Source organism: Staurois parvus, unplaced genomic scaffold, assembly GCF_062004578.1.
Source record: "Staurois parvus isolate SC_StPar_1 unplaced genomic scaffold, SC_StPar_1.0 ptg000363l, whole genome shotgun sequence".
NCBI lineage: Eukaryota > Metazoa > Chordata > Amphibia > Anura > Ranidae > Staurois > Staurois parvus.
In genome coordinates, this window is record NW_028318159.1 from 216,167 (window position 1) to 454,912 (window position 238,746).

Consider the following 238,746-nt stretch of genomic DNA (forward strand, 5'->3'; position numbering starts at 1 on the left):
TATTATTTATTATGTTTACAGTTTTTCTTTAGATGAATCAAGAAAGCAAAAAAAAAAAAAATTATTGAATTAAAGGTTAAAGCTGTTAAAATCCCTCCTTTTATGTAGGTAAATATAGATGGCGCCAATAAACTCACAATATCCTAAAAAATCTAGGTAAATTACCCCAGCTGCAACATCCGCCCTATAATAATAAGGTGCATAAATATTACAAACAAACAGATTGCACAAGTAAAAAATTATATATACAGTAATATCCCGGTTTAAGAATTTAATTCGATCTGCGGGGCTTTTCTTATAGCGAAAAAAATTCTTAAACCGCTGTTTCCCATAGGAATGCATTGAAAACCAATTAATCCGTTGCGGAGATCAGAAAAAAGTAAACACTAATAAATACCGCGTGAGTTATTTTATCAAGTCATGCGGCATTTTAGTAGTGACAACCATGTGTTAATATTTCAGCTGTCAGCGGGGTTCCTCACTGACAGCTGAATGTAAAAGAATCGCCGGCAATTAAAAAAATAATTTAAAAAACTGCGTGGGGTCCCCCCCTTCCCATCCATACCAAGCCCTTTGTGTCTGGTATGGATTTTGAGGGGAACTCCCATTTTTTGGGACTTTATATGATTTAGATATATATTACGGATAACATCATTTTTTGGGACTTTATATGTTATATGATTTAGATTGTTTGTAATAAAATCTCTCCTTTAAATTAATCAAGAAAGCAAAAAAAAAAAAAAGAAAGAAAATTAAAGATTATCCCTCCTTGGCTTCTTTCTGGTCCACCTTAACCACTTCCCGTCCGGCGGTTGTATATAAACGGCTGAACGGTGGCAGTGCAGGGTCGGGTGGGTGTTTATAAACGGCCTCCCTGCACCCTGCTTGTGCGCGCTCCCTGGGACCGTGATCCGGTGCCTTCTGTGTCCTCCGGACACAGTGAAACACCGATCGTCGGACGGACCTCTGTGCGAGGTCCCGATCATGTGATCACTGATTGGCCAATCAGTGATCACATGCAAAGTAGTAAGCAAGATGTCACTTGTGACATCATTGCTTACTACCAGGGACGGACTGACAACTCATGGGGCCCCCGGGCAATAAGGGATCATGGGGCCCCTGTGCCCTTGCCCAAACTCAAAAAAGCCTATGAAAAAGGTACCAGGGGCATCTCATGGGGCCCCCTACCGACCCCGGGCCCTCGGGCAGTGCCCGAGTTTCCAAATGGTCAGTCCGCCCCTGCTTACTACGTGTGAAATCTCTGAATGATCACAGAGGTCACATGGTACAGGGCTATTCACAACAGCCTTGTACCATGTGACAAGCTGTGACCAATCACAGCTCACTCAGTACTTCTCAATGGCTGCAAGAATGCAGCCAGAGAGAAGGAGAAATGATTGCTTTTACATCCTATATGGGTGTAAAAGCAATCAGTGTAAAAAAAAAAGAAATCTTCATCACCCCCCACAAGTACTACAGTGTCACCATGGTGACACTGTACTGCTAGGGTGACAGTATGTAAAAAAAAAAAAAATAAAATAAAAAATAATAATATAAAAAAAAAAAATGTAAAAAAAAATGTTTAAAAATTATAATTTTTGGGTATAAACTAATTTGGATTTTTTTTTTTTTTACTAAAAAGATAACGGAATAAATTTTGGCCAAGATTTATGATGCAATATTATTTATTTGCAAAATTTTATAAAAAAAAAATTTTTTTCAAAAATGTTTTACTTTTTCATTTACATAGCAAAAAAAATTCCAGCGGTGAATAAATACCACCAAAATAAAGCTTTATCTGTCTCAAAAAAATGGTAAAAAATTTATTTGGGTACAGTGTTGCATGATTTATTATTGAGGCAATTTGGAGTTTTTGAGTCCTTTTGATATGTAGAGGTAATTTGTAATTAAACTTAAAAAAAAATAAGATAAATAAATTACAAATAATATCGATTTATTATTGAGGCAATTTGGAGTTTTTGAGTCCTTTTGATATTTAGAGGTAATTTGTAATTAAACTTAAAAAAAAAAGATAAATAAATTACAAATAATATCGATTTATTATTGAGGCAATTTGGAGTTTTTGAGACCTTTTGATATTTAGAGGTAATTTGTAATTAAACTTAAAAAAAAAAGTTAAATAAATTACAAATAATAATATCGATTTATTATTGAGGCAATTTGGAGTTTTTTAGCCCTTTTGATATTCAGAGGTAATTTGTAATTAAACTTAAAAAAAAAAGTTAAATAAATTACAAATAATAATATCGATTTATTATTGAGGCAATTTGGAGTTTTTGAGTCCTTTTGATATTTAGAGGTAATTTGTAATTAAACTTAAAAAAAATAAATAAATAAATTACAAATAATATCGATTTATTATTGAGGCAATTTGGAGTTTTTTAGTCCTTTTGATATTTAGAGATAATTTGTAATTTTTTGGCTTTATGCCCAGCTTGACCTCATGGTGTCTTCTTCAGGTTTCTTGAGTCACTTGGAAATGTGAAATGTAGAGATAAAACCAGACCAATTCTTTTTTGAAGAGGTTAGCAATAGTTAATCACATTCAGATTCTTTTTTTCTCTGTAATATTGAAGATGTTTTATGATTCATCCACGTGGCCTCCTTGGTTCTACTGAGGGTCAGAAGGCTCCACCATAGTTACATAGAAAAATGACGAAAGTCCATCCAGTCCACCATTTATAGCTGTGTGGGTAACTCTTTCCATGGAATGGAGACAGCCACGAGTCCAAGGTTTTTAACAAACAGATTTTGGTGGTCCAAGAACAGGCGTGAATGACCATGAGACCTCCCTGCTCTAGTTATTTGATCTATTTCACTCTATTGCTCGTTCATAGAGAGGACTGTTTTATCTCCGTGATAACGTGACACCCACTGTTCTGTTTTTCAGATGCTGCTGTAGAACGCTCAGGTGAGTCACGTTCCTTAGCTCTTGAAGAACCCCCAAAAATGAGTTTCAGAACTTCTCTCCATTGTATATACACTATTTGGCCAAACGTTTGTAGACCATCACACCTAGATGAGCTTGTTGGACATCCCATTCCAAACCCATGGCCATTCATATGGAATTGGCCTTAGTTCGTAGCTGTGGTATCCACCACTCTTCAGGGAAGGCTTTCCACATTTTTGGAAATGCTTTTGTGGGGATTTGCGCCTCCTGAGCCATAAGAACATTGGTGAGTCACGTTCCTTAGCTCTTGAAGAGACCCCAAAAATGAGTTTCAGAACTTCTTTCCGTTGCATATACTGTCCACTATTTGGCCAAACTTTTGTAGACCTTCACACCTAGATGAGCTTGTTGGACATCCCATTCCAAACCCATGGCCATTCATATGGAATTGGCCTCAGTTCGCAGCTATGGTATCCACCACTCTTCAGGGAAGGCTTTCCACATGTTTGGAAATGCTTTTGAGGAAATGTGTGCCTACTGAGCCATAAGAACGTTGGTGAGCCACGTTCCTTAGCTCTTGAAGAGACCCCAAAAATGAGTTTCAGAACTCCTCTCCATTGTATATACACTATTTGGCCAAATGTTTGTAGACCATCACACCTAGATGAGCTTGTTGGACATCCCATTCCAAACCCATGGCCATTCATATGGAATTGGCCTCAGTTCGCAGCTGTGGTATCCACCACTCTTCTGGGAAGGCTTTCCACATTTTTGGAATGCTTTTGCGGGGATTTGTGCCTACTGAGCCATAAGAACATTGGTGAGTCACGTTCCTTAGCTCTTGAAGAGCCCCCAAAAATGAGTTTCAGAACGTCTTTCCGTTGTATATACACTATTTGGCCAAACGTTTGTAGACCATCACACCTAGATGAGCTTGTTAGACATCCTCAGTACGCAGCTGTGGTATCCACCACTCTTCTAGGAAGGCTTTCCACATTTTTGGAAATGCTTTTGTGGGGATTTGTGACTACTGAGCCATAAGAACGTTGGTGAGGTCAGGTACTGATGCTGGATGACTAGACCTAGCTTGGAACTGGCATTTCACCTCAAAGGTGTTCAGTAGGGTTGAGGTCAGGGCTCTGTGCAGACCCTTTGAGTTCTTCCACCCCAAACTGGTCAAAACGTGTCTTTTTGTTCCTTTAATCTGGAAATAGTATATTCAAGACAAGGGCTCACCAAATTTTCTACACAAAGGGCCAACTTATTGCCCTTCAAACTTTAGGGTGCCAGACTGTGGCCAGTGGGAGTAGATAATGCCCTGGTGTCAGTGGGAGTAAACAGTGTCCGCTCTTTGGTATTAAAAGAAGGAATAGTGCCCCATCATTGGTGTCAGTGGGAGGAATAGTGGTCCATCAATGGTATTGGGGGGAGGAAGGGCACCCATTGTTGGTGCCAGTGGGGGGAATAATGTCCTATTATTAGTGTCAGTGGGAGGAATAGTGGCCCATCATTGGTGTCAGTGGGAGGAATAGTGGTCAATCAGTGGTATTAGGGGGAGGAATAGTGCCCTTATCATTGGTGTCAGTGGGAGGAATAGTGCCCCGTCATTGGTGTCAGTGGAAGGAATAGTGCCCCATCATTGGTGTCAGTGGGAGGAATAGTGCCCCATCATTGGTGTCAGTGGGAGGAATAGTGCCCCATCATTGGTTTCAGTGGGAGGAATAGTGCCCCATCATTGGTATCAGTGGGAGGAATAGTGCCCCATCATTGGTGTCAGTGGGAGGAAGAGTGCCCCATCATTGGTATCAGTGGGAGGAATAGTGCCCCATCATTGGTGTCAGTGGGAGGAATAGTGCCCCATCATTGGTGTCAGTGGGAGAAATTGTGGCCCATCAGTGGTATTAGGGGGAGGAATAGTGACCCATTGTTGGTGTCAGTGGAAGGAATAGTGCCCTATCATTGGTGTCAGTGGGAGGAATAGTGTCCCATCAGTGGTGTCAGTGGGAGGAATAGTGGTCCATCAGTGGTATTAGGGGGAGGAATAGTGGCCCATTGTTGGTGTCAGTGGGGGGAATATTGTCCTATTACTAGTGTCAGTGGGGGGAATAGTGCCCCATTATTGGTGTCAGTGGGAGGAATAGTGGTCCATCTGTGGTATTAGGGGGAGGAATAGTGGCCCATTGTTGGTGTCAGTGGGGGGGAATATTGTCCTTTTACTAGTGTCAGTGGGGGGAATAGTGCCCCATCATTGGTGTCAGTGGGGGGAATAGTGCCTCATCATTGGTGTCATTGGCAAGAATAGTGGCCCATTGTTGCTGACAGTAGGGGGAATAATGCCCCAAGATCCAGATAAAAGTAAGCAAGAAAGCACCTGGACCCCGGCCACAGTTTGGAGACCACTGTTCTAGACTGTTCTGTGTGGCCCAGTTACAGTGTGCTGATTGGCCAAGGGTCCTGACTGGCCCCAAGAGTCAGTGTCAATCACTACTTCTGTGGTCAAACCATGTATGGGGCCAGCTTTGTGCATGGGGGCACAGTAAAGGGCCTTCATCGAAGTGTCACCTCAAGGTTGGAAGTGCTCAGTTGCCTAAAAGGGAGGTCCCTATACTTTTCACCAGGGGTGGACTAACAACTCATGGGGCCCCCGAGCAATAAGGGATCATGGGGCCCCTGTGCCCTCGCCCACACTCAAACCACACCCAAAAAAAGCCTATAAAAGGTACCAGGGGCATCTCATGGGGCCCCCTACTGACCCTGGGCCCCCGGGCAGCGCCCAAGTGCTCGAATGGTCAGTCCGCCCCTGCTTTTCACCATACAGGTAGGTGTGATGGTCAGGAGTCCACGTAATATTAACTACACCGTGTATCTCTTTTTTGTTGTCCAAGTTGCCGTCAAAGCTATGGTGACCTTTACACCCAACTGGGGGAATATCTTCATCTATGAATCGGTCAATATAACATGTAACGTAGGATCCCCAACACGGGAGAACCTCAGATATTACTGGTACAAAGACACCAAACCGATCAAGGAACATCGGCCTAGTCTCACAATCCGGTCTGCTGACGAGAACGACATCGGAGAATATCAATGTCGCACCAATACGAGTCAGAAGAGCGATCCGGCCAGGCTCGGTGTCATTAACTGTGAGTTTATTTGTCCTCCATATCTCTACACAACACTTGTCTGATGTCTATATAAAAAAAAAAATGTCTGTAATCTCCTGGACCATCCTTGATCATCATAGACCTTCTCATCTTCTGGGAGTGTCTGAATACTCTCTGTGCTGGCCCAGCTCCTCTGCTCCTCCCCTAAACTCCTTACATAACCTTTTATGTAGCTGCTAATGGAGGAGTTGAGGAGAATACTTGAGTCAGCTGAGGTTGCTGACATCACATCCAAGATCAATCAGCAGTAGTCCCACAGATTTTGAAGGTCTACGCATGGGAGGCTTTTACAGGTAGATATCCCTATGAATTGAAATGAATGGTCTAGTCCAGGGTATCTCATCCAGGGTTCCTCAAGAGGTTGCTAGGGGTTCCTTGAGCAATTTCTGTCTCTCAGACAAGTTTCCTCCATCCAAGATGGCAGCAATCAGCAGTAGTCCTACAGATTTTGAAGGTCTATGCATGGGAGGCTTTTCAAGGTAGATATCCCTATGAAATGAAATTAATGGTCTAGTCCAGGGTATCTCATCCAGGGTTCCTCAAGAGGTTGCTAGGGGTTCCTTGAGCAATTTCTGCCTCTCAGACAAGTTCCCTCCAACCAAGATGGCAGCAATCAGCAGTAGTCCTACAGATTTTGAAGGTCTACCCATGGGAGGCTTTGACCGGTAGATATTCGTATGGGATGATTTTCAATTAAATTAATGGTCTAGTCCAGGGTTCCTCAAGAGGTTGTTATGGGTTCCTTGAGCAATTTCTGCCTCTCAGACAAGTTCCCTCTGACACCAAGGATCTCTTTAGCTATCTGTAAGTGGGTAATACTTCACAATGTCCACAAGTGTGAGGAGCACCATCACAGCCCTCCCATCTTCTGGGAGTGTCTAAATACTCTCTGTGCTGGCCCAGCACTTCTGCTCCTCCCCTAAACTCCTTACATAACCTTTTATGTAGTTGCTAATGGAGGAGTTAAGGAGAATACTTGAATCAGCTGAGGTTGCTGACCTCACATCCAAGATCAATCAGCAGAAGTCCCACAGATTTTGAAGGTCTACGCATGGGAGGCTTTTACAGGTAGATATCCCTATGAAATGAAATGAATGAATTAGTCCAGGGTTTCTCATCCAGGGTTCCTCAAGAGGTTGCTAGGGGTTCCTTGAGCAATTTCTGTCTCTCAGACAAGTTCCCTCCATCCAAGATGGCAGCAATCAGCAGTAGTCCTACAGACTTTCAAGGTCTACGCATGGGAGGCTTTGAGCTGTAGATGTTCTTATGAGATGGTTTTCAATGAAATGAATGGTCTAGTCTAGGGTTCCTTAAGAGGTTGCTAGGGGTTCCTTGAGCAATTTCTGCATCTCAGACAAGTTCCCTCTGACACCAAGGATCTTTATAGTTATCTGTAAGTAGGTAATACTTCACATTGACCACAAGTGTGAGGAGCAATCTTCCCACCGACCATCACCCTAATGTATCATGAGTTGTAGATGGAGTCCTTTTTAGCAGAGGTCCCCTGAGACCCAGAAAGTTATTATTAAGGGTTGAAAAGGGTTGGTGATAGGGTCTCTTTAACCTCTAAGTCCTGCCTCGCAGAGGCCCTTTAAGTGGCCTTTTTTTGGCCAGGAGATGGAATGGCTTCTGTATCATGTGACCACTGGAATTGGCTGACTCTCAATCAAAAGCACTGACTGAGAGCTGTGGGCGTATATATGCTGGGCAAAAAAGCCCACATTTCCTCAGGCCAGCAGGGGGTACCACCAGTCTTCCTGGTATATATACTGCATGTTGAAATGCGTTATTTATATATTACAAAATATATAAAAAAAAATTTTTTAAATATATAAAAATGTTAAAAATATATATTTTTTTAATATATTCTTCAGATTTTTTTTAACATATGAAAGTCATTTTAACATATATTTTGTAATATATAAATAACTCATTTCAACATACAGTATATATATATAAAATACAAATCTACATTTTTGGAATGCATTTACAAATATATGTAAAAATATGTTAAAATGACTTTTTTCTATGTTAATATATTCTTCAGATTTTTTTTAACATAGAAAAAAGTCATTTTAGCATATATTTTTACATATATTTGTAAATGCATTCCAAAAATGTAGATTTGTATTTTATATATATATACTGTATGTTGAAATGCGTTTTTATTAAAAAATATATGAAAAATATTTTGAAAAATAAGTTTCAAATATACTGTAGGTCTTTAAAAATACAAATCTACATTTTTGTAATGCATTTACAAATATGTGTGATTATATGACTTTTTTCCATGTTAAAAAAAATCTGAAGAATATAATATATATATATATATATATATATATATATATATATATATTTATTTATTTATTTATTTATTTAATGTATATATATATATATATATATATATATATATATATATATATATATATTTAATGTATATATATATATATTTATTTATTTAATGTATATATATATATATATATATAAATATATATGTGTGTATTGAAACATATTTTGAAATATATTGAATACGCCCAAATTGTATTTTGTATTTCAAATATATGTCAATATATTTGGGAAGAATATTTTTAAAAATATATTTAAATATATTTTTCTTCCATGTGGGAATATAAATATATCCAAATGTTTTTTTTTTCCAATTTCAGCCCAGCTCATCCTGCAGAGACCTCTGGTCATATACAAGGGCGACCCTTTAACTCTTCGTTGTCACAGCCGTCCCGGTATTCCTGTCACCAACACGACTTTTTACAAAAACGGAACCTTATTACAGTTCTCAGTCACCAACGACCATCTACATTTTACAAAAGTGGATCATAACGTGGCCGGGACGTATCATTGTACCAAGCAAATATATTACAACCAGAAACTCTATGCCGAAACCTACATTTCTGTTGAAGGTAAAATCACGCGGCTAGGAGAGTTTTAATATTTTTTTCTGTAGCTTTTATTTTTTTTTTTTATTTAAATCTTTTATTAAACTTTTTTTTTTCCTTACGAACTCACAGCAGCAAAAATATCATTTACATCCGAAATATAAACATTTCCTTACATTTTGCAATCCCGCCCACGTGGAAGAAAAATATATTTGAAATATATTTTAAAAATATTCTTCCCAATCACATTGACATATATTTGAAATAATTGCAATTTTGGTCTCATTCAATATATTTCAAAAAATATTTCAATAATTAAATATATATATATTCTGTTGAAGGTAAAATCACGCGGCTTGGAGAGTTTGTTTCCTGCTATCATAAATCATATTTGCTTGTTAAATTATTTGGTTTCACGATGACTAATAACACACGGTGATTAAAAAAAAAGGGTTGTTTTGACCCTTTCATGTCACATCTGGAGAGGTGCGCGCATAAATGGGTCTTCTGTATCTTATTTAAAGAAGTGACAAAAAATCGCTTTTAATATTTTTTTTCTGTAGCTTTTATTTATTTATTTTTTTATTTAAATCTTTTATTAAACTTTTTTTTTTCTTATAAAATCACAGCAAAAATATAAATTACATCCGAAATACAAACATTCCCCTACATTTTGCAATCCCACCCATGTGTAAGAAAAATATATTTGAAATACTACAATTTTGGCCATATTCAATGTATTTATTTTTATTACTTAAATCTTTTATTAAACTTTTTTTTTTCTTACAAAATCACAGCAAAAATATAAATTACATCTGAAATACAAACATTCCCCTACATTTTGCAATCCCACCCATGTGGAAGAAAAATATATTTGAAATACTACAATTTTGGCCATATTCAATATATTTATTTTTATTACTTAAATCTTTTATTAAACTTTTTTTTTTTCCTTACAAAATCACAGCAAAAATATCATTTACATTCAAAATATAAACATTCCCCTACATTTTGCAATCCCACCAACGTGGAAGAAAAATATATTTGAAATATATTTTTAACATATTCTTCCCAATTATATTGACATATATTTGAAATACTACAATTTTGGCCGTATTCAATAAATTTCAAAATATATTTCAATAAATAAATAAATAAATATATATATATTCTGTTGAAGGTAAAATCACGCGGCTTGGAGAGTTTATTTCCTGGTATCATAAATCATACAGTATTTGGTTTCACGATGACTAATAACACACATTGATTAAAAAAAAAAAAAAAGGGTTGTTTTGACCCTTTCATGTCACATCTGGAGAAGTACACGCATAAATGGGTCTTCAGTATCTTATTTAAAGAAGTGGCAAAAAAAAATTGCTTTAAATATTTTTTTCTGTAGCTTTTATTTATTTTTTTTTATTTTATTAAACTTTTTTTTTTTCTTACAAAATCACAGCAAAAATATTTACATATTTTTAATATATTCTTCCCAATTATATTGACATATATTTGAAATACTACAATTTTGGCCGTATTCAATATATTTCAAAATATATTTCAATAAATAAATAAATATATATATATTCTGTTGAAGGTAAAATCACGCGGCTTGGAGAGTTTCTTTCCTGGTATCGTAAATTATATTTGCTTATTAAATTATTTGGTTTCACGGTGACTAATAACACACTGTGATTAAAAAAAAAAATGGTTGTTTTGACCCTTTCATGTCACATCTGGAGAAGTGCGCGCATAAATGGGTATTCAGTATCCTATTTAAAGAACTGATAAAAAAAATCGCTTTTAATATTTTTTTTCTGTAGCTTTTATTTATTTTTTTTAATTTAAATCTTTTATTAAACTTTTTTTTTTCTTACAAAATTACAGCAAAAATATCATTTACATCCGAAATACAAGCATTCCCCTACATTTTGCAATCCCGCCCACTTGGAAGAAATATATATTTGAAATATATTTTTAAAATATTCTTCCCAATTATATTGACATATATTTGAAATACTACAATTTTGGCCGTATTCAATGTATTTATTTTTATTACTTAAATCTTTTTGTTAAACTTTTTTTTTTCTTACACAATCACAGCAAAAATATAAATTACATCCGAAATACAAACATTCCCCTACATTTTGCAATCCCGCCCACGTGGAAGAAAAATATATTTGAAATATATTTTAAAAATATTCTTCCCAATCACATTGACATATATTTGAAATAATTGCAATTTTGGTCTCATTCAATATATTTCAAAAAATATTTCAATAATTAAATATATATATATTCTGTTGAAGGTAAAATCACGCGGCTTGGAGAGTTTGTTTCCTGGTATCATAAATCATATTTGCTTGTTAAATTATTTGGTTTCACGATGACTAATAACACACGGTGATTAAAAAAAAAAAGGTTGTTTTGACCCTTTCATGTCACATCTGGAGAGGTGCGCGCATAAATGCGTCTTCGGTATCTTATTTACATAAGTGACAAAAAATCGCTTTTAATATTTTTTTTCTGTAGCTTTTATTTATTTATTTATTTAAAATCTTTTATTAAACTTTTTTTTTTTTCTTATAAAATCACAGCAAAAATATAAATTACATCCGAAATACAAACATTCCCCTACATTTTGCAATCCCGCCCACGTGGAAGAAAAATATATTTGAAATAAATTTTAAAAATATTCTTCCCAATTATATTGACATATATTTGAAATACTACAATTTTGGCCGTATTGAATATATTTCAAAATATATTTAAATAAATAAATATATATATATTCTGTTGAAGGTAAAATCACGCGGCTTGGAGAGTTTATTTCCTGCTATCATAAATCATACAGTATTTGGTTTCACGATGACTAATAACACACATTGATTTAAAAAAAAAAAAAAAGGGTTGTTTTGACCCTTTCATGTCACATCTGGAGAGGTGCGCGCATAAATGGGTCTTCAGTATCTTATTTAAAGAAGTGACAAAAAAAAATCGCTTTTAATAATTTTTTCTGTAGCTTTTATTTATTTTTTTTTTATTTAAATCTTTTATTAAACTTTTTTTTTTCTTACAAATCACAGCAAAAATATTTACATATTTTTAATATATTCTTCCCAATTATATTGACATATATTTGAAATGCTACAATTTTGGCCGTATTCAATATATTTCAAAATATATTTAAATAAATAAATAAATATATATATATTCTGTTGAAGGTAAAATCACGCGGCTTGGAGAGTTTGTTTCCTGGTATCATAAATCATATTTGCTTGTTAAATTATTTGGTTTTCACGGTGACTAATAACACACGGTGATTAAAAAAAAAACTTTTTTTGACCCTTTCATGTCACATCTGGGGAGGTGCGCGCATAAATGGGTCTTCTGTATCTTATTTAATGAAGTGACAAAAAAAATCGCTTTTAATTTTTTTTTCTGTAGCTTTTATTTATTTATTTTTTTATTTAAAACTTTTATTAAACTTTTTTTTTTTTCTTACAAAATCACAGCAGCAAAAATATCATTTACATCCAAAATATAAACATTCCCCTACATTTTGCAATCCCACCCATGTGGAAGAAAAATATATTTGAAATATATTTTAAAAATATTCTTCCCAATCACATTGACATATATTTGAAATAATTATAATTTTGGCCACATTCAATATATTTCAAAATATATTTAAATAAATAAATATATATATATTCTGTTGAAGGTAAAATCACGCGGCTTGGAGAGTTTGTTTCCTGCTATCATAAATCATATTTGCTTGTTAAATTATTTGGTTTCACGGTAACTAATAACACACGGTGATTAAAAAAAAAACTTTTTTTTGACCCTTTCATGTCACATCTGGAGAGGTGCATGCATAAATGGGTCTTGAGTATCTTTTTAAAGAAGTGATAAAAAAAATTGCTTTTAATATTTTTTCTCTGTAGCTTTTATTTATTTATTTTTTTAAATTTAAATCTTTTATTAAACTTTTTTTTCCTTACAAAATCACAGCAAAAATATAATTTACATCCAAAATATAAACATTCCCCTACATTTTGCAATCCCGCCCACGTGGAAGAAAAATATATTTTAAATATATTTTAAAAATATTCTTCCCAATTATATTGACATATATTTGAAATACTACAATTTTGGCCGTATTCAATATATTTATTTTTATTTCTTAAATCTTTTATTAAACTTTTTTTTTTTCCTTACAAAATCACAGCAGCAAAAATATCATTTACATCCGAAATATAAACATTCCTCTACATTTTGCAATCCCACCCACGTGGAAGAAAAATATATTTGAAATATATTTTAAAAATATTCTTCCCAATCACATTGACATATATTTGAAATAATTATAATTTTGGCCACATTCAATATATTTCAAAATATATTTAAATAAATAAATATATATATATTCTGTTGAAGGTAAAATCACGCGGCTTGGAGACTTTGTTTCCTGCTATCATAAATCATATTTGCTTGTTAAATTATTTGGTTTCACGATGACTAATAACACTCAGTGATTAAAAAAAAGGTTGTTTTGACCCTTTCATGTCACATCTGGAGAGGTGCGCGCATAAATGCGTCTTCAGTATCTTATTTAAAGAAGTGACAAAAAACATTGCTTTTAATATTTTTTTCTGTAGCTTTTATTTATTTATTTTTTTATTTAAATCTTTTATTAAACTTTTTTTTTTCTTTTTTTTCTTTACAAAATCACAGCAAAAATATAATTTACATCCAAAATATAAACATTCCCCTACATTTGCAATCCCACCCACATGGAAGAAAATTATATTTGAAATACTACAATTTTGGCCGTATTCAATGTATTTATTTTTATTACTTAAATCTTTAATTGAACTTTTTTTTTTTTCCTTACAAAATCACAGCAGCAAAAATATCATTTACATCCGAAATATAAACATTCCCCTACATTTTGCAATCCCGCCCACGTGGAAGAAAAATATATTTGAAATATATTTTTAATATATTCTTCCCAATTGTATTGACATATATTTGAAATGCTACAATTTTGGCCGTATTCAATATATTTCAAAATATATTTCAATAAATAAATTAATATACATAAATATATATATATTCTGTTGAAGGTAAAATCACGCGGCTTGGAGAGTTTGTTTCCTGGTATCATAAATCATATTTGCTTGTTAAATTATTTGGTTTCACGGTGACTAATAACACACGGTAATTAAAAAAATAAAAAAGGGTTGTTTTGACCCTTTCATGTCCCATCTGGAGAAGTACACGCATAAATGGGTCTTCGGTATCTTATTTAAAGAAGTGACAAAAAAAATCGCTTTTAATATTTTTTTCTGTAGCTTTTATTTATTTTTTTAAATTTAAATCTTTTATTAAACTTTTTTTTTTCTTACAAAATCGCAGCAAATATATAAATTACATCCGAAAATATAAACATTCCCTTACATTTTGCAATCCCGCCCACGTGGAAGAAAAATATATTTGAAATATATTTTTAATATATTCTTCCCAATTGTATTGACATATATTTGAAACAATTACAATTTTATATATTTTCAATATATTTCAATATATATATATATGTGTATATTTATTTATTTATTGTAATATATTTTGATATATATTGAAAATATATAAAATTTTTATTATTTCAAATATATGTCAATACAATTGGGAAGAATATTTTTAAAATATATTTTTCGAAAATTAAAAAAAAAAAATTAAATTGCATTTATTACAATTGTCATGGAACATTAGCAGTGAGTTCCTCCTGTAGATGAGACATTTTTTAAAAATAACCAGAGAACATGCAAAGTGCTCAGCCAACCTGAAAGGGGGAAACAACGCAGGAAACCTGGTATTTGCATGATGATCTTCCTGCAGATGGTCGGTGAGGGTCAAAGTCAGACGAAGTGGTTGGGTGTTCCGTGCACAGAAGGTGATGACACCTTACAAGGTGCCGAGAAAGTGGCCATCAACCAAAAATATGTAAATAAAGTGCGATGTTTTAATAATCTGAATTTTAGATGGTGCTCAACGTCATAGAGGTTCCCGAATTAGTGAGAGAACTCCATCGTACTTGTGAAACCTCAGCAGGATGAGACATCTTTCCCACTGACACCAATGATGGGGCACTATTCCTCCCACTGACACCAATGATGGGGCACTATTCCTCCCACTGACACCAATGATGGGGCACTATTCCTCCCACTGACACCAATGATGGGGCACTATTCCTCCCACTGACACCAATGATGGGGCACTATTCCTCCCACTGACACCAATGATGGGGCACTATTCCTCCCACTGACACCAATGATGGGGCACTATTCCTCCCACTGACACCAATGATGGGGCACTATTCCTCCCACTGACACCAATGATGGGGCACTATTCCTCCCACTGACACCAATGATGGGGCACTATTCCTCCCACTGACACCAATGATGGGGCACTATTCCTCCCACTGACACCAATGATGGGGCACTATTCCTCCCACTGACACCAGTGATGGGGCACTATTCCTCCCACTGACACCAATGATGGGGCACTATTCCTCCCACTGATACCAGTGATGGGACACTATTCCTCCCACTGATATTAATGATGGGACACTATTCCTCCCACTGACACCAATGATGGGACACTATTCCTCCCACTGATACCAATGATGGGGCACTATTCCTCCCACTGACACCAATGATGGGGCACTATTCCTCCCACTGACACCAATGATGGGGCACTATTCCTTCCACTGACACCAATGATGGGGCACTATTCCTTCCACTGACACCAATGATGGGGCACTATTCCTCCCACTGATACCAATGATGGGGCACTATTCCTCCCACTGATACCAATGATGGGACACTATTCCTCCCACTGACACCAACAACGTTGCACTATTCCTCCCACTGACACCAATGATGGGGCACCATTCCTCCCACTGACACCAATGATGGGGCAATATTCCTCCCACTGACACCAATGATGGGGCACCATTCCTCCCTCTGACACCAATAATAAGGCACTATTCCTCCCACTGATACCAACAACGGGGCACTATTCCTCTCACTGACACCAATGATGGGGCACTATTCCTCCCACTGACACCAATGATGGGGCACTCTTCCTCCCACTGACACCAATAATGGGGCACTATTCCTCCCACTGATACCAACAACGGGGCACTATTCCTCCCACTGACACCAATGATGGGGCACTATTCCTCCCACTGACACCAACAACGGGGCACTATTCCTCCCACTGACACCAACGATGGGGCACCATTCCTCCCACTGACACCAATGATGGGGCACCATTCTTCCCACTGACACCAATGATGGAGCACCATTCCTCCCTCTGATACCAATGATGGGGCACCATTCCTCCCACTGATACCAATGATGGAGAACTATTCCTCCCACTGACACCAATGATGGAGAACTATTCCTCCCACTGACACCAATGATGGGACACTTTTCCTCCCACTGACACCAATGATGGGACACTATTCCTCCCACTGACACCAATGATGGGGCACTATTCCTCCCACTGATACCAATGATGGGGCACTATTCCTCCCACTGACACCAATGATGGAGAACTATTCCTCCCACTGACACCAATGATGGAGAACTATTCCTCCCACTGACACCAATGATGGGGCGCTATTCCTCTCACTGACACCAATGATGGGGCACTATTCCTCCCACTGACACCAATGATGGGGCACTATTCCTCCCACTGACACCAATGATGGGGCACTATTCCTCCCACTGACACCAATGATGGGGCACTATTCCTCCCACCGACACCAATAGTGGGGTACTATTCCTCCCTCTGATACCAATGATAGGGCACTATTCCTCCTATTGACACCAATGATGGGGCACTATTCCTCCCACTGACACCAATGATGGAGAACTATTCCTCCCACTGACACCAATGATGGAGAACTATTCCTCCCACTGACACCAATGATGGGGCACTATTCTTCCCACTGACACCAATGATGGGGCACTATTCCTCCCACTGATACCAATGATGGGGCACTATTCCTCCCACTGACACCAATGATGGGGCACTATTCCTCCCACTGACACCAATGATGGGGCACTATTCCTCCCACTGTCACCAATGATAGGACACTATTCCTCCCACTGATACCAATGATGGGACACTATTCCTCCCACTGATACCAATGATGGGGCACTATTCCTCCCACTGACACCAATGATGGGGCACTATTCCTCCCACTGATACCAATGATGGGGCACTATTCCTCCCACTGACACCAATGATGGGGCACTATTCCTCTCACAGACACCAATAGTGGGGTACTATTCCTCCCTCTGATACCAATGATGGGGCACTATTCCTCCCACTGACACCAATGGAGATCTTCCCAAAGGGATCACACCAGAGCATCCAGTCAATTGCCCTGACGTTCCTTATTGGCTCAGATGGGACACAGGGGGAGACGTCCAATGGTATCATCCGTTTATAAGTTGAAATATTACGAATGGTTTATCGAATTGTATTAATTTTCACTTTTGTATTTTTCTAGAAAATGTTCTCCTAGATAAGAGCCAAGCAGCCCACAGCTTCCTTTGGATTCCAGTTTCGGTGGCTCTTTTCCTAACATTCGTCATCAGTCTCCTGCTCTTCCTATTTAGACACCAGCTACCTCCATTGACCAGAGGTGGTCCTCAGAACTATTCGGTCTCAGGTACTGTTCACAAAGAAGGAAAACATAAAACTACTCGAAGTATTCAAACTCTTGGGGTGGATAGGATTGTGGTGGATAGGATTGGGGTGGATACGATTGGGGTGGATAGGATTGGGGTGGATAGGATTGGGGTGGATACGATTGGGGTGGATACGATGGGGGTGGATACGATGGGGGTGGATACGATGGGGGTGGATTTGATGGGGTGGATACGATCGGGGTGAATACGATCGGTGTGGATACAATGAGGGTGGATACGATCGGTGTGGATACAATGAGGGTGGATACGATCGGGGTGGATATGATGGGGGTGGATACGATGGGGGTGGATACGATGGGGGTGGATACGATTGGGGTGGCTATGATGGGGGTGGATACGATTGGGGTGGATACGATTGGGGTGGATATGATGGGGTTGGATACGATTGGGGTGGATACGATTGGGGTGGATACGATTGGGGTGGATACGATTGGGGTGGATACGATTGGGGTGGATACGACTGGGGTGGATACGATTGGGGTGGATACGATTGGGGTGGATACGATTGGGGTGGATACGATGGGGGTGGATACCATTTGTTTGGATACGATTGTGGTGGATGCGATGGGGGTGGATATGATGGGAGTGGATACGATGGGGGTGGATACGATGGGGGTGGATATGATTGTGGTGGATACGATTGTGGTAGATACAATTGGGGTGGATACGATTGGGGTGGATACGATTGTGGTGGATGTGATGGGGGTGGATACGATGGGAGTGGATATGATGGGGGTGGATACGATTGTGGTGGATACGATGGGGGTGGATACGATGGGGGTGGATACGATTGTGGTGGATACGATGGGGGTGGATACGATGGGGGTGGATACGGTTGTGGTAGATACGATTGGGGTGGATACGATGGGGGTGGATACGTTGGGGGTGGATACGATGGGGGTGGATACGATTGGGGTGGATACGATTGTGTAGATACAATTGGGGTGGATACGATGGGAGTGATTCCTGGCAGGGATGGTCAATGATAGAGGTGAGTTCCCTCACATCAAACTGGTCACCCCATGTCTTTATGGAGCTGGCTTTGGACACAAGGGCCACAGTCATACTGATACAGAGAAGGGTCCTCCTCAAGCTTTTGCCACATAATGTATGGGTGGATTGGAGGGGTGGATTGGAGGGGTAGATTGGAGGGGTGGATTGGAAAGGTAGATTGGAGGGGTGGATTGGAGGGGTGGATTGTATGGGTGGAGTGGAGGGCTGGATCGGAGGGCTGGATCGGAGGGCTGGATCAGGGGTGTGGATTGGAGGGGAGGATTGGAGGGGAGGATTGGAGGGGAGGATTGGAGGGGAGGATTGGAGGGGTGGATCGGAGGGGTGGATCGGAGGGGTGGATCGGAGGGGTGGATCGGAGGGGTGGATCGGAGGGGTGGATCGTATGGGTGGATCGTATGGGTGGATCGGAGGGGAGGATCGGAGGGGAGGATCGGAGGGGTGGATCGTATGGGTGGATCGGAGGGGTGGATCGGAGGGGTGGATCGGAGGGGAGGATCGGAGGGGAGGATCGGAGGGGTGGATCGGAGGGGTGGATCGGAGGGGTGGATCGGAGGGGCGGATCGGAGGGGCGGATCGGAGGGGTGGATCGGGGGTGTGGATTGCCTGTTACGTAGTAGATATGTTGAAAGCTAGAATACATCAACTTCTAGGACTGTTGGAGGTCTTCTCCGTTTTCTAGGACCTTTTCCAATGTGTATACTGTACTTTGATATTCAACACCAAGATGGAAAGCAGGCCCATGCGAGATTTTTCAAGGTCTTCCTTTACATTGGTCACGGTCAGGGTTCAAGCTTGGAGTCCATTGGCTATAGCTGTAGAGAGGTTCCCACCGACCAGCTGGATACGTACCCAAACAGGTCACCCTGTGACACCGGCGCACCAGAGGTGTGGTATCTAAGCACTAACCGGTATTCCCCAGAGCTCCTGATGGTGGAGATGGATTTCGCAGGATGTTAGCACCAGGTTTAGGTCCTCAGGATCGCCCCACCAAGAGGTGAGCAAGCCTAGCATAGTCAGTAAACAAGCCAAGCTGGTAACAAGTGGTTGGGACCAAGCAGAAGCGTAGTCGAGGAACCGGCCAAAGGTAGGTAATGAGTGGTTGCAGGTTGGGAACAAGCGGGGGCGTAGTCGAGGAACCGGCCAAAGGTAGGTAATGAGCGGTTGCAGGTCACCTACGTATTACGATAAATGTAAAAATATCGATGAAGATTCGTTTCTTTTACTTCTCAGAACCTGGAGGAGAAGACAAAGCTGAAGAAGACATTCACTACTCGTCCATTAACATCGATGACATGCAGGAGGGTGAGTTGGGTCGTCTTCCTAGAACCAGAGAACTACGTTGAAGTAAACTGGAGCTTTGTTCATGCGGAGATCGATTTAAAATATATCTACGGGCATTTTTCTAATTTATTTTTTCGGGAGGGAGTGGACAAAACCCTGGTCGTTTTTTTTTTTTTGCTGTCTGTACCCCTCCGGGGATATTTCTTTCACATTCTTTCCTGAAGAGGCAACTGGAAGCGATAAGAAATCTCTCTTGAAGAGGAGCTCCACCCAAAAGGGGAGGTTCTACTTTAAGCCCTTGTCCCCCGATCCCCGTGAAGGATTGGCACCTTTGGAGAGCGGGGTGCGCCTAAGGTGATCGGAAGCGGAAGTTGTCCTCCCCCCTTCTTCCCTGCCCCATTTTTGGTGCTAATGAGAGGAACTGTGCCCCATTGTTGGTGGGTGTCATTGGGAGGAATTGCGCCCCATCATTGGTGTTATTGGGCCCAATTGTTGGTGTCATTGGGTGGAATTGTGCCCCATCCTTGGTGATACTGGGAGGAATTGTGCCCCATCCTTGGTGACACTGGGAGGAATTGTGCCCCATCCTTGGTGACACTGGGAGGAATTGTGCCCCATCCTTGGTGACACTGGGAGGAATTGTGCCCCATCCTTGGTGACACTGGGAGGAATTGTGCCCCATCCTTGGTGACACTGGGAGGAATTGTGCCCCATCCTTGGTGACACTGGGAGGAATTGTGCCCCATCCTTGGTAACACTGGGAGGAATTTTGCCCCATCCTTGGTAACACTGGAAGGAATTGTGCCCCATCCTTGGTGACACTGGGAGGAATTGTGCCCCATCCTTGGTGACACTGGGAGGAATTGCGCCCCATCATTGGTGTTATTGGGCCCAATTGTTGGTGTCATTGGGTGGAATTGTGCCCCATCCTTGATGACACTGGGAGGAATTGTGCCCCATCCTTGGTGACACTGGGAGAAATTGTGCCCCATCCTTGGTGACACTGGGAGGAATTGTGCCCCATTCTTGGTGACACTGGGAGGAATTGTGCCCCATCCTTGGTGACACTGGGAGGAATTGTGCCCCATCCATGGTGATACTGGGAGGAATTGTGCCCCATCCTTGGTGACACTGGAAGGAATTGTGCCCCATCCTTGGTGACACTGGGAGGAATTGTGCCCCATCCTTGGTGACACTGGGAGAAATTGTGCCCCATCCTTGGTGACACTGGGAGGAATTGTGCCCCATTCTTGGTGACACTGGGAGGAATTGTGCCCCATCCTTGAAGACACTGGGAGAAATTGTGCCCCATCCTTGGTGACACTGGGAGGAATTGTGCCCCATTCTTGGTGACACTGGGAGGAATTGTGCCCCATCCTTGGTGACACTGGGAGGAATTGTGCCCCATTCTTGGTGACACTGGGAGGAATTGTGCCCCATCCTTGGTGACACTGGGAGGAATTGTGCCCCATCATTGGTGTCATTGGGATAAATTGCGCCCCATCATTGGTGTTATTGGGCCCAATTGTTGGTGTCATTGGGTGGAATTGTGCCCCATCCTTGGTGACACTGGGAGGAATTGTGCCCCATCATTGGTGTCATTGGGATAAATTGCGCCCCATCATTGGTGTTATTGGGCCCAATTGTTGGCAACACTGGGAGGAATTGTGCCCCATCCTTGGTGACACTGGGAGGAATTGTGCCCCATCCTTGGTGACACTGGGAGAAATTGTGCCCCATCCTTGGTGACACTGGGAGAAATTGTGCCCCATCCTTGGTGACACTGGGAGGAATTGTGCCCCATCCTTGGTGACACTGGGAGAAATTGTGCCCCATCCTTGGTGACACTGGGAGGAATTGTGCCCCATCCTTGGTGACACTGGGAGGAATTGTGCCCCATCCTTGGTGACACTGGGAGGAATTGTGCCCTATCCTTGGTGACACTGGGAGGAATTGTGCCCCATCCTTGGTGACACTGGGAGGAATTGTGCCCCATCCTTGGTGACACTGGGAGAAATTGTGCCCCATCCTTGGTGACACTGGGAGAAATTGTGCCCCATCCTTGGCGACACTGGGAGGAATTGTGCCCCATCCTTGGTGACACTGGGAGAAATTGTGCCCCATCCTTGGTGACACTGGGAGGAATTGTGCCCCATCCTTGGTGACACTGGGAGGAATTGTGCCCCATCCTTGGTGACACTGGGAGGAATTGTGCCCCATTATTGGTGACACTGGGAGGAATTGTGCCCCATCCTTGGTGACACTGGGAGGAATTGTGCCCCATTATTGGTGACACTGGGAGGAATTGTGCCCCATTCTTGGTGACACTGGGAGGAATTGTGCCCCATCATTGGTATCAGTGGGAGGAATTGTGCCCCATCCTTGGTGACACTGGGAGGAATTGTGCCCCATTATTGGTGACACTGGGAGGAATTGTGCCCCATTCTTGGTGACACTAGGAGGAATTGTGCCCCATCATTGGTGTCATTGGGAGGAATTGCACCCCATCATTGGTGTCATTGGGAGGAATTGCACCCCATCATTGGTGTTATTGGGCCCAATTGTTGGTGACACTGGAAGTAATTGTGCCTCATCATTGGTGACACTGGGAGGAATTGTGCCCCATTATTGGTGTTATTGGGCCCAATTGTTGGTGTCATTGGGTGGAATTGTGCCCCACCCTTGGTGACACTGGGAGGAAAAAAACACATTTTGGCCACTAGGTGGAGCTGCCAATCATAGGAGATAAATATTTTACACATAATATGGTGGTCGTTCGTTGTATCTGCACTGTAAAAAACATTTTCTAACATAGACCTCCAATGTGCTTTACATAAAAGCCACCAAATTCATATTCTCTTTTCATGGCTTCATATATACTCACCTCCCTTTTCTTTCTCTGTGCAGCCCGTCCTGCTCCAAAACATCGAAATGTAAGTGATCGTCTATTGTCTGATCTCCTTCAACTACTTGCATGTTGAAAGATAGTTCCTTTACCCCAGGTTCACACCCAGGGGCGGACTGACAACTCATGGGGCCCCCGGGCAATAGGGGATCATGGGGCCCCTGTGTCCTTGCCCAAACTCAAAAAAGCCTATGAAAAAGGTACCAGGGGTATCTCATGGGGCCCCCTACTGACCCCTGGCCCTCGGGCAGTGCCCGAGTTTCCAAATGGTCAGTCCGCCCCTGTTCACACCTATGCATTTTACTGCAGCGTTTTGCAGAAAAGCAGCCCATATGGAAGAGAAATATATTTCCAATATATATAGAAAAAAATTATAGATGTGACATATATTTCCAATATATTGGCCTACAGGAATATATTTTAACATGTCTTTTAAAAAATGACCACGCTTGGAGTCACTGAGCTCCTGAGAGCGACCCATTCTTTCACCAATGTCTGTAGAAGCCGTCTACATGCCTAGGGGCTTGATTGTATACACCTGTGTCCATGGAGGGGATTGGAACACCTGAATCACATGATATGGAGGGGATTGGAACACCTGAATCACATGATCAGGAGGGGATTGGAACACCTGAATCACATGATATGGGGGGGATTGGAACACCTGAATCACATGATTGGGAGGGGATTGGAACACCTGAATCACATGATTGGGAGGGGATTGGAACACCTGAATCACATGATTGGGAGGGGATTGGAACACGTGAATCACATGATTGGGAAGGGATTGGGACACCTGAATCACATGATTGGGAGGGGATTGGAACACCTGAATCACATGATATGGAGGGGATTGGAACACATAAATCACATGATTGGGAGGGGATTGGAACACCTGAATCACATGATTGGGAGGGGATTGGAACACGTGAATTGCATGATTGGGAAGGGATTGGAACACCTGAATCACATGATTGGGAGGGGATTGGAACACCTGAATCACATGATTTGGAGGGGATTGGAACACCTGAATCACATGATATGGAGGGGATTGGAACACCTGAATCACATGATTGGGAGGGGATTGGAGCACCTGAATCACATGATTGGGAGGGGATTGGAACACCTGAATCACATGATTGGGAGGGGATTGGAGCACCTGAATCACATGATTGGGAGGGGATTGGAGCACCTGAATCACATGACTGGTGGGCGGGGCCAATACTCCTGGCAATATATTATATATATACATTTTATATCTCTCAGTTTCTTCCTCCCTTCGCAGTGCTGACACATGAAGAATCGATCGATGTGCGGACGTCTGACTGTCTGTTTTATCTCCCTCCTCCAGGACGATCACGCGGTCACATACTCACTTGTGACGCACGCAGGCTCCTCCAACACGCCGGCAGGAACTTCGACCAGAACCGTCTATGGTGTCGCTCGATTTTAATACAACAGAACACAAATGCGGGTTCCGGTGAGCGCGGGACGCAACCCATCCCTGCACATCCTGCCGGACAAACATGAATTCTCTGATCCACTCCCTGAATAGAGGACGCCGCAGACTTTGGGGTTCATTTATTAAAACATTGTATAGCCTTCCGTCCAATGGAATTGCACGGATATTGGTTTGTGAATCAGCCGAAAAGAAAACGGTTCCATATTTGTGTTCATTCCCTCCGACGTTCTCTAGATTTGTGACATTGTATCTCTTGTGACAAAGATGGATGTATTTCCTCGGCTCCTCAGCGCCATCTAGTGGCCATTTTAAACCCCCTCAATCTTCCACACCGATCTGCCAGTTGAAGGACTGGGACTGGGGGGTGATTAGTGCTGATTCCTCGGCATGGGAATCTGTATTCTTAAAAAAAATAGGAGGTTAGCTCAATGGGGCCCCTTTGAGAGACAACTGGGTGTCACTGGGACTTCCAAGGGTTGAGGCTTCGTGGGGCAGGGTGTCACTGGGACTTCCTGGGATGGTAGAGGGTGTCACTGCAGCTTTCTGGGACTGAATCTTCACAGGGCAGGGTGTCACTTGAGCTTTCTGGGATTGGGGATTCAAGATACAGGGTGTCACTGGGGCTTCCTGGGGCTGAAGCTTCACAGAACAGGGTGTCACTGGAGCTTTCTGGGACTGAATCTTCACAGGACAGGGTGTCACTGGAGCTTTCTGGAATATGGGATTCATGGGACAGGGTGTAACTGGGACTTCTTGGGACTGAAGCTTTGTAAGACAGGGTGTCACTGAGACTTCCTGGGACTGATGCTTCATGGGAGAAAGGGTCACTGGAGCTTTCTGGGACTGAAGCATCACAGAACAAGGTGTCACTGTGACCTCTTAGGACTGAAGCTTCATAGGACTGGGTGTCACTTGAGCTTTCTGGGATTGGGGATTCAAGGTACAGGGTGTCACTGGGACTTCCTGGGACTGAAGCTTCATGGGAGAGGGTGTCACTGTGACTTCTTAGGACTGAAGATTCACTGGACAGGTTGTCAATGGAGCTTCCTGGAATTGGGGATTCATGGGACAGGGTGTCACTGGGACTTCCTGGGATGGTAGAGGGTGTCACTGCAGCTTTCTGGGACTGAATCTTCACAGGACTGGGTGTCACTTGAGCTTTCTGGGATTGGGGATTCAAGATACAGGGTGTCACTGGGACTTCCTGGGGCTGAAACTTCACAGAACAGGGTGTCACTGGAGCTTTCTGGGACTGAATCTTCACAGCACAGGGTGTCACTGGAGCTTTCTGGAATATGGGATTCATGGGACAGGGTGTAACTGGGACTTCTTGGGGCTGAAGCTTTGTAAGACAGGGTGTCACTGGGACTTCCTGGGACTGATGCTTCATGGGAGAAAGGGTCACTGGAGCTTTCTGGGACTGAAGCATCACAGAACAGGGTGTCACTGTGACCTCTTAGGACTGAAGCTTCATAGGACTGGGTGTCACTTGAGCTTTCTGGGATTGGGGATTCAAGGTACAGGGTGTCACTGGGACTTCCTGGGACTGAAGCTTCATGGGAGAGGGTGTCACTGTGACTTCTTAGGACTGAAGATTCACTGGACAGGTTGTCACTGGAGCTTCCTGGAATTGGGGATTCATGGGACAGGGTGTCACTTGGATTTATTGGGACTGAAGCTTCATAGGACAGGGTCTCACTGGGATTTATTGGGACTGAAGCTTCATAGGACAGGGTCTCACTGGGACATCCGGGGACTGAGGCTTCATGGGAGAGGGTGTCACTGGAGCTTTCTGGGACTGAAGCTTCACAGGACAGGGTGTCACTGTGACCTCTTAGGACTGAAGCTTCATAGGACAAGGTGTCTCTGGGACGTCATGGGACTCAGTTTTCATGGGACAGTGGGTCACTGTGACTTCTTGGGACTTCTTGGGGCTGAGGCTTCATAGGACAGGGTGTCACTGGGACTTCCTGGAACAGGCTTCATGGGAGAGGGTGTCACTGGAGATTTCTGAGACTGAAGCTTCACAGAACAGGGTGTCATTGTGATTTCTTGGTACTGAAGCTTCATAGGACTGGGTGAAACCAGTAATTCCAGGGACTGAAGCTTCATAGAACAGGGTGTCACTGTGACTTCTTGGGGTTGAAGCTTCATAGGACATGGTGTCACTGGACCTTCCAGGGACTGGGGCTTCATGAGACAAAGTGTCATTGGTACTTCTTGGGAGTGAAGCTCCATAGGACAGGGTGTCACTGGAGCTTTCTGGGACTGGGGATTCATGAAAAGGAGTCACTGACTTCTTGGGGCTGAAGATTCATAGGACAGGGTGTCACTAGAACTTCCTGGGACTGAGGTTTCATGGGACAGGGTACCACCTGGAGCTTCCAGGGACTGGGGCTTCAAGGGACTGGGTGTCACTGGGACTTCTTAGGACTGAAGCTTCATAGGGCAGGGTGTCACTGGAGGTTCCTAGGACTGGGGCTTACTAAGACAAGGCGAAACATAAGGTGTCACATTCAGCAAGGTTTTGTTAGGACAACCTGAGACTGGCGTTTGGGCTGTTTGGAAAATGGTGTCACTGGGACATCTTGGGACCTTCCTGGGACAAGGTGTCACGTAGAGCTCAGCCCGGGTCGGCTCCTCTATCCAGGAATGATGCTGAGAATACCATTTCGATGTCAATGAACGACTTCTTACCATTTTGTTCGTTTCATTCATTAAAGATGTCGATTTCCGGAAACTCTCGCGTCTGTTATTTTTTCATCTCTTGTGTTCCCCGTGGAACCCCCCACCCCCAACCCCACCCCCGCAGTTCCGGCACCCCCCCCCCCCCCGCAGTTCCGGCACCTCCAGCACTGAATGCATGTAATGGCAAGGGGTGCTGGAGGATTTATTGATGTTGACTACTTGGGGATCTATTGTTGCTGGAGGGGACCTATTTTTGCATGGTGGTCTATTGTTGCTGGGGAGTTCTATTGTTGCTTGGGGGTGTTATGTTGCTGGGGGTCTTGTGTTGCTGAATAGGATCTATTGTTCAGAGGGGCGTCTTTTGTTGCTGGCTGCTGTGGGATCTATTGTTGCTGGCGGGCATCTATTTTTGTGTGACAATCTATTCTAGCTGGGGAGGTTTATTGTCGCTGGTGAGGGCACCTATTGTTGCTTGGGGGGCTTATATTATTGGGGGGGTCAATTGTTGCTGAAAGGGATTGACTGTTGAGGGAGGGGTCTATTGATGCTGGCTGCTGGGAATTCTGTTGTTGCTGCTGGGGGTCTATTGTTGCTGGGGTGAGATATTTTGCATGGTGGTCTACTGTTGCTGGGGAGCTCTATTGTTGTTTGGCAGGGGGGGTGTTATGTTGCTGGGGGTCAAGTGTTGCTAAATGGGAAGGGTCTTTTGTCGCTGGCTGCTGTGAGATCTATTATTGCTGGAGGGCATCTAATTTTGCGTGATAATTGTTGCTGGGGAGGTTTATTGTTTCTGGTGGAGGGGTCTATTGTTGATGGGGGCTTATATCGTTGGGGGGGGGGTCAATTGTTGCTGAAAGGGATTGACTGTTGAGGGAGGGATCTATTGTTGGGGGGGGGAATTTTTTTGCATAGTGGTCTACTATTGCTGGGGCGGCCTTTTGTTGCTTGGTGGGGGGGGTGTTATGTTGCTGGTGGTCAATTGTTGCTAAATGGGATCTACTGATGAGAGAGGGGTCTTTTGTCGCTGGCTGCTGTGAGATCTATTGTTGCTGGAGGGCATTATATTTTTGCTTGACAATCTATTGTTGCTGGTAAGGGGGTCTATTGTTACTGGGGGGGGCTTATATTGTTGGGGGGGGGTCAATTGTTGCTGAAAGGGATCTACTGTTGAGGGAGGGGTCTATTGTTTCTGGCTGCTAAAAATTTATTGATGCTGACTGCTGGTAAATCTGTTTTTGCTGCTGGGGGTCTATTGTTGCTGGAGGGGTGGTATTATTGTTGGGGGGGGGTCAATTGTTGCTGAAAGGGATCTACTGTTGAGGGAGGGGTCTATTGTTTCTGGCTGCTGGAAAATCTATTGATGCTGACTGCTGGTAATCTGTTTTTGCTGCTGGGGGTCTATTGTTGCTGGAGGGGTGGTATTTTGCATGGTGGTCTATTGTTGCTTGGCGGGGGGGTGTTATGTTGCTGGGGGTCAGTTGTTGCTGAATGTGATCTACTGTTGAGAGAGGGGTCCTTTGTCTGTTGAGAGAGGGGTCCTTTGTCGTTGGCTGTTGTGAGATCTATTGTTGCTGGAGGGCGTATATTTTTGCGTGACAATCTATTCTTGCTGGGGAGTTTATTGTTGCTGGAGAGGATGTTTGTTGTTGCTGGGGGGGGGGCTTATATTCTTGGGGGGGGTCAATTGTTTCTGAAAGGGATCTACTGTTGAGAGGGGTCTATTGTTGCTGGGGGGGCTTATATTGTTGGGGGGGGGTCAATTGTTTCTGAGAGGGATCTACTGTTGAGAGAGGGGTCTGTTGTTCCTGGTGGGGGCTTATATTGTTGGGGGGGTCAATTGTTTCTGAAAGGGATCTACTGTTGAGAGAGGGGTCTATTGTTGCTTGGGGGCTCATATTGTTGGAGGGAGTCAATTGTTTCTGAAAGGGATCTATGGTTGAGAGAGGGGTCTATTGTTGCTGGGGGGGGGGCTTATATTGTTGGGGGGTCAATTGTTTCTGAAAGGGATCTACTGTTGAGAGAGAGGGGTCTATTGTTGCTGGTTGCTGGAGAGTCTATTGTTGTTGCTGGCTGCTGGGAAATCTGTTGTTTCTGCTGGGGGTCTATTGTTGCTGGGGGGAGTTATTTTTGCATGGTGGTCTACTGTTGCTGGGGTTGTCTGTTGTTGCTTGGCAGGGGGGTTGCTGTTATGTTGCTGGGAGTCAATTGTTGCTGAATGTGATCTACCGTTGAGAGAGGGGTCCTTTGTTGCTGGCTGCTGTGAGATCTATTGTTGCTGGAGGGTATTATATTTTTTGTTATTACCGAATTCCATACAAATTACTTGGCACCACAAAATGTTACTTTGCTCTGTATTCTCTAAAAGGGGCGGTACTGGGAGGTGGGTTGGGGGCGGAGACAAGAAACAAGCCGTGGGTATATGTATTGTTCATCTCACCTAGGTAGGTTGCGTTTCAGCCGTTTCTGCATTGCGTTTTGCGTTTTTGTCACGATTTTGATGCGTTTTGCTTTTTTTTTTTTTTGTTGCTAGGCAGATTTAGAATGCAAAACGCACCAAAAACGCAGCACAAACACATAAAAAACGCACTACAGACTTTCCATTGAAGTCTATAGAACCAAAAAAACGCAACTTTTTTGCATTCAAAAAAAAAAGTCCCCGCCCCTTTCCAAAAAAACCGCGTCGGGTGAAAACGCGGAGATGTGAACGTGTGCCGTAGGAAATCATGTGACATGGAGTGTACTGCGTTGAAGCCCCCATGAAAAAATAAAAAAGGCATTCGCATCTGAAACATTTCATTAGAAAAATACGTTTTTAATTATTATAAAAAGCTTTTAAAAAATTAAATAAAATGTAAAAATATATATATACGTAAAGTGGGCGGGGCCTGTATATTGTACATTCACATCAGTCCCTGAACCCACAGGGCTCACAATCTCAGGTCCTTCACTCACATTCATTCTTAGGGGCCAAGAAAGACAGCAGCCAATTAGCCCACCATGCCTTTGGAGTGTGGGAGGAAACCGGAATACCCAGAGGAAACCCACGCAGGCACGGGGAGAACATGCAAACGCCATGCAGGTAGTGCCGTTGTTGGGATTTGAACCCTAGTGCTAACTACAGCCAACCATAGATGGTTTCAGCAGGGACTGGCCAAGATTCGATCCATCTATTGGACCCAAGATCCTTTGGTTGGTACAGCCAACATGTCGGATTTGCAATCACTGCCGGTGGCTACGGCCGCCAGTAATAATCATTGTGTTCTCCCAGCAGGGATGGCTCCCTGTGCCCCTCCCCCCTTCCCACTGGGAGAACACAATAGTCCCGCAGAAGAGATTCCCCGGTGTCGATGGGGGGATCAAACGATTTTCTTTCCTGCAACCCATGGAAGGAACATCACATATTTCATGGCCTGTCTGAGCCACCACGGTTGCCCATCATTTTTTTTTCATGAATTCCTGATATCGATTTACATGATCGTTACATTTGTAGAAACTTTGTAAAATAAAATACATTTTAGTGTTTCTGTGCCGCTCCGTTCTGCCATCTTTATGAAGTTCTGGTAATCAAGCTGAGAACCCGAGAGAACTATTTGGAGATCTCGCCACCTTCTACCTATTCTTGAAGTACGTGGATCCAAAACAAAGTCAGGTGTGACCAGGGGCGGACTGACCATTTGGAAACTCGGGCACCTCCCGAGGGCCCGGGGTCAGTAGGGGGCCCCATGAGATGCCCCTGGTACCTTTTTCATAGGCGTTTTTGAGTTTGGGCAAGAACACAGGGGCCCCATGATCCTCTATTGCCCGGGGGCCCCATGAGTTGTCAGTCCGCCCCTGGTTGTGGGGTGTGCACACCCTGTGACCTAATGGTTGGGGGCAGGGGTGGACTGACAACTCATGGGGCCCCCGGGCAATAGGGGATCACGGGGCCCCTGTGTCCTTGCCCGCACTCAAACAACACCCAAAAAAGCCTATGAAAGGTACCAGGGGCATCTCATGGGGCTCCCTACTGACCCCGGGCCCTCGGGAAGTGCCCGAGTTCCCAAATGGTCAGTCCGTCCCTGGTTGTGGGCCAATTTCTCTATTTGTTGCATGTACCATGATCCCACCACCTCCAGAGTTGGATCTTTGGGAAGTACCTTGTCAAATGTCGAGTGCAACCATCCACTACTTGGTGGCAGTAATAATCCCTACATGTTCTAGAGCAGGGGCCTCCAAACTTGTAACCATCCACTACTTGGTGGCAGTAATAATCCCTACATGTTCTAGAGCAGGGGTCTACAAACTTGTAACCATCCACTACTTTGTGGCAGTAATAATCCCTGCGTGTTCTAGAGCAATGGCCTCCAAACTTTCAACCGTCCACTACTTGGTGACAGTAATAATCCCTACATGTTCTAGAGCAGGGGTCTCCAAACTTGCAACCGTCCACTACTTGGTGACAGTAATAATCCCTACATGTTCTAGCGCAATGGCCTCCAAATTTGCAACCGTCCACTACTTGGTGACAGTAATAATCCCTACATGTTCTAGAGCAATGGCCTCCAAACTTGCAACCATCCACTACTTGGTGACAGTAATAATCCCTGCGTGTTCTAGAGCAATGGCCTCCAAACTTGCAACCGTCCACTACTTGGTGACAGTAACAGGGGCAGACTGACAACTCATGGGGGCCCCGGGCAATAGCACACCCAAAAAAGCCGATAAAAGGTACCAGGGGCATTTCATGGGGCCCCCTAATGGTCAGTCCGACCCTGGACAGTAATAATCCCTGCATGTTCTAGAGCAGGCATCTCCAAACTTTCAAAACAGAGGGCCAGTTTACTTTTGGGGGTCAGACTGCGGCCACTGTGAGTATAAAATGCACTGGGGTCAATGGGAGTAAACAATGCTCCACAATTGGTTTCAGAAGAAGAAATAGTGACCCATCATTGGTGTCAGTAGCAGGAATGATGCCCCACTGTTGGTGTCAGTCTGAGGAATACTGCCTCGTATCAGTGGGAGGAATATTTCCCCAAGGGCCAGATAAAGGCAAGCAAAGGGCCTCTTGGCTACAGTTTGGAGACCACAGTTCTAGACACAGGTTGCCTGATCACCATCCAGGCTTCTCGAAACCTCCCAGACGTGAGTATTCTTATACCTTATATCAGGGGTGGGCAACTGTGGCCCTCCAGCTTTTGTAGAACTACAAGTCCCATGAGGCATTGCAAAACTGACAGTTACAAGCATGACTCCCAAAGGCAGAGGCATGATGGGACTTGTAGTTCACCAACAGCTGGAGGGCCACAGTTGCCCACCCCTGCCTTATATCATTCTGATCAAGCCTATCACTGACCTCATGAAACCCATTCCGCACTCACAAGATTCTCTGGGGCTTTCCCCCCATTTTTTCCCCATCCTTTGAAGCACCTCCGCTACCTTTTCTAGACAGATGGGTCATCAATGAGGAAACCAGATAAGTGGGTGTTTATCTGCACTGACTGCTATTCTCTGCACAGCAGGATGCAGGGGCAGAGCTTTTGGATCCACGTGGGATAGTCCTTCAGCCACATCAGCCACATGGTAGGCATCTGAAGAACATTGAATGATAACATAGCATGAAACTCAATGTTCCAATGTAGGCTCTTGGATCTGCAGAGCCTCCCTTTTTGGATCCACGTGGGATAGTCCTTCAGCCACATCAGCCACATGGTAGGCATCTGAACACTGAATGATAACATAGCATGAAACTCAATGTTCCAATGTAGGCTCTTGGATCTCTGACCACCATAGCATTCAACTCTATGTTCCAATGTAGGCTCTTGGATCTGCAGAGCCTCCCTTTTTGGATCCACGTGGGATAGTCCTTCAGCCACATCAGCCACATGGTAGGCATCTGAACACTGAATGATAACATAGCATGAAACTCAATGTTCCAATGTAGGCTCTTGGATCTGCAGAACCTCCCTTTTTGGATCCACGTGGGATAGTCCTTCAGCCACATCAGCCACATCAGCCACATGGTAGGCATCTGAACACTGAATGATAACATAGCATGACACTCTATGTTCCAATGTAGGCTCTTGGATCTGTGACCACCATAGCATTCAACTCTATGTTCCAATGTAGGCTCTTGGATCTCTGACCACCATAGCATTCAACTCTATGTTCCAATGTAGGCTCTTGGATCTGTGACCACCCTGCAGAACCTCCCTTGTTTTTCCAATTTGTATCAAACCAAAAACAGAAGGTGGTAGGTATTTGCAGTACAATTTGCATTAATCCATTGGTGCTTCATTTTATGGTAGACCTGCAAACTCCAGATAGGATTATACTCATTTAAGATCTTCCTCTGGTCCTGGTTAAAGGTTTTGATTTTCATCCATCCTTGCATTGACGAAGCTCCAGTTTGCCATTTGGCTCCCTCTTCATGTCATACAATTGTCTCCACTTTATGTGTTACGATCGTCCCAGGACTGAGCTGTACCGTCCTCTCGTCATTGCTGTCCTGTTCTGCATTATGGGTAAGGATCGTCTCTCCATTCTGTTGGGCTGTCGTCTCCTCGTGGTCTTGAAGGCTAGTCTTCTCATTCTCGAGTGCATCATTCTCTTCATCCATCTCTTCATCCATCTGTAGTATTGTCTCCTCGGTACAAATGTTAGTTCTCTGTCTTCCTTTTACTGGGGTTTTACCTGTAAGAAGGCAGAATGAGTATTTTATTATGCCGATACCTAGCCGTTGCTTCTGCAGCAGAAGAAACACATTTTATGACCATTTACTAGTGTTTAGTATTAACCTCTAGCAGCAGAGGACCATGTTCAATCCCACCAAACTGATATCTATGCAACGTTGATGTTAATTTACTATATGCCTCCCGAAGAGTGCACTCCGTGGGCCTTTGTGTTAAGGTGGATGAAGATCAGAAAACCTTGCTGGGCAGTGACAGTGATTGACAGATGAATGCCTATGGGATGTTGGCATACCGGCCAGTAGGACCCTCTGGTGGCATTTACTCTCCACACCAGTTCCGTATGGCTGCCTTCTATGCAATCATCTACCAAAAACTCAACTTGGAGCCTGGGACAAAGAACAATGCTGACCATTTGTAGGCCCTGTTGGCCACGTTTTCTTTAATTCCATGGGCATAGATGTCATTTGTTGAGACCCACCTGGTGGGAGTGCTCTGAGGTTGGACAGAGGCCCTGGTCTGTATGTAAGTAAATATACGAAGGAGTGAGATATGTCATTTGTTGAGACCCACCTGGTGGGAGTGCTTCAGGGTTGGAAAGAGGCCCTGGTCTGTGTGTAAGCAATAGTACGAAGGAGTGAGATATGTCATCAGAACACCTACAAGTGGGTTTCAAAGTGCAAAGCTCTTCTTTTATCACATACTTGATAAAGAATGTAGGACCCTCTGGTGGCATTTACTCTCCACACCAGTTCCGTATAGCTGCCTTCTGTGCAATCATCTATGAAAAACTGAACTTGGAGCCTGGGACAAAGAACAATGCTGACCATTTGTAGGCCCTGTTGGCCACGTTTTCTTTAATTCTATGGGCATAGATGTCATTTGTTGAGACCCACCTGGTGGGAGTGCTCCAAGGTTGGACAGAGGCCCTGGTCTGTATGTAAGTAATAGTACGAAGGAGTGAGACGTGTCATCAGAACACCTACAAGGGGGTTTCAAAGCGCAAAGCTCTTCTTTATCACATACGTGATAAAGAATCACCGTGTAGCCCGGAAACATTGTCTTTTCTATGTAATCATGCAATCTTGTACTGAAACACGCTTGTCAGTAAGCTGGCAACATAGCTATTTCATGTTGTACACCAGTGATCTCCAAACTGTGGCCCTTTGCTAGCCTTTATCCAGCCCTTAGGTCACTATTCCTAACACTGACACCTAATGTGCGGCATAATTCCCTCAACTGACACCAGCAATGGGATGCTATTCTTCCCACTAATATCAATAATGGGGCCCTATTCCATCCACTAACATCAATGATGGGCCAATATTCCTTTCAGTGATAGCAATGATGGGGCACTACTCCTCCTGCCAGGGGCGTATTTACCACAAGGCAAACAAGGCAGTTGCCTAGGGTGGCATTTTTCAGGGGGGGGGGGCAGCACACCCTCCTGGAAGAAGGGATGGAAGAAGGGACACATGTGGCTTGGGGACCAGATGGGATCTGAGAGAGGTTGCGGGCTGCTTGACTCTGGTTCCTGGGAATTTCCAGAGCTGTGAAGGTATGTGTCTTTCTCTCTCTCGCTGAGAGGGGAGTGGCCGATGTATGGAGGCGATGGTAGTAGAAGGTTCTCTCGGGTGGGAGGGCGGGGGTGTTTTTGGTCAATATCAGGCTCTCTCCGGGGTGGGGGGGCAAATTTTGTGTTGCCTAGGGCAGCACAAAACCTAAATACACCACTGCCTCCTCCTACTGACCACAAGCACTATGCAACTCCCCCCTGTCTTCTATAGGTTTCTATAAGTATAGTGGGAGGGGGAGTAGACCAGAAAGCCTGAATATTTATGGGACTCCAGCCAATCCCTGGAGACGTGTGCCCAGTAGGTGGAGAGAAGGCTCATAAATAGCCTTAGGCATGGGCAGTCAGCGCGGTGTTCCTGGGTCCAGTCCTGCAGGGCAGGAGTGTTAGAAAAGCCTTTGTGAAGACGCCAAGGTCCCAACTAGGCTTAGCTGGGAGGCCTCTTCACACAGAATGAAAGAGGACCTCATCAGTCTCCTGCCACTCCTTCACTGCTCAATCACAGGCTGAGAACATGGAAGTGATCCCCAAAAGCCTCGTTTAGGACAAGTACTGTACCTAATTTCAATATGGTATCAGCCTTGATGTCAGGGTGGGGTATTACTAGAAGCCAATTAGGTGTGCTGCAGTGCTGTGTTGACAAGGAACAGGCTAACAGAATAAGAGAGGAGAGAGAAGACCTCATCATTCTTCTGCCACTCCTTCATTGTCCAATTACATGCTGGAAACAAGGAGGTGACCAGGCCGACTGTGTTGTCCGGTAGAGTTGTGTAATTTCAGGGCTGACTGAACAGAAGTTCAAACCCTTTGGCTGGTAAAATACTCCTCAAATGTAGCTTAGCAAGACCTCAGCAGCCATAGTTAATAGGAAAAACATATTTTTTAACATTGATCTACAACAAGAACCCCTCCCCCCCCCCACTAACAACATGAACTCACCTGCAGTTCTGGTAAAAAAGTAAACACAGATCATTGCGGTGGTAAACATGATAATGAGTGCAGACACGACAAATATCATTATTTTTCCATTGTTCATCCTAAAATCATTGCCTGTGGAGGGAAGAAGTGTTGAGAAAAAAATGTCTCTTTTTTACATATCAACCAATTTATTCATAATCATTTTTCTACAGCACTACTTTAAAGGGAATGTCAAGGACTCCACATGATATCCATGAAGCTTGTTAAAGATATCCTGTAAAGTAACAATGGTCACCTGGAAACGTTGTGAGGGAAAGTCTCTCCAAGGGTTTCTCAGACACCAATTAAAATGCAGTATGGTGGAAAAGCTAGTAGTATTTGGTCACGTTTAACTGGACTAGTTCTGTCACGTTGAAGACCTTTTGTAGCTTACCAAGCAACCTCAATTCTGAAGAAGTGGCTTGGAGAAGCTATGAAATGTCTTCAACAAGAAGTCCAGTCAAATCTGACTAACCAATACTGGCTATAACCTGGATAAATGAGAAGCTTCACAGACATATGGTGTGAAAGGGATGGACCTCTATGAGGTACTGTATATGGACACTAGGTATCCATTGAGGCAGGGGCGGAGTGACAACTCATGGGGCCCCCGGGCAATAGGGGATCATGGGGCCCCTGTGTCTTCGCCCACACTCAAACCACACCCAAAAAAGCATATGAAAGGTACTAGGGGCATCTCATGGGGCCCTCTACTGACCCCGGGCCCTCGGGCAGTGCCCGAGTTCCCAAATGGTCAGTCCGCCCCTGCGTTGGGGAGATCTATAGAAATTTCCACCAGCATATCCTTCTTGACGAATTGTCTTTTCAGTAGAGCGGCTAAGCTAATAGTAGTTGGTCACATTTAGATGGACTAATTCTGTCACGTTGAAGACCTTACCAATGAACTTCTTCAATTCTGAAGAAGTGGCTTGGAGAAGCTATGAAACATCTTCAACATTACAAAAGAAGTCCAGTCAAATCTGACTAACCAATACTGGCTATAACCTGGATAAATGAGAACCTTCACAGACATATGGTGGGAAAGGGATGGACCCCCTATGAGGTACTGTACATGGCCACTAGATATCCATTGGGGAGATCTATAGAAATTTCCACCAGCACATCCTTCTTGACGAATTGTCTTTTCAGTAGAGTGGTAAAGCTAATAGTAGTTGGTCACATTTAGATGGACTAGATCTGACACGTTGAAGACATTTCGTAGCTTACCGAACAACTTCTTTAGTTCTGAAGAAGTGACTTGGAGAAGCTTTGAAGCATCTTCAACATTACAAAAGAAGTCCAGTTGAATCTGATTAGCTATATTATGGCTATAACCTAGATAAATGAGAACCTTCACAGACATATGGTGTGAAAGGGACGGACCCCCTATGAGGTACTGTATATGGTCACTAGGTATCCATTGGGGAGATTTATAGAAAATTCCACCAGCACATCCTTCTTGACGAATTGTCTTTTCAGTAGAGTGGCAAAGCTAATAGTAGTTGGCCACATTTAGATGGACTAGTTCAGTCACGCTGAAGACTTTTCGCAGCTAACCAAGCAACTTCTTCAATTCTGAAGAAGTGGCTTGGAGAAGCTTTTTTCAAACATCTTCAACATTACAAAAGAAGTCCAGTTGAATCTGATTGGCTATATTATGGCTTGAATAAATAAGAACCTTGACAGACATATGGTGGGCAGGGATGGAAGCCCTGTTAGGCATATGGCTTCCTATGTCTACATTGAGATCTACAGAAATTTCCTCCTGCACGTCTCTCTTGAAGAATTGTCCTTTCTTCAGACATCAGTGATAAAGTACAACCAACCAAGGTTTTGGGATTGCACAGGGTCTGTTTCTCATAGCACATAGAAAAAGATGCCTTCCCTTGAGAAAGGGGCCCCTGCACACTCCTGAAAGTTTGGTTGGTGATATTTGTTAACTGAAGTATGAACAAAGGACTAATCTTCTTCAAGAAAGGTGTACTGGTGGAAATTTCTGTAGGCTTAAAATAATGGAGGGCGCCATCTCTCCAGTCCCGTACAATCACTCTGAAACTTATGGGCATTTGTCTGTGACTCATGCTCTTTGTCCATTAGGGAGATTCTTTTCACTTCTGGTCCTGAAGACTGTGATTACTAAGACAGGAATTGAAGAAGAATATCTCCAAAGGGGAAGTGAATTTCCCATTTAATTTTCCACATTGGAAGATTTCCCCTAACCTCTTGTTCCATTAACTACCACATTTGGATTTTCCTATTACAATTTATCCCAGTGAGAATGGTCACCAGAACAATAGCAAGGGGACAGAAACAGCAAAAAAAAACTTGACAGGGCTTCTAATATTGGCTATAAAATAAACATTACACTACAAATTCATTGGCCTTACCTGGTCCAGCTAAGCAGCTCGTCCATGGGATTACGGATGTATGTTCTTGGTTGATTGGATTGGTTACAACACAGGTAAAGGAGACCTCTTGATGAGTTGAGGTCAAAGTCATCGTAAGCAGGCGTTTGTCATCATAAAGCCTGTATGTCTCATTTAGCAGATCCCCTTGTCCAGTCTGAATCATCCAACTATAGGTTACATTATTCCCTGTGGTCACACTGCAGCTGAGGAATATGGCGCAATCTTGACCTTGTCTTGACACAAAGACTTGGACCTCTGGCTTGGCTGCCACCTCTAGAAATGATGAAATTTTGATATAGGTCAACATACAATAATGTTATTAAGAATTATGTGTTTGGAACTTAATAATACATAACAGGTATGGGTTCTGAATCTACTGAGCACCTACCGTAGACAGTGAGATGAAATTGATGAAGCTTCATGTGTCCTTGAGTGTCCACCATTTGACAAGTGAACATCCCAGTGTCCTTCAACTCTAGCCCCGATATTTCCAAAGTGAAGTTTTGAAGAAGTTGGACTCTGCCGTGGAAACAAGACTGATACGTTGTGTCCAAGGATCCTCGGGAAAAAGAGGCCACCAAATGATCTACTGGAGAAAAGTGTCTCCAGAAGACTTCCCTGGGATTAAATCCTGGAGGAACCAAAGGTGACAGAAGGACAGACCCACCCTGTATTCCTGTAATTGGAGTGACTTCTGCAGAATGACAAAGACTGCCTGTAAAAAGAACACAGGATACTAAAGAACCAAAACACCAGTTATGCTTTACAGTGGACATTTTCGCAGCTTCACAAGTCTGTATGTATAAATTCCTGGTATTTATACAGCTACAAACAATTTACACAGCACTTTATATATTGTACATTCAAATTAGTCTGTGCCCTCAAGAGCTTACAGTCCATAACACACACAGACACACACACAGACCCACACACACACACTTTAGACAGCAACTACATGCATGTCTTCTTTGGAGTGTCTTTGGATTGTGGAAGGAAACCGGAGTACTTAAATATAAAACACTTAGGGCACATGGAGAACATGCAAACTCTATGCATGTAGTGTTCTGACCAGGATTTGAACCAAAGACCCCAAGAAAGGAGGAGAGAGAGAAAGGAAGAGAGGGAAAGAAAGAGAGAGAGAGAGAGAGAGAGAGAGAGAAAGAAAGGAGGAACAAGAAGGAGAGGAAGAGAGGGACAGAAAGGAGTAGAGGGGGAGAGAGAAAAAACAAGGAGGAAGGGGGAGAGAGAGGAAGAGAGGGAAAGAAAGGAGGAGCGAGAAAGAAAGGGAAGTAAAGGAGGAGAGAGGATAAGAGAGAAATAAAGGGGGGACGAGAGAGAGAGGAAGAGAGGGAAAGAAAGGAGGCATGAGAAAGAGAGGAAGAGAAGGAAAGAAAGGAAGAGCGAGAAAAAGAGGAAGAGAGGGAAAGAAAGGAGGAGAGAGAATAAGAAAGAGAGAGAGAAAGGTGGAATGAGAGAGAGAGGAAGAGAGGGAAAGAAAGGAGGAGTGAGAAAGAGAGGAAGAAAGGGAAAGAAAGAAGGAGCGAGAAACAGAGGAAGAAAGGGAAAGAAAGGAGGAGCGAGAAAGAGAGGAGGAGAGGAAGAGAAGGAAAGAAAGGAAGAGCGAGAAAGAGAGGGAAAGAAAGGAAGAGTGAGAGAGAGAGAGGAAGAAAGGAGGAACGAGAAGGAGAGGAAGAGAGGGACAGAAAGGAGTAGAGGGGGAGAGAGAAAAAACAAGGAGGAAGGGGGAGAGAGAGGAAGAGAGGGAAAGAAAGGAGGAGCGAGAAAGAAAGGGAAGTAAAGGAGGAGAGAGGATAAGAGAGAAAGAAAGGGGGAACGAGAGAGAGAGGAGGAGAGGGAAAGAAAGGAGGAATGAGAAAGAGAGGAAGAGAAGGAAAGAAAGGAAGAGCGAGATAAAGGGGAAGAGAGGGAAAGAAAGGAGGAGAGAGAATAAGAAACAGAGAGAGAAAGGGGGAATGAGAGAGAGAGGAAGAGAGGGAAAGAAAGGAGGAGTGAGAAAGAGAGGGAAAGAAAGAAGGAGCGAGAAAGAAAGGAAGAGAGGGAAAGAAAGGAGGAGCGAGAAAGAGAGGAAGAGAAGGAAAGAAAGGAAGAGCGAGAAAGAGAGGGAAAGAAAGGAGGAGCGAGAAAGAGAGGGAAGTATAGGAGGAGAGAGAATAAGAGAGAGAAAGGGGGGACGAGAGAGAGAGAGGAGGAGAGGGAAATAAATGAGTAACAGAGAGAGAGAGGGAGAGAAAGGAGGAGTGAGAGAGAGTTCACACTATTCCGGTCCATTGCGATGCCTTGGCATTATCTTGTGCATTAACGTGTGATATGTTAATATATTCTACTTCCTATTGGCTGCCAATGCACCACAACAGACCATTACACCCAAGTGGCCTTTTGGGGGCAGCGCAGCACATCAATACAATCACTGGACAGCATTGCTGAGCAGGAAGAAGAGCCAGACATCACCCGGTACATATATATTTACAAATCTCTACATCTTTTGCAAAACATTAACACACATAATTCACATTATTTACATTGAACTGCTTAAATCTGTCTAAAGAAAAAATAAGAAGAAGCAGAAAATATATCCCCTCTAAACCAGAGCATTTCCCGGGGTCTTACCTGTGAGTGGCAGCAGTAGCAGGGTCAGGATCCGGCACATTGCTCCCGCCATGCTGATTATACTGGACGGCTGACCAGTGGTTTTAGGTCTGTGTGCTGACTCCTCTGCGGTCTGTACTGAAATCCCCTCTGATCACGAAGAGAAATTTGTACACAGAGAATCCAAACTTCCCCTGATTTCCCTTCTCATGACCAATGGGGACATTTCATGTGGAAAGGGGAAATCCAGTTGTGGTCGGTGATGCAAGAGCTCCTGAGTACTGACATGTCTTCAGAAATTCTTCACTTCTCCAACTTCCACGGAGCAGATATTTGCTGGGATTTAAGGGGACACCGTAACTGAAATGTTATACTAGATACAGACACAATGGGGGAGATTTACTAAAACTGGAGAGTGCAAAATCTGTGCATGGTAGCCAGGGCCGGGGACAAGGGGTGGGCGGGAGGGGCGGCTGCCCTGGGTGCAATGGTTTACTGCAGAGTGAAAATGTCAAAGTTCAGCTGATGCGTTTTAAAGGGGGGTCTCTTCTTACTCAGAGCTCTAAAGAAGAAGGGACCCCCGCCCTTCGAAACCCGTCAGCTGAACTTTGAGAGTCTCCCCTCTTGATGTGATTTGCACTGGTCTCGCACTTCAATGTTCCTTTTTAGTATTTTATACGCTTGTTATACGGCTTTGTTTATGAGTATACATCGCATCTTAACCACTTCCAGTCCGGACGCTTTCACCCCCTTCCAGTCCGGACACTCTCACCCCCTTCCAGTCCGGACACTTTCCCCCCCTTCCTGTCCGGACACTTTCCCCCCCTTCCTGTCCGGATGCTTTCACCCCCTTCCAGTCCGGACACTTTCCCCCCCTTCCTGTCCGGACACTTTCCCCCCCTTCCAGTCCGGATACTTTCCCCCCCTTCCAGTCCAGACACTTTCCCCCCCTTCCAGTCCAGACACTTTCCCCCCCTTCCAGTCCGGACACTTTCACCCCCTTCCAGTCCGGACACTTTCCCCTCCTTCCAGTCCGGACACTTCCACCCCTTCCAGTCCGGACACTTTCCCCCCCTTCCAGTCCGGACACTTTCCCCCCCTTCCAGTCCGGACGCTTTCACCCTCTTCCAGTCCGGACGCTTTCCCCCCCTTCCAGTCCGGACGCTTTCACCCTCTTCCAGTCCGGACACTTTCACCCCCTTCCAGTCGGGACGCTTCCCCCCCCCTTCCAGTCCGGACACTTTCACCCCCTTCCAGTCCGGACACTTTCCCCCCTTCCAGTCCGGACACTTTCACCTCCTTCCAGTCCGGACGCTTTCACCCCCTTCCAGTCCGGACACTTTCCCCCCCTTCCTGTCCGGACGCTTTCACCTCCTTCCAGTCCGGACGCTTTCACCCCCTTCCAGTCCAGACACTTTCCCCCCCTTCCTGTCCGGACGCTTTCCCCCCCCTTCCAGTCCGGACGCTTTCCCCCCCTTCCAGTCCGGACGCTTTCCCCCCCTTCCAGTCCGGACGCTTTCCCCCCCTTCCAGTCCGGACGCTTTCCCCCCCATCCAGTCCGGACACTTTCCCCCCCTTCCTGTCCGGACGCTTTCCCCCCCTTCCAGTCCGGACGCTTTCCCCCCCTTCCAGTCCGGACGCTTTCCCCCCCTTCCAGTCCGGACGCTTTCCCCCCCATCCAGTCCGGACGCTTTCACCCCCTTCCAGTCCGGACCCTTCCCCCCCTTCCTGTCCGGACGCTTTCACCCCCTTCCAGTCCGGACACTTTCACCCCCTTCCAGTCCGGACACTTTCACCCCCTTCTAGTCCGGACACTTTCCCCCCCCTTCCTGTCCAGGCCATTTTTCAGCTTTCAGAGCTATCACACTTTGAATGACAATTGCGCGGTCATGCAACACTGTAGCTATATACATTTTTTAGCATTTTTTTGAGACAGATAAAGCTTTATTTTGGTGGTATTTATTCATCACTGGGATTTTTATTTTTTTTTTGCTATGTAAATGAAAAAATCCAAAAATTTTGAAAAAAGGTGTTTTTCTTATAAAATTTTGCAAATAAATCATATTTCATCATAAATCTCGGCCAAAATTTGTTCCGTTATCTTTTTAGTAAAAAAAAAAAATAACCCAAATTAGTTTATAACCAAAAATTATAATTTTTAAACATTTTTTTTTCTTTTATATTATTTATGTCTTTTTTTTTTTTACATACTGTCACCCTAGCAGTACAGTGTCACCATGGTGACACTGTACTACTTGTGGGGGGGTGATGAAGATTTTTTTTTTTTAACACTGATTGCTTTTACACCCATAAAGGCTGTAAAAGCAATCATTTCTCCTTCTCTCTGGCTGCATTCTTGCAGCCATTGTGAACTACTGTGTGAGCTGTGATTGGTCACAGCTTGTCACATGGTACAAGGCTGTTGTGAATAGCCCTGTACCATGTGATCACACGTAGTAAGCAATGATGTCAGAAGTGACATCATTGCTTACCACTCTGCATGTGATTGGCCAATCAGTGATCACATGATTGGGACCTCGCACAGAGGTCCCGTACGACGATCACGGTGCTGCGCGCTCCCAGGGAGCGCTCACAAGCAGGGTGCGAGGAGGCCATTTATAAACGGCTGGACGGGAGGTGGTTTTATTGAGGTAATGCGCAAGGTTGGTGCGCTTTCTTTTTTTTTTTCATTCGGCAGTACTGGTCGGGCTTCCCCAGCCTTGTGAAGAGCTGCACCACCTTTGATCCATTGGTGGATGAGCTTCCTAAGTGGTCTATCCGTCTACCCACCCTTGATCTAGGTGAGCGCAGGAGGTGTTGTTTCTGTTTCTATTCGCAATAGTTTACTGTAGGGATGGGGGTGCCTTTCTTCTGTGACAAGGCTGGGCAGGTCGGCATTTTTGCCCTGGGCGCTGGATGACCCGGCACTGATGGTAGCTGTCATGTTTCACATGACCAGGGGTGGACTGACAACTCATGGGGCTCCCGGGCAGTAAGGGATCATGGGGCCCCTGTGTCCTCGCCCACACTCAAATCACACCCAAAAAAGCCTATGAAAGGTACCAGGGGCATCTCATGGGGCCCCCTACTGACCCCGGGCCCTCGGGCAGTTCCCAAAAGGTCAGTCTGCCCCTGCACATGACTGTCATTTGCCTTTAAGTGTTCTCTGTATTTTGTCTCTGCTCCTCCTTTTCCTGTGGTTTAGTTAATGTATAGATAGCCCCGCCCTTTTTCCCAGTAATGCATTTCAGCTTCAAGCCTCATGTCATGAAGCGGGTCACATTATGATCTTTTGACCTATCAGATGTTCATTGTTGTAAGATTCTCTTCGTTTATGGAATAAACTTCACAAGATCTACAAAGTGTCATCTAGATCGGGTCACTGCCTGTGTTATTCAACTAAGATTGGAGTTATCGCTATCTCATCACAACTGTAAGTTACAGAGATCACACTTTCAATGCTTAGCTTGGAGAGACAGAACAGTAGCCAATCGAGTTTTATTGCCAAAGCTTAATTGAAGAAGCTGAAGTTACAAGCTGATTGGCTCCCGTGCACAGCAGCATCAGATTCCGAGTGCATCAGTCTTAGTAAATCCCCCCAACAGGCATGATCCAGCCAGGGCGTAAATGCATGCATTCCTATGAATTCCTATGCATTGAGGCACATGGTATTAAGGCAGTCCATTCATTTTGAATGGGACAGCAGCGCAGCTCATTGCATATTTCAACATAATTCTTCGACACAGCTCAGCGCAGTGCACAGGTGCCTTGTGGCGTTCTCTTGCGTTGAATCACTAGTGCATTGCGATGCGTTGGGTGTGTGTGTTCAGTAGCCAATCAAAATGAATAGCACTGCAGTGCACCGCAGTCACCACCATTTCTTAATGAGTAATGTGCAGTTGTCATGGCATAAACCTCCTGCGTAGACAAGAGCAGGGATAGGCCAATACGAGAGGCCTCCTTGCAATGACACGTGAGAATCACACATGCAGAAAAATACATGCACATGCATGTACAGTACATGCCATCGTGAGCACGGATATTTACATGAGATTTACAGGAGCAATGCATATCTTGTAAAGCTGTAATATGGGCAGAAGTATGTTACAGTTGGGGCCCACAAGCGCTGTAGGTGCACCCTAATACACTGCTATGTTGAATAAATTGCACGCTGTATGGGATTTTTTTATGCCTGTGTGTCTACACCCTACGTCTGTCTTTTAACCCCTTTATGACAGCGATACACAATATTGCGGTGGCAGAGTGGGTGGGCCGGAATGCCTAGTCGCTATCTTGTTCTGCCCCCCAAACACTATGACCAAGCTGTCACCACACAGTCAGCTGCTTGGGAACCAGCAGTAAGGGCTCCTGATGACATCAGCACTGTGCACCCAATCAAAATGCTGCATGATCAGTAACCCCTCCTACCAGGCTTTTGCATCATGGCCCTTTTAAAGCATTGGCTCCCACAGGTGTAACAGGGTTCTGGGACCCTGTTAAGTAATCAAAACTTCCATTTCCTGTAATAGAAGAGGTATTATATGCACATCTGTGGTGACCATTGTGGCCTTCCTCCCCTCCATTCCAGAGCTGGCCTTCAACACTTCCTGGAGTGTCAGACAACTGTGCCCCTCCCCTCCGCCACGTAACATAATTCCCTCCTCCACCCCTCATGTCACTATGGGACTCAGCATTAATGCAGAGGACGGAGGAAGAAGCCACTGTGCTTGGTGGAAGACTCCCATGGGTGTCAAATGCCAATGGAACAGAGGGAAGATAGAGACACAGGTCAGCGAAGAGATGAGTATGATACATCTTTATTGCAGGGAACTGCCCTTTTGATTTGCTTAGAGATCTGACGGGGTCCCCTTAATGCTGTATTCACATTATAGTATTTCAGGACAAGCACAGAATGCACGCTTTTGTATGTTTTGCACAATACACCCTTAAATCCTGCACTCTGCAAGTAGCGCACTCCTGAACTCTGCACTCTGTATGACGCATACTCCTGGACATTGCACTCTGTATGACGCATACTCCTGGACATTGCACTCTGTACGTAGCACACTCCTGAACTCTGTACTCTGTGAGCCACATACTCCTGAAGATTGCACTCTGTACGTAGTGTACTCCTGAACTCTGTACTCTGTACGTAGCACACTCCTGAACTCTGTACTCTGAATGTAGTGCACTCCTGAACTCTGTACTCTGAATGTAGTACACTCCTGAACTCTGTACTCTGAATGTAGCACACTCCTGAACTCTGTACTCTGAATGTAGTACACTCCTGAACTCTGTACTCTGAATGTAGTGCACTCCTGAACTCTGCAGTCTGTACATAGCACAGTCCTGAACTCTGCAGTCTGTGTGCCGCATACTCCTGAACTCTGCACTCTGTACATAGCGCACTCCTGAACTCTGTACTCTGTATGCCACATACTCCTGAAGATTGCACTCTGTACGTAGCGCACTTCTGAACTTTGCACTCTCTACATATCGCACTCCTGAACTCTGCACTCTGTATGCTGCATACTCCTGAACATTGCATTCTGCACGTAGCACACTGCTGCACTCTGTACTGTGCACGAAGAGCACTCCTGAACTCTGCACTCTGTACATAGCATCCTTCTGAACTCTGCACTCTGTACGCCACATACTCCTGAACATTGCACTCTGTACGCAACACACTCCCGAACACTGTTCTCAGTACATAGCGCACTCCTGAACTCTGTATGCCATATGCTCCTGAACTTTGTACTCTGTACGTAGCATGCTCACGAACTCTGTACACTGTGCGTAGCGTACTCCTGAACTCTGCACTCTGTACGCCACATGCTTCTGAACTTTGCACTCTGTACGTAGTTCACTTCTAAACTCTGCACTCTGTACGCCACATGCTTCTGAACTTTGCACTCTGTACGTAGTGCACTCCTAAACTCTACTCTGTATACCTGTTCTACTGAACTCTGCACTCTACATGTAGCACGCTCCTGAGCTCTGCACTCTGCATGTAGTGTACTCCTGAATTCTGCACTCTGTATGCCACATACTCCTGAACTTTGCGCTCTGTACATAGCGCACTTCTGAACTCTGCACTCTGTACGCCACATGCTTCTGAACTTTGCACTCTGTATGTAGTGCACTCCTAAACTCTACTCTGTATACCTGTTCTACTGAACTCTGCACTCTACATGTAGCACGCTCCTGAGCTCTGCACTCTGCATGTAGCGTACTCCTGAATTCTGCACTCTGTATGCCACATACTCCTGAACTTTGCGCTCTGTACATAGCGCACTTCTGAACTCTGCACTCTGTACGCCGCATACTCCTGAAATTTGCACTCTGTATGTAGTGCACTCCTGAACTATGAACTCTGTATACCTGCACTCCTGAATTTTGCACTCTGCACTTATGAACTCTGAACTCTGCATGTAGCACACTCCTGAACTCTGCATGTAGCTCACTCCTGAACTCTGCATGTAGCGCACTCCTGAACTCTGCATGTAGTGCACTCCTGAACTCTGCACTCTGCATGTAGCACACTCCTGAACTCTGCACTCTGCATGTAGCACACTCCTGAACTCTGCACTCTGCATGTAGCGCACTCCTGAATTCTGCATGTAGCGCATACATACAGATGCAACTGGCCCTTTGAGATCTACCATAATGCTGATACGGCCTGTAGCGAAATTGAGTTTGAAACTCCTGTTATAAGGGGTAAATGCTCATTTATTCTAGGGGTGCAGAGGTAAGGTGTAGTACCTCATTCCTGGCCCAGCTCTGCTGCCTCTCTAAAGCATTCCCAGTGAGAGTCAAGTTAACCGCCCTGCATTGGTGGTGATGATGCACTTGTTCCACCCACAGAATGGAGATTCCGGTAGAAGAGAACAGTGCTGGATCCTAATACACCTCACCCCTGCACCCCTAGGCTGAATGAGCATTTCATCCTTGCAGTGCAGGGATACCCACTGCAAGTGTAGATGCAGATTTAATTCCTGGAGATAGTGAGGCATCGAAAGATCATTCGAAACAAATCTATCGTCGCCCATTTGTCCTTATGTGCGTGGCCCCCCCTAACGACTTACCTGGGGCTCCTCGGTTGCAGTGCCTAGTGCAGGTAAAATTTTCATCCCGAGATCATAGTTTGATCTGTTACCTCCAGCCCCGATCTGTCCATGTGACCCATTCTTCTTTTTACAGAATTGAGACGGATGATTGCTATGGAATTTCCTCATACGAGAGCCCTGAGTCGGGAGCCGAGCACAAGTCATGTGACTGCTGGGAAATGGAAGGGAGTTTTTCAAGTCTTCTCCTTTGAAGGCCTCACATGGGACTATCACAGCTGCTTCCAAAGCAACAAAAAATAAATGTGAAGGGTCAGAGGTCACCCTATAAACATGACCGAATGGGATTTTTTTTTTCTTCATAAATCATGAGATGCAGAAATATTAAATGTCAGCAGATTCAGAAAAGTGAAGTGTTCAACTTCCCCCTCCCGTCCTCTCCTGTCCTCTCCCGCCTCCTGGAGTCAATCATTGCACAGAACGTTCATACGTAGAACACGCTTCATGTTGACAAACGTTCCACACGTGTTGTCGTCTCTATGTGCTTGTTTAACCCTTGGCTGCAAGAATCTTTTTTTTATAAAAAATGTTCATACCCGTGATAGGTGATAGAATGCAGATTTCAGTCCTGAAGAATAATTAACTCAACTAAAACAAATGCCTCAATACACTTTCCTGCACAGGTCGTCATCTATAGGTGCTTGTTTAACCCTTTCACTGCCAGGGGACTCTTCACATTTTGTTTTTGCAGATGTGATAAAATGCACATTTTAGGCCTGAAGATGAATTAAGACGCATGTCGGGGGGGGGGGGGTGTTGGGCACCTAGGAGGACAGGTAAACCTGGGACAGATCGTGGGGGGGGGGGGAGGGGGTGTTGGGCACCTAGGAGGTACAGGTGAGCCCAGGACAGATGGCGGGTGGTGTTGGGCACCTAGGAGGGACAGGTGAGCCCAAAACACATGGCGGGGGTGTTGGGCACCAAGGAGGGACAGGTGAGCCCAGGACACATGGCGGGGAGTGTTGGGCACCTAGGAGGGACAGGTGAGCCCAGGACACATGATGGGGGGTGTTGTGCACCTAGAAGGGACAAGTGAGCCCAGGACACATGATGTGGGGTGTTGAGCACCTACAACAGACAGGCAAGCCCAGGACACATGGTGGGAGATGTTGGGCACCTAGAAGGGACAGGTAAGCCCAGGACAGACGGCGGGTGGTGTTGGGCACCTATGAGGGACAGGCAAGCCCAGGACAGATGGCGGGTGGTGTTGGGCACCTATAAGGGACAGGCAAGCCCAGGACAGATGGCGGGTGGTGTTGGGCACCTATAAGGGACAGGTAAGCCCAGGACACATGGTGGGAGATGTTGGGCACCTAGAAGGGACAGGTAAGCCCAGGACAGACGGCGGGTGGTGTTGGGCACCTATGAGGGACAGGTAAGCCCAGGACAGATGGCGGGTGGTGTTAGGCACCTATAAGGGACAGGCAAGCCCAGGACAGATGGTGGGTGGTGTTGGGCACCTATAAGGGACAGGTAAGCCCAGGACAGATAGCGGGTGGTGTTGGGCACCTATGAGGGACAGGTAAGCCCAGGACAGATGGCGGGTGGTGTTAGGCACCTATAAGGGACAGGCAAGCCCAGGACAGATGATGGGTGGTGTTGGGCACCTATAAGGGACAGGTAAGCCCAGGACAGATAGCGGGGGGTGTTAGGCACCTAGGAAGGACAGATGAGCCCCCAAACTCATTTTGTGTTCTCCAAACCATTCTTGAATTCATCAGACGAGGCCACCTTCTTCCATTGCTCCATAGTCCACTTCTGATGCTCTCATGCCCATTGTAGATGCTTGTGGCTGTGTACAACGGTCATCAGCGACACCCTGACTGGTCTACACAGCCCCCATACACAGCAAATGGTGATGCTCTGTGTGTCCCGACACCTTTCTATCAGAACAGCATTCACTTTTTTAGCAGTTTCATCTACAGTAGCCCTTCTCTTGGATCGGACTACACAGGCCAGCCATTGCTCCCCAGGTGCATCAATGAGCCTTGGATGACTCTCTCAAAGGTTTTCTGGTTTTCCTTCCTTGGACCACTTTTTGGTCGGTCCTGACCACTGCAGACGAGGAACATCCCGCAAGAGCTGCAATTTTGGAGTTGCTCTGACTCAGTCATCTTACAAGTTGGTCTTTGTCAAAGTCGCTCAGATCTTTACGCTTGCCCATTTTTTTGTTCTGCTTTCAACCCATCAGCTTCAGGGACAACATGTTCATTCGCTGCCTAATACAATGACTTTCAGATGCAATTGGAATGAGATAATCAATGGTATTCACATTATTTTGTCAGCGGTCAGAATGATCAGTCATTAAATATGCAAATATGCATGCAATCAAATACATATATAAAAAGATAAAATAAATAAATAATATTTTTTAAAAAATAAATATATAAATAATAATTTTATATATATATATAATTATTATTTATATATATATACAGTCAGGTCCATAAATATTGGGACATCAACACAATTCTAACATTTTTGGCTCTATACACCACCACAATGGATTTGAAATGAAACAAACAAGATGTGCTTTAACTGCAGATTATCAGCTTTAATTTGAGGGTATTTACATCCAAATCAGGTGAACGGTGTAGGAATTACAACAGTTTGCATATGTGCCTCCCACTTGTTAAGGGACCAAAAGCAATGGGACAATTGGCTTCTCAGCTGTTCATGGCCAGGTGTGTGTTATTCCCTCATTATCCCAATTACAATGAGCAGATAAAAGGTCCAGAGTTCATTTCAAGTGTGCTATTTGCATTTGGAATCTGTTGCTGTCAACTCTCAAGATGAGATCCAAAGAGCTGTCACTATCAGTGAAGCCATCATTAGGCTGAAAAAACAAAACAAACCCATCAGAGAGATAGCAAAAACATTAGGCGTGGCCAAAACAACTGTTTGGAACATTCTTAAAAAGAAGGAACGCACCGGTGAGCTCAGCAACACCAAAAGACCTGGAAGACCACGGAAAACAACTGTGGTGGATGACCGAAGAATTCTTTCCCTGGTGAAGGTAGGTGTATGTGTGTCAAAGTCACCAATCAAGAGAAGACTTCACCAGAGTGAATACAGAGGGTTCACCACAAGATGGAAACCATTGGTGAGCCTCAAAAACAGGAAGGCCAGATTAGAGTTTGCCAAACGACATGTAAAAAAGCCTTCACAGTTCTGGAACAACATCCTATGGACAGATGAGACCGACATCAACTTGTACCAGAGTGATGGGAAGAGAAGAGTATGGAGAAGGAACTGCTCATGATCCTCAGCATACCACCTCATCAGTGAAGCATGTTGGTGGTAGTGTCATGGCGTGGGCATGTATGGCTGCCAATGGAACTGCTTCTCTTGTATTTATTGATGATGTGACTGCTGACAGAAGCAGCCGGATGAATTGTGAAGTGTTTCGGGAATATTATCTGCTCATATTCAGCCAAATGCTTCACAACTCATTGGACGCTTCACAGTGCAGATGGACAATGACCCAAAGCAGACTGCAAAAGCCACCAAAGAGTTTTTTAAGGGAAAGAAGTGGAATATTATGAAATGGCCAAGTCCATCACCTGACCTGAATCCGATTGAGCATTTCACTTGCTGAAGACAAAACTGAAGGGAAAATGCCCCAAGAACAAGCAGGAACTGAAGACAGTTGCAGTAGAGGCCTGGCAGAGCATCACCAGGGATGACACCCAGCGTCTGGTGATGTCTATGTGTTCCACACTTCAGGCTGTAATTGACTGCAAAGGATTTGCAACCAAGTATTAAAAAGTGAAAGTTTGATTTATGATTATTATTCTGTCCCATTACTTTTGGTCCCTTAACAAGTGGGAGGCACATATGCAAACTGTTGTAATTCCTACACCGTTCACCTGATTTGGATGTAAATACCCTCAAATTAAAGCTGACAGTCTGCAGTTAAAGCACATCTTGTTTGTTTCATTTCAAATCCATTGTGGTGGTGTATAGAGCCAAAAATGTTAGAATTGTGTCGATGTCCCAATATTTATGGACCTGACTGTATATATATATATATTTTTTTTTACTTTTTTTTTTACTTTTTTTAATTATTATTTATGTATTTATTTGTTTATTTTTTTTTCTCTGTATATATATCTGATAGCATGTATACTTTAGGAAATTTTCCATTCAAATTTTGTGTAACTTAAAACATTCTCCAGTTTTTCCTTTTAACAGTAAACCCGTGATCAGACGTACAGCCACATATGACGTTGGTGATATCATGTGACCTGTAGCTCTTGTCTTCCTCATCCCTCCCCTCTGGCTCTCAGTCCTTTCCTCAGTGTGACACTCCTTTTTTTTTTTTTTTTTTGCACTCCGTCTCTTGCACTCTTGCAGAAGTTTTGTCAATCCAAAAAATGTCTCCCAAAGAATTTCTCAGGTAATTGTCGCATTGTATGCATAGAGATGCAATCTTCTTTCTAAGACAGTTTGTTACATTCATTTTGCACATATTTTTTATTATATTTTTTTAACCTTTGATTGGTTTTGCTGAAAAAAAAAAAATTTTTTGTAGCTTGTTATTTTGTTGCTTCCGTCTGCAACATGAAAAACATAAAGAGCTGTGCAGCAAAGTGAAAATAAATAAATAATGACGCTGCAATCATGGGAAGGAAACAGGAAGTGCAAAGGGTGTGAAAGTGAAAGTAACTTTGATTTTATGGCTGTCTTCCTGGTATGGTGGTAAGATTCAACGTTTATTTTATTTTACTTTGCTTTATTTTATTTAATTTTATATTAAATTACTTTATTTTATTTTACTTCAGTTTATTTATTTTTGTACTTTTCTTTTACTTTATTTTATTTTACTTTGCTTTATTTTATTTAATTTTATATTACATTACTTTATTATTATTTATTTCAGGTACTTATATAGCACCGTCAATTTACGCAGCATTTTACATACATATTGTACATTCACATCTGTCCCTAACACTCAAGGGGCGTACAATCTAAGGTCCCTAACTCACATTCATACATACACTTACCGGGGCCAATTTAGACAGGATCCAATTCACCTACCAGCATGTCTTTGGACGGTGGGAGGAAACCGGAGTACCCGGAGGAAACCCACGCAAGCACAGAGAGAACATGCAAACTCCAGGCAGATGGTGTTATGGTTGGGATTCGAATCAGCGACCCGAGTACTGCCAGGCGGAAATACTAACCATTTAGCCACTGTGCTGCTTTATTTTATTTTACTTCACTTTATTTTTTTTTACTTTATTTTACTTCACTTTACTTTACGTTATTTTATTTTATTTAATTTTATATTACATTACTTTATTTTATTTTACTTCACTTTATTTTTTTTTTTTACTTTATTTTACTTTACTTCATTTTATTTTATGTTCAATTACTTAACCACTTCCTGTCCGGACACTTTCACCCCCTTCCTGCCCCCAGGCCAATTTTCAGCTTTCAGCGCTATCACACTTTGAATGACAATTTCACTGTCATGCAACACTGTACCCATATTAATTTTTTAGCATTTTTTTGAGACAGATAAAACTTTATTTTGGCGGTATTTATTCACCACTAGGATTATTTTATTTTGCCCCACCCAGAAAATCATGTGTATATATATATATATATATATATATATATATATGTGATTTTGCGCACCCGTGCCACCTTGTAGCTGTATTTCTGCTATAGGGCGGCGCAGAGGCGATTAATGATGAATTTAGTTTGTGATGGACAGGAAGCGATGAGAAATCTCCCCAATGGGGACACACAAAACAGGATTGTACCCACATGGAAGAAAAATATATTTTTAAATATATTTTAAAAATATTCTTCCCAAATACATTGCCATATACTGTATATGAAATGCTACAATTTTGGCCATATTCAATATATTTCAAAATATATTTATATATATATATATATATATATATATATACAGTGCATGTGGAAATGCGTTTTTATTACAAAATATTAGAAAAATATTTTTAAAAATACATTTCAAATATACTGTATGTCTTTAAAAATATAAATCTACATTTTTAGGAATGCATTTACAAATATATGTAAAAATATATGTTAAAATTGCTTTTTTATATGTTAAAAAAAATCTGAAGAATATATTTTAAAAAAGGAATAATCACTCATAACAGAATAATAACAATGACAATGTTTTTATCACTGTTTGTGCCTTCCTGCCTTTATGACACCCCCTGACACCACCCCCCCTTCCCCCAGGACAGGAAGTGAGGGGAAATCTCCCCAGTGGGGTCACTGATAAAAACAGACATCGGACAGACATGCGAAATCCCAGAAGATACATTGTAGCAATCTAATACTTTTGATACTTTGTTTTTTTCCTAAGGTAAGCGTATATATTCCCTAGAGGGTCCCAATCAAGATGGAGGAATCGAGAAGAATTCAGGCTGAAGGTGAGATATAATTCTCTGATTACAGATCACGCCTCTACCGGGGCATTTCTTCTCCGCACACGATAAAAACCTGAATGGTGTGCTAGAAATGAGTTTTTGACATATGACCCCCAATATCTCCACTGCCATATGGCCCCCAATATCTCCCCTGCCATATGGCTCCCAATATCTCCACTGCCATGTGACCCCCAATATCTCCGCTGCCATGTGACCCCTAATATCTTCACTGCCATGTAACCCCCAATATCTCCCCTGCCATGTGACCTCCAATATCTCCCCTGCCATATGGCCCCCAATATCTCCACTGCCATGTGACCCCCAATATCTCCCTTACCATATTGCCCCCAATATCTCCCCTACCAAGAGACCCCCAATATCTCCCCTGCCATGTGTCCCTCAATATTTTCCCTGCCATGTGACCCCCAATATCTCCCCTGCCATGTGACCCCCAATATCTTCCCTGTCATGTGACCCCTCAATATCTCACCTGCCATGTGACCCCCAATATCTCCCTTGCCATGTGACCCCCAATATCTGCCCCACCTAGTGACCCCTCTGATGTAATCGTGGGGTTTTTGATGTGATGGGAGGACCTCGAATGTGATGGGGGACCTCTGATGTGATGGGAAGACCTCTGATATGATGGGAGGACTTCTGATGTGATGGAGGACCTCTGATGTGATGTGGGGACCCTCTGATGTGATGGGGGGACTTCTGATGTGATGGGAAGACCACTGATGTGATAGGAAGGCTTCTGATGTGATTGGAGGACTTCTGATGTGATGGAAGGACCTCTGTGATTAGGGGACCTCTGATATGATAGGAAGACTTCTGATGTGATGGGAGGACCTCTAATGTGATGGGGGACATCTGATGTGATGGGAAGACTTCAGATGTGATGGAGAACCTCTGATGTGATGGGGGACCTCTGATATGATGGGACAACCTCTGATGTGAAGGGAGGACTTCTGATGTAATGGAAAAATTTATGATGTTATGGGAGGACTTCTGATGTGATGGGGGGACCTCTGATGTAATGGAAAGATTTATGATGTTATGGGAGGACTTCTGGTGTGATGGGAGGACCTCTGATGTAATGGAAAGATTTATGATGTTATGGGAGGACTTCTGATGTGATAGGGGGACCTCTGATGTAATGGAAAGACTGCTGATGTGATTGGAGGACTTTTGATGTGATTGGAGGACCCTCTGATGTGATGGGAAGATCTCTGATGTGATGAGAGGACTTCAGATGTGATTAGAAAACCTCTGATATGAAGGGAGGACTTCTGGTGTGATGGGAAGACTTCAGATGTGATGGAGGACCTCTGATATGATGGGGCAACCTCTGATGTGATGGGGGACTTCTGATATGATGGGACAACCTCTGATGTGAAGGGAGGACTTCTGATGTAATGGAAAGATTTATGATGTTATGGGAGGACTTCTGATGTGATGGGGGGACCTCTGATGTAATGGCAAGACTGCTGATGTGATTGGAGGACTTTTGATGTGATTGGAGGACCCTCTGATGTGATGGGAAGATCTCTGATGTGATGAGAGGACTTCAGATGTGATTAGAAAACCTCTGATGTGAAGGGAGGACTTCTGGTGTGATGGGGGGAGGGCCAGATGTGATGGGAAGACTTCAGATGTGATGGAGGACCTCTGATATGATGGGGCAACCTCTGATGTGATGGGGGACCTCTGATATGATGGAACAACCTCTGATGTGAAGGGAGGACTTCAGATGTGATAGAGGGACTTCTGATGTGATGGCGGGCTTGTGATGTGAAGATAATTTCATCGAGGTGGTTGTGTACATCGTCCCAGGCTCAGGTTTCTCATAGATAAGTAACATTTACATTGTACACTGGGGAACCTCGAGATTTTGCACACTAAAAAAAGGTTGGGAAATGCTGGATTAGACCATCACGATGTACAGTAGAAGCACTTCATGCACATTCATATTTGAAGCGAACATACGTTTTTTAGTTTACATTCTAAAATATCGTTTTTTTTTTCCAGTGGAGAAGTTGGGTCGAACGCTCTCTGAGTACGAACACCATGCGCTTAGGATGATGTACGAGTATTTCAAAGGCGATATCATCTGTGTCCTGGAATATCTACCTACTCACAGCTTCCTGTGTGAGTCTCAGAATTACATGAGCTTGAACACCGAGGTAAGGAGTACAACGGGGACTTTATAGCACCATCAAGTGTAGGATTTTGTCTTCAGAACGAGTCTTCATGCACATCGGACATTTTTACAGCGGCTGTTTTTGTCTTTTGGCGTTTTTTCTCTACAGCCAGTGAACTCCTCAGCGTGTTCCCCTATGTGTCCATACACACCATACATGGTTCGAATTCCAAACAATTTTTCATCCGAAAATCGAAAACGTAGTTCGCTCAGTAATCCGATGGCGCCATCATTGATTTAAAAAAATCAGCCGACCAAATCATAAAGTTCCCCCCATATAACAGGCAAAACTTCTGTTCCTTCCAGGTCACGGCTCATGCGCTTTTAGGAAAAATGATCGTACGATTTGACCATCATGCCCGATCACCGAAAAGGGGAGGAACCACGAAAATCGCCCGGTGCCATTGACCAACTAACAGAACAAAAATCGGCCAATTATTCTTAGGTCTGGACAAAAAATTGGTTGAATTTCGACCCATGTATGTCCGGCCTTAGGCTGTAATCAGAGGTTTTTGGCAGGGGGCGTTATTTGGCTGGAAAAAAACCCAGAACTGGTGTTTTTTGATGTAAAAGTGCTGAAAAATGTAGCAAAAAGCAGCAAAATGCTGTAAGCTGAGGCAAACCAGCGTTTTTGGACTTTTTTTGAGCCAAGAAACCCCTTTTTTTGGGTAAAAAAAGTGGAAAAACGTAAACGTGGAAAAAAAGCGGCTAAACGCAAAAACACTGGAAAACTCAGGTTTTTAACGTGACTTTACGCAGCTAACGCTACCAGCGTCGCTAAAGCCCCCCCCCCCCCCAGTGTGCATAGAGCCTGAGGGTTGTAAGTTTTTTATAAAAATTGTGTAAAAATTTTGCGCTGCACAAATTGACGGCACTATACAAGTACCTGAAATAAATGAAAAAATACACAGACCTCTATTCATTCATATGCAGTGCAGCTGAGGCTGCAGGAAAAAGGGAATGAGGACTCTATGTCTTCAGCCCCTTTGTTTGAAAAAAGAGACATCAGTGGTCTGAGGTCACCAAAGCCCCCCCCCCCCTCAAAAAAAAATATTAAAAATAACAATTGGTGGTATCAGCAGGAAGCATTTATAGTTTAACCCCGTCACGCCTAAGGGTAAAACAAATCTAAATGCCTAAGCACAATTTTGCAACATTGACGTGTTAGTAAAACCGTCCATATCATCACAACTACTTCGTACATCCAGGTGGATTATACCCAGGAGCAGACTGACAACTCATGGGGACCCCGGGCAATAGGGGATCATGGGGCCCCTGTGTCATTGCCCACACTCAAAGCACGCCCAAAAAAGCCTATAAAAAGGTACCAGGGGCATTTAATGAGGCCCCCTATTTTCCCCGGGCCCTCGGGCAGTGGCCGAGTGCTCCAATGGTCAGTCCGCTCCTGATTATACCGTGTTTTTTTCAGGACAAATTGGGCTTTCATTTGGTGGTAAATGGTAACGGATATCTCCTGATTTTTTTTTTATTATCAAAGGAAAACTGGACCAAAATAGTAAAAAAAAATTATTTTTTTTTATTTAGCTGCGTGTTTCTTGTTACTACTGTAACCTACCGCCAAAGAACAACCCAAAATAAATTCTGCATCTCTTGATGATCGCAGCGATACCACATATGTGTATGTTATTTGTTGTTTGTACCTGTAGTACAGCCCAGAAACAATAGTGCGCATTTTGTTTTGTTTTTTTACGTAAAACACACTGACACCAATTTTTTTTTTTAAATCCTGACCTTTGACCCTGACCTTTTGACCTTTGACCCTGTCCCAAACACTTACCCTGGCACTGAACTAGATCAAACCTTGAACTAGGTATTTTTTCTTTAATTTAATGAAATTTTTTAATATTTATTTATCTTTTTTTTTTGTTACCAAACTTTTTTTCCCCCCATGCCAGGAGTTAGAGAGATACAATGTATAATATAATGTATATAATGATACAATGTATAATATAATGTATATAATGATACAATGTATCTCTCTTCTCCATTCATAGAGAGAAAAAAAAACAAGGGGGCCGGGCTGTACAATGACTGATCACTGTGATATTCAATCAGAGGCTATCACAGCAATCGGGAGTCCCGGGTCCCGATCGATAGAATGGGACCCAGGGCTCTCAGTGACACCGCGATCTTTGTGCTGGGAGCATGCTGTGCGACGCACTCCCAGCAGAAAGACAGGTACGCAAATATGCGGCTCCACGGAAAACAGCCCAGTTCTGAGAGGCCGCATATTTGTGTGATGTTGGCGTCAAGGGGTTAAAGAAAAAAAAACCTATTGGATGGGTATCTTGATGAACACAATATACAGGGATACGGGCAATCTCTCCAATGGGAGCACAGACAAAAGAGTGGTGAGGGGGTTAGAACTGTTTTTATTGTTGTCTTTACCTTTATGTATCAGCGATTGTCACACCTACACATGTGCAGAACAAAAAAATTGGTTTCGTTAATTGTACTCGTAACGAGATTTGTTATGTTTAATTTATTGTTTGGCGACCGGCTTTGAATTCAAAGCATTTAAATAAAAAATATCAAATTGATCTGAATTCATTGTGAAGAATAGCTGGTTCTTTTTTTTTTTCCAAAAAATGCTGGTTCTATTCTATTCAAAATTCGAATTTCGGAATATGGCTCTATTCTATTCTATTTTTTTCTATTCTATTCTACACTATTCTATTATTTTCTATTCTAGCATATTCTATACTATTCCTTTATATTCTGTTTTATTCCGTTCTTTTATTTTCTATTCTATTTGTTTTTACTCTATTCTTTTCTATCCTGTTGTATTTTATTCTATTCTTTTCAATATTCGAATTTCAGAAGACTGCTATAATCTCTCTATTTTATTTTATTCTGCTTTAATCCATTCTATTTTTTTTTCCATTCTATTCTACTCTATTCTTTTATTTTCTATTCTATTATTTAACTTTTTTTTATTTGATTCTATGTTGCTTATTCTACTCTTTTCATTTTGAAATTGAATAATTTGTTGTTTCGGCCAAAATTTTCTTTGTTATTTCAGATTAGTTTAGATTCGGTACTATTGTAATTCGGAAATTCGTAATTTTGTCCGAAACGAACCCACACATGTGTAGTCGGATTCCCTATTTCTTGCATGGGAGTCAAAGGGACAAAAAGTGAAAGAAAACCTCCCCAGTGGAGTCACAGACAGAAATAAAAAACAAATCATTACAAATAATTCCATGTTTCCCTGTTTTTTTCCAAAGAAATGTGTTGAATTTAGGTATAACTAACCAATTAATTAACCAATTAACATTTTTGAGGATATTCATCCTCCTATACTGTGTCATTGGTGCCAATGAAGGAAGAGTCTCAATCAGCTGGGGCCATGTAGCTGTATGTAACAAGCACTAAGGATGCTGTTGACCTCATTGATCTAAAATGGCCACATGGCCATATCAGGTCTGCGACATCGTCCATTAAGGGCCATGTAGTCATATTAGGTCGATAATGGCACCATCCTCCATGTCCATTAGTTACGTGAGGCTGTGGTTTGTGGAATCCCACAACTGTAGCTGACTTGGCCAGTGGCCGGCTCTCACTTGACCGTTTCCTACAGATTCAACCAAACCGAGTTCGGCCCACACCATCGCTCGACCCTAGTGCCAACGTGTCCTGTGAATGCTTGGTCTTCCCCAGCCTCAACTAACAACCCATGACATGACCCGTTCAAACACCCAACACTATTCAGTACTCACAGACTATCTACTACCCACCTTGTGTTTGTCTTGTGATACAGTTCTCTGCTGTCGGCGTCTGTTTTGTCCTCTTTCACATAAAGTTTCTATTACTTTGGTTATCCATTCTGATTTACCAATACAATCTTCTGGAACTTTCCTTGTACTTTAGCACTACAGAACAATGGAGAAGCAAATTGGTCCAGAAGCCTTTGCGCAATTGCTGCTAGAAGACGTTCTGGCCATGGGGAGAGATGCCGTCATCGGGTTCTTCAAAACTCTGTGCGCTCTACAAAAAGACCACCAGCACCCAAATTTGTTGGGAGTTATCAACGAGATCAAAGTGGCAGATCAGAGTGGTAGGTTACCCATACGATGCATCCTTTGGTTTCAAACTTGGAAAACAATTAATATTTCTGAAGATATTTTATTTAAAGAGTTGTGGTGCAGAGAGACGGAACGCTCAATGTAGTGTTAGCCTGCATCATGGGTGCGTCATTGGCACACAAGGCATGCAAGGGTACTGGTTTAAAAAATATGTATCTAAAGCATTTTTTGGTTAAAACCGGTCAGTTATTTTGAGGTTTGGATTTTTTTTTTAGTTAAGGAGATGAAATGTCCTCTAAGATACATTATCTTGCCAAAATTATTGGGACAACCCCTCCAAATCATTGGATTCAGGTGTTCCAATCACCTCCATGGCCAACCCCGATAGAACACCTTTGGGATGAATTAGAGCGGAGACTGCGAGCCAGGCCTCCTCCCCCGACATCAGTGCCTGACCTGACAAATGTGCCTGACCTGACAAATGTGCTTCTGGAAGAATGGTCCAACCTTCCCGTAGACACCCTCCTAAACCTTGTGGACGGCCTTCCCAGAAGAGTTGAAGCGGTTATAGCTGCAAAGGGCGGGGCGAACTCAATATTGAACCCTACGGGCTAAGACTGGGAGGCCATTAAAGTTCATGTGTGTGGAAAGGCCGGCGGCCCAATACTTTTGGACATCTAGTGTAGTTGTCACCAGAATAAATTTTGGCTTTTTCTCATTTTCAGTCCTAGCCACAACGGACAATGGACAGTGGCAGGAAGTGGAGGTGTCTACGGTTGTGAGAATTCCCGACACTAACTAGGGTTTTGTCATGCAACCCTTTTCATACTTGAGGACCAGCAATGTACCTGTACGTCTCCAGATGTTTGGTGATTATACCGGGAAGATGCTTTCAGCTGCAGGCATCATCCCAGTATTGTTTTTTCTTTTAAAAGCAATCCAAGTGTCTAAGTAGCTACTGGATCTCTTTTAAAAGCAGCAGGAGGGGACACATCAGCCGGCTGATCATAGAGGCAAACAGAGGTCAGATCGGCTCTGATTGCCTCTATGATACAGGAAATCGGAAGTGATGAACATTCATCACTTCTGGTTTTCCCGGATGTAAACTGCGCCATTTTTAAAATGGGAAAGAATCTGATTTCACCATAGAGAGTGCCTGTCACTGCCTATTGCTATCACAGGGGATATGTAAAAAAAAAATAAAGCGACAGTATAAAAATAAATAAAAAAAATTTAAGAACCCCCGCCCCCCCATGCTTGCACGTAAAAGGTGAACTAACGTGCCCCGCAAACGTAAAATGCAATCGTCCCACACATGTGAGGTATCCCCGCGATCTTCACATCATGGGTAGTAATTCTAGCACCAGACCTCCTGCGTAATTCTAAAGTGTTAACCTGTAAAAGCTTTAAAAGCATCGACTATGGCTAATGAAATTTACGTTGATGGTCGCTGTCGTTTGACATGTTTGGTATCTATTTACTCGGCCTCTTTTAAATTGTAAGAAACACTTGGGTATTGTGTTTTGTTCAATTAAAAAAAAAAAGTGTATTTTGTTCCAAAAAATTGCGTTTGAAAATCCGCTGTGTAAATACTGTGTGACACAAAATGTTGCAACACCCACCATTTCATTCTCCGGGGCCTCTGCCTAGAAGTATAATGTTTGGGGGTTCTAAGTAATTTTCTAGCAAAAAAGATTTTTTTACATGTCAACGAAGGTGTCAGAAAAGGCGTGGTCTTCAAGTGGTTAAGAGAGTTCCTTAACTATGCATGTTGTCAGTTTTCAATGGTAGTGAGCCCTTGCAGAAAGCCAACTTGGGGTTCCCCAGGGTGCAGAGTCTAAGCCCCAGTCTGTTTCCTCAACAGGGCCCCTGATCGTGGGGATGGACTTGCAGCAAACTGGAACCAGGTCATAGCTCCCAAGTACGCCCAACTGATGATGCAGAAACCACTTGCGTGTGCAGAGTATAGATGCCAGTGGGACATAAGGGGACCCAGGAAACAAGCCGAAGACAGGGCTCCTGATGGTGGGTATGGGCTTTCAGCAAACTGGAACCAGGTTATGGAACCCAAGTACACACAGCTGATACAGAGACTACACGTGTGTGCAGACTACAGATGTCAGAAGATAGAATGGGATCCAGGAAACAACCTGAAGTCAGGACCCCTGATGGTGGGGATGGATTTGCAGCAAACTGGAACCAGGTCATAGCCCTCAAGTACGCCCAGCTGATGATGCAGAAACCACTCGCATGTGCAGTGTACAGATGCCAGGAGACAGAAGAGGATCCAGGAACAAGCCAAAGTCAGGGCTCCTGATGGTGGGATGGACTTGCAGCAGACTGGAACCAGGTCACGGCCCCCCAAGTACGCCCAGATGATGATACGAGGACCACACATGTCTACAGAGCATAGATGTCAGGAGACAGAAGAGGATCCAGTTAAAAGCCAAAATCAGGGCTCCTGATGGAGGAGATGGACTTGCGGCAGACTGGCCCCCCAAGTACTCCCAGCTGATGATGCAGAAACCACTCCCGTGTGCAGAGTACAGATGCCAGGAGACAGAAGAGGATTCGGGAAACATGCCAAAGTCAGGGCAGGCAGCAGACAAGCAAAAATAGAAGATGAAGCTGGGGTCAACACATGGGTAGTCAGGCACAGAATACAAGTAATACAAGGCAAAAAAGCAGCTCAGAGCAACTAGGAAGTTTCTCAGGCAATGTGGGCTGCACTGAGCATGTCTATACAGTATATAGGGAAGCAGACTGGGAGGCCTCCAATCCTTGAGGACCATAATCTTCACACAGTGGTGACCTCAACAATCATCATTTTAAATAGATTAAAGTACAAGTTACACTCGATGTACCGGTCATTTATTCAGGGTAACTTCCTGATTTGGGGAAAGACGGGCGCAAACCACTGTACGTAGGCAAAGGACAGTTGGGTATGGTAGTATCTAACAGAAACCTATAGTCACATTTCTCAAAGAACGGTACAAACCACGCACCACAGCCCTTTTTTTCTTTGTCTGAACTGAATGCCCAATCTTTACCAATATTTGTCATTGAGCGCCAGGATAAAGCCTCATTGCCCCCCGGTGACTTACCTCTATTCCTGCACTTTTCTTTCAGATGTCATGTTATTGGCACACATCATTGAGGACACAACAGATTCTACAGTGCCTCCAGAGCAGAAAGGTAAGTTTTGTTTTTTTTTTTTAAATCCCAACTGAACGGCCTTTATTATTATAACATAGTCAGGCCAAATATACAGTCATAAATATGCCTCTTTGTTTATATCAGCTAAGTGCTGCAACAATATCCTGTGCTGGAGCGCTGGGCTTTGGAGGGGCCGGGAGTGGCTCATTGAGAGGTCAAGCCAGCTGCCACTCCAGGCACATGGGTGGATACCATCATTAAAGACGGGATCTCTCCAGAACCTGGACTGGCTAAGTGACATTGGTGGACAGCGGACTTTAGCCCGCTGTCGGATGAAAATGGGCAACAGAACTAAGTGCACTCCTGTGATCCATAGATGTAGGGCCAAAAGGGCTTTGACTTTAGCCCACTGTTGGCTGAAAATTGGTCACACCATTGGCTATAAAGTAGACTATCTGATATTATCACCTTCACTGAGCAGTCCATCTATTAAAAGAGAAGTGTGGGAATTCCCTGTCACCTCTACACTGAGAACTGTTCATTCAGTTCTTGTTCTTCAGTGAGCAGAGTGGTGACTGTCAGTCACTGGCTCTGTGCTCTTCCCCTCCAGCGCTCACTCACTGGAGTGCCTAGCTTTAAAGGGGGCGGGAGTGGCTCATTGAAAGGTCAAGCCAGCTGCCGCTCCAGGCACATGGGTGGATACCAACATTAAAGGCGGGATCTCTCCAGAACTTGGACTGGCTAAGTGACGTTGGTGGACAGTGGACTTTAGCCCGCTGTCGGATGAAAATGGGTCACAGAACTAAGTGCACTCCTGTGATCCATAGTAAAAGTAGGGCCAAAGCCCTTTCCAAAGCCTACTTCTCCTTTAAGTTGCCCTTCTTACCCGACAACCTGGGCCTCATTGAGAGGTCGAGCCAGTTGCCGCTCCAGGCACATGGGTGGATACCAACATTAAAGACGGATCTCTCCAGAACCTGGACTGGCTGAGTGACGTCAGTGGACAGTGGACTTACGGCCCGCTGTCGGATGAAAATGGGTTACAGAACTAAGTGCACTCCTGTGATCCACAGACGTAGGGCCAAAAGGGCTTTGACTTTAGCCCACTGTTAGCGGAAAATTGGTCACACCATTGGCTGTAAAGTAGACTATCTGATATTATCACCTTCACTGAGCAGTCCATCTATTAAAAAAAAAGTGTGGGAGTTCCCTGCCACCTCTACACTGAGAACTGTTCATTCAGTTCTTGTTCTTTAGTGAGCAGAGTGGTGACTGTCAGTCACCAGCTCTCTGCTCTGCCCCTCCAGCGCTCACTGGAGCGCTAGGCTTTGGAGGGGGCAGGAGTGGCTCATTGAGAGGTCGAGCCAGCTGCCACTCCAGGCACATGGGTATATCCCAACATTAAAGACGGGATCTCTCCAGAACCTGAACTGGCTAAGTGACATCAGTGGACAGTGGACTTTAGCCCGCTGTCGGATGAAAATGGGTCACAGAACTAAAAGCACTCCTGTGATCCATAGTAAAAGTAGGGCCAAATCCCTTTCCAAAGCCTACTTCTCCTTCAAGTTGCCCTTGTCACCTCACAACCCGGGCCTCCATAATTATGCCTTCTGAGCACTTGTCTATCCTATCATCAGTTTAATTGCTTGCCGTCACCAGTTTTGGTCTGATGTTTGCTGGCCCAACCATTATCATGCATGTACTTCTTTCAAATTCTATCCGTGTTCTTGCTTGGAATACTCATCATCTCTGTTTATCCCTGATGTCACAGTTGTCACAAGCACAGTCAAATCTCAGATTTTACGACACTGGAACAGCGATGAGAAATTTTCCAATGGGGAAACCCGTTCCAGTGACAAATGTATAAAAGACAATTATGCCTCACTTTAGGCCAGCGGTGTCCAAACTATGGCCCTCCAGGTGTTGAAGAACTGCAAGTCCCATGAGGCCTTGCAAGACTCTGACATCCACAGGAAGACTCCCAGAGGCATGACGGGACTTGTAGTACTTCAACAGCTGGAGGGCCATAGTATGGACACCCCTGCTTTAGGCAGATTAAAGCTGGCTCTACACAAGTTGATTCTGAATAAAAATTGGTACGAATGTATAAAACCAAGAACAAAAATATAATATTGTGACTTAGTCCTCAGATGTGTTGGCTGCATTCCTCAGATGTGTAATATTGTGACTTACCAGTCCTCAGATGTGTTGGCTGCAGTCATTTTCTTTTTTTTTCTGGGCTTTATTTGCTTTATTTTCACCTGTAATCCTGCTAGTAGCACAGTTCCTGTCCTATGGTGACAACGCTCATTCACTGTACTGTATCTGCGGAGGACAACATTGTCTCTTTTGGACTGGAATGCAAAACATATTCCTCATCTCATAGGTAGGTGGTGTTTGGTAGTGTAGTCCAACAAAAGTGAGCTGGGAACAATGTAACTGATAAGAATGTTGCCCAGGCACCATTTATAGCACCACATTTTTTTTAAACCCCAAAAACTTGTGGGAGGAAGGTTTCGTACCTCTGTAAAGTTTTAATCCTGTGGAGATTTCACATCATATACTGTGCTGCTGACTGTAACGGAACCGCACCCCGACTGCACTAGGGTATTTCCGTTAGACTCCCGCTTCCCTGTCTGAACACAGATCCATGGACACCACCGCTGACCAAACAAGACTAGACGACACCAGTCTTGTATTAAAACAGGAAATAGACTGCTTTATTTTAACACAGACACAAGATATACACATTCAAGGGAACAACCCACCTCCCTGCATATGGACACAGGGCATGGCAAACCAAATCTAGCAACCAGAGACACATCAGCAGACACCCCCCACCAAGCCAATATATAAACACATACATCCCATAATAGTTTGCTCCCAAGCAAGACACACAATAGAACAATGGGATACAACCACATGGCAGTAAACAGGGAACAACCCACCTCCCTGCATATGGACACAGGGCGTGGCAAACCAAATCTAGCAACCAGAAACAGGGCCTCCCCACCCCTCCAAAGGGGGCTGTGTTCCATGGGCCCCCCACCCAAAGTCACTCCCGTCACACTGACCAAACAGGAAATAACGACATTCCCCAAACGAGGACATAGATGGAAATAAATAAAACAAAATAAATATAATAATAAAATAAATAAATATAATAAAAAATAAATAATAAAATAAGTTTCTCACTCTTCTCCTCCCTAAAAAAAAAAAGAATCGGTTACTGCCTGGGCCTCCATTGGAGAGGTTATTCTAGCTTCCTGTTTTGGTGACCACGCATCAAGTGAGGGAGAATCTCATCATTGACTACAAAAAACAGCAATAAAACCCTAGAGAGGTTCTAACCCCTCCTCGCTCTATCCAAAATCATCAAAAAAGAATTGTACATGATGGAATATAGTATATATATATATCTACTATCCTTGTAAAATGCTGTCTTTAAAGTATTGAATTCCTTTTTGTGTTGTTTAGAAATCTGGACTCACCATAAAAGTCATCTGCTGAAGATAACACGGACTCTTGTGGAGAATAAACCTCCGGGATCGACGTGGAATCAACAGGGATTTCCAATCTCTGAGCGCTATTTGGATCTAATAGTTGTTTCTACTTATCAACTTAAACAGCGTTCTCAGCATGAGATCTTATACACCGGTAGTCAACATGAACTTTTTTGGAAGCAAGCCAAACACGGCCTGGAACGCATTAGCATCGACAAGCTATTCCGCTGGTGCCACCGATCTGAATGCATGCCACGGGCCGTCTTGGTGAGCGGAGTGCCGGGAGTAGGAAAGACCACCATGATGCAGAAATTTGTCTTTGACTGGGTGAACGGCAGCCTGTATCAGAGGTTCAATTTTGTTTTTTTCTTCAAATTTCGGGACCTCAATCGACATAATAAAGAGATCACCTTGGAGGAGATGATTTGTACGGAGTATCCGTATCTGGAGATTCATCTTAGCGACATCTTCCAAAATCCAGAAAAATTGCTCTTCATACTTGATGGCTTAGATGAAAGCAATCACCACATAGATTTCAAAGCAGGTCCACTGTGCAGAAACACAAAGCAACCGGTACAACTCGGTTCAATTGTGGTTAGTTTGGTGAAACAATCTCTACTCAAGGGATGTTCTGTCTTGATGACCAGTCGCCCAACAAAACTGGCAGACATCAATACCAGTGACTTCCAGAGATTATCGGAGATTGTGGGGTTCTTTCCCGCAGAGAGAAGGAAGTATTTCAACAATTTTTTTGACAATCCAGATTTGGCAAAAAAGGCTTTTCATTACGTTAGAGAGAACGGGACATTGTATACATTCTGTTACATCCCAACATACTGCTGGATTGTCTGCACAGTGCTGTCAATGAGCTTTAGAAACCAATCCAACATGGATCAGCTGATGGAATCGTTGCCCAAAACGGTGACACAACTCTTTGTGACCTTTGTCTCTAACCTTCTGGCCAATCACAGCCAAACTGTCGACAAAGACGAAGCTAAAAAACTGCTCAAATCCATGGGGAAGATGGCAGAACATGGCGTCATGAACCATATTCTTACATTTGAGAGGAGAGATCTGGATTCATTCGACCTTAGATCTTTGGAACATCTTCAATCAAGCTTCATGGTGGAATCTAAACAGTCCTCTTATGTGACTTATTCCTTCTTCCATCTCACCATTCAAGAATTTGTGGCCGCCTTGTCTCATTTCATTGACTATTCTCCAGAAGGACTAAGGTCTTCCATCGAGAAAGCCTGTTCCTTTGACGATAATCGAGGAGAACTCTTTCTCCGTTTTCTCATCGGACTTTCTCATAATACCACCAGATTTCTTTTGGCTGAGTATCTTGATGCACGTGCTTCAAATGCAGCCAAGCAAGTGATCAATTGGCTGAGTGATTTGATTTCATCATACAACATGACAGGAGGTTCAGATGATGACAAGAGAAAGCTGATGAATATTTTCACCTACCTTTATGAGTCTCAGACAGATGCTCTGGTAGCACGTTTGCTCAATTCGATGACAAATTTTGACTTTTCTGAATTTCACTTGGCACCATTGGACTGCACGGTGTTGAGGTTTATCCTCAAGATAAGCAAGAACACAGAAAGTCTTGATTTAGACTCTTGTTTCATCCATAGTGAGGGCTTGGAGCGTCTTGGTACAATTCTACATACAGTGAAAGATCTTAGGTAAGCACAATCTACACAGAGGAAACATCCGAGCTCCTGACTTCTTCTCTTGAATAGATCCTTCATCAGGATGACGAATGTTTCACTTTGACATTCATAGAGCAAAAGGATGAGAGCCTCAAGTCATAAAGATTGGTACAGATTCAGTGTTGGAGCCTCTTTTCTGTAATCATGGTGTCCGTCTGAAATTAGGCTTGGAATCCAGTAGCTATAGCAGTAGCAGAAGTGGACTGACAACTCATGGGGCTCCCGGGCAATAGGGGATCATGGGGCCCCTGTGTCCTTGTCCAAATTCAAAAAAGCCTATGAAAAAGGTACCAGGGGCATCTCATGGGGCCCCCTACTGACCCCGGGCCCTCGGGCAGCGCCCGAGTTTCGAAATGGTCAGTCCGCCACTGAGCAGTAGAGAGTTTCCCACTGGCCAACAGGACAGGTATACAAGTAGGTCACCCTTACGGATGACATGGGCTCACCCGGTCTAAGTACTAACCAATATTCTCCAGAGCTCCTGATGGTGGGTATGGGTTATGCTGCCTGTTAGCGCCAGGTTACGACCCTTAGGATCACTCCACCAGGAGGTGAGCAAGCCGGGGTCCAGTAGCAAAAATATAATTTTATATATATATATATATATATATACACACATACACACACATGTATAAAAAATATATATATGTACACACACACACACACATGTATTTATATATAGATTTATACACATACACTGTATGTTGAAATGCGTTTTTATTACAAAATATATATGAAAAATATTTTTAAAAATAAATTTTCAAATATACTGTATGTCTTTAAAAATACATTTAATCTACATTTTCGAAATGCATTTACAAATATCTGTAAAAATATATGTTAAAATGACTTTTTGATATGTTGATTTTAGAAATATTCTTCCCAAATATATTGAGATATATTTGAAATACTACATATTTGGCTGTATTCAATATATTTCAAAATATATTTCAATAAATAAATATATAGTATAGTGTATGTGTGTGCATATATATATATTATTATTTTATAGTATTTATAAAGCGCCAATAGTTCGCTCAGCACTGTACATTACAATATATATACACTATATGTTGAAATGCGTTTTTGTTACAAAATATATGAGAATAATTTTTAAAAATACATTTTCAAATATACTGCATGTCTTTAAAAATACATAATTTACATTTTCGAAATGCATTTACAAATATATGTAGAAATATGTGTGAAATTACTTTTTTATATGTTAAAAAATCTGAAGAATATATTTAAAAAATATATATTTTAAAAATATCTTTCATATATTCTGTAATATATAAAAAATGCATTTCAATATAATATATATATATATAGATAGATAGATAGATAGATAGATAGATAGATAGATAGATAGATAATAGATAGATAATAGATAGATAGATAGATAGATAGATAGATAGATAGATAATAGATAGATAGATAGATAGATAGATAGATAGATAGATAGATAGATAGATAGATAGATATATGTACTGAAATATATTTTGAAATATATTGAATACGGCCAAAATTGTAGTATTTCAAATACATGTCAATATATTTGGGAAGAATATTTTTAAAATATATTTCAAATATATTTTTCTTCCATGTGGGTCATATTCTGCATAGAGCACAAAATCAAATGAATTTTCCATCTCATCAATACCAACTAAAAAAAAAAAAAAGCCCATTTGAACAGTGACATCTGCTGATTATGTAGCCAACAGATTTTAATTTCTGCTGTGAATGTGATCCAGAATTTACAAACTTTCAATAGTTGTACTTATTCCGTACAGGCTCTCTAACAACGACCTGAAGGATGACGACATGAAGATCATTCATGGTATACTACTGAACCCTGACTGCAAGATCCAAAAACTGAGGTTAGTTTTTATCGTACTTTAAGTATAACTAAATTGCACTTTGGCTGAGATCAAGTGTAGTATCTGTTCTTACCAGTGCCCAGTAGAGGGCGCTCTGCCATCATTCTTGCCTTTTTTTTTTATATATTGAATACGGCCAAAATTGTAGTATGTGAAATATATGTCAATATATTTGGGAAGAATATTTTTCAAATATATTTTTCTTCTGTGTGGGTCTGTCAGATATTTTGAAGGGTCAGACTTCATATATATATATATATATATATATATATATATATATATATATATATATATATCCATCCCTTGAGGGTTAGGGACTGATGTGTATATACAATATATATGTAAAGCGCTGTGTAAATTGACGGCGCTATATAAGTACCTGAATTAAATAAATAAATAAATATATATATATATATATTTTAATATATTGAATATGGCCAAAATTGTAGCATTTCAAATATATGTCAATATATTTGGGAAGAATATTTTTAAAATATATCTTTCTTCCATGTGGGTCTGTCAGATGTTTTGAAGGGCCAGACTTCAGATATATATATATATATATATATATATATATATATACATACATACAGTCATGGCCGAAATTGTTGGCACCCTTGATATTTTTCCTGAAAATCAAGTATTTCACACAAAAAAGGTATTGCATTAACACATGTTTTGCTATACACATGTTTATTCCCTTTGTATGTATTGGAACAAATATAAAACAGAGGCAGAAAAGCAAATATGACATAATGTCACACAAAACCCCAAAAATGGGCTGGACAAAAGTATTGGCACCCTTAACTTAATATTTGGTTGCACACCCTTTGGAAAACATAACTGAAATCAGTCGCTTCCTATAACCATCAATAAGCTTCTGACACCTCTCACCCGGAATTTTGGACCACTCTTCCTTTGCAAACAGCTCCAGGTCTCTCTTATTGGAAGGACACCTTTTCCCAACAGCAATTTTAAGATCTCTCCACAGGTGTTCAATGGGATTTAGATCTGGGCTCATTGCTGGCCACTTCAGAACTCTCCAGCGCTTCTTTGCCATCCATTTCTGAGTGCTTTTTGACGTATGTTTGGGGTCATTGTCCTGCTGGAAGACCCAGGATCTTGGACGCAAACCCAGCTTTCTGACACTGGGCCCTACAGTGCGACCCAAAATCCTTTGGTAATCCTCAGATTTCATGATGCCTTGCACACAGTCAAGGCACCCAGTGCCAGAGGCAGCAAAACAACCCCAAAACATCATTGAACCTCCACCATATTTTACCGTAGGTACTGTGTTTTGTTCTTTGTAGGCCTCATTCCGTTTTCGGTAAACAGTAGAATGATGTGCTTTACCGAAAAGCTCTATCTTGGTCTCATCTGTCCACAAGACGTTTTCCCAGAAGGCTTTTGGCTTACTCAAGTACATTTTGGCAAACTGTAGTCTTGCTTTTTTATGTCTCTGTGTCAGCAGTGGGGTCCTCCTGGGTCTCCTGCCATAGCGTTTCATTTCATTTAAATGTCGACGGATAGTTCGCGCTGACACTGATGCTCCCTGAGCCTGCAGGACAGCTTGAATGTCTTTGGAACATGTTTGGGGCTGCTTATCCACCATCCGGACTATTCTGCGTTGCAATCTTTCATCAATTTTCCTCATCCGTCCACGACCAGGGAGATTAGCTACAGTGCCATGGGTTGCAAACTTCTTGATAATGTTGCGCACTGTGGACAAAGGCAAATCTAGTTCTCTGGAGATGGACTTGTAACCTTGAGATTGTTGATATTTTGCCACAATTTTGGTTCTCAGGTCCTCAGACAGTTCTCGTCTCCTCTTTCTGTTGTCCATGCTTAGTGTGGCACAGACAGACACACAATGCAAAGGTTAAGTGAACGTCTCTCCTTTTTATCTGCTTTCAGGTGTGATTTCTATATTGCCCACACCTGTTACTTGCCCCAGGTGAGTTTACAGGAGCATCACATGCTTGTAACATTCTTATTTATCCGCAGTTGTGAAAGGGTGCCAATACTTTTGTCCAGCCCATTTTTGGAGGTTTGTGTGACATTATGTCGAATTTGCTTTCTTTCCTCCCTTTTTTTGTTTTGTCCCAATACACACAAAGGGAATAAACATGTGTATAGCAAAACATGTGTTAATGCAATACGTTTCGTGAGAAATACATGATTTCCTGGAGAAATATCAAGGGTGCCAACAATTTCGGCCATGACTGTATATATATATATACACCGTATATACTCGAGTATAGGCCGACCCGAATATAAACCGAGGTACCTAATTTTACCACAAAAAACTGGGAAAAACTATTGACTCGAGTATAAGCTGAGGGTGGGAACACCAGTGGGAAGAATCGTGCCTCATCATTGGTGTCAGTGGGAGGAATAGTGCCCCATCATTGGTGTCAGTGGGAGGAATAGTGCCCCATCATTGGTGTCAGTGGGAGGAATAGTGCCCCATCATTGGTGTCAGTGGGAGGAATAGCGCCCCATCATTGGTGTCAGTGGGAGAAATAGTGCCCCATCATTGGTATCAGTGGCAGGAATAGTGCCCCATCATTAGTATCAGTGGGGGGAATAGCACCCCATTATTGGTGTCAGTGGAATAGTGCCCCATCTTTGGTGTCAGTGGGAGGAATAGTGTCCCATCATTGGTGTCAGTGGGAGGAATAGTGTCCCAACATTGGTGTCAGTGGGAGGAATAGTATCCCATCATTGGTGTCAGTGGGGGGGGTGGAGGAATAGTGCCCCATCGTTGGTGTCAGTGGGGGGGAGGAAAAGTGCCCCATCGTTGGTGTCAGTGGGGGGAAGGAATAGTATCCCATGATTGGTGTCAGTGGGGGGTGGAATAGTGCTCCATGATTGGTGTCAGTGGGGGGTGGAATAGTGCCCCATCATTGGTGTCTGTGGGGGGGGGGAATAGTGCCCAATCGTTGGTGTCAGTGGGGGGGAGGAAAAGTGCCCCATCGTTGGTGTCAGTGGGAGGAATAATGCCCCATCATTGGTATCAGTGACACCAATGATGGGGCACTATTCCTCCCACTGACACTTGCTGACCCCTGTTCCAGTATGGTGCTGCTGCAGCCAGCATATGTGGTTGCAGCAGCACCTAAGCACGGCACACTTACTTGCATCTCCTTCACTCAAATTTCGCAGGGGCCGCTCAGCTCCGCCTCCTCGCCGGTGATTGGCCGCCTGTGTGCCTTTCCTGAGCTACAGTTCTGGCGGCCAATCACCGGTGAGAAGGCGGAGCCGAGCAGCCGCGCGAACATCCAGTGGACGAACCGAATGAAGGAGCAGCCGCGCTTCCTGGACCGGATCGTCGTGGGACCGGAGCCAGGTAAGAGACAGCAGCCCCCTGCCCACCCCTGTACTTACCGTAGTTTCCCTTCTGTTGGAAGGGGGGGGGGGGAGCCATCTGCAGACGTTGACTCGAGTATAAGCCGAGGGGGCCGTTTTTCAGCACAAAAAAATGTGCTGAAAAACTCGGCTTATACTCGAGTATATACGGTATATATATACACATTTTTTTTCTTTTAATATATTGAATATGGCCAAATATGTAGTATTTCAAATATATGTCAATATATTTGGGAAGAATATTTTTAAAATATATCAGATTTTTTGAAGGGCCAGACTTCAGATTTAAATATAAACATTTTTTGAAAGACTTAGAATATTCCCAACTTGGAATTTTTCCAAAAATGCCCCTAAATTAGATATTTTATTGCCGCCGATGACCCCTGTGTTGTAGAAGAGACAGGAAATATGGGGAAATCTCTGCCACACAATGACACCACAAAAAAAATTATTTATTTAAGTACATTGGGTAATGCTACAACATCCATCTGATTTTTATTGCGGTCGTTCGACGTGTTGGAAATACATGAAATATAAAATATTGAAATATTACATAGTGACCCCCTTGCAATTATAATAACTCACATGTTTTAATGTTTCATCTCCAGTCTGAGGAAAAACGCTCTGTCGTACAATTCCTGTTCATTGTTGGCCGAAGCAGTAAGAGGGAATCAGACTCTGCAGGAGCTGGACCTTTCCAGGAACAACATGGCTGGACCGCATTTTGAGGAACTACTAACTGCCATTGTCGGTTCCAGGATAACACACTTGTTGTAAGTATTCCTACAATCCTCAACGTGGACCTTACTTCATTTTAAACTTTGAAAAGTAAATTTCCTGCATAAAATACCCGTTTCTACCTTTATTAGTCAGAATGGCCTCTACTGTGCACCTCTCTGATTTAGTTTCACTTTCACTTTGTACAGTGCCTTGAAAAAGTCTTCACACCCCTTGAATTTTTCCACATGTTGTTATGTTACAACCGAAAACGTCAATGTATTTATTGGGATTTGCTGTGATAGACCAACACAAAGTCGCCCATAATTGTGAAGTGGAAGAAAAATGATAAATGGTTTTCAAAAATTTTTAACAAATAAATACCTGAAAAGTGGGGCGTGCATTTGTATTCAGCCCCCTTTACTCTGATACCCCTAACTAAAATCTAGTGGAACCAATTGCCATCAGAAGTCACCTAAATAGTAGATAGATTCCACCTGTGTGTCATGGGATCTCAGTATAAATACAGCTGGTCTGTGAAGCCCTCAGAGGTTTGTTAGAGAACATTAGTGAACATCAGGAAGGCCAAAGAACACAACATACAGGTCAGGGATAAAGTTGTGGAGAAGTTTAAAGCAGGACTAGGTTATAGAAAATCTCCCAAGCTTTGAACATCTCAGGGAGCACTGTGTTCAATCCATCATCCGAAAATGGGAAGAGTACGGCGCAACCGTGAACCTACCAAGACATGGCCGTCCACCTAAACTGACCGGCCGGGCAAGAAGAGCATTCATCAGAGAAGCAGCCAAGAGGCCCATGGGAACTCTGGAGGAGCTGCAGAGATCCACAGCTCAGGGGGGAGAATCTGTCCACAGGACAACTATTAGTCGTGCACTCCACAAATCTGTCCGTTATGGAAGAGTGGAAAGAAGAAGCCATTGTTGGAAGAAAGCCATAAGAAGTCCTGTTTGCAGTTTGTGAGAAGCCATGTGGGGGACACAGCAAATAAGGGGAAGAAGGGGCGCTGGTCAGAGGAGACCAAAATTCTACTTTTTGACCTAAAAGCAAAACGCTATGTGTGGAGGAAAACTAACACTGCACATCACCCTGATCACACCATCCCCACTGTGAAACATGGTGGTGGCAGCATCATGTGGTGGGGATGCTTTTCTTCAGCAGGGACAGGGAAGCTGGTCAGAGTTGATGGGAAGATGGATGTAGCTAAATACAGGGCAATTTTAGAAGAAAATCTGTTGGAGTCTACAAAAGACTTGAGACCGGGGCGGAGGTCCCCCTTCCAGCAAGACAATGACCCGAAACATCCAGCCAGAGCTACAATGGAGTGGTTCAGATCAAGGAATCTTCATGTGTTAGAATGGCCCAGTCACAGTCCAGACCAAAATTCAATGGAGAATCTGTGGCCAGACTTGAAAATTGCTGGTCCCAGACACTCTCCATCCAATCAGACAGAGCTTGAGTGATTCTGCAAAGAAGAATGGGCAGAAATGTCCCTCTCTAGATGTGCAAAGAGACATCCCCAAAAAGACTTGCAGCTGGAATTGCAGCCAAAGGGGGTCCTACAAAGTATTGACTCCGGGGGGGCTGAATACAAATGTCGCCACACTTTTCACAGATCTATTGGTCACAAATGTTGGAAACCATTTCTCATTTTCTTTCCACTTCACAATTATGGGCCACTTTGTGTCGGTCCATCACATCCAATCCCAATAAATACATTGTAACATGACAACATGGGGGACATTTCAAGGGGGAATACATTGTAACATGACAACATGGGGGACATTTCAAGGGGGAATACATTGTAACATGACAACATGGGGAACATTTCAAGGGGGAATACATTGTAACATGACAACATGGGGGACATTTCAAGGGGGAATACATTGTAACATGACAACATGGGGGACATTTCAAGGGGGAATACATTGTAACATGACAACATGGGGAACATTTCAAGGGGGAATACATTGTAACATGACAACATGGGGGACATTTCAAGGGGGAATACATTGTAACATGACAACATGGGGGACATTTCAAGGGGGAATACATTGCAACATGGCAACATGGGGGACATTTCAAGGGGGAATACATTGTAACATGACAACATGGGGGACATTTCAAGGGATGTGAAGACTTTTTCAAGGCACTGTAAATTACATTTTCTGACTTGATGGCAAAATCCCCCTGTCACATGGGCTTCCAATGGAGACTACACAGGCATGGTCCACTTGTGGGTAGGTGCAACGTGGTGCGGTGGGCAGAAAGCACACAGAGTCCAAGTGCAGTATATTGGACAGGAGTATATTGTAACAAAACTTCAGCAGTACACAACAGGCCCCACAACAGAGCCAAGGGGATATGATCTCCATGTATAATACATAAGGGGGGGGGGGGGAATTATCTCCATGTATAATACATAACGGGGGGATATGATCACCATGTATAATACATAAGGGGGGGATATGATCACCATGTATAATACATAAGGGGGGATATGATCTCCATGTACAATACATAAGGGGGGATATGATCACCATGTATAATACATAAGGGGGGGATATGATCACCATGTACAATACATAAGGGGGGATATGATCTCCATGTATAATACATAAGGGGGATATGATCTCCATGTATAATACATAAGGGGGATGTAATCTCCATGTATAATACATAAGGGGGATGTAATCTCCATGTATAATACATAATGGGGGGGATATGATCTCCATGTATAATACATAAGGGGGGATATGATCGCCATGTATAATACATAAGGGGGATATGATCGCCATGTATAATACATAAAGGGGGATATGATCTCCATGTATAATACATAAGGGGGGGGGGGATATGATCTCCATGTATAATACATAAGGGGGGGGGTATGATCTCCATGTATAATACATAAGGGGGGATATGATCTCCATGTATAATACATAAGGGGGGGGATATGATCTCCATGTATAATACATAAGGGGGGATATGATCTCCATGTATAATACATAAGGGGGATATGATCGCCATGTATAATACATAAGGGGGGGGATATGATCTCCATGTATAATATATAAGGGGGGGATATGATCTCCATGTATAATACATAAGGGGGGGATATGATCACCATGTATAATACATAAGGGGGGGATATGATCTCCATGTATAATACGTAAGGGGGATATGATCTCCATGTATAATACATAGGGGGGGATATGATCTCCATGTATAATACATAAGGGGGGGATATGATCTCCATGTATAATACATAAGGGGGGATATGATCATCATGTATAACCCATAAGGGGGGATATGATCTCCATGTATAACACATAAGGGGGATATGATCTCCATGTATAATACATAAGGGGGATATGATCTCCATGTATAAATACATAAGGGGGATATGATCTCCATGTATAAATACATAAGGGGGATATGATCTCCATGTATAATACATAAGGGGGATATGATCTCCATGTATAATACATAAGGGGGGATATGATCTCCATGTATAATACATAAGGGGGGATATGATCTCCATGTATAATACATAAGGGGGGATATGATCTCCATGTATAATACATAAGGGGGGATATGATCACCATGTATAATACATAAGGGGGGATATGATCACCATGTACAATACATAAGGGGGGATATGATCTCCATGTACAATACATAAGGGGGGATATGATCTCCATGTATAATACATAAGGGGGGATATGATCTCCATGTATAATACATAAGGGGGGATATGATCACCATGTATAATACATAAGGGGGATATGATCTCCATGTATAATACATAAGGGGGGATATGATCTCCATGTATAAATACATAAGGGGGATATGATCTCCATGTATAATACATAAGGGGGATATGATCTCCATGTATAATACATAAGGGGGGATATGATCTCCATGTATAATACATAAGGGGGGATATGATCACCATGTATAATACATAAGGGGGATATGATCTCCATGTATAATACATAAGGGGGGATATGATCACCATGTACAATACATAAGGGGGGATATGATCTCCATGTACAATACATAAGGGGGGATATGATCTCCATGTATAAATACATAAGGGGGATATGATCACCATGTACAATACATAAGGGGGGATATGATCTCCATGTACAATACATAAGGGGGGGATATGATCACCATGTATAATACATAAGGGGGGGATATGATCTCCATGTATAATACATAAGGGGGGATATGATCTCCATGTATAATACATAAGGGGAGATATGATCTCCATGTATAATACATAAGGGGGGATATGATCTCCATGTATAATACATAAGGGGGATATGATCTCCATGTATAATACATAAGGGGGGGTATGATCACCATGTATAATACATAAGGGGGGATATGATCTCCATGTATAAATACATCAGTGGTTCATATAGTGAACTCAGTGTAGTTATTCCCCCTGAGGTCATCACAGAGGACAAGGGGGCGCTCTTTACATCTGGAGGAAAAGAAATATCTCCAAACACGGAAAGGTTTCTTCCCAGTAAGAGCTGTGAGAATGTGGAATAGACTCCCTCAAGAGTTGGTTGTGGCAGCTCAGTGGATTGCTGTAGGAAAGTCCTGGATTCTTTCTTGGATACACAGAATATAACTGGATATAACATTTATAGGTGACGTTGATCCAGGGAATATCCAATTGCCTCTTGGGAGATCAGGAAGGATTTTTTTTCCCAGCAGGATCAAATTGGATCGTACTTTGCTGGGGGGGTTTTTGCCTTCGTCTGGATCAACTGTGGGAATAGGATTAGAACTTTTTTTATTTTTAATGGTTGAACTGGATGGACTTTTGTCTTTTTTCAGCCAGACTAACTATGTAACCCAACTGGGACCACTTCCAACTGCAACAGTGAAGGAACAGAAGACTGGAGATGCATAGATGCCAACAGCGTCTATCTGGAGGAGTGCAATGGGGGCCTAGCTGGACCGTACACAAATGGGACGCTTCCAGGAAGTCCCTGTGCTTTCCCTACTCCTCCAGAACCTTTCCCTGGCTCTAAGTGGTGTCCCTGACAGACGGGTGAGCTATCTCTACACTAGTCACTTGCCAAATGTGAACCAAACCTGAGAGCCAGGGACTAAATAGACTCTGCCTTGCCCAAGATGGCCACCAAAGTCACATGGGGTGCCAACATCCAATCTGATAGCCGCCTTCCTGTGACTGAGGAAACCATAGAGGAACTAGGTTTCTCTCGACTTCCTCCCCATCTGCATTGCTTCTGCGGATGAGTGCCTCCTACAGTGGAGAACATAAACTGCACCACTGTCACCACCAGGTAACCTGCCCTAAGAAATGCCAGGTAGCCATTGCTGGAGTTCATGAGGCTAGGAAGTGGATGCAAGAGGAGGCTCTAGGAGATCAGCGGCACTGAGATATAACGAAGGATGAAAACAATTTTTTTGGGGGAGGGGGGGGGGTTAAGTGGTTTATGGTATGCAGTGTTTTAGCAAAAGAAATGCCATTCAGTTTGGGTTTACGTCTACTGAGCAAGTCTTTCCCCACCACCCAAATGTCCATGTCTGTCGTCCACAGTCTCCAGCAAGTGAAGCTGACGGACGAGTATGCTCAACATCTGCTGGTGCTCAGCAACCACCGAAACCTCACACACCTCAACCTGAGTCTGAACTACCTCACCGACGCCAGCGCCGAGTACATCACCAGGCTTAAAAAGAATTCACCGAACCTCCAACAGATCAGGTAGGTCAAGTCATTCATCATGGCCGTGTAGGAGGATCTTTCCGGTCTTCTTACTCGACCTGAAGACAACCATTGACTTAGAACCCGCAGAGAACTATACCAACAGGCAAAGAAATGCCAACGTGACAAGAAATAAAACCTTGGCCACTCGAGTCTCAGGCCTGTCCTGGCACTTCACACACACGCATGCAAAAACATACATTTTTTTTGCTAAAAAAGTACTTAGAACCCCAAATATTATATATTTTTTTCCAAGTAGAGGCCCTAGAGCAGGGGTGTCAAACTGGCGGCTGTCCAGCTGTTGTGAAACTACAAGTCCCATCATGCCTCTGCCTTTGGGAGTCATGCTTGTATCTGTTATCTTGCAATGCCTCATGGGACTTGTAGTTTGGCAACGGTTGGAGGACCACCAGTTTGACACCCCATGCCCTAGAGAATAAAATGGTGGGTGTTGCAATTTTTTGGTAGTGTTTGCTCAGCAATTTTTCCTGTGCCATTTTAATTGGAGAAAATAACTTTAATACATTTTAGTGCCTACAAACACAAACTAATACGCAGTTTATGGTAAAATATAAAAGAGGATGTTAGTCGCTGAGTACACAGATACCCGTTTTAAATCTGCTTAGCAACAAGAAAATTTTTTTAAAAAACACACAAAATGTATCAAAAACGCATCAAAAAAGCAAAACTTTAAATGATTTCCTATGGGACACGTTCACATCTCTGCGTTTTCACCCGGTGCGTTTTTTTTTAAAAGGTCAGAGACTTTTTTTGAACACAAAAAAGTTGCGGTTTTGGTTCTATAGATTTCAATGGAAACGCTGCAGAAAAGCATGTTGTGTGTTTTTAATGCGTTTTACATTTTTAAAAAATGTATTTTATTTAAAACTTTTTTTCCACTGTCCCTTTTGTTTTGCCAATCACAGGCTGTGTCACACCCCTCCGGTCTGTGTCTATGGGTGTGTCTTTGCTGGGACTAATAGGGAGGTGAAGCCTCCATCAAATAACATTTTATAACCCGCCCCCCATAGCGTTTTGCCAATCACGGGCTGTGTCACATCCCTCCGGTCTGTGTCTATGGGTGTGTCTTTGCTGAGACTAGCAGGGAGGTAAAGCCTCCATCAGTAGACATTTTACAACCCGCCCCCCCCCCATAGCGTTTTGCCAATCACAGGCTGTGTCACACCTCTCCGGTCTGTGTCTATGGGTATGTCTTTGCTGAGACTAAGAGGGAGGTAAAGCCTCCACCAATCAACATTTTACAACCCGCCCCCCCCATAGCGTTTTGCCAATCACAGGCTGTGTCACACCCCTCCGGTCTGTGTCTATGGGTGTGTCTTTGCTGGCACTAACAGGGAGGTGAAGCCTCCATCAAACAACATATCATAACCCGCCCCCCCCCATGGCGGTTTGCCAATCATAGGCTGTGTCACACCCCTCAGACCTGTATCTATGGGTGTGTCTTTGCTGGCACTAACAGGGAGGTGAAGCCTCTATCAATCAACATTTTATAACCCGCCCCCCCATAGCGTTTAACAATAGGTGGAGGAGGAGGGAGGGGAGTGTCATTTACCACTGTGTATACACCCACATCTGTGACTCTGTAGTTACACGGGCTGCACAAATAAGCAAAAAGAGGAAATGAACAGCTTAAAAGGGGACTGAAACTGTAGCATGCTCAGTAGATGTGGGATGGACAATCTTAGGCTGTTGAGGGGACACAGACAAGGTGGGAGGGACCGTGAACAGCAGGATCAACCAGGTTTTCTACAATTTTTCTACTAAAGTCTTGGGTGCAAGAGGGCCAGAATCAAAGCACTTTGTGGGGGGAGGGGTTCACTTTTATATCTTCACTTTCGGTGCTAGAGGACCCTGTCCTGGCACCGCCTACACTTGTATTCCGCTAACATCTTTTTACATTATTCAGGATCGAGACCAATGAATTCTCCAGAGCCATGGAAGAAAACTTCAGACGAATGCAGATCATGGACTGAATGAATGGAGACCCAACTGATTGACTGGAAGACGAGCACAGAGGGGGGGAGGGTCGGAGGTCACTTTTACATGAACTGATTTGTGGCTGCTACAAACCATAATGTGCTGAAATGAGGACCCAAAAAAAAATAAAAATAAAATAAATATATATATATATATAATTTGTATTAAAAGATTAAAAAGGAATGCCTACTGGTTTTGTATTTATTTTAGTTCTTTCCACTCTCCCCCCCCCCTTCCTGACCAGGTAATTTTTTTTGATACAGCTTTACTTTAACCGCTTCCCGACCGCCCTATAGGACAAATACTGCTACAGGTTGGCACGGGTGTGCAAAATCACGTATATATATGTGATTTTGCATTTCCAGGTAGGTGCGCGCGCCGTACACGGGCCGCCATTCGCGGCCATGGCTGTCAATCACCGGATCCCGGCCGGTTATTACTCGACGACGCCCAGTGATTACTGAGCATCTCCCACGGGGAGGAGGACTGTTTTGTTTACTAACAGTCCTCCTCCCAGTCAACTCGGGCAGCCAGCACAGCCATCCACAGCAGTGTGAGTACAGTGAAGCACACAACCCCCGCCCTGTAGTAAAACAGCACACAGTTAACCCTTTGATAGCCCCCCCATGTTAACCCCTTCCTGCCCAGTGCCATTAGTACAGTGTCAAGGCTTTTTTTTTTTTTTTAGCACTGCTCACTGTATTGGTGTCACTGGGGATGTCAGTGACACCAAGTCAGTTCCCCCTGCAGTGTCAGAATGCCCGGCGCAGTCCCGCTATAAGTCGCTGATCGCCGCCATTACTAGTATAAAAAAAAAATCCCAGTATCTATACCGCCATTTGTAGACGCTATAACTTTCACGTAAAGCAATTCATTTACACATATTGGGATTTTTTTCAGCGAAGACACGGAGCAGAATACATTTTGGTCTAAATTTATGACAAAATTTGATTTTTAACATTTTTTTACTGGGCACGTTTTATAGCAAAATGTCCAAAATATTGTTTTTTTCTCAAAATTGTCGGTCTTTTTTTTTTATAGCGCAAAAAATAAAAACCACACAGGCGATCAAATACCACCAAAAGAAAGCTCAATTTCTGGGGAAAAAAGGACATACATGTGGGTGTGGCGTTGCATGACCGCAAAATTGTCAGTTAAAGTAACTGCGCTGTGACGCACAAAATGGATTGGTCAGGAAGGGGGGAAAATCCTCAGGAGGGCAAGTTGGTAATTGACAATTGCGCGGTCATACAACGCTGTACCCAAATGAAATTTACATCCTTTTTTCCCCACAAAATGAGCTTTCTTTTGATGGCATTTGATCGCCTGTGCCTTTTTAATTTTTTGCGCTATAAACAAAAAAATTTGACAATTTTGAAAAAAAAATTATATATTTTTTACTTTTTTGCTATTAAACATGTCCAGTAAAAAAAATGTAAAAAATCAAATTTCATCGTAACTTTAGGCCAAAATGTATTCTGCTCCGTGTCTTTGCCAAAAAAAAAAAATCCTGATACGTGTAAATTAATTGGTTTCCGTGAAAGTTATAGCATTTACAAATGGCGGTTTATGTACTGGAATTTATTTTTTACATTTTTTTTTCTACTAGTAATGGCGGCGATCAGCTACTTATAGCGGGACTGTGGCGGGCTTTCTGCCTCTGAGGGGAACTGACTTGGTGTCACTGACATCCCTGTGATACCAATACAGTGATCAGTACTAATGAAAAGCCCTGACACTGTACTAATGGCACTGGGCAGGAAGGGGTTAACATCTGGGGCGATCAAAGGGTTAACTGTGTGCTGTGTATTTCACTGTACGTATGCTGTTATGCAGAGCCATACAAAGCAGTGTGCGGGAGCTGACAGGGGAGAGATCTCCGCTGTTTATGCACAGGTCTCTCCCCCGTCCCTGATACTTGAGGGGAATCACCTTCCAGGACACAGTGATTGACAGCCGAGGCCGTAAATGGCGACGCGGGTAGGGCGTGCACCCCCCCACCCAGAAAAACTAAATCACATACATATATGCGTGATTTTACACTCCCGTGCCGCCCTGTAGCAGTATTTCTGCTATAGGGCGGTATGGAAGCGGTTAAAGTGGTTGTAATGGCTCAAGGTGCCTTCTATGCATGAAGGTAAAACTCTTCTGTGTGCAGTATCCCCCACCCAGCCCCCCGTAATACTCACCTAACCCCCCTTCCGATCCAGCGATGCGCACCAGAGTCTCGGCTACACTAAGGAATCCTCATAGTGTAGCAATTACTAGATTTTTTAAGTCCAAAAAAGTATTAAATCGTACATAATAGAAAATACTAAATAAATCATAAATAATAAATAGAAATCATAAATACTCAATAATCATAAATACTAAATAAAAAATAATACTTAATAATCATAAATACTAAATAAATCATAAATACTAAATAAAAATCATAAATACTCAATAGTCATAAATACTAAATAAATCATAAATAATAAATAAAAATCATAAATACTAAATAAATCATAAATACTTAATAAAAATCATAAATACTAAATAAATCATTAATAATAAAAAAAAAATCATAAATACTCAATCATAAATACTAAATAAATCATAAATACTAAATAAAAATCATAAATACTCAATAATCATAAATACTAAATAAATAATAAATAAAAATCATAAATACTCAATAATCATAACTACTAAATAATCATAAATACTGGGTACTAAATAAATCATAAATACTAAATAATCATAAATACTGGGTACTAAATAAATCATAAATACTAAGTAATCATAAATACTAAATAAATCATAAATACTAAATAAAAATCATAAATACTCAATAATCATAAATACTAAATAAATCATAAATACTAAATAAAAATCATAAATACTCAATAATCATAAATACTAAATAAATCAGAACTACTAAATAAATCATAAATACTAAATCATAAATACTAAATAAATCAGAAATGCTAAATAAAAATCATAAAAACAGCATGTGGCCATGTCCATAAACGACTTGTTTGCAAACCATTAAGATGGCCGCCACGTTCCGTCGAGCGATGACGTCATACTCTCTAGCTCCCACCAACACGTTTCGTCATCAATGACGTCGTCAGGGGCAGTATAGACATATATTTGTTATTTAAAAAAAATAAATAATTCAAGCCAATTGAATCACTTCAATGTTCTGAGTTAAAAAATAAAATGTAATAAATAAAAAATAAAATCTTGAGCATACAAACAAAGCCTATCCATACGTGACGATGTAGTAAGGACTGGATAGATGGACTTTTTCGGCACCAACATGAGTATCCAAAGTATTTCCTCTACTCTTTAGAAAGATCTGAGGAAGGAGTTTCTAGTCCTCTGCTGAGCAGCTGAGGACGCCTGGACTATGGATCCGTGTCTTCACAGTGCTCATTGGTGCTATGCTGGTTACATAAGTGCTGGTCAGAATAGAGAATCAAAATAAATATTTAATAGCAACAAAGTATAAAAATGTAATACAAATATATATTTCAAAGCAAATATTATTATTATTATTATTTTTTTGCAATACCATGGTGCAGGCGGAATTTAAGTTGACTGACAATAGAGAGATCTGGAGGAGGTTTTTCCAATCACATGCTGTCACGCCCCATCCAGTCTGTGTCTATGGTGTGTATGTGCTGGGACTAACAGGGAGGTGAAGCCTCCATCAATCACCTTCCTATATCCGTTTAGCAATAGGAGGGCATGGAGGAGGAAGGAGGGAAGGGACTGTCATTTACCATTGTGTATACGCCCACATGTGTGACTCCATAGTTACATGGGCTGCACAGATAACAAAAAAGAGGAAATTAACAGCTTAGAAGAAAATTGAAACTGGAGCATGGTCAGTAGACGTGGCAATGGCTGGCCTGTACAGTCTCAGGCTGCCACGGGGGGCACAGACAAGGAGGGAGAGACTGTGAACAGCAGGATCAACCAGTTTTTTGTTGTAATCTACAGAAAACGCATGCTCTAGCGGCAAAATGAGCATGTACACAATGTAATATAGCATGTATTGACCATTTATATTGATTTGGGTTCAATAACACTTTAACAATAAATTACAGGCTGTGCCGAGACGAGGTCCTCTAGCACTCAAGACTTGGATCTTGGGTGCTAGAGGACCAGAACCAATGCATTTGAGGGGGGGTGTCATAGAATGCACACACGAAAAAACGCATGTTATTATGTTTATGACAACACAATAGAACGTACAGGTGGGAAGTGGGCCCAACAGTATGGGGGGAGGGGCATACTTTTGAATTTTTTTCTTTTGGAGGACCCTGTCCTGGCACCACCTGTACTTATATTCTGCTAACATCATTTTGCATTATTCAGGATCAGGACAAATGAGTTCTCCAGAGCAGTGGAAGAAAACTTCAGATGAATGCAGATCACGGACTCAACGTCTGAAGACCATAGAGGAGACCCAACTGACCAACTAGAGATGAGCACAGAGGGGCTTTCCTATTCATAAGAACTGATTTGTTGCTGCTACAAACACAAATAACTGAACTAAGGACAAAGAAAAACATATATAATATATATAGATATACACACACACCATATTACCCCAAGTATTGGGCCGTCGGCCTTTCCACACACATGACCTTTAATGACCCCCCAGTCTTAGTCCACAGGGTTCAATATTGAGTCTGCCCCGCCCTTTCCACACACATGACCTTTAATGGCCCCCCCAGTCTTAGTCCGTAGGGTTCAATATTGAGTTGGCCCCACCCTTTCCACACACATGACCTTTAATGGACCCCCAGTCTTAGTCCGTAGGGTTCAATAATGAGTTGGCCCCGCCCTTTGCAGCTAAAACAGCTTCAACTCTTCTGGAAAGGCCGTCCACAAGGTTTAGGAGGGTGTCTATGGGAAGGTTGGACCATTCTTCCAGAAGCACATTTGTCAGGTCAGGCACTGATGTCGGGGGAGGAGGCCTGGCTCGCAGTCTCCGCTCTAATTCATCCCAAAGGTGTTCTATGGGGTTGAGGTCAGGACTCTGTGCAGGACAGTCAAGTTCCTCCACCCCAAACTGGCTCCTCCATGTCTTTATGGACCTTGCTTTGTGCACTGGTGCTGGAACAGGAAGGGGCCATCCCCAAACTCTTCCCACAAAGTTGGAAGCATTAAATTGTCCAAAATATCACCTAAAGAGTTCCCTTCACTTGAACTAGGGGGCCAAGCCCAACCTCTGAAAAACAACCTCACAGCATAATCCCCCCTCCACCAAACTTTACACTTGGTTCAATGCAGTCAGGCAAGTACCATTCTCCTGGCCACTGCCAAACCCAGACACGTCCATTGGATTGCCAGAGAAGCATGATTGGTCACTCCAGAGAACACGTCTCCACTGCTCCAGAGTGCAGTTGTGGCGTGCTTTACACCACGGCATCCGACGCTTTGCATTGCACTTGGTGATGGAAGGCTTGGATGCATCTGCTCAGCCATGGAAACCCATTCCATGAAGCTCTCTACGCACTGTTGTTGGGCTCATCTGAAGGCCACACCAAGTTTGGAGGTCTTTAGCTATTGACTCTGCAGACAGTTGGCGACTTCTGCTCACTGTGCGCTTCAGCATGCGCTGACCTCGCCCTGTCATGTGACGTGGCCTACCACTTGGTGGCTGAGTGGCTGTTGTTCCCAGTTGCTTCCACTTTGTTATAATCCCACTAACAGTTGAGCGTGGAATATTTAGTAGCCAGGAAATGTCACGGATGGACTTATTGCCCAGGTGGCCACGTATCACGGGACCACGCTTGGAGTCACTGAGCTCCTGAGAGCGACCCATTCTTTCACCAATGTTTGTAGAAGCCGTCTGCATGCCTAGGGGCTTGATTGTATACACCTGTGTGCATGGAGGGGATTGGAACACCTGAATCACATGATATGGAGGGGATTGGAACACCTGAATCACATGATTGGGAGGGCAGGACAATACTCTTGGCAATCTAGTGTACAGTATATTGGATGTATATTTTATTACTTCTGTATTTCTTGTGTTAGAATGCTATTTACACCTCCATCTGGGAAGATTGCTCTCGATCTTTTGAAGTATTGTTCCCTCAAGGAAATTCTGGAAGTAACATGGCTGAGTGAATGTCCATTACCACCTCAATAAATCCCACCGGAAACACAGATGGAACTTCAAAGAAAATTATATAGCTAGGTCCCACCCACTAAAGGACATATAAAAGCAATTAGAAGTCCTTACTTATACAGAGCAATACATTTGAATCCAATACTATGTATTGTGCTGCTCTCCCTGCATCCTCGGACGTACAATAACTACATTCACTTTTCAATTTAGCATCAACAGTCAAAATTTATTTCAGGTACTTATACAGCGCCATCAATCTACGCAGTGCTTTACATACATATATATTGTACATTCACATCAGTCCCTAACCCTCAAAAGGCATACAATCTAAGGTCCCTAACCCTCAAGGGGCATACAATCTAAGGTCCCTAACCCTCAAGGGGCGTACAATTTAAGGTCCCTAACCCTCAAGGGGCATACAATCTAAGGTCCCTAACCCTCAAGGGGCGTACAATCTGAGGTCCCTAACCCTCAAGGGGCATACAATCTGAGGTCCCTAACCCTCAAGGGGCGTACAATCTGAGGTCCCTAACTCACATTCATGCATACGGTCACGTCTATGGTAGTGAGCTCTATCAGACCACAGCTTGGGGTTCCCCAGGGCGCGGAATCTAAGCACCAGCCTGTTTGTTCACCAGGGCCCGTGATAGTGGGGATGGACTTAAAGCAGGCTGGGACCAGGTCGCGGTCCCCAGGTACACCCAGCTGAGTTGGAGGAGACCACTAGCGGGAGCAGGGTGCAAGGGAAAAGACACAGGGAATCCAATGGGCAAACTCAGGACAGGCGGAAAACTAGCAAGGTCAGGAATGAACACAGATAGACAATATAGGATTCACAGAAGAAATACAAGGGAGCTCCAACAACAGGCAATGGGGGACAGACTGAGCACGTCTTAAATAGACAGGCAGACAAGGAGGCGGCCCAGGAAGTGATGAAAGGGAAGGACATAAAACCCAGAGGATAGCAGACAACGCCCACAGGTGAGCAGAGAGAGACACACAATTGTCACGTCAAGAGCAGCATGGAGGTAAGAATAAACACTCAAGAGGCTGCAGGCTAACTTGTGACACATACACATACTAGGGACAATTTAGACAGGAGCCAATTCACCTACCAGCAACTGTGGAAGGAAACCCACACAGGCACAGGGAGAACATGCAAACTCCAGGCAGGTGGTGCCGTGGCTGAGATTCAAATCAATGATCTGAGTGCTGCCAGGCGGAAGTGCTTCTTCTTCTTCTTGGTCCTCTCAGTCCTGGTCGGACGAATTCCAACTTTTTAAATTCTCCTTTAGTTGTATCTGACAAGTCACTGTCCCTGATCCTAGAAGAGAGGTAAATGGTCATCAGTTTTCAGCAGATCAGTCTCACACTATTCCCCATTATTCTCCGGGGAGGAAATAAAGAGGATCTGAATGCTTATTTTTGCTATTATTATTATCAAGAGGCCTGAATACTTTGATCTAGATCAGTGGTCTCCAAACTGCGGCCTTTTGCCTGCCTGTATACGCCCCCCGGGTACTATTCCTCCCACTGACACTAACAAGGAGGCACCATTTCTTCCACTGGCGCCAACTATGGGGTATTTTTCCTTCCACTGACAACAATGATCGGGTACAATTCCTCCCGTTGATATAAACAATTAGGTACTGTTCCTCCCACTAATACCAAGGATGGGGCACTATTCCTTCTTTTGACACCAATGATGGGGCACTATTCCTCCCACTAACACCAATGATGGGGCACTATTCCTCCCACTGATACCAATGATGGGGCACTATTCCTCCCACTAACACCAATGATGGGGCACTATTCCTCCCACTGATACCAATGATGGGGCACTATTCCTCCCACTAACACCAATGATGGGGCACTATTCCTCCCACTGACACCAACGATGGGGCACTATTCCTCCCACTGTCACCAATGATGGGGCACTATTCATCCCACTGTCACCAATGATGGGGCACTATTCCTCCCACTGACACCAATGATGGGGCTCTGTTCCTCCAACTAATACCAATGAGTGGACACTATTCCTCCCACTGACACCAACGATGGGGCACTATTCCTCCCACTGTCACCAATGATGGGGCACTATTCATCCCACTGTCACCAATGATGGGGCACTATTCCTCCCATTAATACCAATGATGGGGCACTATTCCTCCCACTGACACCAATGATGGGGCACTATTCCTCCCACTGACACCAATGATGGGGCACTATTCCTCTCACTGACACCAATGATGGGGCACTATTCCTCCCACTGTCACCAATGATGGGGCACTATTCATCCCACAGACACCAATGATGGGGCTCTGTTCCTCCAACTAATACCAATGAGTGGACACTATTCCCCACCTTCCACTGACTACAAGCACTAGGTAATTTTTTTTTACTCCTGACGCTGGGACATTTTCTACTCCCACTGGCCACTCTCAGCCCTCTGAAAGTCTGAAGGACAGTAAACCGGTGCTTTGTTTAGTAAGTTTAGAGACCCCCTGATCTAGATAATAAAGGACCTCCTTCAAAGTTTCTGACTGTAGAGCTTTCTGTACATCCTTCATCAGCCAATCACGCTTTGCCTTTCCTGTTGCTATTATGGGTCAGACAATGCAAAGGACACACTGAACACGGAGAGGTTTAGTAATGATATAGATCTATGTGTAGCTGGGGGCTGGATAAGGGACCTTTGAAAAAAAGGAACACCAAGATGCAGTTCGTAAGGTTGTTCTTATGAGACAAGAGGTCCTGGCATGTCTGTTTGCTGTGTCCCCATTGACTCTGTGGGGTTGAGTTACTAAATCTGGAGAGTGCAAAATCTGGAGCAGCTGTGCATGGGAGCCAATCAGCTTCTAACTTCAGATAAAAAGTAATATGTAGTGAGCGCTCTCAAATGTATGCAGCAGCTAGAACACTTCAGGTAACCACAATACCTTTAAAATATACGTATATCAATTGTAACAAACAACAGTGCAGCGCTTCAAGAATTAAAAAATGGATGAAGACAAAATATATATATACATATGTAAAGTCTATGCAATATCCGCGGTATTGTCTGACGAAAATACTTCCGAAGTATGTACTGCCTCGAAATAACAGCAATGCGCACTCACCAGAAACGCATGGAATATGCGCATATAGGAGTAATCATCCCGGGTGTCCGATCCGACGAAGACCGAGTGGTGGGCGTCCTATTCACGGTGGGTCATCAGAAACAACACGACAGATCCAGAGGTCCCCTTAAGGTTAGTCACACTGATAGTGTTGATCCCTCTTCTGGCTGGTAAGGGTACCCTTTCTGTGGGAGTAGCAGCTCCAAGAAGGAGCCCCAAAAAACAAGTGCCAGAGATAGTGTAGTATGTTCTTAAGGTGATTTTATTAGTCAGACATAGCAATAGGGCAGTATGCACATCACAGCATCCATTGCGTGTAAAGTGTAAAAGAAAAGCATTACTGACCCCAGTAAAGATGGCCGCCGGGCCTCCTCGTGGCTCCGGCGGTAGGAAATGACGTCACGCTCTGCACAGCTCCTCCTTAGGCCTTTCGTGCTATAGGCACATCATCAGAGGGGAGGCTGTACAGAGGCGTGACCGACGTCAATGTAATATATAGGGGAAGACGGCGCATGCGCGGTTACCCGCGGCCATCTTCCCGTGGAGTCCGCAGTGCGCATGCGTGCAAACGGAGGCGCCATTTTGCCGTGGATCCGCAAAGAAGAACAAATGAAGAAAGGGGGTTGGGAGATTCCTCCGCTTATCCATCCCAGCAGCTGCAAGATATTCAGCCGCAGACCCCAGGGAATCAATGGAGCAGTATACCTCTGTCTATTAAAGTGACAGTGCTCCATAAATAGAAAGTTTCAAATATAACTGTGAGAAGCCAATTTCTATATTTTGAGGGCATTCTCAATGGCCCCAGTGTGAGTGGTGTATACCTATGATAAACGGACCACGGCAAGGTGGATGCTCTGCATAACATAGAACACGCATGTAATTAATAAAAATCCCTAATTCTTGTTAAAATGAAATAAAAACATCAGCAAAACAGTCTAAAGATAAATATAACTGATGTAGCCATATACGTGTATATGAAAGTCTCTGTTCTAGCACATAAACACTTTAATATTAAAATATTAGTCCTCATTACTCTATTCATGTAATAAAAAATAGGTAAGTAGAATAAAGATAAAATAGAATAAAATCAATGTAAAATAAAACTAGAAATGTTAATATTATCTCAAATATTATCTCAAAATATAAAACGCTCATTAGAATTAAAATTAAAATCGTGGTTAAAAACCCCAATTATAAACGCACAAGTGTGAATGTATCATATATAGGAAGAAAAATACAATAAAACACAGGCACAGAGTAAACGGTATTAAAAACGTCCCGATTAGCCATTGGCTATAAAGCAGTTTGTCTACTTCTATATTATGCCCTAGAGGGTGCAGTGTATTGAGCTCAAACACCCACTTCGTTTCTGCTTGGGAGACCGCTCTAGTTTTGTTAATTCCTCTCCAGTGATTACCAATCACATCAATACCAACAAATTTCAAAGACGATGGGTCCATATTATGGTACATGCGATAGTGATTAGACAATGAATGTTCCCTCAATCCTTTTTTAATATTCGATACGTGCTCACGCAACCGGTCGCGTAAACGTCTTGTTGTCCTGCCCACGTATTGTTTCTGGCAAGGGCATTGTAGTAAATATACTACGTATTTACTATAACAAGATATGAATCGTTTTATCTTATATCTTTTACCAGTAACAGACGATTCGAATGTGTCAATTCTATTTTTTCTAGTGTTGTTACACTTACAAATCACACACCTGTTACAAGGGTGAAACCCTTTTAAATCATCGAATAAAGATACATTCTTTGGGGGATCCACCACATTGGGTGCAGTCATATGTCTAATAGCAGTCGCCTTCCGATAAACTATTTCTGGTCTATCAGGCAAGATTGTTGATAAAATTGGGTCCATTTTCAAAATGCCCCAGTTGTTATTAATAATTTTGTTTATTGTCTTGTACTGTATTGAAAAAGACGTAACAAAGGGGCATATTTTCTTTATAATTTTATCCTTTTTAGGTTTGCTGGACAACATGGTGTTTCTATCCATCTGTGCCACAGTTTGGATTGTGTCATCTAAGACCGCTTCATTATATCCCTTCTCCAGGAATCTATTCTTCAAGACTTTTGCTTGGACTTGAAAATTATCTGTGTCCGTGCAATTCCTTCTAACTCTCATCATTTGTCCCTTTGGTATATTCGCCAACCACTTAGGATGATGACAACTAGCAAGAGGGATAAAACCGTTGCGGTCTGTAGGTTTAAAATAGGATTTGGTAGTAATCCTTCCCATAAAATTAACTAATGTCAAATCTAAAAAGTTAATCTCCAACCGACTAAAAGTATATGAAAGATTAATATTGAGACTATTATTGTTGAGTGTGGTAAAAAAGTTTAAAAGAGATTCTTCCTCCCCATTCCATAACAGCAAGATATCATCTATATACCTTTTGTAAAATGTCAATTCGGGCCAATCTCTTGCAAAAATGAGGTCCTCCTCCCAGCGGGCCATGAACAAATTGGCCAGACTGGGGGCAAACTTTGCCCCCATCGCCACGCCCTTGATTTGCAAGTAATATTCCTTGTTAAACCAGAAGTAATTTCTGTGCATGGCGAATTCGAGTAAGTCTAAAATGAAAGTCTGCTGGGGTATAGGTATAGTGCTGTAGTGTTTCAGATAGAAGTCAGCCGCTTCCATACCGTCGTTATGACCAATATTGGTGTATAGGGAAGCGACATCCGCCGTCACCAAATATGTATTGGGAGATGTGGTTATGGCGCTAACTTCATTCAAAACCTGCTTCGTGTCTTTTAGATAGGCTGGAGTTTGTGAAACCAGTGGTTGGAGAAAACAATCCACATACTCTCCAATCCTGGAGCATAGGGATCCGATACCACTTACTATTGGTCTTCCCGGTGGTTTGATAGGGTCTTTATGGACCTTAGGTAGTATGTATAAAACCGGTAATCTTGGTGCTGTTGGACATAAGAAAGCCTTCTCTTTTTTATTCGGAATACCCTCTTCATAGCCTCTATTAATAATATTCTTAAGAGAACGTTTATATCCTATCATTGGGTCCTTGGGCAAAGGAGTATAAGTGGTCTTATCGCTTAGAATGTTATCCACTTCACTTATGTAGTCTTCCTTATCAAGAACCACTACAGCACCCCCTTTATCAGCTGGTCTCACAACCAAATTTTTCCTCTCAAGTAACAACTTAATAGTTTTCAAATCACCTGATCTGTCAAAAAGTTTTTTAGACGGCACTTCTTTCAAATCTTTCAGGACCTTATCCCTAAAAAGATTCACATACGAATGAGTCTGGGGAGGAGGATTAAAAGTAGATGCGTTATGCAAATGGGAATGACTGAATATATCCGTAGAAGTATTTCTAGAAATGGGATTAGTTGCAAAGTATCTCTTAAGGGATAGCTGTCGTGCAAATTTGTGTACATCTATGTACGTGTCAAATTTATTCATACTTTTAGACGGGGCATATTTTAATCCCTTATCCAATAGCTGTAATTCTTTTGTTGTGAGATTCGTCTTGCTAAGATTAAAAATTCCTTGTGCGTTTATATTCTCCTTTTCTTTGGGGTGTCTATTCGTTCTCTTTCCACCTCTCTTTCCCCTCCTGTGTCTCTTCTCTTTCGTGTCGTGCTTACCCCTAAAAAAGGCTGAGTTGGGTGATTCATAGTCTGTTGGTTATAGTTATAATTGGGATTTGGAAAAGGTGCCCTATGGTTACTGTTATTATAGGGCTGTTTATTATTTTTTGATTTTTGTCCATAATCCCTCTGGTTTGGATGATAATAATTTCCTCTATTCTGGTTGTTAGGCCCTTTGTTAGTCCGTGGCGATGGGTAGTAGGGTTTATTATGTTGTCCCCTGGATTGTGAAGACTGATATTGATTATTATAATAAGGATATGGAGTTTGATATTGAATATTGTAGTGAGGGTATGGAGGGTAATTATTTACATATGGATTATTCTGTTTATTCCGTGAGGAGGTATGTCTATTCCTAGGTGGAGTGGTGGCATTGTTGGGATGCCAACGGTGATCACGTGATCCTATATTGTCATCATATAGGTCTTGTAAAGGCTCAAATCTATTTGAAGTGGCTATGTCATAATGTTGGTAGTTATGACCTTTCATATTTGATTTATTCTCATGAGGATTCCTATTGACCTTGGGTCCTGTGACAGGAGGTATACCGTTAGAGCCTGATGGATTATTGGAATCTTTTTGTATCTGCCAATCAAATACAACTTTATCAGAGTAATCCTTATAATCCCTGTTATAAGGAGGAGCTGTGCAGAGCGTGACGTCATTTCCTACCGCCGGAGCCACGAGGAGGCCCGGCGGCCATCTTTACTGGGGTCAGTAATGCTTTTCTTTTACACTTTACACGCAATGGATGCTGTGATGTGCATACTGCCCTATTGCTATGTTTGACTAATAAAATCACCTTAAGAACATACTACACTATCTCTGGCACTTGTTTTTTGGGGCTCCTTCTTGGAGCTGCTACTCCCACAGAAAGGGTACCCTTACCAGCCAGAAGAGGGATCAACACTATCAGTGTGACTAACCTTAAGGGGACCTCTGGATCTGTCGTGTTGTTTCTGATGACCCACCGTGAATAGGACGCCCACCACTCGGTCTTCGTCGGATCGGACACCCGGGATGATTACTCCTATATGCGCATATTCCATGCGTTTCTGGTGAGTGCGCATTGCTGTTATTTCGAGGCAGTACATACTTCGGAAGTATTTTCGTCAGACAATACCGCGGATATTGCATAGACTTTACATATGTATATATATATTTTGTCTTCATCCATTTTTTAATTCTTGAAGCGCTGCACTGTTGTTTGTTACAATTGATATACGTATATTTTAAAGGTATTGTGGTTACCTGAAGTGTTCTAGCTGCTGCATACATTTGAGAGCGCTCACTACATATTACTTTTTATCTGTTTGACATTACCATCATTAGTTTGCAGCTGCTCTTAGTTAAATAGATTTCCTTTGACAATTGTTACTCACCTTTAATATGGGAGATATTTTTGATCTTAGATCCTCTAGGAGTGCTATCTCTGAGGATCTTTTTACTCTAGATAACGAGAACGATGATCTAAAGGGACTGTTTGTACATCTAAAAAATTTAATGACAACTGAGATTAAAACCCTTTTGGATATATCATTTTTGGAAAAATATATAAAGGAACAAATGGTCCCTAGATCACTCCGCTGGGATATTCGCCCTGATTCGGAGGATCCAAGCAGTCACCTGGAATGGTACCAATTCTTTAATAATACCGGGTTAGACTTGCTAAAACTTCTTATTGTGCGCAAGAGGAAGAAGCTTGCCTATTTGGATAAGGAAATTAATCTGGTACGGGAAAAATTAACCCCTTTTAAGGGTAATGATAAATATATATGTGAATCAGATAAGTTAAAAACACATATGGAAGGAGTAGAAAGAGAACAAAAAATTAAAAAGAAGAAAAAATATAACAGGGATTATAAGGATTACTCTGATAAAGTTGTATTTGATTGGCAGATACAAAAAGATTCCAATAATCCATCAGGCTCTAACGGTATACCTCCTGTCACAGGACCCAAGGTCAATAGGAATCCTCATGAGAATAAATCAAATATGAAAGGTCATAACTACCAACATTATGACATAGCCACTTCAAATAGATTTGAGCCTTTACAAGACCTATATGATGACAATATAGGATCACGTGATCACCGTTGGCATCCCAACAATGCCACCACTCCACCTAGGAATAGACATACCTCCTCACGGAATAAACAGAATAATCCATATGTAAATAATTACCCTCCATACCCTCACTACAATATTCAATATCAAACTCCATATCCTTATTATAATAATCAATATCAGTCTTCACAATCCAGGGGACAACATAATAAACCCTACTACCCATCGCCACGGACTAACAAAGGGCCTAACAACCAGAATAGAGGAAATTATTATCATCCAAACCAGAGGGATTATGGACAAAAATCAAAAAATAATAAACAGCCCTATAATAACAGTAACCATAGGGCACCTTTTCCAAATCCCAATTATAACTATAACCAACAGACTATGAATCACCCAACTCAGCCTTTTTTAGGGGTAAGCACGACACGAAAGAGAAGAGACACAGGAGGGGAAAGAGAGGTGGAAAGAGAACGAATAGACACCCCAAAGAAAAGGAGAATATAAACGCACAAGGAATTTTTAATCTTAGCAAGACGAATCTCACAACAAAAGAATTACAGCTATTGGATAAGGGAATAAAATATGCCCCGTCTAAAAGTATGAATAAATTTGACACGTACATAGATGTACACAAATTTGCACGACAGCTATCCCTTAAGAGATACTTTGCAACTAATCCCATTTCTAGAAATACTTCTACGGATATATTCAGTCATTCCCATTTGCATAACGCATCTACTTTTAATCCTCCTCCCCAGACTCATTCGTATGTGAATCTTTTTAGGGATAAGGTCCTGAAAGATTTGAAAGAAGTGCCGTCTAAAAAACTTTTTGACAGATCAGGAGATTTGAAAACTATTAAGATGTTACTTGAGAGGAAAAATTTGGTTGTGAGACCAGCTGATAAAGGGGGTGCTGTAGTGGTTCTTGATAAGGAAGACTACATAAGTGAAGTGGATAACATTCTAAGCGATAAGACCACTTATACTCCTTTGCCCAAGGACCCAATGATAGGATATAAACGTTCTCTTAAGAATATTATTAATAGAGGCTATGAAGAGGGTATTCCGAATAAAAAAGAGAAGGCTTTCTTATGTCCAACAGCACCAAGATTACCGGTTTTATACATACTACCTAAGGTCCATAAAGACCCTATCAAACCACCGGGAAGACCAATAGTAAGTGGTATCGGATCCCTATGCTCCAGGATTGGAGAGTATGTGGATTGTTTTCTCCAACCACTGGTTTCACAAACTCCAGCCTATCTAAAAGACACGAAGCAGGTTTTGAATGAAGTTAGCGCCATAACCACATCTCCCAATACATATTTGGTGACGGCGGATGTCGCTTCCCTATACACCAATATTGGTCATAACGACGGTATGGAAGCGGCTGACTTCTATCTGAAACACTACAGCACTATACCTATACCCCAGCAGACTTTCATTTTAGACTTACTCGAATTCGCCATGCACAGAAATTACTTCTGGTTTAACAAGGAATATTACTTGCAAATCAAGGGCGTGGCGATGGGGGCAAAGTTTGCCCCCAGTCTGGCCAATTTGTTCATGGCCCGCTGGGAGGAGGACCTTATTTTTGCAAGAGATTGGCCCGAATTGACATTTTACAAAAGGTATATAGATGATATCTTGCTGTTATGGAATGGGGAGGAAGAATCTCTTTTAAACTTTTTTACCACACTCAACAATAATAGTCTCAATGTTAATCTTTCATATACTTTTAGTCGGTTGGAGATTAACTTTTTAGATTTGACATTAGTTAATTTTATGGGAAGGATTACTACCAAATCCTATTTTAAACCTACAGACCGCAACGGTTTTATCCCTCTTGCTAGTTGTCATCATCCTAAGTGGTTGGCGAATATACCAAAGGGACAAATGATGAGAGTTAGAAGGAATTGCACGGACACAGATAATTTTCAAGTCCAAGCAAAAGTCTTGAAGAATAGATTCCTGGAGAAGGGATATAATGAAGCGGTCTTAGATGACACAATCCAAACTGTGGCACAGATGGATAGAAACACCATGTTGTCCAGCAAACCTAAAAAGGATCAAATTATAAAGAAAATATGCCCCTTTGTTACGTCTTTTTCAATACAGTACAAGACAATAAACAAAATTATTAATAACAACTGGGGCATTTTGAAAATGGACCCAATTTTATCAACAATCTTGCCTGATAGACCAGAAATAGTTCATCGGAAGGCGACTGCTATTAGACATATGACTGCACCCAATGTGGTGGATCCCCCAAAAAATGTATCTTTATTCGATGATTTAAAAGGGTTTCACCCTTGTAACAGGTGTGTGATTTGTAAGTGTAACAACACTAGAAAAAATAGAATTGACACATTCGAATCGTCTGTTACTGGTAAAAGATATAAGATAAAACGATTCATATCTTGTTATAGTAAATACGTAGTATATTTACTACAATGCCCTTGCCAGAAACAATACGTGGGCAGGACAACAAGACGTTTACGCGACCGGTTGCGTGAGCACGTATCGAATATTAAAAAAGGATTGAGGGAACATTCATTGTCTAATCACTATCGCATGTACCATAATATGGACCCATCGTCTTTGAAATTTGTTGGTATTGATGTGATTGGTAATCACTGGAGAGGAATTAACAAAACTAGAGCGGTCTCCCAAGCAGAAACGAAGTGGGTGTTTGAGCTCAATACACTGCACCCTCTAGGGCATAATATAGAAGTAGACAAACTGCTTTATAGCCAATGGCTAATCGGGACGTTTTTAATACCGTTTACTCTGTGCCTGTGTTTTATTGTATTTTTCTTCCTATATATGATACATTCACACTTGTGCGTTTATAATTGGGGTTTTTAACCACGATTTTAATTTTAATTCTAATGAGCGTTTTATATTTTGAGATAATATTTGAGATAATATTAACATTTCTAGTTTTATTTTACATTGATTTTATTCTATTTTATCTTTATTCTACTTACCTATTTTTTATTACATGAATAGAGTAATGAGGACTAATATTTTAATATTAAAGTGTTTATGTGCTAGAACAGAGACTTTCATATACACGTATATGGCTACATCAGTTATATTTATCTTTAGACTGTTTTGCTGATGTTTTTATTTCATTTTAACAAGAATTAGGGATTTTTATTAATTACATGCGTGTTCTATGTTATGCAGAGCATCCACCTTGCCGTGGTCCGTTTATCATAGGTATACACCACTCACACTGGGGCCATTGAGAATGCCCTCAAAATATAGAAATTGGCTTCTCACAGTTATATTTGAAACTTTCTATTTATGGAGCACTGTCACTTTAATAGACAGAGGTATACTGCTCCATTGATTCCCTGGGGTCTGCGGCTGAATATCTTGCAGCTGCTGGGATGGATAAGCGGAGGAATCTCCCAACCCCCTTTCTTCATTTGTTCTTCTTTGCGGATCCACGGCAAAATGGCGCCTCCGTTTGCGCGCATGCGCACTGCGGACTCCACGGGAAGATGGCCGCGGGTAACCGCGCATGCGCCGTCTTCCCCTATATATTACATTGACGTCGGTCACGCCTCTGTACAGCCTCCCCTCTGATGATGTGCCTATAGCACGAAAGGCCTAAGGAGGAGCTGTGCAGAGCGTGACGTCATTTCCTACCGCCGGAGCCACGAGGAGGCCCGGCGGCCATCTTTACTGGGGTCAGTAATGCTTTTCTTTTACACTTTACACGCAATGAATGCTGTGATGTGCATACTGCCCTATTGCTATGTCTGACTAATAAAATCACCTTAAGAACATACTACACTATCTCTGGCACTTGTTTTTTGGGGCTCCTTCTTGGAGCTGCTACTCCCACAGAAAGGGTACCCTTACCAGCCAGAAGAGGGATCAACACTATCAGTGTGACTAACCTTAAGGGGACCTCTGGATCTTTCGTGTTGTTTCTGATGACCCACCGTGAATAGGACGCCCACCACTCGGTCTTCGTCGGATCGGACACCCGGGATGATTACTCCTATCAGCTTCTAACTTCAGCTTGTTCAATTAAGCTTTGACAATAAAACCTGAAAGCCAATTGGTTTCTATGCAGAGTTGCACCAGATTTTGCACTCTCCTGTTTTAGTAAATCAACCCATTTATATCCTTTACTGATTGGTCAACATTGGACCTTGAGGAAGAGATACTGTTAGGTAAAGGATTGTGGGAGGTGTAGTTTCATCGTATGTAGGTGGAATTACTCCACAGTTAGGGGAAAATATAGTCCCCAGGGAGATATACAGCCTAGGAGGAGGAGGGAAGGAGCCTCAGCACACTGCTGCAGAAGGTTGAAGGCACTTGGCACTAGACTGGGGAAAGAAGCAGATGCCCAGGCTAGAGTACTGAGCTCTCCGATCACTCACCATCCAGCACAGCCTAACCAGCAGCATTTCAGCTATACAGAGCGGGTTTGCCATTGTCCTTTCTGCATCTCCAGCATTACAGAGCTGAATCACCTGTCTCCTTTTGGCATCTCATGCAATACAAACCCTTTCATCAGGGTTTGACTGGCAACAAAGTGAACAAACCAGACATGAACTGGACCTGCAATGGTATTGTTTCCAGTGCAAATTGAAAGCACAGGCCTAATCGGCAGCTTATTTGGCAGGAACGTGGTTGGCCGGGAACCAGATCATTTACACCAACGGTAATACCCTAAGATAACAATACCAGTAAAATAAACCTACACATCCAGTGCTATCTTTCCATTTTCCTCAACCAATCTAATTTTGGACTTCCTCTTATTGAATAGGGGTGTGCCCGAGTGGTCAAGGCAGTAGATTAACTAACCTGGAAAATAAACCAGTTTCAGAGGGGACTTATCAATCTAGTGGCTCCTGCAAAGGTGTGCTACATATGGGAATACAACTGTATCCCTCAATCCAGATCATTTATCTCAGGGTGTATGTTATACTTTATAATACAACAAAACTTGCACAGGCCGATGGACAGAGACACTGAATGACATGAACCAATATGGCATGTGATATATTAAAACTGACCAATGGATGTAGACTGGAAGGATGAACACACATGCATCAGCTGAAAAACACACCTGGGGGAATTCTGGGTAAAATAAAGTTGAATGATCCCTATTTTCAGCACAGCCAAGAACGTGAGACCACGAGTCACATGATGGAACAATGCAGGTAACAAGGACTCAGTGTGGAGAAAGTCAGTGTAGAAAGGTAAAACCGAAAAAGATGATCTGGAGAAGAGGAGGACCACTAAGACAAATGGAGGCAAAGGATGGGTCCTCTTGGACGTCATGGCTCTATTTATCCTTATGGATGAGCTGTACTCCACTGAATGTCTGGAGGCCACCATGAGTATGGCTCATCCACACAACTGAAGAGGCCACAGGCACATTTGCAATAAGAAGAAGACCTGGCCGGGATGTTTTTACTGCAGAGACTGTGCAGTGGTGGACAGGTTTACACAGCGGAGATAACAGAAGTGGAGGAGATGGTTAGTATTTTACCAGACAGACTGAAGGGTGGGGGGGGGGGGGGTTTAAAGGGCAACGTCACTTAATATACATTTGTCCTTTAACTCTTTTAGCGCTGCCAGCATTTTACATCACAGCAGTATTGGGTCGTATACAAATTCATGCAGTCATGTGCATAATCTTTTCTCAGTTGACTTCAATCTCTGAAATAGAAGTGATTTTACAGCCACCAAATCACTTCTACATGTGACAGATGGTACATCCCCTGTCCATTCTCCACTTGTGTTCTGCACTTACTTGTCCCCTCTGACAGACCCAACCAGGACAGGGGCTTTTGAAGGGGACTGCAGCCTAGCCTATTGCCTACTGATGATGGGCCCTGGCATTTGAGGGGGCTCTATTTTTTGGGAGGTGTGTGCCTGGGGGACCTTTGGAGTAGTTTTTTAGATTCAAGTCCTTGTCTCCCTGAAACACACAGACTCAGAACTGGAGGACCCGGACATAGATTTGGGGTTTATATGCATTGACTGCTTCAACCCCCTGCTAGACTCAGAGCAGATGTTAATATAATCAGCTCAGAACCTGATGCCGAAGTCCCCTGCTGTAATCTGTTTTTTAAGGGGTTGTTTACTCTTACTTTCTGTCTTTCTCCCTTTGGTAATTGAGTTAATTGAGTCACCAATTGTTTCTACCTGTTGGCTAACCCTCCTGGAGGCTCCTACATGATGGGATTAGTCTTGTGTCAACTTGACCTTGTTACCAAATCAGTGTGTGATGTTTATCCCAATATGTAATATTTATTTTATTCTTCATGTGGGGACTACCCCTATTTCTGAAGTGTATAAAAACCTGTATATCTGTTCAATAAAGGTGTTCCAGTTGCACCTAAGCTAGTGTCATCTATCTCTTAGGTGCAATACCCAGCTATAATACCTTGGTCCCTCCTTCCAAAGTACCAGGCAGTCCACCACATTTGGGGGCAAGCTGTGGGATTTACTTACTTCCTAAGGAGCAGTTCCACACTGGGATATATCTGCCGGAGTCCAGTGCAGAGTGGTGATTTTCCACACAGATGGAAGTGGCGTTTCAGTGGCAGATTCAGCAAATGCTCACCCAGTTGGGCAGACCTGGTTCTGTACAGGATGCACTGGTATGGAGGGATGTCATTCTTCGGAAACTATGGAAAGAAGCGCTGCAGTTGGAACAGGAGCATTGTGGAAAGGATCTTGCTACCCCGGAGGAGCTATACTGTCTCCAAAGGGACTTATGGATGTCCTTCCTGAGAGAGCAGCCCCAGAAAGAATGGGTGACCTGACCGGAACATCTGGTCTGCCTCCAGATGATGTTGGATGAAGGACACGGAGTGCTTAATTGGTATATTTCCCAAGTTTGTCCATGATTGAAGGATGATACGCCCATGGAGGGCTATGATTTTGATGGTCCAGAACTATTACTTGAGAGAATCCAGGAAGATCCGAACTTTAGAAGTACAGCTGAGTGGTGGAGATATGACATCCAGGATTTTAGGGAAATTGATATTCCAAACAATCTCGGACTGCTAGTAGATTTTTATAAAAATAAAGTAGTTCCTGTTTGTACCTAAGCTAGTGTCTGGTTGTTCTTGGGTGCAATGCCCAGCTATAATATCTTGTTCCTGTGTTCCAGTGGTGAGGAAGCAGCCATCTGATGGAGGCACCTGGGAGAGGTGCCAGGTGGTCCATCACACCCTCCATGGGTGCTGTCAGGATGTGAGTGGAGGGAAAACAAAAACATTAGTGTCTCTATCCTCCCTAGAAGCAATGAACCTGGAATCTCAAGGGCACTTTGAGGTTCAAAACTGTAAGTATGTCACAGGGAATAGAGCCAATCAAGTACAGTCTGTACTTGATCTAGCTGGTGGAGTGCAGAGGAGCCATGACGGGTCCAATTCTTAACCACAATGTGAAATAACTGAGAAACTCGGCCAGCAGTTCACAGTGCATTTAAATGACGACAGTCTTTATCAAGCCCCAACATACTTTAGGTCTTCCATGACATCTCATCATGATCTACTGCTCAAGGCCTGAAGAACCAAGAGGCCTGAAAACAGGTTGGCTGTATTTGAAGTTCTTAAGCAATAAATGTTTCAAAAAAGGCTTTTAAGTGATGTGCGCTTTTTTAATATGTGCTTCTCAAGGTATTTTATTTGCTGTGCTGCTCAAGCAATTATATTGACAAAGTAATTTACACCGTGTTCCAAATTATTATGCAAATTATATTTTTCTCATTTACCTAAATAATTGATGTAAATAACAGTCAGCATAATTCTCATGTTATCAACTATTAAGAGTACAATTCACATTTTATTGAACAAACCTCCTAATGATAACAGGATTTTTGTTCCAAATTATTTCGCACAGTAAGTTTCAAAACACTTTCTAGGTTGTAAAGAACTGAAAATTGTCATTTGTTGTGTTTGCAGCATATTTACTGAAATCAAAAGCTATTTCAATCAAACTTTTTACCAGGTGACGTTACATTGTAACATAAGAGCCCTTATCTGATAGCAGATCACAAGTCTGGCATCCATTGAACTTGGGAGTTTTTGGACAGTTTCTGCTTGAATTTGTTTGCAAGATGTCAGAATAGCCTCCCAGAGCTGCTCTTTGGATGTAAACTGCCTCCCACCCTCAGATCTTTTGCTTGAGGATGCTCCAAAGGTTCTCAATAGGACTGAGGTCAGGGGAGGATGGAGGCCACACCATGACTTTCTCTCCTTTTATCCCCATAGCAGCCATTGATGCAGAGGTATTCTTTGCAGCATGAGATGGTGCATTGTCATGCATGCAGATGATTTTATTATGGAAAGCATAGTTCTTCCTTCTGTACCAGGGAAGAAAGTGGTCAGTCAGAAACTCCACATACTTTGCAGAGGTTATCTTTATTCGGGGACCCTAAAGGGGCCGACCAGCTCTGTTCCCATGATTCCGGCCCAAAATATGACTCCACCACCGCCTTGCTGACATCGCAGCCTTGTTGGAACAGGGTGGCCATCCACCAACCATCCACTACTCTATCCATCTGGACCATCCAGGGTTGCCATCCACCAACCATCCATTACTCTATCCATCTGGACCATCCAGAGTTGCACGACCCTCATCAGTGAACAGGACTGTTTGAAAATTAGTCTTCATGTATTTTTCTGCCCAATGCAGCCGTTTCTGCTTGTGAGCATTGGTTAGTGGTGGCTGAATAGAAGGTTTATGCACAGTTGCAAGACTCTGGAGGACTCTACACCTTGATGTCCGTTGGACTCCAGAGGCACCAGCAGCTTCAAATATCTGTTTGCTGCTATGTAATATTTTAGCAGCTGCTCTCTTGATCCGATGCATAAATCTGGCAGAAATCTTCCTCAATGTGCCTTTATCTGCACCAACCCGTCTGTGCTCTGAATCAGCCACAAATCTCTTCATAGTGCAATGATCACGCTTATGTTTTCGGGAAATATCGAATGTTTTCATACCACGTCGAAGGCATTGAACTATTTCACTCTTTTCGGCAGCAGAGAGATAATTTCTCTTCCCCATATTGCTTGAAAATGGTGCTCTGCTTAATAATGTGGAACGCCGTCCTTTAGTAGTTTTTCCTTAAATTGGGCTCACCGGCCAATCTAATTATCACAGATGTCCAAGATTGTTTTCAGTGATCAAAAGAGCCCTGACACACAATGCCATCCATGAGTTACACTGGAAAACAAAATATTTCATCTTTGTGACACTTAAATAGAATTTGCATAATAATTTGGAACAGGGTGTATTTGTATGTATTTTCCACATACTGTACGAAACACACTCCTGAGCCCTGCACCCGGTATGTAGCACACACCTGAGCTCTGTACTATGTACACAGCACACTCTTGAGTCCTGCACTCTGTACGTAGCACACTCCTAAGCCCTGCACTCAGTATGTAGCACCCTCCTGAGCCCTGCACTCAGTATGTAGCACCTTCTAGAGCCCTGCACTCAGTATGTAGCACACTTCTGAGCCCCAACTCTGTATGTAGCACACTCCTGAGCCCTGAACTCTGTACATAGCCCACTCCTGAGCCCTGCACTGTGTACATAGCCCACTCCTGAGCCCTGCACTGTGTACATAGCCCACTCCTGAGCCCTGCACTGTGTAAGTAGCACACTTCTGAGCCCCAACTCTGTATGTAGCACACTCCTGAGCCCTGAACTTTGTACACAGCGCACTCCTGAGCCCTGCACTCGGTATGTAGCACACTTTTGAACCCTGCTTCTGAACCACTTCTGTCTCTGGAAAAAGACCACCAAGGCTGATATCTGAATCTTGAGCGTACTCACGGTCAGTCACAGATCAATTCCAGATTGGATGTGACCACGACATACTTGTGAGGATAAAATCTTCTAGCCTCACACAAAGCAAAATAAGATTTCCAAGTTTTTTGGTAATCTTCCACGAAGTTGCCTTCTGAGCCTTCAGTAAGGTAGGAATAGTGAAATCAGAGTCTTCCCTGTCTGTGAAGATCCTGGCTTCAACAGCCATGCCATTAAAGCCAGCAACTGTAAAGAAGGATTGAAGATCATATCTTAGGACAGAAGGTTGGGCCATCCACAAGCTTTTAAGGGTTGACCTCACATGTTCACAATGTCAGAGTACCAATTTCTCTCAAAGAACTCTCAAAACTCACAAATGCCATTTGGGTCTGAGATAAACTTTGACCCTGGAGTCCTTTAGGAGTACATTTCTCAGATGAGGATTCTTCTGTGTCCAACTCTACCAGCACATACATTTCCTCTACCTTGTCCTCCACTGGTTCCTCCTCCACTACCAGGGAGTGCGGAGGAAAGGGGGAATGTTTTGTGACCAAGGTGGTCCAAGCCAGCAGGAATTCTGGAAAGCTTCTGATGTACTCCAATAATAATAAATGAGAATTCCTCCCTTGTCACAAAGGAAGTGGAGGAAGGTGCCCCAAAAGTAGCAGGGCAATTCCACTGACCAACATTTCAGCTATAAGATCCTGCACACATGCATGGATAAGACCCAGGGATGTGAAAGTTGCTGTATAGAGTCCTTTAGGATATCCACTGTGCAGCTAAGAACATGTGGAAAGCCTCCAGGTTTCTGCCTGATTCAGTATATCCACTAGTAGAATCCCTCTCTGCTGTCATGTGGCAAGGCCAGACTTTGAGGCTTTGACACACGCCAACAGCCATATTTGCTAGATGTAAAGTTGCTCCTATCAGCCCATATGAGGCCATGGATAAAGCCTCCAGATATTTTTCCTAGGAATTCTTAAATACTGGGACCTCATCCACTGGGCACATGAGGGGCTTGTTAAAGTACGAAACTGGGATTGACTGAAAGAATACTCGGGAAGCAGTAACTTTAAAGCAACCTGGACAACTTCCATGAGAAAGCTCACAATCTTTTAGTTTTGAGATATGACCCTGGAGTTCTTCAGGAGTAGGTTCCTTGGACAAAGGTTCTTCTGCATCCCCTTCTAGAGGAACATTATTATCTTCCTCTACCACATCCTTTACCTATTCCTTCTGTTAACCGGGATGGAGGAGAATGGGAATGCTTCCATTTGTAACCAAAGCGGTCCATGCCAGCATGAATTCGGGAAAGCTGCTGCACCACAGCAATTCCTCCCTTGTCACAAAGGAACTGGAGGACGGTACCCCAGAAGTAGCAGATTTACCACATGGGAGGAGGGATCAAAGCTGCATAGAACAAACTGACCCCTCAGAGAATTCATTATAAGTGGGGCCTTGCCCAGGAGGTTCCTCCTTGCCTGAAGAAGGTATTTGGGAACCCTTACCACCTACACTATTGCATTGGTAAGACATGGCCTGCTGACATGTTTGTAGGGATCCTTGCTGAGAACAGCAGTCCAACTCAGTACCTTTTAGGCACCTAGAGCCTCCCAGACTGGTTCTAAGCTCTGCTTGAGCTATGTAGCACCTGGGGCACTCAGAGAAGCTACACAGAACCCACAAGTGAAGCATAAGTTAAAAAAATAAAGAATACTTCTGAGGCCCACACTCATGTCCTGCCCAAGGGAAAAGGTCATTGGGGGTTACCAGCAAGGCTGCTGCCAAGACACCCTCTATTTCATGCCACTGGGAGTCCATTCTTCAACGAGCATGGCGGGCTCTGCCAATAATGGCTTCCAGGGACTCGGCTACCTAAAAGAGAAACTTTTGACCTATATAGCAAACTATTTATCCGCAATGCAAAATATCATTGCACAGGGTCCAGTGCTGATCGGAAACCTTACATTCCATCCCAATGTGTCCAGTGTGGGGTCTTAGTACCATTCTTCTTAGCATTCAAAAGCCATAAATAAATCTACAAAAAGCAAGTCTCCCAATTCCAGCTGGAATCATTGAGAAGCTAGCTATTCTTTCATGCAGAGATTGCACAGACATGGCCATCACCTAAACAAACAAAAACGGAAACCTTGCCTGCTGGGAAAGGGTTATGCCTAGAAGGGGACTGTTTTTTTGCCAGTGTCCAATCACCTAAAGGTGCAATCATAACATTATCATAATGGATATGAAGACGCTCTGTGTCCCATAATGTATGATAAAGAAATGAGATTTGTATTCATTATTAGATTTTTTTAAGGTTGGAATGTTAATCTGTCCCAGAATATGATTGTCTCAGTCAGTCCTGTTATACTCACTGTAATTCCTCTATCCGGCTTGTTGTCAGAGCCGCCATGAGATCCCTGAAATGAGGACCCTCCAGATTGTTCCCAGACAGGTTCAGTGTCCTCAGTGTCGGGTGATTTCTTATTCCAGATGCCAGGTGGGGGCAGGAACTGTCTGTCAGGTGATTATAGGACAATCTGTAGAAGAGAAGAATGTTACCAGAAGGAAATGAATCCCCTCCCAGGAATGAATGGAACTATTCTCTACATGGATGGAACTCGTTTCTCTTTATTGGAATCATTTATATTCAATCACTTTATAAATCTCCAGGAAATAGAATTTTCTAAGACAAATGTTATAATGGAGTAGACCCCCCAATATTGTCCTCCATGTGTAGAGACGGTGATATCTCCATACACAGGATGAGCACAGAATAAGATAAGAGCTCTGTACTCATTGGAAGTAATGGGGAGACCCCCGACACTGAATAGTAGAGGAGTAGTAATAGGGGATCCCTGATACTGAAAAGTAGATGTATAGTAATGGGGGACCCCCTGACACTGAATAGTAGATGTATAGTAATGGGGGGATTCGCTGACACTGAATAGTAGATGTGTAGTAATGGGGGATCCCCTGACACTGAATAGTGGATGTGTAGTAATGGGGGATCTCATGACACTGAATAGTAGATGTGTAGTAATGGGGGATCCCCTGACACTGAATAGTAGATGTGTAGTAATGGGGGATCCCCTGACACTGAATAGTGGATGTACAGAAATGGGGAGATACCCTGACAAAGTCAGCCAAAGGTGGATCGAAATGAGGCCGTTTCAGCAGAAAAATTTTGACATTTATAAAACCTTTTTAAAAAGTCTATTTCATAGCTGATAACAGAGTGTGATAAGGTTCTAAGATTAGACAGCTGTACATAATTGGTTACTTAGGAAGTCTAAAAATTGGATCGATTTTGTTTACAATATTAGAATTTTTTAATAGTTGGAATGTTAATCTGCCCCAGAATATGATTGTCTCAGTCAGTCCTGTTATACTCACCGTAATTCCTCTATCCGGCTTGTTGTCAGAGCCGCCATCAGATCCCTGAAATGATAACACTCCAGATTGTTCCCAGACAGGTTCAGTGTCCTCAGTGTCGGGTTATTTCTTATTCCAGATGCCAGGTGGGGGCAGGAACTGTCTCTCAGGTGAGTATAGGACAATCTGTAGAAGAAGAGAAGAATGTTACCAGAAGAGTATAAATCCCCCCCCCCCACAGGAATGAATGGAACTCAGTTCTCTTTATTGGAATCATTTATATTCTATCACTTTATAAATCTCCAGGAAATAGAATTTTATAAGAAAAATGTTATAATGGAGTAGACCCCCCAATATTGTCCTCCATGTGTCCCGTTATACTCACTGTAATTCCTCTATCCGGCTTGTTGTCAGAGCCGCCATCAGATCCCTGAAATGAGGACCCTCCAGATTGTTCATAGACAGGTCCAGTGTCCTCAGTGTCGGGTTATTTCTTATTCCAGATGCCAGGTGGGGGCAGGAACTGTCTGTCAGGTGAGTATAGGACAATCTGTAGAAGAAGAGAAGAATGTTACCAGAAGGATATGATTCCCCCCCCCCCCCCAGGAATGAATGGAACTATTCTCTACATGGATGGAACTCATTTCTCTTTATTGGAATCATTTATATTCCATCACTTTATAAATCTCCAGGAAATAGAATTTTATAAGACAAATGTTATAATGGAGTAGACCCCCCAATATTGTCCTCCATGTGTAGAGACGGTGATATCTCCATACACAGGATGAGCACAGAATACCACTGACATGACTCGAATTGTGCTATCATCTCCTTGTGTATGGAGCATGAATGGGATCAGCAGACAGTGTGAGGCCGGAATCAGCATTGCTAGTGATTGGACGGGAGGATTTTATCTGATATTCTATTTATCTCTACTGATCAGAGCTCTGTACTCAATGGAAAGTAATGGGGAGACCCCCTGACACTGTATAGTACATGTGTAGTAATGGGGGATCCCATGACACTGAATAGTAGATGTGTAGTAATGGGGGATCCCCTGACACTGAATAGTAGATGTGTAGTAATGGGGAGATCTCCTGACACTGAATAGTAGATGTGTAGTAATGGAGGATCCCCTGACACTGAATAGTAGATGTGTAGTAATGGGGGATCCCCTGATACTGTAATGGGGGGATCTCCTGAGAGAGGCACATCAAGCTGGGCAGTGGGCCGAGGCACATCGGGTCATCAGTCTGAATAACTGGCATCGGGCTATCAGGCGGAGTAGCGGATAATTAGGCTGAATGGCAGGCATCGGTTCCTTAGGCTGAATAACGGGCATGGGTTCCAAAGAATCAATAACGAGCATTGGTTCCTCAGGCTGAACAGTGGGCATCGGTTCCTCAGGCTGAACAACGGGCATCGGTTCCTCATGCTGAATAACGGGCATGGGTTCCTCAGGCTGAATAACGGCATCGGTTGCTCAGGCTGAATAACAGCATCGGTTGCTCAGGGTGAATAACGGGCATCTGTTGCTCAGGATGGATAGCCGGCACCGGGTCATCAGGCGGAGTAGCGGGCACTGGATCATTACGCTGGATAATGGGCAGCGGGTCATCAGGCCAAATGGCAGGTATTGGTTCCTCAGGCTGGATAGTGGGAGCCGGGTCATCAGGCTGGATAGCGGGCATCAAGGCATAAGGCTGGACAACGGACACCGGGTCCTCAGGCTGGACGACAGGCCTCGGGTCATCAGGCTGGACGACAGGCCTCGGGTCATCAGGCTGGACGACAGGCCTCAAGTCATCAGGCTGGACGACAGGCCTCGGGTCATCAGGCTGGACGACAGGCATCGGGTCATCAGGTTGGACGACAGGCATCGGGTCATCAGGCTGGACGACAGGCATCGGGTCATCTGGCTGGACGACAGGCATCGGGTCATCTGGCTGGACGACAGGCATCGGGTCATCTGGCTGGACGACATGTGTAGTAATGGGGGATCTCCTGACACTGAATAGTAGATGTGTAGTAATGGGGGATCTCCTGACACTGAATAATAGATGTGTAGTAATGGGGGATGTCCTGACACAGAATAGTAGATGTGTAGTAATGGGGGATCTCATGACACTGAAGAGTAGATGTGTAGTAATGGGGGGTCCCTTGACACTGAATAGTACATGTGTAGTAATGGGGGATCCCCTGACACTGAATAGTAGATGTGCAGTAATGGGGGGATCTCCTGACACTGAATAGTAGATGTGTAGTAATGGGGAGACCCCCTGACACTGAATAGTAGATGTGTAGTAATGGGGGATCCCTTGACACTAAATAGATGTGTAGTAATGGGGGGATCCCATGATACTGAATAGTAGATGTGTAGTAATGGGGGGATCTCCTTACACTGAATAGTAGATGTGTAGTAATGGGGGGATCCCCTGACACTGAATAGTAGAAGTGTAGTAAAGGAGAGACCCCCTGACACGAAAACATAGATGTGTAGTAATGAGGAGACCCTCTGACACTGAATAGTAGATGTGTAGTAATGGGGGGATCCCTTGACACTGAATACTAGATGTGTAGTAATGGGGAGACCCTTACAATGAATAGTAGATGTGTAGTAATGGGGATCCCCAAACATTGAATAGTAGATGTGTAGTAATGGGGGGACCCCCTGACACTGAATAGTAGATGTGTAGTAATGGGGGGACCCCCTGACACTGAATAGTAGATGTGTAGTAATGGGGGATCCCCGGACACGGAATAGTAGATGTGTAGTAATGGGGGATCCCCGGACACGGAATAGTAGATGTGTAGTAATGGGGGATCCCCGGACACGGAATAGTAGATGAGTAGTAATGGGGGGATCCCCTGACACTGAATAGTAGATGTGTAGTAATGGGGGATCCCCTGACACTGAATAGTAGATGTGAAGTAATGGGGGATCCCGTGACACTGAATAGTAGATATGTAGTAATTGGGGGATCCCCTGACACTGAATAGTGGATGTACAGAAATGGGGGATCCCCTGACATAAAGCCAGCCACATGTGGATTGAAATGAGGCTGTTTCAGCAGGAACTGGACGAATTTCATCCATTCATAGGCAGGCTTGATGTACCAAAGTCAATCTCATGATCAGTGATCTTTGTATTCTGCTGGTAGGGAAGGATCTCTGTGCTCCCTGCAGGCAGAATACAATAGAACTGCATGAGAGATTCTCCATCAACACTCTTTATGTTAATGGGGGATCAAGCAATTTCCATGTCTTCATCCCGTGGTTGTATGTCCTGCCTAAGGCACGGAGGTTCATGCCAAATAACACAGATGTGTACAGGGCACTGATTACTGATTGCAGTCGGATCGGAGTCCTGTATGTATGACCTCCTACACACGCTTCTATTTTAATAAATATCAGGCTAAATTAATTTTGACATTTATAAAACTTTTTTAAAAAGTCTATTTCATAGCTGATAACAGAGTGTGATAAGGTTCTAAGATTAGACAGCTGTACATAATTGGCTACTTAGTCTAAAAATTGGATCGAATTTGTTTACAATATTAGAATTTTTTAATAGTTGGAATGTTAATCCGTCCCAGAATATGATTCTCAGTCAGTCCTGTTATACTCACTGTAATTCCTCTATCCGGCTTGTTGTCAGAGCCGCCATCAGATCACTGAAATCAGGACCATCCAGATTGTTCATAGACAGGTCCAGTGTCCTCAGTGTCGGGTTATTTCCTATTCCAGATGCCAGGTGGGGGCAGGAACTGTCTGTCAGGTAATTATAGGACAATCTGTAGAAGAAGAGAAGAATATTACCAGAAGGAAATGAATCCCCCCCCCCCCCCCAGGAATGAATGGAACTATTCTCTACATGGATGGAACTCATTTCTCTTTATTGGAATCATTTATATTTGATCACTTTATAAATCTCCAGGAAATAGAATTTTCTAAGACAAATGTTATAATGGAGTAGACCCCCCAATATTGTCCTCCATGTGTAGAGACGGTGATATCTCCATACACAGGATGAGCACAGAATACCACTGACATGACTCGTATTGTGCTATCATCTCCTTGTGTATGGAGCATGAATGGGATCAGCAGACAGTGTAAGGCCGGAATCAGCATTGCTAGTGATTGGACAGGAGGATTGTATCTGATATTCTATTTATCTCTGCTGATGAGAGCTCTGTACTCATAGAAAGTCATGGGGAGACCCCAGACACTGAATAGTAGATGTGTAGTAATGGGGGGATCCCTGACACTGAATAGTAGATGTGTAGTAATGGGGGATCCCCTGACACTGAAAAGTAGATGTGTAGTAATGGGGGATCCCGTGACACTGAATAGTAGATGTGTAGTAATGGGGGATCCCCTGACACTGAAAAGTAGATGTGTAGTAATGGGGGATCCCCTGACACTGAATAGTAGATGTGTAGTAATGGGGGATCCCCTGACACTGAATAGTAGATGTGTAGTAATGGGGGATCCCCTGACACTGAATAGTAGATATGTAGTAATGGGGGATCTCCTGACACTGAATAGTAGATGTGTAGTAATGGGGGATCCCCTGACACTGAATAGTAGATGTGTAGTAATGGGGGATCCCCTGACACTGAATAGTAGATGTGCAGTAATGGGGGGATCTCCTGACACTGAATAGTAGATGTGTAGTAATGGGGGATCCCCTGACACTGAATAGTAGATGTGTAGTAATGGGTGATCTCCTGACACTGAATAGTAGATGTGTAGTAATGGGGGATCCCGACACTGAATAGTAGATGTGTAGTAATGGGGGAATCCCGACACTGAATAGTGGATGTGTAGTAATGGGGAATCCCCTGACACTGAATAGTAGATGTGTAGTAATGGGGGATCCCCTGACATGAATAGTAGATATGTAGTAATTGGGGGATCCCCTGACAAAGTCAGCCAGAGGTGGATTGAAATGAGGCTGTTTCAGCAGGAACTGGCCGAATTTCATCCATTTATGGGCAGGCTTGTTGTACCAAAGTCAATCTCAGGATCAGTGATCTTTGTATTCTGCTGGTAGGGAAGGATCTCTGTGCTCCCTGCAGGCAGAATACAATAGAACTGCATGAGAGATTCTCCATCAACACTCTTTATGTTAATGGGGAATGAAGAAATTTCCATGACTTCACCCCGTGGTTGTATGTCCTGCCTAAGGCACGGAGGTTCATGCCAAATAACACAGATGTGTACAGGGCACTGATTACTGATTGCAGTCGGATCGGAGTCCTGTATGTATGACCTCCTACACTCTCTTCTATTTTAATAAATATCAGGCTAAATTTAATTTTGACATTTATAAAACTTTTTTAAAAAGTCTATTTCATAGCTGATAACAGAGTGTGATAAGGTTCTAACATTAGACAGCTGTACATGATTGGCTACTTAGGAAGTCTAAAAATTGGATCGATTTTGTTTACAATATTAGAATTTTTTAATAGTTGGAATGTTAATCTGTCCCAGAATATGATTGTCTCAGTCAGTCCTGTTATACTCACTGTAATCCCTCTATCCGGCTTGTTGTCAGAGCCGCCATCAGATCCCTGAAATGAGGACCCTCCAGATTGTTCATAGACAGGTCCAGTGTCCTCAGTGTCGGGTTATTTCTTATTCCAGATGTCAGGTGGGGGCAGGAACTGTCTGTCAGGTGATTAGAGGACAATCTGTAGAAGAAGAGAAGAATGTTACCAGAAGGAAATGAATCCCCCCCCCCCCCCCCCGCCCCAGGAATGAATGGAACTATTCTCTACATGGATGGAACTCATTTCTCTTTATTGGAATCATTTATATTCCATCACTTTAGAAATCTCCAGGAAATAGAATTTTATAAGACAAATGTTATAATGGAGTAGACCCCCCAATATTGTCCTCCATGTGTAGAGACGGTGATATCTCCATACACAGGATGAGCACAGAATACCACTGACATGACTCGTATTGTGCTATCATCTCCTTGTGTATGGAGCATGAATGGGATCAGCAGACAGTGTGAGGCCGGAATCAGCATTGCTAGTGATTGGACGGGAGGATTGTATCTGATATTCTATTTATCTCTGCTGATCAGAGCTCTGAACTCATAGGACGTCATGGGGAGACCCCAGACACTGAATAGTAGATGTGTAGTAATGGGGGGATCCCTGACACTGAATAGTAGATGTGTAGTAATGGGGGATCCCCTGACACTGAATAGTAGATGTGTAGTAATAGGGGATCCCTGACACTGAATAGTAGATGTGTAGTAATGGGGAGATCCCCTGACACTGAATAGTAGATGTGTAGTAATAGGGGATCCCTGACACTGAATAGTAGATGTGTAGTAATGGGGAGATCCCCTGACACTGAATAGTAGATGTGTAATAATAGGGGATCCCTGACACTGAATAGTAGATGTGTAGTAATGGGGGATCTCCTGACACTGAATAGTAGATGTGTAGTAACGGGTGATCCCCTGACACTGAATAGTAGATGTGTAGTAAAGGGGGATCCCTTGACACTGAATAGTAGATGTGTAGTAATGGGGGATCCACTGACACTGAATAGTAGATGTGTAGTAATGGGGGATCCCCTGACACTGAATAGTAAATGTGTAGAAATGGGGAGATCCCCTGACACCGAATAGTAGATGTGTAGTAAAGGGGGATCTCCTGACACTGAATAGTAGATGTGTAGTAATAGGGGGATCCCCTGACACTGAATAGTAGATGGTTAGTAATGGGGGGATCTCCTGACACTGAATAGTAGATGTGTAGAAATGGGGAGATCCCCTGACACTGAATAGTAGATGTGTAGAAATGGGGAGATCCCCTGACACTGAGTAGTAGATGGGTAGTAATGGGGGGATCTCCTGACACTGAATAGTAGATGTGTAGTAATGGGGGATCTCCTGACACTGAATAGTAGATGTGTAGTAATGGAGGATCCCGACACTGAATAGTAGATGTGTAGTAATGGAGGATCCACTGACACTGAATAGAAGATGTGTAGTAATGGTGGATCCCCTGACACTGAATAGTAGATGTGTAGTAATGGGGGATCCACTGACACTGAATACTAGATGTGTAGTAATAGGGGATCCCCTGACAATGAATAGTAGATGTGTAATAATGGGGGGATCTCCTGACACTGAATAGTAGATGTGTAGTAATGGGGGATCCCCCGACAATGAATAGTAGATGTGTAGTAATGGTGGATCCCCTGACACTGAATAGTAGATGTGTAGTAATGGGGGATCCACTGACACTGAATACTAGATGTGTAGTAATGGGGGATCCACTGACACTGAATACTAGATGTGTAGTAATGGGGGATCCCCTGACACTGAATAGTAGATGTGTAGTAATGGGGGGATCTCCTGACACTGAATAGTAGATGTGTAGTAATGGGGAGATCCCCTGACACTGAATAGTAGATGTGTAGTACTGGGGGATCTCCTGACACTGAATAGTAGATGTGTAGTAATGGGGGATCCCCTGACACTGAATAGTAGATGTGTAGTAATGGGGGATCTCCTGACACTGAATAGTAGATGAGTAGTAATGGGGGATCCCCTGACACTGAATAGTAGATGTGTAGTAATGGGGGATCCCCTGACACTGAATAGTAGATGTGTAGTAATGGGGGATCTCTTGACACTGAATAGTAGATGTGTAGTAATGGGGGGATCTCCTGACACTGAATAGTAGATGTGTAGTAATGGGGAGATCCCCTGACACTGAATAGTAGATGTGTAGTAATGGGGAGATTCCCTGACACTGAATAGTAGATGTGTAGTAATGGGGGCATCCCCTGACACTGAATAGTAGATGTGTAGTAATGGGGGATCTCCTGACACTGAATAGTAGATGTGTAGTAATGGGGAGATCCCCTGACACTGAATAGAAGATGTGTAGTAATGGGGGCATCCCCTGACACTGAATAGTAGATGTGTAGTAATGGGAGATCCCTGACACTGAATAGTAGATGTGTAGTAATGGGGGATCCCCTGACACTGAATAGTAGATGTGTAGTAATGAGGGATCCCTGACACTGAATAGTAGATGTGTAGTAATGGGGGGATCCCCTGACACTGAATAGTGGATGTACAGAAATGGGGAGATCCCCTGACAAAAAAGTCAGCCAAAGGTGGATTGAAATGAGGTTGTTTCAGCAGGAACTGGCCGAATTTCATCCATTTATGGGCAGGCTTGTTGTACCAAAGTCAATCTCAGGATCAGTGATCTTTGTATTCTGCTGGTAGGGAAGGATCTCTGTGCTCCGTGGCGGCAGAATACAATAGAACTGCATGAGAGATTCTCCATCAACACTCTTTATGTTAATGGGGGATCAAGCAATTTCCATGTCTTCACCCCGTGGTTGTATGTCCTGCCTAAGGCACGGAGGTTCATGCCAAATAACACAGATGTGTACAGGGCACTGATTACTGATTGCAGTCGGATCGGAGTCCTGTATGTATGACCTCCTACACTCTCTTCTGTTTTAATAAATATCAGGATAAATTTAATTTTGACATTTATAAAACTTTTTTAAAAAGTCTATTTCATAGCTGATAACAGAGTGTGATAAGGTTCTAACATTAGACAGCTGTACATAATTGGCTACTTAGGAAGTCTAAAAATTGGATCGATTTTGTTTACAATATTAGAATTTTTTAATAGTTGGAATGTTAATCTGTCCCAGAATATGATTGTCTCAGTCAGTCCTGTTATACTCACTGTAATCCCTCTATCCGGCTTGTTGTCAGAGCCGCCATCAGATCCCCGAAATGAGGACCCTCCAGATTGTTCCCAGACAGGCCCAGTGTCCTCAGTGTCAGGTTATTTCTTATTCCAGATTCCAGGTGGGGGATGGAACTGTCTGTCAGGTAATTATAGGACAATCTGTAGAAGAAGAGAAGAATGTTACCAGAAGGAAATGAATCCCCCCCCCCCCCCCCAGGAATGAATGGAACTATTCTCTACATGGATGGAACTCATTTCTCTTTATTGGAATCATTTATATTCCATCACTTTATAAATCTCCAGGAAATAGAATTTTATAAGACAAATGTTATAATGGAGTAGACCCCCCAATATTGTCCTCCATGTGTAGAGACGGTGATATCTCCATACACAGGATGAGCACAGAATACCACTGACATGACTCGTATTGTGCTATCATCTCCTTGTGTATGGAGCATGAATGGGATCAGCAGACAGTGTGAGGCCGGAATCAGCATTGCTAGTGATTGGACGGGAGGATTGTATCTGATATTCTATTTATCTCTGCTGATCAGAGCTCTGTACTCATAGGAAGTAATGGGGATCCCCTGACACTGAATAGTAGATGTGCAGTAATGGGGGATCCCCTGACACTGAATTATAAATGTGTAGTAATGGGGGATCCCCTGACACTGAATAGTAGATGTGTAGTAATGGGGGATCCCCTGACACTGTATAGTAGATGTGTAGTAATGGGGGGATCCCTGACACTGAATAGATGTGTAGTAATGGGGGGATCCCCTGACACTGAATAGATGTGTAGTAATGGGGGGATCTCCTGACACTGAATAGTAGGTGTGTAGTAATGGGGGATCCCTGACACTGAATAGTAGATGTGTAGTAATGGGGAGATCCCCTGACACTGAATAGTAGATGTGTAGTAATGGGGAGATCCCCTGACACTGAATAGTAGATGTGTATAAATGGGGAGATCCCCTGACACTGAATAGTAGATGTGTAGTAATGAGGATCCCCTGACACTGAATAGTAGATGTGTAGTAATGGGGGGATCCCTGACACTGAATAGTAGATGTGTAGTAATGGGGGATCTCCTGACACTGAATACTAGATGTGTAGTAATGGGGGATCTCCTGACACTGAATAGTAGATGTGTAGTAATGGGGGGATCTCCTGACACTGAATAGTAGATGTGTAGTAATGGGGGGATCCCTGGCACTGAATAGATGTGTAGTAATGGGGGATCCCCTGACACTGAATAGTAGATGTGTAGTAATGGGGGATCTCCTGACACTGAATAGTAGATGTGTAGTAATGGGGGATCTCCTGACACTGAATACTAGATGTGTAGTAATGGGGGATCCCTGACACTGAATAGTAGATGTGTAGTAATGGGGGATCCCCTGACACTGAATAGTAGATGTGTAGTAATGGGGGATCTCCTGACACAGAATAGTAGATGTGTAGTAATGGGGGGATCTCCTGACACTGAATAGTAGATGTGTAGTAATGGGGGATCCCCTGACACTGAATAGTAGATGTGTAGTAATGGGGGATCCCCTGACACTGAATAGTAGATGTGTAGTAATGGGGGATCTCCTGACACTGAATAGTAGATGTGTAGTAATGGGGGATCTCCTGACACTGAATAGTAGATGTGTAGTAATGGGGGGATCCCCTGACACTGAATAGTAGATGTGTAGTAATGGGGGGATCCCTGACACTGAATAGTAGATGTGTAGTAATGGGGGATCCCCTGACACTGAATAGTAGATGTGTAGTAATGGGGGATCTCCTGACACTGAATAGTAGATGTGTAGTAATGGGGGATCTCCTGACACTGAATAGTAGATGTGTAGTAATGGGGGATCTCCTGACACTGAATAGTAGATGTGTAGTAATGAGGGATCCCTGACACTGAATAGTAGATGTGTAGTAATGGGAGGATCCCCTGACACTGAATAGTAGATGTGTAGTAATGAGGGATCCCTGACACTGAATAGTAGATGTGTAGTAATGAGGGATCCCTGACACTGAATAGTAGATGTGTAGTAATGAGGGATCCCTGACACTGAATAGTAGATGTGTAGTAATGGGAGGATCCCTGACACTGAATAGTGGATGTACAGAAATGGGGAGATACCCCGACATAAAGCCAGCCAAAGGTGGATTGAAATGAGGCTGTTTCAGCAGGAACTGGACAAATTTCATCCATTTATGGACAGGCTTGTTGTACCAAAGTCAATCCCCCGATCAGTGATCTTTGTATTCTGCTGGTAGGGAAGGATCTCTGTGCTCCCTGCAGGCAGAATACAATAGAACTGCATGAGAGATTCTCCATCAACACTCTTTATGTTAATGGGGGATCAAGCAATTTCCTTGTCTTCACCCCGTGGTTGTATGTCCTGCCTAAGGTACGGAGGTTGATGCCAAATAACACAGATGTGTACAGGGCACTGATTACTGATTGCAGTAAGATCGGAGTCCTGTATGTATGACCTCCTATACTCGCTTCTATTTTAATAAATATCAGGCTAAATTTAATTTTGACATTTATAAAACTTTTTTAAAAAGTCTATTTCATAGCTGATAACAGAGTGTGATAAGGTTCTAACATTAGACAGCTGTACATAATTGGCTACTTAGGAAGTCTAAAAATTGGATCGATTTTGTTTACAATATTAGAATTTTTTAATAGTTGGAATGTTAATCTGTCCCAGAATATGATTGTCTCAGTCAGTCCTGTTATACTCACCGTAATTCCTCTATCCGGCTTGTTGTCAGAGCCGCCATCAGATCCCCGAAATGAGGACCCTCCAGATTGTTCACAGACAGGTCCAGTGTCCTCAGTGTCGGGTTATTTCTTATTCCAGATGCCAGGTGGGGACAGGAACTGTCTGTCAGGTGATTACCATCCAATCTGTAGAAGAAGAGAAGAATGTTACCAGAAGGAAAGGAATCCCCCCCCCAGGAATGAATGGAACTATTCTCTACATGGATGGAGCTCATTTCTCTTTATTGGAATCATTTATATTCTATCACTTTATAAATCTCCAGGAAATAGAATTTTATAAGACAAATGTTATAATGGAGTAGACCCCCCAATATTGTCCTCCATGTGTAGAGACGGTGATATCTCCATACACAGGATGAGCACAGAATACCACTGACATGACTCGTATTGTGCTATCATCTTCTTGTGTATGGAGCATGAATGGGATCAGCAGACAGTGTGAGGCCGGAATCAGCATTGCTAGTGATTGGACGGGAGGATTGTATCTGATATTCTATTTATCTCTGCTGATCAGAGCTCTGTACTCATAGAAAGTCATGGGGGGATCCCCTGACACTGAATAGTAGATGTGTAGTAATGGGGGGATCCCTGACACTGAATAGTAGATGTGTAGTAATGGGGGATCTCCTGGCACTGAATAGTAGATGTGTAGTAATGGGGGGACGCCCTGACACTGAATAGTAGATGTGTAGTAATGGGGGGACCCCCTGACACTGAATAGTAGATGTGTAGAAATGGGGGATCCCGTGACACTGAATAGTAGATGTGTAGTAATGGGGGATCCCCTGACACTGAATAGTAGATGTGTAGTAATGGGGGATCTCCTGACACTGAATAGTAGATGTGTAGTAATGGGGAGATCCCCTGACACTGAATAGTAGATGTGTAGTAATGGGGGATCTCCTGACACTGAATAGTAGATGTGTAGTAATGGGGGATCTCCTGACACTGAATAGTAGATGTGTAGTAATGGGGGATCTCCTGACACTGAATAGTAGACGTGTAGTAATGGGGGGATCTCCTGACACTGAATAGTAGACGTGTAGTAATGGGGGATCCCCTGACACTGTATAGTAGATGTGTAGTAATGGGGGATCTCCTGACACTGAATAGTAGATGTGTAGTAATGGGGAGATCCCCTGACACTGAATAGTAGATGTGTAGTAATGGGGGATCTCCTGACACTGAATAGTAGACGTGTAGTAATGGGGGGATCTCCTGACACTGAATAGTAGACGTGTAGTAATGGGGGATCCCCTGACACTGTATAGTAGACGTGTAGTAATGGGGGGATCCCTAACACTGAATAGTAGATGTGTAGTAATGGGGGATCCCCTGACAATGAATAGTAGATGTGTAGTAATGGGGGATCCACTGACACTGAATAGTAGATGTGTAGTAATGGGGGGATCCCTGACACTGAATAGTAGATGTGTAGTAATGGGGGGATCCCTGACACTGAATAGTAGATGTGTAGTAATGGGGGATCTCCTGACACTGAATAGTAGATGTGTAGTAATGGGGGGAACCCTGACACTGAATAGTAGATGTGTAGTAATGGGGGATCTCCTGACACTGAATACTAGATGTGTAGTAATGGGGGATCCCCTGACAATGAATAGTAGATGTGTAGTAATGGGGGATCTCCTCACACTGAATAGTAGATGTGTAGTAATGGGGGATCCCCTGACAATGAATAGTAGATGTGTAGTAATGGGGGATCTCCTCACACTGAATAGTAGATGTGTAGTAATGGGGGATCCCCTGACACTGAATAGTAGATGTGTAGTAATGAGGGATCTCCTGACACTGAATAGTAGATGTGTAGTAATGGGGAGATCCCCTGACACTGAATAGTAGATGTGTAGTAATGGGGGATCTCCTGACACTGAATAGTAGATGTGTACTAATGGGGGATCTCCTGACACTGAATAGTAGATATGTAGTAATGGGGGGATCCCTGACACTGAATAGTAGATGTGTAGTAATGGGGGGATCCCTGACACTGAATAGTAAATGTGTAGTAATGGGGGATCCCTGACACTGAATAGTAGATATGCAGTAATGGGGGATCCCCTGACAAAAAAGTCAGCCAAAGGTGGATTGAAATGAGGCTGTTTCAGCAGGAACTGGCCGAATTTCATCCATTTATGGGCAGGCTTGTTGTACCAAAGTCAATCTCAGGATCAGTGATCTTTGTATTCTGCTGGTAGGGAAGGATCTCTGTGCTCCCTGCAGGCAGAATACAATAGAACTGCATGAGAGATTCTCCATCAACACTCTTTATGTTAATGGGGAATGAAGAAATTTCCTTGTCTTCACCCCGTGGTTGTATGTCCTGCCTAAGGCACGGAGGTTCATGCCAAATAACACAGATGTGTACAGGGCACTGATTACTGATTGCAGTAAGATCGGAGTCCTGTATGTATGACCTCCTACACTCTCTTCTGTTTTAATAAATATCAGGATAAATTGAATTTTGACATTTATAAAACTTTTTTAAAAAGTCTATTTCATAGCTGATAACAGAGTGTGATAAGGTTCTAACATTAGACAGCTGTACATAATTGGTTACTTAGGAAGTCTAAAAATTGGATCGATTTTGTTTATAATATTAGAATTTTTTAATAGTTGGAATGTTTTTTTTTTTTTAATTTAAATATTTATTCATTTTTCATTTAAAACAATACACATTTCCATAATTTGAAAATATAACATTACAATTTCTCATAAAACACTAATTTCGTATCATTTTCATTTTCTCCCCATAACTCCCTTAACCCATAGCCCACCCATCTCCCACCCCACTACTATATACCCCTGACATCTGACTGATCGACTTGTATCTCATATTCTCTGGATATCTAGGTTTGAAAAGAAAAAGAAAGAAAGAAAGGCTAATTACTATATTTTCTCCTTTTTCCTAATCCTTTCCCCTTTTCCCTTCCTTTCTTCTTGTCCTCTCTTTCCCTTTTCTTTATGCTTACTTACTTACTCAGTACCTTTCTTTACCTTAACTTTGAACTCCTCCAATTTCTCCCATTTCATATGATATGTCACCATCCTATCTTCCTGTATATAATAAAGTTTTTCCAATCTAGCCATCTGGTCTACTCTATTCATCCAATCCTCTTCGCTCGGTCCTTCAACTTTACGCCAAAACTTAGGAATCAGACTCTTTGCTGCATTTAGGTAGCACAATATACCCAGTTCTTTATATTTATTTCCAGATAATATTAAATTATGGAAAAGACAGATTTCAGGGTCCAATCCTATCTCCATTCCAGTGATAATCGTGATTTGGTTTATAACTTTTTCCCAATATATGTGTATTTTTGGACATTCCCACCATATGTGATACATCGTGCCCAGCCCTCCACATCCTCGCCAACACCAAGGTTGCTTCTCCTCCCTAATCTTGTGTTCTATCACTGGTGTAACATACCACCTTGTCAAACATTTAAAATTCATTTCCACTTCACGCATACTAATATTTTCGTGTACCATTCTATATATTTTCCTCTGTGTGTGCTCTTCCCACTCCACTCCTAAATCCTTTTCCCATTTTTCTATATACTTTAAACTTACTATCTAAATCCGTGAGAGCTTTATATGCTTTAGCAGTGCTGTGTTTCCCATCACCTCTGTCTTCTAAGTATTTCTCAAATTCATTCCACTCTTTCCTAGTTCTAAGGGGCTTCGTCAATTTCTCCACAAATTGTTTTAATTGATTATATCTCCATATATCTATCCCAGTGAAAATCCTTCCCTCTTCCTTTTTCAAATCCTCCAGTGTTCTTAAGTTTACCCCTTCCATTATATCTTTCAGCTGGACGTCTTCCTTTATAATCCATCTACCTGAAATTTCCTCTTTACCTGGGGGAAAAAAATCTGAATTTCTTAGTGACATTAATAGTGAATTAAAATCCCATTTGTTCTGTTTGTGCATTTTATCCCACTCCCTTATTACAATCCTCGTGTATATACTCGTGCTCTCCTCTAATTCTCTAAATTGTGGTGGCTCCCATACACTCCTACCCAGATCCTTTCTACTAAGTGTATTTTCAATTGTGACCCAATGTTTACTTTTTGAGTTATGTGTCCAGTCAAAAATTCTCGCTAGGATGACTGCCCTATGATATCTTTTGAAGTCCGGTAATCCCAGCCCCCCTTTTTCTTTATTTCTGCTTAGCACTTCATATGATATCCTAGGTTTTTTATTTTTCCATATATATTTAGTTACCATTCGCTTAATTGTCCTAAAATACACCTCTGGAAGATTAATGGGTATCATCTGGAATTTATACAGTATCTTAGGGAGAATTACCATTTTTATCAAGTTAATACGACCCAGCCAGGAAGGATTTCCTCCACCCATTTTCCTCAATTCCTCCCTGATTTCATTTAACATTGGGATATAATTAGCTTTATAAAGATTTTTCTGTGAGGGAGTAAGTTTTACCCCCAGGTACTTTATTTCTCTATTTTTCCATATAAAGGGAAACTCTCTCTGTATATTTTCTTTTTCACTTTTTGGAAGGTTTATATTTAATATCTCTGTTTTGCTCGGGTTAATTTTTAGATTTGACATTTCCCCATATTCCTTCAGTGTTTTCATTAGGTTAGGAAGTGTTATCCTCGGGTTTCCAACATAGAATAATAAATCGTCCGCAAATGCGGCTATCTTATGTTCTGTCTTTCCAACATTTATTCTCTTTATATCTATATTTTTCCTAATTGTTGATAACAGGGGTTCCAATGATAGAACAAACAACAGTGGGGACAATGAGCATCCCTGTCTGGTTCCATTTGACATTGAAAAGGTCTCTGATCTCTCTCCGTTTACCATTACCATCGCAGACGGTCCTTCATACAACTTTCCAATCCACTTTCTCATCCTACTACCCAATCCCAGGACCTCCAGTGTATCCATCATAAAACTCCAATTAACCCTATCGAACGCCTTTTCCGCATCTATCGAGAGCAGCACTACTGGATTTTTTTCCATTTTACTTTTCTGTATAAGCATCAGGGACCTCAACCCATTATCTCGACCCTCTCTTCCTCTGACAAAGCCCACCTGGTCTCCATGTATCCAATCTGGCATCAGATCTCTCAACCTATTCGCCAATACTTTTGCATACAACTTCGTGTCTACGTTCAATAGCGATATCGGTCTATAACTTGAACAATGGGTGATATCTTTACCTTCCTTATGTATTAAGACCACCTGTGCCAGAAGGGATTCCTTTATTTCCATCTCTCCCCCCAACGCCTCCATATATCTCTTTAATTTAGGTAACAGTAAATCACTATATTTTTTATAGTGCCTCACAGTATATCCATCTGGGCCTGGGCTTTTTCCCGTCTTAAAGCTTTTTAATGCTATTTTTAGTTCTTCCTGTGTAATTTCGGATTCTAAGGAGTTTAATAGTTCTTCACTTAATTTTGGTAATCCTGCATTTCTTAAATAATCCCTTCTTTTGTCAATATTTTTCATTTTATCTTTATTTATAACATCCTTAGGGGCAATATTATATAATTTACTGTAGTAATTTTTAAATACCTTTGCAATATCTTTAGTTGAATGGACTAACTCTCCCTTGGAGTTTTTTTATTTTATCTATATAGTTCCTATTCTTCTTTCTCCTCAAGGCTCTCATCAGATATTTTCCTGGTCTATCTCCCCATCTATATCTTTCACCACTGATCTTATTAAAAGTTCTCATTTTTTCTTCCTCCATTACTTTCTCTAGTTCTTCCCTCTTTTTTATCACTCTTTGCTCTATCTCTTTCCTTATGTTATTTTTATGTAGGTGTTCCATCTCAGCTATTTCCTTCAAAAGCCCACTGATCTTCTCGCGTCTTTCCCTTTTTTTCTTTGCCCCAATCGCAATAAGGATTCCTCTTACATATGCTTTATGTGCCTCCCACACTGTAGCTAGTGATACATCCTCTGTTTCATTTTCCTCAAAGAACCTCTCTATCTCCTCCCTGATCTTCCGGTCAGTATCTGGATCCGTGAGGAGTGTCTCATTCAACCTCCATGCTAGGCCACCTGACAGTTTCCCTCCCCATTTTAATTCCATTACTACAGGTGCATGGTCCGAGATAGTTATTGCTTATATTTCTACTTTAACCAAATCCTCAACAAGTCGATGGTCCACCAAAATATAGTCCAATCTAGAGTATGTCCTTTGTACACTAGAGAAGAAAGTGTAATCTCTCTCTCTCATGTGGACAATTCTCCAGCTATCCACCAGTTGGCACTCTTTCATCACCGTTTTCAATAATCCCATGGACCTATTTCCCCCTCTCTGTACTCCAGATGTTGTATCTACTTGTGGATCCATACATATGTTAAAGTCACCCGCCACTATTAGATATCCCTTTCCAAAATCCATCAACCTTCTCATAACTGCTTTCAAAAACATCTCTGGCTTCCTATTAGGACAATATATGTTTACAAGCGTACATTCTATGTCATGTAGTTTACCCTTCAAAACAAAAACCTCCCCTCCGGGTCTGACTTTCTATCTTCCAATTCAAACCTGATGTTTTTTGCAAATCCTATAGCTACTCCCTTAGCTCTCTTAACTGGGGAATCTGCATAATACCATGTTGGATGTTGCCTAGAGTATAGCTTAATATTTTTTTTTAACTCTAGATGTGTTTCCTGCAAAAAAACAACTGAGGCCTCTCTATGTTGTAGTTCTCTATATAGTCGAAATCTTTTACCCGGGCAATTTAATCCATTTACATTATGGGTTACAAAGCGTATTTCCTCCATATTTTTTTTTTTTTTTTTTTTAACTTCTTCCTATTTTACCATTTCCTTTCCTCTTTCCCTTCCCTATACCTCTTCTCTCATACAAGATGTCAGTTTTAAAACTCCCTATCCCCAGTCCCCCCCCTCTTCTCTCCCTCCCCTCCTCCATCCCCCTCCCCTCCCTCCTTCTCCCACTACAAACCCCTCCCCCCTTCCCCCTCCCCCCGATAGGCTTTTTATTTGCCTATAAATCATATGTAGAAAGAATCCCACTTTTGATTCCTATCTGGGGGCTCCGCTCCGTCCATGTGCCGCTCACCTTCCCCCCCTCCTCCCCGTTGTCCCTCTATCTATTTGCTCTCTGTTTTCTCTTCTAACTAGCTGCCATTCCTCTTTTCCCAACATATATAACTCTCTCTCCTCCTCTTCCCATCCCGGTATCTCTATTCTCTGCAGATCAAATTTGTTACAAAAGTCTTTCATATCTTCAGAGGATCTCAAAAAAGCTGTGACTCCATCTTTCCAACCGATTAAGCATGCTGATCGACCCCATCTATATTGCACATTCTGTTTCTTCAACAATTCCAACAATGGTTTCAATGATCTCTTTCTTCTCAATGTCTCAGCTGCTATGTCTGCAAAAATTTGAATATTTTTCCCTCCATAATTGATATTCGTTCTTCCTTTAATCTTCTTCCATATCTCATCCTTATCTCCATAATTATGGAACCGAACGATTATATCTCTTGATTTTTCTGGGCCTTTTTCTTGTTGAAGCTTTCCTATCCTGTACACTCCATCCAGTTTATACATTACCGCACCAGATCTATCCATTATGGCGTTCAAAATTTTTCCTGTGGTCTCCTTTAGGTCTTCCCCCTGTAGCAGCTCTGGGACTCCTCTTATTCTAATGTTATTTCTCCTGTCCCTATTTTCTTGATCCTCCATCATATAAAGCAGTCTTTTTTGTTCCTTCCGAGTATCTATTATCAGTTTTTCTAATTTTGGGATAATTTGGGTATGGGATTTAACTGTTTCCTCCGTTTCTTCCACTCTAGTTAACAACTGTCCCATTTCTTTCCGCATTATCCCCATCTCTTGCTTTATAGATTTTTCTAAGTTTTTAAACATCTCCGCCATTTCCTTTTTATTTGGTATTTGCAGTTCTTTTTCAGTTTCTCCCAGCTCCATACTTTCCAGTGTTTGTTGGCTATTGTTAGCTAGTCCCAGGGAAGACCTTAAGCTATTATCTAAGCTTATCTCCAGTTCACTTCTATCACTTATTTCCTGGGATTTTACTGGAGTTAATTTCCCCTGCGACATGTATTTTTTTTATTGTTCCAGTATGGGAGTTCTTGGGCATACTTCCTTTACTGTTTTTCCCTTTCATGTCACATATAAGATTTTTAGAGCTTTTTCAAGATTCTGGGGTATATACTTAAACTGTCACTGCTTTCTTCAGACCCTCTCTAGGAATTCCCTTCTTATTCTTTATGTTGGATGTCAGATAGACAGTAGCACAGCTTGAAAAACTAACACTTGGGGAGACCCACAGCTCTCACTCACCCTCCTGGAGCAGCTTCCGAGTTGCAGTCCTGGGTTGCCCTTTCTCCTGCAGCCATGTCCTCCTCTTCCAGGGAATTCCCTTGGGTCTCTTTGTCCTCCTCTGCATATACCCCGAGAAATCCCTGGAGACAGCTCTGCAAAGGATGTCAGCGTTTCCCCTGCCTCCTAGGACGCCGGCCGGTCTCTTCCTCTCCCAACTGTACACCGCGGCAGCCCACGTGGTATCGCCACTCCTCCTTGTCTCCCGGCAACCTCACACTCTCTCTCCAGGGTCACCGCAGGCAGACTTCATGAAGGAAGACAGGCTCCTTCTCCACTCCCGTGCCGACAGCCGCATCGCCGCCGGGATCTCCCCTCTCACCAGGTCAGTCTCCAGCCGCCCTCCGACTCAGCTAGTCAGTCCCTCGGGACAAATTAGGGAGGATAGGTGGGGGAGGCTATCGGAGAGTTCCTATACTCCGCTCTCCTGTGCCGCCATGTTCGGGCTCCGCCCCCAATAGTTGGAATGTTAATCTGTCCCAGAATATGATTGTCTCAGTCAATCCTGTTATACTCACTGTAATTCCTCTATCCGGCTTGTTGTCAGAGCCGCCATCAGATCCCCAAAACGAGGACCCTCCAGATTGTTCCCAGACAGGTTCAGTGTCCTCAGTGTCGGGTTATTTCTTATTCCAGATGCCAGGTGGGGACAGGAACTGTCTGTCAGGTGATTAGAGGACAATCTGTAGAAGAAGAGAAGAATGTTACCAGAAGGAAATGAATCCCCCCCCCCAGGAATGAATGGAACTATTCTCTACATGGATGGAACTCATTTCTCTTTATTGGAATCATTTATATTCCATCACTTTATAAATCTCCAGGAAATAGAATTTTATAAGACAAATGTTATAATGGAGTAGACCCCCCAATATTGTCCTCCATGTGTAGAGACGGTGATATCTCCATACACAGGATGAGCACAGAATACCTGTAATGGACCGCCTGACAGCACCTCTATCAGTCCCCTGGTAGAGCCTCCCCACAGTACGGAGTCTTAGCACCGGAGCACTTGTTCACCAGGGCCCCTGATGGTGGGGATGAACTTGGAGCGCTCCGGTACCAGGTCGCAACTACCAGGTATCTCCAACAGGGGTAGAGGAGTCTGACAGGGGCTCCAGAGAGCTAGGAGTCTGATGTAAGGGAGCCTAGTGATCCCTGCAGGGTGGGTGGATGGATGAACTAAATCAGAGTCATGCAGGCCGGGTCGGTAACTAGCGGATCGGTAAGGTACAAAACGGTAGGCAAAGGATAGTCGGGTCACACGCAGGGTCAATACCAGGAGGTCAGATCTAAATGGGAACATCCAGGAGCAGAGTCAGGCAAGCCAAGGGGTCAGGACGGGAGAAGGCAACAAGGTCAAAACAATCCAGATCAGAAATACTCACACACAGGTAACAGGATACAAAGACCATTCGGCAACAATTGTCTGTGCAGGGCTAGTTTAAATAGCCCGCCCTGCACTTGACAGGCGTAGCCTGGGTCCCAGTGCCTGCCTAGTACTGTCCAGATGACGGATGCGCCTGGGTCCTAGTGCCCTGCCACCTATACGTCTCGGCAGACACCTACACATGTGTAGACCCATGCGTCGCGATGGTTCCTGACAATACCACTAACATGACTCGTATTGTGCTATCATCTCCTTGTGTATGGAGCATGAATGGGATCAGCAGACAGTGTGAGGCCGGAATCAGCATTGCTAGTGATTGGACGGGAGGATTGTTATATGATATTCTATTTATCTCTGCTGATAAGAGCTTTGTACTCATAGGAAGTCACGGGGAGACCCCCGACACTGAATAGTAGATGTGTAGTAATGAGGAACCCCTGACACTGAATAGTAGATGTGTAGTAATGGGGGATCCCCTGACACTGAATAGTAGATGTGTAGTAATGGGGGATCCCTGACACTGAATAGTAGATGTGTAGTAATGGGGGATCCCCTGACACTGAATAGTAGATGTGTAGTAATGGGGGATCCCCTGACACTGAATAGTAGATGTGTAGTAATGGGGGATCCCCTGACACTGAATAGTAGATGTGTAGTAATGGGGGATCTCCTGACACTGAATAGTAGATGTGTAGTAATGGGGGAACCCAACACTGAATAGTAGATGTGTAGTAATGGGGGATCCCCTGACACTGAATAGTAGATGTGTAGTAATGGGGGATCCCCTGACACTAAATAGTAGATGTGTAGTAATGGGGGGATCCCCTGACACTGAATAGTAGATGTGTAGTAATGGGGGGACCCCTGACACTGAATAGTAGATGTGTAGTAATGGAGGATCCCTGACAATGAATAGTAGATGTACAGAAATGGGGAGATCTCCTGACATAAAGTCAGCCAAAGGTGGATTGAAATGAGGCTGTTTCAGCAGGAACTGGACGAATTTCAATCCATTTATGGGCAGGCTTGTCGTACCAAAGTCAATCTCAGGATCAGTGATCTTTGTATTCTGCTGGTAGGGAAGGATCTCTGTGCTCCCTGCAGGCAGAATACAATAGAACTGCATGAGAGATTCTCCATCAACACTCTTTATGTTAATGGAGGATCAAGCAATTTCCTTGTCTTCACCCCGTGGTTGTATGTCCTGCCTAAGGCACGGAGGTTCATGCCAAATAACACAGATGTGTACAGGGCACTGATTACTGATTGCAGTCGGATCGGAGTCCTGTATGTATGACCTCCTATACTCTCTTCTGTTTTAATAAATATCAGGATAAATTTAATGTTGACATTTATAAAACATTTTTAAAAAGTCTATTTCATAGCTGATAACAGGGTGTGATAAGGTTCTAAGATTAGACAGCTGTACATAATTGGCTACTTAGGAAGTCTAAAAATTGGATCGATTCTGTTTACAATATTAGAATTTTTTAATAGTTGGAATGTTAATCTGTCCCAGAATATGATTCTCAGTCAGTCCTGTTATACTCACTGTAATTCCTCTATCTGGCTTGTTGTCAGAGCCGCCATCAGATCCCTGAAATGAGGACCCTCCAGATTGTTATCAGACAGGTTCAGTGTCCTCAGTGTCGGGTTATTTCTTATTCCAGATGTCAGGTGGGGGCAGGAACTGTCTGTCAGATCATTATAGGACAATCTGTAGAAGAAGAGAAGAATGTTACCAGAAGGAAATGAATCCCCCCCCCCAGGAATGAATGGAACTATTCTCTACATGGATGGAACTCATTTCTCTTTATTGGAATCATTTATATTCGATCACTTTATAAATCTCCAGGAAATAGAATTTTTTAAGACAAATGTTATAATGGAGTAGACCCCCCAATATTGTCCTCCATGTGTAGAGACGGTGATATCTCCATACACAGGATGAGCACAGAATACCACTGACATGACTCGTATTGTGCTATCATCTCCTTGTGTATGGAGCATGAATGGGATCAGCAGACAGTGTGAGGCCGGAATCAGCATTGCTAGTGATTGGACGGGAGGATTGTATCTGATATTCTATTTATCTCTGCTGATCAGAGCTCTGTACTCATAGGAAGTCATGGGGAGACCCCCCAATACTGAATAGTAGATGTGTAGTAATGGGGATCCCCCGACACTAAATAGTAGATGTGTAGTAATGGGGGGATCCCTGACACTGAATAGTAGATGTGCAGTAATGGGGATCTCCTGGCACTGAATAGTAGATGTGTAGTAATGGGGGATCCCCTGACACTGAATAGTAGATGTGTAGTAATGGGGGATCCCCTGACACTGAATAGTAGATGTGTAGTAATGAGCGGATCCCCTGACACTGAATAGTAGATGTGTAGCAATGGGGTGATCCCCTGACACTGAATAGTAGATGTGTAGTAATGGGGGGATCCCTTGACACTGAATAGTAGATGTGTAGTAATGGGGGATCTCCTGACACTGAATAGTAGATGTGTAGTAATGGGGAGATCCCCTGACACTGAATAGTAGATGTGTAGTAATGGGGAGATCCCCTGACACTGAATAGTAGATGTGTAGTAATGGGGAGATCCCCTGACACTGAATAGTAGATGTGTAGTAATGGGGAGATCCCCTGACACTGAATAGTAGATGTGTAGTAATGGGGGATCTCCTGACACTGAATAGTAGATGTGTAGTAATGGGGGGGATCTCCTGACACTGAATAGTAGATGTGTAGTAATGGGGGGGATCTCCTGACACTGAATAGTAGATGTGTAGTAATGGGGGATCCCCTGACACTGAATAGTAGATGTGTAGTAATGGGGGATCTCCTGACACTGAATAGTGGATGTACAGAAATGGGGGATCCCCTGACATAAAGCCAGCCAAAGGTGGATGGAAATGAGGCTGTTTCAGCAGGAACTGGACGAATTTCATCCATTTATGGGCAGGCTTGTTGTACCAAAGTCAATCTCAGGATCAGTGATCTTTGTATTCTGCTGGTAGGGAAGGATCTCTGTGCTCCCTGCAGGCAGAATACAATAGAACTGCATGAGAGATTCTCCATCAACACTCTTTATGTTAATGGAGGATCAAGCAATTTCCATGTCTTCATCCCGTGGTTGTATGTCCTGCCTAAGGCACGGAGGTTCATGCCAAATAACACAGATGTGTACAGGGCACTGATTACTGATTGCAGTCGGATCGGAGTCCTGTATGTATGACCTCCTACACTCTCTTCTGTTTTAATAAATATCAGGATAAATTTAATTTTGACATTTATAAAACGTTTTTAAAAAGTCTATTTCATAGCTGATATCAGAGTGTGATAAGGTTCTAACATTAGACAGCTGTACATAATTGGCTACTTAGGAAGTCTAAAAATTGGATCGATTTTGTTTACAATATTAGAATTTTTTAACCATCTCCCGCCCGCCATATAGTCCAATGACGGACGCAAGGCGGTTCTCTCGTTCTGGGAGGACGTCATATGACGTCCTCCCATTCACAACCGCACATGTGCGGCTCAGGGAGCGCGCAGCCCGGCGATCGGCGGTGCACTGTGTCCCTCGGACACAGCGGATCACTGATCACGGAAGGAGCCGAAGATGTCGGCTCCGTCATGTGATCAGCTGTGTCCAATCACAGCTTATCACATGTAAACAGGGAAATGCCGGTTATCGGCATTTCTCTCCTCACGAGCTTTCACACTGACAGAGAAGAGGCGAGGCGGTAATCGGCATTCCTCTGAGGGGACATGTACACTGATCATCGGGGAACTGATGATCAGTGTGCCCTGATGATCAGTGTAGCCTTAGCAGTGCCACCTGTCAGTGCCCATCAGTGCCAAATCAATGCCACATATCAGTGCCCATCTGAGCTGCCTTTCAGTGTCACCCATCAGTGCCAGTCAGTGGCACCTATCAATCCCAATCAGTGCCACCTATCAGCGCTGCCAATCAGTGCCAGTCAGTGCCGCCTATCAGTGCTTGTCAGTGCCGCCTATCAGTGCCATCTAACAGTACCAGTCAGTGCCGCCTATCAGTGCTGCCTTTCAGTGCCGCCTGTCAATGCCCATCAATGCCACCTACCAGTGCCTCCTCAACAGTGCCCATCAGTGCCACCTATCAGTGCCCATCAATGAAGCCTCAGTAGCGCACATCAGTGAAGGAGAAAAATCACTTATTTGCAAAATTTTATAACAAAAACTAAGAAAACATTTTTTTTTTCAAAAATTTTCAGTGGTTTTTGGTTTGTTTAAGAAAAAATAAAAAACCCCAAGGTGATTAAATACCACCAAAATAAAGCTCTATCTGTAACAAAAAAATGATAAAAATTTCATATGGGTACAGAGTTGCATGACCGTGCAATTGTCAAAGTGCGACAGAGCTGAAAGCTGGAAATTGGCCTGGGCAGGAAGGGGGTAAAAGTGCTCGGTAGGCGAGGGGTTAATAGTTGGAATGCTAATCTGTCCCAGAATATGATTGTCTCAGTCAGTCCTGTTATACTCACTGTAATTCCTCTATCCGGCTTGTTGTCAGAGCCGCCATCAGATCCCCGAAATGAGGACCCTCCAGATTATTCCTAGACAGGTTCAGTGTCCTCAGTGTCAGGTTATTTCCTATTCCAGATGCCAGGTGGGGGCAGGAACTGTCTGTCAGGTCATTATCATCCAATCTGTAGAAGAAGAGAAGAATGTTACCAGAAGGAAATGAATCCCCCCCCCCCCCCCAGAAATGAATGGAACTATTCTCTACATGGATGGAGCTCATTTCTCTTTGTTGGAATCATTTATATTCCATCACTTTATAAATCTCCAGGAAATAGAATTTTATAAGACAAATGTTATAATGGAGTAGACCCCCCAATATTGTCCTCCATGTGTAGAGACGGTGATATCTCCATACACAGGATGAGCACAGAATTATATAAACAAGACTCAAATAGTCCTAAGGTTTTCTCGAACCCCCAAAGTATTGTATAAAGAGGCAAAAGATGTCATGATGGACATACAGTATACCAATGCCCAATGAAAAAGAAAGAAGCCCACAAGTTTTGGTTCTGTGCATTAGACTGCTGCTGGTGATGTGGATCAGGAAAAGGATCCCTGGTTCATGTTACTTTTTGAACCTCTCAAACATTTACAGACTACACAATCCTGCTGGATCTGCCTTTTTTCTTCTCCACCGCAACTCCGTAAACTCAAAAATATTCTGGAAATCAATCCTAAGACACCTTATATATTCAACCACCAGCCTAATCCAGTAAATGTGCAAATACCAAACGCAATGAAGTTCCAGAGGATACGTAGATAACCACAGCTTGGGCAGCTCCAACAACTCATCTGACCAGCAATGGGACATGAGCACAAAACAACAAATAAAGGAGCGCTCCCAACCCTGTGGAAGTCAATAGAGTCACAAGCCCAGGAATAGTAATAATCAAAATTCACTTTAATGTCATGACGGGTGGGAGTGCCCAGATTGATACATCACCAAGCCAGTGGAGAGGAGAAACACATACTCCCAAAAGCTGAAGGATGACGCATGATCCTGGACCCAACAGTAGGTAGCTCAGCCTAGGGGCCTCAGGACAGTGTGAAGGGTGTGTAGATGGCAGCTACCGGGATCACTGGGATGGCGCGTCTGCGTCACGTGTCCCGGATCCGGTTGTTATGTCATACACCTGGCGAGAGACCGCCCAAACAAGGGCTGGTGAGGGCAAACTGGAAGCCTAGGGGAGCACTCAAACCATGTTAAACCAAAGGAGTCATCATGATAACATATTTCAGGGACTTGTCCCTTCTTCAGATCATGTCAATGGTCAATGTCATGTCAATCACTGGGTCCCAGCCGTGGATTTCCGGCCAGGACTCTGCTCATTGGCGAAGCTGAGACGGGAGAGATCTGTGTGCAAACAACACAGGTCTCTCTCCCGCCAGCATGGATGTGCTGCTTTCTATCTCTCTGCATAGCAGAAAATTGGCCTGTCAGGAAGGGGGGGGTAAATCTTCTAAAGCTGAAGTGGTTATAAAAGATTTTGAGGAGGAATGTAATGTCTCCTGCAATAGATTTAAAGCAAGGGGCTCTCCAGATAAGGTCCCTTAACAGGAATACTATAGGGCAAAAAAATAAGAAACGAGATCACCTACTCATAGAAAATGTAAAGTCAGGCGTCCGGGAGGTGACTATGGGAGTCTCTCTATTACCCCCTGGGGGAGTGCTTTAGCCCACAGTCCTGTTCCCTGGACGGATCATTGCAGTAAAGAGAAGGTCTGCCCATCCAGAGGAATACTACCCACCAGGATCACAGGGGAACCCATCAAGGGAAAAGGACCACCTACACCGGTGCCACACTACCTTACACTAGAAGGAGAACTACCCAACACCTGATGATATCTGGATTTATTTACACTAAGCGCATATTAATGTGCATCCAGTGAGTGCGCATTACCTTTACCACTATCACATGGATACCGGACCCCATAGTCATCAGAGCACAAGAGTCACTTTAGTCTGGATTTCATTACTTGAACTTTTTGCATTTACATGTTCATATTTTATATCTTTATATTTACCGTATTTTCCGGCGTATAAGACGACCCCCTACTTTTCCTGTTAAAATATAGGGTTTGAGCTATACTCGCCGTATAAGACTACCGCTCTTCCAACGCACACCAAATAAAAATGAAAAAACATCAGATTTGATTTCAATATGGTATGCTATTTCAGTATGGTATTCCCATGATGGGGTGCTATTCCTCCCACTGACACCAATGATGAGGCACTACTCCTCCCACTGACACTAATGATGGGGCACTATTCCTCCCACTGATACCAATGATGGGACACTATTCCTCCCACTGACACCAATGATGGTGCCCCATCATTAGTGTCAGTGTGTGAGGAATAGTGCCCCATCATTAGTCAGTGGGAGGAATAGTGCCCCATCATTAGTCAGTGGGAGGAATAGTGCCCCATCATTGGTGTCAGTGGGAAGAATCATGCCCCATCATTGGTATCAGTGGGAGGAATAGTGTCCCATCATTAGTGTCAATGGGAGGAATAGTGTCCCATCATTGGTGTCAGTGGGAGGAATAGTGTCCCATCATTAGTGTCAGTGGAAGGAATAGTGTCCCATCATTGGTGTCAGTGGGAGGAATTGCGCCCCATCATTGGTGTCAGTGGGAGGAATTGCGCCCCATCATTGGTATCAGTGGGGAGAATAGTGCCCCATCATTGGTGTCAGGGGGAGGAATAGTGCCCCATCATTGGTATCAGTGGGAGGAATAGTGCCCCATCATTGGTATCAGTGGGAGGAATAGTGCCCCATCATTGGTATCAGTGGGAGGAATAGTGCCCCATCATTGGTATCAGTGGGAGGAATAGTGCCGCATCATTGGTATCAGTGGGAGGAATAGTGCCCCATCATTGGTATCAGTGGGGAGAATAGTGCCCCATCATTGGTGTCAGGGGGAGGAATAGTGCCCCATCATTGGTATCAGTGGGAGGAATAGTGCCCCATCATTGGTATCAGTGGGAGGAATAGTGCCCCATCATTGGTATCAGTGGGAGGAATAGTGCCCCATCATTGGTATCAGTGGGGAGAATAGTGCCCCATCATTGGTGTCAGTGGGAGGAATAGTGCCCCATCATTGGTGTCAGGGGGAGGAATAGTGCCCCATCATTGGTGTCAGGGGGAGGAATAGTGCCCCATCATTGGTGTCAGGGGGAGGAATAGTGCCCCATCATTGGTGTCAGGGGGAGGAATAGTGCCCCATCATTGGTGTCAGGGGGAGGAATAGTGCCCCATCATTGGTATCAGTGGGAGGAATAGTGCCCCATCATTGGTATCAGTGGGGAGAATAGTGCCCCATCATTGGTGTCAGTGGGGGAGAAATAGTGCCCCATCATTGGTGTCAGTGGGGGAGGAATAGTGCCCCATCATTGGTATCAGTGGGGAGGAGGAATAGTGCCCCATCATTGGTATCAGTGGGGAGAACAGTGCCTCATCGTTGGTGTCAGTGGGGGAGGAACATTGCCTCAACGTTGGTGTCAGTGGGAGAGAACAGTGCCTCATCGTTGGTGTCAGTGGGGGTGAACAGTGCCTCATCGTTGGTGTCAGTGGGGGAGAACAGTGCCTCATCGTTAGTGTCAGTGGGGGAGAGGAGCGGCTGCTCCTTCTTCCAGTTCGGCCGCTCGATTTTCGCGGGGCCGCTCGGCTCCGCCTCCTCGCCGGTGATTGGTCGCCTGTGTGCCTTTCCAGTGCTGGCGCCCAATCACCGGTGAGGAGGCGGAGTCGAGCGGCCGCGTGACCATCGAGCGGCCGAACTGAAAGAAGGAGCAGCCGCGCTTCCTGGACCGGATCGTCGTGGGACGGGAGCCAGGTAAAGTACAGCAGCCCCTCTGCCCACCCCTGTACTTAGTGTCCGTTGGAGGAGGAGGGGGGGCGCCGCCGCGCCGCCGCTCGAAAAAGTGCCGCCCTGACCCGGCTCGCACCGGCGTATAAGACGACCCCCGACTTTTCAGAAGATTTTCAGGGGTTGAAAAGTCGTCTTATACGCCGGAAAATACGGTACTCTTTTTAGCGCTGCACTGTTTTATACACATACTAGGGACAATTTAGACAGGAAATAATTAACCTACAAGCATGTCTTTAGAGTGTGAGACGAAACCGGAGTACCCGGAGGAAACCCATGCAAACACAGGAAGAACATACAAACTCCAGGAAGGTGGTGCTATGGTTGGGATTTGAACCAACGACCCAAGTACTACCAGGCAGAAATGCTAACCATTTAGCCACTGTGCTGCCCATGCTGCTTACAAAGAATAAACCGATAGCATGTCATACGTAAGAAATGCATGCAGGAAAACAGATGATCTGAAATTCTGGGGACTTGAGCTTAACAAATTGGGACCCAGAAAAAGAAAATACATGAAAAGTTGTTAAAAAAGGAGGCTGAGTGGATTTTTCAGTTAAGGACAATGGGATTGATTTACTAAAGGAGAACAGACTGCAGACTTTTCCAAATGCAGTTGCTCCAGAGTGTAAATGACCCCCATCATCCAGTCATGGGCAGCACAGTGGCTAAGTGATTAGCACTTCCGCCTGGCTGTACTCAAGTCAGTGTCGTTGGATTGAATCCCAACCATGGCACCACCTGCCTGGAGTTTTCATGTTCTCCCTCTGCCTGCATGGGTTTCCTCCGGGTACTCCGGTTTCCTCCCACCCTCCAAAGACATGCTGGTAGGTTAATTGGATCCTGTCTAAATTGTCCCTAGTGTGTGTATGTATGAATGTGAGTTAGGGACCTTAGATTGTACACCCCTTGAGGGTTAGGGACTGATGTAAATGTCTTCAGTCCCCCCCATTAATATCCTGCCCTCCCTCTTACAGCACCATATTGCTGTCCTCCGCTTCTCCCCAAAGCACCCCATTACTGTCCTCAGTCCCCCCATTAATGTCCTGCCCCCTTCTTACAGCACCCCATCACTGTCCTCAGCTCCCCCACTAGTATGTGAATGTGAGTTTGGGACCTTAGATTGTACACCCCTTGAGGGTTAGGGACTGATGTGAATGTACAATATATATGTAAAGTGCTGTGTAAATTGACGGCGCTATATAAGTACCTGAAATAAATAAAATGAGTACGCAAAAAATAGAAAAATTTTTCTAGCATGTGATTGGGTATTTTTTGTAAAGTGAAGCTTCACCTCATTTACTAAGCTCTGGAGCAACTGCACTTAGCAAAGTGCACAGTCTATTTGCCTTTAGTAAATCAAACCCAACAAGTCTGAAGGGTTTCACGTTTATCCCGTTCATTTGACATAAGGTTAAAAAACCCTGTTTCTGGTAAAATTCCATCTGGAGGTGTAAAATTGCTGAAAATGCAGCAAAACATGCAAATCAGTATATGGTAAATGGATAAGAGAGATATGTGGGTCCCTTTATACCGGGGGCACTTTGACTGTATGATCTCTGCATATAACACTGTATAATGCTGTCACCACTACATGTCTGACATCTATATATATATATATATATATATATATATATATATATATATATATATATAATTCGATTACGTGGATTCTGCTGCCTCTATTCTATTGTGCTCATATAAATACATATAAAGTCCACATATAGAAAACCCCAACAATTAGTATAATTTTTGGGGAAATTTCAGATCATTTCAAATTAACACAGACGTGATTAATATTATTAGTCAAACTTTACCTCAGACTCTTGATGTTCTGTAGAGCCGGTATGAGTTTTCTCAATCCCTCACTCTGAATATTACATGAATGTAGATTTACTTCTATCTCTCTGCAGGATTGAAGGATAAAGGACAGCACAGAGCAGTCCAGAGGGCTGAGGAGGACATCAGAAAAGTCAATGTTGTTTGATCCAATACATTGTGACATCAGAGCCTTATTTCTGCTCTCATGGAGATAGTAGAATACATTAAGAAGATCTCTGTTGCCTCTTATGGATGTGTCGGGTCTTTGTTCTGGTATTTTCTTCTGGATCCAGGAGATGACAGGTGTGGCAGCCTGAGTAGACAATTCTCCCACATGAGACTTTAACATGGATCTAGTAGAAGAGTCTGAGAGACCACAGAGGAAACGGAGGAATATTTCAGCACGGCCATCTTCATAAGATTCAGCCTTATCAAGTGTTTCCTGTAATCTGTCAGCATTATAGTCAATAAAATGGACTAAAGCAGCAAAGAACTCCTGAAAAGTGAGATGTAAGAAGGTGTAATCCACATCAGGAGGCTGACCAGATTCCATCAGGAAAGATGAAAAGAGATGATTATCATTTCTCACATTGAATGAGTCCAGATGACGCTCATCAAATACAACCATGTGATTCATGACGCCATGTTCTGCCATCCACCCCATAGATGTCAGCAGTTCCTGGGCAGTGTGAGCACCATCTGTATTCTGGCTGTGATTGGCCAGAAGGTTGGAGACAAAAGTCACAAAGAGTTGTGTCACTGTTTTGGGTAATGATGTCATCAGCTGATCGGTGATTGTTGGTTGGGCTCTGAAGCACATTGATAACACTGTACAGATGATCCAGCAGTATGCTGGGATATAACAGAAAGTGTACAGCGTGTCATTCTCCTGCACATAATGAAAAGCCTTCTCTGACCATTCCTCATTTCCAAAGAAGTTATTGAAGAAGATCCGTCTGTCTTCATGGAGAAATCCCATGATCTCCACTATTCTCTGGAAAACATCGGTATCAACCGATGCCAGTCTGGTTGGGCGGCTGGTCATCAGTACAGAGCAACCCTTAAGAAGAATCTGCCTCACCAAACTGACCACAATCTCACCAAAATGTGTTCTCTGCTTTGGATTGGACAGTCTACTTGATCTGAAATCCATTTGGTGAATACTTTCATCCAAGCCATCAAATATAAACAGAAGTCTCTCTGGATCTTGTAAAATCTCTCCAATCTGACCCTCCAGATGTGGATATTGTTGAAGAATCATCTCCTCCAAGCTGATCTCTCCCAGTCTATTAAGGTCCCGGAATCTGAAGAAGAAGACAAAGGCAAATCTCTGGTAGTGTTTTCCGGTCACCCAGTCATAGACAAACTTCTGCATCAGTGTGGTCTTCCCTATTCCTGGCACTCCGCTCACCATTACTGCATGTGGTACACAGTGTGACTGGTGGTTCCAACGGAACAGCCTATTGGAGGTAATGTGTTCCAGTCTAGTCTGTGTTTCCTTCAAGCATTCCTCATGTTTTACCCCGGTCTGTATTAGCTCATTCTGGGGACGCTGCCGGAACTCATCAGTAGAGACTACAATCAGCTTCACATAACGCTCATTGATGAGGAATCTTTGTGGTTCCAGGGTAGTTCCTGGGGGTCTATGCTCCACTAGAGTTTCAGTCTTCTTCATCAGATGATGTTTGTGCTTTTCCTGAATGTCTGGGAATATAATGGAAATATTTTATGACTCGGGGTAAGTCAGACATTGACAATGTTATATTTAGCTCAAACAAAACTTTGTGACATATTCGGTACATAGATATTTGGGAATGTACTACAAATACATATAATTTTAACTAATTGAAAAACGTAGTGTACAAACCAGGGGCATCTCATGGGGCCCCCTACTGACCCCGGGCCCTCGGACAGTGGCCGAGTTTCCAAATGGTTAGTCCATCCCTGATACAAACCTACATACTTAATGAATACCTGAGTCATGATTAGTTGTATAAATTAACTGATTGTAGTTAAAAATGTTTGTGATTGGCAAATCTTATCAAGTTTTTCTTAAAGATATAAACTTTTTCTATATGCATTCTATTTGTGAAATGTACTATTACTCCAGATCTTCTGAGCTGTTGGTCTTCATGAATAGAAGTCTTGATGCAATGGGGTTGACTTGCAAAAGCATATATCCTGTTCACTCAGCGAAGTTAATTTCTACTTTGCAAGTGATTTATTTCTTGGCTTATTGAATTAGATAGAGTTCTGCTGACCTCCATCATCCAACCACAAGCTTTTTTAAAAATGTTCCTTGCTTGTGATTGGATATTCTATATAAGATGAATGCTCACCACATTCACTAAGAAAATGCCATTGCAAAGTAAAAATACATTTTGCTAAGTGAAAATGCTCTACCCCTTTAGTAAACCAACCCCAATGTGTCCGTGTTATATATAGCATTCAGAGGTCACTTTCCCAGTGCTGATTGGAACATTACAGGAATCTAACTGGTAGATATGTGAACTCTGCACACAATTTAAATCTGGACAGTTACTTTAACTCATTCAACATGTACTTATTTATTATTTCTCTAAGAACATGTTTATGCAAGCAATTGTTTCATCTTTTCCAGCCCAGCAAGGTAACAATAATTAAAGATAAACACTATATTGCCAAAAGTATTGGCCCCGCCCTCCAAATCATGTGACTCAGGAGCTCCAATCCCCTCGATGGCCACAAGCGTATACAATCCATCCCCTAGGCATGCAGACTGCTTCTACAAACATTGGTGAAAGAATGGGTCGCTCTCAGGAGCTCAGTGACTCCAAGCGTGGTCCCGTGATAGGTGGTCACCTGTGCAATAAGTCCATCCGTGACATTTCCTGGCTACTAAATATTCCACGCTCAACTGTTAGTGGGATTATAACAAAGTGGAAGCAACTGGGAACAACAGCCACTCAGCCACCAAGAGGTAGGCCACGTCACATGACAGGGCGGGGTCAGCGCATGCTGAAGCGCACAGTGCGCAGAAGTCGCCAACTGTCTGCAGAGTCAATAGCTAAAGACCTCCAAACTTGGTGTGGCCTTCAGATGAGCCCAACAACAGTGCGTAGAGAGCTTCATGGAATGGGTTTCCATGGCCGAGTAGCTGCATCCAAGCCTTCCATCACCAAGTGCAATGCAAAACGTCAAATGCAGTGGTGTAAAGCACGCCGCCATTGGACTCTAGAGACGTGACCAATCATGCTTCTCTGTCTGGCAATCTGATGGATGGTCTGGGTTTGGTGGTTGCCAGGAGAAAAGTACTTTCCTGACTGCATGGTGCCAAGTGTAAAGTTTGGTGGAGGGGGAATTATGGTGTGGAGTTGTTTTTCAGGGGTTGAGCTTGGCCCCCTAGTTCCAGTGATGGGAACTTGCTTTGTGCACTGGTGTGCAGTTATATTTTGGTCAATTTCATGCTCCCAAGTTTGTGGGAAGAGTTTGGGGATGGTCCCTTCCTGTTCCAACATGACTGCACACCAGTACACAAAGCAAGGTCCATAAAGACATGGAGGAGCCAGTTTGGGGTGGAGGAACTTGACTGGCCTGCACAGAGTCCTGACCTCAACCCCATAGAACACCTTTGGGATGAATTAGAGCGGAGACTGCGAGCCAGGCCTCCTCCCCCGACATCGGTGCCTGACCCGACAAATGTGCTTCTGGAAGAATGGTCCAACCTTCCCATAGACATCCTCCTAAACCTTGTGGACGGCCTTCCCAGAAGAGTTGAAGCTGTTATAGCTGCAAAGGGCGGGGCCAACTCAATACTGAAGCCTACGGACTAAGACTGGGGGGCCATTAAAGTCCATGTACGTGTAAAGGCAGGCCGCCCAATACTTTTGGCAATATAGTGAAGCTTATAGTGTGGCTTCGCAATGTCTATATAAATAATAATACAATTTCATCATGTGCTTCGATAATGTTCATTTTTCTTTTTGGTCCAGGAGTAAATGGCATAGTAGGGATAAAGAAAAGAGGGAATATTTAAAGTGACCCTGTCAGGGGGTCAACACAATTAGACAGTCACTACCCTTAACTACTTCAAGTCCAGACACTTTCACCCCCTTCCAGTTCAGGCCAATTTTCAGCCTTCAGCGCTCTCACACGTTGAATGCCAATTACTTAGGCATGCAACACTGTACTCATACGAAATTGTTGTCATTTGTTTAGACATTTTTTGTGTGATTGCTTTTATGACCATGCTGGCTGTAAAATCAATCATTTTTCACTCTATAGCTGCATTCTTTCAGCCATTATTATTATTATACAGTATTTATAAAGCGCCGATAGTTCGCTCAGCGCTGTACATTACAAAGGGGGACAGAACATGTGACAGAACAACAACAATACAATGCAAAACATGAGGGGATTGAGGGCCCTGCTCTTTCGAGCTTACAATCTAGGAGGGAATAGCAACAAAATGGGCTGTTAGCCATTGATAAAAACTGTGAGAGCTGTGATTGGTCACAGCATAGCACATGGTACAAGGCTGCTGTGAATGGCCTTGTATCATGTGATATCTGTGATCGATCACAGAGCTCACTGTAGTAAGCAATGATGCCAGGAAAAAACATCTTGTTTACTACTGTGCCTGTGATTTTTGATTGGCTAATCAGCGATCACATGGTACTGGGCTGCCCACAGTGGTCCATGTTCCACTGTGTACAGCAGGCACAGATTGTGGCGCTGCATGCTCCCAAGGAGCACGCACACGCGGTGGATGCTGTCAGGGCACTGTCCACAGCAGAGGTGCTCGAATACCTGGCATTCCTGCTAGTACTTTGCATGGCCACAGGAATGTGCACTGGCGAATAAAGGGCATCGGAAAATGCATGCGCCCTGGTGCACAGCTATGCATGATCCCAGCCCAGTTTGGTGCCAGATGGCCTTTATAAGGACGCCAGTATCTCTCTGCCAGGGCCAGGACAAGGGGTGGGCAGGAGGGACAGCTGCCCCGGGAGCAGATGAGCAAGGGGGGGATACATGCAGGATGGTACACCAATTCTATGGCATGTATTAACAATGTGGAAAAGGGGGGCAATTCTGGATTCTTGCCCTTGGTGCTAGACGACTCTGTCCCTTTACGGCTCTCTGCAATTGCTGGTTGATCTTCGGCTCTCCAGTGAGCTTGTTCCTGTGTTCTCTTTGCATCTGTGGATTCCTGTTACTGACTCGGATTGTCCCTAGACCTGTCTTCTGCCTGCCTCCTGACTTGACCATGGCTTTCTAATGGATCTTCTCTCTCTGCTCTCCTGTGTATGACCCCGGTTAGAATCTTAACTATGCTTGCTCTTGTCCTCATCTCAAACCTGACCTTGTCTTCGAACCGACTCCTCTCCTGTTCTCTACTGAACTAAATGGTTAGCACTTCTGCCTGGCAGTACTCGGGTCGCTGGTTAAAATCCCAACCACAGCACCACCTGCCTGGAGTTTGCATGTTCTCCCTGTGCCTGCGTGGGTTTCCTCTGGGTACTCCGGTTTCTCTCACACTCCAAAGACATGCTGGTAGGTTAATTGGATAATGTCTAAATTGGCCCATGTATGTATGAATGCGAGTTAGGGACGTTAGATTGTACGCTCCTTGAGGGTTAGTGACCCTAGATTGTACATCCCTTGAGGGTTAGGGACTGATGTGAATGTACAATATATATATGTAAAGCGCTGTGTAAAAATTGACGGCGCTATAGAAGTGCCTGAAATAAATAAAATAAAGATCTTCTGCTTCTCGCAGGTTCCACGTGTCTGCAGACACGCCAGGGTACTCCTGGGTATTCCTCTGACAAACTTCCTAGTCACAACATCTCTGCAAGCATTCCAGCAGGTGACCCGTGCTTCATTGGGCCTGACTCCTGTTCCAGCGTCAGGGAAACCTGGAACTTAGACACAAAGGAAGCCCTCTCTCCACCAGGTATGTGATAGATATGGGGGGACGTTTAGACACATCCATGCACATCGGAGCTGCTCCCATCTGGCAATTTATGTGCATGGGCCGAACGGGAAGATTCATACATACCTGTCTGTTGTGTTGACCTGCTTGCTAAAAATTTCCCTCTGTAGCAGGGCTTCTGGTGCCAATATTATTTGATTCCTTGAGGTAGATGAATATAGGATCCCCCTCTGACGGCTGTGGTTCCTCCTGCTGACCCCTAGTCACTGCAAGACTCAGTAATGACCTAGGAATGACCAGTGGGGGACAAGCTATGCCATGCATCCCTGAAAGAGTGACATAGGATCAGTGCCGAGAGCTGTGCTAAATGTAAAGTTTTATCAGTCAGATATGAATAAATCTTTTATTCTTCTCAGGGTAATGCCTTTATTATTATTATTATTTATAATTATACACAACTGAGTCACGTAAAGCCAGGAGCCGGCTGAGAACCTGAAGCAAGCTCACAACTGCAGTCATTTTCTTGTTGAAGGCTCTGTTCACACTTGTACGACTCCAATGTTACAACTTTGATGCAACTTTGATGGGTGCAATTTGGATACGACTTTGGCTTCCATTAATGATAATGGACAACTGTTGCATATATAACATTCAGGTGCAACTTTCATACGACTTTTGAGGGTTTTCATTGCAATCTATGGCTCTCAAGTTGCATGAAAGTCGTACCAAAGTAGTAGCATGAACTACTTTAAAGTTGTTGCGACTTGAAGTTGCACAGATATGAATGGTACCCATTGGGACACAAGGGGGAGATGACTTGTCATGTGACTTTGGACCACAAAGTCGCATGAAAAGTCGCAAAAGTGTGAATGGGCTCTTAACCTGCTTACTCTTTGGACATACCAGTCCCTTCCAAACGGGAACTAGTTAAACCCATTTTATACATGAATTGTATGACCTGAAGGGGAAAGTCTGAATTCAGGGAACACATAACACCACCTCTGCACTTTGGAGGAAATTGGAAAATAATCAAATATATTGCATTGTACTTTACTGTATATTTGTCACCTTTCAGTTCTGGACTCAGTGAGAATCCAAATTCATCCAGCAGAATCTGATCCAGCAGACCTTCACCTATAGAAAAATAAATACAATTTGTGACTTGATCATATCCAGTTCAGGCAGACGCACATCATAATACATTTGAAAGATGTCTAAACATGATGTCCAACATTCTTTTGCTTCCGCTGTGTGATGAGACACCTAGCTAACAGGTGGGAAGCCTCACGATCATCATTCACGGTGTAATACGGAGTCATGTCAGAGCTTGCTGATCCTCAAAGAGGGCCAAAATGTCTTTATGGACCTTGCTTTGTGCACTGGTGCGCAGTCATGTTTGAACAGGAAGGGGCCATCCCCAAACTCTTCCCACAAAGTTGGGAGCATGAAATTGTCCAAAATATCTTGGGATGCTGACGTCTTAAGAGTTCCCTTCACTGGAACTAGGGGGCCAAGCCCCACCTCTCTAAAACAACCCCACACCATTATCCCCCCTCTACCAAACTTTACACTTGGCACAATGCAGTCAGGCAAGTACTGTTCTCCTTGCCACCGCCAAACCCAGAACCGTCTATTGGATTGCCAGACAGAGAAGCGTGACTGGTCACTAAAGAGAACACGTCTTCACTGCTCTAGAGTCCAGTGGCGGTGTGCTTTACACCACAGCATCCGACGCTTTGCATTGCACTTGGTGATGTAAGGCTTGGATGCAGCTGCTCGGCCATGGAAACCCATTCCATGAAGCTCTCTACGCACTGTTGTTGGGCTCATCTGACGGCCAGACCAAGTTTGGAGGTCTTTAGCTATTGACTCTGCAGACAGTTGGTGACTTCTGCGCACTGTGCGCTTCAGCATGCGCTGACCCCGCTCTGTCATGTGACGTGGCCTACCACTTGGTGGCTGAGTGGCTGCTGTTCCCAGTTGCTTCCACTTTGTTATAATCCCACTAACAGTTGAGCGTGGAATATTTAGTAGCCAGGAAATGTCACGGATGGACTTATTGCTCAGGTGGCCACCTATCACGGGACCACGCTTGGAGTCACTGAGCTCCTGAGAGCGACCCATTCTTTCACCAATGTTTGTAGAAGCCGTCTGCATGCCTAGGGGCTTGATTGTATACACCTGTGTCCATGGAGGGGATTGGAGCACCTGAATCACATGATTTGGAGGGCGGGTCCAATACTTTTGGCAATATAATGTATACATATATTTATTTAGTTTTTTTTTTTATATATACATATTTTTATTTTTTTATTTCTTCTATACTGTATTTGTTTCTCTGTATATTTTTTGTGTTTAATAGCCCTGAAGAAGGGAGAGTCTTTTCTCCCTAAATGCGTTGGCTTGAAGTATTGCTCTCAATAAATGCCTCCCAATCTACCATCAAAAGTGCATTCTTTTGGACATTTCTACTATCCCACAGGCAGAGGCATGATGGGACTTGTATTTATGTAACAGCTGGAGGCCCGTCAGTTTGACACCCCTGTTCTAGAGTGTTAGATGACCACATCCCCACTGTACAATGAGACTCTTCCCTCTGGCTGCACGGTTATCCCAATTGCAAATATAAATTACAGTTACCTTTCTGGCTGAGTTCTCCCAGAACGGCCAATAAATTCGGAAAAGGCCAATCTTTCTGTACTGCACAGAGACATTTCCAGAGTCCGATCACAGCTTCTCTTCCCCGATACTGAATGTCTTCTAACAAGGTGTAAGAAAAGGCGGATCGGCTACCTAACAGATAGGTCTGAAAAACACATGTATCCGATTACATATAATATCTGCAGTACACAGCGAGATATTTTTCTTACACAATTCTTTTTAAAGTTCATGAAAAGATAAAGAAAAATAAAACTTGTAATTAAGTATTATAATTATTATAGTTAACTAAAAAACTATTCTTATGCACTACATTTTTACAGAGCAAACCATGGATTTCCTTCAAGGGTTTGGCATGGATGGAATTATATTAATAGTTTCAATAAGTCTTGGTTCACACCTATGTAGGTTGCGTTTGATCCGTTTTTGCATTGCGCTTTGCATTGCATTTTTGCACCTGCGTTTTTGCAGCGTCTTTCATGTTGCCTTTTTTTTTTTTTTTTTTACATTTTTCTTGTTGCTAGGCAGATTTAAAATGTAAAACGCATCAAAAACGGCACAAAAACGCAGCAAAAATGCACTACATGTGTTTCTGCAGCTTTTCCATTGCAGTCAATAGATCCAAAAATGCAACTTTTTGCATCCAAAAAAGCCCCTGCCCTTTCCAAAAAGTGTAAAGGATGAAAATGCAGAGATGTGAACGTGTCCCATAGGAAATCATGTTAAATGGACTATACTGCGTTTCTGCAAAATGCTGCGGAGAATGCTAGGTGTGAACCTAGGGTCAGAGAGAGGTAGAGGGTAGTTGATGCTGCAGGTCTAAAATACAGACACCTACCTGTAGCATAGCTCCTAAATATCCACGATTTCGAGGGACTATCCCTGATTTGGTCCCTCATTCCTCCTTATTTGTCCCTCATTTTGGTCTGATCCATATAGTTGAATACAAAATGTACTATTTATCTTTCAAAAAGTGTTTCCCAGTGCAAAACATTTCTAAATTGCTGCATTTGTAAATTTCAGAAACCAGTATAAAAGAATAGTAGTGGTTAAAAAAAAAAAAAAACAACGCAGTTATTTACCTGTTAACTGTATTTCCAGGAATCTTCTAGGACAGCTCCACATGAGAGATAGGCTCCTCCCAGGAAACACCCGCGCCACCTTTCTCCTATAAGTAGCCTCTCTCCCAGGGGGACCCGCAGTACAGGAATATGACCGAAGGCCTAGGAGAAAGCATAAAAATGGCAGTAGAAACGATAGATCACTAGTTCATTACATGACGGAACACCAGCATATAAGTACACAATAATCGAGAGGGAGTTACACTGTCCTAGAAGATTCCTGGAAATACAGTTAACAGGTAAATAACTGCGTTTTCCCAAGTCATCTTCTAGGACAGCGCCACATGAGAGGACTGAATAGGAATACGTACATTAGGGCGGGGCCTTTGCTTGCAGGACCTTCATTCCAAATGCCTAGTCCTTGTTGCCAATCAGCTCTAATCGGTAGGGTCTGGCGAAGGTGGTGAAGCTGGACCACGTTGCGGCTTTGCAGATCTGTCCGGGGGAGACCCCGGCCTTTTCCGCCCAGGAGGCTGCGGTGGCCCTGGTTGAATGTGCCTTTAAGCCAGGCGGAGGTGCCAGAGACACAGTTATGTATCCTTCTGAGATGGCCTCTCTTATCCATTTTGCGATGGTGCCTTTGGAGTCATTGTATCCCTTCTTTGGGCCCCAGAATAAGATGAAGAGACTGGACGAGCGTCTCCATGTTTTTGTGCACTCGCTGTACGCAATTAAACATCTCCTTACATCGATTTTGTTGTAGTCACCCTCTTTTGCGTTGCTTGGGTTTCCATCAAGGGATGGTATTACTATTTCTTGTTATTTCTTGTGATCTGTGAAAATGCGACGCAACCTTTGGTAGAAATGCCGGATCCGTGTGGAGGATTATTCTGTCAAACAGGATCGTGCAGTATGGTTCTATTACTGACAGAGCTTGCAATTCGCTGACTCTGCGGGCGGAGACTAGTGCTATAAGGAGGGTGGTCTTAAGGGTTAAATGCCTGAAAGAACATTCCTCCAAGGGTTCGAAAGGTTCTTGCTGAAAACTCTTTAGAACTGTGCCCAGGTCCCATATAGGGTATTTTGGTATGGACGGAGCTCGGCGTCTAGAGATAGCCCTCAGGAATCTGATTACTAAGTGATCTTCTGCCAATCTTAGCTCCAGAAAGTTTGACAGAGCGGCTACTTGCACCTTAAAAGTATTGGCGGCCAGGTTCTTGTCCGCTCCGGCTTGAAGGAATTCAAGTACTGTATTTAGGATGGGGCCCCCGACGACTCGTTCCTGCTTCTCCAGAAGGAAAATTTCTTCCAGATAGTATCATATATGGTGTTTGTCGATTTTTTCCGTCCGTCTAAGATGGTGGCGACCCCTCTTCCTGATAACCCTTTCTCTGCTAGCCTGTTCCGCTCAGAAGCCAAGCTGTCAGGGATAGTTTTTCCGGGTGTGGGTGTAGCACTTCCCCCTGGGCGAGTAAGTCGTGTGCGGGGGGTATCATCCATGGGTCCGTTAAGCTCAGTTTCCTCAGCCGGGAGAACCATGATCTTTTGGACCAGATTGGAGCAATCAGGATGATCCTGGCTTGAGATGACTGTATCTTCTGTATCACCCTTGGTAATAATCTGAATGGTGGGAAAGCATAGAGGAGGTCTCTCGAATGCTGTATGGCTGAGGCACCACTCTGGATGACTTCTTCCCAGCTCAACTGGTCCACCAGCTGATTTAGATCCCCTTTCAAATGCAACGCCGTGATGGATTTTAGGTTCTTTTCTGCCCAGCTCAGGAGGATTTCTGCCAGTTCCATCAGTCTCGGGGACCTCGTGCCCCCCTGCCTGTTTAAGTATGCGACTGCCGTTGTATTGTCGGACAAGATCTGAACCTCTTTCCCTACTATCTTCTTCTGAAAAGACGTGACAGCTTTGAAGAGTGCCAATAATTCTTTGAAGTTTCACGACCTCCCCAAGATCTCCGCGTCCCACTTGCCCTGGGCCAGGCAGTCCTCCATATGCGCACCCCACCCCCACATACTTGCATCTGTGGTGACTCTTACTGGGTTGACTTGCTTCCACTTCCTTCCTGCTTCCAATGTGTGGATATTCCCCCACCATCTTAGTGATTCTCTCACTTTGTGCGTGAGGCAGATACTGGAATCTAGGGATGCTTGGCTGCCATCCCAATGTTAGAGGATGTGGTTCTGCAACGCTCTGGAGTGTAGCTGTGCCCATTGTACCCCCGGTATGCAAGCTGTCATGTGCCCGACAAGCTTCATTGCGGTTCTGACTGTGCAGGTCGCCATCCCCCAGAAGGTATTTGTATCTTGCTGTAGTTTGAGCGCTTTCTCTGTGGTCAGGTATAAGCAAGTATTTGTGGAATCCAGACTGTACCCCAAATATGTGATCCTCCTGGAAGGGACTAGCTGTGATTTCTCCATGTTTATTAACCACCCTAGGTTTTCTAGGAAGGATATTGTGTGTTCCACATGGGATTCCAGGCCTCTTCCAGAAATAAGAGCAAGTTGTCCAGATAGGGGATGATGTTTACCCCCTCATACCTCAGGGCTTGTAGAGGTTCCCCTAGGATCTTTGTGAATATTCTTGGAGCTGACGACAGACCAAAGGGGAGTGCGTTGAATTGAAATAAGATTGTTCTTCGTGCGCCTTTCAGTACGAACCTCAGAAATTTCCTCAATTCTTCCCTTATCGGGATGTGAAGATATGCGTCCTTCAGGTCTATTGAACCCATAAATATGCCTGGCGGCAGGAGTTCTTTTGTCGTGTGTATTGTTTCCATGCAGAGCTTTTTGGGTTCTACGAATTCGTTCACCTTCTTCAGGTTGAATATCATTCTATAACTTCTGGATGCCTTCCTTCTTAGAAATAAATGGGAGTAGAATCCACTTCCCCTCTCTTCCTCCTCCAGCTGACAAACCACGTTCTGCTGGAACATCCCTTCCAGGAGGTTCACCAGTGCGTCTGCCTTTTCCCTGTCCCTTGGCAAGGGGGTCGCGAAAAATCTTCGAGGGGGGAGTCTTGAAAACTATCTTGTAACTGTTGCGAATTGTGTCTAGGATGAATGCATTCTGGGTCATCTTCAGCCATTGTGTGTGGAAGTGTCCCAGTCTTCCTCCCACTTGGCTTCGCCAGTCACTTGGGCTGAGTCTTGGATTTAACCTGGTTGGGGTTGAAGAGGAAGCCTCCCTTCCCCCTTGACTCGTTCCTGCCCCTTTTAGAGCCCCAGCTGCTCCTCTGCCCCTGAAATCTAGCCTCCCTTGTTGCGTACTGCCTGTTGGGGGCGAAAAAATTTCTGTCCCGTTTGCTTGCTGGGGACTGGAAATCCTTTCCTTTTGTCAGCCGACCTTTCTAGGACCGAGGTTAGTTCTGGCCCAAAGAGGAGTTTTCCCTTGAAAGGCAGGCCGCAGAGACTAGATTTGGAAGCAACGTCCCCCTGCCAAGACTTTAACCAGATGGCTCTAAGGGCTGAATTTATGAGCTCAGTCGATCTTGCTGTATATCTGATGGTCTCTGTCGAAGCTGATAGTGATTTCAGGATCTCCTCTGCCGATGTACCTTGTTCAAGGTGAGAGCAGAGCTGTCCTAGCCATACATCTAAGGTTCTGGAAACGCAGGTTGTTGCTACTGCCAGTTTAAAATTCACTGCAGATGCTTCCCACGCTCTTTTAAGGAATGTGTCTGCTTTGCGGTCCATTGGATCCTTAAGGGAACTGCCGTCCTCAAAGGATAAGTCCGTCGATTTTGAAATCATTGAAAGGGGGGCATCTGGCTTTGGGCAGGATTCCCACACGGACACATCGTCTTCTTTAAACGGAAATCGCCTTTTAAGGTTTTTAGGAAAGAAAGCCTTCTTTTCCGGCTCTTCCCATTCCCCCTTTATGGTAGACCATAGGATGGAATGAATGGGGAATGTGCGGACGCTTCTTTTCTGTAACCATGCGTATAGCTGGTAGTGCAGAGAGAGATCCAGTTGTTCCTCTTCTAGATCCAGAGTATCATAGATCACCTTCAAGAGGCCTTCTGTATCTTTTACTGGATAAAGGAACCTTTGCGATCTGTGATTCTGGATCCTCTGCCTCGCCTTCCTCCGAGTCCGAAGTGCTGGAAGGTTCTTCTTCTCAACTCGCAGTGGCAGCCTGGTCCTGCTTCCTCCTTTTCCCCTACGGGGAAATGCCTGAAGAGCCAGGTTGAGGCTCATCCGGGGCTGGTTCCTGCCTCTGCTCCCTAAAACTTTGAAAGGTTTTAGACATCTTCTGCATCATGTTTTGCAGAAAATCTTTAAAGAGGAATCCTGACTCCTTCTTAATTAGCTTATCAATACATTCTTGGCACAGTTGCTTCCGCCAAGCTCTAGCTAGCTTCTTCCTCCAGGTAGCGCAATTTTTCTTTGACTCACAAGAAGTTTCTTTTCCCCCTCTATCCTCCTCTTGTGGGCCCATCTAGGGACAGGAAGACACAAGGTATCCTGTAAGCCGAGGGGCCCCGGGGGACTGACCTACGTGCACCCACTGGTACCCAGAAAGCCCTAGGGTGCCGTAGAGAGAAGAGGAGGAGAGGGAGGAGAGGAGAACCCCTGATACCCCCCCGGCCCACCCCAACCCCCGGGACCCCTCCTGAAGCCGAAAAGGGCCAGCGGGGGGCGACAGGTTTGCAGGAGAGGGGAGAGGGAGAGGGGCAAGTGGCAGCCAAAAAGGCTCTTACCTTGCTGCAGGCCTACCCCAGCTCCGACAGATCTGCCTCCATTCTCGCTGCAGCCCGCCCTCGGTGCGGCTGTTTTTGCAGGGTTGATGGGGCTCCGCCCCCTGCTTGGGATCCCTGAACGCCGACCTTCCTCTCACGGCCGCCGGTGGGTAAAGTGGCCGTGGCGTGGCAAATTTTGCGATCCGCCGCCCATGACCAAAATGGCGGCAATCCGTTTCCTGTTCCTCCTGCGCCAGAAATGACGTCACAGAAATGATGCGGCTGCGGCTTCCCGTACTTCCTGGTTCCATGCTGCCGAGATCCAGGAAGAAGGTAAGCTTACCTCTGTCCCACAAGGGAAGGCACTGCCAAATAGGTCAGCGGAGCCGGCTCTACCCCCTAGAGAGCCCCGTTTGGACCATCCAGGGGTCTGTCTCCCCCGTCCCAAAGGGGTGCTTCAGGGTGAAAAACCCTGCTGAAGCCACCTCACAAGGCCCCTGCCTTGCTAAGAAGAGGAGGAAGGGGAGCCTCAGCCAGGGGGCCTCTGTACCTCACTAGACAGCAAGGGGAAAAAAAACAAACAGGCGTAGCTTTGTCCTGGCCGGAGGAAACACTAATACTGAGGGTCCCCCTGGGAGAGAGGCTACTTATAGGAGAAAAAGGTGGAGCCGGTGTTTCCTGGGAGGAGCCTATCTCTCATGTGGAGCTGTCCTAGAAGATGACTTGGGAAAAAAGCACTTGTGGGTTTAACTAATCTTTTTTTTTTGGTATAATTCTCCTTTGAGGGGGCATGGCAGGGGGTGTGTCCTATGCCTACATAACTTTGCTAATAGGTATCCCTTGTTCCGATTTAAAAAATTTGGGAGCCATGCTGTAGCAGCCTGCCACACCTTCCTTCATGGCTGAATCCTGGTCTGACCAGCAGAACTTCATCATTTCTGGGTAGTGTTGACGCTTGTCCCTAAGCCCCACCCTCCCATATTCCAATCCATCACAATAAAAGGGAAGCTTCACTGGTCATTAGGATTGGGAAGAACCAATCTTTTCATATTACAAATTAAGTTTAATGCAACCACTATTCAATATTTACTCCGATGTATATATTATATTAATGTGAGTCCATCTCAAATGTCCATGAGAATTATTCCATAAAAGTCCCAGATGGTGTGTCTTCCTTCATAGTTGTACATATCACCAGTGATAACCGTGTTGGGCACACATTAATATTCACCACAAATGCTGTATTCCTCCATCTTTTAAAATATCTGCATACCAGACAAACATAACTTACTTTTCATTAAGGCCATAGAGAGCCTTGTCCTTTAAGTGCGGCCACCACTCAATTCCAAATCCAAAGGGGGATTAAGGAGAAGAGAGAATTTGTGGTGGGGGAAGGGGAGGTGGGAGAGGAGGATTTGTGATGGGAAGGAGAATTTGGGGGGATTTGGGATGGGAGGGATTTGTAACTGAAAGGATAATTTAGAGGGATTTGGGATAGGAGGGTGGAATTTAGGGGGGAGGATTTGTGATGGGAAAGAGAATGTAGGGGGATTTGGAATGAGAGGGTGGAATTTCGGGGGGAGGTATTTGTGGGGTGACCATAGCTGTGAAGGTGCATGATATGGGGTGATCTGAGGTGTGAAGGTGCAAGAATTGGTACATCTATGAGGTGTGAAGGTGCAAGAACAGGGTTGAGGTGAGGTGTGAAAGTGCAGGAATTTGGGTGACCTGAGGTGTGAAGTTGCAGGAATTGGGGTGACCTGAGAAGGGAAGGTGCAGGAATTGGGGTGACCTGAGAAGGGAAGGTACAGGAATTGGGGTGATCTGAGGTGGGAAGGTGCAGGAATTGGGGTGACCTGAGGAGGGAAGGTGCAGGAATTGGGGTGATCTTAGGTGTGAAAGTGCAAGAATTGGTGCTTCTATGAGGTGTGAAGGTGCAGGAACTGGGTTGACGTGAGGTGTGAAGTTGCAGGAATTGGGGTGACCTGAGGTGGGAAGGTGCAGGAATCGGTGCTTCTGAGGTGTGAAGGTGCAGGAACTGGAGTGACGTGAGGTGTGAAGGTGCAGGCATTGGGGTGATGTGCGGTGTGAAGGTGAAGGAATTTGGGTGACCTGAGGTGGGAAGGTGCAGGAACTGGTGCTTCTCTGAGGTGGGAAGGTGCAGGAATTGGCCTGGGCAGGAAGTGTGTGAAGCAGTCCGGTCTAGAAGTGGTTAACCTAGTAAGCTCAGGAGGCAGGGGGTTGGGTCAACCTTGACTTTCACAAAAGTCAAGATTTGCACATAACTATATCAACAATTACAATCAAGATATCTTATTCACTGACGTAGACAAATATTGCATTTAATTTCAAAATATTTTTATCTTACATCTGTTCTTAATCTCGATAGCTCGGGGTAAAGTTTCAGTACCAAAGCAGTAAAACCGAGCTACACTCGGGAATACCATGCGGCATTGCTCAGGGATTCCCTGCAGCGCTTGCCTTGTCCTTTGCTCCCGCGATGCGTCCTCTGCAGTGTCCCCGGCCATCTCCTCCGGCCGATTCCGGCATCCGGCTTCCGTGTTCCGGTCCCTGCGAGCGTCGGGACGTACAAGTGCCGTAACCGGCGGGAAATTTTAAAATTTTAAAAACTGTAATTTTCTTATAAACGAATTTCACATAGTATAACATTCCTGTTTCAAACCATTTCACATACATTTTGTCCCGAATGCTTTGTCCGGCGCCCTGCCTGCATTTTGACTGTGTTTTCTGCCGGAAACGTAGAAACGTCCATGGCGTCCAAAAAGCGTCCCTTTAGGTCAAAATCGGTTTTAGACCGGCTAGAGAACAGCGATAGTAAATCAGAACCACTTGCAGAATTGAGTGATAATGATTCGTGGGGGAAATTCCTCATCAGACACTGAAAATGATTCTGCGACTTTGCTCAGCGATGTGCGAACTTGGCGCTATATTTCACATTTCAGTGTTTTTGGTTTGATTATATTATTGAAATAAATGTATTATTATTACCGTATTTTGCGCTCCAAAAGACGCACCTAGGTTTTAGAGGCAGAAAACAAGAAAAAAAAATATCTGAACCAATGGACTGCAGACATAGTACAGGAGATGACCAGAGACTGCGGACAGTACAGGAGATGACCAGAGACTGCAGACACAGTACAGGAGATGACCAGAGACTGCAGACACAGTACGGGGGATGACCAGAGACTGCAGACACAGTACAGGGGATGACCAGAGACTGCGGACACAGTACAGGAGATGACCAGAGACTGCGGACACAGTACAGGAGATGACCAGAGACTGCGGACACAGTACAGGAGATGACCAGAGACTGCGGACACAGTACAGGAGATGACCAGAGACTGCGGACACAGTACAGGAGATGACCAGAGACTGCGGACACAGTACAGGAGATGACCAGAGACTGCCGACTTAGTACAGGAGATGACCAGAGACTGCAGACAGTACAGGAGATGACCAGAGACTGAGGACAGTACAGGAGATGACCAGAGACTGAGGACAGTACAGGAGATGACCAGAGACTACGGACATAGTACAGGAGATGACCAGAGACTGCGGACATAGTACAGGAGATGACCAGAGACTGCGGACATAGTACAGGAGATGACCAGAGACTGCGGACATAGTACAGGAGATGACCAGAGACTGCGGACATAGTACAGGAGATGACCAGAGACTGCGGACATAGTACAGGAGATGACCAGAGACTGCAGACAGTATAGGGGATGACCAAAAGACTGCGGACTGTATCAGGGATGACCAGAGACTGCGGACTGTATAGGGGATGACCAGAGACTGCGGACAGTACAGGAGATGACCAGAGACTGCGGACAGTACAGGAGATGACCAGAGACTGCGGACAGTACAGGAGATGACCAGAGACTGCGGACAGTACAGGGGATGACCAGAGACTGCGGACAGTACAGGAGATGACCTGAGACTGCGGACATAGTACAGGAGATGACAGAGACTGCAGACAGTACAGGAGATGACCAGAGACTGCAGACAGTACAGGAGATGACCAGAGACTGCGGACATAGTACAGGAGATGACCAGAGACTGTGGACAGTACAGGAGATGACCAGACACTGCGGACACGGTACAGGGGATGACCAGACACTGCGGACACGGTACAGGGGATGACCAGACACTGCGGACACGGTACAGGAGATGATCAGAGACTGCGGACACGGTACAGGAGATGACCAGAGACTGCGGACTTAGTACAGGGGATGACCAGAGACTGCGGACAGTGCAGGAGATGACCAGAGACTGCGGACAGTGCAGGAGATGACCAGAGACTGCGCACAGTACAGAAGATGATCAGAGACTGCGGACAGTACAGAAGATGATCAGAGACTGCGGACAGTGCAGGAGATGACCAGAGACTGCGGACAGTACAGGAGATGACCAGAGACTGCGGACACAGTACAGGAGATGACCAGACACTGCGGACACAGTACAGGGGATGACCAGACACTGCGGACACGGTACAGGGGATGACCAGACACTGCGGACACGGTACAGGGGATGACCAGACACTGCGGACACGGTACAGGAGATGACCAGAGACTGCGGACACGGTACAGGAGATGACCAGAGACTGCGGACAGTACAAGTGATGACCAGACACTGCGGACAGTACAGGGGATGACCAGAGACTGCGGACACAGTACAGGAGATGACCAGAGACTGCGGACAGTACAGGGGATGACCAGAGACTGCGGACACAGTACAGGAGATGACCAGAGACTGCGGACAGTACAGGGGATGACCAGAGACTGCGGACACAGTACAGGAGATGACCAGACACTGCGGACAGTACAGGAGATGACCAGAGACTGCGGACCTTTAGGGAGGGAGGGGGAGCGGGTACCTGAATTTGACAGGTACCCCATCCCACTTCCGTGGAGTTGTCCTTTTACTGTAGGCACGCTGGCTTCTTCCCAACCCGGCATATGACAGCCGGGTACCCAATGCGCATGCGCGAGAAGCACTGCGCTTTGTGAATGGCCCGGCGTCTTCTGGAACCTGTCATGTGTCCCAGAAGGCGCCGGACCATTCAGAAAGCGCAGCCCTTCTCGCACATGTGCAGTGGGCACCCGGCTGTCACAGATGCCGGGGCAGGAAGAAGCCGGCGCAGGAAGACTGCAGCGCTGGACCGAGGAACAGGTAAAGTCCTTCAGCTGAGTGGCCGGCCCGGTATTCTGACATGGTGGCGGTGGAAATACTGGACCGGCCGCTTTATATTCGCTCCATAAGATGCACTGACATTTTCCTCCCTTTTTTGGGGGGAAAAAAGTGCGTCTTACGGAGCGAAAAATACAGTATATTATTATTTTTTATGAATATTTATTAAATTATAATTTATGATTTTGTGTTTCAAGTTTTATCATACCCAGAATGTTTACTAGACTCTTGTTCAGACAGATTTCAGTGAGTTATTCCTAAAAATTACAGCCTACAATAAAAAAACGGTAGATTTCCAAGCAAAAAAATGTACCGCTTTGAGCTTAGAAATATGGAAGGAGGGAAAGACTTTCTGAGATTTTAGCTCTTTCAGGAGGGCCTCAGTGTCCATGTTCTCCAGGATGTAGATCAGATCATCTCTGTAATACTCGTGAATCCTCCTCAGCGATGGATCGTCATACTCAGACAACTTCTGAAGAAAGCTCCTGATGTCCTCTGCAGAAACACAGAAAATGTGATTACAGGATTGTGGCTTGAACTCAGAATCTTAACTATCACTGAGAAAGTCTATGGGGGTGATTTACTAAATCTGCAGAGAACAGTAAAATAATGCACATAGGGAAAAAGGATTCCTTTAGAGCAGGGGTCTCCAAACTGTAGCCCAAGGGCCAGATGCGGCCCTTTGCTAGCCTTTATCCGGCCCTTGGGGCTCTATTCCTCCCAATGCTCCTTCAGCGTTACCTATAATGCTACCACCTCCCCCTCTCTCCCCCTCTCTGTTGGGGTCCCCCAAGGCTCTGTCCTCGGGCCCCTTCTCTTCTCCATCTACACCTCTTCCCTTGGCAAACTGATACACTCCCACGGCTTCAACTACCACCTCTATGCCGATGACACGCAAATTTACCTCTCCACCCCTCACCTCACCCCTTCAGTCTCCGCCCGAACCACTAGCCTACTGAACGACTTATCAGACTAGATGTCGCTCCATTTCCTCAAATTGAACCTTTCCAAAACCGAGCTCCTGATTTTCCCCCCAGCCATCTCGACCAACAACGCCACCATCAGTCCCACCCCACAAGCCAAAGTCCTAGGTGTCACTCTAGACTCAAACCTGTCCTTCCAATCCCATGTCCAATCGCTAGCAAACTCATGCAGGCTCCACCTCCGCAACATCTCCAAGATACGTTCATTCCTAACCCCAGACACTACTAAACAACTCGTTCACCCCCTTATTATCTAATGTCTGGACTACTGCAACTCCCTCCTCACCGGCCTACCTCATCACAGACTATCCCCGCTTCAGTCTATCCTGAACTCAGCGGCAAGACTCATCCACTTTACCAACCGCTCCGCTTCTGCCACCCCCCCCCCTGTCATTCCCTCCACTGGGCTCCACCCCCCTCTGTCATTCCCTCCACTGGCTCCCAATTGCCCAACGCATTAAATTCAAACTACTAACACTGACATACAAAGCCATTCATAATGCTGCCCCAAACTACCTCACCGACCTGATACCCAAATACCACCCAACCCGTAATCTTCGCTCCTCACAAGACCTCCTACTTTCTAGCTCCCTGGTCTCCACCTCCCACGCCCAACTGCAGGACTTCTCCAGGACTTCCCCCCCCATCCTCTGGAACTCACTATCCCAATCCATCAGACTTTCACCTACCCTCCTCACCTTTAGGCGCACCCTGAAAACCCATCTCTTCAGGGAAGCCTACCCCACCCTCACCTAACAGCCGTTCTCCTCCACTCCTCCCACCACTCCATCCCCCACAGCCACTTCCTCCTGTACCACTATCCCCTCCCTCCTAGATTGTAAGCTCGAAAGAGCAGGGCCCTCGTACCCCTCGTGTATTGTTTTATTACTGTATTGTCTCATGTACTGTCCCCCACTATAATGTACAGCGCTGAGCAAACCTTTTAGTGCTATATAAATACTGTATAATAATAATAATAATAATAATATGAAGCAGTATTCCTCCCACTGACAACAACGATGGGGCACTATTTCTTCCAACGATAACACTTATGGGGTACCATTCCTCCCATTAATACCAATGATGGGGCACTACTCTTCCTCCTACTGACCATCCCTGAGGCCATGTTTATTCTCACTGATGCTGTGCCCGGAACATTTTCTACCCCCACTGGCCGCACTCCGGTCCTCTTAAAGTCTGAAGGACCATAAACCGGCCCTTTGTTTGAAAAGTTTTGAGACCCCTGCTTTAGATAGTACAACGCTGGGGTCCATTGTTGGCCAGCACTACAGAGGGAAAGAGTTTGAGGGTACTTATTTTAGATGATGAAATGATTTCAAATGAGCAAACAGTGTGACCAGGCAGTGGGAGTTCTAGTACTAGAATCCATCACTAGGGGGAGTCACCAGCAGGAGGAAGGAGGTCCTGATTCCTCTATATAGATCTTTATATCACTAGAGTGGTCACTAGCAGGAGGTCCCAATTCCTCTATATAGATATTTATATCACTAGAGTGGTCACTAGCAGGAGGTCCCAATTCCTCTATATAGATCTTTATATCACTAGAGTGGTCACCAGTGGGAGGACAAGCAGCAATCTCTTGTATGACTTTCAATGAAGCTGTTGGAAGGCTGGAACGGAGAGGAGAATCGGTTTCCAGCTGCTTCATTGAAGGTCATACAGGAAATCGCTGCTTGTCACTGCCCCCACAGCTGCACCGATCATCCCTGATCGTTACATTTCTTTCTGCCCCCCCCAGCTGTGTGCTCCTCATTGCTCAGTCCCTCACCCCATTCTCCCCACCAATAGGAGAAGGGAGAGAGGCTGGATCTGCTCTGCCTCCACCTGTACCCGCCCACACTCCAGTCCATGCAGTTTCTGAGGATGTGTATACCGGAAATGGAAAACAGAGCAGCCGACAGGTCTGATGCTTCTGACTGAGTCATTTGAGTCTGACATCCCTTCCTTCCACCCACTCCTCCCTTCCTTCCTTCCACCCACCCCTCCCTTCCTTCCTTCCACCCACCCCTCCCTTCCTTCCTTCCACCCACCCACCCCTCCCTTCCTTTCTTCCACCCACCCACCCCTCCCTTCTTTCCTTCAACCCACCCCTTCCTTTCCTCCTAATAACCCACTCACCCCTCCCTTCCTTCCTTCCACCCACCCCTCCCTTCTTTCCTTTTACCCCTCCTTGTCTTCCTTCCACCCTCCCTCCATTCCTTCCTTCCACCACTCCCTCCCTTCCTTCACATCTTCCCCCCTCCCTCCCTTCCTTCCCAACCTTCCTTCCCTTCCCTTCCACATCTATCTCCCTTCCTTCCACACCTCCCTCCACTCCCTTCCTTCCACCCCTCCCGCCCTTCCACTCCTCCCTTCCTTTCACCCCTCCCTCCCTCCTACTCCTCTCTTCCTTTGCACCCCTCCCTCTCTTCCTTGCACCCCTCCCTTCCACCCCTCCCACCTCAACCTTCCTTCCCTCCCACCCTTTCACATCTACCTTCCTTTTCACCCCTCCCTCTCTTCCTTCCACCCCTCCCACCCTTCCTTCCTTCCACCCCTTCCTTTCTCCCTCCCTTCCTTCCACTCCTCCCTCCCTTCCTTCTTGCCATTTCCTTCCTTCCTTCCTTCCCTTCCTTCATTCTGTATAAAACATTTAAGTTACATTTTATGAGATAATTGCGTGTTTAGGGGCGGAATTAAGTGAGGGGCAGGATAGGGGTTGGGTGGGGCACCTAGTGGTAAGCAATTCTTAAGTCCTGGCTAGTAGTTCAGGACTTGAAATTTTGAGCCCTGATAATACTACAAACTGCCACTGTACTATACACCGGCTGGAAAGGGGTTAACATCTTGGGGTACTCAAGGGGTTAAATGTGTGCCTAACTATGTGTAATGTGTGTAAAGTGTGCTGCTTTTACTTAGTGACCTCTCCGTTTCTCACCCCTGCTTTGCAGAGATAAGAAACTGACAGATTGCTGCCCCTGTACAGAGCTCTGTGTTGTTGACCAGCACAGAGCTCTGGGCTGTGATCGATCGCACACCAATCACCAGGTCCTGGCTGTGAATCATTGCTGACAGGCTCCTGCTGTGTACAATCACAGAGGGCGCCGCTCAAAACCCGGACGTGAGCAGGGGTGTACGGGTACATCGCTTCGCCTACAGCGCCCGCCCGTCCTCATTACATTGCGGGTGGGTGGTCGCTAAGTGGTTAATAATCCAGATTGATCAGAATTGGGGGATATCCGGTGGCTATGAGGTAGACGCTACATTTCTTTTACAAGATGCAGCAGCCTGCAGGTAATAGCGTACACATCATTACATATAACTGATGTGTTTGGTGTTGTACCCCTCCCCCCCCAAAAAAAAATACTAAACTTCAGCTTCAATATTCAAGTATATTTGAATATTAATTTTCTAGTCAATTATTTACTAGGTTATTTAGTTGCTTTTTAACCACTTCCAGTCCGGACACTTTCACCCCCTTCCTGTCCAGGCCAATTTTCAGCTTTCAGTGCTGTTACACTTTGCATGACAATTGCGCGGTCATGCAACACTGTACCCATATGAATTTTTTAGCATTTTTTTGCGACAGATAAAACTTTATTTTGGTGGTATTTATTCACCACTGGGATTTTTATTTTTTTGCTCTATAAATGAAAAAGTCCAAACATTTTGAAAAAAAAAGTGATTTTCTTATAACATTTTGCAAATAATATTTCTTCATGAATCTTGGCCAAAAATGTATTCATCTATCTTTTTAGTTATTTTATTTTGTTATATTATTATTTATGTTTTTTTTAACATGCTGTCACCCTAGCAGTAAAATATCACCATGGTGACACTGTACTACTTGTGGGGGGTGATGAAGATTTTTTTTCTTTTTTTACACTGATTGCTTTTACACCCATAAAGACTGTAAAAGCAATCATTTCTCCTCTCTGGCTGCATTCCTGCAGCCATTGAGAAGTACTGAGTGAGCTGTGGTTGGTCACAGCTTGCCACATGATACAAAGGTGTTGTGAATAGCCCTGTACCATGTGACCTCTGTGATCATTCACAGATTTCACTAGTAGTAAGCAATGAAGTCAGGAAGTGACATCTTGCTTACTACTATTCATGTGATCACTGGTTGGCCAATCAGTGATCACGATTGGGACATCACACAGAAGTCCTGTACAGCGGGCACCGAATCGCGGTGCCGCACGCTCCCGGCAGGCAGTGAATGCGGAGGCCGTTTATAAACGGCCACCCGCTCCTGCACTGCTCCCGCCTGTCCGTTTATGTACATGGGCCGGACAGGAAGTGGTTAATGTAAAAATAATATAAATAAAATAGAAGAACTTATTGATGCTTACCTTGTAATTCCAGGTGGTAGAATCTCTCCATTTGGGATAGCAGCAATCAGACTGTCGAGTACACGAGACACGGGACACAATCGTTGCCTTTCTGATGATCTGCGCTGGTAATAGAGATCATGTGAATGTTGGTAAATGGATGAAAAAGAATTTATCGACAAATAATAAAAGCTGTGTGTCACGGGTCACCCACACGCCGCACCCACAGCGACTAGCTAACCGACGCGCGAACGTGCGGCCGTGACTTGGGGTAAGAGGGAAAAAGGGGGACTAAACTTTGAATATATAAAACCTTATATAAGACCAGCCATGATATACTTTCACAGCCCGCACTACCTCTTGGCCACCACCAGGGGGGGGGGGGGGGACGCCACTCAGATCCAGATGGCTGACCACACACTGGCAGATACAAATCTTATATACAATCTGGTGCACTGATTAGAGTTGAGGAGCAGCTTAGCAATCACACACCCTTCTAGGATCCCTCCAGCTATCCTACAAGCTAGAACCCCGCTGTTAATCACTTTTCCACTGTCCACACACCCCCACACCAGACACACCTTAAACGGTAGCTTGCCACCACCCAACAGTTTATCCGCAGAACGGTCTGCTGGGACACCCCACACACACAGATCTCCGTCTGGCAGATCTGTTACCTTTACAATCTGCACACAATCTGCCCACACAGTGCAATTGCATACAGATTGGCAATGAGCTTGACCGAGCATTTAAAAGCACTAACATACAATACAATCTAATCTCTCCGGAGATATGAGCCCGTGCTTACGTACCCAGAAGTCACTTATTAATTTTAAGATTTAATATCCCGATAATGGGCAGTGCATAAAATATGTACAAAGTATAAAAAAATACAAAATATACAAGGAGACACACATTGACAATTCACTATAAACTAAAAGGGAATAAAAAAGAGAGATAAAACTTTTACCAAGATTTATCCTGCAACTGGAGCAAGTCAGGGAGAATCAGCAATCCGTCAGTCAAATCGAACTGGCTCCATACGAATCACAATGTCCATATCTCCAGTCCTCAATTTATGGGAATATGGACGTGGGCTGGACATGACTACTGGGCCAATTGCCTCTGGGGGGTGTTCCTGTACCCGCCCAGAGGATGTTCTGGGTGCTGAACTGCCCAAAGTCAATTGGACCAAGATTGAATTTCCAACACCAGCGTATAAATCCGATCGCGACAGTACCAACCACTGTTCCACTATCGCACTCCAGCACCACATAACCATTTCCTGCATTTTCCTGGCATTCTACATAGGCCACAAATATAGTTTTTATATGCCGATGTGGGCTACAGAGTGCCCCATCAGAAGGAAGTATTTTCATCTCTCTGCAACTAATATTTCAGCTTGTATGAGGGATGAAACAAACTTCTTTGATGTATGTATATACTTTTAGAGCTCCCAATGTCAGGGAGACAGATCGGAGCCCCCCTCGTGTCATGAAGCCGAAACGTCTGCGTTTCTCTTTTAAACTTAAGGAAGATGGCAGAGTCTGATTACATATAGTTGACAAAATCTTATTAGCACCCAGGTGCTACTTCCAGAGGAAGCTAGTCCCTTCAGATGCTAATTGATGACCATCTGTCTCTGAATACCTCTCAGCTACTCAAATCTGCACATTTATGTCACACCATGCGAGAGTCCTCCAAGGCCTTGTTCACATTTCGTACAGCAACACGTGGGGTATGACGGCGGGGTGCAGTGCATTCATGTAAGCATGCAGGGGAGAATTCACAAAGCGGCATCTTACTACATCCAAGTATGCGCTGAGATCAGGGAGGGGCTAGACTATTGTGCATCTCCCCACCAAAAAATAATGAAACTTCACCTGTAGTTCTACTTCAACCCTCCTAGCACGCATCCCCTCCCCCAAATTCCCCCTCCTAGCATAAATCCCCCCCAATCCCACCTCCTAACACAAATTCCCCTAAATCCCTGCCCAGCACAAATCATTCCTCCCCACCCAAATCCCGCCCCCCCCCCAATTTCCCCTCCTTACACAAGTCCACCCCAATGCCCTGTCCTAGTACAACCCCCCTCAAATTTCCCCTCTCAAGCACAATTCTCTCCCCAGTCTCCCCTCCTAACACAAATCCACCCCAATCCCCTCTCCTAGCACAATTCCCCCCCTCTAATCTCTCCCCCAGCACAATATTCCCCCAATCCCCTCACATTAGTATAGTGTTCCCAAAAACGCAGCGTTAGCGGGATCAGCCCCGACACCTGCCAGCACCTGCGTTTAGCCCCTACGCTTACCCCCCCCTTCTCCCCCCAGCAAGTGCAGTGTCAGTAGGTCACTCTCACTTGATACATTGCATACAAAAAGACAGTGTTTGCAGAATCAGGCCTGATCTCTGCTAGCACTTACCGGTAAATTTTGATGACTCTCATATGCAGCAGAGTGCCAGTACTAGTGCTGCGCTACCTTTTGATGAACTCACAAGCACCAGCGGCCTAGTACATCCTGGTCTTTCACATACCAGCACTGCAGTATGACTTGGTGACATGGCGAGTCCCTTAAGTGCAGTACAAGCTTGTGTGGTGGCGAGCGCAAGTATTGTCCCGCAACCACCAAGAATTCGCACACAGGCCCGTAGAGCCCCTAGTATCCTTCCGGATGTGCTTGCAAATCCCGATTGGCAGCCCACAAATTCTGCAGCACCCATACTTCCCCCATTCACTGCCCAACCTGTAATTCAGCTGGAAATGGCAAATTTAACTACTCCCCTTGATTTTTTTGGAGCTGTTTTTCATGGAAGATCTGTATGCATTGATTGTGGATCAAAGCAATTTAGATGCACAATTTATCGCTGCTAACCCAAATTCAAACCTTGCCAGACTATTTGCATGGAAACCCATTACGGTTTCCGAATTTAAATTTTTTTGGGGCCTAACCCTCAACATGGGCTTACTTAAAAAAAATTAATTGCGGTTGTATTGGTCCACAGACCCAATTCATCATATGCCGTGTTCTCTGCTGCCATGTCCAGGCATAGATATGAGAGTATAATGTGTTTTATGCATTTCAATTACAATACACTCTGTTGTCCTCGAGGTGACCTTGAATTTGACCGGCTCCACAAATTCAGCTCCTCGTAAATCATCTTAGCCAAAAATTTGCAGATGTCTATACTCCCCAGCAAAAACTCTGCGTTGATGAGTCTCTCATTAATTTTTCTGGCCACCTTGCATTCAAACAATTTCTTCCCAGAAAGCGTGCCAGAAATGGGGTCAAGATGTATAAGACCTGTGAGAGGGCAACAGGCTATATGGGAAGTAGTGGCAAGATAGTTTGGGACTTGGTGTCATCCTTTTTCCATATGGGGAACCACTTATACGTGGACAATTTTTTATTCAAGCGTGCCACTATTTAGACATTTGTACAATCTTGGAATTGGCACATGTGGCACCATGTGACCACCATTAGAAGTGGGTGGATGCAGGGCAGTATATTCTAATGATGGACATAACACACACACTTTTTGGCAGAGATACCGGAATGGTGCCAATCATCTCTATAGTCTAAGAAATCAGAAGCTACGAGCATTTCATCACTTCAGTTTCACAGGAAATGTAAGGGCAGAGGAGATATCTAGAGTCTGATAGACCCCAGATTTCTCAAAAAAGAATATATGGCAATGCCCATTGAAGTTATAGGGGATATTTGCATTTCCTGTGATAGCATTAAAAGTGATCAAAAAAAAAAAAAAAAAAGCACCTTCGCCCCCGTGCGCACCTGCGTTCGTGAGCTTTGACCCTATGGCGGTATGTAAACAGCGGTTGCACCATGCATGTGAGGTATCACCGTGAACGTCAGTTCAAGGGCAGTAATTCTAACATTAGATCTCCTCTGTAAATCTAAAATGGTAGCTTGTAAAGGCTTTTAAATTGTTGTCTATGGATATTAAAAATGTATGCAATTTGTCACCATTGCACGGGGCATGCGCCGTTTTAAAGCATGTCATGTTTGGTATCTATTCACTCAGCATACCATCATCTTTTATATGTTACCAAATAATTGGCAATATATTGTGTTTTTGTGCATTAAAAGTAAAAAAAAAGTGTATTTTTTTTAAATTTGCATTTGAAAAATCGCTGTGCGAGTACTATGTGACATAAAAAAATTGCAACCCCCACCGTTTTATTCACTAGGGTGTCTGGTGAAGAAAAGCAAACAAGGGCGCACTCTCATCGTGCATTACCGTGGTACACCACGTATTTATTAACAGCTTGCCTACCAGCCGCAGTGTATATACTGTGGCAGGGTGGCACCGCTGTGCTAAACGACGTTTTAAAACGTCATTTAGCAAAACAAATAGGAGGCGCGTGACCGCCCTACCCGCTCCGTCGATCGCGGCCGCGGTTGTCAATCACCGGGTCCCGGCCAATCATTACCCGCCGGGTCCCAGCGATTGCCGGAAAACAGTGACACAGAGCACAGCTGCATTGTTTACAGTGCAGCTCTGCTCCCTGTCAGCTCCTACAACGCTGTTCCTGAAAGTGGAGTTTAGCTCTTGGGATCAGCGTGTTCCTGTAAAGTACACACCCCCGCCCACTAGTAAAACACTCCCCTCACACAGTTAACTCTTTGATCACCTAAAAATGTTAACCCCTTCCTCCCCGGTGCCATTAGTACAGTGTCAGTGGTTTTTTTTTTTGCACTGATAACTGTATTGGTGTCACCGGGGATGTCAGTGACCCCAAGTCAGTTCCCCCCAGTGTCAAAATATCCGCCGCAGTCCCGCCATAAGTCGCTGATCACTGTCATAAATCACTGATCACCGCCGTAAGTCGCTGATCGCCGCCATTATTAGTATAAAAAAAAAAAGAAATCCCAGTATTTTTCCAGCCATTTGTAGACGCTATAACTTTCACGTAAATCAATTAATTTACACGTATTGGGATTTTTTTTTAGCAAAGACATGTCGCAGAATACATTTTGGCTGAAATTTATGACAAAATTAGATTTTTACATTTTTTTACTGCACATGTTTTATAGCAAAAAGTCCCAAATATTGTTTTTTTTCTCAAAATGGTCAGTCTTTTTTTTTTATAGTGCAAAAAATTAAAAACGCACAGGCGATCAAATACCACTGAAAGAAAGCTCAATTTGTGGGAAAAAAAGGACGTAAATTTAATTTGGGTGCAGTGTTGCATGACCGCGCAATTGTCAGTTAAAGTAACGCAGCGACGTAACACAAACCACTTCTGTAACCACTTCCTGACCGCCCTATAGCAGAAATACTGCTACAGGGCGGATGGGTGCGCAAAATCACAGATATATATATATATATACACATACACGTGATTCGCGCTCCCGTGGTTTTCTCGCCCCTCCCAGATAGCATCAGATTGCCCGTCAGTACGCCAGTCATCACATTTAACCCCTTGATTGCCAGGAAGACGCTCATACACAATAAACCTCCATTGCTAGTATAGTGTCTGAACGGATCAATATCTTTGATCAGATCAGCACTATACCAGCGTTCACATTAGTATAGCGTCCCCAAAAATGCAGCGTTAGCGGGATCAGCCCCGGCACCTGCCAACACCTGCGTTTAGCCCCTACGCTTACTCCCCCTTCTCCCCCAGCAAGTGCAGGGTCAGTAGGTCACTGTCACTTAATACATTGCACACAAAACCTCAGTTTTCTCAGAATCAGGCCTGATCTCTGTTAGCACTTGTCGGCAAATTTTGATGACTCTCATATGCAGCAGAGTGCCAGTACTAGTGCCATGCTACCTTTTGGTGAACTGGTGAGTACCAGCGGTCTAGTATATCCTGGTCTTTCACATATCTCTTAGATTGTAAGCTCCCAGGACCAGGGCCCTCCTAACCCTCTTGTATTGAACTGTATTGTTCTGTATTGTCTCCCGTTATATTGTAGCGCTGCAGTAGGACTTGGTGACATGGTGAGTCCCATAAGTGCAGTACAAGCCGATGCGGTTGCGAGCACAAGTATTGTCCCGCAACCACCAAGATATGTGAGTATAATAAACTTTACCCTCTACACATCCGCTCTTCTCAAATACAACTCCAGCCTCCACACTGCTAATCAAACCTACTATAACACTCTCATCAAGACCCCCTCATCCACTCCTTGTCAACTCTGCCTCCACCCACCAACTTACTTACTGCACAGGAGATTGCCAGTCACTTCAAAATGATCGACACAATTCGTGATGAGATCTCCACTGTCAAGCTTCCTCCTCTAACCAAAATACCAGGCCCAACACCAAACTCTATACTCTCCTCCTTCAACCTTGTTACCATCAAGGAAGTTACCAAACTCCTTTCCAAAGCCCACTTCACCACCTGTCCCCTGGATCCTGTCCCCTCACGACTGTTGCAGCCGCCGTCCTGCTCTATCCTAAACTCTCTAACCTGCATCTTCAACCTCTCACTCTCCATGGGCACCTTTCCCTCCCCACTCAAACATGCACTGGTTACCCCCATCCTCAAAAAACCCTCGCTGGACCCCACCTGTTTGAATAACTTAAGACCCATCTCCCTGCTCCCATTTGCCTCCAAGCTTCTCGAACGCCTTGTTCACAACCGTATGAACTGCTACCTCACCGACAACAAGCTTCTCGATTCCCGACAGTCTGGCTTCCGCCAACAACATTCCACAGAAACTGCCCAACTAAAACTCACTAATGACCTACTAACTGCTAAAACCAACGGCCATTACTCCATAATCATACTCCTTGACCTTTCCGATGCCTTTGACACAGTCGACCACCAGCTCCTCCTCAGTAAACTCCACTCCATCGGCCTCCATGACTCTGCCCTCTCCTGGTTCTCCTCTTACCTTTCTCAGTGCACTTTCAGTGTCACATACAACTGCTCCTCCTCCGCTTTCTCCTTCTGTTGAAGTACCCCAAGGTTCTGCTCTTGGACCCTCCTTTTCGCTTTCTACACCTCCTCCCTAGGCTAACTGATAACCTCCAATACCACCTCTATGCTGATGACACCCAGATCTATCTCTCCACTCCCCAGCTCACCCCTTATATTGTAAAGCGCTGCGCAAACTTGTTGCCACAAGTTTTTGAAAAAAGAAAAAAAACAAAAACATTTTTTTCTATTCTTTTTTTATATTTCAAAACCTTGTGAGAAAAAAAAAGATCTGCAAAATACTCACCATGCCTCTTTAAATTCCTTGGGGTGTCTACTTTCCAGAAAGGGGTCATTTGGTGGGGGGGGGGGGGGGGAGGGGTTTGGTGCTATCCTGGCATGTCAGGGCCTTCAAATCTGTGATAAGTAGTGAGGAAGATACGCACCTTCTGGCTTTCAAAGTGGTCATTGGATTTCAGGCTCCTGTATGTGGCTAGGCTCCCAAAAAGTCTCACATGTGGTATCCCCATATTCGGTAGAAGTAGCAGAATGTATTTTGGGGTGTAATTCCACATATACCCATGGCTTGTGAGAGAAATAAATCATTTAAATGACAACTTTGTAAAAAAAAAAAAAATGTTTTGGTCATTTTCCAGAAACTTGTGGAAAAAAAATAAATCTTCCATGGACTCAATATGCCTCTCAGCAGATAGCTTAGGGTGTTTACTTTCCAAAAAGGGGTCATTTGAAGGTGTTTATACTATCCTGGTATTTTAGCACCTCAAGAAATGTTATGAGCAGTCAGAAAGTAAAAGCTGTGTAAATTCCATTATCTATACCATAGTTTGTAGACGCTATAACTTTCACACAAAGCAATCAATATACACTTATTGGGATTTTTTTTTAACCAAAAACTTGTAGCAGAATACATTTTGGCCTAAATTTAGGATGAAATTTTAGTTTTTTTGGATATTTTTTATGACCGAAATGAGAAAATATTGTTTTTTTCAAAACAAAATTTTTTTCTTCAAAACTTTTTTTGTTTATAGTGCCAGAAATAAAAAAAAGTGCACAGGTGATCAAATACCACCAAAAGAATGCTCTATGTGTGTGAAAACAAGGACAAAAATTTCATTTATGTACCGTATTGCATGACCGCAAAATTGTCCGTTAAACTAGCACAGCGCTGTATAGCAAAAAAAATGGCGTAAATTGCAGTATCTATACCATAGTTTGTAGACGCTATAACTTCCACACAAAGCAATCAATATACACTTATTGGGATTTTTTTTAACCAAAAACATGGAGCAGAATACATTTTGGCCTAAATTTATAACTAACTTTGAGTTTACTATATATTTTTTATAGCTGAAAGTAAAAAATATCATTTTTCTTCAAAACTTTTGGTCTTTTTTTGTTTAAACCGTGAAAAATAAAAAGCGCACAGGTGAACAAATAACACCGAAAGAAAGCTCTATTTGTGTGAAAAAAAGGACGTAAATTTCGTTCGGGTGCAGCATTGCATGACCGCGCAATTATCAGTTGAATTAGTGCAGCACTGAGTAGCAAAAAGAGGCGTGGTCATTAAGGGGGGTAAATCCTCAGGAGGGCAAGTGGTTAAAAAAAGAACATATAGATATATACTCACAAATCAAAGAAAATAAAAACGTGACCGTTGATCCGCAATGCAGTCCAATTCAATACTGTGCCTTACGTAGGGATAGGCTGACGTGTTTCGGGAGATGAACCCCCTTCTTCAGAGCTGAAGTATATACCTGCTGATCCAACATACGGTATTTTTCACTCTATAAGACGCACTTTTCCCCCCCAAAAAATGGGGGAAAATGTCAGTGAGTCTTATGGAGTGAATATGGAGTGGCCGGTCCGGTATTTCCGCAGCCACCGGGTCGGCTGCTCAGCTCTCCTCTGCAGCAGGACCTTACCTGTTCCTTGGTCCACCGCTGTAAAGTCTTCCCGCGCCGGCAACTTTAGTGTGAGCACCCGGCTGTGACAGCCAGGTGCCCACTGCGCATGCGCGAGAAGCGATGTGCTTTGTGAATGATCCAGCATCTTCTAGGACACATGACAGGTCCCAGAAGACGCTGGGCCATTCACAAAGTACAGCGCTTCTCGTGCACGCACAGTGGGAACCCGGCACAGCCGGGCGCCTGCACTAAAGAGAGGACAACTCCGCAGAAGTGGGAGCGGGTACCTGTCAAATTCAGGTACCCGCTCCCCCTCCCTCCCCAAAGGTCAGCAGTCTCTGGTCATCTCCTGTACTGTCCGCAGTCTCTGGTCATCTGTACCGAGTCCGCAGTCTCCGGTCATCACCTGTACCGTGTCCGCAGTCTCCGGTCATCTCCTGTACCGTGTCCGCAGTCTCCGGTCATCTCCTGTACCGTGTCCGCAGTCTCCGGTCATCACCTGTACCGTGTCCGCAGTCTCCGGTCATCACCTGTACCGTGTCCGCAGTCTCCGGTCATCACCTGTACCGTGTCCGCAGTCTCCGGTCATCACCTGTACCGTGTCCGCAGTCTCCGGTCATCACCTGTACCGTGTCCGCAGTCTCCGGTCATCACCTGTACCGTGTCCGCAGTCTCCGGTCATCACCTGTACCGTGTCCGCAGTCTCCGGTCATCACCTGTACCGTGTCCGCAGTCTCCGGTCATCACCTGTACCGTGTCCGCAGTCTCCGGTCATCACCTGTACCGTGTCCGCAGTCTCCGGTCATCCCCTGTACCGTGTCCGCAGTCTCCGGTCATCCCCTGTACCGTGTCCGCAGTCTCCGGTCATCCCCTGTTCCGTGTCCGCAGTCTCCGGTCATCCCCTGTACCGTGTCCGCAGTCTCCGGTCATCCCCTGTACCGTGTCCGCAGTCTCCGGTCATCCCCTGTACCGTGTCCGCAGTCTCCGGTCATCCCCTGTACTATATCCGCAGTCTCTGGTCATCCCCTGTACTGTGTCCGCAGTCTCTGGTCATCTCCTGTACTGTGTCTGCAGTCCATTGGTTCAGAATATTGTTTTTCTCGTTTTTCTCCTCTAAAACCTAGGTGTGTCTTATGGAGCGAAAAATACAGTATATATACCCAAGTATGGCAGAGAGGACAGGATAACAACCCCCCCCCCACACACACACACACACACCCCACACATATAACGGCCCAATCAAAAAAGGCCAATCAAATCCACCTCAGGCAACAAAAGTAAATAAATACATTTTTAACCGCCTCCCGCCCGCCATATAGTCCAATGACGGGCGCAAGGTGGTTCTCTCGTTCTGGGAGGACGTCATATGACGTCCTCCCATTCTCACCGCGCAGCGCGGTGATCGGCGGTGCGCTGTTTCCCTCGGACACAGCGGATCACCGATCACGGAAAGAGCCGAAGATGTCGGCTCAGTCATGTGATCAGCTGTGTCCAATCACAGCTGATCGCATGTAAACAGGGAAATGCCGGTTATCGGCATTTCTCTCCTCACGAGCTGTCACACTGACAGAGGAGAGGAGAGTAATCGGCATTCCTCGGAGGGGACATCTACACTGATCATCGGGGCACTGCTGATGAGTGTGCCCTGATGATCTGTGTAGCCCCAGCAGTGCCACCTGTCAGTGTCCATCAGTGCATACCAGTGCACATCAATGCCACATATCAGTGTCCATCTGAGTTGCCTTTCAGTGTCACCCATCAGTGCAAGTCAGTGCCACCTATAAATGACAATCAGTACCGCCTATCAGTGCCAGTCGGTGCCGCCTATCAGTGCCAGTCAGTGCAGCCTATCAGCGCAGCTTATCAGTGCCATATATGAGTGCTGCCTTTCAGTGCTCATCAGTGATGCCTGTCAATGCCCATCAGTGCCACCTACCAGTGCCTCCTCATCAGTGCCCATCACTGCAGCCTCATTAGCGCACATCAGTGAAGGAAAAAAAATTACCTATTTAAAAAATTTTATAACAAAAACTAAGAAAAAAATCGGGGGTTTTTTTTCAACATTTTCAGTGGTTTTTGGTTTAAAAAAAATAAAAAACCCCGAGGTGATTAAATACCCCCAAAATAAAGCTGTCACAAAAAAAATGATAAAAATTTCATGTGTACAGCGTTGCATGACCGCGCAATTGTCATTCAAAGTGCGACAGCGCTGAAAGCTGGAAATTCCCCTGGGCAGGAAGGGGGTAGACACGCCCGGTAGGCGAGGGGTTAAAATACGCACCAATATTATATACGGGTAATCAATAATTAATATATATAAATAGGCAATGGCACATAAATAAATGAACCGTACTCACATATAGTACCAGGACTGGGATAGATCAATAAACTCACACAATGGGGCACCTTCCCAACATAACAACCATCAGCTGTATAAAGAACACAACATAATGACGTAATTGATTAAAATTATTACTAAATAATAAAAACATAAATAAATAAACGCCCCGCGGATGTAAGAACCAGCCGGGAGTTGGTCCTGCTCGCCAGGATGGTTTCATAGGACCGTGACCAGGGAAACATAAGGCGTATCAGTGCGCATGCGCACTGCGTCTCGGCCGCGCAAGCGCACTACGCCGCAGATTATCTGCGTGCGCTCCGGTGAGCCGTGCCACCAGACACACGCCCAGGAAGCGCGTCAGAGTGAGGGCGGAAGTGAGAAGCCGGCTCCCTATGTAGTGCTGGAACCGCACTCCTACTACTAACGCATGCTATAACAAATGTTAAAACGTGGAAAAATGAACAGAAAATGTACTTAGATGTGAATACAGAGCCACAGAACTAATGTAACCTTGGAATGAATCGAATCAGCCCTAATCAACTCCTTATTCTCCTTCTCCATGGAATCATTATTGTCCTGCTGTTTGTTTTGTGTTCATTTCTATTCATTTTTGTTTTGCTTTCTAAATATTTCTACACCTTTTACATATATTTACATGTTTCACCTTTAACCGCTTCCCGGCCGCTCTATAGCAGAAACACTGCTACAGGGCGACACGGGTGCGCAAAATCACGTGTCTATATACGTGATTTTGGATATCCAGGTAGAGAGCGCACGAGGCGCGCGGGCGCCCTACCTGCGCTGCCATTCGCGGCTGCAACTGTCAGTCACCGGGCCCCGGCCGGTATATACTTTCTGGCGCCTGGTGATTTCTGATGATCACCGTCGGGGAGGAGGACTGTTTTGTTTACTAACAGTCCTCCTCCCTGTCAGCTCGGGCACACTGTACAGCACAGACATCCTTAGCAGTGAGTACAGTGACGCACACACACACCCCGCCCCCTAGTAAAACACTCCCAGCCAGGAGCGGAATGACCATTTGGGAACTCGGGCACTGCCCGAGGGCCCTGGGTCAGTAGGGGGCCCCATGAGATGCCCCTGGTACCTTTTTCATAGGCTTTTTTGAGTTTGGGCAAGGACACATGGGCCCCATGATCCCCTATTGCCCGGGGGCCCCATGAGTTGTCAGTCCGCCCCTGGTAGGGGGCCCCATGAGATGCCCCTGGAACTTTTTTCATAGGCTTTTTTGAGTTTGAGCAAGGACACAGGGGCCCCATGATCCCCTATTGCCCGGGGGCCCCATGAGTTGTCAGTCCGCCCCTGCTCCCAGCACACAGTTAACCCTTTGATCGCCCCTCACATTAACCCCTTCCTGCGCAGTGTCATTAGTACAGTGTCAGAGCTTTTTTTTTTTTTTCTAGCACTGAACACTATATTGCTGTCACTGGGGATGCCAGTGACACCAAGTCAGTCCCCCCCACAGTCTCAGAATGTCCGCCGCAGTCCTGCTATAAGTCGCCGATCGCCGCCATTACTAGTAAAAATGAAAACAAATAATCCCAGTATATATACCACCATTTGGAAATGCTAATCACATAAACTGATTAATTTACACGTATTGGGATTTTTTTTTTGTAGCAAAGATATGTAGCAGATTACATTTTGGCCAAAATTTTTGAAGAAATTTAATATTTTACATTTTTTTACTGGACATATTTAAGAGCAAAAAGTCAAAAATTTTGTTTTTTTTCTCAAAATTGTTGGTCTATTTTTTTGTAGCGCAAAAAATAAAAAACACAGGCGATCAAATAGGGGCACTGAAGGAAAGCTCAATTCCTGGGGGGAAAAAAGGACGTAAATTTCATTTGGGTGCAGCGTTGCATGACCACGCAATTGTCAGTTAAAGTAACGCAGCGCCGTAATGCAAAAAATGGAAGGGGGGGGGGGAATCCTCAGGAGGGCGAGGGGTTAAAAAAGCAAAATTGAAGAAATAAATGTACTTCTTTTGTAAATAACTTTTCAATGCTTTGTACCAGAATAATAATTTTAATGTCATTTTAAAAAGGACAAATTACAGAATAAAATGCAAACTTTCTATATGCAGTAACACTATTTTTAAACCACAGTGCTAAAAAAAAAAATGTGTTTTTTTTTTTTAATTTTGTTACATTTGTCTAAGGAGTGTGAAAAAAATGTCATTGTTGCAAGACAATATTCATAAAAAAAAGCCTTGCTAGTGCTTAAAAAAAAATCCTCATATATACATATGGAGCTTGCTTTGTGCACTGGTGTGCAGTCATGTTGGAACAGGAAGGGGCCATCCCCAAACTCATGAAATTGTCCAAAATGTTGCCTTAAGAGTTCCCTTCACTGGAACTAGGGGGCCAAGCCCAATCCCTGAAAAACAACCCCACACCATAATCCCCCCTCCACCAAACTTTACACTTGGCACAGTGTAGTCAGGCAAGTACCGTTCTCCTGGCCACCGCCAAACCCAGACACGTTCATCAGATTGCCAGACAGAGAAGCGTGATTGGTTACTCCAGAGAACACATCTCCACTGCTCTAGAGTCCAGTGGCGGCGTGCTTTACACCACGGCATCCGACGCTTTGCATTTCACTTGGTGATGGAAGGCTTGGATGCAGCTGCTCGGCCATGGAAACCCACTCCATGAAGCTCTCTACGCACTGTTGCTGGGCTCATCTGAAGGCCACACCAAGTTTGGAGGTCTTTAGCTGCAGACAGTTGGTGACTTCTGCGCACTGTGCGCTTCAGCATGCGCTGACCCCGCCCTGTCATGTGACGTGGCCTACCACTTTGTGGCTGAGTGGCTGTTGTTCCCAGTTGCTTCCACTTTGTTATAATCCCACTAACAGTTGATCGTGGAATATTTAGTAGCCAGGAAATGTCACGGATGGACTTATTGCCCAGGTGGCCACCTATCACGGGACCACGCTTGGAGTCACTGAGCTCCTGAGAGTGACCCATTCTTTCACCAATGTTTGTAGAAGCAGTCTGCATGCCTAGGGGCTCGATTGTACACACCTGTGTCCATGGAGGGGATTGGAGCACCTGAATCACATGATTTGCAGGGCGGGGACAATACTTTTGGCAATCTAGTGTATATTGGATGTATATTTTGTTATTACTTCTGTATTTGTGTTAGAATGCTATTTACGCCTCCATCTTAGAAGATTGCTCTTGATCTTTTGAGGCATTGTTCCCTCCAGTAACTACTGGAAGTAACATGGCTGAATGTCCATTACCACCTCAGTAAATCCCACCTGAGACACAGATGGAACTTCAAAGAAAGTTATATAGCTAGATCCCACCCACTAAAGGACATATAAAAGCAGTTAGAACTCCTTACTTATACAGAGTATCCAATACTATGTATTATGCTGCTCTCCCTGCATCCTCCGACGTACAATAACTACATTCACTTTTCAACTTGGCATCAGCATTCAAAATTTATTTCAGGTACTTATATAGCGCCATCAATGTACGCAGCGCTTTACATATATATATTGTACATTCACATCAGTCCCCGCCCCCGAGGAGCGTACAATCTAAGGTCCCTGACTCACATTCATACCTACACATACTAAGAACAATTTAGACAGGAGACAATTTACCTACCAGCATGTCTTTTGGAAGGAAACCCACGCAGGCACAGGGAAAACATGCAAACTTCAGGCAGGTGGTGCCGTGGTTGGGATTCAAATCAATGACCTGAGTGCTGCCATGCGGTAGTGCTAACCACTTAGCTACTGTGCTGCCCCCATTGTTACTGAAATCCATGAGTTTGGGTTTCCCTGTCACCACCCTTTGATGGCTGTGCTAATCCATCTGCAATGATTCATTCTCTGCTGGAGTTGGATTTCTTATTTCTGAATCTCCTTCTTATCATCCAGAACAATGTCTTGGGTCCTTCCACAGCTGTAGCAGAGCTTCTTCCTCTTGGGTCACTAAATGATGACCTTCAGTCCTGGTCGGAGGGATTCCAACTTTTCAAGTTCTCCTTTAGTTTTATCTGACAAGTCACTGTCAATGATCCTAAAAGAGAGGTAAATGGTCATCAGATTTCAGCAGATCAGTCTCTCACTATTCCCCATTATTCTCCGGGGTGAAATAAAGAGGATCTGAATGCTTATTTTTGCTATTGTTGTTATTATCAAGAGGCCTAAATACTTTGCTTTATATCAGTGGTCTCCAAACTGCGGCCCATGGGCCGAATGCCTGTCTCTATACGGCCCCCGGGGTACTATTCCTCCCACTGACACTAACAAGGAGGCACCATTTCTTCCACTGGCGCCAACTATGGGGCATTTTTCCTTCCACTGACAGCAATGATAGGGCACTATTCCTTCCTCTGATACAAATGATGGGGCACTATTCCCCCCACTGATACTAATGATGGGGCACTATTCCCCCCACTGACACCAATGATGGGGCACTATTCCTCCCACTGACACCAATGATGGGGCACTATTCCTCCCACTGACACCAATAATGGGGCACTATTCATCCCACAGACACCAATGATGGGGCACTATTTCTCCCCTTGACACCAATGATGAGGCACTATTCCTCCCACTGATACCAATGATGGGGTACTATTTTTCCCTCTGACGCCAATGATGGGGCACTATTTCTCCCCCTGATACCAATGATAGGGCACTATTCCTCCCACTGACACCAATAATGGGGCACTATTCATCCCACAGACACCAATGATGGGGCACTATTTCTCCCCTTGACACCAATGATGAGGCACTATTCCTCCCACTGATACCAATGATGGGGTACTATTTTTCCCTCTGACGCCAATGATGGGGCACTATTTCTCCCCCTGATACCAATGATAGGGCACTATTCCTCCCACTGACACCAATGATGGGGCACTATTCCTCCCACTGACAGCAATGATAGGGCACTATTCCTCCCACTGACACCAATAATGGGGCACTATTCATTCCACAGACACCAATGATGGGGCTCTGTTCCTCCCCCTGATACCAATGATAGGGCACTATTCCTCCCACTGACACCAATAATGGGGCACTATTCATCCCACAGACACCAATGATGGGGCACTATTCCTCCCACTGACACCAATAATGGGGCACTATTCATCCCACAGACACCAATGATGGGGCACTATTCCTCCCACTGATACCAATGATGGGGCACTATTCATCCCACAGACACCAATGATGGGGCTCTGTTCCTCCAACTAATACCAATGAGTGGACACTATTCCACAGCTTCCACTGACTATGAGCACTATGTCATTTTTTTTTACTCCTACTGACGCTGGGACAATTTCTACACCCACTGGCCACTCCGGCCCTCCTAAAGTCTGAAGGACAGTAAACCGGCGCTTTGTTTAGTAAGTTTGGAGACCCCCTGATCTAGATAATAAAGGACCTCCTTCAATGTGTCTGACTGTAGAGCTTTCTGTGCATCCTTCATCAGCCAATCACGCTTTGCCTTTCCTGTTGCTATTGTGGGTCGAACAGTGTAAAGGACACACTGAACACGGAGAGGTTTAGTAATGATATAGATATATGTGCAGCCGGGGGCTGGATAAGGGACCTTTTAAGAAAAAGAACACTAAGATGAAGTTCATAACGTTGTTCTGTTTGCTGTGTCCCTGTTGACTCTGTGGGGTTGAGTTACTAAACCTGGAGAGTGCAAAATCTGGAGCAGCTGTGCATGGGAGCCAATCAGCTTCTAACTTCAGCTTGGTCAATTAAGCTTTGACAATAAATTTCCTAGAAATGATCCAGTCTGTTTAGCCTACTGCTTGCATTACCATATTATCCATCCAGGATTGCTTCATCAACCCAGAAATACTTTTACTTCTCCCTGAACTTGTTGCACTTCTACCACTGTTTCAGCTTGTTTGCAGATTATGTTCATCAGATACCTCCTCTATAGTTGTTCTCCTAAACGGAAAGCAGACGGAGGCCACCAAATTTTATCAATTGTGCGCCACTGTAAGGGCCCCAACAAAGCCAGCAGAGATAATTATTTTCGGACTACCTCATTCTGTCCCACAGAAATTTTTCGTAGATCTTACCATCCATTTTTTGTGTTTTATATCCCTTGAGGATTCTTTTAACTCTTATAGTAAAGTCCTTCAGGCACGCCTGGACCTAGCCAGGTCACTCCAGGATTCTAACAGTAGTGTAGCTCTGGGGGGTTTATCCTATCATTTGTCAAGCTGCTCTTATTGTATTCCTGGTGACCCTGTTACAGTTTAAGCTGGTCAGTGCTATATGGAAAATTCTGGGCCCAGTTATCCCCTGGTGTTACTCTCCACATACAACTTCAGAAGGTTTCTGTGTAGGAGTAGGGGTTATCACTTTTTCTGGTCATAGTTCTGCATTATCCTGTCCTTATTTGACCGTTTCTAATATATATGGTATCAATCTAATTTTGGTAAAAAGAGTTGAAATTAAAGTGCCACACCACCGCTAGGAGGTCCAGATACAACTTTATTCCATTACAGGTCAGGGGTAAAATTCAAAAAGCCAACACGTTTCGGGGGTCTACGGCCCCCTTCATCAGGGCTTGACTGGCAACAAAGTGAACAAACCAGACATGAACTGGACCTGCAGTGGTATTGTTTCCAGTGCAAATTGAAAGCACAGGCCTAATCGGCAGCTTATTTGTCAGGAATGTGGTTGGCCAGGAACCAGATCATTTACACCAACGGTAATACCCTAAGATAACAATACCAGTAAAATAAACCTACGTGTCCAGTGCTATCTTTCCATTTTCCTCAACCAATCTAATTTTGGAGTTCCTCTTATTCAATAGGGGTGTGCCCGAGTGGTCAAGGCAGTAGATTAACTAACCTAAAAAATAAACCAATTTCAGAGGGGACTTATCAATCTAGGGGTTCTTGCAAAGGTGTGCTACATATGGGAATACAACTGTATCCCTCAATCCAGATCCTTTATCTCAGGGTGTATGTTATACTTTATAATACAACAAAACTTGCACAGGCCGATGGACAGAGACACCAAATGACATGAACGGATATGGCATGTGATATATTAAAACTGACCGATGGATGTAGACTAGAAGGATGAACACACATGCATTGGCAGACAAACACACCTGGGTGAATTCTGGGTAAAATAAAGTTGAATGATCAGTATTTTCAGCACAGCCAAGAAAATGGGACCACGAGTCACATGATGGAACAATGCAGGGAACAAGGACTCAGTGTGGAGAAAGTCAGTGTGGAAAGGTAAAACCGAGGAAGATGATCTGGAGAAGAGGAGGACCACTAAGACAAATGGAGGCAAAGGATGGGTCCTCTTGGACGTCATGGCTCTATTTATCCTTATGGATGAGCTGTACTCCACTGAATGACTGGAGGCCACCATGAGTATGGCTCAACCACAGAACTGAAGAGGACACAGGCACATTTGCAATAAGAAGACGACCTGGCCGGGATGTTTTTACTGCAGAGACTGTGAAGTGGTGGACAGGTTTACACAGCGGAGATAACAGCAGTGGAGGAGATGGTTAGTATTTTACCAAAAAGACTGAAGTCGGGAGGGGGGGCAATGTCACTTAATATACATTTGTCCTTTAACTCTTTTAGTGCCGCCAGCATATTAAATCACAGCAGTATTGGGTCGTATACAAATTAATGCAGTCATGTAAATAATATATTTTCTCAGTTGACTTCAATCTCTGAAATAGAAGTGATTTTACAGCCACTAAATCACTCCTACATGTTAAAGATGGAGCATCCCCTGTCCATTCTCCACTTGTGTCCTGCACTTACTTATCCCCTCTGTGACAGACCTAACCAGGATGGGGGCTTTTGGAGGGGACTGCAGGCTAGCCTGTTGCCTACTGACCATGGGCCCTGGCATTTGAGGGGGCTCTATTCTTTGGGAGGTGTGTGCCTGGGGGGACCTTTGGAATAGTTTTTCAGATTCAAGTCCTTGTCTCCACGAAACACACAGACTCAGAACTGGAGGACCTGGACACAGATTTGGGGTCTCTGTGCCCAAACCAGCATTGACTGCTTCAACCCCCTGCTAGACTCAAAGCAGATGTTAATATAATCAGCTCAAAACAACCTGATGCCGAAGTCCCCTGCTGTATTCTGTTTATTTTTAGGGGTTATCTGTTTACTCTTACTGTCTGTTTTTCTCCCTTTGGCAATTGAGTTAATTGAGTCACCAATTGTTTCTGCCTGTTGGCTAATTCTCCTGGAGGCTCCTACATGATGGGATTAGTCTTGTGTCAACTTGACCTGCTTACCAAATCAGTGTGAGAGATTTATCCCAATATGTAATATTTATTTTATTGTTCATGTGGGGACTACTCTTATTTTTTGAAGTTATAAAAACCTGTCTATCTGTTCAGTAAAGGAGTTCCAGTTGCACCTAAGCTAGTGTCGTCTATCTCTTAGGTGCAATACCCAGCTATAATACCTTGGTCCTTTCTTCCAGAGTGAAGGAAGCTGTATCTTGATGGAGGCACTGAACCGGGGTACCAGGCAGTCCACCACATTTGGGGGTAAGCTGTGGGATTTACTTCTTCCCTATGGAGCAGTTCCACACTGGGATATATCTGCCGGAGTCCAGTGCAGAGTGGTGATTTTCCCCACAGATGGAAGTGGCAGATTCAGCAAATGCTCACCCAGTTGGGCAGACCTGGTTCTGTACAGGATGCACTGGTATGGAGGGATGTCATTCGTCGGAAACTATGGAAAGAAGCGCAGCAGTTGGAACAGGAGCATTGTGAAAAGGATCTTGCTACCCCGGAGGAGCTATACTGTCTGCAATGGGACTTACGGATGTCCTTCCTGGGAGAGCAGCCCCAGGAAGAATGGGTGACCTGATTGGAACATCTGGTCTGCCTCAAGATGATGTTGGATGAAGGACACGGAGTGCTTAATTGGTATATTTCCCAAGTTTGTCCATGACTTAAGGATGATACGCCCATGGAGGGCTATGATTTTGATGGTCCAGAACTATTACTTGAGAGAATCCAGGAAGATCCGAACTTTGGAAGTACAGCTGAGTGGTGGAGATTTGACATCCAGGATTTTAGGGAAATTGATATTCCCAACAATCTTAGACTGCTAGTAGATTTTTAGAAAAAACAGTATTTCTGTTCAATAAAGTAGTTCCTGTTTGCACCTAAGCTAGTGTCTGCTTGTTCTTGGGTGCAATGCCCAGCTATAATATCTTGTTCCTATGTTCCAGCGGTGAGAAAGCAGCCATCTGACGGAGGCACCCGGGCGAGGTGCCAGGTGGTCCATCACACCCTCCATGGGTGCTGTCAGGATGTGAGTGGAGGGAAGACAAAAACATTAGTGTCTCTATCCTCCCTAGAAGCAATGAACCTGGAATCTCAAGGGCACTTTGAGGTTCAAAACTGTAAGTCTGTCATAGGGAATAGAGGCGATCAAGTACAGTCTGTACTTGATCTAGCTGGTGGAGTGCAGAGGAGGCATGACGGGTCCATTTCTTAACCACACTGTGAAATGATAGCTCAAAACCTCAGCCAGCAGTTGCATTTAAATGACGACAGTCTTTATCAAGCCCCAACATACTGTAGGATTTCTATGACGTCTCATCAGGGGCGGACAGATCATTTGGAAACTCGGGCACTGCCCGAGGGCCCGGGGTCAGTAGGGGGCCCCATGAGATGCCCCTGGTACCTTTTTCATAGGCTTTTTTGAGTTTGGGCAAGGACACAGGGGCCCCATGATCCCCTATTGCCCGGGGGCCCCATGAGTTGTCAGTCCGCCCCTGCATGTCATCATGATCCACTGCTCAAGGCCTGAAGAACCAAGAGGCCTGAAAACACGTTGGCTGTATTTGAAGTTCTTAACCAATAAATGTTTCAAAAAGGCTTTTAAGTGATGTGCGCTTTTTTAATATGTGCTTCTCAATACCTATATATTTTTATTTTATTTGCTGTGCTGCTCAAGCAGTTATATTGACAAAGTAATTTATTTGTATGTATTTTCCAAATACTGTGATTCATTTTGCGCTTAATTATTGCACAATTTTTTTTGTATCCTTCCCTCTTGTATGATGTAATTTCTTCTTTGCTCACTATAATTCCCTGCTATTATTCCTGCAAGGCACACACTGAGGTGTAAGGAAACATCACTTTTTAGTCTGAACCTTCTACATGCAAAAAAGATATTCTTGAATGCCAAATGTTTGGTGAGTTCACCTATCTGATGAAGACTGTCTGTAGTGATGGTCTGCTCCATTCAGACCAGGCACAGAGGCCTCAAAAAGAAATAAGTCACTATTACAACAATTGGAATATTTACCAGTTTTGGATACACTATATAGCCAAACGTATTGGGCCGCCGGCCTTTACACAAACATGACCTTTAATGGCCCCCCCGTCTTAGTCCGTAGGGTTCAATATTGAGTTGGCCCCGCCCTTTGCAGCTATAACAGCTTCAACTCTTCTGGGAAGGCCATCCACAAGGTTTAGGAGGGTGTCTATGGGAAGGTTGGACCATTCTTCCAGAAGTACATTTGTCAGGTCAGGCACTGATGTCGGGGGAGGAGGCCTGGCTCTCATTCTCCGCTCTAATTCATCCCAAAGGTGTTCTATGGGGTTGAGGTCAGGACTCTGTGCAGGACAGTCAAGTTCCTCCATCCCAAACTGGCTCTTCCATGTCTTTATGGACCTTACTTTGTGCACTGGTGCGCAGTCATGTTGGAACAGAAAGGGCCCATCCCCAAACTCTTCCCACAAAGTTTGGAGCATGAAATTGTTCAAAATGTCTTGGTATGCTGATGCCTTAAGAATTCCCTTCACTGGAACTAGGGGGCCAAGCCCAACCCTGGAGAAAAAACCCCACACCTTAATCCTCCCTCCACCAAACTTTACACTTGGCACAACGCAGTCAGGCAAGTACCGTTCTCCTGGCAACCGCCAAACCCAGACACGTCCATCAGATTGCCAGACAGAGAAACGTGATTTATTACTCCAGAGAACACGTCTCCACTGCTCTAGAGTCCAGTGGCAGTGTGCTTTACACCACGGCATCTGATGCTCTGCATTGCACTTGGTGATGGAAGGCTTGGATGCAGCTGCTCGGCCATGGAAAAACCATTCCATGAAGCTCTCTACACACTGTTGTTGGGCTCATCTGAAGGCCACACCAAGTTTGCGCACTGTCATTTTACGTGGCCTACCACTTGGTGGCTGAGTGGCTGTTGTTCCCAGTTGCTTCCACTTTGTTATAATCCCACTAACAGTTGAGCGTGGAATATTTAGTAGCCAGGAAATGTCACGGATAGACTTATTGCACAGGTGGTCACCTATCACGGGACCACGCTTGGAGTCACTGAGCTTCTGAGAGCGACCCATTCTTTCACAAATGTTTGTAGACGCAGTCTGCATGTCTTGGGGCTTGATTTTATACACCTGTGGCCATGGAGGGGATTGGAACACCTGAATCCAATGATTTGGAGGGGGGGCAATACTTTTGGCAATATAGTGTATATTGTCCCAGAATATGATTGTCTCAGTCAGTCCTGTTATACTCACTGTAATTCCTCTATCCGGCTTGTTGTCAGAGCCGCCATCAGATCCCTGAAATGAGGACCCTCCAGATTGTTCCCAGACAGGTTCAGTGTCCTCAGTGTCGGGTGATTTCTTATTCCAGATGCCAGGTGGGGGCAGGAACTGTCGATCAGGTGAGTATACATCAATCTGTAGAAGAAGAGAAGAATGCTTTCAGAAGAAAGGTATTTCTTTCCCAGGAATTAATGTAATTATTCGCTACATGAATATTAGATCACTTTATAAAACTCCAGTTAATATAATTTCATGAAAAAAATTTGATCACTTTTGTTTAAAATAATTAGGTTTTTTCATGGCTGGGATAATAATCTGTCCCAGAATATGATTGTCTCAGTCAGTCCTGTTATACTCACCGTAATTCCTCTATCCGGCTTGTTGTCAGAGCCGCCATCAGATCCCTGAAATGAGGACCCTCCAGATTGTTCCCAGACAGGTCCAGTGTCCTCAGTGTCGGGTTATTTCTTATTCCAGATGCCAGGTGGGGGCAGGAACTGTCTGTCAGGTGAGTATTATCCAGACTGTAGGTGAAGAGAAGAATGTTACTAGAAAAAAAAAAATTCTACCCCAGTTATGAATGTAACTATCAGACATGTGAACGGGTACCTAGGCACATCCTAGTCACCCCACGCAACATGCAGAGTGGCAGCGGGGTGCCGGACTCTGGTACTCACACACCTGAACCCTGCACTCCGTACACAGTGCACAGCTGAACCATGCACTCTGTACGTATCCCACTCCTGAGCCCTGCACTCTGTATGTAGCCCACTCCTGAGCCCCGCACTCTGTATGTAGCCCACTCCTGAGCCCCGCACTCTGTATGTAGCCCACTCCTGAGCCCTGCACTCTGTATGTAGCGCACACATGAGCCCTGCACTCTGTATACAGCGCACTCCTGAACCCTGCACTCCATACACAGCGCACAGCTGAACCCTGCATTCTGTATATAGAGCACAACCATAGCCATGCACTCTGTACGTATCACACTCCTGAGCTCTGCACTCTGTATGTAGCCCACTCCTGAGCCCCGCACTCTGTATGTAGTGCACACATGAGCCCTGCACTCTGTATACAGCGCACTCCTGAGCCCTGCACTCTGTATACAGCACACTTCTGAGCCCTGCACTCTGTATACAGCGCACTCCTGAGCCCTGCACTCTGTATACAGCGCACTCCTGAGCCCTGCACTCTGTATACAGCGCACTCCTGAGCCCTGCACTCTGTATACAGCGCACTTCTGAGCCCTGCACTCTGTATACAGCGCACTTCTGAGCCCTGCACTATGTACATAGAGCTCACCTTAACCCTGCACTCTATAGGTAGAACACTCCTGAGCCCTGCACTCTGTATGAAGCACACTCCTGAGCCCTGCACTCTTTACACAGCTTACTCCTTAGCCCTGCACTCTGTACATAGCGCACTCCTGAGCCCTGCACCCGGTATGTGGCACACTCCTGAGCCCTGTACTCTGTACGAAGCGCACTCCTGAGCCCTCTACTCTGTACGAAGCACACTCCTGAGCCCCGCACTCTGTATGTAGTGCACACATGAGCCCTGCACTCTGTATACAGCGCACTCCTGAGCCCTGCACTCTGTATACAGCGCACTCCTGAGCCCTGCACTCTGTATACAGCGCACTCCTGAGCCCTGCACTCTGTATACAGCGCACTCCTGAGCCCTGCACTCTGTATACAGCGCACTTCTGAGCCCTGCACTCTGTATGAAGCACACTCCTGAGCCCTGCACTCTGTATACAGCGCACTTCTGAGCCCTGCACTATGTACATAGAGCTCACCTTAACCCTGCACTCTATAGGTAGAACACTCCTGAGCCCTGCACTCTGTATGAAGCACACTCCTGAGCCCTGCACTCTTTACACAGCTTACTCCTTAGCCCTGCACTCTGTACATAGCGCACTCCTGAGTCCTGCACCCGGTATGTGGCACACTCCTGAGCCCTGTACTCTGTACGAAGCACACTCCTGAGCCCAGCACTCTGTATGTAGTGCACACATGAGCTCTGCACTATGTACACAGCGCACTCCTGAGTCCTGCACTCTGTACGTAGCCCACTCCTGAGCCCTGCACTCTGTAAGTAGCACACTTCTGAGCCCCAACCCTGTATGTAGCACACTCCTGAGCCCTGCACTCTGTATGTAGCGCACTCCTGAGCCCTGCACACTGTACGTAGCACACTTCTGAACCCTGCTTCTGAACCGCTTCTGTCTCTGGAAAAAGACCACCAAGGCTGAAATCTGAATCTTGAGCATACTCACGGTCAGTCACAGATCAATTCCAGATTGGATAAAAGTCAGGATGTGACCACAACATACTTGTGAGGATAAAATCATCTAGCCTCACACCAAGCAAAATAAGATTTCCAAGTTTTTTGGTAATCTTCCATGAAGTTGCATTCTGAACCTTCAGTAAGGTAGGAATAGTGGAAACAGAGACTTCCCTGTCTCTCAAGATCCTGGCTTCAACAGCCATGCCATTAAAGCCAGCAACTGTAAAGAAGGATTAAAGATCATATCTTGTGACAGACGATTGGTTGGGATTGACTGAAAGAATACTCGGGAAGCAGTTACTTTAAAGGCAAATTTGTCTTTTTTACATTTTCAACAATTTAGTAATACAAGGCATGAGAAGAAATGAAAGTACAAGTAGACATAAGAAAAACCACATCACAAGTTTGACGATGATCCATGGGAATAAGTAAAATGGTTTCATACAGAAAAAAAGAAAAATGAAAGGATCAATAACATAATAGCATGTATTACGGAGATATGAATAAACAGTGTCAAGGAGGGCATCCCCGGCGAGATGTAGGCAACCAAATGAGATAGTTCCGTATATATCAAGAATATAAATCCAAACTAAAACCGAACACAAAAGGAGAAAAAAAAAAGGGGGGTAGGAGAAAATAAAGATAGAAGAGAAAAAAAGAGAAAGCAGTTGGAGAGACATAGAGAGATGAGAAGAAAGGGGACCGGGAGACGGGGACGGCAAAAAGCAGGACCAAGGCTATCTTCTTCTATGATCCCATCGGGGTGATCCCGTCAGCTGCATCCGGTGGAAGCAGTAACTTTAAAGCAATCTGGACAACTTCCATGAGAAACCTCACAAAGGCCTTTTGGATTTGAGATATGACCCTGGAGTTCTTCAGGAGTAGATTCCTTGGACAAAGGTTCTTCTGCATCCCCTTCTAGAGGAACATTCTTATTTTCCTCTACCTCATCCTCCACCTATTCCTTCTCTGTTAACTGGAGTAGAGGAGAATGGGAATGCTTCCATTTGTGACCAAAGCGGTCCATGCCAGCATGAATTCTGGAAAGCTGCTGCTGTACCACAGCAATTCCTCCCTTGTCACAAAGGAACTGGAGGACGGTACCCCAGAAGTAGCAGATTTACCACATAGGAGGAGGGTAACAGAGCTGCATAGAACACAATGACCCCCCAGAGAATACATTATAAGTGGGGCTGTGCCCAGGAGGTTCCTCTTTGCCTGAAGAAGGTATTTGGAAACCCTTACCACCTACACTCTGCCATTGGTAAGACATGGCCTGCTGACATGTTTGTAGGGATCCTTGCTGAGAACAGCAGTCCAACTCAGCCAAGAGGGCACTGAGCTATAAGCAACAGGGCTCTGGGTACCTTTTAGGCACCTAGAGCCTCCCAGACTGGTCCTAAACTCTGCTTGAGCTATGTAGCACCTGGGGCACTCAGAGAAGCTACACAGAACCCACAAGTGAGGCATAAGTTAAAAAAATAAAGAACACTTCTGAGGCCCACACTCATGTCCTGCCCCGGGGAAGCGGTCATCAGCAAGGCTGCTGCCAGGACACCCTCTATTTCATGCCACTGGGAGTCCATTCTTCACTGAGCATGGCGGGCTCTGCCACTAATGGCTTTTAGGGACCTGGCTGTTCAACAGAGAAATGTTATTTTGACCTATATAGCAAACTATTTATCTGCAAGGCAAAATATCATTGCACAGGGTCCAGTTTTGCAGGGTCCAGTGCTGATTGGAAACCTTACATTCCATCCCCACGTGTCCAGTGTGGGGTCTTAGCCATAGGTAATAAAGCTACAAAAAGCTAGTCTCCTAATTCCAGCTGGAATCATTGAGAAGCTAGCTATTCTTTCATGCAGAGATTACACAGACATGGCCATCACCTAAACAAAAAAACCCAGAAACCTTGCCTACTGGTGGCATCATAACCTAATTGTAATGGATATGAAGATGCTCTGTGTCCCATGATGTATGATAAAGAAATTATATTTGTTTTCATTATTAGATTTTTTTCAAGGTTGGAATGTTAATCTGTCCCAGAATATGATTGTCTCAGTCAGTCCTGTTATACTCACTGTAATTCCTCTATCCGGCTTGTTGTCAGAGCCGCCATCAGATCCCTGAAATGAGGACCCTCCAGATTGTTCCCAGACAGGTCCAGTGTCCTTAGTGTCAGGTTATTTCTTATTCCAGATGCCAGGTGGGGGCAGGAACTGTCTGTCAGGTGATTACCAACCAATCTGTAGAAGAAGAGAAAAATGTTACTAGAAGAAGATGAATCCCCCCCCCTCCAGGAATGAATGGAACTATTCTCTACATGGATGGAGCTCAATTCTCTTTATTGGAATCATTTATATTTGATTACTTTATAAATCTCCAGGAAATAGAATTTTATAAGACAAATGTTATAATGGAGTAGACCCCCCAATATTGTCCTCCATGTGTAGAGACGGTGATATCTCCATACACAGGATGAGCACAGAATACCACTGACATGACTCGTATTGTGCTATCATCTCCTTGTGTATGGAGCATGAATGGGATCAGCAGACAGTGTGAGGCCGGAATCAGCATTGCTAGTGATTGGACGGGAGGATTGTTATCTGCTATTCTATTTATCTCTGCTGATAAGAGCTCTGTACTCATTGGAAGTAATGGGGAGACCCCCGATGACACTGAATAGCAGATATGTAGCAATGGGGGACCCCCTGAAACTGAACAGTAGATGTGTAGTAATGGGGGATCCCCTGACACTGAATAGTAGATGTGTAGTAATGGGGGACCCGTGACACTGAATAGTGGATGTGTAATAATGGGGTATCTCCTGACACTGAATAGTAGATGTGTAGAAATGGGGGATCCCCTGACCCTGAATAGTAGATGTGTAGTAATGGGGGATCCCCTGACACTGAATAGTAGATGTGTAGTAATGGGGGATCCCCTGATACTGAATAGTAGATATGTAGTAATGGGAATCCCCTGACACTGAATAGTAGATGTGTAGTAATGGGAGGACCCCCTAAAACTGAATAGTAGATGTGTAGTAATGGGGGATCCCTGACACTGAATAGTAGATGTGTAGTAATTGGGGTATCCCTGACACTGAATTGTAGATGTGTAGTAACAGGGGGATCCCCTGACACTGAATAGTAGATGTGTAGTAATTGGGGGATCCCCTTACATAAAGTCAGCCAAATGTGGATTGAAATGAGGCTGTTTCAGCAGGAACTGGCCGAATTTCAATCCATTTATGGACAGGCTTGTTGTACCAAAGTCAATCTCAGGATCAGTGATCTTTGTATTCTGCTGGTAGGGAAGGATCTCTGTGCTCCGTGGCGGCAGAATACAATAGAACTGCATGAGAGATTCTCCATCAACACTCTTTATGTTAATGGAGGATGAAGAAATTTCCATTCCTTCAACCTGTGGTTGAAGGAAAGAAAATTGCATGTTGTATGTCCTGCCTAAGGCACGGATGTTCATGCCTAATAACACAGATGTGTACAGGGCACTGATTACTGATTGCAGTCGGATCGGAGTCCTGTATGTATGACCTCCTATACTCTCTTCTGTTTTAATAAATATCAGGATAAATTTAATTTTGACATTTAGAAAACTTTTTTAAAAAGTCTATTTCATAGCTGATAACACAGTGTGATAAGGTTCTAACATTAGACAGCTGTACATAATTGGCTACTTAGGAAGTCTAAAAATTGGATCGATTTTGTTTACAATATTAGAATTTTTTAATAGTTGGAATGTTAAACTCTCCCAGAATATGATTGTCTCAGTCAGTCCTGTTATACTCACTGTAATTCCTCTATCCGGCTTGTTGTCAGAGCCGCCATCAGATCCCCGAAATGAGGACCCTCCAGATTGTTCCCAGACAGGTTCAGTGTCCTCAGTGTCGGGTTATTTCTTATTCCAGATGCCAGGTGGGGGCAGGAACTGTCTGTCAGGTGATTATTATACAATCTGTAGAAGAAGAGAAGAATGTTACCAGAAGAAAATTAATCCTCCCCCTTCAGGAATGAATGGAACTATTCTCTACATGAATGGAACTCATTGCTCTTTATTGGAATCATTTATATTCCATCACTTTATAAATCTCCAGGAAATAGAATTTTATAAGACAAATGTTATAATGGAGTAGACCCCCCAATATTGTCCTCCATGTGTCCTGTTATACTCACTGAAATTCCTCTATCCGGCTTGTTGTCAGAGCCGCCATCAGATCCCCGAAATGAGACCCCCCAGATTGTTATGTGACAGGTCCAGTGTCCTCAGTGTCGGGTTATTTCTTATAACAGATGCCAGGTGGGGGCAGGAACTGTCTGTCAGGTGATTTCTATCCAAACTGTAGAAAAAGAGAAGAATGTTAGCAGAAGAGTATAAATCACCCCCCCCCCCCCCCAGGAATGAATGGAACTATTCTCTACATGGATGGAACTCATTTCTCTTTATTGGAATCATTTATATTCCATCACTTTATAAATCTCCAGGAAATAGAATTTTATAAGACAAATGTTATAATGGAGTAGACCCCCCAATATTGTCCTCCATGTGTAGAGACGGTGATATCTCCATACACAGGATGAGCACAGAATTATATAAACAAGACTCAAATAGTCCTAAAGTTTTCTCGAACCCCCAATGTTTTGTATAAAGAGGCAAAAGATGTCATGATGGACATACAGTATACCAATGCCCAATGAAAAAGAAAGAAGCCCACAAGTTTAGGTTCTGTGCACCAGACTGCTGCTCGTGATGTGGATCAGGAAAAGGATCCCTGGTTCACATTACTTTTTGAACCTCTCAAACATTTACAGACTACACAATCCTGCTGGATCTGCCTTTTTTCTCCTCCACCGCAAATCCGTAAACTCAAAAATATACTGGAAATCAATCCTAAGACACCTTATATATTCAACCACCAGCCTACTCCAGTAAATGTGCAAATACCGAACGCAATTAAGTTCCAGAGGATACGTAGATAACCACAGTATGGGCAGCTCCAACAACTCATCTGACCAGCAATGGGATATGAGCACAAAACAACAAATAAAGGAGCGCTCCCAAACCTGTGGAAATCAACAGAGTCACAAGCCCAGGAATAGGAATAATTGAAATTCAGTTTACTGTCATGACGGGTGGGAGTGCCCAGATTGATACATCACCAAGCCAGTGGAGAGGAGAAACACATACTCCCAAAAGCTGGAGGATGACGCATAATCCTGGACCCAACAGTAGGTAGCTCAGCCTAGGAGCCTCAGGACAGTGTGAAGGGTATGTAGATGGAAGCCACCGGAATCACTGAGATGGCGCGTCCACGTCACGTGTCCCGGATTCGGTTGTTATGTCATACACCTGGCGAGAGACCGCCCAAACAAGGGCTGGTGAGGGCAAACTGGAAACCTAGGGGAGCACTCAAACCATGTCAAACCAAAGGAGAGAAGCTGGTCATCATGATAACATGTTTTAGGGACTTGTCCTTTCCTCAGATCATGTCAATGGTCAATGTCATGTCAATCACCGGGTCCCAGCCACCAATTTTTGGTCCGGATTCTGATCGTTGGTGAAGCTGAGAGAGGAGAGATCAGTGTGCAAACAACACAGGTCTCTCTCCCGCCAGCAAGGGATGTGCTGCTTTCTATCTCTCTGCACAGCAGAGATCGCCGTATCTCAAAAATTGGCCGGTCAGGAAGGGGGGGGAAATTTTACGAAGCTGAAGTGGTTATAAAAGATTTTGAGGAGGAATGTAATGTCTCCTGCAATAGATTTAAAGCAAGGGGGTATCCAGATAAGGTCCCTTAACAGGAATACTATAGGCAAAAACAAGAAACGAGATCACCTACTCATAGAAAATGTGGATAGGGATCAGAAGGACCTTATCTGAATTATTGATGACTAACTCAGTCTTACAAGACACATGCCATTATGGCTCCTGTCTAAATTGGCCCTAGTATGTGTATGTATGAATGTGCGTTAAGGACCTTAGATTGTACGCCCCTTGAGGAATAGGGACTGATGTGAATGTCCTCAGTCCCCCCATTATTGTCCTTAGTCCCCCTCCCATTAATGTCCTGCCCTCCTCTTACAGCACCAAATTGCTGTCCTCAGCTTCCCCCCACAGAACCCCATTACTGTCCTCATTCCCCCCAATAATATCCCCAGTCCCCCCAATTACTGTCCTCAGTCCCCCCATTAATGTCCTGCCCCCTCTTACAGCACAAAATTGCTGTCCTCAGCTCCCCCCTCCCCCCAGCACCCCATCACTGTCCTCAGCTCCCCCCACTAGTATGTGTATGTATGAATGTGAGTTAGGGACCTTAGATTGTACACTCCTTGAGGGTTAGGGACTGATGTGAATGTACAATATATATGTAAAGCGATGTGTAAATTGACGGCGCTATAAGTACCTGAAATAAATACAAATGAAATGTGCACACAAAAAAATCATTTTTTTTCTAGCATGTGATTGAGTATTTTTTGTAAAGTGAAGCTTCACCTCATTTACTAAGCTATGGAGCAACTGCACTTAGCAAAGTGCACAGTCTATTTGCCTTTAGTAAATCAAACCCAATGAGTCTGATTGGTCTGAATGAGGGTTTCACATTTACCCAGTTCATTTGACATAAGGTTAAAAAAAAAACATTTCTGGTAAAATTCCATCTGGAGGTGTAAAATTGCTGAAAATGCAGCAAAACGTGCAAATCAGTATATGGTAAATGGATAAGAGAGATATGTGGGTCCCTTTATACCGGGGGCACTTTGAATGTATGATCTCTGCATATAACACTGTATAATGCTGTCACATTGAAAGAAATTATTCAAACTTATGATTCGGCACTTATATTGATGGCAAGCTTGCAAAATATTTGGTTTTTATGATTAATCATAATATTAAAATGTGTGAATTGTTGCCTTAAACCGATGATATTATTTTATTCTTCAGTAAAATAGCTGAGATATAAGCTATAGCTGAGACCGAAAAATATGAATAAATTAAGCTGAGATAGTAAAATAAGACAGGAGTTAGCTGAACTAGCCATCTAGCTGAAGGCTAAGTATTCTATATTAAGGTACAGCTGGTTAAAAGTCTCTGGTAGTAAAATGTCAACGGTATTGGGAGTACTCATTATAGACTTACTATTACCGTATTTTCCGCCATATAAGACGCTCCGGAATATAAGACGCACCCAATTTTAAAGGAGGAAAATCTAGAAAAAAAAGATTCTGAACCCAATACATATAGTAATTCATCCCCCATATAGTAATTCATCCCCCATATAGTAATTCATCCCCCATAGTAATTCATCCCCCATAGTAATTCATCCCCCATATAGTAATTCATCCCCCATAGTAATTCATTCCCCATATAGTAATTCATCCCCCATATAGTAATTCATCCCCCATAGTAATTCATCCCCCATATAGTAATTCATCCCCCATATAGTAATTCATCCCCCATATAGTAATTCATCCCCCATATAGTAATTCATCCCCCATAGTAATTCATCCCCCATAGTAATTCATCCCCCATATAGTAATTCATCCCCCATAGTAATTCATTCCCCATATAGTAATTCATTCCCCATATAGTAATTCATCCCCCATAGTAATTCATCCCCCATATAGTAATTCATCCCCCATAGTAATTCATCCCCCATAGTAATTCATCCCCCATATAGTAATTCATCCCCCATATAGTAATTCATCCCCCCTATAGTAATTCATGCCCCCTATAGTAATTCCTCCCCCCTATAGTAATTCATTCCCCATATTGTGTCAATTCACTTACCTTTGCTCCGCGCGTTCCTCTCGCCGTGTTCCCGCGCCGTTCCGGTCTTCAGGGCTGATCCACAAGCAGAGGGGGTGATGACGTCAGCGCGCACCGCCGGGTGTACTAAGATGGCCGACCGCTCCAGAGATAGGCCAAAGCCGCCGCCTTTCCTACGGCCGTGGCCGCGCCTGACGGATTCTCTCTCTATTCGTCGTATAAGACGCACCAACTTTTCCCCCCCAGTTTTGGGGAAGAAAAAGTGCGTCTTATACGGCGAAAAATACGGTACTTAATGTTTTTTTATAGTATCTGTGTGTATTTAGTATATGTTTCTAATATTGATACATATATAGATTAGTGATTATACATTGATATGTTGTAAAGATACGTTCTTAAGTTATATTATCATTTAAATATGAATAGCTGAGGTTACATCATTAGCTTATAGTATTATGTACATCAGCATCTGTACCTGTCAATCAAAAACATCATGTGTGTAGCGTCCCCTCCCTTCTATGATATTGCTTTGCTAGCAGTACTAATTTCCATAAAAGGTATTAAGATCACTCGTTATGACGCTTTTTCCTTCATAAAAGGTCCTTAAGGGACAGTTGGGGAACACTCTCACACGCTAACACTGACACTCTGACACACACACACACGTCTAGGACCTTCTGAGAAAATCCAACAGGTGCATGCTGGAAGACAAGATCGTCACTTCCGTCTATTTCTGGCTGCTTCACAAAGTCTCGAGAAGGACAAGGAGAGCATGAAGGACAGAACAGCACAGGGCCGGATTTCTATGACAATAATAGTGACTTTCCTTTAAACTTTTGCTTGATATTTCTACAGTAGTTTTATCTACGTGGAACTGTTCATGATACGCTTTACATTGTTATTTTAAACCATCGTGTGATAGAATTAAATCACACTTCATTTTTTATTTCAATGACTCTTTCATTCATAATCGCCTCAAGTCACTAAAAGAAGTATTATATGTGTCTAAAATCCAACACACACACACACATATATATATATATATACACGATTAAGTGGATTCTGCTGCCTCTATTCTATTGTGCTCATATAAATACATATAAAGTCCACATATAGAAAACCCCAACAATTAGTATTCTTTTTGGGAAATTTCAGATCATTCCAAATTAACACAGATGATTAATATTATTAGTCAAACTTTACCCCAGACTCTTGATGTTGTGTAGAGCCGGTATGAGTTGCCTCAATCCTTTACTCTCAATATTACATGAACTTAGATTTACTTCTATCTCTCTGCAGGATTGAAGGATAAAGGACAGCACAGAGCAGTCCAGAGGGCTGAGGGGGACATTGGAAAAGTCAATGTTGTTTGATCCAATACATTGTGACACCAGATCCTTATTCCTGCTCTCATGGAGATAGTAGAATACATTAAGAAGATCTCTGTTGCCTCTTGTTGGTTTATCAGATCTTTGTTTTGTAGTTTTCTCCCGGATCCAGGTGATGACATGTCTGGCAGCCTGAGTAGACAATTCTCCCACATGAGACTTTAACATGGATCTAGTAGTAGAGTCTGAGAAACCACAGAGGAAACGGAGGAATATTTCGGCACGGCCATCTTCATAAGATTCAGCCTTATCAAGTGTTTCCTGTAATCTGTCAGCATTATAGTCAATAAAATGGACTAAAGCAGCAAAGAACTCCTGAAGAGTGAGATGTAAGAAGGTGTAATCCACATCAGGGGGCTGACCAGATTCCATCAGGAAAGATGAAAAGAGATGTTTATCATTTCTCACACTGAATGACTCCAGATGACGCTCATCAAATACAATCATGTGATTCATGACGCCATGTTCTGCCATCCACCCCATAGATGTCAGCAGTTCCCGGGCAGTGTGAGCACCATCTGTATTCTGGCTGTGATTGGCCAGAATGTTGGAGACAAAAGTCACAAAGAGTTGTGTCACTGTTTTGGGCAATGATGTCATCAGCTGATCAGTGATTGTTGGTTGGGCTCTGAAGCACATTGATAACACTGTACAGATGATCCAGCAGTATGCTGGGATATAACAGAAAGTGTACAGCGTGTCATTCTCCTGCACATGATGAAAAGCCTTCTCTGACCATTCCTCATTTCCAAAGAAATGATTGAAGAAGATCCGTCTGTCTCTTTGCAGAAATCCCATGATCTCCACTATTCTCTGGAAAACATCGGTATTAACTGATCCCAGTCTGGTTGGGCGGCTGGTCATCAGTACAGAGCAACCCTTAAGAAGACTCTGCCTCACCAAACTGACCACAATCTCACCAATATCTGTTCTCTGCTTTGGATTGGACAGTTTACTTGATCTGAAATCTATTTGGTGAATACTTTCATCCAAGCCATCAAATATAAACAAAAGTCTCTCTGGATCTTCTAAAATATCTCCAATCTGACCCTCCAGATACGGATATTGTTGAAGAATTATCTCCTCCAAGCTGACCTCTCCCAGTCTATTAAGGTCCCGGAATCTGAAGAAGAAGACAAAGGCAAATCTCTGGTAGTGTTTTCCGGTCACCCAGTCATAGACAAACTTCTGTATCAGTGTGGTCTTCCCTATTCCTGGCACTCCGCTCACCATTACTGCATGTGGTACACACTGGGACTGGTGGTTCCATCGGAACAGCTTGTTGGGGGTAATGTGTTCCAGTCTAGTCTGTGTTTTCTTCAAGCATTCCTCATGTTTTACCCCGGTCTGTATTAGCTCATTCTGGGGACGCTGCCGGAAATGATCAGTGGAGACTACAATCAGCTTCACATAACGCTCATTGATGAGGAATCTTTGTGGTTCCAGGGTAGTTCCTGGGGGTCTATGCTCCACTAGAGTCTCAGTCTTCTTCATCAGATGATGTTTGTGCTTTTCCTGAATGTCTGGGAATAAAATGGAAATATTTTATGACTCGGGGTAAGTCAGAAATTGACAATGTTATATTTAGCTCAAGCAAAACTTTGTGACATATTCTGTACATAGATATTTGGGAATGTACTACAAATACATATCATTTTAATTAATTGAAAAACGTAGTATACAAACCTACATACTTAATCAATACCTGAGAAAAGATTAGTTGTATAAATTAGTTGATTGTAGTTCAAAATGTTTGTGATTGGCAAATCTTATCAACAGTTTTTCTTAAGGATATAAACTTTTTCTATATGAATTCTATTTTTCGAAATGAACTATTACTCCAGATCTTCTGAGTTGTTGGTCTTCATGAATAGAAGTCTTGCTGCAATGGGGTTAATTTGCAAAAAGCATATATCCTGTTCACTCAGCGAAGTTAATTTCTACTTTGCAAGTGATTTATTTCTTAGTTTATTGAATTAGATGGAGTTCTGCTGACCTCCATCATCCAACCACAAGCTTTTTTAAAAATGTCCCTTGCTTGTGATTTGATATTCTATATAAGATGAATGCTCACCACATTCACTAAGAAAATTCCATTGCAAAGTAAAAATGCTCTACCCCTTTAGTAAACCAACCCCAATGTGTCTGTGTTATATACAGCATTCAGAGGTCACTTTCCCAGTGCTGATTGGAACATTACAGGAATCTAACTGGTAGATATGTGATCTCTGCACACAATTTAAATCTGGAGAATTACTTTAACTCATTCAACATGTACTTATTTATTATTTCTCTAAGAACATGCTTATGCAAGAAACTGTTTAATCTTTTCCAGCCCAGCAAGGTAACAATAATTAAAGATTAACACTATACTGCCAAAAGTATTGGCCCCGCCCTCCAAATCATTGGATTCAGGTGTTCCAATCCCCTCCATGGACACAGGTGTATACAATCAAGCCCCTAGGCATGCAGACTGCTTCTACAAACATTGGTGAAAGAATGGGTCGCTCTCAGGAGCTCAGTGACTCCAAGCGTGGTCCCGTGAGAGGTGGCCACCTGGGCAATAAGTCCATCCGTGACATTTCCTGGTTACTAAATATTCCACGCTCAACTGTTAGTGGGATTATAACAAAGTGGAAGCTACTGGGAACAACAGCAACTCAGCCACCAAGTGGTAGGTCACGTCACATGACAGAGCGGGGTCAGCGCATGCTGAAGCGCACAGTGCGCAGAAGTCACCAACTGTCTGCAGAGTCAATGGCTAAAGACCTCCAAACTTGGTGTGGCCTTCAGATGAGCCCAACAACAGTGCGTAGAGAGCTTCATGGAATGGGTTTCCTTGGCCAAGCAGCTGCATCCAAGCCTTTCATCGCCAAGTGCAATGCAAAACGTCGAATGCAGTGGTGTAAAGCACGCCACCACTGGACTCTAGAGACGTGACCAATCTTGCTTCTCTGTCTGGCAATCTGATGGATGTGTCTGGGTTTGTTGGTTGCCAGGAGATAGGTACTTTCCTGACTGCATGGTGCCAAGTGTAAAGTTTGGTGGAGGGGGGATTATGATGTGGGGTTGTTTTCCAGGGGTTGGGCTTGGCCCCCTAGTTCCAGTGAAGGGAACTTGCTTTGTGCACTGGTGTGCAGTCATGTTGCAACAGGAAGGGACCATCCCCAAACTCTTCCCACATAGTTGGGAGCATGAAATTGACCAAAATATTTTGGTATGCTGACACCTTAAGGTGTCTTTATCCGAATAAATGCATCTCTCTGGAAAATAATTGTTCGTTGCTGCAGGAAAAGTACATATATAAATATACGCTGGTCATATGTCCCCCATCATTGATATAAGACAACAGATTTGTCTTATGAACTGTTCCTGTGTGCACTTCATATGAGAAGACAACAGATCCCAGCCCAGTTTGGTGCCAGATGGTCTTTATAAGGACGCCACTATCTCTCTGCCAGGGCCGGGACAAGGGGTGAGCAGGAGGGACAGCTGCCCCGGGAGCAGATGAGCAAGGGGGGATACATGCAGGATGGTACACCAATTCTATGGCATGTATTAACAATGTGGAAAAGGGGGGCAATTCTGGATTCTTGCCCTTGGTGCTAGACGACCCTGTCCCGTTACTGCTCTCTGCAATTGCTGGTTGATCTTCGGCTCTCCAGTGAGCTTGTTCCTGTGTTCTCTTTGCATCTGTGGATTCCTGTTACTGACTCGGATTGTCCCTAGACCCGTCTTCTGCCTGCCTCGTGACCTGACTATGGCTTTCTAACGGATCTTCTCTCTCTGCTCTCCTGTGTATGACCCCGGTTAGAATCCTAAGTACATGAATTGTATGACCTGAAGGGGAATGTCTGAATACAGGGAACACATACCAACACCACCTCTGCACTTTGGAGGAAATTGATTTTTTTTTAATCAAATATACTGCGTTATACTTTACTGTATAATTTTTCACCTCTCAGCTTTGGAATCAGTGAACATCCAAGTTCATCCAGCAGAATCTGCTCCACCAGACCCTCACCTATAGAAAAATAAATACAATTTATGACGTGATCATATCCAGTTCAGGCAGACCCACATAATGATACATTTTAAAGATATCTAAACATGATGTCCAACATTGTTTTGCTTCCGCTGTGTGATGAGACACCTAGCTAACAGGTGGGAAGCCTCACGTTCTTCATTCACGGTGTGCGCCGCTAGTAATAAGGAGTCATGTCAGAGCTTAGCGAGCTTCAAAGAGGGCCAAAATGTCTTTATGGACCTTGCTTTGTGCACTGGTGCACAGTCATGTTGGAACAGGAAGGGGCCATCCCCAAACTCTTCCCACAATGTTGGGAGCATGAAATTGTCCATAATATCTTGGTATGCTGACGCCTTAAGAGTTTCCTTCACTGGAACTAGGGGGCCAAGCCCAACCCCTGAAAAACAACCCCACACCATAATCCCCCCTCCACCAAACTTTACACTTTACACAATGCAGTCAGGCAAGTACCGTTCTCCTGGCCACTGCCAAACCCAGACACGGCTAGCGGATTGCCAAAGAAGCGTGATTGGTCACTCCAGAGAACACGTCTCCACTGCTCTAGAGTCCCGTGGCGGCGTGCTTTACACCACGGCATCCAACGCTTTGCATTGCACTTGGTGATGTAAGGCTTGGCTGCAGCTGCTCGGCCATGGAAACCCATTCCATGAAGCTCTCTACGCACTGTTGTTGGGCTCATCTGAAGGCCACACCAAGTTTGGAGGTCTTTAGCTATTGACTCTGCAGGCAGTAGGCGACATCTGCGCACTGTGCGCTTCAGCATGCGCTGATCCCGCCCTGTCATGTGACGTGACCTACCACATGGTGGCTGAGTGGCTGTTGTTCCCAGTTGCTTCCACTTTGTTATATTCCCACTAACAGTTGAGCGTGCAATATTTAGTAGCCAGGAAATGTCACGGATGGACTTATTGCCCAGGTGGCCACCTATCACGGGACCACGCTTGGAGTCACTGAGCTCCTGAGAGCGACCCAACTTTCACCAATGTTTGTAGAAGCAGTCTGCATGCCTAGGGGATGATTGTATACACCTGTGGCCATGGAGGGGATTGGAACACCTGAATCACATGATTGGGAGGGGATTGGAACACCTGAATCCAATGATTTGGAGGGCGGGGTCAATACTTTTGGCAATATAGTGTTAATCTTTAATTATTGTTACCTTGCTGGGCTGGAAAAGATTAAACAGTTGCTTGCAGAAACATGGTCTTACAGAAATAATAAATAAGTACATGTTCAATGAGTTAAAGTAACTCTCCAGATTTAAATTGTGTGCAGAGATCACATATCTACCAGTTAGATTCCTGTAATGTTCCAATCAGCACTGGGAAAGTGACCTCTGAATGCTGTATATAACACAGACACATTGGGGTTGGTTTACTAAAGGGGTAGAGCATTTTTACTTTGCAATGGCATTTTCCTAGTGAATGTGGTGAGCATTCATCTTATATAGAATATTCAATCACAAGCAAGGGACATTTTTAACCATTAGCCGCCCGGCCAATGGCCGTTTGGCGGCTTCAAATGTGTCTCTGCACTCCGGGTGCACGCCATTTGGCGTGCTTCGCACATGCGCAGTTTGCGCTAATGCAGAGCGGCGCAGCAGTGCGATCTGTCACCGGCCGTGCACCTCGGACACGGCCGATGACAGATCCGAGTACCGGCTCCCGTTGCTGGTACCATGTGACCTGCTGTGACCAATCACAGCAGGTCACATGACAGTTGTATACAATGGATGGCTTCATTCATGATGCCATCCATTGTATACTAGTGCCTAGCTGTGAATGGTCACAGCTAATCACATGCACATGTCATGTGATTAGCTGTGACCAAATCACAGCTAAGCACAAAAAAAAAAAAGCTGAATGAATCGATTTCATTCAGGTAAATGCTTGCTTATAGCAAAGTAATTCTTTGCTATAAGCAAATTGTGTAAAAAAAAAAAAAAAAAAATACTGATCACTTCCCCAAAGTAGTACAATGTTACTATGGTAACATTGTACTACTTTGGTCATAATAAAGTATGAAAAAAAAATCTTAAAAAATTAAAAAAAATGTAATAAAAAATTAAATATAATAAAAAAATAAAAAAAATTTAAAAAATATATATATATATATATTTTTTTTTTCATACTGTCACCAGTCAGTGTCCCTGTTCACTGCCATGCCAGTTATATGATGACGCTGTACTGCACTGGTGACAGTATGTAGAAAAAAAAATAGTGAAAATAATTTTTTGAATTTTTTAATTTTCCGAAAAATTATGACAATAAAATACAACTTCAAAAAACTCGCCATGCCTCTTATGAAGTACGTCGGACTGTCTACTCTGCAAAAAGGGGTCATTTGGGGGATATCTGTACTGTTCTGACATTCTTGGACCTCAAGAAATTAGATTGGCTGTCAGTACTTCAGGATTGATCAATTTTCAGATCTATACCATAGTTTGTGAACTCTATAACTTTCCTACAAACTAAAAAAATACATCCTAATTTGGGTTATTTTCATCAAAGACATGTAGCAGAATACATCTCGGCCTAAATTTATGAAGAACAATTATTTATTTGTAAACTTTTATAACAGAAACAAAGAAAAATGTGTTTTTTTTTCAAAATTTTTGGTCTTTTTTTGTTAATTTAGCAAAAAATAAAAACCCCGGCGGAGATTAAATACCACCAAAAGAAAGCTCTAGTTGTGTGAAGAAAATGATAAAATTTTAGTTTGGGTACAGTGTTGTATGACCGCGCAATTGTCATTCAAAGTGTGAGAGCGCTGAAACCTGAAAAATGGCCTGGGCAGGAAGGTGTAAAATTGCCCGGTATTGAAGGGGTTAAAAAAGCTTGTGGTTGGATGATGGAGGTCAGTAGAACTCCATCTAATTCAACAAACTAAGAAACAAATCACTTGCAAAGTAGAAATTAACCTTCGCTGAGTGAACAGGATATATGCTTTTTGCAAATTAACCCGATTGCAGCAAGACTTCTATTCATGAGGACCAACAACTCAGAAGATCTGGAGTAATAGTACATTTCGAAAAATAAAATTCATATAGAAAAAGTTTATATCCTTAAGAAAAACTGTTGATAAGATTTGCTTGATGTACATGACATTACTCTCAATGAATGCCTCCCAATCGACCATCAAAAATGAATTCTTTTGGACATCGGGCGCTCCTTCTTTTCTACTATCCCCCAGGCAGAGGTATGATGGGACTTGTAGTTCCGTAACAGCTGGAGGGCCGTCAGTTTGACACCCCTGTTCTAGAGTGTTAGATGACCACATCCCCACTGTACAATGCGACTCTTCCCTCTGGCTGCACGGTTATCCCAATTGCAAATATAAATTCCAGTTACCTTTTTGGCTGATTTCTCCCAGAACGGCCAATAAATTTGGATGAGGACAATTTTTCTGTACTGCACAGAGACATTTGCAGAGTCCGATCACAGCTTCTCTTCCCAGATCCTGAATACCTTGTAACAAGGTGTAAGAAAAGGCGGCCCGGCTCATGTGTTTTCTCTTCGCCAGGTAGGTCTGAAAAACACATGTATCTGATTACATATAATATCTGCAGTACACAGCGAGATTTTTTTCTACACAATTCTTTTTAAAGTTTATGAAAAGATAAAGAAAAATAAAACTTATAATTAACTGTTATAATTATTATAATTAACTAAAAAACTATTCTTATGCACTACATTCTTACAACGCAAACCATGATTTCCTTCAAGGGTTTGGCATGGATGGAATTATATTACCACTTGCCGCTCAGCCACTGTAGATATACGGCGGCAGGGCGGCACTCGCAGGCAAAACCACGTTTTAAAACGTGTGTTTTGTAAACAAGTAGGGGGCGCGCGCAAGGCACGCCACCGCCCTATCTGTTCCGCCGATCACCGCCGCAGATGTGAGTCGCCGGGTCACAGCCAGTCCTTAGCGGCTGTTTCCCGGCAATCGGCGGCAAACAGTGACAGACAGCACAGCTGCAGTAGCTGTGCTGTCTGTCACTTCCCTGTTAGCTCGAGGATGAGCTGATCGAGAAAGAACAGTTTCTCTTTCTCGATCAGCCTTGTCCCGCCCAGTACACACCCCCGCCCCCTAGTAAAACACTCCCCTCACTCCTATAACCCTTCCCTGCAAAATAAAGTTAACCCCTTCCTCCCCATTGCCATTAGTACAGTGTCAGTGTTTTTTTTTTTGCACTGATCACTGCATTAGTGTTTTTGGGGATGTCAGTGACCCCAAGTCAGTACCCCCCAATGTCAGAATGTCCGCCGCAGTCCCGCCATAAGTCGCTGCCATAAGTCCCTGATCGCCGCCATAATTCGCTGATCGCCGCCATTATTAGTATAAAAAAAAAACCCTAAAAATCCCAGTATTTTTCCCGCCATTTGTAAACGCTATAACTTTCACGTAAACCAATTAATTTACAGGTATTGGGGTTTTTTTTAGCAAAGACATGTCGCAGAATGCATTTTGGCAGAAATTTATGACTAAATTTGATTTTTGCTTTTTTTTTTTACTGGACATGTTTTATAGCAAAAAGTCCAAAATATTGTTTTTTTTTCCTCAAAATTGTCAGCCTTTTTTTTTATAGCGCAAAAAATAAAAACCGCACAGGCGATCAAATACCACCGAAAGAAAGCTCAATTTGTGGGGAAAAAAAGGATGTAAATTTCATTTATGTACCGTATTGCATGACCGCGCAATTGTCCGTGAAACTAGCACAGCGCTGTATAGCAGAAAAATGGCGTAAATTGCAGTATCTATACCATAGTTTGTAGACGCTATAACTGTCACACAAAGCAATCAATATACACTTATTGGGATTTTTTTTACCAAAAACATGGAGCAGAATACATTTTGGCCTAAATTTATAACCAACTTTGAGTTTACTATATATTTTTTATAGCTGAAAGTAAAAAATATTGTTTTTCTTCAAAATGTTTGGCCTTTTTTTGTTTATAGCGTGAAAAATAAAAAGCGCACAGGTGATCAAATTACACCGAAAGAGAGCTCTATTTGTGTGAAAAAAAGGACGTAAATTTTGTTCAGGTGCAGCATTGCATGACCGCGCAATTATCAGTTGAATTAGTGCAGCGCCGAGTAGCAAAAAGAGGCGTGGTCATTAAGGGGGGTAAATCCTCAGGAGGTCAAGTGGTTAATAGTTTCAATAAGTCTTGGTTCACACTTATGCAGGTTGCATTTGAGCCATTTCTGCATTGCATTTTTGCTGAGTTTTTGTGCCGTTTTTGCCGCGTTTTTCATGTTGCGCTTTTTTTTTTTTTAACATTCTTCTTGTTGCTAGGCAGATTTAAAATGTAAAACGCATAAAAAAAGGCACAAAAACGCAGGAAATACACACTACATGTGTTTCTGCAGCATTTCCACTGCAGTCTATAGAACCAAAAATGCAACTTTTGCATCCAAAAAAGTCCCTGACCCTTTCCAAGAAACGTACCGGGTGAAAACGCAAAGATTTGAACGTGTCCCATAGAAAATCATGTTAAATGGACTGTAGTGCATTTTTGTAAAATGCAAAGCGCTGCGGAGAACGCTTAGGTGTGGGAGAGAGGTAGAGGGTAGTAGATGCTGCAGGTCTAAAATACAAACACCTACCTGTAGCATAGCTCCCAAAAATCCCTGATTTCGAGGGATTGTCCCTGATTTCGAGGGACTATCCCTGATTTGGTCCCTCGTTCCTCCTCATTTGTCCCTCATTTTGGTCTGATCCCTATATTTATCTTTCAAAAAGTGTTTCCCAGTGCTAAACCTTCCTAAATTGCTGCATTTGTAAATTTCAAAAACCAGTATAAAGGAATAGTAGTGGTAAAAAAAAAAAAAAAAGCACTTGTGGGTTTATTTAATCTTTTTTTTTGGTATAATTCTCCTTTAAGGGGGCGTGGCAGAGGGTGTGTGCTACGCCTACATATCTTTGCTAATAGGTATCCTTTGTTCCGATTTCAAAAATTTGGGAGCCATGCTGTAGCAGCCTGCCGCACCTTCCTTCATGGCTGAATCCCGGACTGACCAGCAAAACTTCATAATTTCTGGGTAGTGTTGACGCTTGTCCCTAAGCCCCTCCCTCCCATATTCCGCTCCAAAACAATAAAGGGAAGCTTCTCTGGCCATTGGGATTGGGAAGAACCAATCTTTTCATATTACAAATTAAGTTTAATGCAACCACTATTCGATATTTACTCCAATGTATATATTATATTAATGCGAGTCCATCTCAAATGTCCATGTGAATTATTCAATAAAAGCCCCAGAACATGTGTCTTCCTTTATAGTTGTACATATCACCAGTGATAACCGTGCTTGTGTTGGACACGCATTAATATTCACCACAAATGCTGTGTTCCTCCATCTTTCAAAATATCTGCATACCAGACAAATATAACTTACTTTTCATTAAGGCCATAGAGAGCCTTGTCCTTTAAGTAGGGCCACCACTCATTTCCAAATCCAAAGGGGGATTAAGGAGAAGAGAGAATTTTTGGTGGGGCAAGGGGAGGTGGGAGAGGTGGGGGAGGAGGATTTATGATGGTAAGGAGACTTTGGGGGGATTTAGGATGGGAGGGTGGCATTTGGGGGGATTTGTAACTGGAAGGATAATTTAGAGGGATTTGGAATGGGAGGGTGGAATTTGGGGGGGGGGGCGGGATTTGTGATAAGGATAATTTAGGGGGATTTGGGATGGGAGGGTGGAATTTAGGGGGGAGGATTTGTGATGGGAAGGAGAATGTTGGGGGATTTGGAATGGGAGGGGGGATTTGTGGGGTGAATATAGCTGTGAAGGTGCAGGAATTGGGGTGATCTGAGGTGTGAAGGTGCAGGAACTGGGTTGACGTGAAGTGTGAAGGTGCAGGAATTTGGGTGACCTGAGGAGTGAAGGTGCAGGAATTTGGGTGACCTGAGGTGGGAAGATGCAGGAATTGGGGTGACCTGAGGAGGGAAGGTGCAGGAATTGGGGCGATCTGAGGTGTGAAGGTGCAAGAATTGGTGCTTCTATGAGGTGTGAAGGTGCAGGAACTGGGTTGACGTGAGGTGTGAAGTTGCAGGAATTGGGGTGACCTGAGGTGGGAAGGTGCAGGAATTGGGGTGACCTGAGGTGGGAAGGTGCAGGAATTGGGGTGACCTGAGGTGGGAAGGTACAGGAATTGGGGTGACCTGAGGTGGGAAGGTACAGGAATTGGGGTGACCTGAGTTGGGAAGGTGCAGGAAGTGGTGCTTCTCTGAGGTCTGAAGGTGCAGGAATTGGCCTGAGCAGGAAGTGGGTGAAACAGTTCGGTCTAGAACTGGTTAACCTAGTAAGCTCAGGAGGTAGGGCGTCGGGTTAACCTTGACTTTCACAAAAGTCAAGATTTGCACATAACTTTATCAACAATTACAATCATGATATCTTATTCACTGATGTAGACAAATATTGTGTTTCATTTCAAAATATTTTTCTCTTACATCTGTGCTTAAGACTTTCTGAGATTTTAGCTCTTTCAGGAGGGCCTCAGTGTTCATGTTCTCCAGGATGTAGATCAGATCATCTCTGTAATACTCGTAAATCCTCCTCAGCGATGGATCGTCATACTCAGACAGCTGCTGAAGAAAGCTCCTGATGTCCTCTGCAGAAACACAGAAAACGTAAATACAGGATTGTGGCTTGAACTCAGAATCCTAACTATCACTGAGAAAGTCTATGGGGGTGATTTACTAAATCTGCAGAGAACAGTAAAATAATGCATGTAGGGAAAAAGGATTCCTTTAGAGCAGCGGTCTCCAAACTGCAGCTCTAAGGCCAGATGTGGTCCTTTGCTAGCCTTTATCCGGCCCTTGGGGCTCTGTTCCTCCCAATGATATGAAGCAGTATTCCACTGACACCATCGATGGGGCACTATTTCTTCCACCGATAACCCTTATTCAGTATTATTCCTCCCATTAATAGCAATGATGGGGCACTACTCTTCCTCCTACTGACCATCCCTGAGGCCATGTTTACTCTCACTGATGCTGTGCCCGGAACATTTTCCACCCCCACTGGCCACACTCCAGCCCTTTTAAAGTCTGAAGGACCATAAACTGGCCCTTTGAAAAGTTTGGAGACCCCTGCTTTAGATAGTACAACGCTAGGAGTCCATTGTTGGCCAGCACTACAGAGGGAAATAATTTGAGGGTACTTATTTCAGATGATGAAATTATTTCAAATGAGCAAACAGTGTGAACCAGGCAATAGGAGTTCTAGAATCCATCACTAGGGGGGTCACCAGCAGGAGGAAGGAGGTCCTGATTTCTCTATATAGATCTTTATATCACTAGAGTGGTCACCAGCGGGAGGACAAGTAGCAATCTCTTGTATGACTTTCAATGAAGCCGCTGGAAGGCTGGAACGAAGAGGAGGAGATGCGGCTTTCAGCTGCTTCATTGAAAGCCATACAGGAGATTGCTGGTTGTCACTGCCACCACCGCTGCACCGACCATCCCCGATCGTTACATTTCTTTCTGGGCCCTCCTCCCGCTAGATGTGTGCGTCCCAGTGCCCAGCCCCTCCCCCCATCCTCTGCACCAATAGGAGAAGAAGGGAGAGAGGCTGGATCTGCTCTGCCTCCCCTTGTTCCCGCCCACAATCCAGTCTGTGCAGTTTGAGGATGTGTGGGCTGGAGATGGAAAACAGAGCAGCCGACAGGTCTGATGCTTCTGACTGAGTCATGTGAGTCTGACATCCCTTCCTTCCACCCACCCCTCCCTTCCTTCCTTCCACCCACCCCTCCCTTCCTTCCACCTCTCCTTCCTTCATTCCACCTCTCCTTCCACCCACTACTCCCTTCTTTCCACCCACCCCTCCCTGCCTCCCTACCACCCATCCCTCCCTTCTTTCCTTCCACTCCTCCCTGTCTTCCTTCCACCCACCCATCTCTCCCTTCCTTCCACCTCTCCTTCCACCCCTCCCTTCCTTCACATCTCCCTTCTTCCCAACCTTCCTTCCCACCCCTTCCCTGTCTTCCTTCCACCGCTCTCGTCCTTCCTTCCACTCCTCCCTCCCACCCATCCTTTCCACACCTCTCTCCCTTCCCACCCCTACCTTCCTTCCACCCCTCCCTTCCACCCCTCTCTTCCTTTGCACCCCTACCTCCCTTCCTTGCACCCCTCCCTCTATTCCTTCCATCACTCCCATACTTCCACCTCTCCCTTCCTTCCCACCCACCTTTTCACCTCTCCCTTCCTTTACACCTCTCCCTTCTTTTTGACCCCTCCCTCCCTTCCTTCTTGCCATTTCCTTTCTTCCATATAAAACATTTAACAGTGCCATTTCATGAGATAATTGCATGTTTAGGGGCGGAATTAAGGGCGGGGCAGGATAGGGGTTGGGTGGGGCACCTAGTGGTGAGTAACTCTTAAGTCCTGGCTAGTTTTCAGGACTTGAAATTTTGAGCCCTGATAATACTATAAACTGCCACTGTACTATACACCGGCTGGAAAGGGGTTAACATCTCGGGGTACTCAAGGGGTTAAATGTGTGCCTAACTATGGGTAATGTGTGTAAAGTGTGCTGCTTTTACTTAGTGATCTCTCAGTTACTCACCCCTGCTTTACAGAGATAAACAGACAGATCGCTGCCCCTGTACAGAGCTCTGTGTTGTTGACCAGCACAGAGCTCTGGGCTGCGATCGCACACCGATCACCAGGTCCTGGCTGTGAATCAATGCTGACAGGCTCCTGCTGTGTACAATCACAGAGGGCACCACCCAACCCGGACGTGAGCAGGGGTGTACGGGTACATCGCTTCACCTACAGCGCTCGCCCATCCTCATTACATTGCGGGCGGGTGGTTGCTAAGTGGTTAATAATCCAGATTGATCAGATTTGGGCGATATCCGGTGGCTATGAGGTAGACGCTACATTTCTTTTACAAGACGCAGCAGCCTGCAGGTAATAAGAGTACACATCATTACATATAACTGATGTGTTTGGTGCTGTACCCCTCCCCCCCCCCAAAAAAAGCTTCAATATTCAAGTATATTTGAATATTAATTTTCTAGTCAATTATTTACTAGGTTATTTAGTTGCTTTTTAACCACTTCATGTCCGGACACTTTCACCCCCTTCCTGTCCAGGCCAATTTTCAGCTTTCAGTACTATCACACTTTGAATGACAATTGCGCGGTCATGCAACACTGTACCCATATACATTTTTTAGCATTTTTTTGCGACAGATAAAACTTTATTTTGGTGGTATTTATTCACCACTGGGATTTTTTTTTTTTGCTCTATAAATGAAAAAGTCCAAACATTTTGAAAAAAAAGTGTTTTTCTTATAAAATTTTGCAAATAAATAATATTTCTTCATAAATCTTGGCCAAAATTTATATTATTATTTATGTTTTTTTTTTTACATACCATCACCCTAGCAGTACAATGTCACCATGGTGACACTGTACTACTTGTGGGGGGTGATGAAGTTTTTTTTTTTCTTTTTTTACACTGATTGCTTTTATACCCATAAAGGCTGTAAAAGCAATCATTTCTCCTTCTCTCTGGCTGCATTCCTGCAGCCATTGAGAAATACTGTGTGAGCTGTGATTGGTCACTGCTTGTCACATGGTACAAGGCTGTTGATCTCTGTGATCATTCACAGTTTTCAATAGTAGTAAGCAATGATGTCAGGAAGCGACATCTTGCTTACTTGCTTACTACTATTCATGTGATCACTGGTAGACCAATCAGTGATCACATGATTAGGACCTCACACAGAGGTCCCATACAGCGGGTACCGGATCGCGGTTTCGCGTGCTCCGGGCAGGCAGAGAATGCGGAGGCAGTTTATAAACGGCCACCCGCTCCCGCACTGCTCCCGCCTGGCTGTTTATGTACATGGGCCGGACGGGAAGTGGTTAATGTAAAGATGATATAAATAAAATAGAACAACTTATTGATGCTTACCAGGTAATTCCTGTTGGTTGGGTCTCTCCATTGGGGATAGCAGCAATCAGATTGTCGAGTACACGAGACACGGGACACAATCATCGCCTTTCTGATGATCTGCGCTGGTAATAGAGATCATGTGAATGTTGGTAAATGGATGAAAAAGAATTTATCAACAAATAATAAAAGCCATGTGAGAGTCCTCCAAGGCCTTGTTCACACTTCGTACAGCAACACGCGGGGTATGACGGCGGCGTGCAGTGCATTCATGTAAGCATGCGGGGGAGAATTCACAAAGCGGTATCTTACTGCATTCAAGTATGTGCTGAGATTAGGGCGGGGCTAGACTGTTGTGCATCCCCCCCCCCCCAAAAAAAAATTATGAAACTTCACCTGTAGTTCTACTTCACCCCTCCTAGCACGCATCCCCTCCCCCAAATCCCCTCTCCTAGCTTAAATCCCCCCAATCCCACCTCCTAACACAAATCCCCTAAATCCCTGTCCAGCACAAATCCTTCCTCCCCACCCAAATCCCCCCTCTATGCCCAACCTCCCCCCAATTCCCCCTCCTTACACTAGTCCACCCCAATCCCCTCTCCTAGTACAACTGCCCCCCCCCCCAATTCCCCCTCTCAAGCACAATTCTCTCCCCAGTCTCCCCTCCTAACATAAATTCACCCCAATTCCCCCTCCCAACACAAATCCATCCCAATCCCCTTTCCTTGCACAATCTCCCCCCCCTCCAATCTCCCCCCCAATCCCCTCACATTAGTATAGTGTCCCCAAAAACGTAGCATTAGGGGGATCAGCCCCGACACCTGTCAGCACCTGCGTTTAGCCCCTACGCTTACCCCTCCCCTTCTCCCCCAGCAAGTGCAGTGTCAGTAGGTCACTATTACTTGATACATTGCACACAAAAAGGCAGTGTTTGCAGAATCAGGCCTGATCTCTGCTAGCACTTACCGGTAAATTTTGATGACTCTCATATGCAGCAGAGTGCTAGTACTAGTGCCACGCTACCTTTTGATGAACTCACGAGCACCAGTGGCCTAGTACATCCTGGTCTTTCACATACCAGCACTGCAGTATGACTTGGTGACGTGGCAAGTCCCATAAGTGCAGTACAAGTTGGTGCGGTGGTGAGCGCAAGTATTGTCCTGCAACCACCAAGAATTTGCACACAGGCCCGTAGAGCCCCTAGTATGCTTCCGGATGTACTTGCAAATCCCGATTGGCAGCCCAAAAAGTCTGCATTCACTTCCCGCATTCACTGCCCAACCTGGAATTCAGGTGGAAATGGCAAATTTAACTACTCCCCTTTTTTGGAGCTGTTTTTCATGGAAGATATGTATGCACTGATTGTGGATCAAAGCAATTTAGATGCACAACAATTTATCGCCGCTAACTCAAATTCAAACTTTGCCAGACCATTCACATGAAAACCCATTACGGTTTCCGAATTTAAATTTTTTTTTGGCCTAACACTCAACATGGGCATTACTAAAACAAATGAGTTGCAGTTGGAAAGCAGACACCCCAAGGAATTTGATAAGAAGCATGGTGAGTATTTTGCAGATCTCGTTTGCTGCCACAAAGAAAGAAAAAACACATTTTTTCTTTTTTTTTTTTATATTTCAAAACCTTGTAAGAAAAAAATCAGATCTGCAAAATACTCACCATGCCTCTTTTTAATTTCCTTGGGGTGTCTACTTTTCGAAAAGGGTTCATTTGGGGGGGGTTTGGTGCTATCCTAGCATTTCAGGGCTTCCGAAACTGTGATAGGTAGTGAGGAAGTGAAATGAGGAAGTTACGCACCTTCAGGCTTTCAAAGTGGTCATTGGATTTCAGGCTCCTGTATGTGGCTAGGCTCCCAAAAAGTCTCACACATGTGGTATCCTCATACAGGCCGCTGTGATTGGCCTTTTACCATATCACGTGATCAGCTGTGTCTGTAGGACACAGCGGTCACAGAGATTGCCGGGTGCGCACCCCCTGGGGCGTGCGGGAGGGCGTGTTCTTGTCAGGACGTCATATGACACCATCCCAGAACTGGGTAACCAAGCTGTAGCCGTCATTCGGCTATAGCCTGGTTGGCAAGTGGTTAAAAACTGTACTTTTTGAAAAATAATTTCACTGATTCATGTCCCTCAATGCAGAACCCGAGTCCCCATTCCCCTTTTATAACTAATAATTTGCATATAAGCCTTCAAGATGGGTGCTCTTCGAATCCCTTAGACTTGCTTTAAGTTTGAAGTTTGCATTACATTCGAATGTTTGACCGCAAATCGCACAGGGGGGTGTTCAGTCCATCGCTACTTAACGGGCTTAAGAGATTAGGTCTGTTAGGACTAAGCAGAATACAAAGAGAGAATCAAGGTTTGTATAACCTACAAATATCTATTATTACATATCAGGATGACCCGTCCTGCCTAATGTACTACTACTTCTGTTATATAGGGATACATGTCATCTTACCTTACAGATCAGACTGGTTTTTGAAGCCACATTCTAGCAGATCGAAGAAAAAACATGGAGACTTTTAGGTGAGGCCAAGTAACTGGAATGTGACTGTTCAAGTTGTTGTTCAAGACAGACTAAGAAGAACAACGCAGATTATTCTGGAGGTCGGATTCAGCAGTAGAGTTTGTAAAGGTTTTACTATGGATCTGCTCTCTGCATGGGATCATATGTGGAATCCAATCAGTACACTCGATGATGGCAACAGAGACTTCATTGATGTTTTTCGAATGCACTCCAAAATTGCATTTGCTTTTAAAATTCAATTTGGATTGAGTGAAATTTCCCAAATGAAAACCACATTCATGGTTAGAATTTCATTCAAGAAAAAAACAAAATTCTGACCTGCTCCTTCAATTATTTTTTTCATCACTACAGGTGAAAACGATGGTCAATTCAACCCTATTAACTAATACAAAATGTAGCAAATGTTCCGAACACAACATTTCTCTAAAATGCTAATGGAGTGCGGCCAGCTTTTTGCCGCCACACGTGGGATCATCTTCCAGACATCTTACCAGATCTATAATGGAATTGGGGAAAATTGGACGTGGTCACCACATTTTAGATGGCAAAACAATCATCTTATAAAATAAGAAATACAGGTCAAAGTTCCTTACAAAAACACTATTATGCTCCAAGTACACTAGCGGGTTTTTAAGCTCAAAAAACGCTAGTAAAAACCCTGGATAAAAATCGCTGTTAATAACATTTTTTAGTGTTTTAGTATCATTGTAGTACCGTTTAGGAGCGTTGCCATTTTATTAGCATTTTTACACTACATGCAGAAAAAAAAAGAAGAAAAAGCTAAAAAAAAAAGTAACATTTAGCATTTTTTTCTTCTGGAAAAACACTGCAAAAAACTACAAAAACTATTTTGTTTTCTGCTCCAAGAAGCTGAAGCTCTAAAAACACTAATAGCCTAAAGCAGTGTGCATGGACACATAGGAGAACACTATTTAGCTTCTAGGAGCAGAAAAAAATTGCTCGTATTCATGGAGCCTTAAGGTGGGAATACACGATTAGAAAATCGACCGATCGGTCATCCAACGACCGAGAGGCATTTGTTCGTTGGTCAAAAACGTGGCCCACATTAACCAAAATTGTTCGTCGGGCAGTACATAGTGTTGACGTCTTCTGTACAAGTGGAAGTGAGGCGGTGTGCCCTTCCAGCCAGAACGAGCGATATACACATTTACCAGCAATGAGTATAATATCGTTTATTACATTCCCTATATACAGTACATAAATAGTGATACATACAATATAATATGAAGAATTCTGGTTTCATTATCTCATTAGGCCAATCTACTTTTAACATTTGGAGTTTTCTTTCTTGTTTACGAAGATTCCTTGGACATAAAAATCTGGGACATCTTCTGTTTCCACTCATGTGTGATAGCACTTGATAGATTTTTTCGTACGGCCGTCATACCACTGCATAGAAAATCGGTCATTCGCATGCGAAACGACAAAATTTTTCACTGTCATTCAACCGGATTTTTTCATTCACAATATCGTTAGCGGTTAAAACATCCTGCTCATCAACGAAGAGAAAATCTTTCGATCAGTGCTTCTGCAAAATTTTTCGGATGATTTTCTTATCATGTGTACGAAGGATTAGACTCTTCATCCCTCCAGCTTTGCAGCGCTGTATATCCAGTATGTGCGCAGAAATGGAGTCCATGAGTAGGACGGAGCACCAGGAGGCTTTAGTTAACCACTTGGTAACCGCGCTTTAGCCGAATGACGTCATCATATGACGTCCTCCCAGAACGCGCCCTACCGCAAGCCCCCCAGTGGCGCGGCACCCGGTGATCTCCGTGATTGCTGTGTTCTATGGACACAGCTGATCACATGATGAGGTAAAAAGCCAATCACAGTGGACTTTTACCACGTGATCAGCTGTGTCCAATGACTGATCACGGGGTAAATACAAAAGTAAATTTAAGAAAAATCATTAACAGAAAACTCCACCATTTTTTAAGACCACATACACAAAAACATACACGCACATGGCTGTTGTGGTTACATACAAAATGCCAATTGCAGTATACATCATAAGTATTTCTGCACACAAAAGTGACAGCAATAATTGTAGGGCTGCCATTCATGGTTATCTCTAAACTAATGACCTATGAAGGCTTTTAGGGTAGATTCAGAAGTGCGTCTAAATCTCCCTTTACTCTGATGCCCGATCCGCATTCGGATTATGCTACAGAGGTTACTGTCAGGCAGTGAGGAAACAATGCGTTGCCTTCCCACCATCAGTTTTATCCCTATTATTGATGACAAACACACCGCAACCATGTGCATTGGACGCGTTGGTGGGGAATTTTCAGCTCTTAATCAATGGCTTAAATGTGTAGCGTTCGGGGGGCTTGGCACCCTCTGATCGCTACATGTTGAGTATGCATTGAAGCATCGTGACCGTGGCACGTAAACACCCCTGCCCACTGCCAATTACAGCTTAAGGGGGGCGGTTGGTGGGCTGCAAAAAACATGCATTTTTCCACCCCCCAACCACCAAAATGTGCATTGGATGCGTTGGTGGGGAATTTTCAGCTCTTACCCAATGGCTTGAATGTGTAGCGTTCGGGGGGCTTGGCACCCTCTGATCGCTACATGTTTGGTAAGCTTTGAAGCATCGTGACCGTGGAACGTAAACATCCCTGCCCACTGCCAATTACAGCTTAAGGGGGGGTGGTTTGTGGGTTGCAAAAAACATGCCTTTTTCCACCCCCCCCCCCAACCACCAAAAAGTGGAGCCTATGGACCTTTTTGTACACAGTGTTAACCTCCCTGGCGGTATGATTATTTCAGATTTTTGATGCTGAAAGCGGTACCATTATTTTGCATGGAAATATGTAGTTTTTTTATTGTAGGCTGTAATTTTTAGGAATAACTCACTGAAATCATTCCGAACAAGAGTCTAGTAAACATTCCGGATATGATAAAACTTGAAACACGAAATCATAAATTATAATTTAATAAATAATCATAAAAAAATAACAATATAATAATTAATTTTAATTCAATAATATAATCAACCCAAAAACACTGAAATTTGAAATAGAGCGCCAAGTTCGCACATTACTGAGCAAAGTCGTAGAATCGTTTTCAGTGTCTGATGACGAATTTCCCCCACAAATCATTATCACTCAATTCTGCAAGTGGTTCTGATTTACTATCGCTGTTCTCTAGCCGGTCTAAACCCGCTTTTGACCTAAAGGGACGCTTTTTGGACGCCATGGACGTTTCTCAGTTTCCAGGCAGAAAGAACAGTAAAAATGCAGGCAGGGCGCCGGACAAAGCACTCGGGACAAAATGTATGTGAAATGGTTTGAAACAGTTGTACTATGTAATATTCGTTTATTAGAAAATGACAGTTTTTAAAATTTTTTAATTTGCCACCGGTTCCGGCCCCTGTACATCCCAATGTCAGAGGGACCGGAACACGGAAGCCAGATGCCGGAGGAGATAGCCGGGGATGCTGCAGGGGACGCATCGCGGGAGCGAAGGACAAGGTAAGTGCTGCAGGGAACGCCACATGGTAAGCCCGAGTGTAGCTCAGGGTTACCGCTTGTGGTACTGTAACTTTACCCCGAGCTACACTCGGGAATACCGCCAGGAAGGTTAAAGGAGTGTCGTGTTTTTTTTTTTTTCCTACATCTATTTACGTGACACGAGCTCATCTGTTATATCTGGGGTCAAATTTTTATTGCTGTCAGTGTCCAAGCTGGGTAGAGTCACTGTCTCCATTTGTCCTGGTCACTATGAAGGAGCAATGGGCCCCCTCCAGTCATACCTGCCTCCGACATATTCATTGCTATATTTGTCCCAAATCAGCAGCTCTGTTAGACTACAGTTAGCCCCAGCTCACACTTATACAGTGCAGGAAATACTACGATCCCTGTGCGTTTCCCACACCGCATTGCAATCGCACTGTGTTTTGCGTTCTGCTGTGGGTGTCGATTTAAATTTACCGACACCCCAAAAGCAGGTCGCCTTTGCCTGCACGCAGGACAAGGGGTGGGCGGAAGGGGCAGTTGCCCTGGATTCAGTGGTATCATGTGAGGTGGGTGGGGGGCACCACATGGACAGTTCCTACATACAAACTGACAGGAGTAGTGACGGCAACTTCACTACTCCTGTCAGCTTAGTTCTAGAGGGGACAAGCCAGATCTGGAGAGGAGGAGAGAGCTGGAAGGGACAGGTTGTGTTCTCTCTCCCCTTCAGCTCCACCTCTTGCCACTGCAGTCCTCCTGAACCAGGACTGCTGGATGGCCACTGTGCAGTGTTTGTTTACCCTCCCCCATCTCCTCCCAGCAAAGAATATGGATAGGGAGTGGGCAAGCAAACACTGCACAGTGGCAATCTAGCAGCCAGTGGCATCTGTAGTGTGGGGCCCCGATGCTGCGATCCTATAGCTCTCCTATAGTGCTTGAATTTTTGAGAGGGGGGCTGACACATAATACACATATATTTTGGAAAGAGGGTAGAGGCGCCATTTGGCATCTTCACCATAGGCGCTAGACGACCTTGTCCAGGCTGAAACCCACAGTTCACGGAGGGGTCTTGGAAAATCAGTATTTGAAGGAGGCAATGGGATTGATTTACTAAAGGCAAATAGCCTATTCACTGCAAGTTCAGTTTCTCTGGACCTGAGTAGTGATGTCCTCGGAAATTGGCCGTTTGTGTGTTCGGCGAACAGACAAATGGTACGGGCATTCGGCAGGCTGTTTGCCAGCCGTACTCCACAATGCACTGCGCTTTGACAGTGCATTGTGACTGGCCAAAGCAAAGCACATAACCACAGGTGCAATGCTTTGGCCAGTCACAGCACAGTTGCGCAGAGCTTGCAGTGGCGTCACCACCAGCTCCACCCAATTATTTACATCTGACTCACAAATGTCAGATAGCGGCAAGTGCTCAGCGGGTCTGTGAGCATCAGGTTTTTGTTTCCCGGCAAGTCAGCGTCATCATGAGAACGCTGAACACCATGATTGACAATGGATTACAATAATGGAACCATTTTTTTAAATTAAATATAGACTTGTCAAAAACTGTTGTTGTGTTTTTATTCACATTTTACACTTTTTTGGTGAATGGGTATGGGTACCATGTATCTAGGAGAGGCATCAATGCTGGTTGGCAACCCTGCCTGATCCACTTTACAAGGGTAAAGTTGCAGAGCTCATCCAGTCTTCGCAGAGGATAAAACATCTTGAGGACGCCTCGAAGAAAAATTTGCATAAGCACCTTTCCAGACAATGGGAGGTTACCATTTCCTGGACAACGTGTTTCTGAGGCTTCGATCGGTCAAAGGAAGAGCGGTGGAGAAGGCAGCTGGCTGACCGATGCCTTTAAACAATTCTTTAGTCCTCAGCACCCAGGGCTGTTAGGTATAAGCACTCATCGGCAGAGTCTGCATCATATAGTGCAGGATTATCTAAGGGCAAAAGCAGACTTGGAGACCTTTCCAACTGAGCATCCACTGGGTTACTGGGTATTGAGGATGGATCACTAGCCAGAACCTGCTCAATATGTCATCGAGCTACTGGCCTGTCCTGCATCCAGTGTTCTTTCCGAATGGATATTTATTGCTGCTGGATGTTCTGTGACAGATAAAAGAGTGCGTCTGTCCACAGACTCCGTTGACCAGCTGACATTTATCAAAATGAATCAATCCTGGATCAACAGCAACTATCTTGCCCCCGAAGCTGATGTAACTGATTACATTTGTTAGGGATCTGGGATCCCCTGAAGACTACCTATCTTATTCCTGAATCCTGATTATGCTTTCTTCCAATAATGTTTTTGGCTTAGGCCACCACCAACACCCAAGGCCCAATTTTTCTGCACCTGTTGGACAGGTGCATCTCATTTCAATTTTTTAATTTTTTATCTAATTGTTAATTTTTAACAGCAGGGCCCATTCCTGGCAGGTAACAGTAACCTAATTAAACCGTAAGCTAATCAACAGCCAGGTACTTGTCTGGAGGAAACGAAAATGAATCTCCAAACATGGAAAGGTTTCTTCACAATAAGAGCTGTGAAAATGTGGAATAGACACCTCAAGAGTTGGTTCTGGCCAGCTCTGCGAATTGCTTTAAAAAAAGTCCTGGAATGTTTCTTAGATACACAGAATATAACTGGATACTAACATTTATAGGTAAAGTTGTTCCAGGGAATATCCAATTGTCTATCGGGGATCAGGAAGGAATTTTTTTCTCTGCAGAAGCAAATTGGATCATGCTTTGCTGTGCCTTTTGCCTTCCTCTGGATCAACTGGGTATATGATTATAACTTTTAATTTTTTTTTTAATAGTTGAACTGGATGGACATGTCTTTTTTCAGCCAGACTAACTATGTAACTATGTAGCACTCAGACCAGCTTTGATTTAGTCAGGGAGCCCACCAAGACAATCCAGCAAGAAGTCCACAGTTCTGGATATGCAAAGTACAGTACACATGTTGACTTTCAGGTATTTGGCTGTCACTTGAGAAATCTGTCCACTAAAAAAGTCAACAAAGGACAAAACTCATACAGTGTTCCAGCAGTCTGAAAAGTGTAATTAATTTATCTTCATAGATTTCTTGAAGGAGATTGTTGATAAATATTTCTGCCTCAAGTAAACGAGCTTCTCTTACTCAGTTTCCAGGAAGGCCACCATATTTCCTCTGACCATTAACCTGTCCAAGATAAATATACCTTTCTATCCACTTCAGAAGGGAAGCTTTGTCTTTATTTGGAGAATTACTGCAAGTCTCGCTCTCAACGTTCAACATGTTGTTGTCCACCATTAGAGATTGATCTGTCCGCTCCATCTGCTCGAGAGGCTGAACTGAGCTCTCTTTCGTGCTCTGACCAGGAGAAGCAGACAAAATCCCTGGTATCCTCCATGGGCCATAATCAGTGGGTAGAAGGCTAGCCCCTAGTCCCCTCCAAACCCCCTGTCCTGGTTGGGTCTGTCACATTTCTCCCCCCTCAAAGGTAGACTATCTAGATCTGCCACGGCCTATCACTGGGGAGAGATTAGAAGTGCTCTGCTCTGATGCCAGCTCTTCTGCTTGAGGTTCACTGGGTTGTTCCTTCTCAGCAGAAGTCTGTTAAATCCCCAGGAGCTGGTGGCGGGGGATAGAGATTCACTATCTCCTCTCCCTAGAGCTGCTGAAGGTGCTGGGCATAGGTTGGCAACACACTTCCCTGATGCCAGAACTTCTACTGGGGACCCCACATCTTCCACTCCAGCTGGTTGTTGGGGAGGGAGGAAGGCTTTCTCTGCTCCCAGATTGTGAATGTGCCACTAGGGAGGGAGGATGATTACCAGTGCTAGGCCCCTATATATATGAGTGAATTCACCAGTTAATGAGCCCCTATACATGAGGGAGGTCACCGATGAATGGGTCTTTTCCTATAATTGCCACATATTACTTTCACAGATCATATCGCTGTTGTGTGATCTACACACATGCTGTCCATGCAATAGTCCAGCGGAGGGGATTTATCCATCCATGCTGTATAGTGTGGATGGAGGAAGCCTACTGACTTTCACACTTCGGCGTTCTCAGAAATGAACTAAAAACATTGCAAAATGGACATCGAACTTGTGCTGCCATGAATTCTTAATAGCACTATAAAAGGGGGTTAGCAAAGATGTCTTTTGTCCCGTGTTTTGCCATTCCCAGGACTGTATGGGTGGGTGGTCTCTCTAAGAAGATAAGACTCCTCATCCTAGTGAGGAGTCCCCCAGACTGCGGTATGTACCCCCCCCCCCGGGGCAGTGCTCTGTGTCCTGGTACAGAAATCTCAGCAGCCCCGAAGTGGTCAAGTATGAGGATTGGACACACCTGACCACTAAGACATGTAGTATAAAGCTTGCTATTTTTTGCACATGTTAATGTGCGCTGTGTTATGCAGTCTATTCAGAACGACTGGACTGACATGCACCTCAGCATTCCAGAAATCAGATCTGAACCTTTTCTGACAGAGCACTGTACTGTACAGCATTACCACGCATTGCTCTGCTGTGCAGAGCCCCCTCTGGTGGTGAGGTGTATTGGGGTGCTATTCAGAATGAATGTCACTGAATCGCACCATCATAAGTATCATGCTGTGACTTGCATTGTGGTAATGCACGCAGGAACATACTCAGCAGGACAGTGTGAATAGGGCCTTATTTATAATACAGGTGAAACTCAAATAATTAGAATATCGTACAAAAGTTAATTTATTTCAGTAATGCAACTTAAAAGGTGAAACTAATATATGAGATAGACTCATTACATGCAAAGCAAGATAGTTCAAGCCGTGATTTGTCATCATTGTGATGATTATGGCTTACAGCTCATGAAAACCCCAAATCCACAATCTCAGAAAATTAGAATATTACGTGCAATCAATAAAACAAGGATTGTACATAGAACAATATCGGACCTCTGTAAATTATAAGCATGCATATGTACTCAGTACTTGGTTTGGGCCCCTTTTGCAGCATGAAAGCTATCAGCCTGTGGCACTGCTGAGGTGTTATGGAAGACCAGGATGCTTCAATAGCGGCCTTCAGCTCTTCTGCATTGTTCAGTCTCATGTCTCTCATCTTTCTCTTGGCAATGCCCCATAGATTCTCTGTGGGGTTCAGGTCAGGCGAGTTTGCTGGCCAATCAAGCACAGTAATCCCACGGTCATTGAACCAGGTTTTGGTGCTTTTTGCAGTGTGGGCAGGTTCCAAGTCCTGCTGGAAAATGAAGTCAGCATCCCCATAAAGCTCGTCTGTGGAAGGAAGCATGAAGTGCTCCAAAATCTCCTGGTAGACGGCTGCGTTGACCCTGGACTTAATGAAGCACAGTGGACCAACACCAGCAGATGACACGGCTCCCCAAATCAACACAGACTGTGGAAACTTCACACTGGACTTGCAGTGTGTGCCTCTCCATTCTTCCTCCATACTCGGGGTCCTTGGGCCTCTCCATTCTTCCTCCATACTCGGGGTCCTTGGTTTCCAAATGAGATGCAAAAGTTGCTCTCATCAAAAAAGACGACTTTGGACCACTGATCAACAGACCAGGTCTGTTTTTCTTTGGCTGAGGTAAGACGCTTCTGACGTTGTTTGTTGTTCAGGAGCGGCTTGACAAGAGGAATACGACATTTGAAGCCCATGTCCAGGATTCGTCTGTGTGTGGTGGCTCTTGATGCACTGACTCCAGACTCAGTCCACTCCTTGTGAAAGTCCCCAACACTTTTGAATGGCCTTTTCCTGACAATCGTCTCCAGGCTGCGGTCATCCCTGCTGCTTGTGCACTTTTTTCTTCCACACTTTTCCCTTCCACATAACTTTCTATTAATGTGCTTTGATACAGCACTTTGGGAACATCCAGCTTATTTTGCAATTACCTTTTGAGGCATTCCCTCCTTATGGAGGGTGTCAATGATGGTTTTCTGCACAACTGCCAGGTCAGCAGTCTTTCCCATGATTGTGATTCCTACTGAATCAGACTGAGAGACCATTTAAAGGCTCAGGAACCCTTTGCAGGTGTTATGGCTTAATTAGCTGATTCGAGTGGGACACTTTGAGACTAGAATATTGCACCTTTTTACAATATTCTCATTTTCTGAGATTGTGGATTTTGGGTTTTCATGGGCTGTAAGCCATAATCATCACAATGATGACAAATCACGGCTGAACTATCTTGCTTTGCATGTAATGAGTCTATCTCATAAATTAGTTTCACCTTTTAAGTTGCATTTCTGAAATAAATTAACTTTTGCATGATATTTAAATTTCTCGAGTTTCACCTGTATATCCTTTTTTCACGAGTGTAGCTTCAGGGGTCGCAACAGCAACCCCCCCATGCTCCAAGATCAGATAAAACCGATCTTGATTTGAAGCCTGATTTGATTAGATGCTTCGGTGGGCAGAGGAGAGCTCTGGGGTCTAATAGACTGATGTTCAATATTGAGTTGGCTTCTGGGAAAGCTGTCCACAATGTTTAGCAGTGTGTCTATGGGAAAGTTTGACCATTCTTCCAGAAGCAAATTTGTCAGGTCAGGCACTGATGTCGGACGAGACGGCCTGTCTTGCAGTCTCTGCTCTAATTCATCATAAAGGTGTTCTGTGGGGTTGAGGTCAGGACTCTGTGCAGGCCAGACAAGTTCCTCCATCCCAAACTGGCTGCTCCATGTCTTTATGGACCTTGCTTTGTGCACTGGTGTGCAGTCATGTTGGAACAGGAAGGGGCCATCCCCAAACTCTTCCCACAAAGTTGGGAGCATGAAATTGTCCAAAATGTCTTGGTATGCTGACACCTTAAGAGTTCCCTTCACTGGAAATAAAGGGCCAAGCCCAACCCCTGAAAAATAACCACACACCATAATCCCCTTCCACCAAACTTTACACTTGGCACAATGCAGTCAGGCAAGTACCGTTCTCCTGGCAACCACCAAACCCAGACACGCCCATCGGATTGCCAGACAAAGAAGCATGATTGGTCACCCCGGAGAACATGTCTCCACTGCTCTAGAGTCCATTGGCGGCGTGCTTTACACCACGGCATCTGACGCTTTTCATTGCACTTGGTTATGGAAGGCTTGGATGCAGCTGCTCAGCCATGGAAATCCATTCCATGGAGCTCTCTACGCACTGTTGTTGTGCTCATCTGAAGGCCACACCAAGTTTGGATGTCTTTAGCTATTGACTCTGCAGACAGTTGGCGACTTCTGCGCACTGTGCGCCTCAGCATGCGCTGACCCTGCTCTGTCATGTGACGTGGTCTACCACTTGGTGGCTGAGTAGCTGTTGTTCCCAGTTGCTTCCACTTTGTTATAATCCCACTAACAGTTGAGTGTGGAATATTTAGTAGCCAGGAAATGTCACGGATGGATTTATTGCACAGGTGGCCACCTATCACGGGACCACGCTTGGAGTCACTGAGCTCCTGAGAGTGACCCATTCTTTCACCAATGTTTGTAGAAGCAGTCTGCATGCCTAGGGGCTTGATTTTATACACCTGGGACTATAGAAGTGATTGGAAAACTTGAATCAAATGATTTGGAGGGCTAGCCAAATACTTTTGGCAATGTAGTGTATGTAAACAGCGATCAAACCAAACATGTGAGGTATAGCCATGAACATAGTGAGAATAATAATTTTAGCACCAGACCTTCTGTGTAACTCTAAACTGGTAACCTGTAAAGGCTTATAAAGCATTGTCTATAGTATAGAGTTTTTTTAAGTATTGTAGTTCGGCACTATGCCACAAGCGTGCACAATATTAAAGTGGGACATCTTATGCATCTATTCACTCAGTATAATATCATCTTTTATCAAAATAAACGCCAGAGCTGTTGTGTAAAAACTACAGATTCAATACAAATGTGCAAAAACCACCAAAATGCAATTTATAAAAAAACTATTTATATGTGAAACCCACTGTAATATAGCGCACATACAAAATATAAATGTTAGTACATCATAACATACACATAATCCACCAGCCACCATACAGCAAGTGACCTTCATACTAATCACCTATGCACCAGTAAAGACAACGACAGTGCTGTGCTAGTATATCTCTATACATCCAAGCAAAATATGTGAAACAAACCCATACATAAACAATATTTTATATATATATGTATCCTCCATATAGTAACTCTTCTTCTTTGCCAGGACCAGGATCTGAACCCACAACCTCTGCTGCCTCTGGCGGTAGCTTTTCTTACTGAGCCACCTGAGATGCTGATGCCTCTATAGAGATATACTAGTACAGCAACATCATCTTTTATATTTTACCAAAATTCATGAAAGTGTATATATTCCAAATAAATTGCCTTTGAAAAACCGCTCTGCAAATACCGTGTGACATAAAAAAAAAAAAACCCAGCCATCCTAGAGGAGCTCTTTTAAAAAAACAAAAAACAAATTTTATATATACATATGGGTGTGTTTTTCAACTATGTAAGTACCGTATATACTCGAGTATAAGCCGAGTTTTTCAGCACATTTTTTGTGCTGAAAAACGGCCCCCTCGGCTTATACTCGAGTCAACGTCGAGTCAACGTTGCAGATGACATGCCGTCCCTGTCATCTGGACACACCCCCGGGATCAATCCAGTCAGTGTGGGAGGAATAGTGCCCCATCGTTGGTGTTAGTGGGGGGGGGGATTACTGCCCCATCGTTTGTGTCAGTGGGGGGAGGAATAGTGCCCCATCGTTGGTGTTAGTGGGGGGGGGGGGGATTACTGCCCCATCGTTTGTGTCAGTGGGGGGAGGAATAGTGCCCCATCGTTGGTGTCAGTGGGGGGAGGACGAGTGCCCCATCATTGGTGTCAGTGGGGGGAGGAATAGTGCCCATCGTTGGTATCAGTGGGGGGAGGAATAGTGCCCATCGTTGGTGTCAGTGGGGGGAGGAATAGTGCCCCATCGTTGGTGACCCCTGCTCCAGCCTGGGCTCGTTCGCTCCCTCCCTCTCCCATGGTACACACTTACCTGTCAGATGTCTTCCTTCTCCGGCCGCTCTCCTCCTCACTCGCTCAATCTTTTCGGTGCCGTTCGGCTCCTCCTCTCGCCGGTGATTGGGCGCCTGTGTGCCTCTCCTGAGCTACAGTTCCGGCGGCCAATCACCGGCGAGGAGGTGGAGCTTGGAGAGGAGGAGCCGAGCGGCAGCGTGGAGATCGATCGAGGAGAGCGGCCGGAGAAGGAAGACATCTGACAGGTAAGTGTGTACCATGGGAGAGGGAGGGAGCGAACGAGCCCAGGCTGGAGCAGGGGTCACCAACGATGGGGCACTCGTCCTCCCCCCACTGACACCAACGATGGGGCACTATTCCTCCCCCCACTGATACCAACGATGGGGCACTATTCCTCCCCCCACTGACACAAACGATGGGGCAGTAATCCCCCCCCCCACTAACACCAACGATGGGGCACTATTCCTCCCCCCACTGACACCAATGATGGGGCACTATTCCTCCCACACTGACACCAATGATGGGGCACTATTCCTCCCCCCACTGACACCAATGATGGGGCACTATTCTCCCCACTGACACCAATGATGGGGCACTATTCCTCCCCCCACTGACACCAATGATGGGGCACTATTCCTCCCCCCACTGACACCAATGATGGGGCACTATTCCTCCCACACTGACACCAATGATGGGGCACTATTCCTACCCCCTCGGCTTATACTCGAGTCAATAGTTTTTCCCAGTTTTTTGTGGTAAAATTAGGTACCTCGGCTTATATTCGGGTCGGCTTATACTCGAGTATATACGGTAAGTAAAAGGTCCAGAGTCTCCCAGCTGCACACGTGCTTGCTTTCCCATCGCTCACTGGCCGCTGAGCTTGGTTTTTACAACACACGATTCGCCTGCTGGAATGTATTATCAGACCCTAGAAGTATCACTTTTAGGTTTCAAGATCCTTAAATTATAACTTTACTTCTGTAACAGTTCAATTTAAAAGTCGAATTAAAAAGTTGGTTTTTCCTTTTCTCATACGTCATATAAGGATGAGAGGTACAAAAACGATGAAGCATGTCCCAGAAATACTCCCATTCCATACAGGAGGTACTGGGGCAGGAAAACTACAATACTTTATACCAGTAAGAATACAGATTGCAGTTCAGTAACCCAGACCCACAGAGTGATTCTAAACCACACAGATCCCTTCTATTACACATCTGGAGGATCCCCCTGCCTCGTGTAATACTATATCAGTATCCTATATACAGTGTTTGTGGTGGAGGGTTGGCGGACTGCACTTGGTGGCGCCTTCTCAATCTTTTTTTTTTCCATATGTGACATTGGAGACTCGCTTCTGCTCTGCCCTGAAGGCTGCTTTGAAGTACTAATTGTCCCGGTGCCCCTGTGGATCTTCTGCTGGACGTAGCAGTGGTCTCTCTTTCCCTCCCCCCTTCACCTTCTCCTTACCCTCCACCCATAGTGGGAATATGGAGCTTACATTGGACATCTAACTTGCACCAACTCATCTCCATGTATGTATTGTAAGTGTAATGTCTGCCTTCATTTTGTAAGGCGCTGTGCAAACTGTTGGTGCTATATAAACCCTGTATAATAATAATAATATCAGATATATAGGGTAACATTTAGCCTTACCTGCCAGGTCCGACTTATTTCTTGAGACATTCAGGCTGCAGAACACAGAAACAATGGAGAATATTGGGTGTGGTGGAGGCGTTGGAATGTAACTAAGGTGCTTTCGACTTCACACCAGAAAGACTACATTTTGATGTTCTAAAAAGTGACCAAAGATCCTCCCCCTTTGTCATCTCAATGCCCCTGATTAAGGGGGCACTCATGGGGACACCTGGTTAAGGGGGCACTCTAATGCGGATACCTGATGTAAGGGGGCACTCTCATGGGAACCCCTTGAAGTAAGGGGGGCACGTTGATGGGGATACCTGAGGTAATGTGGGCACTCTGATGGGGACACCTCAGGTAATGGAGCACTCCGATTGGGACACCTGATGTCAGGAGGCACTTTGATGGTGATACCTGAGGTAAGGGAGCATTCCGATGGGGACACCTGATGTCAGGAGGATCTGGGATATCTTGAAGGTGTTTGTTGTGTTCTTTCTTGTTGTTTGTGTAGCTCCAGCCATGTTGGAAGAGGGTGAGCTGGACCAAGAGGAGAGGGATGACTTCTCTCCTCCTCACGCCCACTGTAAGTGCCTTCAATGTGTTTGGGGATATTTTTTCTGTAGGTGACATCAAGGTTGAGGTGTAGGATTTGGGAGCTGAGGCAGAGCTGCTCCCATCAGGGCCAATGTTAGGCTTCCATTGCTGCTATGCTTTACTTTCCTTCCGCCCCATGTGGAAGGGGTGAAAGTCACTTTCTTCACATGTCAACACAGTCATTGCTGCTGTGTGATTGTCTGTCTTTGTGTTACTAGATTCTGGCAGTTGGAGGTGTCGGCAGCATTCAGGGCTGGTACAATAGTCTGTTTTTAGTCCTCATGGCTATATCAGCTGCAAGTAACTGTCTTTGCAAAAAGCAGACATGCTGGTTGTGCCCAAGACAAATCCTCATTTGCCTTCTGTACAATCATGTTGACCATAGCCGTAGTGTAATTTGGCCGATTACTATTGGCCGGACCGTCATTTCTTAGCTAAGTCGGCCTTGTTTTTGTTTCCACTACTGCGACTTACCTAGGTGGATGAAGCATTGGTCCAATACTTCATCTGTCCCCCTTAGGCTGTAAGGGTGATAACTCTGCAATCACATGTCCGCTGTCAGCTCAACCCTTCCAGCATTCTCTGTAGCCCCGAGCTGTGGAGGGGGAGGCAGCGGCAGGCTCAAACTCTTTGTTGTTCACGGCGAGGCTGAGCCAGGTGCTTCTCCAGAGTCTGGAGTAGATCCCGACTTTGAAGTCGGAATCTTGACCCAGCCTGGCCATGCTGTGTGACGTCAGCGGACTTATGGGTCACAGGAGTGCCGAACGAACTACACTTCTGTAATCCACAGGAGAAGTACAGCCAAAAGATCTATGCCTGGAGTTTTCTTTTAATCTATGTATGTCAGGCTTAAAGTATTAGGAAACCCCGGACCCCGCATTCACTATATCCGCTCTCCCCGGACCCCGCATTCATTATATCTGGTCTCCCTAGACCCTGCATTCACTATATCTGCTCTCCCCAGACCCTACATTCATTATATCTGGTCTCCCCAGACCGTGCATTCACTATATCCGGTCCCCTCAGACCCTGCATTCACTATATCCTGTCTCCCCGGACCCTGCATTCACTATATCCGGTCTCCCCAGACCCTGCATTCACTATATCCGGTCTCCCCGGACCCTGCACTCACTATATCTGGTCTCCCCTCAGACCCTGCATTCACTATATCCTGTCTCCCCGGACCCTGCACTCACTATATCCGGTCTCCTCGGACCCTGCATTCACTATATCCGGTCTCCCCGGACCTTGCATTCACTATATCCTCTCTCCCCGGACCTTGCATTCACTATATCCGCTCTCCCCGGACCCCGCATTCACTATATCCGCTCTCCCCGGACCCCGCATTCACTATATCCGCTCTCCCCGGACCCCGCATTCTCTATATCCGCTGTCCCCGGACTCCGCATTCACTATATCCGCTCTCCCCGGACCCCGCATTCACTATATCTGGTCTCCCACGACCCTACATTCACTATATCCGCTCTCCCCGGACCCTGCATTCACTATATTCGGTCTCCCCGGACACATATTCACTATATTTGGTCTCCCCGGACCCCGCATTCACTATATCTGATCTCCCATAGGACACACAACATGGCAATGCAAGTATTTTAGTCCTTAAAAACTGCTTAATACCTTTTCTCATCAGCAGTTAGCGCCATCTTGTGACTTCAGCAGAGCACCGTTTAAAGTTTGTTGGAGAAGTTTTCTTTCTGCTCTAGGAGGATATAAAACCTCTGCCCCTCTGTCTTGACAGTGCTGATTGGCCCTGTGCTGATCACATGCAACCTCCCAAGACAAACCCCCAAAAATATAGAAAAGCACACCAAACTGAGCATGTGCATGCGGTTATGGATTCAGTCGGTATCAGATGGTCATTTCAACAAAAGGAGGGGCAGAGAAGACAGGATCAAACATCCTTTTTACACCATGCAGAGGATTAACCCCTTAGGTTACACAGCGAGTATAACAAGCATGCTTTACTGCATCTACAGACTGATTGTACTGTTGTGGGTTTAGTAATACTTTAAGTACCATTGCTTGCTTCCTCATCAGGTCTTGCCCAGAGCTCCCCTTTAATCTTTAGCACTGACTGCACTGAGCCCCTGACCCCGGCGGAGGTGGATATGACCTCTGGAGGATGAGAGATGGCTGATAGAAGCTGCCACAAATTCCAACACATCCTCCCATCCCCCACCCTTTAGAAGATGAAAGTCTATGGAAAGCCAACTTTTTTTAATTTTTTTTTTTACTTTTTTTAATCTGGGAAAGATTCCCCTTCACTTCCTGCACTGAAGATACAACAGGAAATGAGAGGAAATTTCACCGGAACATTACTCTGGTCACAACTCCACAGTGTTGAATATCTCCTCCCTTTATGTGGCAGTACAAGTGTTATCGGCCAGAACAATTATAATTTTGTGGTCCCCAAAACATGAATAGTATAATAACGTAAATAATAATGAGAACAGAAGTGACAACTAGTTCTGGTGACAACTAGAGATTCCCTCACTTAACCTCCCTAGCGGTATGATTATTTCATATTTTTGGTGCTGAAAGCGGTACAATTATTTTGCATGGAAATATGTAGTTTTTTTATTGTAGGCTGTAATTTTTAGGAATAACTCACTGAAATCTGTCCGAACAAGATTCTAAATCATACATTTAATTCAATAATATAATCAAACTAAAAACACTGAAATTTCAAATATAGCGCCAAGTTCGCACATCACTGAGCAAAGTCGCAGAATCGTTTTCAGTGTCTGATGACGAATTTCTCCACGAATCATTATCACTCAATTCTGCAAGTGGTTCTGATTTACTATCGCTGTTCTCTAGCTGATCTAAACCCGCTTTTGACCTAAAGGGACACTTTTTGGACGCCATGGACTTTTCTAAGTTTCCAGGCAGAAAGAACAATCAAAATGCAGGCAGGGCGCCGGACAAAGCACTCGGGACAAAATGTATGTGAAATGGGTTGAAACAGCAATGTTTTACCATGTAAAATTGTTTTGAAAAAAATGACATTTTTTTTAAATTTTCAAATTTCCCGCCTCCGGCGGCGCCCGTACATCCCGACGTCACAGGGACCGGAACACAGGAGGCGGATGCCGGCATCGGCCGGAGGAGATGGCCGGGGACGCTGCAGGGGAGACATCGCGGGAGCGAAGGACAAGGTAAGTGCTGCAGGGACTCCCTATACAGCGCTGCATGGTAAGCCCGAGTGTAGCTCGGGGTTACCGCTTTTGGTACAGACATTTTACCCCGAGCTACACTCGGGAATACCGTTAGGGAGGTTAAGAGAGGTTTTCTCTGACTTCCTGTTTTGGCTATGGGACAGGAAGTGAAGGAAAATCTCCTCAATGGGACACAAATAGCAAATATAAACCTTGTATGGGTTAAAACCCTCCCTTACTCTATCCAAAATGAAAAAAAAGATTGCCTTTAGTTCTTTAAAGTGGAATTTAAAAATGAAGTCCTGATAGATGAGTTCAGACTGGCCCCTCTTGCAGGTATAGCTCTGTAAAACATTAAAAAATAAGTGCCTAAGCTGCTTAAAATGCAGTAATACACTGTCTCACCCTTCTCCGCACATGCTCAGTTGCTTTGTATTTTTTAGTACTGTGCCAAAAATGTAGAGGCCGATCTCCTGACAGCCTAAAGAATTACTGCTGCTCGGTGGCTCTGGGTTAAAGCAAACTGGCAGCCTCCAGGAAGAAGAAGTAGGAACTGCTGGAGGCAATTTACAGCACACACTGATTTCAGTAGCAGAATTATGAATGTGGAATGTATGTTCCTTGCTAAAGAACATTATTTTATATCAAGTAGTTATGGGTGAAGCTGCACTTTTACCACTTGCCCTCCAGAGGATTTACCCCCCTTCCTGACCAGGCCATTTTTTGCATTATGGCGCTCTGTTACTTCAGCTGACAATTGCACGGTCATGCAGTGCTGCACTCAAATTAAATTTACGTCCTTTTCCCCCAAAAAATAGGGCTTTCTTTCCGTGGTATTTAATAGTTTGTGCGTTTTTTTTTTTATTTTTTGCACTATAAACAAAAAAAGACCAACAATTTTGAAAAAAATATATATATTTTTGACTTTTTGCTATGAAACATGTCCAATAAAAAATATTTTAAAAATCTAATTTCATCATAAATTTTGGCCAAAATGTATTCTGCTAAATATCTTTGCTAAAAAAATGCCAATACGTGTAAATTAATTGGTTTACGTGAAAGTTATAGCGGCTACAAATGGCGGTATATATACTGGGATTTTTAAATACTTTTTTACTAGTAATGGTGGCGATCAGTGACTTATAGCGGGACTGCGGGGGGGCATTCTGACACTGGGGGGAACTGACTTGGTGTCACTGACATGCAAAGCAGTGTGCAGGAGCTGACAGGGGAGAGAACTGTTTTGTTTTTCACAAACAGTTCCCCCCCCCCCTCTTATCGGAGATGCTTGGCAATCAGTGGGCCGGGACCCGGTGATTGACAGCCGAGGCCACATATGGCTGTTCGAATGTGCTCCCTACCTGGAAATGAAAAATCACGTGTTTATATGTGTATATATATATATATA

General features: G+C 44.1%; 5 protein-coding genes across 8 annotated transcripts; 2 read left to right on the plus strand and 3 right to left on the minus strand.

The window, feature by feature from the left end:
• Positions 1-5,738: 5,738 nt before the first annotated feature.
• On the plus strand, positions 5,739-17,939 carry LOC149456336 (low affinity immunoglobulin gamma Fc region receptor III-A-like). Its single transcript, XM_089685130.1, has 3 exons — positions 5,739-6,054; positions 8,742-8,993; positions 17,554-17,939. Exons 1-3 carry the CDS (start codon positions 5,739-5,741, stop codon positions 17,937-17,939), a joined length of 954 nt encoding a protein of 317 aa, XP_089541256.1.
• A 14,418-nt stretch (positions 17,940-32,357) lies between these two features.
• On the minus strand, positions 32,358-41,388 carry LOC149456337 (SLAM family member 8-like). The gene is made up of 5 exons (XM_089685131.1): positions 41,337-41,388; positions 39,097-39,423; positions 38,688-38,981; positions 36,283-36,393; positions 32,358-33,774 (listed from the first exon to the last, which is right to left on the minus strand). The coding sequence occupies exons 1-5, from the start codon at positions 41,386-41,388 to the stop codon at positions 33,515-33,517; spliced, it is 1,044 nt and encodes a 347-aa protein (XP_089541257.1). The 3' UTR covers positions 32,358-33,514.
• Positions 41,389-52,703: 11,315 nt separating this feature from the next.
• On the plus strand, positions 52,704-83,395 carry LOC149456338 (NACHT, LRR and PYD domains-containing protein 12-like). 2 transcript variants are annotated; one of them, XM_089685148.1, is made up of 10 exons: positions 52,704-52,838; positions 54,789-54,855; positions 56,884-57,038; positions 60,947-61,133; positions 64,231-64,296; positions 67,735-69,451; positions 71,272-71,358; positions 75,336-75,500; positions 81,050-81,214; positions 83,142-83,395. In XM_089685148.1, exons 2-10 carry the CDS (start codon positions 54,825-54,827, stop codon positions 83,206-83,208), a joined length of 2,640 nt encoding a protein of 879 aa, XP_089541274.1. In that variant the 5' UTR covers positions 52,704-52,838; positions 54,789-54,824; the 3' UTR covers positions 83,209-83,395. The 2 variants fall into 2 exon arrangements, with proteins under 2 accessions (XP_089541274.1, XP_089541273.1); XM_089685147.1 differs by lacking the exon at positions 52,704-52,838 and adding an exon at positions 53,035-53,140.
• Positions 83,396-89,550: 6,155 nt separating this feature from the next.
• On the minus strand, positions 89,551-217,295 carry LOC149456339 (NACHT, LRR and PYD domains-containing protein 12-like). Its single transcript, XM_089685133.1, is given in 21 exon segments — positions 89,551-90,669; positions 110,356-110,520; positions 111,377-111,541; positions 114,985-115,149; positions 116,887-117,051; positions 120,100-120,264; positions 122,858-123,022; positions 131,789-131,953; positions 134,210-134,374; positions 137,191-137,355; positions 190,487-190,651; positions 190,876-191,040; positions 194,887-195,051; positions 196,622-196,786; positions 197,005-197,065; positions 197,068-197,168; positions 201,795-203,502; positions 205,938-206,003; positions 209,378-209,555; positions 213,483-213,643; positions 216,957-217,295. Coding segments are annotated over 21 exon segments (4,578 nt in total). The 5' UTR covers positions 216,988-217,295; the 3' UTR covers positions 89,551-90,542.
• On the minus strand, positions 142,911-179,135 carry LOC149456340 (NACHT, LRR and PYD domains-containing protein 3-like). Of its 3 annotated transcripts, none has more exons than XM_089685151.1 (6): positions 178,937-179,135; positions 167,787-167,885; positions 162,765-162,946; positions 151,473-151,638; positions 149,901-149,966; positions 142,911-144,622 (listed from the first exon to the last, which is right to left on the minus strand). In XM_089685151.1, the coding sequence occupies exons 2-6, from the start codon at positions 167,815-167,817 to the stop codon at positions 142,911-142,913; spliced, it is 2,157 nt and encodes a 718-aa protein (XP_089541277.1). In that variant the 5' UTR covers positions 167,818-167,885; positions 178,937-179,135. The 3 variants fall into 3 exon arrangements, with proteins under 3 accessions (XP_089541277.1, XP_089541276.1, XP_089541278.1); XM_089685150.1 differs by having other exon boundaries at positions 167,787-167,890; XM_089685152.1 differs by lacking the exons at positions 167,787-167,885; positions 178,937-179,135 and having other exon boundaries at positions 162,765-162,941.
• Positions 217,296-238,746: the final 21,451 nt, after the last annotated feature.

Bases quoted from the DNA above. Each gene is read 5' to 3' on its own strand.
- LOC149456336 (XM_089685130.1), top strand. From the start codon at position 5,739: ATGGTCAGGAGTCCACGTAATATTAACTACACCGTGTATCTCTTTTTT. The intron at 6,055-8,741 runs GTGAGTTTATTT...TTCCAATTTCAG, and splicing joins CAGGCTCGGTGTCATTAACT to CCCAGCTCATCCTGCAGAGA. The intron at 8,994-17,553 runs GTAAAATCACGC...GTATTTTTCTAG, and splicing joins AACCTACATTTCTGTTGAAG to AAAATGTTCTCCTAGATAAG.
- LOC149456337 (XM_089685131.1), bottom strand. From the start codon at position 41,388: ATGGCGGGAGCAATGTGCCGGATCCTGACCCTGCTACTGCTGCCACTC. The intron at 38,982-39,096 runs GTAGGTGCTCAG...CATCATTTCTAG, and splicing joins ATTTCATCTCACTGTCTACG to AGGTGGCAGCCAAGCCAGAG. The intron at 36,394-38,687 runs GTAAGGCCAATG...TTCCCTCCACAG, and splicing joins GAGCTGCTTAGCTGGACCAG to GCAATGATTTTAGGATGAAC.
- LOC149456338 (XM_089685148.1), top strand. From the start codon at position 54,825: ATGGAGGAATCGAGAAGAATTCAGGCTGAAG. The intron at 64,297-67,734 runs GTAAGTTTTGTT...TGTGTTGTTTAG, and splicing joins AGTGCCTCCAGAGCAGAAAG to AAATCTGGACTCACCATAAA. The intron at 81,215-83,141 runs GTAGGTCAAGTC...TACATTATTCAG, and splicing joins CCGAACCTCCAACAGATCAG to GATCGAGACCAATGAATTCT.
- LOC149456340 (XM_089685151.1), bottom strand. From the start codon at position 167,817: ATGGAGAGATTCTACCACCTGGAATTACAAG. The intron at 149,967-151,472 runs GTAACTGTAATT...ATTTTTCTATAG, and splicing joins GGGAGAACTCAGCCAGAAAG to GTGAAGGTCTGCTGGATCAG. The intron at 144,623-149,900 runs GTGACAAATATA...TTATATTCCCAG, and splicing joins ACTGAGTCCAGAACTGAAAG to ACATTCAGGAAAAGCACAAA.